The sequence below is a fragment of the Plecotus auritus genome (genome assembly GCF_963455305.1).
Source record: "Plecotus auritus genome assembly, chromosome: X".
NCBI classification, from domain to species: domain Eukaryota; kingdom Metazoa; phylum Chordata; class Mammalia; order Chiroptera; family Vespertilionidae; genus Plecotus; species Plecotus auritus.
Window position 1 is genome coordinate 62,198,219 of NC_137784.1, and position 288,358 is coordinate 62,486,576.

At 40.4% G+C, this 288,358-nt stretch overlaps 1 protein-coding gene across 1 annotated transcript; it reads left to right on the forward strand.

Moving 5' to 3' along the window:
* Window positions 1-7,774: 7,774 nt before the first annotated feature.
* On the forward strand, window positions 7,775-217,142 carry SYTL5 (synaptotagmin like 5; the record flags this gene model as incomplete). Its single annotated transcript, XM_080653897.1, is given in 19 exon segments — window positions 7,775-7,893; window positions 47,200-47,409; window positions 64,496-64,611; window positions 65,521-65,629; window positions 68,473-68,509; window positions 68,513-68,542; window positions 68,546-68,610; window positions 94,510-94,648; window positions 98,154-98,283; window positions 102,232-102,338; window positions 103,847-103,939; window positions 104,536-104,601; window positions 108,631-108,809; window positions 175,604-175,703; window positions 177,314-177,475; window positions 194,390-194,498; window positions 197,017-197,149; window positions 215,104-215,312; window positions 216,362-217,142. Coding segments are annotated over 19 exon segments (2,256 nt in total). The 3' UTR covers window positions 216,505-217,142.
* Window positions 217,143-288,358: the final 71,216 nt, after the last annotated feature.

A 288,358-nucleotide genomic window follows, 5' to 3' on the forward strand; every position in this document is an offset into this window, starting at 1 on the left:
CACTTTAGGAACAGCTTTTTGTCTAGTACAATTAAATTTTCTTGAATATTTATTTATTTGAATTAGCCTATTTAATTTAATCTGAAAACTTGATTATTATTTTACTGTCAAATTTAATACTCTACCAACAATCTTAGTTTACCCTGTAAATATTAGTGGAAAGGATTATTTGCATTCTTGAGTAGGCCCTGAGCATTCCTGATGCTAGGCTGGATTTAGATATAGGGCAGCTGCTGTCGGCCAAGTCTCTGTCTGTTACCTGGGTCCCAATCTGAGCTGGGCCAAGTCACACTGTCTGTCACCTGTGTCCCGATCTGAGCTGGGCGTGGGAAGCAAAGCAGCTATGGGGGCAGGAGACCTCCCTCAGACGGGGTGAGGGTTCAGGCCCCTACAAGGTTCGGGGAGTGAGGGTCTGTGCCCCACCTCTGATGATCCAAGTTCTCTCCTGATGGCCCCTCTGCGACTGTGCCTATCTTAGGTTGTTCCTTCCCTGAGGAATCTTACCCGTCTCTGGCTAACCAGTCATCCTCCGGGGCCAAGCAGGGTGATGTGAGGTTCAGTTCTGTCTCCTTGGTAGCCTATGCCCCCGTGGCCTCCACGCCCAGCACCTGCCTTGGGATCCCCTGGCCTGCTGTCGGGGCCCCAGCACTGATCACATATCTCGGGGAACTCAGGTTTCTTCTCCAGGGAGAGCCCAGCTCACACAATTGGGCGAGAGACAGATCCATGGTACCAGCCACCACGAGGCTTCAAGCTCAGCATGAAAAGAAAGCTCAGGCAACAGCTGAGGGCAATTGGATTGTGAGAAGAGGGTCCCTCTTGGCACAAAAGGCAAGAGGGGCCAATATAGAATGCTCAAGTGCCTTCCCAGTGCCTTAATTCCTTCTGAGAGGGATTAAATTCTTTCATGCCCTCTTTATTGTGTTTTTTTTTTTTTTTAAATTGCTGCCAAACATTCCAAGAATTAGTTTGTAAGTTTGTTTGGGATAATTGTACAATATGCTGTTGTAAAATATCTAAAATTATAATGACATTGTAGAATAATATCATGTAAGGATATTCTTTGCTCTAGGCCATCACAGCAACATTGTATTCCATTGTGTAGACTTACCACCATTTTTTAATCCATTCATTTGCTGATGGGCACATAGCCTGTTTCCAAATCTTAGCTATTGAAATTGCGCTGCTATGAACATAGGGTTGCATATATTTTTTTGATTGGTATTTCAGATTTCTTGGGATATACTAGTATTCCTAGAAGTGGGATTACTAGGTCAAATGGGAGTTCCATTTTTAATTTTTTTATTATCACTTTTTATTGTTTAAAGTATTACATATAGTAGTACATATGTCTCCTTATTTCCCCCCCATTAACCTTCCCCAGGCCTCCCCTACCCCCACCCCCGCACATGCCCTCATCCCCCCTCCCCAGTGTCTTGTGTCCATTGGTTATGCTTATATGCATGCATACAAGTCCTTCTGTTGATATCTTACCCCCCTCCCCCAACACTTCCCAGCCTTCCCACTGTTATTTGACAGTCTGTTTGATGCTTCTCTGCATCTGTATCTATCTTTTTATTCATCAGGTTATAATGTTCTTTATTTTCCATAAATGAGTGAGATCATGTGGTATTTTTCTTTCACTGCCTGCTTATTTCACTTAGCATAATGCTCTCCAGTTCCATCCATCCTGCTGCAAATGGTAAGAATTCCTTCTTTTTTATAGCAGCGTAGTATTCCATTGTGTAGATGTACCATAGTTTTCTAATCCACTCATCTGCTGATGGGCATTTAGGCAGCTTCCAAATCTTAGCTATTGCAAATTGTGCTGCTATGAACATAGGGGTGCATATAACCTTTCTGATGGGTGTTTCTGTTTTCTTGGGATATATTCCTAGAAGTGGTATTACTGGGATAAATGGCAGTTCCATTTTTAAATTTTTGAGAAATCGCCATACTGTTTTCCACAATGGCTGCACCAATCTGCATTCCCACCAGCAGTGAAGAAGGGTTCCTTTTTCTCTGCATCATCTCCAGCGCTTGTCTTTTGTTGATTTGTTGATGATAGCCATTCTGAGAGGTGTGAGGTGGTACCTCATTGTTGTTTTTTTTTTTTAATATATTTTATTGATTTTTTACAGAGAGGAAGGGAGAGGGAGAGAGAGCTAGAAACATCGATGAGAGAGAAACATCGATCAGCTGCCTCCTGCACACCTCCCACTGGGGATGTGCCCGCAACCAAGGTACATGCCCTTGACCGGAATCGAACCTGGGACCCTTCAGTCCGCAGGCCGACGCTCTATCCACTGAGCCAAACCGGTCAGGGCTACCTCATTGTTGTTTTGATTTGCATCTCTCAGAAGATTAGTGACTTTGAGCATGTTTTCATATGTCTCTTGGCTATCTGAATGTCCTCTTTTGAAAAGTGTCTATTTAGGTCATTTGAGCATGTTTTGATTGGGTTGTTCATCTTCCTTTTGTTAAGTTGTATGAGTTTCTTGTAAATGTTGGAGATTAAACCATTATCAGAGATAACATTGGCAAATATGTTCACCCATGCAGGGGGCTTTCTTGTTGTTTTGTTGATGGTTTCTCTTGCTGTGCAGAAGCTTTTTATTTTGATGTAGTCCCATTGTTTATTTTCTCCTTAGTCTCTCTTGCTCTAGGATCTGTGTCTGTAAAGATATTGCTATGATATATGACTGCAATCTTGCTGCTTATGGAGTCTTGTAGGATTTTTATGGTTTCCCATCTTATGTTCAAGTCCTTTAGCCATTTTGAGTTTTTGTGTATGGTGTAAGTTGGTGATCTAATTTCATTTTTTTGCATGTATCGGACCAAATTTCCCAACACCATTTATTAAAGAGGCTGTTTTGACTCCATTGTATGCTCTTGCCTCCTTTGTCAAATATTAATTGAGTGTAAAACCTTGGGTCCATTTCTGGATCCTCTATTTTGTTCCATTGGTCTATATGTCTGTTCTTGTGCCAGTACCAGGCAGTTTTGAGAACCATGGCTTGGTAATATAGTTTGATGTCTGGTATTGTGATCCCTCCAAATTTGTTCTTCTTTCTCAGGATAGCTGTAGCTATTTGGGGCCTTTTTTTGTTCCAGATAAATTTTTGGAGAGTTTGTTCTAGATATTTGAAATATGGCATTGGTGTTTTAATAGGTATTGCATTGAATCTATAGATTGCTTTAGGTAGTATGGACATTTTAATGATGTTGATTCTACCAATCCATGAACTTGGTATATTCTTCCATTTGTTTATATCTTCCTCTATCTCTTTTTTCAATGTCCTGTAGTTTTCCGAGTATAAGTCTTTTACGTCCTTGGTTAAGTTTACTCCTAGGTATCATAATTTTTTTGGTGCAATGGTAAATGCGATTGTTGTTTTTTTTTTTTTTTTCATTTCTCTTTCTGTGAATTCATTATTGGTGTATAAAAAGGCCATAGATTTCTGGGCATTAATTTTGTATCCTGCTACATTGCTAAATTCATTTATTAGGTCTAGTAGTTTTTTAATGGAGTCTTTTGGGTATTCTATGTATAGTATCATGACATCTGCAAATAAGGACAGTTTTACTTCTTCTTTTGCAATTTGGATGCCTTTTATTTCTTTTTCTTGTCTGATCGCTATGGCTAGTACTTCTAATACTATGTCGAACAGGAGTGGTGAAAGTGGGCATCCTTGTCTTGCTCCTGTTCTTAGGGGAAATGAGTTTAGTTTTTCCCCATTGAGTATGATGGTGGTTGTAGGTTTGTCATATAGGAGTTTTATTATGTTGAGGTATGATCCCTCTATTCACACCTTGCTGAGAGTTTTTATCAAGAAATGGTGTTAGATTTTGTCAAATGCTGTTTCTGCATTAATAGATATGATTATGTGATTTTTGTCTCTCAGTTTGTTTATGTGATGTATCACATTTATTTTTTATAATTTATTTATGTTTTTTTAATTTCTTTATTGATTATGGTGTTACATATGTGTCCTTATTCCGATATTAACTCCCCTACCCCCCCTCATTCCCTTACCCCCCTGTTGTCTGTGTCCATTGGTTAGACTTATATGCATGCATACAAGTCCTTTGGTTGATATCTCCCCCCTACCACTCCCCTCCCCTACCTTCCCTCTGAGGTTTAATGGTCTGATCAATGTTTCTGTGTCTCTGGATCTATTTTTGTTCATCAGTTTTTGTTGTTCATTATATTCTATAAATGAGTGAGATCGTGTTATATTTATCTTTCTCGCCTGGCTTATTTCACTTATCATAATGCTCTCCAGTTCCATCCATGCTGCTGCAAATGGTAAGAACTCCTTCTTTTTTACCGCAGCATAGTATTCCATTGTGTAGATGTACCATAGTTTTTTAATCCACTCATCTGCTGATGGACACTTAGGCTGTTTCCAAATCTTAGCTATTGTAAATAATGCTGCTATGAACATAGGGGTGCATATTTCCTTTCTAATTGGTGTTTTCAGTTTTTTGGGATATATTCTTAGAAGTGGGATCACTGGGTGAAATGGGAGTTCCATTTTTAGTTTTTTGAGGAATCTCCTTACTGTTCTCCACAGTGGCTGCACCAGTCTGCGTTCCCACCAGCAGTGCACAAGGGTTCCTTTTTCTCCGCATCCTCACCAGCACTTGTCCTTTGTTGATTTGTTGATGATAGCCACTCTGACAGGTGTGAGATGGTACCTCATTGTCATTCTGATTTGCATCGCTTGCATGATTAGTGACTTTGAGCATGTTTTCATGTTTCTCTTGGCCTTCCTTCTGTCTTTTTTGGAAAATTATCTATTTAGGTCCTTTGCCCATTTTTTGATTGGGTTTTTTATCTTCCTTTTGTTTAGTTGTATGAGTTCCCTGTAAATGTTGGAGATCAAGCCCTTATCAGTTATAACATTGGCAAATATGTTCTCCCATGTAGTGGGCTTTCTTGTTGTTTTCTTGATGGTTTCTTTTGCTGTGAAAAAGCCTTTTATTTTGATGTAGTCCCATTTGTTTATTTTCTCTTTAGTTTCCATTGCCCTAGGAGCAGTATCAGAGAAGAAACTGCTTCAGCAGATATCTGAGATTTTGCTGCCTATGGATTCCTCTAGTATTTTTATAGTTTCCTGTCTTACGTTTAAGTCCTTTATCCATTTTGAGTTTATTTTTGTGTATGGTGTAAATTGGTGATCTAGTTTCATTTTTTTGCATGTATCTGTCCAATTTTCCCAACACAATTTATTGAAGAGACTGTCCTGACTTCATTGTATTTTCATGCCTCCTTTGTCAAATATTAATTGAGCATAGTGGCTTGGGTCAATGTCTGGGTTCTCTATTTTAGTCCATTGATCTATATGTCTGTTCTTGTGCCAGTACCAGGCTGTTTTGAGAACAGTGGCTTTGTAATACACCTTGATATCTGGTATTGAGATTCCACTTACAAATGAATTTTTGGAAAGTTCCTTCTACATCTGCGAAATATGCCATTGGTATTTTAATGGGGAGTGCATTCAATCTATCGATTGCATTGGGTAGTATGAACATTTTAATGATGTTGATTCTAGCAATCCATGAACACGGAATGTTCTTCCATCTGTTTATGTCTTCCTCTATCTCTTTTTTCAGTGTCCTGTAGTTTTTGGAGTACAGGTCTTTTACCTCCTTAGTGAACTTTATTCCTAGGTATATTAATTTTTTTGATGAGATGGTAAATGGGATTGCTTTTTTAGTCTCTCTTTCTGTAAGTTCATTATTGGTGTATAGAAATGCCATAGATTTCTTGGTGTTAATTTTGTATCCTGCTACATTGCCGAATTCATTTATTAAGTCTAATAATTTTTGATGGAGTCTTTAGGGTTTTCTATGTACAGTATTATGTCATCTGCTAATAAGGACATGCACCATTTTGCTAATTGCTAATCTGCTAATCTGCTAATGCACCAATTTGGATGGCTTTTATTTCTTCTTCTTGTCTGATCGCAATGGCTAGTACTTCCAGTACCATGTTGAACAGGAGTGGTGAGAATGGACATCCCTGTCTTGTTCCTGTTCTTAGGGTTAATGGATTTAGTTTATGCCTATTGAGTATAATGTTGGCTGTGGTTTGTCATATATGGCTTTTATTATGTTGAGGTATATTCCTTCTATTCCCACCTTGGATATTGTAACATCATTGCATCCATGGTATAAATCCCACTTGGTCATGGTGTATGATCTTTCTAATGTATTGCTGAATCCGATTTGCTAGAATTTTGTTGAGAATTTTAGCATTTATGTTCATCAAGGATATTGGCCTGTAATTCTCTTTTTTTGTGGTGTGTTTATCTGGTTTTGGGATTAGGGTAATGCTGGCTTCATATAAAGAGCTTGGAAGTGTGCCTTCCTCTTTAATTTTTTGTATTAATCTGAAGAGAACAGGTTTTAGTTCTTCTTTTAATGCTTCGTAGAACTCCAATGTAAAGCCATCTGGACCAGGGCTTTTGTTTGCTGGAAGATTTTTGATCGCTGTTTCAATTTCTTCTATAGTTATTGGCCTATTCAGGTTTTTTTTTATTATTATTATTATTGGTTGAGTTTTTGGAGCTTGTATTTTTCTAGGAATATGTCGATGTCATCTAGGTTGTCCATTTTGTTGCAATAGAGTTGTTGATAGTATTTTTTAACAATCCTTTGTATTTCTGTGGGATCAGTTGTAATTTCACCTCTTTCATTTCTGATTTTGTTTATTTGGGCGTTCTCTCTTTGCTTCTTGGTGAGCCTGGCTAGAGGTTCATCAATTTTGTTTATCTTTTCAAAGAACCAGCTCTTAGTTTTGTTGATCTTATGTATTGTTTATTTGGTCTCTATTTCATTTATCTCCACTCTGATCTTTATTATTGGTTGCTGACTTCCAGATACTGTGGCGAGTTATTTCCTTCATCTATATGCTATTATTCTGCATGAATGTTTCTGTAACTTGACTTTTTCATTCAATATTATGTTTGTGAGATATTTTCATGTTGATATATGTAGCACTTTTTAGTATTTGTTAGAAATGTTGTCTTTGCTGTGGTCTGAGTTGTAGGGAGGAAAAGAGAAGGAGGAAGCCATTTAAGGGACTTGTACAGACTGCACACTTGGTGTCCCCAAGTGGTGATCCAATTTATCCATAAGTCAGCTGCAAAGGTGGTAACAGGATCTGGCTGATAAAGAATTCTAATAATAATGAAAGAAACTGAATTTTCATGAAGAACTTGAAATCAACTAAATATTATAATATTTCATTGTAATAAACACATGATATGGACATAATAAATGCATGTTTCCTGATTAAAAATAATTTTTAGCTTAAGTATATCACTGTTTCAAAAATTAGACACTTATGGGAAAAATTTTTATGGGAAAAATGACCTAATTAATTTTTCTCTCCTTTGTTTTCCCCACCTTTTCTTCCCCAGTGGATATGATTCCTGCCCTGTAGTTGTCTGAAGGATCAATGTTGAGCATCATTAGTGACTCTCAGCTTCCATCTGACTGTACACCACAGCAAAGTCTTTGGATATCTTTTTCAGTTAAAACAGTAATGACTTTCTTGGAATGTATTCCCAGTGGAGCCTATTTTCTATGTAGCCTGGAAGAATACATAACTAACATTGGCAATTCTTCAAATACTTTATAAAAAAATCACTATATATCAAATAACTGAGTGACTCTGGGTTGTTGAATGGGACCTTAAGAATTGGGGATATCAATTCACCTGGAAGACTCAACCACTGCTATTCAGAGTTGCTGCTGAAATACCATGTCTAAGAACTCAGAGTTCATCAATCTCTCATTTTTATTAGATCATGAGAAGGAAATGATCCTAGGAGTTTTAAAGAGAGATGAATATTTGAAAAAAGTGGAGGAAAAGAGAATAAGGTAATATTCTTTTATCTTTGCTGCCCTCCTTCCCTGCTTTCTGTTTGTTTGAAGAAATTTAGATCAGAAATGGGATAACTGCAACAACATTGAAGGCAAATGTTGTTCAGTGATTTCATGGGTTCCAAGCCATAGCCCAAATATTTTTGGTACTTTATTATTTAGCTGGATGGAAGAATGGAGTTGAGCTAATAATATAGTGTTGATGAGAATGCCCATTTGGTAATAATGTCATAACTTGTAGCTAAGTGGGGGGACTGCCCAAGTTTTAGTGCTAGCTCTGGGATATATTAGTTGCATGACCTTGATTAAGTTACTCAACTTCTCCATGCCTTGGTTTCCTCATCAATTAAACAAGGATAATAATAATAGTATATACCTCATAGGGTTGTTGCAAAAGTTAAGGAAGATAATACATGTGCAGCACCTGGTACCTAAGTGTGAAATAAATATTAGCTATTATTTATTTATAATGCTTTTCTCAGATCAGTCTTACTGGGACTTTGTCTCCACTATAGCTGGGAGAAGAAGCAGGGGATCTGGGGAGTGAAAAGTACCCATTCTACCCCAGGAACACCTACATTTTTTCAAATATGTCTCTGTGAGAAAAGTTGAGTAATATTGGCACAGTTGGGTTTCATATCAGTTGTAGGCATGTTTGATATTTGGCTAAATCCCCATATATGATCTCACCTATGTTTCAGCCAGCATCCATTCTGATTGATTGCATCATCTGTTCTGAATGGTCATATTTTCATTCTGATTGGCTGCTTCATCCACTGGAATTAGTTGCTACCTGTGCTGTCTTCCTTGTTAAATATATTTAGCTATTACATATCACCCCTGAATACAGGAGCAGATATAAACAGTTTCCTCCTCCGTTACTGCTTACTGTGCAACATGTAGATGTTGTGTCTTGTATGTTTCCCAAAACTGCAATTGGAAACTTTATTTTACTTGAAGAAAAAACTTGTAGTAATATTATCTTAACATGTTCCAAAAATAATCAATGCACTTAAAGCAACTAGGATCCTTAGAATTGGAAATACATGAAAATATTCTTGATGCTTATTTTATATTACAATATACAGAAGAGCTCTCCAGGGTAAAGTTATTGATTTCCTGGCTCTTTAAATTTTTTTGAGGAATTGAGTGTTTTTTCTACACTAAACTGTGTTAAATGTGTAGTCTCATTTTGTTCTGAGCTACCAAGACATGAGTCAAGCCCAGATGATTCTGGTTCTGTCACTCTTAACAGCTCTGTATTGAGAAGCCATGCCAAATTTGGCAGCATGCTGTTTAGAGTACATGCTGTTGAAGCATACATCCATACTTATTGATTGAAATCTTAGTTGCACCGTGAAATCTTCGTGTCACCTTGGACAAGTTACTTCCATAGATAAATCTAGTTTCCTCATTTGACAAACAGAAATTGTAACATTAGCTACCTCATAAGGTTGTTGTAAGGATTAATTAAGGTGATATTATCAAGAACATAGAGCAATACTGACATACAGTAAGCACTCAATAATTCCTGGCTATAATCATTATTCCTATTATTGGTTTGTTTGGTTCTTGATTTACTAGTTCTAGTGACCACTATCAGTGCTCTATTCAGATCCTCTAGGGTCCCTTGGATCTAAGCTTTCATCCCCCAGTTTCTACCTTCTTTACTTCTAAGGGTTGGCACCCACTGTTTTCTTTAGAGGACGACCTTTGGGTGGTTGGAGTTGCCCATAGGAATAGAGAACCACAAGTGACAGATAAACTTGAGTTTATGTCCCTACTGGGCAGCCCCAAATCAATGGCTGACAGATACTGTAACCATTTGCCTCTATCTTGAGGCAAGACAGACCCCACAATGCAACTTCTGCTTCAGAGCTCCCCATGGGAACATGCTGAGGCTGGACTTCACCTTGGCTTAGGCCCTCCACCTTCCCTCTCCTACCTCACCTACTCCCTTACAGGTTCCTCCAGAGAGCACTCCTTAAATAATTTGCACAACAAATTCACATTTCAGAATAAGCTTCTGGAAAACTCAACTAGAGGATTTGCTAGAGCAGACAGGAAACTTAGTCATTTTCCTTGCTATCATCCAAAGTTATCAACATAAGGAAATTATGGTGTAACAGATTTTATTGCACCAGTAAACTTTGTGTTAGTTATTACAATTGTTTTCACTGTGATACAGAGGTGTAGGTTGATATTTGGAGGGACTCTAGAGGAAAAAGTAATCAGTTATGAATAAGATCTATATAGAAGAAATGGTTTCACAGGAGAGGTTACATATGAGCTTAGCCATGAGATGTCAAAAGGATTTTGATACTAGGAAATATATGTCAACTCTATTTCATCTATTTACAATGAACCACAAAATTGCCTTCAGATTCCGCTAATAAGTTTCAGAAGGAAATGGGAGCCAAAGGAAAAAAAATAAGCATTATGATCATCACAAAGGAAAAACTGATCTGGAAAGTTAGTAAACTGGAGTTTGGGAAGCAGTGGATTTTGTGTTTGTGTATTTATTTGCTTAAGTAGGCTGTCCTTAGGGATTAAGAAAATAGAACACTGGAAGAATGTAAAAATTGTATTGAATCAACATCTTAGAGGCCTCTCATGCAATTGTGCTCCACAGTCCACATAGCCACTAAAATGTGGCATTCATAAGGTAGAACTGGTCTGTGGGTGCTCTTAAAAGTGCTCTGCACCCAAAAGCACATTGTAAACCTGATTATTACCTCCAGGCATGAACTGTAGTTTGAGGAGAAATAACTGGTTATTATCAGAACATTCTAGATTCATCTCAGAGGCTCAAATATATTTATTTTTCTATTTAAGTCCAAGCAGGAAGGAGTGATACAAGACATATAGATACAAGTTTCGAGTATTAGAGAGTAAGAGTATTTTAAATGTTCTCTGTGAAGAACAAATCAATTAGGTTTATTGATGCTTTAATGCAATGAAGAATGAGGGAGGAACTGATGCAAAGAAAATTGAACTACCAACAGTGACTGCAAATGCAAAATAATACCTTTCATTTGGAAGCATAATATTAAAATATTTGTTGATCCTTTTGTATTTTAGATTTTTCTAACTGTGGAAGAACTCAGCCTAACATAAAAAGTACATGGCTCATAGAATCTATTTCCCCCTCCCTAAATCTCATTAACAGATTTTTACTCTACTTGATCTTCCACACCTAAAAATAAATGCTGCTTGCTAAATGTCTACTTTGTGGTATTGACTTATGTAAGAAATCTTCAATTTAAAATACTAGTAAGTATCTATTTATTTTTGCAGTTCATTTGTTGGCTTTATTCTCACTAAGATAACATTTCCATTTGGCCACAATGCCTAAGTCTAAAACATGTCTGGACTTAGGTTCTTTTTGACACCTATTCTTGGACTTGTCTCAGTAGTAAACTCTATTTATTGACTTATAGCATACATTTCTCTTTTCTTTCTCCCTACCCAACTCTCAGTTTTGTTCAGCTCCGGCAGTCGCTTTAAAAAAAATCATTCCTTGAATGGGATTCCTCTGGCAACTATTATGGGTCTGGAGGTGGACATGAGACCAAAGATGAGCCATTCAAGAGGGTTCTCTTCCCCAGTGGACATGTCCAATAACACATGTTATACAAGTTGCTGTTGGGTGTGAATGCCAGCATCCAGATATACTAGTATGGGCTACACTTCTGGACTACTTCATTTTTAATTACATTTATTGGGTGACATTGGTTAATACGATTATATAGGTTTCAAGTATACATTTCTGAGACACATGATTTGTATACTGGATTGTGTGCCCAACACCCAAAGTAAAATCATCTTCCATCATATATATTTGACCCCCTTTACCCTTCTCTCTGGTAACAACCATACTGCTGTCTGTGTCTATGAGTTTTTGTTTGTTTGTTTTTCTTGTTTGTTTATTTGTTCCTGTTAATTTTATATCCCAAAGACCTAAATATAAGATCCGAAACAATAAATTACTTACATTTTATAGGTACCAAACTTATGCACCTTGGTTGGGGAGAATATTTTATGCATTTGAGCCCAAAGGCAAGCGAAGTAAAGGCAAAAATAAATGAATGGGACTATATTAAACTAAAAAATTCTCACAGCAAAAGAAACCACCAAGAAAACACAAAGGCAACAAAACTAGCGTGGTTCAGTGGTTGAACGTCAACTTATGAACCAGGAGGTCATGATTCAATTTCTGGTCAAGGCACATGCCCGGGTTGTGGGCTACATCCCAGTAGGGGGTGTTCAGGAGGCAGCCAATCAATGATTCTCCCTCATCATTGATGTTTCTATCTCTCGCTTCCTCACACTTCTTCTAAAAATTAAAAAAAAGGCAACCAATTGAATGGAGATGATATTTGAAAACAACAGCTCTGACAAAGTATATAAATAACTTATACAGCTAAATTTCATAAAAACAAACAATCCAGTTAAAACATGAGCAGAGGACCTGAATGGACACTTCTCACAAGAAGACATAAATGACCAACTGATATATGAAAAGATGCTCAACTTCACTAGCTATTAGGGAAATGCAAATCAAAAGTACAATGAGATACCACTGCACACTTGTTAGAATGACTATTATCAACAAGACAAGTAATGATAAGTGTTGGAGAGGACACGTAGAAAAAGGAACCCTCATTCACTCTGGTAGGAATGTAAACTGGTATAGCCTCTATGGAAAACAGTATAGAGGCTCCTCACAAATTTAAGAATAGTTACCATATGACCCAGCAACACAACACCTCTTATGGGTATCTAACTGTGAAATTTTAAAACATTTATTGGTAAAGATGTATACACCCCTATGTTCATTGCAGCATTATTCATGGTGGCCAAGACATGAAAACAGCTAAATTGTCCTTTGGGCCCAGCCAGCATAGCTCAGTGGTTGAGTGTCGACCTGTGAACCAGGTGGTCATGGTTCAATTCCTGGTCAGGGTGCATGCCCTGATTGCGGACTTGATCCCTGGTGAGGGGCATGCTGGAGGCAGCCAATCAATGATTCTCTCTCATCATTGATGTTTCTATTTCTCTCTCAAGCTCTTCATCTCTGCCATCAATAAAAATATATTTATATATATTTTTATTTTTTAGCCATTTATTTTTATACTAGATGCCCGGTGCATGAAATTCGTGAATGGGGGGGGGGGTGTCCCTCAGCTCAGCCTGCAACCTCTCCAATTTGTGGCCCCTCTCACAATCCAGGACTGCTGGCTTCCAACCACTCACCTGCCTGCCTGCCTGATTGCCCCTAACCACTTCTGCCTGCCAGCCTGATTATCACCTAACCACTCCACTGCCAGCCTGATTGATGCCTAACTGCTCCCCTGCTGGCCTGGTCACCCCTAACTGCCCTCCCCTGCCAGCCTGGTAGCCCCTAACTGTCCTCCCCTGCAGGCCTGGTTACCCCCAACTGCCCTCCCTTGCAGGCCTGGTCGCCCCCAACTGCCCTCCCCTGCAGGCCTGGTTCCCTCCAACTGCCCTCCCCTGCTGGCCCGGTCACCCCTAACTGCCCTCCCCTGCAGGCCTGATTGCCCCCCAATTGTCGTCCCTTGCAGGCCTGGTCCCTCCCAACTGCCCTCCCCTGCTGGCCATCTTGTGGTGGCCATCTTGTGTCCACATGGGGGCGGCCATCTTTGACCACATGAGGGTAGCCATCTTGTGTGTTGGAGTGATGGTCAATTCGCATATTACCTCTTTATTATATAGGATATTAGAATTTTCAATAATCTTTATTGTTGAAAGTATTACATATGTCTCCCTTTTTTCCTTATTAACCCCACTTCAGCCCGTCCTCGCTCCTTGCCCCAGACCCTCATTGCCCTGTTGTCTGTGTCATGGGTCATGCATATGTGCAAACAAAGCCCGTGGTTGATTACCTCCCACTCACACACCCTCTCCTGTCTTTCCTCTGAGATTCTGCACTCTGTTCCATGCTTCCATGTCTCTGGATTCACTCCTTTTTTCAGTATATTTTATTACTTAAATTCCACATATGAGTGAGATCATGTGATACTTGTCTTTCTCTAAGTGATTGATTTCACCTAGCATGATACTCTCCAGGTCCTTCCATGCTGTCTCAAAGAGTAAAAAGATTATTCTTTTTACTGCTGCATAGTATTCCATTGTATAAATGTACCACAGCCTTTTTGCTAAATTTAAGTTCTTTATTGTTTTTTTTTAATTTACATTCTTTATTGTTCAAAGTATTACATAATTCTCCTTTACCCCACGATTGTCCTCTCCCCACCACACCCACCCCCCAGCAGAAGCATTCACCCCCTACTGTCTGCGTCCTTTGGTTATGCTTATACTAGTATACATGCATACAAGTCTTTTGGTTGATCTCTTAACCACCCCTCCTCCCCCATTTTCCCTGTGAGGTTTGACTGTTTGATGCTGCTCTATCTCTGCATCTATTTTTGTTCATCAGTTTCTGTTGTTCATTATATTCCACAAATGAGATCATGTGATATTTATCTTTCTCTGACTGGCTTGTTTAGCTTAGCATAATGCTCTCCAGGTCCATCCATGCTTTTGAGAATGGTAAGAGTTCCGTCCTTTTTACAGCAGCATAATCTTGCATTATGTAGATGTACTACCATTTTTTAATCCACTCATCTGCTGATGGGCACTTAGGCTATTTCCAAATTTTAGCTATTGTAAATTGTGCTGCTATGAACATAGGGGTGCATATATGCTTTCTGATTGGTGTTTCTGATTTCTTGAGATATATTCCTAGAAGTGGGATTACTGGGTCAAATGGGAGTTCCATTTTGAACTTTTGAGGAAACTCCATACTGTTTTCCACAGTGGCTGCACTAGTCTGCATTCCCACCAGCAGTGCAAAAGGATTCCTTTTTCTCCACATCCTTGCCTGCACTTGTCATTTGTTCATTTGTTGATGATAGCCATTCTGACAGGTGTGAGATGGTACCTCATTGTCATTTTGATTTGCATTTCTTGGATAATTAGTGACTTTGAGCATATTTTCATGTCTCTTGGCCTTCTGTATGTCCTCTTTTGAAAAGTGTCTATTTAGGTCTTCTGCCCATTTTTTGATTGGATTGTTTATCTTTTGTTAAGTTGTATGTTTTCCCTATAAATTTTGGAGAATAAACCCTTGTCAGAGATAATATTAGCAAATATGTTCTCTCATGTAGTGGACTTTGTTGTGTTGTTGTTGATGGTTTCTTTTGCTGTGTAGAAGCTTTTTATTTAGAAGCTTTTTATTTTGATGTAGTCCCATTTGTTTATTTTCTCCTTTGTTTCCAATATGCTAGGAATTGTAAAGATATTGTTATGGCATATGTCAGATATTTTGCTGCCTGTGGATTCCTCTATGATTTTTATGGTTTCCTGTTTTATATTTAAGTTATTTATCCATTTTGAGTTTATTTTTGTGTATGGTGCAAGTTGGTGGTCTAGTTTAATTTTTTGCATATATTTGTTCAATTTCCCCAATACCACTTATTGAAGAGACTGTCTTGACTCCATTGTATGCTCTTGCCTCCTTTGTCAAATATTAATTGAGCATAATGGTTTGAGTTGATTTCTGGGTTCTCCCCTCTTTTCCATTGGTCTATATGTCCGTTTTGTGCCAGTACCAGGCAGTTTTGTGAACAGTGGCTTTTTAATATAGCTTGATATCTGGTATTATGATTTCTCCAACTTTGTTTTTCTTTCTCAGGATTGCTGCCGCTATTTGAGGTCTTTTTTATTCCATATAAATTTTTGGAGAGTTTGTTCTAGGTCTGTGAAATATGCCATTGGTATTTTAATGGGGATGGCATTGAATCTATAGATTGCTTTTGGTAATATGGACATTTTGATGATGTTGATTCTACCAATCCATGAACACGGTATGTTTTTCCATCTGTTTATGTCTTCCTCTATCTCTTTTTTCAAGTTCCTATAGATTTCTGAGTACAGGTCTTTTACCTCCTCAGTTAAATTTATTCCTGGGTATCTTAATTTTTTTATTGCAATGATAAATGTTTTTTTTTTAATTTCTCTCTGTGAGTTCATTATTGATGTATAAAAAAGCCATAGATTTCTGGGTATTAACTTTGTATCCTGCTACATTGCCGAATTCATTTATTAAATACTAGGGGTCTGGTGCACGAAATTCGTGCACTTGGGGGGGGGGGAATCCCTCAGACCAGCCTGCCCCCTCTCACATACTGGGAGCCCTCAGGGGATGTCCTACTGTTGGCTTAGGCACGCTCCCTTTGTGGGAGGCGACCGGGCTGATCAGGGGAAGGCACCAGCCCCATCACCCCGCTGCTGCAGCCACTGCCAGTCACCGCAACCACCAAGGTGTTTTCATCAACATGGACTCCAGTCCATTCACCCTGAAAAAATGACAACTTTCTTTAGGCATTTGCAAGATGTGTCTTTCATAGGCTATGACATTTCTTTCTTTCTTTCTTTTTTTTTTTTTTATTCTCACCTGAGGGTATGTTTCCATTGATTTTTAGAGAATGTGGAAGAGAAAGGGAGAGACAGAGAGAAATATCAAAGTGAGAGGAACACTTTTATTGGTTGCCTACTGAATAAACCCTGACCTGGGCCCCGGCCAGGGAGGAGCCTGCAACCTAGGTACATGCCCTTGATCAGAATTGAACCCAGACCCTGCCGTTGGCAGGCCGAGGCATTATCCACTGAGCCAAACTGGCTAGGGCAGGATATGACATTTCTTAGCCCCTCCAGCAGCGGACCTTGTTTTTTTTCTCCAGGAGTGTGGTGGAAAAACCCTAGATCACCTTTTTGGATTCTTATTACTCAAGTTACTAAGAATATTACCAGTGGCATACAGGGAGCTTAGCCAATGAGTGGTGAGAAAAGGTGTTTTGTTTAGTTCACACTGATCACCAGCTCCGCCCCTGCCCAGGCCTAAAGCCTTTGGCCAAGGCTTCAGGCCTGGGCAGGGGCCCCCAGCTCCCTCCGATCGCTGGCTCCCTCTCCCTCCGATTGCTGGCTCCCTCCGATCACTGGCCCTCTCCCTCTGATCACTGAATCCACCCCTGCCCAGGCCTAAAGCCTCTGGCCACTGAATCCACCCCTGCCCAGGCTTAAAGCCTCTGGCGGAGGCTTTAAGCCTGGGCAGGGGCCCTCCAACTCCCTCAGATGGCTGGCTCCGCCCCTGCCCAGGCCTAAAGCTGGCCCTCTCCCTCTGGTCACTGAATCCGCCCCTGCCCAGGCTTAAAACCTTTGGCCAAGGCTTTAGGCCTGGGCAGGGGCCCCCCAGCTCCCTCTAATCGCTGGCTCCCTCCGATCCCTGGCTCCCTCTGATCACTGGCTCCCTCCGATCCCTGGCTCCCTCTCCCTCCAATCACTAGATCCACCCATGCCCAAGCCTAAAGCCTCTGTCCCAGGCTTTAGGCCTGGACAGGGGTCCCCCAGCTCCCTCCGATCGCTGGCTCCCTCCAATCACTGGCTCCCTCTCCCTCTGATTGCTGGCTCCCTCCGATCCCTAGCTCCTTCTCCCTCCAATCACTGGATCCGCCCCTGCCCAGGCCTAAAGCCTCTGTCCCAGGCTTTAGGCCTGGGCAGGGGCCCCCCAGCTCCCTTCAATCACTGGCTCCCTCCAATCACTGGCTCCCTCTCCCTCTGATCGCTGGCTCCCTCCGATCCCTGGCTCTCTCTCCCTCCGATCCCTGGCTCCCTCTCCCTCCAATCACTGGATCCTCCCCTGCCCAGGCCTAAAGCCTCTGGCCGAGGCTTTAGGCCTGGGCAGGGGCCCCCTTGGCTCCGATCACAGGCTCGGCCCTGCCCAGGAGCCCCCTGGCTCAGGCCCTTCCCAGGCTGTTCAGGGCCCACGCAGGGTCTACCTTGGAGTGACCTGGGTGCCAAGGATGTTCCCTGGACCGAGGCCGCTGGGTGCCTACGTATGCAAATTAACCACCATCTTTGTTGGGTTAATTTGCATACTCACACTGATTGGCTGTGGGTGTAGCAGAGGTATGGTCAATTTACGTTTGTCTATTATTAGGTAAGGCTAGAGGCCCGGTGCACGAAATTCGTGCATGGGGGGGTTGTCCCTCAGCCCAGTCTGCACCCTCTCCAATCTGGGACCCCTCGAGGGATGTCCAACTGCCTGTTTAGGCCCGATCCCACCAGGATCGGGCCTTAACGGGCAGTCGGAAATCCATCTCACAATCCAGGACTGCTGGCTCCCAACTGCTCGCCTGTTTGCCTACCAACTGATACCGGTAGGATTCTCTGTAATTGCCCTGAGACAATCATCCACAGGTGTGGGAAGGGTTTTTTTGTTTTTTTTTCCAACAGGTGGGGCAATGGCTTTAGCCCGGAGGCTATTTGTTATTCTGTCTCCTCATGGGCCTCCAACAATTCTGCACCATGGGACAAGGTGTTTTTCAATAGGGTGGGTCAGCAGTCTTCTCTCTAGGCAAGGCAGCCTGTATATCAAATGTTTGCATGAGAAAATTGACCTCAGTAGTGAGAGGGAATGACTCAGCACAGGAAACTCTGGTGCCGGCCTTCTGAGCTCTAACCCCAGAGCCCTTGATCCTGCCTTCTGCTTGTACAGTTCCAGTCCACTCTGCCATCCTCTGCCAGAGAACAAAGTAGGCGGTTCCACAGGGAATTTTGTGATTGGCCCTTTAAGAGTGTGCTTGAATTTCCAGCTGTCTCTTCCTAGAGGACAGCAACCCTGCTGCTTTTCAAAGCCAGATGTTATGTGGGTACCCTTCTCAGTTCTGGTGCTCACTTCTGGGGGACACAGCTTGGGGACCAGACCCCAAAGTTCTCAGTGGCAACCCGCCACAGCTGAGATATTTCTCTGGAACTGAAGTTGCTGTCTGTGGGAACCTGGCAGCCCTTTCCAGTCTCCACCCCTCCTACCCATCTCTATATGGTCTCCATTTTAGGTTCTGGGTTTATCAGGTTTCTCTCCAGAGAGTCTTCTGTTGATTACTCAGGACATTTTACTGTATTTTAGTTATAATTCCAGTTTGCTTTGGAAGTGTGTCCATGCAGCATTCACTTACTCTGCTGCCATTGTTATCCCTCTAAAGATATATTATTAAAATAAAAATATATAGACATTTTAATGATGTTGATTCTACCAATCCATGAACACAATATGTTCTTCCATCTGTTTATGTCTTCTTCTATGTCTTTTTTCAGTGTCCTGTAGTTTTTGGAGTTACAGTTCTTTTACCTCCTTAGTTAAGTTTATTCCTAGGTATCATAATTTTTTTGTTGCGATGGTAAATGGGATTGTTTTTTTAATCTCTCTTTATGTAAGTTCACTATTGGTGTATACAAATGCCATAAATTGTTTTGGCATTAATTTTGTATCCTGCTACATTGCCAAATTCATTTATTAAGTCAAATAATTTTTTGATGGAGTCTTTAGGGTTTTCTATGTATAGTATCATGTCATCTGTGAATAAGGACAGTTTTAAGACTTATTTTCTAATTTGGATACCTTTTATTTCTTCTTCCAATTGCTATGGCTAGCATTTCCAGTACTAGGTCAAACATGGGTGGTGAAAGTGGGGATCCCTGTCTCATTCCTTTCTTAGGTGAAATGGTTTTAGATTTTGCCCATTGAGTATGATGTTGGCTGTAGGCTCTAAGGCTTTTATTATGTTGAGGTATGATCCCTCTATTCCCATTTTCCTGAGGGTTTTTACCAAGAAGGGGTGTTGGGTTTTGTCAGATGCTTTATCTACATCAATTTATATGATTATGTGATTTTTATCTCTCAATTTGTTTATGCAGATATTGTACCATCCTTGCAACCCCAAGATAAATCCTACTTTGTCATGGTGTATGATCTTTCTTAAGTAATGTTGGATCAGATTTGCTAGAATTTTGTTGAGGATTTTAGCATCTATGTTCATGTGGGATATTGGCCTGTAATTCTCTTCCATTGTGTTGTCTTTATCTGGTTTTGGTATTAGGGTAGTGCTGGCTTCAAAGAATGAGCTTGGAAGTATGCCTACCTCTTGCATTTTTTGGAATAGTCTGAGGAGGATAGGGTCCCAAAGCAATCTATTGATTCAATACACTCCCCATTAAAATACCAATGGCATATTTCACAGACCTAGATAGAACTCTCCAAAAATACATCTGCAATAAAAAAAGACCACAAATAGCTGCAGCAATCTTGAGAAAGAAGAACAAAGTACGAGGGATCTCAATACTAGATATCAAGCTGTATTACAAAGCCACTGTTCTCAAAACTGCCTGGTATTGAAAACAAACAAACAAACAAACAAACAAACAAACAACAACAACAACAAAACACACACACACACACACACACACACACACACAAAAAAAAAAAACACAAAACAACAGACATATAGACCAGTGGAATAGAATAGAGAAGCCAGAAATCGACTCAAACCACAATGCTCAATTAATATATGACAAAGGAGGCAAGAACATACAATGGAGTCGAGACAGTCTTTTCAATATATGGTGTTGAAAAAATTGGACAAATACATGCAAAAAAAATGAAACTAGAACACCAACTTACACAATAAACAAAAATAAACTCAAAATGAATAAAGGACTTAAACATAAGATGAAAAAACATAAAAATACTAGAGGAATCCACAGGCAGCAAAATCTCAGACATATGCCAAAGCAATATCTTCACCTGTACAGCTTCTAGGGCAAGGAAAACTATAGAGAAAATAAACAAATGGGACTACATAAAAATAAAAAGCTTCTGCACAGCAAAAGAAACAATCAGGAAAACAACAAGAAAGACCATTGCATGGGAGAACATATTTGCCAATGATATTTCAGATAAGGGTTTAATCCCCAAAATGACAGAGAACTCATACAACTAAAAAAAGAAAGATAAACTATCCAATCAAAAAATAGGCAAAGGACCTAAATAGATACTTTTCGAAAGAGGACATACAGAAGGCCGAGAGACATATGAAAACATGCTCAAAGTCACTAATCATCTGAGAGATGCAAATAAAAACAATGAGATACCATCTCACACCTGTCAGAATGGCTATCATCAACAAATCAACAAAAGACAAGTGCTGGTGAGGATGTGGAGAAAAAGGAACCCTCGTGCACTGCTGGTGGGAATTCAGACTGATTCAGCCACTGTGGAAGACAGTATGGAGTTTCCTCAAAAAGTGAAAAATGGAACTCCCATCTGACCCAGTAATCCCACTACTAGGACTATATCTCAAGAAACTAGAAACATCAATCAGTAAGAATATAGCACCCCTATGTGCATAGCAGCACAATGTACCATAGCTAAGATTTGGAAACAGCCTAAGTGCCCATCAGCAGGTGAGTGGATTAAAAAACTGTTGTACATCTACACAATGGAATACTAGGCCGCTATAAAAAGAAGGAACTTTTACCATTTGCAACAGCATGGATGGACCTGGAGAGCATTAAGCTAAGTGAAATAAGCCAGTTGGAGAAAGATAAATACCACATGATCTCACTCATATGTGGGATATAATGGTCAACATAATTTGATGAACAAGAATAGATCCAGAAACAAATGGCAGGGGAGGAGGGGTTAGAGAGCAACCAAAGGACTTGATTGCATGCATATTAGCATAACCAATGAACACAGACACTGGGACAGTGGGGGCTTGCCCTGGGTGGGAATAGCTGGGGGTGTGGGGGTCAAGCAGGGGAAAAGGAGACATATGTAAAACTTTTGACAATAAATAAATAAATAAATAAATAAATAAATAAATAAATAAGAAGTAACTAGAACACCAATCAGAAAGGATATTTGCACCCCTATGTTCATAGCAGCACAATTTAACATAGCTAAGATTTGGATACAGCCTAAGTGCCCATTAGCCGATGAGTGGATTAAAAAACTGTGGTACATCTACACAATGCAATACTATGCTGCTGTAAAAAAAGGAGTTCTTACCATTTGCAACAGCATTCATGGTACTGGAAAGCATTATGCTAAGTGAAATAAGCCAGTCAGAGAAAGATAAATATCACATGATCTCACTCATTTGTGCAATATATGTTTATGAACAACATAAACTGATGAACAAAAACAGATCCAGAGACAGAGAAGCATTGATCAGACCATCAAACCTCAGAGGGAAGGTAGGGGAGGGTGGGGGTAAGGGGGAGAGATCAACCAAAGGACTTGTATGCATGCATATAAGCCTAACCAATGGACACAGACACCAGGGGGGTGAGGGCATGAGTGGGAGAGTGGGGGGTAATGGGGGATAAGGACACATATCTAATAACTTAATCAATCAATCAATAAAATAAAATGGGAAAAATAAAAATAAGGTGTCCTTTGGTAGACAAGACATGGTTCATACATACAATGGAATAGTATTCAGCCATAACAAATAATGAAATATTACCATTTGGGACGACATGGATGGACCTTGAGTATATCCTGCTAAATGAAATAACTTGGATTTCTTTAAACAATATATTTCTATTTTATTTATAGTGGTTTCAATCAGATTTTTTTGTTTTTTTGTTACATGCAGCCAAGTGCATCCTACAGTTCCCAGGAGTCAGAAATAATCAACATTTGTTGATCACCTTTCATAGGCCAAGTGCTTTGTATTTATTATTGGAATAGTGAAATTGTGCAGAGACAGAATCTAATGCTTTGGGGGACTATAAGCATAAAAACATTTGCAGTCATGGATAAGGCTTTGTCCAGGGTATAGACCAGGATTCAGCAAACTTTTTGTGTAAATATTTTAGGTTCTAAAGAGCATATATTCTCTGTTATGATTATTTTACTCTGCCATTATAGTATGGAAACAGAAATAGACAATATATAGACAAATGGGTATGGCTTATGTTCCAATAAAATTTTATTTACAAAAACAGGCAGTGGCCTGGATTTGGCCCAAGGGCTATAGTTTGCTGGCCTTTGGTGTTGAAAACACCATTTTGGTGGTTTCTAGCCTTGGGAATAGCCACATACACCTGAAAACTTGATAAGCCATCTCAGGGAGAAGCAAGGCATTTATAGTCCTAGAGATAAGCTGGAGTTGGGTTAGAAACCATCAGCTATCAGAGATAAAGTATGAGTTTTGGTCTAGGAGGCTAGGTATTTCCCAGGGTCCTGCCATTTCCAGAAAAATTTTATATGCCAACCAATCTGCAATGGCTCATGTGCTTGAACAGCTTCAATGTGTTTCATTGCCTCTATAGAAGAACAGCAAGATTAATCTGAAGGAATAGAAATTACCAAGAAATAATAAAAGGTTCTGAGAAATTATAAGGAGCATATTACAAATTCACTTTCCCAATGAGATAAGAACTATTAATATCCCCATTTATAGATGGGGAACTGGAAGTGCACAGTTAAACAACTTGCTGAAGGTTACATAGCTAGTAAGTTGAAGAAATGGGATATCTCCACAGTCTGGCTCCAGAGTTTACACTCCACTCTTAGGTCACTTTTAACTTCTCAGTGACATACCTGACCTTTTTGGGATGGGGGTGGGGCAGAAAAAGGAGATAATAAACTATCCAATGCCTACTTCACACCAGAGAATATATTAATCAGTTTCCAAGTGTATCTTTATTTAATCCCCATGTCATCCCTAAGGTATGTACTATTAAAACTTCCTATAACTGTGGCAACTGTAACTTAGATTAAATAATTTGGTACATTGGTAAACATCAGAGTTGAGGTTCTCTCATTACATACTGCTTCCCTTTTCTCTATGCTTATGCAATCACTGTACTTATTCAGACCCTGTCAAAAGACCACCCACAGCCTTACTAATAGCTGTCAGAGAAATGGAAGAAAATGAAAGCCTTTTTTGCCTGATATTTATTTATTGACAGTTCTGACCAATAAGCTGTATAAAATTATCTAAAGTTACCATGACTTTTATTGAGGCATTGCTCTTGCCCAATAAAAGCTGACAAGTGTTCCTTATGCTATTCTACTCTTCATGCTAAAAACCAAATTGTGTGTACTCCATTGTTCCACACATCAGGGACAGCTGAGATGGGCCAGGAAACAGGTCTCTCCCTAGTATTATCAACAGACCACAAATACCATGTTGCTTTGTTTTTATGTGGTTGATTCCATCATTTTAGAGAGGCAAGAGGAGGAGGGAGAAAGAGAAGGGGAAAGTTTATTCAAATTGCCTATTTGGAATCCTACTGATAAGGTAAATATTTGGTTCTAATGGATTTGAAGTGATTATAAGAAATATACATACAACCTGGAAATTAGTGAGACCAGTAAGTGCTAAGCAATAAATACCCTCTTAATACTCTACAAATGTTTGGTCTGTGGGCTGTTTGCTTTCCTAAATATTATCACTACCACTAAGAACAAAATTAATTTTATCTTCTCAAAAGGCTCAAGACTCACTGTCCCCATAAGACACCAGCAGAACCATTGAAGTGGACCTTTCAGTAAACATTTTGTTTTAATCCTTATAAAATTGCCACAAAGCTTCTGAATGGATTAACAAAAACTTCCTGCATAACACAATGGCTCTTTGATAGAAGTTAAACTCTTTTTTTAACTTATTTATTTTATTTATTGATTAAGGTATTACATATGTGTCCTTATCCCCCCATTCCCCCCCCCCCCCGCCCTGCTCATGCCCTCACCCCTCTGGTGTCTGTGTCCATTGGTTAGGCTTATATGCATGCATACAAGTCCTTTGGTTGATCTCTCCCCCTACTCCCCACCCTCTCCTGCCTTCCCTCTGAGGTTTGAGGTTCTGATCAATGCTTCACTGTCTCTGGATCTGTTTTTGTTCATCAGTTTATGTTGTTCGTTATATTCCACAAATGAGTGAGATTATGTGATATTTATCTTTCTCTGACTGGCTTATTTCACTTAGCATAATGCTCTCCAGGTCCATCCATGCTGTTGCAAATGGTCAGAGTTACTTCTTTTTCACAGCAGCATAGCATTCCGTTGTGTAGATGTACCACAGTTTTTTAATCCACTCATCTGCTGATGGACACTCAGGCTGTTTACAAATCTTAGCTATTGTAAATTGTGCTGCTATGAACTTAGGGGTGCATATATCCTTTCTGATTGGTGTTTCTATTTTCTTGGGATATATTTTCAGAAGTGGGATCACTGGGTCCAATGGGAGTTCCATTTTTAGTTTTTTAAAGGAACTTCATACAGATGTCTTCCAGTGGCTACACCAGTCTGCATTCCGACCAGCAGTGCAAGAGAGTTCCTTTTTCTCCACATCCTCACCAGCACTTATCATTTGTTAATTTGTTGGTGATAGCCATTCTGACAGGTGTGAGATGGTACCGCATTGTTGTTCTGATTTGCATCTCTCAGATAGTTAGTGACTTTGAGCATGTTTTCATATGTCTCTAGGCCTTCTGTATGTCCTCTGTCAAAAAGTATCTAGTTAGGTCTGTTGCCCATTTTTTATTGGGTTGTTTATCTTCCCTTTTTTAAGTTGTATGAGTTCCCTGTAAATGCTGGAGATTAAATCCTCATCGGTGATAACATTGAAAATATGTTCTCCCATGCAGTGGGCTTTCTTGTTTTGTTGACGGTTTCTTTTGCTGTGCAGAAGCTTTTTATTTTGATGTAATTTGTTAATTTTCTCTTTACTTTCCATTGCCCTAGGAGCTGTATTTGTGAAGAAATTGCTTTGGCACATGTCTGAGATTTTGCTGCCTTTGGGTTCTCCTAGTATTTTTATGGTTTCCCATCTTATTTTTAAGTCCTTTATCCATTTTGAGTTTATTTTTGTGTATGGTATATGTTGGTGGTCTAGTTTCATTTTTTTGCATGTATCTGTCCAATTTTCCCAACACAATTTATTGAAGAGACTATCTTCACTCCATTGTATGTTCTTGCCTCCTTTGTCAAATAATAATTGAGCATAGTGGTTTGGGTCCATTTCTACTCTATTGATCTATATGTCTGTTTTTGTGTCAATACCAGGCAGTTTTGAGAACAGTGGCTTTGTAATATAGCTTGATATCTGGTATTGAGATCCCTCTTACTTTGATATTTTTTTTCAGGATTGCTGCAGCGATTCAGGGTCTTTTTTAATTCCAGATGAATTTTTTGGAGAGTTCGTTCTAGGTCTGTGAAATATGTCGTTGGTATTATTTTTCTTCTTTATTTATTAAGGTATTACATATGTGTCCTTATCACCCCATTGTCCCCTCACCCCCGCTCATGCCATTGCCCCCCTGGTGTCTGTATCCATTGGTTATGCTTATATGCATGCAAACAAGTCCTTTGGTTGATCTCTCCCCCTTAACCCCACACTCCATGCATTGAATCTATAGATTGCTTTGGGTAGTATGGACATTTTTATGATGTTGATTCTACCAATCCATGAACATGGTTTGTTGTTCCATCTGTGTCTACCTCTATCTCTTTTTTCAGTGTCCTGTAGTTTTCTGAGTATAGGTCTTTTACCTCCTTAGTTAAGTTTATTCCTAGGTTTCTTTTTTTTTTTTTTTTTTTTTTTTTTGGTGCAATGGTAAATGGGATTTTTTTAAATCTCTCTTTCTGTTAGTTCACTATTGGTGTATAAAGGCCATAAATTTCTGGGTGTTAATTTTGTATCCTGTTACATTGCCAAATTCATTTATTAAGTCTAAAAATTCTTTGATGGAGTTTAGGGTTTTCTATATTCAGAATCATGTCATCTGCGAATAAGGACAGTTTTACATCTTCTTTTCCAATTTGGATACCTTTCATTTTTTCTTCTTGTCTAATTGCAATGGCTAACACTTCCAGTACTATGTTGAACAAGAGCGGTGAAAGTGGGCATCCCTATCTTCTTCCTATTCTTAGGTGAAATGGTTTTAGTTTTTGCTCATTGAGTATGATATTGGCTGTAGGTTTGTCCAATAAGGCTTTTATTATGTTGAGGTATAATCCCTCTATTCCCACTTTGCTGAGGGTTTTTATCAAGTAGGGGTGTTGGATTTTGTCAGATGCTTTTTCTGCATCAATTGATATGACTAGGTGATTTTTATCTTTCAATTTGTTTATGTGATATATCACATTTTTTGTTTTGCAGATATTGTTCCATCCTTGCACCCCCAGGATCAATTCTACTTAGTTATGATGTATGATATTTCTGATGTAATGCTGGATCCAATTTACTAGAATTTGTTGAGGATTTTGGCATCTATGTTCGTGAGGGGTATTGGCCTATAATTCTCTTTCATTGTGCTGTTTTTATCTGATTTTTGTATTAGGGTAATGCTGGCTTCATAGAATGAGCTTGGAAGTGTTCCTTCCTCTTGAATTATTTGGAATAGTCTGAGGAGGATAGGTTATAGTTCTTCTTTGAATGTTTTGTAAAACTCCCCTGTGAAGCCATCTGGCCCCGGGCTACTGTTTGCTGGAAGCATTTTGATGATGGCCTATTGAGATTTTTAGATTCATCTGATTGAGTTTTGGAAGCTTGTATTTTTCTGGGAATATATCCATTTCACCTAGGTTGTCCACTTTGTTGGAGTAAAGTTGTTCAAAGTATTTTTTTTACAATCCTATGTATATCTGTGGGGTCTGTTGTTACTTCACCTGTTTCATTTCTGATTTTGTTTATTTGGGTTCTCTCTCTTTGTTTCTTGGTGACCCTGGCTAGAGGATCATCAATCTTGTTTATCCTTTCAAAGAACTAGCTTTTGGTTTCATTGATCTTTTGTATTTTTTTTTTTACTATATATTGTTTATTTCTGCTATGAGCTTTGTTATTCCCTTCCTTCTGGTTACAGTGAGATTTTCTTGTTGCTGTCTTTCTAATTATTTAGGTTGCAAGGTTAGATAATTTTTATTTTTATTTTTATTTTTTTGAAGTAGGCCTTAGAGCTATGAACTTCCCTCTCAGGACTGCTTTCATTGTGTCCCATAGATTTTGGATTGTTGTGTTTTTATTGTCACTTGTTTCCAGGATGCTTTTTATTTCTTCTTTGATCTCTTTAGTAACCCTATCATTGTTTAATAGCATGCTATTTAGCCTCCAAGTGTTTGACTTTTTTTCATTGTTTTTATTGTAATTGATTTCTAGTTTTATGCCATTGCGATCTGAGAATATACTTGTTATGATTTCTATCCTCTTGAATTTGAGACTTTGCCTGTGTTCTAATATGTGGTCTATCTTTGAAAATGTCCCATGTGCACTGGAGAAGAATGTATATTTTGCACCTTTGGGGTGAAATATTCTGAAGATGTCAATTAAGTCCATCTGATCCAGTTTGTCATGTAGGATTGCTGTTTCTTCGCTGATTTTTTTTGTTTAGAGGATTTAACTAGGGGTGTCAGTGGGGTATTAAGGTCCCCTGCTATGATTTTATTGCTGTCCATGTCTCCCTTGATATATTCCAGAAATTGTTTTTTGTATTTGGGTGCTCCTATATTGGGTGCATATATGTTTACCAGGGTTATATCCTCTTGTTGAATTGCTCCCTTTAGTATTATGACACGGCCCTCCTTATCTCTTGTGATGTCCTTTACTTTGAGGTCTATTTTGTCAGATATAAGTATTGCAATTCCAGCTTTTTTTCTCATTTCCATTTGCCTGATAAATTTTTTTTCCATCCCTTCACTCTCAGTCTGTGTGAATCCTTTGTTCTGAGGTAGGTTTCTTGTAGACAGCAAATATATGGGTCATGTTTTCTTATCCATTCAGCTACCCTGTCTTTTGATTGGAGCATTTAATGCATTTACATTTAAAGTTATTGCTGATAAGTACTGTTTGTCGCCATTTTTATTCTTTATGTTTATGTTCCTTCTTGCCTTCCTGTTCCTTCTTTTTACAGCAGTCCTTTTAGCATTTCTGCATTGCAGGCTTGGTGGTAATAAACTCTCTTAGCCCCTTTATATAATTGAAGCTCCTGGTTCTAGCTTCAATTTTGAATGATAGCCTTGCTAGGTATAGTATTCTTGGATTCAGTCCCTTGCTTTACATCACTCTGTATATATCATTCCATTCCTTTCTGTCCTGGTGTGTTTCTGTTTGAGAAATCTGTTGATATTCTAATGGGAGATATCTTGTAGGTAACTTTCTGTCTCTCTCTGGCAGCATTTAATATTCTTTGTCATTGATGTTTGCCAATTTCATTATGATGTGTTTTGGTGTTGGTCTTTTTGGATTCGTCTTGTCAGGGACTGCGTTTGTGTATTTTTTCCTACTTTGTCTTCTAATTCACTGATGCGTTCCTCAGCCACTTTTAGTCTACTGTTTTTAAGCCTTCCATTGTGTTATTTACTGCATCTATGTCTTCTAATTTCCTCTTGGTTTCTTTTCATGTTGATGACATTCTTATTCAGTTCCTTATAATGCTTATTGAGTTTTTGTGTATTTGTCATCCAGCCGTTTGAGCATTCCTATAACCACTACTCTGAATTCTTTCTCTGACATGTTACTTGCCTCCATTTCATTTAATTCCCTTCTGTGTGATTCCTCTTTTTCTTTTTTTGGGGGATTATTTTGTTGTCTCTATATTTTTTGCTGTAACGTTTTAATTGTTTCTGTGTCTTAGATCCAACTGCTTTGCTACTCAGGTTATTTTGGGGGTGGTGCTACTGGTGTGGTCTCTCAGGTCTCCTGGGCTTGGTGATTTAGCAGAGGTCCCTACTTGAACTATTTGGGTTCCCTTGGTGTAATTGGGTCTTCAGTGTTAGTTTCTTATTCATAGATGAATTCTCATCTTGGGTTGGCAATGTGACTCACCCCCAGCCTCATTGTACATGCTGTTTTGGATGTCATTGTGGTTCTGCCTCCTGTGTAAAAGGTTGTCTGAGGTCTCTATGGTATGTTATCACTGTGGGTTCCCAGAATCCACAGCCTTGGAGGAAGGAGTCTCAGGGCCTGAGGCTCAGGTACTGTGACTTTGGTCAGTATGGTGTGACTCCTGCTGGATTACAGTCACTCTGCAACTCACTGTGAGGGGCACTGAGCCCGTGACAGTGGGGGGTGGGTGTCTTATAGTCTCTGGTTGAGGCAGTGGGACTCTGGCCAAAGTGATTTCCCTCTCTGAATCATGAGGGGGTTCAGGATCTAGCAGCTGGGGATATGGGCATCTCAGAGACTGTGGCTGAAACAATGTGATTTTGTCCAGGGAGGCAAGTCCTCAGCAACTCACCAAGCTCTGCAGAGGTAGGTAGCCATAAGGGGGATGTCATGGATCCTGCTGAGGGAGCCGTGTGCCCATGGTTGGAGAGGTACATGCACAATGGCAGCTCACAGAGGGGCCCAGTAGCCATCTGAAAGGGGTGTGTACTTGTGGGGCCCACAGGCTGGATCGGAATGATTGTGGTGTGCCACCAGCCCCTTGGAGGGAGAAGTTCTAGTTTCTACTTTGGGATATGTGCACCCTTGGTTGGATATGTGTGCCCAGGACCTGCTTACAGAGGTGCCCAGGAGCTGTCTGCTGGGGCAGTGGGCTCAGGGGGCCCATGTGCTGGATCAGCGCTACCACGGGGACAGGATGCCAGCAGCCAGGGTTGCACCTTGTGGCAACTCAGAGAAGCACCCAAGAGCCATCTGCTGGGGCAGTGGGCTCAGGGGGCTTGCACACTGCATTGGTGCAACAGCAGTGACCAGTAGTTAGCAGCCAAGCAGGGAGAAGTCTGAGTTTCTGCTGCCAGGGCCTTGTGCCCTTGGTACGATCTGAGTGCACCTAGTGGCAGCTCACAGAGGCACCTGGGAGTCGCCTGCTGGGGTGGTGGCCTCAGGGGGCCTGCGTGCTGAAACCACATGACCACAGTGTCTGTGGGTAGGCAGCTGGGAAGGGGGAAGTCCTAATTTCTACTGCTGGGGTCATGCACCCTTTTTTGGATATGAGCATGCCCAGCAGGAGCTCAAGGAGGCACCCAGGAACTGCCTATAGGGGCAGCAGGCTTAGTAGGATTATGTGATAGAAAGGTGCAACTGCAGTGTCCGGATGTCAATAGCCGGGGAGGCAGAAGTTCCAATTTTTGCTTCCTTGTACCCTTGGTTGGATTTGCACGTGCTCAGTGGGAGCTCAAAGAGGCACCCGGGGCTCAGGCAGCCTGCACACTGGAAAGGCATTACTGACACTCTGCAGCTGGGGAGGTGGAAGACTCAGTTTTTGCTGCTTGGGCCTTTCATCCTTGGTTGGATTCATGCACACCCAGCGGTGGCTCACAGAGGCACCCAGGAGCTGTTTGCAAGGGTGGGCACACTCAGTGGTTTCCTCACACTGAAGCTGCATGATTGCGGTGTCTATGGGCAGGCAACCTGGAATGGGGAAGTCCGAATTTCTACTGCTGGTGTCATGCGCCCTTATTTGGATAAGAGCATGCCCAGTGGGGACTCACAGTGATGCCCAAGAGCTGTCTTTGGGGCGATGGTGTCAGAAGGCCTGCGTGTTGGAAAGGTGCTACTGTGGTGTCCAGTGGTTGGCAGCTGTGAAGTTGGAAGACTCAGTTTTTGAAGCCTGGACCTTGGGCCCTTGGTTGGATTAGCTGGCACCCAGAGGTGGCTCACAGAGGCACCCAAGGCCATTTGCCAGGGTGGTGCACTCAGAGGGGCCCTCGCGCTGAACCCGCATGACCTTGGTGTTTGTGAGCAGGCAGCCGGGAAAGGAAAGTCCAAATTTCTACTTCCAGGGCTGTGTGCCCTTGTTTGGATACGAGTGTGCCCAGCAGGGCTCACAGAGGCACCCAAGAGCATCTGTGGGGCAGTGGGCTGAGGAGGCCTGCACAATGGGAAGGTTCAACTGAGGTGTCCAGAGGTCAACAGCTGCTGGGGGGTGGGGGGAGTCACACTTACTGTTGTGGGAGCCATGCACCCTTGGAGGTAGAAGTTCTATGGTCTGTAGGTCTGTGGGTGGAGCAGCAGGATTTTGGCTGGAGTGGCTGCAGGGTCACAGGCAGTGTCCAAGGCCAGTCTGGGTGGTGGTGCTGATGAGTTCCTAGAAGAGGCCACTCTCCCCTTCAAGATGGCATGGGCTCCGTGCTCGAGCCCCACAGCCCGAGGAGTGTCCACAGTGGTGGTAGGTGCTCCCTGTCCAGGAGAACCTGGTCTGCCAGCCCCTGATACTCCTGCCAGATTTAACTATCCCTCACTCACTCAAACACACACCACACACATCCACACCTTTCACCCCCTCACTCACTTACACCCTCTCCCTTACCTCCATCCTGCCAGCTGCCATCTTCCACCCTCAAAAGTTCTCTTTTTCATCATTGCTAATTTTATAAAGTACTGCTGTATGTCAATTTGCATTTGTGGTTTTTAGTGTTTTTACATGATTTTGCTAACCATTTTTATTTTCTCTTCTATGAATTTTTTATCCACATTATTTGTTCACTTATTGGGTGTTAGAGTGTTTCAATAAAGATTTGTATGAATTCAATTGTCACATATTTGGGAAATACTTTTCCATGATTCAGCAAAAATCATTGAGTACTTATTATATGCAAGGCATAGGAAATGGAGATGATTTCATTTCCAATTTAACCCAAGCAAAAGTGCATTTTATTGGATTGTGCAAAGTCTCCACTTTCACAGGGACTGAAATCAAATAGACATATTCTTTGTGTAAAATATAAATAATTTGCATTCTTCTCTACTGCTATAATAGTATCCATGATAATTATGAGTGTAGAAATTAGGGTAAGTTCAGCTCTGAGTGTCAGAGAATCAAAATAGTAGTGGCTTAAGTAAGAGAGTTTTCTTTTTTTACCTAGATGAAGTAATGAGGAAAGCAACCCAGGGCCAGTAATGGTGGTCCCATGCTCATATGCTCATCAGAGGCACTTGGCCCTTCTAATTGGTTGATTGGCCATCTTCAACATGGGTTGACACCTGTTAAAATTAATATATATATACTAGAAGCCCAGTGCATGAATTTATGCATGGGTGGGCTCCAGCTGGACCAACCCCAATCGGGGCAGATCAGGGCTGGGCCTGTCGGGAGGAGGAGATGGTGGGTGGGAGGTTGGCTGGCTGGGGGTGGGGCCACAGGCGATTGGCCGTCAGGCCCCACCCCCGATTGCGTTTGGGGGTCTGATCAGGGACCGGCAGCCTGTGGGAGGGACTATGGGTGGTTGGCTGGCTGGCCCTGTCCCTGATTGGGGTGGGGAGGTCAATATGGGGTGGGGGCAGGCGGGGTGAAGAGCTGCAGGAGGTTGGCTGGCCATCCCTGCCCCATATTGGGATGGGGGAAGCGATCAGGGGTGGGGCCAGCTGGTGAAAGGGGCTGCAGGCTGATCAGGGAGGTGGGGGCCCATAGGGGGCAGGGCCGGCTGGGGGCAGGGGCTGTGGGAGGTTGGCTGGCCAGCCCCTTATTGGGGTGGGGGGGGCGATCAGGGGTGGGGCTGTCCGGGGGGAAGGCATTGGAGTGTTTGGCTGGCCAGCCCTTGATCGGGGTGGGAGACTCAAGTAGTGGGCAGTACTTGTTAAGGGATACTTTTGAGAACAGTAACTGGGAAGAATGGGAAAAGAGCAGGTTTGAGCAGAGGAATAAGTAAAGTTGCAATGCTGGCCAGGGATCAGCCTCAGCTAACCACAAAGAGCACTCTTGGATCAATGGGGAAAAAAGGAGTCATATGTACCTGATCGGGCCGGTTTGCTGGCCACAGTGGACATCATAGCAACTGGTCATTATGGTGTTACAGTCGCTGGCTTTTTATATATAGGGATACTAGTAAATGTGTGTATGTGTATGTGTGTGTGTGTGTGTGTGTGTGTGTGTGTGTGTATACTAGAGGCCTGCTGCATGAACTTTGTGCAATGGGGGGGGGTGTCCCTCAGCCCATCCTACACCCTGTTCAATCTGGGAACCCTCAGGGGATGTCTGACTGCCAGTTTAGGCCTGATCCCTGTGCATTGGACATCCCTTTCATAATCGAGGACTGCTGGCTCCCAACCACTTGCCTGCCTGCCTGCCTGATTGCCCCTAACCACTTCTGCCTGCCAGCCTGATCAACACCTAACTGCTCCCCTGCTGGCCCAATCGCCCCCAACTGCCCTCCCCTGCCAGCCCAGTCACCCCTAATTGCCCTCCCCTGCTGGCCTGGTCGCCCCTAACTGCCCTCCCCTGCAGGCCTGGTCCCCCCCAACTGCCCTCCCCTACTGGCCTGGTCACCCTGAACTGCCCTCTGCTGCTGGCCTGGCCACCCCTAACTACTGCCCTCCCCTGCCAGCCATCTTGTGTGGCCATCTTGTGACCACTTGGGGGTGGCCATCTTCTGTGAGGGTGTGACAGTCAATTTGCATATTACCACTTTATTATATAGGAGATATATATATATATATATATATATATATATATATATATATATATCTCCTATATAATGAAAGGCTAATATGCAAATCAACCAAATGGCAGAACGACCTGCCACTATGACGTGCATTGACTACCAGGGGTAGACACTCAACTCAGGAGCTGCCCCCTGGAGGTCAGTGCACTCCAACAGGGGGAGCCCTGCTCAGCCAGAAGCCAGCTCACAGCTGGCAAGCGCAATGGCAGTGGCATGCTAAGCATGTCCGACTGACAGCTTAGGTCCGTTCCCCATGGGGAGCAGGCCTAAGCCATCAATTGGACATCACCTGAAGACTCCTGTACTGCAAGAGCATGCAGACCTGGCTGAGGGACCCCTCTGAGGGAACAAATTTCATGCACGGGACCTCTAGTATATATATAAACATTGAAATGGTAAGCAATACTTTATTCAGGACTATTCCAATAGATTTCAAGACTATCACCAAAAAATTAAAAACAAATAAACAGAAGACTATGGCAATACAGGAGAGATATTATGCTCAACTTCAAATACAGCAAAGGTAGATGAGAATTTGCAGCCAATGAGTAGAATAGAGTGGTCTGGAAGTGTCTTTTGTAATAACCTTTATCTATGAAAGTGTGAGTCCTCCAAAACTTCAACTAAACAGGGAAAATTAAGTACTGATGACTGCCTTTGCTGAGCACATAACTCCTTCCTTGCTGCACTTAAATTAAGCTAGTTGACACAAATTCAGAGAAATTTATAAATAAAATTACATATTTATAAAAATTAAGCTAGTATGTGCCTATGTTCAACAGAAGTACTTTTAAAGATATTTTCAAGGGCAATATGTTCTTTTTAAATTATCTTTTGAAATGTCTGAATGTCCAATTTCCTCCCATTACGTCACTTCTATGCTTGCATTGTCATAGCAATAATCTTTAAAAGCCCAGTATTTTACCCTTGTTTTTTTTTTTTTTTAAGTAATAATTCTTGTTTTACTGATTCTATATCCAACTTTTTTATGTATAATTTCCCACATTGATAATAGGACTTTCTACAGTTTGGGGCAATCTAGTAAGGTATCCTTTGGGTTTTCAAATAAGTAAAACATATACCTGTGCCTTGTTGGTTCAGAAAATTGAGATGATAGTTATTTCAATGCATTTCCAGGAGAAAGACTTGATTTGCTAATTACATACTATGAAATCAATCTCTGCTATTTTTTAAGATAACAGAGCATACCTTGGAGATACGAGTTTGGTTCAAGGCTACTTCAATAAAATTAGTTGTAATCTTTTTTATTATTTTATTATTTTATTTTTTTGCTGATAGAGGGCCTTGTCTTCAATTTGTAAAAAAAAAAAAAAAAAAAGAAAGAAAGAAACATCTGTGAAGTGCAATAAAGTGAAGTCTAATAAAATGAGATATGCCTGTATCTTACCTAATAATAGAGAAACATGTAAATTGACCATACCTCTGCTATGCCCACAGCCAATCAGAGTGAGTATGCAAATTAACCCAACAAAGATGGAGGTTAATTTGCATACATACCTGGGTCCCGGGAACCTTCTAGGCACCCAGGTCACTCCCAGCTGGCCATCGGAGGGGCCGAGCCTGTGATGGGAGAGGCGGGGCGGGGGGGAGGGGCACTTCCAAAGCCTAAAGCCTGGGGCTTGGGAAGGGGCTGAGCCTGTGACCAAATGCAGACCATCTGGAAGTCAGCGCTGGGTTGCCCAGCTGCAGCCTGGTGACCCAACACTGACTGCTCAGGTGGCTGAGACCCAGAAAGTGAGTCAGGGTCTAATCTGAAGCCTCAGTGGAAGTTGATCAGTGTACTTACCTCTCTCTCTCCCTCTTTCTTTCTCATCTTTGCCAGCAGCCAAGCTTTTCTTTCTCTCTCAGCCTCCAGGGGAGCTGCTGTTAAGCCCCGCCTCTTTGATCAGGCCCAGAGATAGGCCTGGAGATGCGGACTGGCATAGGAACCAACCAATCAGAACCAAAGGTGGGTGCTGTGGGGAGCCAATGGCTGCCTTGGAGGTGGAGCTTCTGACACTGACTGACATAGGAACCGACCAATCAGAACCAAAGGTGGGTGCTATCGGGAGCCAATGGCTGTCTAGGAGGTGGAGCTTTTGACGCTGACTGGCACAGGAACTGACCAATGAGAACCAAAAGTGGGTGCTTTGGGGAGCCAATGGCTGCCTAGGAGGTGGAGCTTTTGACGCTTACTGGCATAGGAACCGACCAATCAGAACCAAAAGTGGGTGCTGTGGGGAACCAATGGCTGCCTAGGAGGTGGAGCTTCTGACGCTGACTGGCATAGGAACCAACCAATGAGAACCAAATCTGGGTGCTGTGGGGAGCCAATAGCTGCCTAGAAGGTGAAGCTTTTGATACTGGCATAGGAACCGACCAATCAGAACCAAATTGGCCAGCAGAGGAGGGCAGTTGGGGGTGACATCAGGCCTACAGGAGAGGGCAGTTAGGGGTGATCAGGCTGGCAGGCAGAAGCAATTAGGGGCAATAAGGCAGGCAGGCATGCAGGTGAGCAGTTAGGAGCCAGTAGTCCCAGATTGTTAGAGGGATGTCTGACTGCCAGTTTAGGCCCGATCCCTGGGATTAGGCCTAAAATGGCAGTCAGACATCCCTCAAGGGGTCCCCAATTGGAGAGGGTGCAGGCTGAGTTGAGGGAATCCTCCCTCCATGCACGAATTTCGTGCACCAGGCCTCTAGTAGTTAATAATCAATTGCCTTTCTGTTCACATGGCTTTGTGAGATGATATTCCTATGAACCCAGTGTTTTACTACCAGGAAGTTCTTGGTGTCATTTGCAGGCTTGAAGATTTCACAATTCTCTCTTTCCTTGAGACAATATCTAAACACATGAAATTGGTACAATTCACAAGAATTCTTTATTTAAACCAGTATTCTTTCAATCTTGTTCCTGAAATAGATTTCTATCTACTGAAAACTCTTCTCCAGTTCTCAAATGGGCTTGATTCTTTTTAATATCCTTGGATTTGAAAACTAATCCAAAGCTTTATAAAGTTTATTAGGACCAGACTGGTGTGTTTGTTGAAAACAGTTTCATTGGGGAATGTTTCCTATGAGAGATTCTGTGATAAGAGGCCCCTTGAGCAGATGCCATTTGGTGGGAGAAGCAGGGTAGGCAGAAGTCCCTCATGTTTACTGATGCGTAACTTTGTGTGTGCTTAGCATGGTTTTTTATAACTAGGTAAAAAATAGAAGTTGTTGATAATATTATTTCTGAACAAAACTATTTTAATAGACTGAGAACTAAGGAGAGGTGTCTGGTATGGGGCGAGGGGAGTGCAGATTTTGGAATATAAAATTCTGGATCTGAATCCTGACTGCACCACTTGATAACCTTGTGAACCATAACAAGTTTTCCTTCTGAGACTGTATTTTTTTAATGTATGAAATGGGAACCATGTTATCTTTAGCATGGGTTACTGTCAAATGACATGACATGTAAAAGAGAGTGCCTGTCATTATTTTGACTAAGTGTTGTGAAGTTAGGTTTTAATAATAAGTTCAGCACACAGACGCTACAATCAAAATGAAAAAAATATATAATGGTTTTATATTCAGAATACTAAAAGGAGGTCTGGTCACCACTGGATTTCCCTTAGCCAAATATAAAATAACCTCAGTGTTGATGGCATTACCTCTGGATGTGGACAAAAGTCAAATTGCTAGGAAGTACTAGTATGCAGCCATTGACATCTGGCTGCTGTGACATTATTCTTCATGCATATATTTTCTCAAGTGATTTTTGTCTCATTTCTGGTTAGATAGTATTTTCAATCAGTTTTACATGGCTTTGCTCTCTTAAAGGGATATGAAACTCTAGCTCTAGACAAAGATTTACCTTGAAGGTATTGCAACAGAGGTTGAAGCAGAACCTAATAGCAATATCTCTGCTAGTGGACAATAACACAACAAGCTAATATTACTGAGTTCTTATTTTACTTGTTGGGAAATAGGCTTGGCTGTGGGTGACAGAGACACATTATAGTAAGGCTTAAACAATACTTTGCTCTCTAATTGAAAAGTCTTGGTTTGTTGCCAGTTTTGTGATATTGTTATGGTGGCTCCATTTTAGCATGGTTCTGAGCACTTTTTCTTTAGTTGCTCCATCATCTGGAGAGTCTAGTTCTTGATCCAAGATGGCTTACCCCAATGTTTTCATCCCAGCCTTTGTAAAGGAGGAAGGATTCAAGGGAAAGGAAGGCCTTTTCCATTAGGGACATGACCTAGAGGCTGCCTAAATCATTTCTGATCACATCACATTAGCCAACATTTAGTCTCATGGCAAAATCTAAGGCATACTGGTAAATACAGTTTTTATTTTGAGTGGTGATGAACCTAGCTAGACATTCCACTAACAGAGAAGGGGAGAACAGATATTGGGAGACACATACCAGAATTGTCTAGTCCACAAATACTGTGTCAAGCTGTGCTTAACATTTTACTTAATGTTCACAATAAGCCTATGAGGTTGTAGCTATTATGATTTTCTTTACAGAAGGAATATTTTGAGTAAGGGAGGTTAGGTCTCCTTAAGTCTTGAGACAGAGAATTTAAGTAATTTTCTAAAAGTCTCTAAGTAAATATGTGGTAAGGCCAGGCTTTTAACCCAGATCCTCTGACTTTAGAACCTTATGCTCTGGGCCACTAGTATATAGTCCTCAATTTTTCATCCTCTCTTCTTAAGACTTGATGTGCTTTTCTAGATTAGCTTGAGGGTTGTTTAAAGACATCAAGTAATCAAAGATACTTTTCTGTGGCTTCCTCTTCCAGGCAACAAATTGCTTCCATTCTAAAATTCCTATCTTATTTGGTGCAAAATAATGTACAATTGGGACTAGATATGGTAATGAAAGAAAAATAATGACACAGATGTGATAGGAATTTTAAGAAAAACAATACCTGATTTGAAAGGAATGCATCTATGCAAAGATAAAACAAGTAGTCTTTGTAATGCATTGAACATTTTTGATAATGGAATAGAAAAAAATGAATTTAGTATATCACCAGAATATAGAAATGAAGAGATTCTATCATTCAACTACAGCTGAGATAGTTCATCTTTTCAATATTTAAGATTTCAATTAAATATAGGTAATAAATTCACATGTTAATATAAATGTATCTGTGAAGCAACAAGGAAATGTAAAGAATAAACTGATACTTTAAAATGCAAGAGCATCCTGAGCTTATCTCTAATGAAGAATTGATGTTAACATAAATTAAATGTCTTCAATAGTTTTTTTTTCTTTATAGTTTTTATCAGTTTTAAATCATTGACTTTAGGACATATTTATCTGTACTACTCTTTTCCATCCATCTCCCATACTCCTTGCTTCTCTGTCAGCCATAAAAAATAGGGGAATTATATATTTTTCAGAATCAAATAGTTTTGCTTACTGAAAAAAGGTGTAGAAACGAGATTAAGGAAGTTGGAAAAAGCTCTGGAAATTCTTATCAAGTAATTGAGAACATCCTGTAGTTTCATCAGGTGTGCATTACTTTTTCAAAGTGTGTTTGATTTCAGTTTAAGCCAATTCTAATTTGAATTTATTCCTACTAATCCAACATTGCACATTTGTTATCTTCTCATTCTCTTTTTTAAAAAAATATATTTTTGTTGATTCCAGAGAAGAAGGGAGAGGGAGAGAGAGAGATAGAAACATCAATGGTGAGAGAGAATCATTGATCAGCTGCTTCTCCATGCCCCACACTGGGGATCGAGCCCACAACCCAGGCATGTGTCCTGACTGGGAATCGACCTCCTGGTTCATAGGTCGAAGCTCAACCACTAAGCCACACCAGCTGGGCTCATTCTCTTTTTAATAATGATGGTTATATTTTGTAAAATCATCTATAATTCACAAAGCACACTACCATACTTTATTGACTCTGGCCCTCATAAACACCCTCAGATGAAGATTGGAAGGGAATTATCTTCATTTTGAAGTTGAAGTAGCTGAGGCCCAGAGAGGTTAAGTGGAATGCCCAGTGATACCCAATAAGCAGCATGGCTGAGTTTCCTTCTCCACCCCCCCTCCCCCGCTTTCTCCTCTTGTTACCTTTTACTTATGCTTTCTCTTATTCATCTAATTAAATGTTATCTATTACTAGAGGCCCGGTGCACAAAATTTGTGCATGGGGAAGGGGTGTCCCTCAACCCGGCCTGCACCCTCTCCAATCGGGAACCCCTCAGGGGATGTCCAACTGCCAGTTTAGGCCTGATCCCTCTCACAATCCAGGATTGCTGGCTCCTAACTGCTCACCTGCCTGCCAGCCTGATAACCCCCTGCCAGCTTGATTGATACCTAATTGCTCCCCTGCTTGTCTGATTGCCCCCAACTGCCCTCCCCTGCCAGCCCTTATTGTTCACAACTGCCCTCCCCTGCCAGGGCCTGATCATCCACAACCCCCTTGCTGTGACCCGCCTCCTCCGGTCGAGGTGGCGGAGATGCCGGGACCAGCCTCCTCTGTGCCACACAAAGTTGTGGGACCCCCAGGCCTCACCAAGTGGAGTGGCTACCGGGCCCAGCCTCTGCTGTGCATGGGGCCATCTTGTGGCGGCCATCTTGTGGCAGCCATCTTGTGGCGGCCATCTTGTGGTGGCCATCTTGTGGTGGCCATCTTGTGGCGATGTTGTGTGAAGGCGTCATGTGAGGGCCTAACGCCACCTAGGCTTTTATTATATAAGATGTTCCAGCCACTGCTTATGTGCTGAACAAAACAGATAGTTTTGCCCTCATAGAGGAGTTAGTGAGACAATTAAATCAGTTAAAAACAGCCAAATAAAGGTATAATTAAAAATTATGGTAAGGCCTTAACCAGTTTGGATCAGTGGATAGAGCATTGGCCTGCGGACTGAAGGGTCCCAGGTTCGATTCCGGTCAAGGGCATGTACCTTGGTTGCAGGCACATCCCCAGTAGGAGGTGTGCAGGAGGCAGCTGGTCAATGTTTCTCTCTCATCGATGTTTCTAACTCTCTATCCTTCTCCCTTCCTCTCTGTAAAAAAATCAATAAAATATATTTTTAAAAAATTATGGTATGTGCTGTGAAGAAAAAGAACACATTTCTGTGAGCGAGAACAAGATGGGAATCTGCTATAGATTTGACTGTCAGAGAAAGCCTCACTGGGGAAGCAACAGTAAAGCTGAAGTAAAAAGAATATATGTGAGCCAACCAGATGAAGGGCTACACTATATGTTTATCAGTCAGGATAGAATAAATGATGCTGCAATAATAGCCTCAAATTCTTAGTGGCTTAAAATAATGAAAATTTTCTCATCTTATACATCAAAGACAGGATGGCTGGGGACTGTAGTTCATGGCATCCTCAGACAAGGACCCATATTTACAGAGCAGACAATATTTGGGACATTGCCACTTTCCAAGGGAATAGGAGGGTTTATGAAAAACCAAGGTTTCACTTTTTGCAGTTTTTAACTGGAAGGAATTCCATGCCATATTTCATGGATCAATGCCAATCACAATACCACATCTAATGTCAAGTGGGCAGAGATGTGCAGTCCAACTTGTTGCACGTTCTTAGCCTCCCTTGCAGCTAGTGGTGGTGATATGACACTGTCTGGTAAAGGAAACATAAAGGAAAATCTGATGTGAGAACTTTAGTTAATTTTTGCTTTTCTGTTAAGAGACAGGTTCATGTGACACCCCTTCCTCCTCATTCCTGCCTTAAAAGTGGATGCTATGCTGGAGCTGTCTGGGAATTTTGCTTAAGAATAATAAATCATACATTAGAGATAAGAGACTATCAGGATGAAAGGAATGCTTAATGACCTGATTTTGTAGACTAAACTAATGCTCATTATGGATTTCTTGTTATATGGGGGAAATATGAAACCAATTTACTTTTTTCTTTTTTGTTTCAATGTTTATTGTACTTTAAAAATTATAATATTAATAAAATTACATTTGAAATTTAGAAAATAAAAGAGAAAACCTATACATTGTCCTACCACACAAACCATACCAATGTTAGCATCTAATCTAATAAAAGAGTAATATGTAAATTAACCATCACTCCGCCACACCCACAAGCCATGCCCACCAGCCAATCAGGAGCGGATATGCAAATAAACCCAACCAAGATGGCTGCAGCCACAGAGAGCAGGAGGGAGGCTTGGGTTTCCCTGGCAATGGAGGAAGCCAAGCTTTCTGCCTGCCCTTTGCCAGCCTAGGCCTCCACTCAAAGCTACAAAGTTTCAATGATAGAAGATACATAAATCCAAATAGAAATGGTGGCAGCCACAGAGCTGGAAAGAGCAAGAGGCTAGGGTTGCCCCCGGCGATGGAGGAAGCCAAGCTTTCCGTACACCCTGGCCAGCCCAGACCTCTACTTAAGGCTACAAAGTTTCAATTATAGAAGATACATAAATACCAAAAGAAATGGCTGCTGCCACCGAGCAAGCAGAAGGCTTGGCTCCGCTCCAGGCTACAAAGTTTCAACTGTAGCAGATAAATAAACCCCAGATACCAGGGCCTCTGCTTGGGTCTCCAGAGGGCGTGGCCGGCCTGTAAACCACCACAGGCCCCTCGCCCAGGCCACCCCATGCCCCAAGGGAACCCCCACCCTGATCTGGGACACCCTTCAGGGCAAATCAGCTGCCACCCACCCATGCACCAGGACTCTATCCTATCTAATAAAAGAGTAATGTGCAAATTGACCATCACTCCAACACATAAGATGGCTGCCCCCATGTGGTCAAAGATCCTGCCCCCATGTGGACACAAGATGGCCAGCAAGGGAGGGCAGTTGGTAGGGACCAGGCCTGCAAGGGAGGGCAGTTGTGGGTGATCAGGCCAGCAGGGGAGGGCAGTTAGGGGTGACCAAGCCGGCAGAGGAGGGAAGTTGGGGGCCACCAGGCCTGCAGGGGAAGGCAGTTAGGGGTGACCAGGCCTGCAGGGGAGGGCAGTTGGGGGGGACCAGGCCTGCAGGGGAGGGCAGTTAAGGGCAAACAGGCTGGTAGGGGAGCAGTTAGGCATCAATCAGGCTGGCAGGGGAGTGGTTAGGGGGTGATCAGGCTGGCAGGCAGAAGCGGTTAGGGGCACTCAGGAAGGCAGGCAGGCGACCAGTTGGGAGCCAGCAGTCCTGGATTGTGAGAGGGATGTCCGACTGCCCATTTAGGCCCGATCCCACTGAGATTGGGCCTAAACGGGCAGTCGGACATCCCTCGAGGGGTCCCAGATTGAAGAGGGTGCAGGCTGGGCTGCGGAACAAACCCCCCCCCCCACCATGCACGAATTTCATGCACCGGGCCTCTAGTTTTTATATATTTCTTATCATAGTATGGGGTGAAACTAATTTTCTAAGCCTGTTACTTGGATCTAGAAACATTTCTTACTTACGTGTATGAGAGAGATGAACATCCCTGAAACATCTTCCTCAGATAGTTCCTAGGGTTGGGTCAGCAATGCAGGAACTAAATAAGGTCCATCTTTTTTTGTAAGTGCTGGCTAGTAAAGCAGAGGGAAAAGATATTTCCCATCCTATTGCTCTCTTCTATTTCCCTATACTTCCCTTTCTCCTTGGTACCAGTTTCTTTTCTTTTTTTTTATTTCTTTTTTTAAAATGTTATTGTTTAAGGCATTACAAATAGTAGTACATATGTCTCTTTTTTTCCCCATTGACTTCCCCCTGACCTCCCCTACCCCCCTGCACTTGCCCTCATCCCCCTGCCCCCAGTGTCTTGTGTCTGTTGGTTGTGATTATATGCATGCACACTTTCTTTTCATGATTGCAGTTGACTACTTTTATTCTCTTCGTGAGTGCCTGAAAATGGCTGTGTCTACTTCATGTGAATTATCCTAGACATGATTGAATTGAGTCAATTTCTAAGAGATATTTGAAAAATTAGTAAGCTGCTTCAAAGTTTGTGCCAGCTTATGGAATTCTTCCCACATGTCTTAAAGACCCTCCAGAATATGTGGTACAATTAGTACATATTGACTTAGGAATTTCCCAGCTAGTGTGTTTGGACATTTGTTATTTTTTTTCCTTTGGCCTGATTTATACAGAGCCCCCAGTCTTTTCAGACTCCAGAACTGTGAACTAGGTGAAACCTGATTGTTAAAGTCCTGTCAGTAGAGCACAAAGAAAAATGGACTATAAATGTTTGTCTTTATGACCTTAAATTCTCCAAGAATTCTCACTCTACTTTAAGTAGTTAAACTTCAGGCACCTGATTATAGAATTTTCTTCCAGAAGAGAATTTACCTCTAGAAAATCCTAGAACATCCCATTGTCTCGGTTTAGTACTCTCCTCCCACCCCCAGCCTACTTGGATAGTACTGCTGTTTAAGATTTCTAGCTTTTTTCTACCCATTTTGAACACTTTGTTTCTTTATCCTTGTTGCAAGAATTGTTATAGATTTTGAATTGGCAATGTTTTATTTCTCCTGTGCCCTGAAGTGCTTCTCTAAATAATATAGTTGTGGTCTTAAAATGATAATGCATTCTTTTTCTTTAAAGCTTGTAGCTTTTATAACTTTTCAAAAGTAAATCATATGGATTTACTTTTCTTACACTTAATTTCATGAGCCAGTTGCTCATGGGAAAAAAGACATAAAGGTACTTCCAAGCTCTAAATCAGGGATTAAGAAAGCATCTGCTGTAGGTTGTCTTTTGTGTTTCAATAGGAGAAGAGTTTTCTGTAAGCTGGCACAAACTTTGAAGCAGCTTACTAATTTTTCAAATATCTCTTAGAAATTGACCCAATAGCTGCCTGTTGCAACGTATGAATCATCTTGCATTATTTGTCCTTTTCTTGAATAATATGGAGGATAATGGGAATCTTTAGTAGATAATCCTGTTTGACTTATTTTCCTCTCTGAATATCAGAATGCCTAGTACATAATAGGCACCTAATAAATGTTCATTGGATAAATGAGAGAGACAATCAAAGGTTTTGGAACCCTTACTCTTCACTTTTATAATTCCCCATTTATGAATCTCTCATTAGGCAAGGGATTAAAAGACCTGGTTTCTGGTTTTATATATACTTTTTATATATACTATCTTTAACATGAGACTCATAATACATTACAAGTTATTTGAAGGCCCCAAAGAGATAATAAATAGTTTTAAACATTTAAGTACCTTATAGCACAGAACTAGGCCCTGAGCAGTATATACAAGAAACTGAAGTCATTATTCTTGCCTTTGGGGAGATACTAGTATTGTGGGGTATAATGAAGCCCAGTTCCACAAATGTAAAATGAAAAAGTATGAGATGTGTGGGATGAATCTGGGATTATTTTCTTCTAGAACATACAAATGTTATGTTGAAGAAGGGATTGGATATGGATAACATAAAAGAATTGTATGTCTGTGAAGCATTTAAGTGGAATGAATCTGTCATCTGTTTTCCAAATTTGGCAATACATAGAATAAATAAGGAATCTTTTAAAAATATCATTGCATAGGCCACATCCTAAACCAACTATATGAGAGTGGTGGGGGAGGCTTGGAAATCACTGTAATTTTTAAAAATCTTCCCACGTTATTCCAGTGCATAGCCAAATCTGATAACAACTGTTCCAAAGTTGTGCTTCTGAAACTTAATCACTTGGAGATTTTGTGAAATGCAGAATCTGATCCAGTAGGTTTGAGGTGGAGCCTGAGATTCTCTATTCCTAACAAACTCCCAGATGATGCTGACACTTCCCGAACAAGGACCCCACTTTGAATAGTTATCTTCTAAATTGTATATAAATATACATATCAGGTAGTAAAAAAAATGGACACGGAAATAGCATTTATTTAGTACCTATGTGCCAGAAACTGTGCTGGTAACTTTATATATTATACTATTTAATCTTTTTGTTGTTGTTGTTAACCCCCACCCAAGGATATATTTTCCATTGATTTTTTTTTTCAGAGAGAGTAGAAAGAATGGAGAGAGGAGAGAAAAATCGATGTGAGAGAGACGCATCGATTGGCTGCCTCTCACTCATGCCCCAACCAGGGCTGGAGGGCCGAACCTGCAACCCAGGTATGTGCCCTTGACTGGGAATCAAACCTGCAATCCTTGGGTCCACAGGCCAATACTCTAACCATTGAGCCATGCAGGCCAGGGCTATGTCATTTAATCTTAAAAACAGAAAATAATAGCTCAGCCAGTGTTGCTCAATGGTTGAATGTTGACCTATGAACCAGTAGGTCACAGTTTGATTCCCAGTCAGGCACCTGCCTGGGTTGTAGGCTTGATCTCCGGCAGGAGGCAGCCAATCAAAGATTCTCTCTCATCATTGATGTTTCTATCTCTCTATCCCTGTCCCTTCCTGTGTCTGAAATCAATAAAAGTCTATTTTAAAAACTATTTTATAAAACAAAAAATAATATAATAAGAATAAGAATGTTATTACTCCCATTTTAAAAACAAAGAGTCACAAGTTGAGTCAGTAAATCATTTTCTAAGGTTGGACAGCTAATTCATGATGCAACTTGGATTCACACATAGGTATGTCTGACAGCAAAGCCCATAGGTTAAGGGACATTTTTGGATACCCTCATATGATAAGAATAAGCATTTAGATTTGAAATAGTAGGCAATGTCTTTGTAGCAATCTATTCATTGGATCACCTAAGGAAAGTTCCCGTGTTGCCAAGCTTGATTTCACACTCTTCCTCTGTATAGTATATCTAGGCAAGTAAAGAACATGATATTGTGCATGCCTCTAGGCTAGGGTTGTGCTCCAATATTATGGTATCAAAGATCTTGGAGAAGTTAGAGTAGAATGTGAATAAATATTAATTTCAAAGTAGTAGTGCTCAGGAAGGATGTAAAGTAAAGGATTCAAAAGTAAAACACAAACATTTTTCAACTATTGATGTAAAAAAATTGTTGACTATAGAGGAAGAAATTGTGTTTTCTGAAATTATTTGGCTCTGACTCCTTGATTCTTTTAAATGTTCTTCCAAATGAAAATATCCCTTAAGTAAAGATAGCTTAGCTCCTCTCTTTGTTTGTTTGTTTGTTTTTTTTAAGTGATGTTCCCCCTCTCCTTCCAGGAAGCTGAAAAATGAACTCTTAGAAGCAAAACGTAGAAGTGGGAAGATTCAACAAGACACCAGCAGAGTCTGTGTTCACTGTCAGAGAAACCTGGGCTTAATATTTGACCGGGGAAACCCATGCCAGGCCTGCTCACTGAGGGTGTGCAGTGAGTGTCGGGTCTTGGGCCTTGATGGCAGCTGGAAGTGCACTGTCTGTGCCAAAGTCACGTGAGTTTCTTGATTTTGCTTGAAAAGCCAGATTTCAAGACTGAAGGGATTGGAATGGGAAAAGCAAGAAAGAAAAAGAATATTTAAAATTTTCGGATAGAATGTGGAATTATAAGTATAGCCCAATCATGGGTTCAGCAAGGCTTTGGCATTTGGCAGTGGTGTGTGTGTGTGTGTGTGTGTGTGTGTGTGTGTGTGTGTGTGTGTGAGAGAGAGAGAGAGAGAGAGAGAGAGAGAGAGAGAGAGAGAGAGGAATAGATAAACAGAGACATATACAGAGTCAAAGATAACAGTATTTTTATTGTTTAACACTATAACATATAGTAAAATTAGAAGCCTGACAGAATGAGGTCTCTTTCTGAATTTGAAAACCACACAGGATCTTTCTTCTATTATAGCCCCACTTGGCTCTGTGTGGCTTCTCAGAAAGCGCAGTTTCCCTGAGACATTTAGGGTAACTGGCAAGATAGATATGAAATTTCCGGGCTGCTCTCTCCACATCAGCTGAGAGACAAAACTAGAGTAGCTCCTGAAGTTTTGCCAACCTAGTTCTTGAGAAAGGGTGAAGGGAGAGAACCTTCTCATTCACCTCTGTGTTTAGCCTATTGGAGTAAAATGGTCACAGGATTCTCTATTTCAACCTGGGTATAAGTCAAGAATCATTGTTTTCTAAGTTTAATTAAACTGGAGTCTAAGCCTGATGTGGCCACTACTAATCCTGGATCCTACTAATTCCATCCTTTTGAAAAGTCTCTCCCTGGACCAACCCCCAAAGTCACTTAATCTCCTCTACCCTAGGAGGTGCCTAATAATCTCATCTCAAGGCAACTTCATGTTGATCTGTTTCCTGTGGTTGAGGTGTGGGAGGGTGCTGAAATCACTTCAGATTCGTTTGATTTGGTTTAGTTAAGTTTATCTTTTCCCCTCACTAACACATTCTCTTATAGGTGTTAAGAGGATAATTTTAGGGGAAAAGTGAATAGTTTAGTAGTAAGAGTGAGTGACCTTCCATCTCCAACCACTCTGAATAAAGGCTAGTGTGTTCTATTGAGGATTCCTATATTCAGTGATTGCATTATTTAATCTATGTTATTCCTCCTGTACTTTTTCATAAAAGTGATCCTGAAATGAGCAATTCATGCTATGTTTTTTACACTGGATTAAGAGAAACAGTTCTAAAGAAATGAACCATTTAAGTTATTTTATTACTTTCTTTGAATGTATTAATATACTTAAGTAACCATCTTTAATATTTTATCCAACGTAAGTAAATTCCTTTTAGTGTTTCCTTCCCATAATTAGCAAACATCCTTCTTTAGATCTGTGGGAATGAACACTGATTTTGAAATCATTGACATATGGGTTGCAATATAGCCTTTGTTGATGTTTGTATTCTTTTTCTAAACTGAGTTTAGGAATCTGCAAATCAGGATGCACAAATAATACTAGATATCTTCTTATTTTTTCTCATAAAATAAAATTATTTACTTTGTGTATTTCTCTATATACCTGTACAGGAAAAGTATCAATAATGCACGTTGTTTTCTACTTAAAAGTAATCTATATCTGGCCCTAGCTGGTTTGGCTCAGTGGATAGAGTGTCAACCTGTGGACTGAAGGGTCCCGGGTTCAATTCCAGTCAAGGGCACATGCCTGGGTTGTGGGCTCGATCCCCAGTAGGGGTCGTGCAGGAGTCAGCCGATCAATGATTCTCTCTCATCATTGATGTTTCTATCTCTCTCTCCCTCTCCCTTCCTCTCTGAAATCAATTATATATATATATATATATATATATATATATATATATATATATATATATATTTAAAAAGCAATAAATATCTGTGACTGAAGTAAGCAATGCAAAAAATTGCTGTTTCAGACCTTGGGCAATCCTTCAGAATGTTTGGGTGGGGCGGGGGGGGGTGCGTGGGAGGAATGAGAGACATCTGTAATATACGAAAAAAAAAAAAAAAAAAAAAGAGAGAAAGTTTGTTTGGTCCTGGTTGGTTTGGTTCAGTGGCCTGTGGTCCAAAGGGTCACTAGTTCGATTCCAGATCAAGGACAAGTACCTGGGTTACGGGTTCACTCCCTACCCATGGTCATGGCCCATGCTGGAGGCAACCAATAGATGTGTCTCTCTCATATCCATGCTTCTTTCTCTTTCTTCCTCCCCCCTTCCGACCACTCTCTTTGAAAAGCAATGGAAAAAATATCCTCAGCTGAGGATTAACAACAACAAAAAGTTTGTCTCATTGTGAAGTAATGGGTTTCTCCAATTCTGATCTACTTAATTTAGCATGTCAGAGTTGAATATAAAGGCTCTTACTACAGTATAGTAAAATAATAAATCACAGAGAAAATAATAAATAAATGGGCATACCTTCTTCAATTTTAGTTTTACTTCCATACAATTTTCCAGGAGTATTTGTGCCTCTCAGTTCTTAATAACCACCAGAAGACAACAAATTAATAAGAAATAAAGTAAAAATAGGAAAACATAGAGAGTAGCATCCTTTTCCTTTATGGATATACAGTATATGCTCCTTTATGAATATATATGTACATGGCCTTTATTTTTTTTACTAGAATTAACTCACATACACAAAAGGGCACAAATAACAAATGAATAAGTTTCTGAATTTTACCATTATTGATAATTTATTTTTTTAAGATTTTTTATATATTTTTATTGATTTCAGAGAGGAAGGGAGAGGAAGAGAGAGGTAGAAACATCAATGATGAGAGGAAATCATTGATTGGCTGCCTCCTGCACGTTGGACTGAGCCCACAACCCAGGAATGTGCCCTTGACTGGAATCAAATCTTGGACCCTTCTGTCCGCAGGCCAATGCTCTATCTACTGAGCCAAACTGGCGAGGTTGCATTATTGATAGTTTAGATAATATGATTCTTTGCTGGGGAGGGAGGGACTATCCTATGCAAAGTATGATGTTTAAAAGAAGTCCTGGCCTCTATCCAGTAGATGCCAGTAGCACCCCTCCCCCTTTCCAGTCGTGACAATGAAAAATTACTCCAGACATATCCCCTGAGGAGCAAAAGCTGGCCCTGGATGAGAAGCACTGGTGGACAGCTTGGTGGACTTTCATTATATCTGTGTCTCTATCACTCAAGTGAAGAAATGAAACCTCACTAACACCCCAGAAGCCTTTCTCATTCCTCTTCCCAATCACTACTCCCTTTTAATTCCCCAACTAATAAGCACTATCCTGCTAACACAATAGATTAGCTTTGATTTTTTATACAGCTACTCCTCGATTTATGATGGGGTTACATCCAGATAAACCCATTGGAATTTGAAAATACCTAAGTTGAAAATGCTTGTAATACACCTAACTTACAGAACGTTCTAGCTTAGCCTAACCTACCTTAAACATGCTCAGAACACTTACATTAGCACAAATCATCTAGCACAAAGGCCATTTTATAGTAAAGTGTTGAATATCCCATGTAATTTATTGTACGTATCTCTTTTGCACCATTGTAAAGTTGAAAAATCATAAGTAAAAAACATTGTAAGTTGAGCTCTGTCTGTACATTATATAAATCAATTTATACAGTGTGTATTTGTTTATAACTTACTTGGGTTAACATTTTATTTGTGAGACTAATCCATTTTTGCTGCATATAGCAGTTTAGTCATTTTCACTGTTTTATGCTATCACATTTTATAAATATACTAGAGGCCCAGTGCACGAAATTTGTACACGGGGGGGGGGTGTCCCTCAGCCCAGCCTGCACCCTTTCCAATCTGGGACCCCTTGGGGGATGTCCGACTGCCCGTTTAGGCCCGATCAAACATCCCTCTCACAATCCAGGACTGCTGGCTCCCAACTGCTCGCCTGCCTGCCAGCCTGATCAACCCCTAACCACTCCCCTGCCAGCCTTATCACCCCTAACTGTCCTCCCCTGTAGGCATGGTCCCCCCCCCCAACTGCCCTCCCTTGCTGGACCAGTCACCTTGGTGACTGTGAGACCCTAGCCAAGGCAGCAGGTCTCTGGCAGGGGTGGCTGTAGAATCCCGGGTGGTGTCTGAGGGCACCCTGGGTGGTGGTGTGGCTGGGTTCTCAGTTACATCAGCGGGATCTAACTGTCTCTCTCTCTCTCTCTCTCTCTCACACACACACACACACACACACACACACACACACACCACATGTCCATACACTCATCTTTCGCTCCCTTACTCACTCGTGCTCTCTCCCTCACTGCCGCCTTCTTCCTGCCTCTGTAGTATGGTCTGTAGTATTATTAACCTGTTCATGGATGAAGTCTCCTCTCCCAGTGTCTGGGTATGTGACTCACTCTCTACCACATTGGCCAAACAGGACAAAATGCAACTTGACAAGACTCGACAAAAAGGGAACAAAACACAAATGTACTCACTACACTGATAACCCCAATATAAGTGACCACCAGAGAAAAGAAAATTAGGGGAGAGAAAAGACCACACGAATGATATCAAAGAGAGAAAAAAATGGTATGAGAGAAAAGAAAAAGAAGAAAAATGACTAAAAAGGAAACACCAGAGAAGAAACAGATAAACCAAAACATACAAATACCAAATACCCAGTAAAAAGGGTCGGGGAAGAATCTGTAGAGGTTGAGCTTATATAGAGAAAGTAAGGTTAAGGAATTGTGTGAATATGGGGAGGATCTCAGTTCAGTATAGAGAAAGTAGAAAGAGGATGAGTGGATAAGAAGAAAGAGAAAGAGAAGGAAGAAAAAATAATAATAAATTTACAAAAATAATTAAAAATAGGATGAAAATTAAAAAAATAGAATGATGAAAAAATGCAAAAAGAAATAGAAAATAAAGAAACAAACAAAAAGGAAATTAAAGAAAAAACAAAATAATAAAATAATAAAAATGAAAAAGTGAAGTGTCATTCCTCTCTGCTGTGTTATATTTCCCCTAGTGGGGATGGTTTAAGATCCCACACTTCTGTACTGCCTACTGCTTCTCAGTTTCCTGTTGCTGGGACTGAACAGCCTCTCTTTCGGCCAGTCCCTGAGGGCTCTGAGAGACTATTCAGTTTTGTTTTGTTTTGTATCCTTTGTAACCCTCAGAGTGTAGTCTGGTTGTGGCTGTATTGGTTGCCTGGAGACTGCAGGGAGAGGCCATCTCTTCAGGAGAAAATGGCTGCCTAGGTCTGGCACAGCAGGTATGACTCAGCGCCAGACTCTGGGCCACCTCTCTCCCACCCTCTTCTCTCCCCATTTTTTGTCCAGACTCCAAAATTCCACACCTCCACCTGCACCTCATCCATGGGTGAGTGTTTGTATTTGAAAGGTCCTATGAACTGGGTTTAGCAAATTAAAGGAAAGACCAAAAGGAAGGGGAAGAGCTGTGTAACTGTGAGCCCCTCTCCCCCCGGCATGGTGCAGCTTGGGCAGCCATCCAGACTGCTCCCTCTGTGCTCAAACTCTCATGGCTGTGGGCTTAGATCCAGAATCCCCTCCTGTCAGGAGCCCTGTGGACCTCCTTTCCACAGTCAGATGCTACGCCTGTCTCAAGGGACACAAACTCAGTGCTGTGTGGTTTTCTTTTGACCCTCTGGGCTTGGAGGTCTTACTGTTCTCTTCAGCCCCAATCCCTAATTTTACTGTTCTCCAGGTATCATCTACCCTTCCTGACTGTGAATTGTCTCACCAGTTGTGTCTACTTCGCCAATTAAGGGTGGATGGTATTCGATTTAGTTGCTAGTTCTATCTGCTCCAGGACAAGGTTTGGGACATGTCTGCCTATTTTGCTGCCATTTTGTCTCCCCTCAATAAATAATCTTAAAGGCAGCAAGAGAGAAAGAGAAAATTATATACAAAGGAGTTCCCATTATAATGTCAACTGACTTCTCAAGAGAAACACTTCAGGCCAGAAGGGAGTGGCATGAAGTACTCAAAGTAATGAAAAGCAAGAGACTAAATCCAAGACTACTGTATCTGGTGAGGCTATTTAAAATTTAATGTGAAATAAAAAGCTTTCTAGACAAAAAAGTTTAAAGGAGTACATTACCACCTAACCAGCAATTGAAGAAATGTTAAAGGGACTGCTTTAAGAAGAAGGAAAGGAGAGAGGAAGATAATAGGCATAAAGAAAATAAAAATGGCAATAAATAAATACCTATCAATAATCACCTTAAATGTAAATATATTAAGTGTTCCAGTCAAAAGACACCAGGTGGCTGAATGGATAAGATAATATGACCCAAATATATGTTGTCTACAAGATACACACCACAGAGCAAAAGATGTACACAGACTGAGAGTGGATGGATGAAAAAAATATATTCCATGCAAATGGAAAGGAAAAAATGTGGAGAAGCAATACTCAAATCAGAAAAAAATAGACTTCAAAACAAAGGCCATAACAAGAGACAAAGAAGGCCACTTCATAATACTAAAGGGAATGATTCAAAAAGAAAATACAAACCTTATAAACACATATGCACACAATATAGGAGTACCCAAGTTCATTAAAGAACTCTTAGTGAACTTTAAAGGTGATATTGACAGCAGTACAGTCATAGTGGGGACTTTAACACTCCACTGACATCACTGGATAGATCTTCCAGACAAATAATTGAAGAGGAAACAGAGGCCATAAATGACACACTAGATCAGATGGGTCTAAGTGATATTTACAGAACATTGCACCCCAAAGCAATAGAATATACTTTCTTCTCAAGGGTACATGAGTAATTATGAAAGATAGACCACATGTTAGGGCACAATACAAGTTATACAAATTCAAGAAGATTTATATAATATCAAGCATCTTCTTGGATCACACTGGCATGAAGATAGAAATAAACAATAAAACAATTCAATAACACTCAAATACATAGAGGCTAAATGGTATGTTATCAAAAAATGAATGGTTTACCAATGAAATTAAATAAGAAAATTAAATAAGAAAATAAAAATTTCTGGGAAACAAATGAAAATGGACATACAACCACCCTAAAACTATGGGACATGGTGAAAGCAGTCCTGTGAGGGAAGTTCATAGCACTACAGGCATACCTCAAGAAACAAAAAAAGTATGAATAAATTATCTAACCCTACAACTAAATGAATTAGGAAGAGAAAAGCAAGAAAAGCCCACAGCAAGTAAAAAGAAGGAAATAATAAAAATCAGAGTGGAAATAAATGACATAGGGACCAAAAAAAAAAAAAAAAAAGCAGTACAAAAGATCAATAAATCCAAGAGCTGTTTCTTTGAAAAGATAAACAAAATTGATGAACCCCTAATCAGACTTATCAAGAAACAAAGAGAGAGGATCCAAATAAATAAAATCACAAATGAAAGAGGCGACATAACAATGGACACATTAGAAATACAAAGGATTGTAAGCAAATACTATAACAACTCTATGCCAACGAAGTGGACAAGCTGAGTGAAATGCACAAATTCTTACAAACATACAATCTTCCAGAATTCAATCAGGAAGAATCAGAAAACCTGAGTAGGCCAATAACAATTGATGAAATTGAAGCAGTAATTTAAAAACTTCCAGGAAACAATGTCCTGGACCGGATCGATTTACAGGTGAATTTTACCAAACATTCAAAGAAAAACTAACATGTATCCTCCTCAAATTATTCCAAAAAATTCAAGATGAAGGAACACTTATGAGCTCTTATTAGGAAGCCATTATTATCCTAATTCCAAAAAGAGGTAAAGACACTACAAAGAAAGAAAATTACAAGCCAACATCCTGATGAACACAGATGCTCAAATCCTTAACAAAATATTAGCAAATTAGATACAGCAACATATTAAAAAGAACATACATCCTGATCAGGTGGGATTTATTCCATGGATGCAAAGCTGGTACAATATTCACAAATCTATAAATGTGATACATCCCTTAACCAATTGAAAGATAAAAGCCACATGACCATATTAATACATGCAGGAAAAGCATTAGACAAAATCCAGCACCCCTTTTTTTAAAATAAATATTTATTGTTCAGATTATTACAGTTGTTCCTCTTTTTTACCCCCATAGTTCCCCTCCACCTGGTTCCCATCCCACCTTCTGCCCTTACCCCCCCGTACTGTCCTCATCCATAGGTGTACTATTGTTTTCCAATCTCTTCCTGCACCCCCAAACCCCTTTCCCCCCGAGAATTGTCAGTACACTCTCTTTCTATGCCCCTGATTCTATTATATTCACCAGTTTATTCTGTTCATCAGATTTTTTATTGACTTGATTTTTAGATTCACTTGTTGATAGATATGTATTTGTTCTCACTATGTTGTTCATAATTTTTATCTTTACCTTTTTCATCTTCTTCCTCTTCTTAAAGAATACCCTTTAGCATTTCATATAATACTGGTTTGGTGGTGATGAACTCCTTTAGCTTTTTCTTATCTATGAAGCTCTTTATCTGACCTTCAATTCTAAATGATAGCTTTGCTGGGTAGAGTAATCTTGGTTGTAGGTTCTTGCTATTCATCACGTTGAATATTTCTTGCCACTCCATTCTGGCCTGCATAGTTTCTGTTGAGAAATCAGCTGACAATCATATGGGTACTCCCTTGTAGGTAACTAACTGTTTTTCTCTTGCTGCTTTTAAGATTCTCTTTGTCTTTTGCCCTTGGCATTTTAATTATGATGTGTCTTGGTGTGGTCCTCTTTGGATTCCTCTTGTTTGGCATTCTCTGTGCTTCCTGGACTTGTAAGTCTATTTCTTTCACCAGGTAGGGGAAGTTTTCTATCATTATTTCTTCAAATAGCTTTCCAATCTCTGGCACCCCCATAATTCTGATGTTGGTACGCTTGAAGTTGTCCCAGAGGCTCCTTATACTATCTTCATATTTTTGGATTCTTTTCTTTTTGCTTTTCCAGTTGGGTGTTTTTTGCTTCTTTGTATTTCAAATCTTTGACTTGATTCTTGGGATCCTCTAGTCTGCTGTTGGATCTCTGTATATTATTCTTTATTTACATCAGTTTATGCTTAATTTCTATTTGGTCCTTTTTCATATCCTTGAGGGTCTCACTAAATTTATTGGCAGTTTATTCTTGAGTAACCTTATAACCATGGTTTTGAACTCTACATCCAGTAGTTTACTTTTCTCCATTTCTTTCATTTGTGACCTGTTTCTTTGTCTCCGCATTTTGGCTGCTTCCTTGTGTTGATAGAGTGGCTTTGTGTGCTAGGTGTCCTATAGGGCCCAGTGGCTCAGCCTCCCTTATTACCTGAGGTGGACACTCTTGGTGCACCTCTTTGTGTGATGTGTGCAGTCTGTTGTAGTTAAGCCTTGATTGTTGTTGGTATCACTGGGAAGAATTGACCGCCAGGCCAATTGGCTGTGAGGATCAGTTGTGTCTACAATGGGAGAACTTCTGTGCTGGAGACACCCTTATGGGGCAAGACTTGCTTCAGTGGGGCTTTGATGCTTACTGAGTCTTCCCCCTGAGTGTGTCTCTTATGGATCTGAAGAGTTGTAATCTGGATGGTCTTACTCTGACCACTGGGTACACTGGCTCTTGGATCTCCAAGGATGTGCAAAGTCAGCCACTGCCTGAGGCCAACCAACATGAGCTACAGAGAGATCTGCAGATTCCTCCTCTTTGTTTGGGGTTTGGAGGTGCCAAGATGATGCCCAGCTGTGAAGCAATGCAAGCTGCTGTCCAGCCTTGGACCTTCTTTTGGAGGCTCTGGGGCTCTCTGACTCAGCTGCAGTTTGTTAGGTTTTAGATTGCAAAAGGCCAGGCCATTCATATGCAAAACCTCTGTGCACAGCTTGGGTGGGGTTGCAAATTGTGTGGGGTGGGGTCTCAGGGAATCACCAGGGTGGAGCAAACAGCAATGGCCAACCATCAGCAGTGCTCTGAAGAGGACCCTGGGTCTCTGTGTCCCGCTGCATCATGCAGGAACAATGATCACTGCAAGCACCTCTGAAAGAAAGCCACCCTCACATTCCTGCCTAATGCCAGACAGTCCAGTTTCTCTCCGTATGAGTCTGGGTGCCCAGAGTCTCACCCAAAACTGGAGTTCAGAGCAGTTGGGAGCTTGTATCTCCCTCCTGATTGAAAATGACAACAGCATACCCAGTTGCCAGCCCTTTTCCGCGTGCACCCCCATACCTCTGCACTTCACTTCCGCAACTCTGCACCTCCTCCCTGTCTCAGTATGCTTTTCTCTTTCCTTCTTGTTGTATAAATTCCACTCCGCCAGTCTTCCCGTGGTTCTGGATGATATCCATTTTGACTTTTAGTTGTAGTTTTCAAGTGGTTGTGCGAGGCAGCAAGTTCAGGTGTTTACCTATGTCACCATCTTGGTTCCTCCTCAGCACCCCTTTTTTGATAAAAACACTCAGTAAAGTGGGAATATAGGGGTGATATCTGAACATAATAAAGGTCATATATGACAAATCTACAGCCTACATAATACTCAATGGACAAAAACTAAAAGTGTTTCACTTAAGAACAGGATAAGACAAGGATGTCCACTTTTACCACTCTTATTCAACACTAGAGGATCAGTGCATGAAATTTGTGCACTGGGGGGGGGTGGTCCCTCAGCCTGGCCTGCACCCTCTTGCAGTCCGGGTGCCCTCAAGGGATGTCTGCCTGCCAGCTTCCATGGGGAACAGGCCTAAGCCAACAGTTGGAAATCCCTCTCACAGTTCAGGATCCATTGCTCCTTACCGCCTGCGTGCTCACTGCTCCTTACTATTCGGCTCACTGCTCCTTAGCACTGCCATGGAGGCAGGAGAGGATCCCACCACCACCACTGCACTCGCCAGCCATAAGCCCTATCTTTCTGTGTAGTTGTCTGTGGGACAACTACTCTCTTCCTCCTCATTTAGGGCAAGTCGCATGTGAGAGCAGAGCATGCTGTCGTGGAACACAGAGGGCTGCCCAGAGGCGAGGGGAGTGGCTGGGCCCACAGGGTGAGAGGTGGACACAGAGGACACTATCTCACCCAATTGTGGGGTGGGCTGACTGGCTTTCATCTGCCTGACCCCACCCAGGATGTCTTCCTCTCCATTTGCCATCCTTCTATCTGTGACACCTGTCACCCTTGCCAGGCCTCCCCCAAAGTGAGTTCAGCTCAATCCCTGAATGTAAAAGGGCACAGTGGGGGGCTCCACTCCAGTGTCCCCTGATTTTCAGTGAAAGGACCTGGTCTCAGGGCGGTGGCCACAGCTGCAGAACATAGACCTGTTTCAAGAAAAGTTGGGAATGCAGACTTTCATACGAGCCCATATTCCAAAAGGTGGCAGTTTATTCACATTGTGGCAAAGACACCTTCAAGAGTAACATAAATGGGTAAAGTCAGGGCCAAACTGGGCCATTTCCTCATCCACTCTCTCTGAGGAGCATGGACAGAACCAAGTCTCAGCTCTTTGCAGGAAACTTCCCAGGTTTTTTTAAGCCTAAAGGACAGTAGTCTGTCTCCATTCTTATTCTTTGGGATTTTTTAATCCTTGGATAAAAGGATATGTACATTGGGGCAATCCTCTCAAGATACAATATTCCAGTTGCACCCCTGTGATGACAGCACCCCTCAGAGGGAGGGAGCCAACAGATGGGGAGCAGGGAATTCTGAAAAACAAAACAAAGGTTCAGAACACGGAAGAAGTCCTTGGTGTTCTGCTGAGAAACTTGGACTCTTTCCTCTGTGCTCACATAACTGTCACATGCCAGGCAGTCACTCAGAAATATCTTTGCATCGGCCAACTAATGGAATTCTCCCTTCTCTCCGTTCTCCTGAGAAGGACTCCAGACATTGACTGCGGCATTCTCTTGATCATCGTTTGTGTTTTTTTTTCCAAAATGTTACAAAGTTTATATGAATATAACATACAAAGATGCAGCCTCTTTTGTAGGAATAGGAAGGAAAGGGGTGGCTAAGTAAAGCACACAGATCTGCAGCAAGCACCAGCTGTGGGGAGGGCCAAGGGGGAGAGGAGGTTGGTACTGGGGTCGAGGCCCTAGAGCCATTGCTGGGGAAGTAGGGATCCCCTCTGAATGCCACATTCTGATGCTAAACTAATTGGTCAAGCTGAGGCAGAGGTGGGTGGCCATATCAGCCATCTTTGGTGCTGTTTACCCTTTCCCACCCCAGCTCTGTTGTAAAATCCCAGAGCCCTGGATTTCAAAGGCACCATCCAGAGCAGAGACCCTGGAAGGGGGTGAGAGGAAGTGAGTAGGGCAAGTTTGAAAGCCGATATGCCTGTGTGCTGAGGGATGGCTGGAGACAGTGGTGAGAGGTAGCAGAAGGGCTCTCATACATACCCTTCTGTGGGGGCCACAGGTGAAGGGGACCAGGGGAGTAGGATAGGGATGGGGCACCATGGCCCAGCCTCTTAGGCATCCCTGTCTGTCCTCTGCAGTGTACATGGAGGAAAGGGGCTACCTCTGAGGAGGGGCCAGGCCAGGCCAGGTGACCATCTTGAGTTATGGCTGAGGTGATGGTCCTCACCTTGAGATGCCTCCTAACTGGTGATGGACCCAAGTCTGACTTGTACCACCGCCACAACCACCGGGACTCAGGCCTGACTCCTGCCACCACCGCCGCCACCACCAGGACCCAGGTGTTCAGTTGTCCATCCGGTTGTGATGGCCCTAGGCTATTATTAGTATAGATAGTACTGGAAGTCCTAGCCACAGCAATCAGACAAGAAGAGATAAAAGGTATCCCAATTGGAAAGCAGGAAGTAAAACTGTTATTATTCGCAGATGGCATGATATTGTACATAGAAAACCCTAAAGACTCTACGAGGAAACTACTAGTCTTATTAAATGAATTAGGCAAGATAACAGGATATGAAATTAACATCTGTAAATCCATGTCATTTTTATACACCAATAATGAACTCTCAGAAAGAGAAACTAAAAGAGCAACCACATTTACTATTGCAATATTAAAAATAAGATACCTAGGAATAAACTTAACCAAGGAGATAAAGGACCTGTACTTGGAAAACTATAGGACATTGAAAAAAGAAATCGAGGAAGATAGAAACAAATGGAAGTGTATACAATGTTCATGGATTGGAATAATTAATATCATTAAAGTATCTATACTACTCAAAGCAATCTACGGATTCTTGCAATCCCTATTAAAATACCAATAGCATACTTCACAGAGCTAGAAAAAATATTCCAAAAATGTATATGGAACCCTAAAAGACCCTGAATAACTTCAACAACCTTGATAATGGAGAACAAAGTAGGAGGGATTACAATACCAGATAGCAAACTATACCACAAAGCCATTATAACCCAAACAGCCTGGTACTGGTACAAGAACCAGCGTATAGACCAATGTAACAAAACAGAGATCCCATAAATTGACCGAATCCATTACAGACAATTAATATTTGACAAAGGAGGCAAGAACATACAACGAAGTAAAGACAGTCTCTTCACCAAATGGTGCTGGGAAAACTGGGCAGGTACATGCAAAAAGATGAAACTACACCACCAACTTACACTATACACAAGAATGAACTCAAAATGAATAAAAGACTTAAATATAAGGCATGAAACCGTAAAAATCTTAGTGGAGAATACAGGCAGTAAAATCTCAGACATCTCATGTAGCAATACGTTTATGGATACATCTCCAAGGACAAAGGAGACTAAAGAGAAAATAAATAAATGGGACTACAACAAATTAAAATGCTTCTGCATAGCAAAAGAAATCATTAAGAAAACAAAAAGGGAACCCACTGAATGAGAGAACACATTTGATAATGATACATCTGATAAGGGGTAAATATAAAAATATATAATGTACTCAGACAAATCAACAAAAGGAAGACAAACAATCCAATTAAAAAATGGGCAGAAGACCTCAATAGATATTTCTCCTAAGAGGACATACAAATGGCCAAGAGATATATGAAAAAATGCTCTGTCACTAATTCTCAGGAAATTCAAATTAAAACCACAATGAAATACCACCTCACACCTGTCAGAATAGCTATCATCTAAAACTCAACAAATAACAAGTGCTGGCAAGGTTGTGGAGAAAAGGAAACACTAGTTCACTGCCAGTTGGAATGCAGATTTTTGCAGCCACTATAGAAAACAGTATGGCATTACCTCAAAAAATTAAAAATGGGAACTTCCTTTTGACTCGGGGAATCACACTTCTGGCAATATATCCCATGACCCCCCCCCCAAAAAAAAAATAAGAAAGAATATAGGCACCCCTATGTTCATAGCAGCATTACTTACAATAGGTAAGATTTGGAAACAGCCCAAGTACCCATCTGTAGATGAATGGATAAAAAAACTGAGGGATATTTGCACTATGGGATACTATGCACTGTAAAAAGAGGGATCTCTTACCCCTTGGGACAGCATGGATGGACCTGGAAAATATTATGTTAAGTAAAATAAACTAATCTGAGAAAGATAGATATCACATGATCTCATATATTTGTGCAATATAATGTACAAAATGAATTGACCAAAAAAATAGGACCCGAAGCAGGGAGGCATGGAACAAACAAACATACCTCATGTGGGGTTGGGTGGATCAGAAGAGATAAACCAAAGAACTTATACACTTACTAGAGGCCCGGCCCCCAAAATTGTGCACAGATAGGGTCCCTAGGCCTGGCCTGCGATCAGCGCCCATCTTCCCTGGCTGCTGGCAGCAAACCCCAACCCCCGCTGCCGATGCCATCTGTGTATAGGGCAAGCAGCGTTAGCCTGCTGCCACCCACCCCCGGTTCCCCATTCCCCATCAGGCGATAGGAGCCTGCCAACGTGGGGGAGGGACCGAGAGGTTGGCCAGCATGATTCAATAGGGTGATCAGGGCCTATGGGCTGGGGGCAGCTCCTGCATTAAGCGTCTGCCCCCTGGTGGTCAGTACGTGTCATAGCGACCGGTTGTTCCACTGTCTGGTCTATTTGCATATTATGCTTGTATAGATATAGATATAGATATAAGATATAGATATAGATATAGATATAGATAGATATAGATATAGATATAGATATAGATATAGATATGCATAGCCCATGGACATGGGCAATAAGGTAGTGAAGACCTGGAGGTTTGGGTAGGGTCTGGGAGGAGGAGGGTAAGGAGGGAAAGTGGGAGATACCTGTAATACTATCAACAATAAAACATATTTTAAAAATGAAAAAAACAAAAACAACAACAACAAAAAAACATGTAGTTGAGTGAATCTGGTCCATAGGCCACAGTTTGCCGACCTCTGCCCTATTGCTTTTCTGAATTTTCTGTATTTATTTTCTCACAAACTGTGCAAGTCATTTTCTGAACTGATCTGGCCCTAGCCGGTTTAGCTCAGTGGATAGAGCATCAGCCTATGGACTGAAGGGTCCCAGGTTTGATTCCAATCAAGGGAACATACCTTGGTTGCAGGGTACTCCCCAGCCCTAGTCAGGGTGGGTGCTAGAGGCAACCAATCAATGCGTTTCTCTCACATTGATATTTCTCTGACTTTCCCTCTTATATCCAGAAATAATTTAACCCATTCAAACATTTGGTGTTTCTAGATTAGATCTTCTTAGATTTGACATATTTTATAACCATATTTTATACAGTTTTGGAGCTAATTCAATAGTCCTTGTTTCTCATTAGGTGATCTAGCATCTTGGGAATAAATCTGAAATGTACATGCTATGGTCTTTCTTTTCAATGAATAATTTGCTCTGAGGATAGCATGTTTATTCTTTCCTCAGTAAAGGAATTGTTTATAACTTACATTTGTCTCCTGTGTTCAGAAATAGGATTTCAGGGTAAATGCTTTGGCAATAATTTGGCATATTTTTCTGGAGTTATTTTTATATTTAGGATGCAATTGTTGTTTTCTAAGTCCAATCAGTTACTGAATCACATGGGTATAATATTCTGGAGCTAGAAATCTCTATTTGACTCTCAGCTGCTTTTCTTCAGCCACCATATCGGATTTATCACCAGTCTTGCTGATTCTCATCCTCAGTGACCCAAGTGTCTACATCTTTCTTTTCACCCCTTGCCCATATGATACCCTGGTTTACATCTTCATAATTTTCTATGCCATCTATTGCAATAACATCCTAATTGACCTGTCTGCTTCTGGCTTTTCCCTTCTCCATATAATGTTCCAGAGATTATATTATCCAAACTAAACTTTCAAAAAACTTCCAGAGTTCCCCCATTGCCTCCAGAATGGCATTCTTACTCTAGCATAACATTCAAATATTTCCATTATATGACTGAATCCTATCTTTCAACCTCATTTTCAATTATAATCTTCCATACAAGTGTTGGGACAGTGGTTATTGAATACTATTTTCCCAATGATAGAGATGGGCCATGTTCTGGTAATAGGCCTGTGTAACTGGGTTAAAGAGTTTGTGTTACTATTACAAATGGGGCTTAAAAGATTCCTTTGATTATTCAAAGATCCTTATTTTTTATCTTCACAGAGATGTGATTGTGAAATTCAGGCAAGCTCTTTTACCACCTACATTTTTAATTTTTTCCTCTCCTCTCTGTTAGTCTTGCCATTGCCCTAGCATAGGTCTTGTCATCTCTCCTGGACTATTGCCAATCTGTCGCTTTGTCCCATTCTCTCTTTAATCTAACCCCATCATCATATTATAGTAAGTTATCATTCTAAAACAGTTTTATCATGGCCCCTTTTTAATTCAAAACCTTCATGTGTCTCCCACTGTTTCCACTGAAAATTGTTTACCTACTTATTCAGTGGTTAAGAATTTGAACCCTAAGCCAGACTGTTTGGGATGAGATCCTAACTCTCCTACTTACTAGCTATGTGATGGGACATGTCATTTTATTGCTCTGTCTGAGTTTCCTCATCTGTAAAATGGGGATAATAATGTTTATATAGAGTTGTTATGTGGATAAAAATGTATTAAGTAGGAAAAGCCATCACCCGGTACCTGGTACATAGTATATATTCAACTAATAGTGGCCATAATAACCACCATAGACTACTGCAGAGATTGAAATGAACTTTATAAATAACTGCCTATTTTTTATTTAATTCAGGATTTTTGAGAGATATATATTTAGCTAAATAACTGAATTTAAATGTTCCTCCTTTTTGCCCTGTGCAGGCAGCTTAAGATTGTAACTGGTGAATGGTTTTTTGAAGAAAAGGCAAAACGTTTCAAGCAAGTCAATATTCTAGGCACTGATGTTGTCCGACAGTCCATCTTAAGAAGAACTCCAGGTAATTAAATCAATTATTTGGTTTCATAATTGTTTTAATCTTCATTTTGGCAGGCTAGATAACTTCCCTTTATTATGTAGCAAATGACCACAGTTGAATTTTCTGAATCCCTTAGGTCATTTCAAAACATGAAATCTAAATTTGCAATTCATACAAGGGAAGAGGAAATCAGTAGAAAAAATACACAGTGATTTTCTATATATCTGATACACAGATTCTTAAAGGAGATATTTATCTTCATCACAGACAATTTTTTTAACTAAATTAACTTACAATATTTTACTAAATATTAAAGGAAGTAACACAAAACACATGAATTAAATAATTCACATTGTCACATTGTGAAAGCAATTCTCGACTTTTCAACAAAATGTTTTCCAGATTTCTTTTATATGTTACTGTTTATAATCCAGTAGTTCTCAACCAAAGCATAATATTGTGCATTGTGCCCCCTCCCCCAATCGAGGGGAGCATTTAGAAATGCAAGGGTGGGGTTTAATGGAATTTAGCAGTCAGGTGTCAGAGATGTTCCATAGTCTGAAAGGCACAGGGCAGTTTCACTCAATGAAGAATTATACTGTCACCAAATGTGAATAACAGCCCACACTGAGAATGCTATTCTGTGCATTCAAACTATAATTTAATTGTTAAATACTGGATAAAACTTGTGTTTAGGAGCATATTCCTCATGTGTGGTGTAGTAAAGGTATCTTCTGGCCTATTCCTAGAAGATACTGGAGACTAATGCCTTTGTTTTGCAGTCTGGCAAGAAGGGCCTGAAATATCATTGACAATTATTATAGACTTCTTTGCCTTGTGCTAATGTAGGAAAGTGAATGAAGAATGGAAAATTGTTCTCATCTCTAGCCATTTTGTATGTAAATTTGTCTTCTGATTATTTTTAATGAGGAGCTAAAGAAACACAAAGCCAAGAGAAAAACCACCAGGATGCAGAAAAGTCAAACACTTCACCTTCTCCTGGGCAGAAGGCCAGCCATGATGAGTCCAAGAGAAAGGGGTAAGACAGCCTTTACAAAGGAATTTTTTACCTTTATTCCAGACACCTCTGAAATAAAGACTCATCAGTATTTGAAGTCTAGTGTCACTTCAGTAACCCAGAGAAGTTCAGAGACTCAACCAAAGTTACATTCTCCTAAGGAAATGCAGTTTTAATTACTTTTAGTCTTAGATGAATAAAAGTCCCCTCTGATCTGAACATCTAAGAGTTTTTCTTGCATTTGACATATCCAGACTTGTACCAAGTGGTTCCCATCTCTTCTAGGTACGTTTCAAGTTCAGGGCCAGTCCTGCATATAAAGAGGTGATGACTGACTTTGTTGTAGAATGTCAACACCCCTCCCCCCCATCCTGAGTGCTGATATGTGAAATATCCAAATCAAATACTTATTAATTAGACAGAAAACATTATATCCCCTGTTTAAAATATAGGCTTCCTTAAGGAGAAAAATCACATTTGGCCACCTCAGTAACAATTCACAAAGTAAATCTATGTGTCAGGTACTGAGAATAGGAATAGGAGACACATCAGGAAATAAGATTCATGGAGGCCCTGGAAAATTGGGGACAAGAGAGTTCCACCAAGGGAAAAAAGTGGCATATAAAATGATGGCTATAAGGACCAAAAGTCAAACTGCTGTTTCATAGCATTTTTCAGTTTTCATTTCTCAGGAAGCTGTTGATTAGTTTTTTGGTTGAGGTAGTGAGAGTTCTAATATGCACCAAATCACTTTGTGGTACTTTCCAGGTAGCATTGCATCATTTTCTCAGCAGAAATCAATGTGAGAAACTGCCAGTGTTTGAGACTTTTTCTGGCTCTACAGAAAGTTGTGTTTTTTTTCTTTTTTAGAATTTTGAACTGCAAGTAGGAATGAAACCTAAATGTCCCTCTAACTAAAACACTTATGACTAATCATGTCTTCATTAATTAGTAGAGATGAATGGAAAAGATAGCCTAGAGTGACTATACATCCCATGTATTGATTCTTCCTATCATGTTGCATTCGTCACTCCTCATGACTCCTACAATGCCTTGTGCCTGTGCATCACTCCTTACATTCTGACACACACACTGCCTCCCTGCCCCCCACCCCACACACTTAATTGTAAGCTCCCTTGGTACTGGGCCTGTTTTTTTTGTTTGTTTTGTTTTGTTTTGTGTGTGTGTGTGTGTGTGTGTGTGTGTGTGTGTGTGTGTGTGTGTGTGTGTTTGTCCTACAGCATGGTGCCTGGCTTGTCAAAAACAATCAATGACTTGATTGAATAAGTAACTCAGAGCTCACAGGTGCTTGCTTCTAGGAGCTGTAGTTTTCAGACCCCAGTTTAGGCATCACTGCATAGGTTTACAGCAAAGTGCTGAGCTTGGAGCTTGGAGCTTGGAGAAAATAAGTAGCTGTCCAGCACAATGAATTATATAGACCTGGAATTGTTTTAAAAAATAGTCATAGCACTGGACTGAGCCTCACTGGAACTCAGAATTGTGATCTGATGGTTCTCAGTCTTCAAGGAATATAAACACCTAGATGGGGAGAAAAGGTATATACCTGAAATTTTAATATGTATAGAAGAAATTTAGGAAACTATAAGATGATAATATGATCTGCCTGAAAGCCTTTCTAAAACAAAGCAAGGTATTAACTACAAGAGATGTCATAAGGCAGTAAATAATTAAGTAAATGTTAAATAAGTGGCATAGCTAATCATTGTCAGGAGGACACAGGGGCCATCAGGAAAGACATCAAATTTTAAGTGGGACTTGATGAGGACTTTGAAAGATAGTTTGGGTCCAAGATAGCAAAAAGGGGGAGAGTGATTAAGGTAGAGAAGTCACCTTAAGTAGAAGTTCAGAGGTAAGGACATGTGCAAGGTGGGTCTCAGAGCAGCATAGGTTAAGATTATATTAAGTGCTATTCTCAACAACAATAAAAAATGTAATTTTCTAGTTAGGTTGAAGCTTTTGACAAGATAGTCTTCTGGTGTTTTGAAACAGAAATAACTTGGCAGATTCCATCAATATTGTCCTAGTACCTTTGGATACATTTCCCCCTTAGAAAACTATAGAATGTTGAGTAAATGAACTGGTCTCTTCCAGAGCCATCACAAAAATAATATAACTTTTTTTTTATTAAAGCACATTTGAAATCCCTATGTTTGGGGCATTCAATAGCTTGGATCATGACTTGAATCTTAGTTTCTAAAAGCTATTTTTGCTCAAGTTCTAAATAATTTAGTGAAATGCAATCAGATTTCATCCTATATGAGACACTTCATTGTTCATACTTTATTACCACAGGGAGAAATGTTATAGAAGATATAAAGATAGTTCCAACCACATGGGTTTAGTCACTCTACAAAAATTGGTTGGGTTCTAGTATTTGCCAAGCGTCATTTTATGCTCAGGGGACTTGGCAGGAAGTAAGAAGTTCAAAGTAAGAAGGCTGTCATGGAGCTGCAGTCTAATAAGCTGCCACCTCAGTTTGTCCCAGAGGATCATCTGAGCTCCCCTCTCTAGCAAAATGAATTCAAGCTCTTTCTTCTCAACACTCCTGAAAACAGGCTCAACCCAGGGAGTGGTGAGTTCCCAGTCAGTTGCATTTTTCTTAGTATGGACAGAGGCCTGACTTACCAGCAAGTGTTATGGCCTTGGGAAAATATCATAACTTCTACCACTACCTTTGACACTATACTGTAGAGGCATGGGAATTCCCCACAACCTCTCAGTCCCAAGGCCACTTTATTGAAAAATCATTTACTGTTGAAAGTACTAAAAATGATATTTTTGAAATTATATTTTAAAATGCTTTATTTCTTATCTTTTAAATATAGTTATTTATATACCTTCAGATTTCTTCTTAGCAAGTTCAGATCAGCAACCAGAGGATAAATCATCATAACTCCAAAAACTGAAAATGGGTGAAGCTACAGAGTGGACTTAGATAGCCAAAATTTTCGGTGTTTAAAGTCAGCCCTCAGTTCAGACAGGTAAGACAGATTGGACAATGCTATAGCCTGAGGATAAGATTCATGTATTTCCATCCAAACACTACTTCTAGGTGCCTGTGAAGTATCACCTCTTGGAAAACCCCTATAACAACGTGAAAGGCCAGGAGGATATTTTTTTGTTGTTGTTGAAATGGAAAACACTTATACTTCTTCTGGAAGTACAGCTATTGAAATAATCTGTGTTTCCTGCAGGGATGAGACTTTATGTTTTGGGACTCAGGGCTGCAGTTCAAATGGAAAATAAATTCTTTTAATTGATTTCTTGATCTTTTTCTGCTAAACCTTCTGAAAAAAGGAAGCTCTAAGTGTCATATACATTCATTGTAGCTTTTAAAAAATTGCTAACATCATTTGAACTGCCTTAGAGAATTTCCATAAATTCAGCATCTTTCTAGTTCCACATCCTCTAACTTGTTATCAGTGGAGCCAAGTGAGAATCTCCTATATACAGAGCTATCACCTTGCCAAGCAAAGTAAAGAGAAATAGAAAGAATAGCCAAGAGCATAGCCAGTCATTTTATATAAGGCTTGATTTTCTTTATCTTGCTGGGGCACAAGTCAAGGCTTACTTTCACGATTAGTGTATTTTCAAAGTGATAAGAAAAAGATCTACCTTCATGTTTCTCTGATTCTTCCAAATGTTAACTTACTTTTGCTTGCTTGGAGCTGCAGCAATTCTGCAAAGCCAAGAAGTAGAACTTCCTGTTCTAGCTTGTTTGGCTCAGTGGATAGAGCATTGGCCTGCAGACTGAAGGGTCCCGGGTTAGGTTCCAATCAAGGGCACATGCTTGGGTTGCAGGCTCAATCTCTAGTGGGGGTGTGCAAGAGGTAGCCGATCAATGATTCTTTCTCATCATTGATGTTTCTATCTCTTTCTCCCTCTTCCTTCTTCTCTGAGATCAATAAAAATATATTTTAAAAAGAAGTAGAACTTCCTTAGGTTCTGCAAGCAGAATTACATTCTCCCTGTTATTCATTTTAGAATGTAGAACAGCAAACCCTCTAGAGAGGACACTCTTTTGACTGTTGGATCTTTTTTTTTTTTTCATGGTGACTCTCCATACCTGTGTTGTTATTTTTTTTTTCTAAGCGTTTCTGCAAACTAGTGTTACTTTATGTAAAACTGCACAGAAAAACATATGGAAGGATAAAATAAATCATTTATCCACTATCAAAAAATCATCACTATAATCGGTGTTTTCAAAATTTTCAATAATATAGATCATTTCCTTTACAATAAAATTTAAACCATGGTTGCCTTTGCCTTTGAAATAGTTACCTTTGATTTCTCTAAAGGAAGCCCAATGTTGTGTCCCACAAAAACTTTTGTTTTTCATTGTTGAACTCCTGACTCTCAGCATCAAAATTATTTATAGATGATAAGCAAAAAGCTTAGTGTTGTTATTTTTGCTCAGCCTCTCAGGGACTCCATGGATGAGCCATCCTGGCTACACTTCAGGCTATCATTTAAGAGAGACATTATATATACAAAGAGGAAATATGGAATTGCTTGCTAAAAAAAAAAAAAAAAAAAAAAGACAAAAAAAAAAAGACAAACAAACCACCAAAATTCCCCACACCTAACAAACACAATTAGATTATTCCATTTTAAATTAATTTTTACAGTTACTCAACAAGAATAAGGGCATGCTCTCTAATATCAGAGTGCTCGGACTATTCTTGCAGAGTCTATCTGCCTGGGTTTAATCCTTGTGCCTTATCTACTACTGGGTATAAATAACCATCCTATATAATAAAAGAGTAATATGCAAATAGACCAAACATCAGAACAACCAAACAACCAGTCAAAGCATAATATGCTAATGATATGCTAAGGCTGCTCAACTGCTCGCTATGACGTGCACTGACCACCAGGTTGCTCCGACCTGTAGATTAGCTTGCTGCTGGGGTCTGGCAAATTGGGACTGAGTGAGATGGGCCGGACATGCCCTGGAGCCCTCCTGCGATCCCTCACCGGCCCAATTTCACCTGTGGGATTCCTCAGCCTGGCCTGCACCCCCTCCCAATCCAGGACCCCTCAGGGGATGTCTGAGAGCCAGTTTCAGCCCAATCCCACAGGCCACTCCCCATGGGAGGGTGCCAGATGTAGGGCTCATGGTTGGTGAGCGCTGCTGTGGCAGCACGAGCCTCTCCTGGTCGGGACTGATTGGTCACAGTGGGGCCGGGATGAGCAGGAGCAGCAGGTAGGAGCTGCAGGTGGTGTTGGACTGCGAGTTTCAGCCCAATCCCTGCAGGCCACCCAGAAGGACCCCACTTGTGCACGAATTCATGCACCAGGCCTCTAGTAAAGCTATAAAGCCAGATGGACATGTTTTACCAAATACAGGTGTATTGACCCAGGGGTTTCTTGTTTTTGTTGTAAACTGGAAGGATGTCCCTAAATAGACTTTATCTTTTAAACTGTAAATACCTGAAATGGATTACAGATAATCAGAATACAGTACTCAGGGGTGCTTTGGCTTAAGCATGCCAAGAACAATGTTTTCCCATTAAGAGAGTAAAGATGTTTCAGAGATGAGTAGAGCAAAATGTTCTTTGCCTAGAGCCTGCGTTTATTACAATGATGGCTCATTAATAGAATGCCCCAGTGAGCTGAGTTACATTGTCCCCAAATTATTCCTTAGAAAGTTGGGACATGAGGTGGCCCATCTTTTCTTAACTCCCATCACCTAAAGCTGTTAACTCCCTTTTGTTTGCTTGAAGATCCAGTAATTCTGCAAAGCCAAATGTAAAACTGGCAGGATTTCTTTCAGAACTTCATTCTCCACTGTAATTCATTTTAGATGATGGAACACCCTAAAGAGAGTGTAAGATCCTAGTCTCTGGTCTATTACCTGACCTTAGCAATTATTTTCCCTGTCTCCTCCACAATGTATGTTTTATCATGGCTCATTGCTTTTTTCCTGGAACAGTTTAGCGTTATTTTTTAAAACTCACACCATATCACAGTTGGAATGATATTTTATCAGATACCTGGCTGACATTATTTCTTTTTAGTCTTTTCAAAACAGGAAAGGAATAAATGGGTTAGGCAAACCCTGGCAGCCTCTTAGAAGAGCATGTTCTTCACTGGTTGCTAGGGAGTTGACATAGGAGACAAAAGATTTTAAAAATACACATAAAAGTAAACTATTGTTAATAAACAGAATGCTCTTCAATGCACTGATTTCTAACCCCCTTTATTTTGTGATGAGTTATCAATGTGGTATGATTTGTGAGATATCTATTTTAAGTCATGCTCTCCCAGAAATTGACCCTTGGACCAGGATTCATAAACAAGTGAATTATTAATGAAATGATTCCAGGAAGATACAGTAAGTGACTAAGAGAAGCAACTTAAAGAAGGGGAAGAAGCTAAGCAATGTGCTCTCTCAGGTGGGGTCTGAATTTGAGGACTTAGCTTAATCCTTCCAGGGGCTCTGGAGTGTAAATTATATCTCTGTGTTTTTTCCATTTTGAGGAGACTATTACGCTCCTGTAACAATCAGTGCATTGAATATGAATTCCCTGGATAGATTTATGGATTTAGCAAATAAAGGTACAGGATGTCCAGGTAAATTTGATTTTCAGATAAACAACTTTTTTTTCAAGTATGTCCAACGAAATACTATTTTCATTCATATACTATATAAATATTGGTATATTTATACTAAAACTTATTTATTGTTTATATGAAATTCAAATTTAACTGGGAGTTCTGTATTTTACCTGACAACTCTACTATGAGGATTTGCAGACACACACCAAGGCATTTCTAGGCTTCTAGCCCTAGTGCTAAGGGCATATCTCTGAAGCTCACAGGTGCAAAATATTAGCAGAAAACACTCAGAAGCTAGGCATGAACACATCAAGCTGTCCAAGGGGTCCAAGGGGATCTGGCTAGAATGTCAACAATGATCTCAAAAAACATAAAAGGAAAATGGAACTGAATTTAAAATTCACTCTCTTCAGTAAAAAATGAAAAAGGATGCTATGGTTTTCAGCAGGATTTATATCATGACATTGGAGGATAAAGTAAGCATTTTACCATGGGACTGCTACATTCTCATAATCAACTGGTTTCTCACACTTCCTCTTCTGCCTCATCCAAACATATACCAAACATACGGTTTTGTCCAAATATTTTTCACTGCTCTTCAGGAGGTCTTGGACTGACTGTCATAGTCTCTGTGAAACTTCAAAAATGTTTTGGTTGCCTCTGATCCAAAAGCAAAGACTAAACTATTCAAGCTAGCCCTAAGCTAATCCTCACCTGCATTCCCAGCATGAACCGTTGTGGGCACGCTCACTCTGGCGCACACTCTTGTGCATGCATGCACATGTGCTTACTTTCCTGCTGGCACACACTCTCTTTCACAAGCCTGCTCTCTCCCATTACCTCCCTCTCTCTCTCTTTCTCTTTCTCTCTCTCTCTCCAGTAAATGAGGCTTGTTTGATACTTTTATGATTAAAAACATTTTTTCTCATATTATTTTGGCAAAATGAGTTTATGAAAACCATTCTATCAACATGATCAGTCTTTTTTTTCATTAGAAGTAAAATTATTTTTTTCTCAAAAATATAATTTTCATCGAAATCTTTGCAGTTAAAATGCAAACTAAGCAGCACCTTTTCACTAGTAATTTGAATATAGCAAAGTGGGAGTATTTTAATTCTCCCAGGATTATATCTACAAAGCCAGAACTGATTAGTTTTTTGTATAGATAAAAAGCTATTTAGCTCAAAAATTATTAGACTTAATAAATAAATTTGGCAATGTAGCAGGATACAAAATCAACGCCCAAAAATTTATGGCATTTTTATACACCAATAGTGAACTTACAGAAAGAGAGATTAAAAAAAACAATCTCATTTAGCATTGCACAAAAAAATTAAGATACGTACGAATAAACTTAACTAAGGAGGTAAAAGACCTGTACTCAGAAAAACTACAGGACATTGAAAAAAGAGATAGAGCTAGACACAGATGGAAGAACATACCATGTTCAGGGATTGCTAGAATCAACATCATTAAAATGTCCATACTACTCAAAACAATCTATAGATTCAATGCACTCCCCATTAAAATACCAAAGGCATATTTCACAGACCTAGAATGAACTCTCCAAAAATTCAACTGGAATTAAAAAAAAAAATCACAAATAGCTGCAGCAATCCTGAGAAAAAAGAACAAAGTAGATGGGATCTCAATACCAGATATCGAGGTGTATTACAAAGCCACTGTGCTCAAAACTGCCTGGTACTGGCACAAGAACAGACATGTAGACCAATGGAATAGAATAGAGAGCCCAGAAATGGACCCAGACCACTATGCTCAATTAATATTTGACAAAGGAGGCAAGAACATACAATGGAGTCCAGACAGTCTCTTCAATAAATGGTGTTGGGAAAATTGGACAGATACATGCAAAAAAATGAAACTAGATCACCAATTTACACCATACACAAAAATAAACTCAAAATGGATAAAGGACTTAAACGTAAGACAGGAAACAATAAAAATCTTAGAGGAATCCACAAGCAGCAAAATATCAGACATATGCCGAAGCAATTTCTTCACTGATACAGCTCCTAGGGCAATGGAGACTAAAGAGAAAATAAACAAATGGGACTACATCAAAATAAAAAGCTTCTGCACAGCAAAAGAAACCATCAACAAAACAACAAGAAAGCCCACTACATGGGAGAGCATATTTGCCAATGTTACCTCCAATAAGGGTTTAATCTCCAACATTTACAGGGAACTCATACAACTTGACAAAAGGAAGATAAACAATCCAATAAAAAAATGGGCAACGGACCTAAATAGAACCTTTTCGAAAGAGCACATAAGGAAGGCCAAGAGACATATGAAAACATGCTCAAAGTCACTAATCATCTGAGAGATGCAAATCAAAATGACAATGAGGTACCATCTCACACCTGTCAGAATGGCTATCATCAACAAGTCAACAAACAAGTGCTGACGAGGATGGGGAGAAAAAGCAACCCTCATGCACTGCTGGTGAGAATGCAGACTGGTGCAGCCCCTGTGGAGAACAGTATGGAGTTTCCTCAAAAAAACTAAAAATGGAACTCCCATTTGACCCAGTGATCCCACTTCTAGGAATATATCCTAAGAAACTAGACACACCTATCAGAAAGGATATATGCACCCCTATGTTCATAGCAGCACAATTTACCATAGCTAAGATTTGGAAACAGCTTAAGTGCCCATCAGCAGATGAGTGGATTTAAAAACTGTGGTACATCTACACAATGGAATATTACACTGCTGTAAAAAGAAAGGAACTCCTACCATTTGCAACAGCATGGATGGAACTGGAAAGCATTATGCTAAGTGAAGTATTGCAGTCAAAGGAAGATAAATATCACATGATCTCACGCGTTTGTGGAATATAATGAACAACATAAACTGATGAACAAAAACAAATCCAGAGACAGAGAAGCATGGATCAGACCGTCAAACCTTAGAGGGAAGGAAGGGAGAGTGGGGGTAAGGAACAGAGATCAACCAAAGGACTTGTATGCATGCATAAAAGCATAACCAATGGACACAGACACTGGCTGGTGGGGGGCGGGCATGTGTGGGGGAGAGGAGTGGGCAAGGAGGGGATAAGGACACATTTGTAATTTAATCAATAAAAAAAAATTAAAAAGCTATTTAGCTAGTTGCTAATGCACTTTACAAACTCCTTTACTTACCAGGCTTTAAAAATTGTTCAAATTTATAGCACATCTCTAACCGAATGTGAATTTTATTCCATAATACTAGCTGTAGTAGTTTTGTGACTCAGAAGGATAAAGGATATAAGGACTATCCTCCAAAGGAAAATTACTTTCACCTTTTCTTTGCCTTTGCTTCATTTGTTTGGTGCTAATTCCTCTTTATATTTTAACCTACTTTGAGTGAGCTCAGACCTCCTTAGTAGCAATAAGGGGTGGGGAATCATAGCCACAAGCTTTCACAAATCTTAGCAGCATAAAGCAATTCACAAAGCCATGGTATCCTAGAGTAGTGAATCTTATTTTCATGAAGTGATGGACATGTGATAGAACGGGCGAGGAAATGTGGATTCATAAGAGTAGTTAATTTACTGTGACCATATTAGTGGGAGTTACACGAAGTCTGGAGTTTCCAAATAATTCTTCATCTAGAATCTTCTATTTATAACTCAAAACCATGCCTTTTAAAACTCATTATTTGACCACCATACACACCTATCTTGATTTGTGATCCCCTAGAAGCAAACTCTGAAATATGGATTCAAGAGCAAGCAATTTATTTAGGATTTGGTCTTGGAAAACACAGATAGGGGTGTGGATAAGTGATCCAGGAAGGGGATGGAAGCGAAAAAGAGTGTGTCATTGAGCCAGTTACCACTGTGTGCAACTAGAGCTCAACTTCAGTGGATAACTGTAGGAAACAGTGCAAAACACACCTCAGACTTATTCAGTCAAGAGAGCAGGAATCTGGCATGCTTATAAACCAGCACCCTATTCAGCATTAGTTGAGGCCTGATTCTGGGACACTAACTCTCTGTCTCTTCTGACTTATACTGAGCACAGGTGTTCCATGCTCTTGTAATCTGAACAAGTCCTCAGGCATGGAGTTGTGGGCATTCCCAGTAAATAGTATTCTGTGGGTAGAGGTAAGCACTAAAGGGAAGGGTCTGGAGGCACTGATGTCAGCTACAACATCCCATCCAAACTGCATTTAGACCTCCTCCACTCCAAAGGTGCAGTTTGTCACACCACCAGTTACTCAGCCCCTGATTTATGTTTACTTTATATGCATGTGACTTTCCTTATTGTGTCAATAATGTAGGGAGGTTTGGAGACTTTGTAGTTCAGCCAGACCCTTGATGCTCTACTTGATTGAGCTTCAACTGCATTTTTTACTTGCAATAACTTTTGTAATTTACATTCAATATAAGTAAAGACTTAAGTATGCAGTTCAATGCATTTTGACAAAAGATCACACTCCTATAAACCACAGCTGTAACAAAATTTAGAACATTTTCATCACCCCAGAAAGCTCTCACATGCTTTTCCATCATCCCACCCCACCCCAGAAGAATCACCTTATGACTCTGTAACAACAGGTTAGTGGCCTATGACCATATTAGTGGGAGTTACATGAAGTCTGGAGTTTCCTCATGTAACTCCATATAAATAGATTTTTATATAATATGTAATCTTTTGTGTTGGGTTTCTTTTATATATATATATATGAATGAGCATCTAATAGGGATATTCTCAGGGCAGTCTTCCCAACTTTATCTACTGTTGTGATCCAGTCCTCTAATTTGAAATGATGTATTAATTGAGCATCATTGTTCACTCTCCCCCTTCCTGCGTTTTTCTATATTAATTTTTATGAAATTTATTGGGGTGATATTGGTTAATAGGAGCATATAGTTTCAAGTGTACATTTCTATGATACAAAATCTGTATATTGCACTGTGTGCCCACCACACCATGTCAAACCATCTTCCCTCCAATCCCCACCATCCCAACACCAGAATGAGAAAAGTTAAGAATCCATCATGTGCCATTTGCAACAACATAAATCTTTAATTTATCTCATTCTTGTGGTAAAATGATTGTAAGCCTGAGACCTCTTCCTTGTTATCTCATTTGTTTCTCCAATTGTTTCCCAAAGATTCACTGTCTTTGCATGTTATATTTCTATGAACTAAATTGAACACATTTCCTTCCTCTAAAATAATAAATGTCTTTTATTCACTGTTGCCTAAGGTGTATTATGTAATGTGTTATGTTACACTCTCAGGTTACTTTAGATGCAGTGATGTCCTTTCTTCAAATCATTGAGTAGTAGAGATATGTGACTTGCTTGCCTATGCATTTACATTAATAAAAGAGAAACATGAAAATTGACCGTCCCTCTGCTACACCCACCAGCCAATCAGGAGCAAGTATGCAAATTAACCCAACAAAGATGGTGGTGGCCACGGAGCTGAAGGGAGCAGGAGGCTTGGGTTGCCCCCGGCTATGGAGGAAGACAAGCTTCCCTCCCTCCCTGGCCGCCACTGAAGGAGTGGATGGGAGCCAGGGTCGCATGGGGCAACCCAGGCTTCCAGCTGGCCCTAGCCTCCACTCAAGGAATGGCTGAGAGCCTGGGTCACTGGGGGGCATGGCCAGCCTGAAAATGGCCCTCAGCCCCTTACCCAGGATGGCCACACCCCCATGGGGTGAGTGTCCCTGTTGGGGTCCTGGCCAGCCTGCAAACAGCCATCAGCCCCTCACCCAGGCTGGCCAGGCACCCCCAGCAGGGACCCTCACCCCATGGGGGCATGGCCGGCCTGCAAACCACCACAGGCCCCTTGCCCAGGCCGCCTCACACCCCAAGGGAACCCCCACCCTTATCCAGGACACCTTTCAGGGCAAACCCGCCAGCTCCCACCCATGCACCAGGCCTCTATCTATACTAATTAAAGGGTAATATGCTAATTAGAATGGGAGACCTTCCAGGAGACCTTCTGGACATTCTTCTGGACAAAGCTATGGTGGCAGGGCCAAGGTAGAGGCAGTTAGAGGCCAAGAGGGGAGGGCAGTTGTGGGTGATCAGGCCAGGATGGGACAGCAGTTGTGGGTGATCAGGCCAGGATGGGACGGCAGTTGTGGGTGATCAAGCCTGCGGGGGGTGGGGAAGTTGGGGGTGAGAAGACCAGCAAGGGGGCCAGTTGGGGGCAAGCAGGTTGTCAGTGGAGGTCAGTTGGGGGTGATCAGGACAGCGGCGGGGGGGGGCAGTTGAGGATGAGCAGACCAGTGGGGAGGGAAGGTGGGAGCAAGCAGGATAGCAGTTGGGGCAGTTGAGGGTGAGGAGGCCATCAGGGGGGATAGTTGGTGGTGAGCACACTGGCACGGGGAGCAGTTGGGGGTGATCAGGCTGGCAGGGGGGCAGTTGGGGGCGAGCAGGCAGGCAGGCAGGCAGAGTGGTTAGGGGCAATCATGCAGGCAGACAGGTGAGCAGTTAGGAGCCAGCAGTCCAGGATTGCAAGAGGGATGTCTGACTGCTGGTTTAGGCCCAATCCCTGTAAACCGGCAGTAGGACATCCTTTGAGGGGTCCCAGATTGGAGAGGGTGCAGGTCGGACTGAGGGACAACCCCCCCCCCCATGCATGAATTTTGTGTACCGGGCCACTAGCTTTATTTATAAAAATAAATTCAACATACTGATCTGCCAACATTATTAACCTAGTATTATGTGATAACTGGTAAATGTGAAAGTTCTTAGAAAATGATATTGTTCCAATGCTTCATGAATTTCCAATTTGGCAGGGAACATTGGGATAACTGAATAAACAATTTCTTAGTTTATTTAATTTTTTAAATTTACCTTTTTAAAAATATTCATTGTTGAAAGTATTACATATGTCCCCTTTTTCCACCAATGACCCCCTCCAGCCCACCCCTCCCCCTGGGCCAGGCCTTCACTACCTTATTGTCTGTGTCCATGGGTTATGCATATATCCATACAAGTTCTTTGGTTGATCACCTCCTGCCTACACACCATCCCCCAGCTTCCCTCCAAGATTCTGCACTCTGTTCCATGTTTCCATGTCTCTGGATCCACTGTTTATCATTTTATTGTGTTAATTAGATTCCACATATGAGTGAGATCATGTGATACCTTTCTTTCTATGACTGGCTTTTTTCATGTAGAATAATAATCTCCAGGTCACTCCATACTGTCTCAAAGGGTAAGAGATTCATCATTTTTATTTTTGCATAGTATTCCATGATATAAATATACCACAGCTTTTTAATCTACATCAGTAGATTTGGGCTATTTCCAGATCTTAACTTTTGTAAATTGTGCTGCTATGAACATAGGGGTGCATACATCCTTTCTGATTGGTGTTATGGGTTTTTTAGGATATATTCCTATAAGTGGGATTACTGGGTCAAATGGCAATTCCATATTTAATTTTTTGATGAAACAGTTTTGATGAAACTGGTTTCCATAATGGCTGCATCAGTTTACATTCCAACCAGCAATGTACTAGGGTTCCCTTTTCTCCACATCCTCACCAGCACTTATCATTTGTTGTTTTGTTCTGTTAGCAATTCTTAGAGCTGTGAGGTGATACTTCATTGACATTTTAATTTGTATCTCTCTGATGATCAGTGACTTTGAGCATCTTTTCATATATCTCTTGGCCCTCTGTATGTCCACTTGGGAGAAGTGTCTATTTAGGTCCTTTGCTCATTTTTTTATTAGATTGTTTGTCTTCCTTTTGGTAAGTTGTTTGAGTTCCTTAAATATTTGGAGTATTAACGTTTTATCAGATATATCATTGCCAAATATGTTTTTCCATTCAGTGGGTTCCCTTTTCATTTTCTCAATGGTTTCTTTTGCTGTGCAGAAGCTTTTTATTTTGATGTAGTCCAATTTATTTATTTTCTCCTTAGTTACCTTTGCCCTAGAAGATATATCCGTAAACATATTGCTACGAGAGATATCTGAGATTTTGCTGCATATGTTTTTTCTAGGATTTTTATGGTTTCATGACTTACATTTAAGTCTTGTATTCATTTTGAATTTATTCTTGCGTATGGTGTAAATTGGTGGTCTAGTGTCTTTTTTTGCCTGTATCTGTCCAATTTTCTCAATAACCGTTTATTGAAGACACTCTTTTGACTCCATGGTATGCTCTTGCATCCTTCATCAAATATTAATTGAGCATAATGGCTTGGGTTGATTTCTGAGTTCCCTGTTTTGTTCTATTGTTCTATATGCTTGTTCTTGTGCCAGTACCAGGCTCCTGTGATTACGGTGGCTTTGTAGTATAACTTCATATCTGGTATTGTGATCCCTCCAACTTTGTTCTTCATTCTCAAGATTGCTGCCCCTTTTTTTGTTTCCATATAACTTTTTAGAGTATTTGTTCAAAATCTGTGAAATATGTTATTGGTATTTTAATGGGGATTGCATTGAATCTGTACGTTGCCTTGGGTAGCATGGACATTTTAATGATATTAATTCTATCAATCCATGAACATGCCATACACTTCCCTTTATTTGTATCCTCCTTTATTTCTTTTATCAATGCCCTGTAGTTTCCCTAGTACAGGCTTTTACCTCCTTGATTAAGTTTATTCCTAAGTATCTTAATTTCTTTTGCAATGGTAAATAGGATTGTTTGTTTAGTTTTTCTTTTTGAGAATTCATTATTGGTGTATAAAAATGCTATGCACTTTTGAGTGTTGATTTTGTATCCTGCTACATGGCCAAATTCATTCATGTCTTAAAACATGTTTTTATTGAAATCAGAGAGGAAGGGAGAAGGTGAGAGTGATAGAAACATCAATGATGAGAGAGAATCATTGATCTGCTGCATCCCCACATGCCCCCCTACTTGGGATGGAGCCAGCAACCTGGGCATGTGTCCCAACTGGGAATCATACCCTGACTTCCTGGTTCACAGATTAATGCTCAACCATTGTGCCAAGCCAGCCAGGCCCGAATTCATTTATTAAATCTAGTAATTTTTTGGTGGAGTCTTTAAGGTTTTCTATGTACAATGTCATGTCATCTGCAAATAATTAGAGTTTTACTTTGTCCTTTCCAATTTAAATGCCTTTTATTTCTTCTTCTTGTCTGATCACTGTGGCTAGGACTACCACTATCATGTTGAATAAGACTGGTGAATGCATACATCTCTTTCTTATTCTGTTCTTAAGGGAAATGGTTTTAGTTTTTGCCCATTGAGTATGATGTTGGCTGTAGGTTTGTAATATATGGGCTTTATCATGTTGACATATTTTCCCTCTATTCCCACTTTGCTGAGAGTTTTTTTTTTTTATTAAAAATGAGTATTGGATTTTGTTGAATACTTTTCTGTGTCTATTGATATGATCATGTAACTTTTTTCTTTCAATTTTTTATAAGATGTATCACATTTATTGATTTGTGAATATTGCACCAACCTTGCATCGCTGGAATAAATCTCATTTGGTCATGCTGTATGATCTTTTTAATATATTGCTGGATCCAATTTGCTAATATTTTGTTAAGGATTTTAGCATTAATGTTCATCAGGATATGGGCCTGTAATTCTTTCTTTGTAGTGTCTTTATCTGGTTTTGGAATTAACATAAAGGTGGCCTCATTAAAATAGCTTGGAAGTGTTCCTTCCTCTTGGATTTTTTGCAATAGTTTGAGGAGTATAGGTATTTGTTCTCCTTTAATGTTTGGTAAAACTCCCCTCTCAATCCATCCAGACCAGGGTTTTGTTTGCTGGGAGTTTTTTGATTACTGCTTCTATGTCATCAATTGTTATTAGACTGTTCAGGTTTTTTGATTGCTCCTGATTGAGTTTTGGGAGATTGTATTATTCTAGGAATATGTCCATTTCATCCAGGTTGTCCAGCTTGTTCGAATATAGTTGTTCATAGTATTTATTTACAATCCTTTGTATTTCTGAGGGGTCAGTTGTTCCTTTACCTCTTTCATTTCTGATTTTATTTATCTGGGTCCCCTGCCTTTGTTTCTTGATGAGTCTGGCTAGAGATTAATCAGTCTTGTTTATCTTTTCAAAGAACCAGCTCTTAGTTTCATTGATCTTTTGTATTATTTTTATTCTTTCTGTCATTTATTTCAGCTCTGATCTTTATTATTTTCTTCCTACTACTTACTCCAGTCTTTGCTTGTTGTTCTCTTTCTAATTTTTTAAGTTGTAGAGTTAGATAACTTATTATTATTATTATTATTATTATTATTATTACTATTACTATTTTGGTAAGCCTATAATGCTATGAACTTCCCTCTCAGAACTGTTTTCACTTTTGCCCATAGATTGGGGGTTGTTTTGTGTTCATTTTCATTTGTTTCCAGGAAGTTTTTTATTTCTTCCTTGATCTCTTTGGTAACTCATTCCTTCTTTAATTACATGCTATTTAGCTTCCATGTGCTTGAATGTTTTTAATGTTTTTATTGTAGTTGATTTCTAATTTCATGCCATTGGGATCCAAGAAGATGCTTCATATGTTTTCAATCTTCCTCAACTTGTAGAGCCTTAGTTGGTATCCTTACATGGGGTTTATCTTTGAAAATGTCACATATGCACTTGAGAAGAATCTATATTCTGTAGCATTGAGGTGAAATATTTTGAAAATGTCAAATAATTCCATCTAGTCCATTTAGTGTATCATTTAGGATAGTGGTTTCCTTGTTGAATTTTTGTTTAGAAGATATATCCAGAGATGTCAGAGAGGTGGTAAAGTCCCTTACTATGATTATATTGCTGTCCATCTCTCCCTTAATATCCTCCAGAAGTATTTTTATATGTTTGGGTGCTCCAACATTGGATGTGTATATGTTTATGAGAATTATATCCCTTTGTTGTATAGATTCCTTTACTATGGATCTAGTGGCCTTCATTGTCTTTTCTTATGGTCTTCACCTTGAAGTCTATTTTTTCAGATATGAATATTGCTACCCAGGCTTTTATTTCTTTTCCATTTGCCTGGGAAATTTTTTCCATCCTTTCATTTTCATTTTGTATGAGTCTTTTGTTTTGAGGTGGGTCTGGTAGACAGCATATATGTGAGTTATGTTTTCTTATCCATTCAGCTATCCTATGTATTTTGATTGGAACCTTTAAACCATTTACATTTAAGGTTATTTTTGATAGGTACTTATTTATTGCCATTCTTTTTTAAAAATATATTTTGATTGTTCATAGTATTACAGATATCTCCCATTTCCTCCCTTTTTTATTTTTTTTTCTTTATTGATTAAGGTATTACATATGTGTCCACTCCCGCTAACCTTAACCATAACCCTAACCCTAACCCAGCCGTGGGCAAACTACGGCCCGCGGGCCGGATCCAGCCCGTTCGGCTGTTCTATCCGGCCTGTGGAGCCAAAAGAGCAGAGGGTTCTCTTGCTCTCCCCTCCGCTCCTTTACTTTGAATTTATATTAGTTCACACAAACACTCCATCCATGCTTTTGTTCCGGCCCTCTGGTCCATTTTAAGAACCCATTGTGGCCCTCGAGTCAAAAAGTTTGCCCACCCCTGCCCTAACCCATTTCCTCCCTTTTAACTCCCCAGCACCTACCCACCCTCCACTAAGCTATTGCCTGTGTCCTTGGGCTATTCATATATATATATATATATATATATATATATATATATATATAGAGAGAGAGAGAGAGAGAGAGAGAGAGAGAGAGAGAGAGAAGTAATATGCAAATTAGGCCGGGATGCCATAACAGTCATGATAGGTCAGGAGGAGGCTGTGCACACAGGTGAGGCCTGGAGCAGAGATGGAGACAAAGACAGTGGGGACTGCCTGAGTTGCCATGCCACTGTGCCGACTCGGGCAGCCCCAGAGAAGAAACAGGCAGGGGAGCAGGGGGGGCCCAGGGCTGGCCGAGCCCCGTGCCGGCTCAGGTAGACCAGGAGTGGACATAGGTAGGGGGGCAGGCGGGGTCTGGGGCAGAAGTCAGGTCCGGGTCCTGGCCACCCTCTGTGGCAGCCAGGTCTGGGTCCACGGTGGCTGGCACAGAGGAAGTCAGGCCTGGGTCCTGGCTGCCTGTGGCGGCAGTTAGGCATGGGTCCACGGTGGCCTGAGAAGTAGGCAGAGGACAGGGTCTTATATACCATAGCAGGGAGCTTAGATTTTATTCCACAGAAGGAGAAAAAGTGAAGAATGTCCAGCATGGAAGCATCCTGGTCTTGCTTTCATTTTAAGTGAACCATTCTGGTGGCTGTGGGAAGGATCAATTTAGACATCTGCGGTGTTTTGGGGCCCAAGAAAAATAGAGACTGATATTGGGAACTAGGACTAGACATAGGCAGTGGATCAAAGACATATTTATGAGGAAACCTGACAGAACTATTTGGCTGATTATACATTGATGAAAGCAAACAAAGCAAATGGTATTAGCCCAGGTTTTCCAGTTTGGGCAACTTCATTGAATGGGTGATTCTAATAATTGGGAGAAGGTATCAAGTAAAAGGAACAGTGTAAGGGAGCTTCTTAGTTCAGCAATAGCCAAACAATTAGGACAGAGGACAGACTTAGTGCTCTTTCTTTGCTGCAACCTTTGGTTTTCTGCCTTCAGCTACCACCATGTAAGGCTAATGTGCTATCTTTTCTCCCAATCTAGGATATTATCTACCTACTACACATTCCTATCACCTAAATTAGCTTTCTTGCATGATTCCTTAAAAATACTTATCGAAGTCATTCAATGCTCTGTGAGTATGGGGACTTTCAAGATGTGGAAACATTATGAGCCTATGTAGATTGATAAAGAGATACTGGGAACTCAATTTTCAACAATAAAAATCAGATACTGAATGTGGTTATGCCAGAGGCATAATTTTAATGAGCCAATGTCTCCTTACTGAAGTGTCACACTTCAAAAGAGATCTTCTCAAATAATACAATGCATAACACACATCTAGGTTGCCTGTTAAAATGTAGGAACACACCTTGAAAAACACTCCTTCTAGAGCTTATTTTGGTGGATAAATCTCCCTCCAAGTAAAGCAATCCTATATAATAAAAGTGTAATATACAAATTGACCGAACGGCAGAACAACTGGTCAGTGGGGGGCGGGGCTGATGAGCAGGTGTTGCCAGGCCAGCCAAGGCGCATGCCAGTGGGCAGAGGGAGGAGACAGCGATGCGGTGTGGGGGGGGGGGGTGGCAGCCACCAGCAGTGGTGGGCGATGGGGGCTGGTGCCATCCCCTAATTGCCCACCTGGTTGCCTACCGCAGAGGAAAGCCACGGACAGCAGCAGCAGCAGGGTGATTCCAGGCAGGGCCACCCAGCACCATCCCCAGATAGGCCTGCTGGGGTTGCCTCCTGCAGTGGGAGGCCACCAGTGGCTGTGGCGCAATTGGGGATGGGGACAGCCACTCGCTGCCCATGCCATCCCAATCAGCCCACTGGTCACCTCCCGCAGAGGGAGGCCAGACTGCAACTTAGGCCCGCTCCCCACTCCACTAAGCCATCAGTAGGACATCCCCTGAGGGCTCTCAGACTGTGAGAGGGGGCAAGCTGGGCTGAGGTACCCCCCAGTGCACTGATTTTGTGCACCAGGCCTCTAGTAAGTATATATACTCTTTGGCATATCTCTTCTTGTACCTCTAATTCTCCATCAAGGTATGCCAGTCTGTTCCATTACTCCATGCTTTGGGTATTATTTTGTTGGTCAATTGGTTCTGTTCATTAGATTCCACAAATAAGTGAGATCATGTGATATTTGTCTTTCTCAGGCCCATCCATGGTGTCCCAAGGGGTAAGATGTCCCTTTTTTTACAGCTGCATAGTATTCCATTGTGTAAATGTCCTACAACTTTTTTATCCATTTTTCTATGGATGAGAACTTGGGCTGTTTCCAAATCTTACCTATTTTAAGTAATTCTGCTATGAACATAAGGGTGCATATATTCTTTCTGATTGGTGTTTTGAGGTGTTTAGGATATATTTCCAGAAGTGGGATCACAAGGACAAATGGAAGTTCCCTTTTTATTTTTTTGAGGAAACTGCATATTCTTTCCATAGTGGCTGTAACAATCTTCATTCCCACAGCATTCTCCACATCCTTGCCAGCACTTGTTTGTTGACTTTTTTTATAATAGCCATTTTGACAGATGTAAAGTGATAGGTTTTAATTTGTATGTCTCAGATGAATAGTGACTTTGAACATTTTTTCTTAAGTCTTTTGGCCATTTGTATGTCCTCTTTGGAGGAATGTCTATTCAAGTCTTCTGTCCATTTTTTAATTGCATTGTTTGTTTTCCTTCAGTTGCATTGTATGAGTACTTTATATATTTTGTGTATTAACTCCTTATCAGATATATCATTGGCAAATATGTTCTCCCATAGAGTGGATTCCCTTTTCATTTTGATAGTGGTTTCTTTTGCTGTGCAGAAGCTTTTTATTTTGATGTAGTCCTATTTATTTATTTTCTCCTTAGTTTCCTTTGCCCTAGGACAGTGGTCAGCAAACTGTGGCTCGCAAGTCACATGCGGCTATTTGGCCCCTTGAGTGTGGCTCTTCCACAAAAGACCACGGCCTAGGCGAGTCTATTTTGAAGAGGTGGCATTAGAAGAAGTTTAAGTTTAAAAAATTTGGCTCTCAAAAGAAATTTCAATCGTTGTACTGTTGATATTTGCCTCTGTTGACTAATGAGTTTGCCGACCACTGCCCTAGGAGATGTATCACTAAACATATTGCTACATGAGATGTCTGAGATTTTACTGCTTATGTTCTCCTCTAAGATTTCTATTGCTTCATGCCTTACATTTGAGTCTTTTATCTATCTTGAGTTTATTATTGTGTATGGTGTAAGTTTCTGGTCTAGTTTCATCTTTTTGCATGTGTCTGTCCAGTTTTCCCATCACCATTTGTTGAAGAGACTGTGTTTACTCCATTGTATGTTCTTACCTACTTTGTCAAATATTAATTGACCATAATGGTGTGGGTCAATTTATGGGGTCTCTGTTCTGATCCATTGGTCTATATGCCTGTTCTTGTGCCAGTACCAGGCTGTTTTGTGTATAATTGCTTTGTCATAGAGTTTTAATTCCAGTATTATTATCCCTCCAACTTCGTTCTTTCTTCTCAAGAACCAACGGATGCAAAACATTGGGGGGTGAGGGCATGTATGGGAGTGGGGTGGGGGGGGGCAATGGTAAGACATGTACACATATGATACCTTAATAATAATAAAAAAGAGTGCTGCAGCTATTTGGAGTCTTTTATGGTTCCATGTAAATTTTCTGAGTATTTTTTCTAGCTCTGTGATGGATGCTTTCGCATTTTAATAGGAATTGCATTGAATCTATAGATTGCTTTGGATTGAATAGACATTTTAATGATATGAATTCTTTCAATCCCTGAACATGAGATACACTTCCCTTTATTTGTATCCTCTATTTCTTTTTTCAATATCCTATAGTTTTCCAAGTATAGGACTTTTATCTCCTTTGTTAAGTTTATTCCTAGGTATCTCATTATTCTTTGTTTCAGTGGTAATTGGGATTGCTTTCTTTAGTTTCACTTTCTGAGAGTTCATTATTGGTGTATAAAAATGCCATCAATTTGTGGATGTTGATTTTGTATCCTGCTACATTGTTGAATTCATTTATTAAGACTAGCAATTTCCTGGTGGAGTCTTTAGGGTTTTCTACTTACAATATCATGTCATCTGTGAATAATGACAGTTTTACTTCCTCCATTCCAATTTGGATGCCTTTTGCCTCTTATTCGTATCTGATTGCTGTGGCTAAGACTTCCAGTACTATGTTGAATAAGAGTAGTGAAGGAGGACATCCCTGTCTTGTTCCTGTTCTTAGAGGAAATGGTTTTAGTTTTTGCCCAAGTATGATGTTTGCTGTAAGTTTGTCATATTATTATGTTGAGGTATGATCCCTCTATTCCCACATTACTGAGAGTTTTTATTTAAAAAGGGGTGCTGGATTTTGTTGGATGCTATTTCTGCATGTATTGAATGACCATGTAGTTTTTATCTTTAAATATATGTGATTTATCACATTTATTGATTTGTGGATATTGTATCAGCCTTGCATCCCCAAAATAAATCCCACTTCATCATGGTGTATGATCTTATTGTATCTGATTTGCTAACATTTTGTTGAGGATTTTAGCATTTGTGTTCATTAGGGACATTGTCCTGTAATTTTCTTTCTCTGCATTATCTTTATCTTGTTTTGGAATTAGGATTATGCTGGTTTTGTAAAAAGAGCTTGGAAGTGTTCCTTCCTGTTGAATTTTTTGGAATAGTTAGAGGAGCATAAGTATTAGTTCTTCTTTGAATGTCTGTTAAATTCACCTGCAAATCCATCTGACCCAGGACTTTGTTTGGTGGATGTTTTTTAATTACTGCTTAAATTTCATCAGTTGTTATTGGCCTACTCAGGTTTTCTGATTCTTCCGGATTGAGTTTTGGAAGATTGTATGTTTCTAAGAATATGTCCATTTTTGCCCAGGTTGTCCATTTTTTTGGCATATAGTTGTTCATAGTATTTGCTTACAATCCTTCTTATTTCTGTGGTGACTGACCATTGATATATTGACTCTTTTATTTCTGATTTTATTTATTTGGATTCTCTCTTTGTTTTTTGTTGAGTCTGGCTAGAGTTTCATCAATCTTGTTTATCTTTACAAAGAACTAGCTCTTGTATTTATTGATCTTTTCTACTGTGTGGGATTTTTTTTTTGTGTGTCTCTATATCATTTATTCCCACTCTGATCTTTATTTTTTTTTCCTTTTCTCTTTATAATTCATTGAGTAGGGCTTTTCTTCCTATTCTCTTTATAATTCATTGAGTTGTAGGGTTAGATAATGTATTTGTCCCTTTCTTGTTTCTTGAGGTAGGCCTGTAGTGCTATGAACTTACATCTCAGGACTGCTTTCGCCATGTCCCATATGTTTTGGGTCATTGTATGTTCATTTTCATTTGTTTCCAAGATTTTTTTTTTATTTCTTGCTTTATCTCATTGGTAACCCATACATTGTTTAATAACATGCTATTTAGCCTCCATGTACTTGAGTGTTTTTTAGTTTATTTATTGTAGTTGATTTCTAGCTTCATGCCATTTTGATCTGAGAAGATGCTTGGTATTATATTGAATTTGTATAGACTTGTTTTGTGCCCTAACATGTGGTCTAACTTTGAGAATGTTCCATGTTCATTTGGGGTGAAATGTTCTGTAAATATCAGTTAGATCCATCTCATCTAGTGTGTCATTTAAGGCCTTTGTTTCATTGTTCATTTTTTGTCTGGAAGATGAATTGAGTGATATCAGTGAGGTCTTAACATCCTTTACCATGACTGTATTGCTGTCAATCTCTCCTTTAAATTCCATCAGGAGTTTTTTATGTACTTGGGTGCTCCTATTTTGGGTGCATATGTGTTTAAAAGGGTTATGTTTTCTTTTTCAATCATTTCCTTTATTATCATGAAGTGTCTTTCTTTGTCTCTTATTATGGTCTTTGTTTTGAAGTCTATTTTGTCTGATATGAGTATTGCTACTCCAGCTTATTTTTCCTTTTCATTTGAATGGAATATATATTCCATTCCTTCACTCCGAGTCTGTATATGTCTTTTGTTCTGAGGTGGGTCTCTTGTATTTGGCATATAATATGGGTCATGTTTTCTTATCTATTCAGTCACCATATGTCTTTTGACTGGGTCATTTAATCCATTTACATTTAAGGTTATTATTGATAGGTATTTATTGCCATTATTATTTTCTTTATTCCTATGATCCCCTTTCTCCTTTTCTTTTTCTCAAAACAGTCCCTGTAACACTTCTTGCATTGCTAACTTGGTGGTAATGTACTCCTTTAACCTTTTTTTTTTTTTTATAGAAAGCTTTTTATTTCACCTCCAATTTTAAATGACAGACTTGTTGGATACAGTAGTATTGGATTTAGGCCATTGCTTTTCATTAATTTGAGTACTCCATGTCACTTCCTTCTGGCCTGAAGTCTTTCTATTGAGAAGTCAGCTGACATTCTAATGGGAACTACTTTGTAAGTCATAATTTTGTCTCCCTCTTGCTGCCTTTAGGATTGTCTTTGTCTTTAACATTTGTCATTTTAATTATGATGTGTATAGGTGTTGGACTTTTTGGGTTCATCTTGATTGGGACTTTCTGTGCCTCCTGAATTTGTGTGACATTTTCCTTCACCAGGTTGGGAAAGTTTTTTGTCATTATCTCTTTAAAGTGGTTGTCTGTTCCTTGCTCACCCTCTGCCCCTTCTGGTATTCCTATAATGTGGATGTGGATGTTTCATGTTGTTGCAGAGCTCCCTTAAACTATCTTCCTGCTTTTTAATTCTTTTTTTTCCTATTTGCTCCTCTAATTAGGTATTTGTATCTGCCTTGTCTTCCAAATCGCTGATTAGATCCTCTGCTTCACCCAATTTACTTTTAATCCCTTCCAGTGTATTCTTGATGTCAGATATATTATTCTTCATTTCTTTCAGGTTCTTGTTCATGACCTCTATTACCCTTTTCATGCTCTTGTAATTTGCACTAAGTTCCTTAAGCATCTTTATAACCATTACTTTGAACTCTATGTCTGATAGGTTGGTTGCCTTCATTTCATTTAGCCTTTTTCTGGAGATTCCTCTTTTCTCTCATTTGGGGGTTATTTTTTATTTCCCTATTTTAGCTGTCTCTTTGTATTTCCTTCTATGTATTAGATAGAACTGTTATGTCTCCCTGTCTTTGTGAGATAGTCTTATGTAGAAAGTGTTTTGAGTGGTACCATGGTGCAGTCTCTTTGTTTACATGAACTGGATGCTCTAGGAATGCCGCTTGTGTGTGTTATTTGGGCTATCCTGTTGTAATTGGGACTTGATTGTTGATTTTCCATTCATTGGAGGGATCTTCCATCTTACTTGCTGCCAGTGAGGTTCAACCCCAATGTTGTTGTGCAGATGTTATACAGGTGCTTTGGGTCCACTATTTGTGGGGCTTGCTGGATTTTTCTCTGATGTTATTGAATTTGGTCCCTTGGTGTTTCTATATTGAGCCTACTGGGAGCTTATGTATTGCAGGTGAATGTGAGTCACTGTCCCTTTCTGGGTCTGGGCAACCAGATTGAGGTCTGAGAGGTTGAATCCCCTAGTAGTCCAGTGGTTGGGCGCTCCTTAGCCCAAAGCCTGGGTCTGCCTTGAGTCTCACACCTTTATTGTTCTTGTTCTGAGGTATACTCCCTTTACCTGCAGATGTCACCTTCAGGTGCTTGCATTCCCTCTGCATTTTGCCTTTCTGCACAGTCCAGGGTGGCGTCTGCTTGAGGTCCAGCTGGCTGCACCATCTGTGGCAGTGTCAGTGGCAGGGACCCAAATGCTGTTTCTGAGTAATTAGATCAGGTAAAGACTCAGAACCTCCAGAAACCCGCCTCTGCGTGCAGACTGGTTGGATTCAGCCTTGTGTAGTCTCAGGTAAATGTCCACATGTGGGGTGAGTGGTTTTCCAACAGGGTAGGGAAATTGCATTTGCCTGGATGCTAATTGTTATTATCAGTATCTTAATGGGCCTCAGAAACTCCACACGATGGGTCAAGGCCTTTTTCAATAGGGTGGTTCAACTGTCTTCCTTCTAGGTAAAAACTGCCTGGATAGCAAAATTCTGCCTAAGAAAGATGATCTCCGGAGCATGAGGGAATGTCTCAGCACAGGAAGCCAGGGTGTCTGCCTTCTGAGTTCTAACCCCTGAGCTCCCAACCATGGATTATTCTTACACAGCTCCAGTCCACTCTGCCCTCCCTCTGCTTGAGCCCAATGTGAGTGACTACACATGAAATTTTGTGTGTTGGCACTTTAAGAGGACGCCTGCCTTTCCAGCCGTCTTTCCCTGGAAGACAGCAACACTGCTGCTTTTTATAGTCATATGTTTTTTGAGCACCTTTCTCTGATTCAGGGACCAGTCTGGGGGGCCAAGCTTTGTGTTTAGACCCCAGAGTGCTCAGTGACAACCCCCACAGCTGAGCTATCTATCTGGAACTTAAGCAGCTGTGGGAGCTAATTCATAATGGGGACTTTGCCAAACCCACTTGAGTTAGGGAGAACCTTCAGCACAGACAAAAGTATAAATGTCCACATGTATCCCTTTGGATCATAACTTCTTGGCTCATTTCTGCGAGATTCACTCCTAGCCTTTCTTTTTTAAAGAATACTTTACCTAAAATAGTAGGAAGAGAGATTTGAATATTGTTCTGAGAGTAGACACCTATAGTCACAGCACAGCATTACTGGGTAGGTCTCTAAGTCTCTTCTAAATGGAACTTCTGAGATGATTAGAATTATTTGGATTAGTATGAATATGGTTAAAAGGTTGTTAAATGTATAAATGTAGCACCTGAGATAGGAGGGCTCAGGAAAAACACTAACTTAGAATTAATTTACTCTATTTAATCACAAAATTTTATTATCTTGTTGTCAGAATCAAAGACACAGTCTTAGACCCCTCCTGAGCAGAGTCCATAGTACAATAATTTATTCAGAGTGCCATATCTAGGAAGACAAAGCCAGAGACTGTTTCTATGTAGTATCAAAGGAATGCCACCAGATAATTTTCATAGTTTTTAAAATCACATTCCAAGAAACTAACTCCAGCTTCTGATCTTTTGATTATCTTCTTCTTGATATCTCACTCTATCAGTGTAGAACCTAATTGGTTGTAACAAGTTGATCTTGGTGAAATGATGAGTAAGCAATATGAGAAACTAGAAGAGCACAGGCTTTGAGTAAGCAGAAAATTCTCAGTTTTTATTCTGACTTCATCATGTACTAACTGTGTGACAGTGTGTTTGTGGTTGTGATGTGTGTGTGTTGGGAGGGTGTGCATGTGTGTGTATGTACACTCACACAAGCATGGAATAATTGTTCAGCCTCTCCAAGACTTAGTTTCTTCATCTTTAAAATAGGAACATTAGTACATTTTTAAGACAGGGATGATGGTGAATGGAAAGTGTCTAACATCTAGAAAATACTTAGTAAATGCAGCTGCTATTTGCATAATTATTGAGGGTGGTGGCAGCTGGTAGTATCAATCAGGGCATATTTGATTTTCGTGGCTTCTCTGGTGCATAGGCTTGAAAAAAATTTTCATCTGTGGTTGACAGCTTTGATGGTCACTGCTGGTTCTTCTGCCAGATTTATCCTTTGGTAATGACACATGCACAGTCAGACATTCTTTTGAAAAAAACACCCTTCCTTTATTCTGATAAATCTCTCCTCTTATTCGCTCAACTATAAGCCCTAATCACTATCACTGCTGCACTTTTACAATAAGAAATTCATTATTATAGGTGCACTTATAAATTATTAAAATTTTACTGAAAGATTGAAATACATAAAGGATTATGTTTTACCACAGCATATTTTGTGCTCACCAAGGGTAAATAATAAAATAAAAATACTCTCTTCTCCTCTAATTGTCTAAACTTATATTTATTTATGAATCTCCATTTAATGAGAAAATCCATGATCACCTTAAGGGCTATAACTGTTTTTTTATTCATCATTATTGAGTGGAATGGAATAACTTTTAACAAACATGAAATTGAGTCGTTTATTTACCAAATGTCATTATTTTCATACCATATTTATTAAATGTGCACCATGAGTCAGTCACTAAGCACAGAAAAAAACATAATTTCCAATCTTTGATTAAATATGTACTGAGGCATTATGAAGGTGCTAGAGATATTATGGTAACTACATCATGAACTCTGTCCCAAGGTGCTCACAGTTGAAAGAGGCACCCAGGCCTCTTATGTGGAACAATTAGAGGGCCAAACAAGGTATTGTGTAGTCAAGTGCTACATAGTTTGGCAAAGACTGTAAGTCACAAGGCCTATGACTAACAGGAAAGGTCTGGTGGGGGAGACTGGACTTCATATGAGCCTTGAAGAATGGGAAAGATTTGTATGAATGGAGAGGGACAAATAGGGCATTTCCCATCAGGAGAACGTGAGCAAAAGCCTTATAGGTGGAAGCATGATCATGAACATGGTGAGTTGACAGGATAGTAAGGAACCTAGACTGTCTGGGAGAATACTGGTGAGTAGTGGAAGATATAGTTGGAAGGGTAGGATGAAACTCAATGACAAAGACTCCAGAGTCAGATAAATAGGGTTGAACCTAGTGATCCCTTAAAGGTCTTTGAGGAGGAAGGTGCCATGATAGTTGATGGTATGGCTCTGGTGTATTTCATGTGTTTCCTATGTCATCATTATTCTTTTGTAAGCTTTTCCCTGACTTTGTCTTTGATTGCTGCTCTGTTTCCATGTTAATTCAGAATTTTCTTTCTCATTTATAAGAAGCACTGGTTCATCAGATCTTAATGAAGAGGAAGTTGGTCCTGGGACCCTGAAGAGCAGCCAGAGCAGTGGTATGACCCCAGTCACTCAGAGGTCACCAGCCCCAAGCCCATGCAGCATGGCCCCAGTCATTAGTAGGGTAAGTACATAAATATTAAGGGACCTAAGTTTTCTGGGATTTGACCTCACTACCATGACATTACTGGGTCTCAGCTCTCTGTATCTCAGTGCATGTTATTTACAATGATTAATGGTAGAAGCTTCTTTATCAGGACTGAACCTCTTGCATCCTTAGCTCCCAGCAGGAAGCCTGCAGTAGAAGGAAAGGGAAGAAACAGGTTCAGAGGTGGAATTTGTATGATGAGGGTTTAAATGGCTATATGATTTAAACAACATATAAATAATTTTAGAAATCTTTGATTTTGATCCTCCATGCTACTTCTCAAGATGTTGAATGCACTAAAATTTTCCAAACTGATTTAAATCAGGAAAAGTAGAATCTTGAAATTCTTTTCTAGTTTTCTTTTCGATACATCTGTTAAAATAAGGGGTCAATGCATAATGAAGGTTTAAATTGCATAATATATGTGTGTATAACATATGTGTGTATATGTAAGCTGCTCTTTTGAATGAATGAGCATCTACTAGATTTTTTGGATTAAGCAGAAAACCATATATATACAAACTTTATATACAAACTATAGTTTTTTTAGTCAGCCAATATTTAATGAGGACCTGCTATATGTCATTCCTGGTCATGTAAAGACTTGAAGGAACTGAATGAATTAGCCATGCAGGAGTCTGAGGTAAATAATTCCTCCAGGAAAGAACACCACTTATATTTAGCAGGTACATTACCGATGGCTGTTCCAATTACTTATGGTCGACCTCCTTAAAAAATCAGTGGCTTTGCTCAACCAATATCTAAAATATGTTTAATGCCCCTGAGGTAATAACCAGTGCATAGATTCTGGGGTGCGTGCATGCCTGGTATGTACAAGGAAGAGCAAGACACCCTGTGTGACTATTGCTGGTGAATGAAGGGAAGAGTACTAGGAAATGAGTTCAGAGATGTAATAGGGACAGATGGAACCTTGCAGATCACAGTATGCACTTTGGCATTTACTCTGGATAAGATAGGAATAATTGGATGGTTTGAGCAGAGGTGTGACATGATATGGCCTCTGTTTACGCAGGATCTGGGAGCTGTGTTGAGAAGCAGCTGAAGGGGAATAAGAGTAGAAGCCATAAGGCCATGGCAGAGACTGGGCTTCAGGGAAGAAAGATAAAAGTGGAGGTTGTGAGCAATCGGATTCTACATATTTTTTAAAAGGAATAGCCAAAAGGCATTCAGAAAGATTTAATAATAATAGATATATTTAAACACTTGTAGTATAAATTGTACTTGCTGATAATAGAGATGGCATATTTGAAATTTCTTAAATATTTATATTAAGATCAGCAAGCAGTACTATTCAATAGCTAGCAATACATGGATATTTGATAATTATATTCATTTCTTTGGCCACCTAACAAGAAATGATCCTCAAAGTATTTAGCAACTGGTATGGTAGGGAAACTGAACAATCAGAGCAAATACTGGCACAAGTTTAGGGAAGTATCTTGGGGGCCCTTATACGCCACACATTAACTGCATTATGGGAAAAACTAGGGTTGTGGAGGAGGGAAAGCACGGGGAAGGGAATAAACTGGGAGGAGTGCTGTTTATAACTGATACAGAAGTCTTTTAAAAATTTTAATAGCTGGACAGCTGTATCGTTGGGTAGCAGAAGACTATCAGTTTAATGACCAGTAAGTTTGTCAAGTTTGTTCTCAAAACAAGGATTATCTTCCTAAGTATCATTTTTTGAGGGGAAAATGTCACCCTTGTCATGTGCTAATACCCTAAAAATTGACAGCCTCTGTATGAATATATTTTTATTAAACAACATTTAGATTTTCCCAACATAAATTCCCTAGAACTGAGTTGAGTGTATGTACTGTGTTGATCTAACTTTTGCATTCTAGCTGATCTAGCTAGTCTTTTATATGAGAGACAAAGATAAGTATTTTCTGTTGAATAAACGTAAGACAGAACAGTACTTTAAGAAGCATGCTTGCTCTTTCATGAAGAAGGGAAGAAGTGTACAGAATGAGATGATAATCAAGATAACTTCTCTTAAATTTGTCCCATTTTTCAGCATCTTTTTGTTTTAATGTTCTTTTCTGCTTTAGCATGTGAGAAGTAAATTTTTAAAATGAAAAACTCTTAGAACATCAAAGTCTCTAACCTGACCTCTGCTATAATGTAATTTGTCAACTTTAGGTTTCACAATCTGAATCTCCAGAGTATGTATTGCATGTTAATGACTGTACAATATTAATTGGAAAATAAGTGTTCAATAGTAATTATCCTCTCAGAGTGCCAATTGGAAAATTTTCTGTCAACATATTTGCCTCTAAGAAAATTGGTCTTACTTTGTTGGGGGACTCAATGTATGAACAATATTTTGAAGAGGTGAAAACTGACCTAAACTAATTTATCTGTTTGACCTCTGTCACAGTCTTATGATAAACTTTGGTGGTCTACAGCAATTAATTAGGAACTATATTCTTCCTGCTATAGGGAATATGTATTAGAAAATAATCAAAGACCAAAAGCAGTCTAAATTGAAGCTGCAGTGAATAGCATGCTAAGCAAATGAAAACCTCATCTCTTTGAGTTTATCAACATGTCCCTCAGTGGCTAAGGTATGGGCTAAATATAAGGCAACAAGGAGGAAATTCCTTCCTGTAAAATTTTAAGCAGCATTTTTTGATTGCTATGGAAAAGGGAATTTAAAAGTTTCTTTTATATTTGATCATTATCACATTGTGGTATCATTTCCATGGGCATTTAAACTCAACCCAGTTACTAAAAAAATCAAAATTAATTTTTTAATGCTCAAGCAATGTTGGAGTGATGTAACAGCCAAGCCACTGTGGGCCCAAGGATATTTAGGACAGAGTTTTCCTTTATTATATGTTACAATAAAAGCAGGTCTGAGACTGAATTCCTCCATTTACACAAACATTTATTAGCAGGAAGATACCCCAAAATCACCAATTCCTCTAAATTAGGGAAGTCCCCATTCTTTAACCTTTTATGAACTTTGATAAACCCACTTACATGAAAATTCCATTTCAATAACAATGTAACCAACCAGGTTCAGATCATCCAGCTTGCTAAATGGAAAAGGTGGCATGGTCTTCTGTTAAATGGATGTGGAGTAGGTAAGGGGAAGTTGAGGAGAAAGGGTGTTGAAAGGGGGACAAGCATAAGGCTATAGTTTTAAGCCTACATAGTTTATGTAAGTTGGAGGTACCTGTATCATCTTACTAACCATATAGTAGAATGCTCCCTGATCTTGTGAATGAAAAATTATTTCCAATGCCTTCACTAGCATTAGAGAGCAATTATTAGTAATAAGTTTTAGAGTTATATGGACTCCTGATGAGAGTCCTCCAAATATCAACAATCTCCTAAAGAATACACACTTAAATATAGCTTTACTGAAGTGTATTTCTGTGGAAGAATTTTAAAGTAAATTATTATCACTATAATGTGTTTTTTTTTTCTTTGTTAATGTTTACTTTGTGAGAAGGAGCATGGTTTTGAAAATTCTTTGGATGTGGCTGCCATTGAAGGCACCTCAGAGGACTTCACAAAGAATCATTGCAGAAACACTTCTCACACACTTTCCATAGCAGTGTCCGTGGCCTCCCTCTCCTCAGGTGGGTATTAACAATATGACTGCTCTGTTGTACAAAATGACTAAATCAGGTGCAGCTGACTGTTTTGTGGGCATTAAATGGATGTTTCATGCCTTAGAAAAAACTTGTCTATTCTTTTGGAACTGTGGTGGTAGGCCCACTCCATAAGAACTGCTTAAAGGTTGTCCCAGGTGATATTTTGAGCCTCCTACATTTATGCAAAATCCACTTCCTAAGTGTACACTTGACAGGCATCACTGCCAAGTTTCAGAGCTATCCTATAAAATAAAAGGCTAATATACAAATCGACCAAACTGTGGATGACTGGTCACTGTGATGTGCACTGACCACCAGGGGGCAGATGCTCAATGCAGGAGCTTTCTCCTGGTGGTCAATGTGCTCCCACAGTGGGAGCGCCACTCAGCCAGAAGCGGAGCTCACAGCTGGTGAGCACAGCAGCGGTGGTGGGAGCCTCTGCCGCCTCCACAGCAGCGTTAAGGATGGCCAACTGCCGGCTTAGGCCCGCTCCCTGAGGGCTCCTGGACTGCAAGAGGGCACAGTCCAGGCTGAGGGAGCTCCCCACCCCCCCGCCTCCTTGAGTGCATGTATTTCATGCACCGGGCCTCTAGTACCAAATATAATTGGCTGATTTGATATGAAAGACAGGGACACTTGCCCAGAGTTCAAGGAAATTAACTTTAAAAAAATATTTATTGTTGAAATTATTACATATGTCCCCCTTTCCTGCTATTGACCCCTTCTAGCTTGCACTCACCTTCTGTCCCCATGAAACAGACTGTCCAATCTCAGAGGGAAGGCAGGGCTGGGTGGGTGGAAGAGTTTAACCCATGGGCATAGACAATAGTGTGATGAAATAAACTTTTTAAAAATTAACAGATTTATTGAAATATAATTTACATACCATAATATTTATCTGAGTTGTGTCAATTTGCATTCATTTTGATTGCCTGTAGGTTTGGATTAATTCTACTATCTTACTTTATATCTTTCATTCACCTCGTTTTTGTTCTAGGTTTTATTCTTTTTCTACTGACTTCTTCTGGATTGATGTCTCCCCACCCCATGACATTTTTCCCTTCCTCCTAGTTTAGTATATACACCATTTCTCTTTTAATGATTATCTTAGAGTTGTAACATGCATGTTTAACTTAAATTCTAATTTCTATCATAAATGTTAATTCTTGATTTGGTGGTTAGCAATGCCCTATATCTAGACAAATTAACCATTTCATGGTTAAAATAAAGAATTATTTGCAAACAGTATTAAGGTATTAATAACAACCCCTTTCATTTATATGGTACATTTAAATATATAATTTCACTTCATCATCACAATAACACAGTGAAGCAGATATTATGTTGTAATTTTATTACCTACTTGTGGCCTGAAATTCATGCATGGGGGGAGGAGTTTCCTCAGCCCAGCCTGCACCCTCTCCAATCAGGGATCCCTTGGGGGATGCCCGACTGCCAGTTTAGGCCTGATCTCTCTCACAATCTGTGACTGCTGGCTCCTAACTGCTCACCTTCCTGCCTGCCTGATTGCCCCTAACTGCCTCTGCCTGCCTGCCTGATTGCCCCAACCTCTCTGCCTGCCTGCTTGTTCGCCTCTAACTGCCCTCCCCTGCCAGCCTGATCTCGCCCCCAACAACCCTCCCCTGCTGGCCTGATCTCACCCCCAACTTCCCTCCCCTGCCAGCCTGATCTCGTGCCCAACTGCCCTCCCCTGCCAGCCTAGTTGCCCCCAACTACCCTCTCCTGCTGGCCTGATTGCCCCTAACCCCCTGCCAACCTGATCTCGTGCCCAACTGCCCTCCCCTGTTGGCCTGATCACCCCTAACTGCCTCTGCCTCGACCCCCAACACCATGGCTTTGCCCAGAAGGAAGTCAGACATCCAGAAGATGGCCAGTTGACCCGATCTAAATTAGCATATAACCCTTTTATTAGTAAAGGTAGATTATATAGGATAGGATTGCTTAAATGGGGGGAAAAGCCTTTTTCAGCAGCAGGAGATGCTCTTGGCAGACAAAAATACATAATCCCTATATCTGGACTGAAAGCCAGCCATATGCACTATACTGCCAAAACGGTCATTAAAAAATTAAACCATTTTCTTACACCTTACACCAAACAGCTGTTGCCCTTAAAACCCCTCCTCAGCCCCCAACGTAGGTTCTGCCTTCGCAGTTCACCCAGATTAGGTTCTAATTGGTCAGTTTCTATGCCAGTCAGTGTCAAAAGCTCCACCTCTTAGGCAGCCATTGGCTCCTCACAGTTCATCCAGATTTGGTTCTGATTGGTCGGTTTCTGTGCCAGTCAGTGTCAAAAACTCTGCCTCCTAGGCTGTCATTGGCTCCTCACAGTTCACCCAGATTTGGTTCTGATTGGTCGGTTTCTATGCCAGTCAGCATCAAAAGCTCCGTCTCCTAGGCAGCCATTGGCTCCTCACGGTTCACCCAGATTTGGTTCTGATTGGTCAGTTTCTATGCCAGTCGGTGTCAAAAGCTCTGCCTCCTAGGCTGTCATTGGCTCCTCACAGTTCACCCAGATTTGGTTCTGATTGGTCAGTTTCTATGCCAGTCAGCATCTCCAGGCTTATCTCTGGGCCTGATCAGAGAGGTGGGGCTGATCAGCAGCACCCACAGCTGCTGGCAAGGCCCAGAGAGAAAGATAGGCAAGGGCTGATCCACAGCTACCATGGAGGCTGTGGATCAGACCCTGCTTCTCTCTCTGGGCCTCTCTCCAGGCCTGATCCACAGCCCCCTTGGCAGTCAGTGCTGGGTCACTGTGGCACCTGCAGCGTGGCAGTCAACTGTAGTACTGACTTCTGGTGTTTGTTTGTCCATTTGGTTGTTTTGGACGTTACAGGCCCTGGCTCTTTATATATAGAGATGAATAAAGAAACTCTTCAGAGAAATTGGTCATAATTATGAAGTTTATGTCCCATATGTAGAATTAAAATCATGATAAAATCCTCAACATGAAAATGTTACTTGTTACCTAATGATGATATTTGCATAAAGCCTAAATCTGGATTCTGTATGCTGAATCAGAGAGTCTTTCCTAGACAGGTAGCTCCCAAAGGTTTTTCTAAATGAGTGTGGTTATTGTTGCATTTTGCTTAGGATTAGAAAATCAGTTCACCTATGAAATGAAAAAATTTAAAATAGGCTATAAGCAAACTTTCTAGAGTGTATTTCCACTACTTCTGCTGAACACTTCCTATTTATTGAGTATATACTCTGTGTCAGGTGCTATGCTAAATACTTCTGCTTTATATCATTTACCATTTCAAACTTATTTACTTGATTGCTCTCTTAAATATTTCTTATTTATAAGCAATGATATCCAAATCAGCAGGGCTTTGACATAGAACTATTCCGTGGAAATAAACTGTCTTAGTAAGCTTTCCACAGCATTACTGACTAGTGTATAGTTCTTTAACTTATATTTTCAAAAGCAAGATGTTCTCCTGATTACAGAATGTTCTGTTACCTAAAGAAAATAGAATTTTCTCCCATTTACCTGTAGCCACTCCCTTTTATTTGAATTATAAATTTTTAAAATCAAGAATGGTTAATGTTTTATTTTTTCTGAGCTTAAGGGTCCATTCTGAGAGAGTTTTTCAAAATCTATGAGCAAAACAGAAGACTTAAACACCTTAAAATTAGCATTTTTAATAGAGCATTTAGTCTCCTATGATCAAAGGAGAAATGAGTACATCAATGTTGGTAATTCAGGTCAAGAAAATTTCAAAATGCTATTAAAATTAAAGTATGTTAGCATAAACAGCATAAAGTTACTGAGTCTGACTGTTGATTTCATAACACTATTTATGTTCCATGCTTACAAAGAATTGGAATAAAGATGAAAGATTTACAATGAAAAATGAAATCTTCTAAAAAGTAAGCTGATTCATATTATTCCTATTCTCTTCCTTCCCCCAGATCAGAGTCAATCTGTGTTAGATTTGAGTGGGTCATTTACAGAAGACTTAAAGGATACTGAAAATTTAAGAAGCAAGTCTGTCCCTGGGGCTTCAGACAAAGATTTGGTAAGTTGGATACAGAAAAAAGTCCAATGACCATGAAGAAAAGGCATGATATTGTTCAAAACTTGTTCACTTTTACATGAGGATGAGTTGAGGGTAAAGTGAGGATATACAATGATCTCTTTCTATTAGTCTTAGCAACCAACATATAAAAATAACTAAGGAATGATTTAGGAAAGGTAAGAGGTAATCAGATTAATCTGGAAAGATTATCCTTAAGAAACACCTGTTGGGGATTTCAATTCCTACCTAAAAACACATTACTTAATCTAAACCTGGGAAATGGGAAATAACATTTCCTAAATGAAATATTACTAGATTTAATCTGACTATGTATTTTATATGAATGTTTCTACATCTCCAGTTACTCTCAATAAACTACCTTCTTAATTAAGACTAAATTATTGGAAAATTAATTTATAAAATGAGAAAGTTGAATTTGATTATTGGTAAGGTTACTTCCATTTCTAATGTGATATTCTAAATTCTATCATTGCTATAATGCAATTTGAACTCCATGGAAGAAAGATATAACACAAGTATTAAATGACATTAATATAGTTTTTCCAAAGCAAGGCAGGAAACTTACAGTTCTAAAACTCAATGTTATTTACTATAGTATAAATAATAGGTATTTTTAAATCCACCACCAAAAAAAGAGGGAGTGAATAATGAGATCAGATGGTTTCAAAGTTTACTTGTACTCAATCTTTAAAGAACAATTAATTCCAATATTATAAAAATGTTTTTGATCTTAAAAACTCTGAAAATCTTCAAATTAATAGTTTTAAACTATTATAAACTTCATTCTCAAACTTGATTTTAAAAATAATTTAAAAACTACAAGTAAAACCTAGCAGTGAATGAAAAATATAGCAATAAGGATAACTAAGTTTTATTCTAAGTATGAAAGGAAGAATTAATCTATATAAGAATATGTATTACATAGCTAATATTTCAATATATTAAAGGAAAAATACAGAACTATTTTACTAGATGCTGAAAAATATTGACAAAATTTTACAGTCATACCTAATAAAAATACAAATTTAAAGCTAATATAAACCATTAAAATATGATTTTATCCCTGGCTGGTGTCTCAATTGGTTGGAATGTCACCTTGAGCACCCATCTTGACAGTACACACACACACACACACACACACACACACACACACACACACACACAAATGCATATATGCACAGATCAAACACTTTTTAATTAAAAATAATTTAATTGCCCAAAGTAAATCACCTTAGAGATCACCCAGATCTGTGTGATTCTAAATTTCATTCTCTTTCCATAAAGCTTCCACTAGGAAGGAGACCCCACTCCTCTGATGATATAATTCAGGTTGAATGGATAGCAAAAGAGGAAAACCTAGAATAGGGCGATTTCTAGATATCTGTATATGATTTTTCAGGTATTTTAAAAAGAAAGTGGTTAGGGGAGTGAAATGACTTTCTAGGAAAGCAGTAAACCAAACCACTGATATTTTTCCCCTTCCTTAGGACTCCTTGGAAGAGACTGAAGAAGGTATTGATGACATAGTGTCCTCCAGGTTTTCTGCAAACACCCAAAGCCTAGCAAATGGCCTGTCAAGAGTAAGCAGTTTTCTAATGCACTGGAAGTTTATTCTTTCTCTTGTTGATTTTCTGTTCACTTCCAAAGGGTATATGAATGTTCTTGGGACAATGTCTGTTAGTAAGTTAAAAATCATTATAGTCTTTCACTTGTCCTCAGCCCACAGAGTACTTTTCAGTCTAATTTTGTGTAGGCTTTTCCTAAGGCTTCTCACTGCTTCCCTCTTCTTCCTTGGTCCTCACACAGATTTTAAAACCTCTTCAATGTTTAGTTCAGCTCAAGCCTATAAATTATCTCAATTCTCTGCTGATACATTTCCCTGCCACCATTCTCTCAACTCCCTAATTGTCCTCCACACTGCTGGCAGACATTCTCCTAAAACACATACCCAGTCAGGTTTCTCTCCTACTCAGTGTCCATAGTTTCCCACTGCCAACAGAATAAAGACCCTTTTTACCTTAGTGTTCAGGCTTTCTTTAAGAGGTAGCCTTTAGGAGCTCCTGCTACCTTTTACCCATCTATATGTCTGTAAGTCTTTTTCTTTGCTTGTCTAATTTCTACCTGTTGTTCTAATACCTTTATTTTTCCTTTTGACCTTTGGGTGACATCCTTAAAGAAGTCTCAAGCAGGTTCTGACAGGAAATGGACCTACCTAAATGTGCCTGATGCTGACGTAGACACTGTGAGTTTTCAATCTTTCCTTTTCCTTCTTTCCAACCATACTTCACAAATTTTATGGTACAGGAAATATGATTAGGTGGGCAATTTTCCAGCATATACCTTTTTCTGATTTGTATTCAATTAACCACATGTTCTCTTTTAAAATGTAAATAAAATGATCAAAATCCAAGTATTTCCAAAAAGATAACACTCATTAAACATTAGAATATGAGTACCAGTCAAAAGATACATGGTCCAAAATTATTTACCATTGACAAGATACCTTTAGAATAAATACCGCTATTTTATTTTTTAAATCCTCACCCAAGGATATTTTTTCATTGTTTTTAGATAGAGTGGAAGGGAGGGAGGGACAGAAGGAGGGAGCAAGAGCAAGAGCGAGAGCAAGAGACAGCTGTATTTTAAATCACAGCATTGGCTTGGTTAAGAGCATAAAGTTTGGTTAGCAGTAAAATTGCCTTAGCTGCCTACATTTCTCCCAAGCTTAAACATTTGTGAGTTCTTAAATTTTCTTTCATCTATTGGGCCCCTTGCTTACAGAGGAACTTCTTTGAATAGTGGCTACAGAACGATGTGGAGAGTTACGAATTAGTAATACAAGAAAATAGTGTGAGGTATGTTAGGGAAGTCCTCAGACTAAAAATCTGCAGAACTTGCTGTATGTCTTGGTGCTGCCAACAATTTCTGTGAGCCAGAATTTTCTCATATATAACATGAGGAGGTTGGGGCTTATTCTTGAAGGCCTTGAAACTCAAATGACAGTTCATGGACCAGCAACATCGCATTACCTGAAACAATATTCTAAAACTTTGTCAGTTCAGGGAGCCTCTAGTATTTCAGTGATACTTTCATGGCACTCCTAGACCAAGAATAATACCTGAATAGCTAATTTATTAATTATTTAGGTAAAAAAAAACACAGTAAGCTCTGGTATCCTAACAACTTAGCCATTTGAAAAAAAATAATACACATAAACTGAGAGAAAAATAATATTTTATTCCATTCTCAAATAGCCCTTAATATTTACTAACGGGATGTGTGTGTCTGTTGGCACTACATGAATTGTTAAATCTTGGAATCTGATTGGATGGCACCACTTTAATTTCATTTTTGTTTGTTTGTTCAATTCTTACCAGAGGATATTTTTCCATTGGTTTCAAAGAGAGTGGAAGAGAGAGGGAAAGACAGAGAGAAATATTGATGTGAGAGAAACACATCAATTAGTTGCCTCTTGCATGAAGCCTGACCAGGGCCCCCGGCCAAGGAGGAGCCTGCAACCAAGGCATGTGCCCTTGACTGGAATTGAACCCCAGACCCTTTGGTTCTCAGACCAATGCTCTATCCACTGAGCCAAACCAACTAGGGCTAATTTCTTATTCTACATTGATTTTTATACAATACTTGTTTTTTTGTGTGTGTGTGACAACAACTGCCAAAAACTCAACTTCACACAGATAGGACTTTATAAAGAATAAAATATAATTTAATGTTGATACTGCAAACTACTGTTTGTAGTTGATATGGTGTCTGATAGATGTCACTATGTTACCCTTGTAAATTTAAAATACCTGTGTGCCCCTGTGAGTTTGCTGAGGTGCTGTGGAACTCCTCGACAAACAGTTTGGAAATTGTGGACCTAGTAGTTAGAAAAGCAAAATCTCAGACCCTACTTAAGATAGAATAGATCCAAATACCTGTTTTAATAGATCCCCATTTGATTTATATGCAATTAAAGTTTGAAAAGCACTGCTAAAAGTCACCTGGTATCATGACAATTATGTTGCTTTATTTTATGAATAGGAAAGACAAATAAGGTTGCTCACTGGCTCTCTTTAAGTTATAATTTCCAAGTATAGTCCTCCCTTGGTATCCACATGATGTGTAACCTGTGGATATGGCAGGCTGCCTCTAATTATGGCATCCTTGGTTTGCTCTTGCCCTTGACTTAAGCCTAGAAGAGATACTAGCCACATTGCCCACATCCTGTTCTTTGATTAGTCTCTACTCTTAGTGATTGGAGGGATGTAATGACTTTATATATGTACAGGGTGGAGCTAAAGTAAGTTTATAGTTGTTGTTTGGATATTAATACAGTAATGAATAAATAATAATACAGGAATAAACTGTGTTTCCCATACTCATGACTGTAAACCTACTTTTTTCCCCACCCTGTGTGTGTGTGTATATATATGTGTATATATATATATATATATATATATATATATATATATATATATATATATATATATGAAAAAGTCAAAAGTGGAAGCTCTATGCATTTACCATAGTCCTTACTTCCCAGTGGTTCACAAATAAGACTTTTAAGACTGTTAAGTCACTCATGAAAGCCTTCCAGGTGGTCTTTTGTGCTAGTTATGCTGCTAAGACAGAGTTTTTGCTTCTGGCACTAAAGGATAATTTTGTTACATTTGATTGAAAATACATCTCTTCTAATTAGTGAATTGTCAGGAACTTCATTTGTTCTGGTATATTTGGACTTTTAAAAACAATTTATTTATTGGTTGGTGTGTTATCTTATTGTTTAGTGTTCTATTTTGTGGGTTGATATTTTACAGAGGTTTAAGAAACCTGGGTCCTACATTACTTAGGTGACCACACAGCTGCTGAGGGGTGCCCTTGTTAATACTTCAGTTATGGCTTTCCATAGGCTAAATGAGATGCTTTGTGGGGGTGTCCCGGAGAGAATTTTGTAGCTCTTACTAGCAAATAGATGAGCTTTTATTTTGTCCTGGTGAATACATTCTAGATCTTGAAGTATATTGACCTTGAGCCTCCCAATAATAAAGGACAAAGCTACAGGGATTTGGAGAGGAGATGGGATTGGGAATGCCTCAATGACTCCATATTCATTAGAAAAGTGAATAAACAACGGCTATTCACTAATGCAAAAGAGCAATGCTTTTCCTCTCAGCAAGTTTCCTGCCTTCATTATTAATGGTCCTAGATCTCTTTGTCCTTTCTCAGGCTTGGATTTTATGCAACCAGAAAATTAAGCAAAATAAGTGATTTTTGCTTTCTTCCATTTCCTTAGATTTCCCTACTGATTATCAAGAACAGGAATTATAATTGAATGAAAAAGGTGGTTTTTGTGAAGAGATCATTAGTATAACACTAGAGGTCCAATGCACCAATTCAGGTGGGGTCCAGCCAGCCCGTCCCCAATTAGGGCAGATTGGAGCTGGGCCTGTCGGGAGGAGGAGACGGCAGGAGGTTGGCTGCCAGTCCGCCCCAATCCCAATCAGGACCTGATTAGGGCTGAGCTGGCTGGAGGTAGGGGCCGTGGGCAACTGGCCAGTAGGCCCTTCCCCCAATTGCAGTGGGGGGGGGGCCGATTGGGGGTGGGGCCAGCTATGAGGAGGGGGTGTGGGGAGTCCTCGAATAGGGTGGGTGGGTCAATCAGGGGTCAGTGGCTGTGGGAGGTTGGCCCGGCAGCCCCACCCCCAATTGTTGTCAGGGGGCTGATTGGGGGTGGAGCTGGCTGGGGAGAGGGGCCATGGGCCAATCGGGGTGGTGGGGGCTGATCGACGGTGGGGCTGGCCATAGGGAGGGGCTGTGTGTGTTGGGCCAGCCAGCCCCACCCCAGAATGGGGTGGGGTGGCCAATCGGGGGCCAGTGGCCTGGCGGAGGGACCATGAGTGGTTGGCTGGTTGGTCCTGCCCCTGATCAGAGTGGGGGGCCAATCGGAGGTGGAGCTGGCTGGGGGGAGGGGCTGTGGGCTGATCAGGGTGGTGGGGGCCCATCAGTGGCAGGGCCAGCCAGGGGGAAGGGCCACAGGGGGGGTTGGCCAGCCACCCCACCCTTGATCAGGGTGGGAGAGGCTGATCAGAGGCGAGGCCACCTGGGGGAGGGGCCATGGGAGGTTAGCCAGTGGGTCCCACTCCCTGATCAGGCTGGTTCGCTGGCCACAGTGGGCATCATAGCGACCGGTCGTTCTGGTCATTCCGACATTCCAGTTGCTGGCTTTTTATATATATAGCTAGGACTCCTCTTTCTATCTTGTTTATTCCAGGCCAGCCTTAATAGCATGCTGAGTGTTTACAGTGAAACAGGGGACTATGGCAATGTGAAGGTTCGTGGTGAAATCCTTCTCCACATCAGCTACTGCTACAAAACTGGCGGGCTCCACATTTTTGTCAAGAATTGCAAAAATCTGGCCATAGGAGATGAAAAGAAACAAAGGACAGATGCGTAAGCACAGAGCATATTCCACAGTTTATTTCAATTGCTCCATTTTTTGTCAATATATGTGTTTCTTTTATAGAAGACTAGAGGCCCGGTGCACAGAATTCATGCATGGGGAGTCCCTCAGCCCAGCCTATACCCTCTCACAATTGGGACCCCTCAGGGGATGTCCAACTGCCAGTTTAGACCCAATCCCACAAGGATCCCTGCGGGATCAGGCCTAAACTGGCAGTTGGACATCCCTCTCGCAATCCAGGACCACTGGCTCCTAACCACTTGCCTTCCTGCCTGATGCCCCTAACCACCTTCTTACCTGCCTGATCACCCCTAACCACTCTGCCTGCCTGCCTGATTGGCCCTAACCAATCTGTCTGCCTGCCTGATGCCCCTAACTGCTTTCATGCCTGCCTGATTGACCCTAACCACTCATCTGCCTGCCTGATCCCCCCCGAACCACTCACCTGTCTGCCTGATGCCCTTAACCACTTTCCTGTCTGCCTGATCACCCCTAACCACTCTGCCTGCCTGCCTGATTGGCCCTAACCACTCTGCATGCCTGCCTTATGCCCCTAACTGCTTTCATGCCTGCCTGATCACCCCTAACCACCTCTGCCTCAGACCCTGCCATTGTGGCTTCATCTGGAAGGACGTCTGGAATGATGTCTGGAAGGTCATTCGGCTGCCCAGTCTAATTAGAATATTACACTCTTATTATTATAGATTCTTTTTTAAGCTTATTTGTCTTTTTTAAATTAAATTTATTGGGGTGACATTGATCAACATGATGTGATTTTCTATGTTACAAGATCTGTATATTTCACCATGTGCCCATCACCCAAAGTCAAATCTTCTCCTGTCACCTTATATTAGGACCCTCTTCTCCCCGACACCCTTCCTTCTGGCAACCACCACACTGCTGTTTGTGTTCATGACTTTCAGGTTTATATCCCATATATGAGTGAAATCATGTAGTTCTTAGCTTTTCCTGACTGACTTATTTTACTTAGCATAATGTTCTCAAGTTCCATCCATGTTGTTACAAATGGCACTATTTCATCCTTTCTTATGGCTGAGTAGTATTTAATTGTGTATATGCACCACGTATTATTTTTTTTAATTAATTTATTTTTTAAAATATATTTTATTGATTTTTTACAGAGAGGAAGGAAGAGGGATAGAAAGTTAGAAACATCGATGAGAGAGAAACATCGATCAGCTGCCTCTTGCACACCTCCTACTGGGGATATGCCCGCAACCAAGTTACGTGCCCTTGACTGGAATCGAACCTGGGACCTTTCAGTCCGCAGGCTGATGCTCTGTCTACTGAGCCAAACCAGTTTTGGCAATTGTGTATATGCACCACGTATTCTTTATTTAGTCCTCTATTGCAGAGCACGTTGGTTGTTTCCATGTCTTGGCCACCATAAATAAAGCTGCAATGAACATAGGGGTACATACTAGTATATATTTTTGAATACATGATTTCCAGGTTGTAGGGTATGTAACCATGAGAGGGATTGCTGGGACATATAGTAAATATATTCTTAATTTTTTGAGGAATTGCCAGACTGCTTTCCATAGTGATTGTCTGCATTCCCACCAGCAGTAAATGAGGATTTTCTTTTTTCCACAACTTCTCCAAAACTTGTTATTGCTTGTCTTGCTGATAAAGGCTACTCTAATAGGTGGAAGGTGGTGTCTTATTGTAGTTTTTATTTGCATTTCCCTAATTGCCAGTCAGTGAGGTTGGACACCTTTTCATATATCTATTGGCTGTTCATATGTCTTCTTGGAAGAGGTGTATTTTCAGGTCTTCTGCCCACTTTTTTTATTGGGTTGTTTGTTTGGTGTTGAGTTTTATGAGTTCTTTATATATTTTGGAAATTAAACCCTTTTTAGTGCTACTGATTGCAAATATCTTCTACTTGGTTGGCTGCCTCGTTTTGTTGTCACTTTCTTATGCTGTGCAGAAGCTTCCTAGTTTGATATAGTTCCATTAATTTATTTTTGCCTTTACTTCCCTTGCCTTTGGGATCAAGTTCATAAAATGTTGTCTATGACCAAGGTCCATAAGATTGGTACCTATATTTTATTCTATGTAACTTATTGTTTCTGGTCTTATATTTAGGTCTTTGATCCATTTTGAATTAATTTTTGTACATGGGGACAAACTGTAATCCAGATTCATTCTTTTGCATGTGACTTTCCAATTTTCCCAGCACCATTTATGAAGAGACTATGTTTACTCCGTGTGTGTTCCTGGCTCCTTGTCAAAAATTACCTGTCCATATACATGTGGTTTTATAGCAGGGCTCTCTATTCTGTTCCATTGATCTGTGTGTCTGTTTCTCTGCCAGTACCATGTTATTTTGATTATCATAGCTCTGTAATTTGAAGTCAGGTTGCTTGATACTTCCAGCTTGGTTCTTTTTTCTCAGGATTGCTTTAGCTATCTGGGGTATTTTGTAGTTCCATACAAATCTGATTATTTCTTGTTCTATTTATTTAAAAAAACATTGAAATTTTGATGGGGTTTGCACTAAATCTGTAAACTATTTTAGGTAATGTGGTTATTTTAACTATGTTGATTCTTCCAATCCCTAAACACAGAATATTTTTTCATTTTGATGTGTCTTTTTAAAATCTCTTTTAGTAATGCTTTATAATTTTCAGTATCTAGGTCTTTCACATTCTGTTAAGTTTATTCCTAGGTATTTTATTCTTTTGTTGCAATTGCAAAAGGAATATTTTTTCATTTCTTGTTCTGAGGTTTTGTTGTTAGTATACAGGAAGGCAATGGATTTTTGCACAATAATTTGTATCCTGCAACTTGACTGGATTTGTTTAGTTTTTTAAATAATTTTTATTGGTGAAAGTATTAAATATGTCCCCGTTTCCCCCATTGACTCCCTCCAGCCCGCCCTGTCCCCCCACTCCCCACCCCAGGCCTCAACACCCTATTCTCTGTGTCCATAGGTTATGCATATGTAACTACAAGGTTTTTGGTTGATTACCTCCCAACTACCCACCCTCCCCTGCCTTCCCTCCAAGATTCCGCATTCTGTTCCATGCTACCATGTCTCTGGATCCACTCTGTTCATCAGTTTATTTTGTTCATTAGATTCCGCATATGAGTGCGATCATGTGATACTTGTCTTTTTCTGACTGACTTATTTCATTTAGCTGACACTCTCCAGGTCCCTCCATGCTGTCTCAAAGGTAAGAGATTCTCCTTTTTTCTGCTGCATAGTATTCCATGGTATAAATGTACCACAGCTTTCTTATCCACTCATCTACTAATGGGCACTTGGAGTGTTTCCAGACCTTAGCTATTATAAATTGTGCTGCTATGAACATAGGGGTGCATACATTCTTTCTGATTGGTGCATCAACGCTTTTCATTTTGATGTAGTTCCATTTCTTTATTTTATCCTTACTTTCCTTTGCCTTAGAAGATGTATCTGTAAACATATTGCTCTGAGAGATGTCTGAGATTTTGCTCCCTATAGTTTTTTCCAGGACTTTTATTGTTTCATGTCTTACTTTGAAGTCTTTTATCCATTTTGAGTTTATTCTTGCATATGGTATAAGTTGCTGCTCGAGTTTCATTTCCTTGCATGTATCTGCTCAATTTTCCCAACACCATTTATTGAAGAGACTATCTTGACTCCATTGTATGCTGTTGCTTCCTTTGTCATATATTAATTGAGTGTAATGTCTTGGGTCTATTTCTGGGTTCTCTGTTCTGTTCCACTGATCTATATGCCTGTTCTTGAGCCATTACCAGGCAGTTTTGAGAGCCATGGCTTTGTAATATAGCTTGATATCTGGCATTGTGATCTCTCTAATATTGTTCTTTTTTCTCAGGATTCCTGTGGCTATTCGGAGTCTTCTTTTTTTCCCCAGATGTATTTTTGGAGAGTTTGTTCTAGGTCTGTGAAATATGCCATTGGAATTTTAATGAGGATTGTATTGAATCTAGAAATTGGTTTGGGTCGCATGGACATTTTAATGATGTTGATTCTACCAATCCATGAACACAGTATATTCTTCCATCTGTTTATGTCTTCCTCTATTTCTTTTTTCAGTGTCCTATAGTTTTCCAAGTACAAGTCTTTTACCTCATTAGTTAAGTTTATTTCTAGGTATCTCATTTTTTTAGTGCAATGGTAAATGGGATTGATTTTTAGTTTCCCTTTCTGTGTGTTCAAAAAAAAAAAAAATATATATATATATATATATATATATTTGGCAACCAAAAGGCTGAATGACCAGAACAACTGGTTGACCAGTTGCTATGACACACACTGACCACCATGGGGCAGACACTCAATGCAGGAGCTGCCTCCTGGTGGTCAGTTCACTCCCAGAGTGAGAACATCACTTGGCTGACTAGGATGAGCAGTTGATCCTACATCGGGAGCAGCTGCCAGCAGGCCAAGGGTGAGGCCAAGTCTCAACACCTATCAAATACCTGAGATAATTCAGACTCTGGCTTAACCCCACCAGTTGATGCAGGTCCTCTAAGGTGTGTTCTAGAAAAAATACTGGGAGCTGGCATACGTGGATGGCAAGAGGGGATGTGACTGTGGACACCCCGGGGAGGCTATCCTAATCACTGAGGATCTTGGACACAGCTGCCCTGAAGAACCCTTATGGTGTCACCGACCTGGAATCACACATCCAGGACATTCAACGGGTGGCTTTGGGGTGGAAAGCTTTCTACCAGGTTCCTCCAGGACACCAAACACGCCTTTACCCAGACGTTACCCTGAAATATCAACTCAGATTAATTTCCTCATGCAGCAGCCGCTCAGAGGGTGGGTCCAGAGCTACTAGGCTGACCAGGATGAGCAACGCTCCCACAGAAGGCCGATCTTCACATGCCACACCCTCCACCAGTGCATGAATCTGTGCACTGAGCCTCTACTTGATGTGTTAAAATGCCATAGAGTTTGGGATGTTAATTTTGTATCCTGCTACATTGCCAAATTCATTTATTAAGTCTAGTAGTTTTTTGAGGGAGTCTTTGGGGTTTCCTATGTATTGTATGATGCCATCTGCAAATAAGGAGTTTTACTTCTTTTCCAATTTGGATGCCTTTTATTTTTTCTTCTTGTCTGATCGCTATGGCTAGCACTTCCAGTACTACGTCAAACAGGAGTGGTGAGAGTGGGCATCCCTATCTTGTTCCTGTTCTTAGGGAAAATGGTTTTGTCCTAGGGGAAATGGTTTTGCCCATTGAGTATGATGTTGGCTCCAGGTTTGTCATATAAGGCTTTTATTATATTGAGGTTAATCCCTCTATTTCCACCTTGCTTAGAGTTTTTATCAACAAAGTTTGTTGGATTTTGCCAAGTGTTTTTTTCTGCATCAATTGATTTGATTATGTGATTTTTGTCTCTCAATTTGTTTATGTGATATATCACGTTTATTGATTTGTGGATATTGTACCATCCTTGCATTCCCGGAATAAATCCTGCTTGGGTGTGATGTATGATCTTTCTAATGCAATGGTGGATTCAATTTGCTAGAATTTTGTTGAGGATTTTAGCTTCTATGTTCATCACGGATATTGGCCTGTAGTTCTCTTTCTTTGTGGTGTCTTTATCTGGTTTTGGGATTAGGGTAATGCTGTCTTCATATAAAGAGCTTGGAAGTATGCCATCCTCTTGAATTTTTTGGAATAATCTGAGGAGGATAGGTTTTAGTTCTTCTTTTAATGCTTGGTAGAACTTCCCTGTAAAGTAGTCCATATCAGGGCTTTTGCTTGCTGGAAGATTTTTTATTACTGCTTCAATTTCTTCGTAGTTATCAGCCTAATCTGTTATTTAATTCTTCTTGATTGAGTTTTGGAAGCTTGTGTTTTTCTAAGACTATGTCCATTTCATCTAGGTTGTCCAGTTTGTTGGAATAGAGTTGTTCAAAGTATTTTTTCATAACCCTTTGTATTACTCTGGGGTCTGTTGTTACATCACCTTTCTCATTTCTGATTTTGTTTATTTGGGTCCACTCTCTTTGCTTCTTGGTGAGCTTGGCTAGAGGTTCATCAATCTTGTTTAGCCTTTCAAAGAACCAGCTCTTACTTTTCTTGATCTTTTGTATTGTATATTTGGTCTCTATGTCATTCATTTCTGCTCTGATTTTTATTATTTACTTCCTTCTGCTTATGCTGGGCTTTTCATGTTGCTCTCTTTCTAATTGTTTGAGTTGTAGGGTTAGAAAATTTATTACCATATTTTCATTTTTTTCAGGTAGGCCTGTAGAGCTATGAACTTCCATCTTAAGACTACTTTTACTGTGTCCATTAGATTTTGGATTATTGTGTTTTCATTGTTGTTTGTTACCAGGATGCTTTTTATTTTTTCTTTGATCTCTTTGGTAATCCAATCATTGTTTAATAACATGCTATTTACCCTCCAAGTGTTTGATTGTTTTTGTTTTCTTGTAATTAATTTTTATTTTTATTCAACTGTTATCTGAGAAGATGCTTGGTGTGATTTCTCTCTTCTTGAATTGAAAGAGACTTGGCCTATGTTCCAATATGTGGTCTATCTTTGAAAATGTCCTGTGTGTCCTTGAGAAGAATTTGTAATCTGTATTTTTGGGATGAAATGTTCTGGACATGTCAATTAATTCCATCTGATCTAGTGAGTCATTTAGGATTGCTGTTTCTTTACTGATTTTTTGCTTAGAGGTTTTATCCAGCGGTGTCAATGGGGTATTAAAGTTCGCCACTCTGATTGTATTGCTAGCATTCTCACCCTTAGTATCTTCCAGAAGTTTGTTTTTTTTAAAAATGTATTTTGGTGTGCCTGTATTGGGTGCATATATTATTCCCAGTGGTATATATTCTTCTTGAATTACTCCCTTTAGTATTAGGAAGTGTCCTTTCTTACCTCTTGTTCTATACTTCAATTTAAGTTATAATTTGTCAGATATAAGTATTGCTACCCCCAGCTTTTTTCTCGTTTCCATTTGCCTGAAAATAAATTTTTCCATTTCTTCACTATCAGTCTGAGTGATTCCTTTGTTCTGAGGTGGATCGTTTGTAGACAGCAGATATAAGGGTCATGTTTGTTATCCATTCAGCTACTCTATGTCTTTTGATTGGAACATTTATACCATTTAAATTTAAGGTTATCATTGATAGGTACTTTCTGCTGCCATTTTTATTCTTTATGCCTGAGTTCCTTCTTCCATTTATATTTCTTCTCTTAACAGCAGTCTCATTAGCATTTATTACATTGCTGTTTAGTGGTAAACTCTCTTAGTCCTTTTTTGTCTGTAAAGTTCCTGATTTCAACTTCAACTTTGAATACTCAGACTTGGATGAGCTCTGCAGCCTCTCACGGAAAGGTGAGAGAGAACTACATAACCAGATAACCAGAGAAGAGAGATCATGGGGAGACAAAGAAACAGCCCACATATGTAAGCAAAAGAGGCATCACCAGAAAAGGAAGTAAACAAAATGGAGGCAAGCAATATGTCAGAGAAAGAATTCTGAGTAATGGTCAGAAGGTCACTGAAAAGAATGGAACACAAATTCAATAATATGTGTAAGAACCAAGAGGAAATAAAGAAGAACCAAGAAGAAATGAAAAATGATAACACTGCTATAAAGAATTCAATAGAAAGCATCAACAGTAGACTAGAAGAAGCAGAGGACCGCATCAGTAAACTAGAAGACAACGTAGAAAAAAAAAATACCCAAGTAGAGCAGAATCCAGTAAAAAACAACTTAAAAAACAGTAGGAAAGCCTAAGGGAACACTGGGAAAACACAAAATAAAACAACATCCGCATAATAGGGGTGCCAGAAGGAGAGGAAACTGAGAAAGGAATAGAAAACCTGTTTGAAGAAATAATGACAGAAAACTTCCCTGATATAGGGAAGAAAAAACTCACACAAATCCAAGAAGCTCACAGAGTCCCAAACAAAAGGAACCCCAAAAGACCGATGGCAATGCACATTATAATTAAATTGGAAAACACCAACAACAATGTAAGAGTCTTAAAAGTGGCCAGAGAGATACAGAAAGTTACCTCCAAAGGATCCCCCATCAGACTAGCGAATGATTTCTCAACAGAAACACATCAGGCCAAAAGGGAATGGAATGAAATATACAAAGTCATGCAATGGAAGGGTCTGAATCCAAGAATACTGTACCAAGCAAAGCTATCAATCAAAATGGATGGTGAAATCAGGAGCTTCACAGACAAAAAATGACTAAGGGAGTTTATTACCACCAAACCAACAATGCAAGAAATGTTAAAGGGTCTGCTATAAAAAGAATAGGAAATGAAGAAGGAACATGGGTGTAAAGAATAAAAATGGCAACAAACAAGTACCTGTAAATAATAACTTTAAATGTAAATGGATTAAAAGCCCCAATTAAAAGACATAGGGTAAGCTGAGTGGATAAGAAAAAATGAACCATATATCTGATGTCTACAGGAAACCCACATCAGAAAAAACGACTCGCACAGACAGATGGTGAAGGCATGGAAAAAGGATTTTCAGGCAAATGGAAATGAAAAAAAAAAAAAACAAAACAACTGGGTAGCAATACTTATATCTGATAAATTCGATCTCAAAATGAAGGATGTAACAGGATATAAGGAAGGCCACTTCATAATAATAACGGTAGAAATCCAACAAGAAGAAATAACACTGGTAAACATATAGGCACCCTATACAATAAAACCCAAATACATCAAAAAACTTCTGGAAGAAATCACTGGAGAAATTGACAGCAATACAGTCATAGTAGGGGACTTTAGTACACCACTATCACCATTGGACAAATCCTCTAAACAAAAAATCAGCAAAGAAACATCAGTCTTAAATGACTCAGTAGATCAGATGGAATTAATTGACATCTTCAGAACATTTCACCCCAAAACCACAGAATATACTTTCTTCTCAATTGCACATGGGTCATTTTCAAAGATAGACCACTTATTGGGATGCAAGCAAAGTCTCTTCATATTTAAGAAGGTAGACATCATATCAAGCATCTTCTCAGATCACAATGGCATAAAACTAGAAATTAACTACAATAAAAACAATCAAAAAATCAAAACACCTGCACACTAAATAGCATGCTATTAAACAATGACTGGGTTACCAGAGAGATCAAAGAAGAAATAAAAAGTATCATGGCAACAAATGACAATGAAAACACAACAATCCAAAATCTATGGGAAAAAATGAAAGCAGTCTTGAGAGGGAAGTTCATAGCTCTAAAAGTCTACAGCAAAAAAAAAAAAAAAAAAAAAAAAAAAAAAAAAAAAAAAAAACAATGGTAATAAATTACCTAACCCTACAACTCAAAGAGTTAGAAAGAGAGCAACAAGAAAAGCCCAGGGTAAGCAGAAGGAAGTAAATTATAAAGATCAGAGCAGTGATAAATGAAATAGAGACAAAAAAAAATACATAAGAACAAGCAAACCAAGAGCTGGTTCTATGAAAGCATAAACAAGATTGATAAACCTATAGCCAGGCTCACCAGGAAGCAAAGAGAGAGAACCCAAATAAACAAAATCAGAAATGAAAGAGGTGAAGTAACAACCGATCCCACAGAAATACAAATGATTATGAAAAAATACTATGAACAACTCTTTTCCAACAAAATGGACAACCTAGATGAAATGGTCATATTCCTAGAAAAATACAAGCTTCCAAAATTCAACCAAGAAGAATAAAAAACCTGAATAGGCTAATAACTATGGAAGAAATTGAAACAGTTATCAAAAATCTCCCAGCAAACTAAAGCCCTGGTCCTGACGGCTTTACTGGGAAGTTCTACCAAGTATTCAAAAAAGAACTAAAACCTATCCTCCTCAGACTATTCCAAAAAACTCAAGAGGAGAGCACACTTCCAAGCTCTTTCTATGAAGCCAGAATTACCCTAATTCCCAAACCAGATAAAGACACCACAAAAAAAGAGAGCTACAGGCCAATATCCTTGATGAACATAGATGCTAAAATCCTCAAGAAAATTCTACCAAATCTGATTCAGCAATATAGTGAGATTTATAACAGGGAAGCAAGGATGGTACAATATCCACAAATCAATAAATGTGATACGTCACATAAACAAACTGAGAGACAAAAATCACATAATCATATCAATCGATGCAGAAAAAGCATTTGACACAATCCAACACCCTTTCTTCCTAAAAACTCTCAGCAAAGTGGGAATAGAGGGATCATACTTCAACATAATAAAAGCCCTATATGACAAACCTGGAGCCAACATTATACTCAATGCTCAAAAACTAATCTCATTTCCCCTAAGAACAGGAACAAGACAAGGATGCCCACATTCATGACTCCTGTTCGGCATAGTATTAGAAGTACTAGCCATAGCAATCAGACAAGAAGAAGAAATAAAAAGCATCCAAATTGGAAAAGAAGAAGTAAAAGTGTCCTTATTCGCAGATGAGATGATACTATATGCAGGAAACTCCAAAGACTCCATCAAAAAACTACTAGACCTGGGGGAACCAAGATGGAGGCATAGGTAAACACCTAAATTGCTGCCTCGCACCACAATTTCAAAACTACAACTAAAAGACAAAATGGACATCATCCAGAACCACAGGAAGGCTGGCTGAGTGGAAATTCTACAACTAGAAGGATAGAGAAAAGCACACTGTGACTCAGATGAACTGCAGAAGTAAAGTGCAGAGGTACTGAGGCACGCACAAAACAACAATGAGGTACCACCTCACACCTGTCAGAATGGCTATCATCAAGAAATCAACAAATGACAAGTGCTGGAGAGGATGCAGAGAAAAAGAAACCCTTCTTCACTGCTGGTGGGAATGCAGACTGGTGCAACCATTGTGGAAAACAGTATGGTATTTCCTCAAAAATTTAAAAATGGAGCTGCCATTTGACCCAGTAATACCACTTCTAGGAATATATCCCAAGAAAAGAGAAACACCAATTAGAAAGGATATATGCACCCCTATGTCCATAGCAGCACAATTTACAATAGCTAAGATTTGGAAACAGCCTAAGTGCCCATCAGCAGATGAGTGGATTAGAAAACTATGGTACATCTACACATTGGAATACTACACTGCTATAAAAAAGAAGGAATTCTTACCATTTGCAGCAGCATGGATGGAACTGGAGAGCATTATGCTAAGTGAAATAACCAAGGCAGTGAAAGAAAAATACCACATAATCTCACTCATTTATGGATAATAAAAAACATAACCTGATAAACAAATAGATGGTGACTGGCAGGAAGGGAGGGAGGGAGAGAGTGTGAGAGGGTGAGGGAACGATGGAGGAGTGTGTGGACATGTGTGGTGTGTTTGTGTATGCACTAGGGACAGTTAGATTCTGCAGGTCTTCCAAGGGGCTGCCAAACTGGGCAGTCTTAGACAGCGGAGCCCCACCCCCAATGCGGACACTCCAGGGCAGCCAGCACGGGGCACAGAGACCACACCATCTTGAGAAGCAGAGCTGCTTGAGACTAATATCCTGACCTCAGCACCACCCAGTCTGGTCTCAGACGCAAGCCAGTACCCTGCAGCCACTGGAGACAGAGACTTGTGACCATAGCTGCAGACCCACAGACACCAAGAAACCAGACATCCCAGCCACAGAATTCTGTGAGTCACTGAGCCTATCCCCCACCCTGCAGGCTTGTGGGCAATGCCATAGTAACTGATATACCTGCCCCTCACACAAGCCACAGCGATACTACCAGTAATTGAGCCTGGAAGGGTGTGCACAGGCCACAACACATCTATAAGAATTTTAGCCTGGGAATGCACATGGTCCGCAGCGCCACTGCACAAATTTGAGCCAGGGAGCACTCAGAATCAGGGAATCTGTTCCCCACAACACAATCAGGCAACCAAACCCGAAGACCACACAAGGCAGCAGTGCCACCTGACTTTGATTCTGGGCAAGCGCACATGGAAGTCTGTTCTCCGCAGCGCAGAAGGGGACATCCTGCAGACACAGTGCTACTGTTAAACCCAGTCCCCCAAGCTGACTGGGACCCCAATTCTCTGGGCGGGAGGCAGCACTAACCACCAGTGACTTGACTGTGTTTCTTATCGCATGAGCCAGGGATCCCTGACTCCCAGTGCATTCACACTAAGAGCTACTGACTCCAATTCTTGGTGCATGCTTACACAAGGACCCTGATTCTCAGCGAGAGGCCACACAAAGCAACAGAGACTCTGATAATCAACTCTTGGTGCAGACACAGGGGAACTCTGGCTCCTGGCACACGCTAGGGGACTCTGATTTTCAGAACATGCCAGCAGGGTCTCTGTTTCAGTGCGGTGCACGCAGGGTCCCTGATTCTAGGTGCACACATGAGACCACACTGAGTGCTGGTAACACTGACCCTGGGTGAGCCTGGTTCCCAGGAAGCCACGGCAGCCACACGTCTTAGTGTCAGATCACTTCAGTGACACTCGGGTGGTACGAAGCTCCCACTACACAAGGCTCAGGGCCAGGTATCTTGAAGTTTGAATCTCCTGGTGATAGTCAGAATGGGGATACGACACAATCCCCAGAGCAAAGAAAACGAGGAGTCGCCAAGAATAGAAATTAGTGAAATTGAAGCATGCAACATGACCGAAAAAATATTCAGAGCAATGGTTGTGCTATTCATACACTGGATGGATGAGGAAATCAACAATCTATGAAAGAATCAGGAAGAAATGACAAGTGATATAGCTACAATCAAAAACATCATGGAAAGTTTCAACAGTAGACTAGAAGAAGCAGAGGACCGAATTAGTGAGTAAGAAGATAAGGTAGAGAAACAAGCTCAATCTGGAGAAAAAAATTAAAAAGCAGGACGAGAGCCTAAGGGAGCTTTGGGACAACATGAAATGAAGTAACATACATATAATAAGGCTGCCAGAAGGACAAGAAGAGTAGCAAGGATTAGAAAATCTATTTGAAGAAATAATGACAGAAAACTTCCCAGATATGGGGGGAAAAAATTTACACAAGTACAAAGAGTCCCAAGCAAGATGAATCCCAAAAGACCCACAACAAGACACGTCATAGTTTCAATGGCAAATGTTAACGACAAAAAGAGAATCTTTAAGGCTGCAAGAGAGAGACAGAGAGTTACCTACAAAGGATCCCCATCAGATTATCAAATGATTTCTCAATAGAAACACATCAAGCTAGAAGGGAATGAAAGGAGGTATACAAAGTGATGCAAAGGAAAGGACTGAATCCAAGAATACTCTATCCATCAAGACTATCAATCAAAATTGAAGGGGAAATCAAGAGCTTCACAGACAAAAAAAAGGCTAAAGGAGTTTATCACTACCAAACCAGCAATGCAAGAAATGCTAAAGGAAATGCTGTAAAAAGAAGAAATAAAAAGGTAAGAAGGAACACAGGCACAAAAATAGATATGACTGCAAACAAGTACCTTTCAGTAATAACTTTAAACAAAAATGGACTAAATGCTCCAATCAAAGACATTGAGTGGCTGAATGGATAAAAACACACGACCCATATATATGCTGTCTACAAGAGACCCACATCAGAACAAGGGACTCATATAGACTGAAAGTGAAGGGATGGAAAAATACCTTTCAGGCAAATGGAAATGAAAAAAAAGCTGGGGTAGCAATACTTATATCTGACAAAATAGACATCAAAGTGAAGGCCACAACAAGAGATAAGGAAGGCCACTTCATAACACTAAAGGGATCGATACAACAACAGGATATGACTCTGATAAACATATATGCACCCAATGCAGGAGTACCCAAATACATAAAAAAACTCCTGGAGGATGTCACGGGAGAGATGGAAAACAATACAATCATAGTAGGGTACTTTAATACACCACTGACTTCAAAGGATAAATCCAAAAATCAGCAAAGAAACAGCAATCCTAAATGACTCACTAGATCAGATGGACTTAATTGAAATCTTAAGAACATTTCACCCCAAAGCCATGGAATATACATTCTTCTCAAGTGCACATGGAACATTTTCAAAGATATGCCACACATTGGGTCACAAGTAAAGTCTCCCCAAATTCAAGAAGATTGATATCATACCAAGCATCTTCTCAGACCACAAAGGCATAATATTAGAAATAAACCACAATAAAAACGATCCAAAAAACTCAAACACTTGGGCGCTGAATAGCATGCTATTACATAATGATTGGGTTACCAATGAGATCAAAGAAGAAATAAAAAAAAATCCTGGAAACTAATGACAATAAAAACACAACAATCAAAAATCTATGGGACACAATGAAAGCAGTCAGGGAGGGAAGTTTATAGCTCTACCTCAAAAAACAAGAAAAAATAATAGTAAATCATCTAACTCTACAACTCAAAGAAGTAGAAAGAGAGCAACAAGAAAAGCCCAGAGTGAGCAGAAGGAAGGAGATAATAAAGATCAGAGGAGAAATAAATAACATAGAGACAAAAACAAAAAAACAAAAAACAAACAATACAAAAGATCAATGAAACCAAGAGCTGATTCTTTGAAAGGATAAACAAGATTGATGAACCTCTGTCCAGGCTCACCAACAAGCAAAGAAGGAGGACTCAAATAACAAAATCAGAAATGAGAGAGGCAAAATAACAACAGACCCCACAGAAATACAAAGGATTCTTAAAAAATACTATGAGCAACTCTACTGCAAAAAACTAGACAACCTGGAGGAAATGGACATATTCCTAGAAAAATACAACCTTCCAAAACTCAATAAGGAAGAATCTAAAAATCTCAATAGGCCAATAGCTATGAAAGAAATTGAAGCAGTCATCAAAAAGCATCCAGCAAAAAAAGCCCGGGACCAGACAGCTTCACAGGGGACTTTTACCAAACATTCAAGGAAGAACTAAAACCTATATTCCTCAAACTATTCCAAAAATTCAAGAGAAAGGAACACTTCGAAGCTCATTCTATGAAGTCAGCATTACCCTAATACCAAAACCAGATAAAGACAACACAATGAAAGAGAATTATAGGCCAAGATCTCTCATGAATATAGATGCCAAAATCCTCAACAAAATTCTAGCAAATTGGATCCAGCAATACATCAGAAATATCGTACACCATGACCAAGTAGGATTTATCCCAGGGATGCAAGGATGCAACAATATCCACATATCAATAAACGTGATACATCACATAAACAAATTGAGAGATAAAAATCACAAAGTCATATGAATTGACACAGAAAAAGCATTTGACACAATCCAACACCCTTTCTTTTTTTTTAAATATATTTTATTGATTTTTTTACAGAGAGGAAGGAGGAAGGATAGTCAGAAACATCGATGAGAGAGAAACATCGATCAGCTGCCTCTTGCACATCTCCCACTGGGGATGTGCCCGCAACCAAGTTACATGCCCTTGACCGGAATCGAACCCAGGACCTTTCAGTCCGCAGGCCGACGCTCTATCCACTGAGCCAAACCGGTTTTGGCCCAACACCCTTTCTTGATAAAAACTCTCAACAAGGTAGGAATAGAAGGATCATACCTCAACATAATAAAAGCCTTATATGACAAACCCACAGCAAACATCATACTCAATGGGAAAAAATAAAACCATTTCCCCTAAGTAAAGGAACAAGACAGGTATGCCCACTTTCACCACTCCTGTTCAACATAGTATTAGAAGTACTAGCCATAGCTATCAGACAAGAAGAAGAAATAGAAGGCATCCAAATTGGAAAAGAAGAAGTAAAACTGTCCTTATTCGCAGATGACATGATACTATACATAGAAAACCCTAAAGACTCCATCAAAAAATTAATAGACTTAATGAATGAATTCAGCAATGTAGCAGGATACAAAATTAACACCAAGAAATCTATGGCATTTCTTAACACCAATAATGAACTTATAGAAAGAGAGACTAAAAAAAACAATCCCATTTACCATCACTCCAAAAAAATTAAGATACCTAGGAATAAACTTAACTAAGGAGGTAAAAGACCTATATGCGGAAAAGTACAGGACACTGAAAAAAGAGATAGAGGAAGACATAAACAGATGGGAGAACATACCGTGTTCATGGATTGGTAGAATCTACATCATCAAAATGTCCATACTACCCAAAGCAATCTATAGATTCAATTAAAATACCAATAGCATATTTCACAGACCTAGAACCAACTTTCCAGAAATTCATCTGGAATAAAAAAAGACCTGGGATAGCTGCAGCAATCCTGAGAAAAAATAAAGTAGGTGGGATCTCAATACCAGATTTCAAGCTGTATTACAAAGCCACTTTCTTAAAACAGCCTGCTACTAGCACAAGAACAGACATATAGATCAATGGAATAGAACAGAGAATCCAGAAATTGACCCAAACCACTATGCCCAATTAATATTCAACAAAGGAGGCATGAACATAAAATGGAGTCAAGACAGTCTCTTCAATAAATGTTGTTGGGAAAACTGGACAGAAACATGCAAAAAAAATAGAAACGACCACCAACTTACACCATACACAAAAAATAAACTCAAAATGGATAAAGGACTTAAATATAAGACGGGAAACCATAAAAATACTAGAGGAATCCACAGGCAGAAAAATCTCTGACATATGCAATTTCTTCACTGATACTGCTCCTAAGGCAATGGAAACTAAAGAGAAAATAAAGAAATGGGACTACATCAAAATAAAAAGCTTTTGCACAGCAAAGGAAACCATCAACAAAACAACAAGAAAGCCCACTGTATGGGAGAACCTATTATCCGAGAGATGCAAATCAAAATGACAATGAGGTATCATTTCACACCTGTCAGAATGGCTATCATCAACAAATGCACAAACGACAAGTGTTGGCGAGGATGCGGAGAAAAAGGATCTCTTTTGCATTGCTGTTGGGAATGCAGACTGGTGCAGCCACTGTGGAGAACAGTATGGAGTTTTCTCACAAAACTAAAAATGGAACTCCCATTTGACCCTGGGATCCCACTTCTAGGAATATATCCCAAGAAGCTAAAAACACCAATCAGAAAGAATATATGCACCTCTATGTTCATAGGAGCACAATTCACCATAGCTAAGATTTGGAAACAGCCTAAGTGCCCATCAGCAGATGAGTGGATTAAAAAACTGTGGTACATCTGCGCAATGGAATACTATGCTGTGGTAAAAAAGAAGGAATTCTTACCATTTGCAGCAGCATGGATGGAACTGGAGATTATTATGCTAAGTGAAACAAGCCAGTCAAAGAAAGAGAAATACCACATGATCTCACGCATTTATGGAATATAATGAACAACATAAACTGATGAACAGGGACAGATCCAGAGACAGAGAAGCATCGATCAGACTGTCAAACCTCAGAGGGAAGGTAGGGGAAGGTGGAGGTAAAGGGGAGAGATCAACCAAAGGACTTGTATGCATGCATGTGGGCCTAACCATGGACATCAGGGGGGTGAGGGCATTAGTGGGGGTGTTGGGGGTTTACCTATGTATGAGGACACATATGTAATACCTTAATCAATAAAGAAATAAAAAAATTGAAAAAAGATAGATACAGAGGCAGAGAAGCATTGAACAGGCTGTCAAATTACAGCTGGAAGGCTGGGAAGTGTTGGGGTGGGGGTAAGAGATCAACCGAAGGACTTGTATGCATGCATATAAGCATATCCAATGGATACAAGACATTGGGGGGTGGGATGAGGCCATGTGCCAGGGGGTAGGTGGAAAAAGGAGACATATGTACTACTATTTGTAATACTTTAAACAACAACAACAAAAAAGAAAAAAAGTGAAATAGTGAAGTTTGTTCATAGTCAGCACTGTGTTGACATTCCCAGCAATCCACTGCTCTTCCATGTCATATGCCACAACCTTAGTTTCAGGCAGGTGTGATCAATCTGCCTACTTTGTTTTTCTGCCTGCTTTCAGCATATTTACACAAGCGTCTATTCTGACATGGACTCTAGGTGGAAGTGTTTCTGTATTAGTTTGGCGACCAAATGGCCCCTCAACCAAGTCCCTGAGGGCTCCCTGTGGGTATTTAGAATCTTTGTTTCCCTACCAAGCTCAAAGCTGGATGTACCTGCATTGCTAGGAGGGTTCTGGTCTTCAGCACAAAAATGTCTGTTCAGGGTTGGAGGGATCAGACTGTCCCAGAGCTGGCTTCCTGACCATCTCTCTCTATTTTGTTCCCCAGCTTCCAACAAAACACCTTCCCCTGCACTGTGGCCTCAGTGAATGTTTGTAATTGAAAGATCCTATGCACTGGGTTTAGTGAGTAAAAGCAAGGAAATGATAAAGACAGAGCAACCGCACCACTGCATGTCTCTCTCCCTGCAGCACTGTGTGGCCAGTGCAAAACTTCAGGCTGTCTTTCTGGTGCAGCCTCCCACATCTGTGGGCTTAGATCTAGAGACCCCTGCTGCCAGCAGCCCTGTGGACGTGCTTCCATAGTTGAGCACTACACTGTCCCCAAGGGATACGAATCTGGTGTAGCGCAGTCTCCTTCTGAGACTCTAGTCCCAGCTGCATGCGTTTCTCTCTCCAGCTCAGATCCCTGATCCCACCTCTCTCCAGGCAACCTCTGACCTTTCCGTCCATGGATTGTCTCACCAGCTGTGTTTAATTCATCAATTCCTGATCGATGTTATTCAATTCAGCTGTTTCTTCTATCTGCTCTGTGAGAAGGCACAGGACCCATGCGGCTTTCCAGCCATCATTTTGTCTCCCCCTGGACAAACTTTTTAGGAGCCTGCAGCTGAAGAGGCTAGAGCAGCCTTGGGCAAACTACTGCCCACGGGCTGGATCCGGCTGTTCTATCCGGTTCTCTTGCTCTCCCCTCCGCTCCTTTACTTTGAATTTATATTAGTTCACACAAACACTCCATCCATGCTTTTGTTCCGGCCCTCCAGTCCAGTTTAAGAACCCATTGTGGCCCTCGAGTCAAAAAGTTTGCCCACCCCTGGGCTAGAGTCTCAGTGTTCATGGGTTCACATCTGAGGCAGCTGGTACCTGGCCAGTGTGGCTGTAGGGTCCTGGGTTGTGTCTGAGGTCTTTCCGGGTGGAGGTGAGGTTGGGCTCCCAGTCATAGCTGCTCTCCCCTTTAAGATGGCACACACGCCCCACACATCCACACACTCCCCTTTCGCTCTCTCACTCACTCACACCCTCTTCCTCACTGCTGTCCTGTTGGCTGCCATCATGTATCTTTTATCCTTTCAAAGAACTGTCGTTTGGTTTCATTTTTTTATTTTTTTAGTCTATTTATTCATTTCTGCTCCATCCTTATTATTTCCTTCCTTCTACTTACTCTGGGCTTTTCTTGTTGTTCTCTTTCTAGTTCTATAAGTTGTAGGAATAAATAGTTTATTGCTTATTTTTCTTGGTCATTGAGGTAAGCCTGTAGTGCTAGGAACTTCCCTCTCAGGACTGCTTTTGCTGTGTCCCAGAGATTTTGGGTTGTTGTGTATTCATTTTCATTTGTTTCAAGGAAGTTTTTTATTTCTTCTTTGATCTCATTGATAAACCATTCAGTGTTTAATAACATGCTATTTTGCCTACCTGTGTTTGAATGTTTTGGGGTGTTTTTGATGTAGTTGATTTCTAATATTATGTCATTGTGATCTGAGAAGATGCTTGATATGATTTAAACTAGGGGCCCGGTACACAAAATTCGTGCACTGGGGGGGGGGGGTCCCTCAGCCCAGCCTGCCCCCTCTCACATACTGGGAGCCCTCAGGGGATGTCCTACTGATGACTTAGGCCCGCTCCCCATGAGGAGCGGGCCTAAGCCACAGTCTAGCCTCCCTTTGTGGGAGGCGACCAGGCTGATGAGGGAAAGGCACCAGCCCCATCACCCCGCTGCTGCAGCCACTGCCAGTCACCTCAGCCACCAAGGTGTTTTCATCAACATGGACTCCAGTCACTTCACCGTGAAAAAATGACAACTTTCTTTAGGCATTTTTAAGATGTGTCTTTCATAGGATATAACATTTCTTTCTTTCTTTTTTTTTTTTTATCCTCACCTGAGGATATATTTCCATTGATTTTTAGAGAATGTGGAAGAGTAAGGGAAAGACAGAGAGAAACATCGAAGTGAGAGGAACACTTTGATTGGTTGCCTCCTGAATGAGCCCTGACCTGGGCCCCGGCCAGGGAGGATCCTGCAACCTAGGTACATGTCCTTGATCAGAATTGAACCCAGACCCTGCCGTTGGCAGGCCGAGGCATTATACACTGAGCCAAACCGGCTAGGGCAGGATATGACATTTCTTAGCCCTCCAGCAGCGGACCCTCTTTTTTTTTCCCCAGGAGTGTGGTGGAAAAACCCTAGATCACCTTTTTTGATTTTTATACCCAAGTTACTAAGAATATTACCAGTGACATACAGGGAGCTTAGCCTATGAGTTGTCAGAAAAGGTGTTTCCTCTGTAGTTCACACCTATCGCCTCCGATCTCCGGCTCCACGCCTGCCAAGGCTTAAAGCCTCAGGGACTGGGTAGGGGGCCCCCAGCTCTCTCCAATCGCTGGCTCTGCCCCTGCCCAGGCCCCAAGCCTCTGGCCAAGGTTTGGGGCCTGGGCAGGGGCCCCTCAGCTCCCACTGATCACTGGCTCTGCCCCTGCCCAGGATCCCCCTGGCTCAGGCCCTTCCCAGGTTGCTCAGGACCCACGCGGGGCCTACCTCTGAGTGACCTTGGTGCTGAGAAAGTTCCCAGGACCCAGGCTGCTGGGTGCCTATGTATGCAAATTAACCTCCATCTTTGTTGGGTTAATTTGCATACTCACTCTGATTGGCTGTGGGCATAGCAGTGGTATGGTAAATTTACATGTTTGTCTATTATTAGGTATGATCATCTTGAACTTGTAGAGACTTGTTTTGTCTCCTAACATGTGGCCTATCTTTGTGAATGATCCATGTACACTTGAGAAGAATGTATATTCTGCTGCTTTGGAGTGAAATGTTCTATAAATGTCAATTAATCCATCTGATCCAGTGTGTCCTACAGAGTCTCTGTTTCCTTGTTAACTTTTTGTCTGGAAAACCTATCCAGTGAAGTCAGCGGGGTGTTAAAGTTCCCTACTATAACTATATTGTTGTCAATCTCTTCCTTAAATTTCTCCAGAAGTTTTTTTTTATATATATTTAGGTGCTCCTATATTGGGTGCATATATGTTTACCAGGGTTATATCCTCTTGTTGGATCGATCACTTTAATATTATGTAGTGACCTTTCTTGTCTCTTGTGATGGCCTTCATTTTGTATTCTATTTTGTCAGATATGAATATTGCTACTCCAGATTTTTATTCTTTTCCATTTGCATGGAAATTTTCTTTCCATCCCTTCACTGTCATCCTGTGTGTCTTTTGCTTTGAGGTGGGTCTCTTATAGACAGCATGTAGTTGGGTCATGTTTTTGTATCTATTCAGATACCCTATTCCTACCCTATTCCTTTTGATTTGAGCATTTAGTGCATTCACCCAGGGCTTTTTTTTTTTTTTTTTTTTTGTCTGCGAAGCTCTTTATTTGACTGACAGTTTTCAATGATAGCCATGGTGGATATAGTAATCTTGGTTTCCATTACCTTGAATACTTCATGCCATTCCCTTCTGTCTTTTAGAGTTTCTGATGAGAAATTAAGTGTCATCCTTATGGGAACTCCTTTGTAGGTAACAGTTTGCTTTTATCTTGCTACCTTTAAGATTCTCTCTTTGTCTTTAATTTTTGGCATTTTAATTATGATGTATCTTGGCATGGGTCTGTTTGGGTTCTTCTTGCTTGGTTTTCTCTGTGCCTCCCAAACTTGTGTGACTTTTTCCTTTACCAGCTTAGGGAAGTTTTCTGCCATTATTTCTTCAAATATGTTTTCTATCCCGTTCTCCCCTTCTGCCTCTTCTGGCAATCCTGCTATGCTAATATTGTTACATGTCACATTGTCCCACAGCTCCCTTAAGCTGTCCTCCAGTTTAATAATTGTTTTTTTTTTCTTTTTGTTTCTCTGATTGTGTGATTTTTTCAACCCTGACTTCTAATTCACTGATTCGATCTTCAGCTTCTCCTAATCTGCTGTATATTCCTGCCAATGTGTTCTTTAGTTGTCTTATGTCATTCTTTATTTCTGACTGTTCTTTTTTCATAGTTACGATATCTTTTTTTATTCTGTTGAGCATCTTTACCATCATTACTCTGAACTCTGTTTCAGATAAATTACTTATCTCTGTTTCATTTATCCTTCTTCTGGAGAATTCTCTAGTTTTTTTCATTTGGGTTTTTTTTCTTTGTCTTCTCATTTTGGCTGTCTGAATTTGTAGCTATGTATTAGGTAGATCCTCTACACCTCTCAATCTTTAGTGCAGGACACTGTCAAACAATGTTTTTGACTAATTAGATCAGGCAAAGACTCAAAGCCTCCAGAGTCCATCTCTGCCTACAGGCTGATAGGATTCTGATTTAAATTGCACCCCCCCGCCAGGCAATGGTCCTCAGTTGTGGGAGAGTTGTTTGTTTGTTTGTTTTTTTCAACAAAGTAGTGCAGTTGCTTCTGCCTAGAGGATAATTGTTATTTTTTGTCTCTTAAGTGGCTTCAGGGCAAGGTGTTTTCCAATAGGGTGGGTCATCTCTCTCCCTGCCTCAAGGCAAGGCAAATGTCCATGGGGGAAAGATGTCCTCTGTTGTGTGAGGGAATGAGTCAACCCAGGAATCTGGTGATATATACCTTCTGAGCTCTAACCCACTAGTCCCCAATCCTGGCTTCTGCTCACACAGTTCCAGTGCACTCTGTCCTACTGCTGGAGCTCCAGATGGGTAGCTCCATGGGGAATTTTGTGCATTGGCCCTTTAAGAAGGTGACTGAATTTTTATCCATCACTCCCTGGCAGACAGCAACCCTGCTGCTTTTCACAGCCAGATGTTATGTGGGTATCCTTCTCATTTCTGGTGCTCTCTGCTGGGGGCCAGACTTGGGAATTAGATCCAAGAGCTCTCAGTGGCAACACCCCAGAGCTGAGATATCTCTGTGGAACTTCAGTTGCTGTCTGTGGGCCCCTGGCCAGCCCTTTGGCACCTCTACCCCTCCTACCAGTCTCTAAGTGGTCTCCACTTTTGGTCCTTGGGTGTCAGGGCTCTCTCCTGCCAGTCTTCATTTAAGTATTCAGGAAGTGGTTCTGTATTTTAGTTGTAATTCCTGTTTGTTTCTGGAAGCATGTCCATGTAGCATCCACTTACTCCGCTGCCATTTTTAATCTCTTGTATTTGTTTATTATTCCTAATAGTTTTTTATTGGAATCTTTAGGGTTCTCTATATACAGTATCTGGTTGTTTGCAAAAGTGACAGTTTGACTTCATTCTCTATTTACATGCCTTTTATTTCTTTCTCTTGTCTTGTTGCTCTAGCTAGGACTTCCAGAACTATGCTGAATGAGAGTGATGAGAATGGACATCCTTGTCTTGTTCCTGATCTTAGAGGAAAAGCTTTCAGTTTTTCACCATTGAGAATGGTTTTAGCTGAGTGTTTATCATATATGGCCTTTATCATGTTGTGGTTCTTTCCTTCTATTCCTATTTTACTGATTGTTTTAATCATAAATGGATGTTGTATCTTATCAAATGCTTTTTCTGCATCTACTGATAAGATCATATGATTTTTAACCTTTCTTTTGTTAATGTGATGTATTACATTGATTGATTTGAGAATGTTGAACCATTCTTGTGTGCCTGGAATGAACTCCATTTGATCATAATGTATTATTTATTTTATATATTGTTGTATTTGATTTGCTAGTATTTTGTTTATGTTTTTTGTGTCTGTATTCATCAGAGATATTGTTCTATAGTTTTCTTTTTTGTATTATTTTTGCCAGATTTTGCTATCAGGGTTATAGTAGCCTCATAGAATGTGTTAGAGAATATTGCCTCTTCTAAAGATTTTTTGGAAGAGTTTGAGGATAGGTTTTTATTTTCTTTGAATATCTTGTAAAATTCACTGGTGAAGACATCTGGGCATGGAATTTTGTTTTTTGGGAGGTTTTTGATGGATGTTTCAATTTCCTAACTGCTGATCAGCCCATTTGGATTTCCAATTCTTCATGATTTAGTCTAGGAAGGTTATATATTCCTAGGAACTTATCCATTTCTTCTAGGTTATTGAATTTGGTGTCATAAAGTCTTTCATAATATATATTTGAAGTCTGTGGTGACTTTTCTCTCATTTTGGATTATATTTAGAAGGGTCTTTTCCAATTTTTACTTAGTTAGTCTCCCCATGGGTTTGTCAATATTATTAATATTTTCAAAATACCAGCTCTTTGTTTTAATAGTTTTTTGTATAGTCTTTTTGTTCTCTATATCATTTTATTCTGCTCTAAATTTTATTGTATCCTTTCTTTGGTTGACTTTGTGTTGCTTTTGTTCTTCTTTTCCTAGTTCGTTTATTTTTGAAATTTTATTTTATTGTTCAAAGTATTACATAAAGTAGTACATATATTGCCTTTTTTCCCCCATTGACCTTCCCCCAGCATCCCCTAACTGTGTCTCATGACCTCATCCCAACCTCCCAGTGTCTTGTGTCCATTGGTTGTACTTATATGCATGCATACAAGTCCTTCAGTTGATCTCTTCCCCCCCTCCCCAACACTCCCCAGCCTACCCGCTGTAATTTGACAGTCTGTTCGATGCTTCACTGCCTCTGTATCTATCTTTTTATTTATCAGTTTATAATGTTCTTTATTTTCCATAAATTAGTGAGATCATGTGGTATTTTTCTTTCATTGCTTGCCTTATTTCACTTAGCATAATGCTCTCCGGTTCCATCCATGCGGAAGCAAATGGAGGAATTCCTTCTTTTTTATAGCAGCATAGTATTCCATTGTGTAGATGTACCACAGTTTTTTTAATCCACTCATCTGCTTTTCCAATTCGAATGCCTTTTATTTCTTCTTCTTCTCTAATTGCAATGGCTAATACTTCCAGTATTATGTCGAACAGGAGTGTTGAGAGTGGGCATCCCTGTCTTATTCCTGTTCTTAGGGGAAATGGTTTTAGTTTTTGTCCATTGAGTATGATGTTGGCTGTGGGTTTGTCATATAAGGCTTTTATTATGTTGAGGTATGATCCTTCTATTCTCACCTTGCTGAGAGTTTTTATCAAGAAAGGGTGTTGGATTTTGTCAAAAGCTTTTTCTGCATCAATTGATATGACTATGTGGTTTTTATCTCTCAATTTGTTTATGTGATGTAACACATTTATTGATTTGCAAATATTGTACCATCCTTGCATCCCTGGGATAAAGCCTACTTGGTCATGGAGTATGATCTTTCTGATGTACTGCTGGATCCGATTTGCTAGAATTTTGTTGAGGATTTTGACATTTATGTTCATGAGGGATCTTGGCCTGTAATTCTCTTTCATTGTGTTGTCTTTAACTTGTTTTGGTAGTAGAGTGATGCTGGCTTCATATAATGAGCTTGGAAGTGTATCTTCCTTTTGAATTTTTTGGAATAGTCTGAGGAGGATAGGTTTTAGTTCTTCCTTGAATGTTTGGTAAAACTCCCTTGTGAAGCCGTCTGGCCCCGGGCTTTTGTTTTCTGGAAGCTTTCTGATGACTGCTTCAACTTCTTCCATAGCTATTGGCCTATTGCAATGTTTAGATTCTTTCTGATTGAGTTTTGGAAGGTTGTATTTTTCTAGGAATATGTCCATTTCCTCCAGGTTTTCCAGTTTGTTGGAATAGAGTTGTTCATAGTATTTTTTAACAATCCTTTGTATTTCTCTGGGGTCTCTTGTTATTTCTCCTCTTTCAATTCTAATTTTGTTCATTTGGGTCCTCTCTTTTTGCTTCTTGGTGAGCCTGGCTAGAGGTTCATCAATCTTGTTTATCATTTCAAAGAACCAGCTCTTGGTTTTGTTCATCTTTTGTATTTTTTGTTGTTGTTGTTCTCTATGTCGTTTATCTCCACTCTGATCTTTATTATTTCCTTCCTTCTCCTTACACTGGACTTTTCTTGTTGCTCTCTTTCTAATTCTTTGAGTTGTAGGGTTAGGTAATTTATTACTATTGTTTCTTGTTTTTTGGAGTAGGCTTGTAGAGCTATGAACTTCCCTCTCAAGACTGTTTTCGCTGTGTCCCATAGATTTTTGGATTGTTGTTCTTTCATTGTCATTTGTTGTCATGATGGTTTTTATTTTTATTTTTTTTTATATTTCTGGTAACCCATTCATTGTTTAATAGCATGCTATTTAGTCTCCAAGTGTTTGAGTTTTTTGGATTGTTTTTATTGTAGTTGATTTCCAGTTTTATGCCATTGTGATCTGACAAGATGCTTGATATGATTTCTATCTTCTGAATTTGAAGAGACTTTACCTGTGACCCAATATATGGTCTATGTTTCAAAATGACCCATGTGCACTTGAGAAGAATGTTTATTCTGTGGCTTTGGGGTGAAATGTTCTGAAGATGTCAATTAATTCCATCTGATCTAGTGAGTCATTTAGGATTGATGTTTCTTTGCTGATTTTTTGTTTAGAGGATTTGTCCAATGGTGATAGTGGGGTATTAACATCTCCTACTATGACTGTATTGCTGTCAATCTCTCCCTTGATATCCTCTAGAAGTTTTTTTTTTTTATGTATTTCGGTGCTCCTGTATTGGGTGCGTATATGTTTACCAGAGTTATTTCTTCTTGTTGGATTGCTCCCTTTAGTGTTATGAAGTGGCCTTCCTTATCTCTTTTTATGCCCTTCACTTTGAGATCTAATTTGTCAGATATAAGTATTGCTACCCCAGCTTTTTTTTTTTCATTTCCATTCGCCTGAAAAACCTTTTTCTATCTCTTCACCCTCAGTCTGTGTGCGTCTTTTCTTCTGAGGTGGATATCCAGTAGACAGCAGATATATGGGTAATGTTTTCTTATCCACTCAGTTACCCTATGTCTTTTGAGTGGGACATTTAATCCATTCACATTCAGAATTATTAGTGATAGGTACTTGTTTGTCACCATTTTTATTCTTTACCCCTGTGTTCCTTCTTCACTTCCTATTTCTTGTTTTTACAGCAGACCCTTCAGTATTTCTTGCATTGCTGGTTTGGTGGTAATAAACTCCCTTAGTCCTTTTTTGTCTGTGAAGCTCCTGATTCCACCTTCAATTTTGAATGATAACCTTGCTGGTTATACTATTCTTGGATTCATTCCCTTGCTTTGCATGACTTTGTATATTTCATTCCATTCCCTTCTGGCCTGGTGTGTTTCTGTTGAGAAATCCGTTAATATTCTAATAGGAGATCCCTTGTAGGTAACTTTCTGTCTCTCTCTGGCAGCCTTTAAGATTCTTTGTCATTGGTGTTTGCCAATTTAATTATGATGTGTCTTGGTGTTGGTCTTTTGGGGTTCAACTTGTTTGGGACTCTTCGTACTTCTTGGACTTGCATAGTTTTTTCTGGCCTATATCAGGGAAGTTTTCTGTCATTATTTCTTCAAACAGGTTTTCTATTCTTTGCTTCTCTTCCTTTCCTTCTGGTACCCCTATTATGTGAATGTTGTTTCATTTTTTGTTTTCTCAAAGCTCCCTTATGCTCTCCTCTTGCTTTTTAAGTCTTCTTTCCAGTTGCTTCTCTGTTTGCGTGTTTTTTCCTACCTTGTCTTCTTATTCACTGATGCCGTCCTCAGCCTCTTCTAGTCTACTGCTTAAGCCTTCCATTGTGTTCTTTATTGCAGCTATGTCATTCTTCATCTCCTCTTGGTTCCTTTTCATGTTGATGACATTCTCATTCAGCTCCTTATAGTTCTCATTGAGTTGTGTGTATTTGTCATTGATTTGTGTGTTATTTGTCATCCAGCCATTTAAACATCCTTATAACTATTACTCTGAATTCTTTCTCTGATATGCTGCTAGCCTCAATTTTATTTAACTCTCTTTCTGGTGATTCCACTTTTTCTTTCCTTTGGGGATTGCTTTTTTGTCTTCCCATGTTTTGCTGTAACATTTTAATTGTGGGTCCGATTGGTTTGATACTTAGGTTTTTTTGGTGATGGTGCTACTGTAGTGATCTCTCAGGGCTCCTGGGCTTGGTAATCTAGCGTAGCTCCCTACTTGAGCTATTTTTGTTCCCTTGAAGTAGGCCTGTGAGCTGGAAAGGTACAACTGTGGTGTCTAGAAGTCAGCAGCCATGGAGGGAGGTGTCCCAACTTTTGCTGTCTTCTGTCCTTTATTGAAATTACGCGTGCCCAGCGGGGACTCACAGTGGCACCCAGGAACCGACTGTTAGGGAGATGGGGCTCAGGAGGCCTGCGCTCTGGAAAGGCATGACTGTGGTTTCCAGAGTTCTGTAGTTGTGGGGTGGGCAGACTCAGCTTTTGCTGCTGCACCTGTGGTGGATATGTGCACTCTCTCAGTGGAGGCTTACATGGGCACCCATGGTGCATTTGCCAGTGAGGGGCGCTAAAACACTCTGAAGGGCCCTGGCACTGAAGCTGCATAATTGAGGTGTCTGTGGGCAGCTACCTAGGATGAGTGAATTCAGAATTTCTACTGCCAGGGGAGTGCGTCCCTGTTTGTCCAAGATTACACCCAGCAAGGACTCACAGCAGCTTCCACAAGTGCCCTGTGGATAGATGGGCTCAGGGTGCCTGCCCATTGGAAATGCACTCATGGTCTGCGGCAATGCCTTTGCCTGCGCAGAGCTCTGATGCACTCTGAGGGGGCCTGTTGCTGAAGTTAAGCAGCTGGGGTGTATGTGGGCAGTTATTCAGGAAATGGGACTTCCGAATTTCAACTGCAGGGCAGAGCGTCCTTGTCTGTACAAAGTCACACCCAGCAGGGGCTCAAAGCTGCTCCCCAGAGGACCCAGTGGATATATGGGCTCAGGGTGCCTGTTCTTTGAAAATGTGCACGACTGTGGTGGTGAGTTTGCTGGCACAGAGCTCTGAGGCACTTTGAGAGGCCCTGGCACTGAAGTTATGCTGTTGGGGTGTCTGTGTGCAGCTATCTTGGATGAATGAATTCAGAATTTCTACTGACGGGGGTAGTGCGTCCCTTTTTGTCCAAGATCACTCCCAGCAAGGACTCACAGCAGCTCCCACAAGTGCCCTGTGAATAGATAGGCTCAGGGTGCCTGCCCATTGGAAATGCAAGTGCAGACTCTGGCTGGTGGTGCCTTTGCCAGTGTGTTTGCTGGCACAGAGCTCTGAAGCACTTTGAGGTGCCCTGGCACTGAAGTTACACAGCTGGGGTGTCTGTGGGCAGTTATTCAGGCAGTGGAAATTCAGAATTTCTACTGCGGAGCAGCGTGCCCTTGTCTATACAGAATCACATCCAGCGGGGTCTCCCAGTGGCTTCCAGGTGCTACCTATGGAGTGGTGTGCCCTGGATGCCTGCGCACTGGAAATGCGTGAATGAATGTGGTGTGCGGAGTTCTGCCACTGGGGTGGGGGGAGGATGCACTTACTGCTGTGGGAACGGTGCACCTTTGGAGGTGTAGGTCCCAGGTTCTGCGGGTCTGTGGGTCTGTGGCTGGGGTAGCAGGATTTTGGCTGTAGTGGCTGCTGGGTTGCGGGCAGTGTCAAAGTCCTGACTGGGTGGTGGTGCTGATGAGTTCCTAGTAAAGGCCGCTGTCCCCTTCAAGATGGTGTGGGCTCCATGCCCGAGTCCTGCAATCCAGGGAGTGCCCACAGCGGTAGTAGTCTCTCCTTGTCCAAGAAAGCCTGGTCTGCCAGCCCCTGCTGCTCCTGTGAGATTTAAGTGTTCCTTACTCACTCACACACACACCACACACATCCACACACTCTCCTTTCATACCCTCACTCATTCACTTCCTCTCCCTCACCTCTGTCCTGCCAGCCACCATCTTTTTGCTCCTCCTGACTTCCTTTTCCTAGTTCTTTAAGATATGCTGTTATGTTGTTTACTTGGGATTTCTCTTGTTTCTTGAGATTGGCCTATAATGATATAAACTTCCCTCTTATTACTGCTTTCACTGCATCCCAGATGTTTTTATGTGTTGTATTGTCATTCTCATTTGTTTCTATATATCATTTTATCTCATCTTTTATTTATTCTTTACCCAGTCATTTTTTAGTAGTATGTTGTTTAATGTTCACATATTTGTGAGTTTTCTTACTACATTTCTCTGCATTTTTGCTATTGATTTCTAATTTCAAGGCATCATGGTCAGAGAATATGCTTGGTATAATTTTAATCTTCATGAATTTGTTGATGTTAGTTTTGTGATGCAACATCTGGTCTATCCTTGAGAATGTTCCATGTGCAAAGGAGAAGAATGTATTATCTGATGTTCTGGGATGATAGTTTCTGTAATATCTGGAGAGAACCAGGATGGCAGCTTAAGTAAATGCCAGTACTTACTGCCTCCCACAGCCACATCAAAATTACAACTAAAATACAGAACAACCATCATTCAGAACCACTTGAAAGCTAGTTGAATGGAAGTCCTACAACTAGAGAATTAAAGAAAAAAGCACACAGAGTCTGGTAGGAGGGGCAGAAGCATGGATCGGGCTAGTCTGACAGCCACATATGGCATTGTATTCAATCAGGAGGAATATCTTGTCTGCAGCCTTCCATGAGGATCAAGGGGTCCCAGACCCACACCAGAGCCCCAGCCCAGGTTTACTGAGCTTGAAAGAGAAGTCCCCATAACTTTGGACTGTAAAAACCAGTACAGATTGTGGCTGAGTGACATGGAGGCTGCTGGAGACCCAGGCAGTTCCTTTCAAAGGCCTGGTACATGAACTTACATGGACTTGCTCCCTCTGAACTAAAGTTCTGGGGCAACAACCTAGGGGAACCAAAGACATATGGAGAGGAACTGGATTGTCTGCCTTCAGAGCAAGAACCCAGGGATGGCTTTTTCCCAGACAGGGGTGCTTGCAGGGTTCCTTGTTCCTGTGCTGAAACCTCCCACACTGCAGAGCTGACAGGCAGCCATATCTGAGTTTCCATCCTCCTTGCTCACACTGTTCACTTCACTCTGGTGATTCCCTGAGACCATGTCCTATCCGATTTGCAACCCCACTCAATCTTTTTGCAGTGGCTTTTCCCTATGAATGGACTGTCTTGACTTAGGCTTCAGATTTTTCTAAAATCTCTCAAGCAAGCAGAATCTGGCTTCACTATGCTCCATACCTATCAATAAGAGGTCTAAGACAGCTTGGCCTCACCTGGGCACTTCCAGGCCCAACACAAGTGGCTGCAATCTGAAGACCACACTGTGGTTCCAGTGGGGTGGCTGCAGGCAGTGGCTGACTTTGCATCTCCTGGGAGGCACCAAAGCAAGTGCACCCAGTGGACAACTTCAGACTATACCGTGTTATAACCTTACATATCCACAAGTGACACACCCAAGGGACAGACTCAGTAAGCACTTAAGCCCCACTGAAGCTACTCCTACTCCATAGTGGCATCTCATGTACAGCACCTCTTCCACTGTAGTTGTAGCTGGCCTGGATGTAAATTCCTCATAGTGATACCAACAACAATCAAGCCTCAACTCCAATAAGACTGGGCACACATCCCACACAGGGGTGCACCTAAAGTGCCCAGCTCGGGTGAATATGGAGGCTGAGCCACTGGGCCCTAGAGGACACCTTCTACATAAAGCCACTCTATCAATTCCAGGTGACATAACAACTCTACCTAATACATAGAAATAAACTCAGGGCAGCAGCCAAAATGAGGAGACAAAGAAACATGTCACAAATGAAAGAACAGAAGAAATATCCAGAAAAAAAGAACTAAATTAAATGGAAGCAAACAAACTACTAGATACAGAGATCAAAACAATAGTTATTAGGTTGCTCAAGGATCTTAATTAGAGCTTCAAGGGACTTAGTGAGACTTTCAAGTATTTTAGTGAGAAGTTCAAAGACATGAAAAAGTACCAGTCAGAAAGTAACCATACACTAAATGAAACAAAGAGTAATTTACAGGGATTCACCAGTAGGGTATTCCAAGAATCAAATCAATAATTTGGAATAAGATGAAGCAAAAAAACACCCAATCAGAAGAGTGAAACATAAAAAAGAACCCCCATAATATGAAGCCAGTTTTAGGAGCTTCTGGGACAACTTCAAGCTTACCAACATTCACATTATGGGGATGCCAGAAAGAGAAGAGAGAGATAAATATATAGAAAATCTTTTTGAAGAAATAATAACAGAAAACTTCTCCTAACTGGTGAAATAAATATATTTATAAGCCCAGAAAGCACAGAGAGTTCCAAACAAGATGTACCCTATGAGGCCCACATCAAGATACATCAGAATTAAAATGCCAAAGGTTAAAGACAAAGAGAGAATCTTAAAAGCATCAAGAGAAAAGCAGTTAGTAAGTAGAAGGGGAAGATAAAAAATAGGAACACTAAAATGGCAATAAATACATATATATCAACAATTGAATCTAAAAATCAGAATAAATGAACAAGAAATCTAATGAAAAAAATAAACTAATTAATAAAATAGAAATAGAAGCATGGAAACATGGAACAGACTGACTAGTCTCAGAGGGAAGTTGGGAGGGGTGGAGCAGGAAGAGATTCACCAAAGAAGTTAAATGCATATATGCATTATGTATGGACACAGACAATAGGGTGGTGAAGGCTTGGGAAGGAGAGGGAACCAGGTAGAGGGGAGGCATGGGGAAAAAAAGGGGGACATCTGTAATATTCTCAACAATAAACATTTTTTAAAGAAAGTTTATTTAAATGTCAAAATTATGTCCATTTAGTCTAGTGTTTCATTTGAGACAGATATTTCTTTATTGATTTTCTGTTTCATTGATCTGTCTGGAGCTGTCGATGGAGTATTAAGTATGGTGTGTTTTCATCTGTTTCCCTCTTTAGTTCTGTGATTAGTTGTTTTATTTATTTCAGTGATCCTTATTTGGTTGCATACATGTCAGGGCTGACCAGCAGACCCTGTGTGACAGATGAATGGATTGTTCTAACCTACGTTTCTGGGAAAGAGCGGCTAAGGGACTACTTAGATATCGCCACCAAGTAGCCCTGTTCACCTGCTTCCTTTGGCTTTGATTGTCATAACAGCTTGAACTAAAATCAACCTCTAGATACAATTATCAGGGTAAGTATTCTTGAGAAAGTATATGCTTCCACAATATTGGGTCTTTAAAGACTTAACATAGAGATTCTAGCAAAACATCCCTGAGGATCAAACTTGTTTGGAAAAGTCAAGGTAGGGGCTGCCGCCTTCAGCAAGGTCCCCTCAGAGGCCCTCAGCGAATCCTCCTTACAGACATTCCAACCAAGTCTCATGCTTCCCCACATCTCACCCCTTATGTTTTGTTGGCTGTAGAAGACAGAGGTAGTTGGCAAACTTTCTGCTTTGGAATGTCAGGGTCTGCAAAGAGCATTCACCGCTCAAGTTCTGATTTTGTATACTATAAGAAAAACAAAGAGAATTACAATGACAGTAATGGTTAGTCTAATTAAGAAGACAAGTATTAAATCTTGCCTTCTAACAAGGTGTAGGAAAGAGGATTATAAAGTGAAAGGGGCTAGGGCAAGGAATGTAGCTACATGCAGGCCTGGGATCTGTAGACATTAGCTATTGTCAGGTGATGACATGATGTTGAGGAGATGATGTTGATTTCTGGTGGGTCAGTCTGACCATGCTTATTTGTTCTGCTTGCTGGATTCATAGATAATTTGCTTCCCTGATTACTTCGCACAGGCCTTGAAAAGAAAGCTTTAAGAAAAATTTAACCCCCTATTCACATATAAGTATATGTGTTCTAAGATTTAAAATAATATGGTTACTGCCCTGATCAGTTTGGCTCAGTGGATGGAGCGTGGGCCTGTGGACTGAAAGGTCCAAGGTTCAATTCCAGTCAAGGGCACATGCCTGGGTTTTGGGCTCGATCCCCAGTAAGGGTCGTGCAGGGGGCAGCTTATCAATGTTTCTCTCTCATCGATGTTTCTGACTCTCTATCCCTCTCCCTTCCTCTCTGTAAAAAATCAATCAAATATATTTTAAAAAATAAAATAAAATAATATGATTACTTTTCAGATTAATTCAGATGTTCTACCTATTAGATTTATTATTCAGTATACTCATAATTCCTTTTAAGATTTCTCTTTATAAATTTTCTATGATTTTTATAAACATTCTTATAATTTTTATAAGTATTCTTATCACTTTCACAATTATTCTTACTCTAATTTCCTTTTTTCCTGTTATATTCCTTTCTTTATATCCCTTCTCACAATTTTTACTTCCTTAGCTTTAGTTCTTTTTCACTTGTACAGACCCTTTGTAACTTATATATACCTTTTACAACTTTCACATACCTTCTGCAATTTATATATAACTTCTGTAACTTATATGTACCTTTTGTAACTTACACATACCCTTTCAGTCTGTCTACTTTACTTTCTTTTTCTTTATCTCTATGACTTGTATTATACAAAACTATAAATTCCTTCTAATTAGTTATGATTAAAACTTAGTTCTGCACAGGTTCCTTTATTCCTAGCTTTAGAGCAGTTGGAGTCTATTTCTTCTCTAGTTAGCCTATTGTCCTTGCTCTGCTCATGTCTGTCTAAGTGCCTACTATATTCCCCTCAATGACCTTGGCTCTGAATTCTTTTAGGGAAAGGGGATGCTGGATTTCTTCTGTAATTACTTCCGGCTGAGGAGGGTCAAAGGTTTCTCTCAGAGCCAAGAGATCCTTGCTCTCTGTCAGAGGGATGATGAAGCCTGGGTACAGGAGGAGATGGCAATGGATCCTAGAGATGGTATTCCCTAGGTGTAAGTAGGGCTTGTAATCTGGTGGAGACAAATTGTGTTATAACATTTAATATTATTAGGCAAAAGTTAGAACAGTTTCTAATAATTTCCTGTTGAAACAATTTTTCTCCCTAAAATTACCCCTCATTTTTATTAAAGACTAATTTACTTACTGTATTAAGTCTAGTTATAATTTTGCCTGATTGTTTGTATAAACACAGTAAGAATAATAGTTGACTATATAGGCTATTTTTAAAAATATATGCTTTGCTGGAATCTCATGAGAAAGTTTACCCCCAGGGAGGATCCAAGATTATTTCCAATGGGTCAGCAGGCTGCAAGATAGTGTATGAGTGAGAGAATGAAAGGAGAGGAGTGTATGGATGTGTGGGGAGTGCCTGTATTTGTTTGTGGGTGACAGCTATATTCCAAGGGACTATTGGGGACTAGCGGACCGTGCTCCCCTGGCCACGCAGCCTCTACTGCTGCTGAAATCTCTCCTGGAGTGGCTGGCTCTGGTGCAGAGACTGTACCATCTTGAAGGGGAGACCTGCTGTGATCAGGAGACCGGCTGTGATCAGAAGCCCAGCCTTACCTTCAACCAGGGAGACCTCAGAATACTCCCAGGACCTTACAACCACAATGCCCAGGGACCAACTGCTTCAGCTGTGAACCCATGAATACCAGGACTTCAGCCTTCCTGACCTTGGGCCCCTAAAAAGTCTGTCCAGGAGGAAACAAAGTGGTGCCAAATACACAGACAGGCCCCACACCTTCTCACAGAGCAGATAGAAGGAACAGCTGAATTGAACAACACCCACTCAGAATTGGTGAATTAAACACAGCTGGTGAGGCTGATGGAAAGGTCAGATATCGCCTAGAGAAAGGTGAGATCTGGGATCCAGGCTGGAGGGAGAAACACACGTAGTGGGAACTAGAGATTCAGAGAAAGACTGCACCCCACAAAATCCGCAGCTGTTGAGGTCAGTGTAGCCCTCAAATGTGGAAGTGAGTCCATAGGGCTGCTGGCATAAGGGGACTCTAGATATTAACCTACAGCTGGACTGGGCCCAGAAAGGCAGCCTGAAGTTCTGTACCAGCTGCACAGAACAAGGGGAAAAAGATGTGAGTCTGCGTGCCTCCTCTGGCTTTTTTTTTTTTCTTTTTAAATATTGCTTTTGCTTGCTAAGTCCAGTACATAGGATCTTCCAATTAAAAACACTCACCAAGACTGCAGAGGAAAGTTGTTTTTGTGGAGAGTGGGGAGAGAGGAACAGAAAACCAGCTCTGGGGCAGTCTGTCCCTCCAACCCAGTATTAAGTGCAGCAGGGAAAGCAAAATCTAAATACTGAATAGAGAGGCCTTTTAGCCCTGGATATTAAGACAGAAACACTGCCACCAAGGGGTTGTATCAGAAATTGACTTTTGTGTGTAAATATAACTAAAGGTAGGCTGAGAACAAACGTGAACAGAGAGATCCCACCTACTTGAAAACAGGGTTGTGGCTTATGACACAGAAGAGCGGTTGGTTTCAGGGAACTTCAATACTGTGTTGACTACTTGACAAGAAACAGACGTGCCAAGAAGAACAGTAGAGGAAGTGAACACCCTTTACTACTTCACATTTTAAGTTTTTATGTTTTACTAAGAAACAAATATTTTTTCTCTCACTTGACTTTACCTTTTTTATTATTACATTTTTATTTTTAACTATTGTAACTATTTATTATTACTACTATTATTTTACCCTTTTTTAAAGTTTTATTTTATTTTATTTTTTATTTATTTTATTTTTTTTGGGATTAGTGTTCTACATTCTATTTTTATTTTTCCTTCAGCATTATTTTACTCTTTCTCAATTTTTCCTTTATGTGAACACTCTCTTCCTCACTTTCTCCCTTTTTTTCCTGTTTCTCTTACCCTATTCCTGCTTTAGTTTTTCTCTATCCTTTCTTTTTACTAGTAATCCCTGTTAAAAAATGATCTTACTCATATATCTAATTTCCTCTCCACTGCTCTAGGCCCATACACACTTCTTTCTTCTCTTTCTTCATTATCGAATTTTTTTTTCTTTTTTCTTTTTGGCCTTTTCTTTCTTTCTCTCTTATTGTTTGTTTGATTGTTGGTTAGTTGTTTGTTTGTTTTTCATGTTTGTTTTTTTGTTTCTGTTTTTCCTCTCCTCGCTTGTTCTCTTCTACTAATAGCTTAATTAATTCCAATCACAAACTCAGGCATATCTACTCTTTATTATCTTTACCAATAGTAAACAAAAACATATATAGAATAAATAGATTAAAGAAGGAGGAAACAAATGAATATATATATATATATTTGTTTTTTTACTTTTCTTCTTATACACTCATTCTCTTTTTACCTCCTCTACACTGAATTGTGGCTACTTCATTACATTCTGGAAATAAGCTCTGCCTCCTCAGATTCATCTGGGTGTTTGTTGTGTGGATGTTTGTTGTTTGAATTTTTTGGATTAGCTACAGTTTGTAGTTTGGATTCATCTCTGGGTGTTTGTTGTTTGCATTTTTTTGATTAGTTGTTGTTTTATTGGAGTTTTCTCCCCATATACATAAAGTTTATTACCCTTTTTTTCCCTCTTTCTTCTCTCTCTCTTACATTTTTTCTTTTTCTCAATATCATTTTTGCACTCTTTTCTAATACCTAATTCTCTTTTCTCTGGTGGTCACCTTTATTTGGGGTTATTAGTATCATGAATACATTTGTTTTTGGTGCCCTGTGTGTTGTGTCTTGTAGTGGGATTTTGTGTCTTTAAGTAAATGCAGGAGAGAGAGGGTACATAACCAGACACCCCGAGAGGAGTGATGATGGGGAGACAATGAAACAGCCCCCATATGAAAGAAAAAGAGGAATCACCAGAAAATGAAGTAAATGAAATTGAGGCAAGCAATATGATGGAGAAAAAAATTCAGAGCAATGGTCATAAGGTCACTGAAAAGAATGGAACACAAATTCAACAATATGTGTAAGAAAAAAAGGAAATAAAGAAGAACCAAGAAGAAATGAAAAATGACATAACTGCAATAAAAAACTCAATAGAAGGCATCAACACTAGACTAGAAGAAGTGGAGTACCGCATCAGTGAGCTAGAAGACAAGAAAGGAAAAAATACCCAAGCAGAGCAGCATTTAGAAAAAAAAGCTTAAAAAAAAAGAGGAGAGCCTAAGGGAACACTAAGAAAACACAAAATGAAAGAACATCTGCATAATTAGGGTGCCAGAAGGAGAGGAAAATGAACAAAGAATAGAAAACCTGTTTGAAGAAATAATGACAGAAAACTTCCCTGATATCGGGAAGAAAAAATTCACACAAATCCAAGAAGCTCACAGAGTCCCAAACAAAATGAACCCCAAAAGACTGACACCAAGACACATTATAATTGAATTGGCAAACATCAATGACAAATTATGAATCTTAAAGGCTGCCAGAGAAAGACAGAAAGTTACCTACAAATGATCTCCCATCAGACTATTGACTGATTTCTCAACAGAAACACACCAGGCCAGAAGGGAATGGAATGAAATATACAAAGTCATGCAATGGAAGGGTCTGAATCCAAGAATACTGCACCCAGCAAGGCTATCAATCAAAATGGAGAGTGAAATCAGGAGCTTCACAGACAAAAAAAGGACTAAGGGGGTTTATTACCACCAAACCAACAATGCAAAAAATGCTAAAGGGTCTGCTGTTAAAAGAAGGAATAGAAAAAGAAGAAGGAACACTGGGGTAAAGAATAAAAATGGCAACAAACAAGTACCTATCAATATAACATTAAATATAAATGGATTAAATGCCCCAAAGGACATAGGGTAACTGAGTGGATAAGAAAACATGACCAATATATCTTCTGTCTACAGGAAACCCACCTCAGAACAAATGACTCAAACAGACAGATGGTGAAGGGACAGAAAACGGTTTTTCAGGCAAATTGAAATGAAAAAAAAAAGCTGGAGTAGCAATACTTATATCTGAAAAATTAGACCTCAAAGTGAAGGCCATAACAAGAAATAAGGAAGGCCACTTCATAATACGAAAGGGAGCAATTCAACAAGAAGGTATAACTCTGGTAAACATATATGCACCCAATACAGGAACACCCAAATACATAAAAAACATTTCTGGAGGGTATCAAGGGAGACATTGACAGCAATACAACCATATTAGGGGTCTTTAATACCCCACTAACACCACTGGAAAAATCCTCTAATAAAAAAATCAGCAAAAAATACCAATCCTAAATTACTGAGTAGATCAGATGGAATTAATTGACATCTTCAGAACATTTTGCCCCAAGGCCACAGAATATATATTCTTCTCAGGTGCACATGGATCATTTTCAAAGATAGACCACATATTGGGATACAGGCAAAGTCTCTTCAAATTCAATAAGATAGAAATCATATCAAGCATCTTCAGATCTCAATGGTATATAACTAGAAAACAACTACAATTAAAACAATCAGAATAATCAAACACCTGGACACTAAATAGCATGATATTAAAGAATTATTGGGTTACCAAAGAGATCAAAGAAGAAATAAAAAGCATCATGGCAACAAATGACAATGAAAACACAACAATCCAAAATCTATGGGACACAGTGAAACCAGTCTTGAGAGGGAAGTTCATAGCTCTACAGGCCTAACTCAAAAAAAAAAAAAAAAAAGAAAGAAAGAAAGAAAGAAAAAGAAAACAATGGTAATCAATTATCTAATCCTACAACTAAAAGATTTAGAAAGAGAGCAATAAGAAAAGCCCAGCATAAGCAGAAGGAAGGTAATAATAAAGATCAGCGTGGAAATAAAAAACATGGAGATGAAAAAAACAAAAACACAATAAATCAACAAAACCAAGAGCTGGTTCTTTGAAAGGATAAAGAAGATTGATGAACCTCTAGCCAGGCTCACTAAGAAGCAAAGAGAGTGGACCCAAATAAACAAAATCAGAAATGAAAGAGGTGAAGTAACAACTAATCCTATAGAAATAGAAATGATTATGAAAAAATACTATGAACAACTCTATTCCAGCAAAATGGACAACCTAGATAAAATGGACATATTCTTAGAAAAAATACAAGCTACAAACCCTCAATCAAGAAGAATAAAAAATACCTAACCTGAATAACCGATAACTACTGAAGAAATTGAAGCAGCAATCAAAAATCTTCCAGGAAACAAAAGCCCTGGTCCAAATGGCTTTACAGGGGAGTTCTACCAAGCATTAAAATAATTAAAACCTATCCTTTTCAGACTATTAAAAAATTCAAGAGAAAGGAACACTTCCAAGCTCTTTCTATGAAGCCAGAATTACCCTAATCCCAAAACCAGATAAAGACACCACACAAAAAAAGAGAGCTACAGACCAATGTCCTTGAAGAACATAGATCCTCAACAAAATTCTAGCAAATTGGATTCAGCATTACATTAGAAAGAACATACACCATGAACAAGTGGGATTTATTCTGGGCATGCAAGGATGGTACAATATCTGTAAAACAATAAATGTGATAACACACATAAAGAAACTGAGAGACAAAAATCCCATAATCATATCAATTGATGAAGAAAAAGCATTTGATAAAATACAACACCCTTTCTTGATAAAAACTCTCAGCAAGGTAGGAATATAAGGACTATACCTCAACATAATAAAAGCCATATTGACAAACCTACAGCCAACATCATACTCAATGGGAAAAAAATAAAACCATTTCCCCTAAGAAAAGGAACAAGACAGGGATGCCCACTTTCACCACTCCTGTTCAACATAGTATTAGAAGTACTAGCCATAGCTATCAGACAAGAAGAAGAAATAGAAAGCATCCAAATTGGAAAAGAAGAAGTAAAATTATCCTTATTGGCAGATGACATGATACTATACACAGAAAACCCCAAAGACTCCATCAAAAAAATTACTAGACCCAATAAATGAATTTGGCAACGTAGCAGGATACAAAATTAACAACCAAAAATCTATGGCCTTTTTATATATCAATAATTAACTCACGGAAAGAGAAGCAAAAAAAAATTCCATTTACAATTTTACACAAAAAATTAAGATACCTAGGAATAAACTTAACTAAGGAGGTAAAAGACCTGTACTTTGAAAACTACAGGACATTGAAAAAAGAGATAGAGGAACACATAATAAAGTGGAATTACATACCATGTTCAGGATTGGTAGAATCAACATCATTAAAATGTCCATACTACCCAAAGTAATCTACAGATTCAAAGCAATTCCCATTAAAATACCAACAGCATATTTCAAAGATATAGAACAAACTCTCCAAAAATTCATATGGAATAAAAAAAGACCCCAAATAGCCACAGCAATCCTGAGAAAGAAGAACAAAGTTGGAGGGGTCACAATACCAGATATCAAGCTATATTACCAAGCCATGGTTCTCAAAACTGTCTGGTACTGGCACAAGAACAGACATATAGACCAATGGAAAAGAACAGAGAACCCAGAAATCTACCCAAGACATTATGCTCAATATTTGACAAAGGAAGCAAGAGCATACAATGGAGTCAATACAGTCTCTTCAATAAATGGTGCTGGGAAATTTGGTCAGATACATGCAAAAAAAAAAAAAAAATGAAACTAGATTACCAACTTACACCATACACAAAAACAAACTCAAAATGGCTAAAGGACTTAAATGTAACATGTGAAACCATAAATATTCTACAAGACTCCATAGGCAGCAAAATAGCAAACATACGTCATTGCAATATCTTTACTGACACAGCTCCTAGGGCAGTGGTTGGCAAACGCATTAGTCAACAGAGCCAAATATCAACAGTACAATGATTGAAATTTCTTTTGAGAGCCAAATTTTTTAAACTTAAACTTCTCCTGACTTTTCTTGCCAATCCTATATAATAAAAGCCCAGCGACCGAACAGCAAAACAACCATAATGACCGGTTGACCAGTCGCTATGACACGCACTGACCACCCATGGGCAGAAGCTCAATGCAGGTGCTGTCCCCTGGTGGTCAGTGTGCTACCACAGTGGGACCACCGCTTGGCTGACCTGGATGAGTGGCTGCTCCCGCTGTGAACTCCATGCAGATGGGCAGAAAGCTGAGCTGCAATTGTCACCTCCTCACCCCAGGCTCCTCCTCCTTACTCCCTGCTGCCTCCTCCTCCTTACTCCCTGCTGCCTCCTCCTGATTCCCACAGGTCAGGCAGCACTGCTGCTGGGCTCACAGAGCTGACCCAAGAGACTGGAAGGCAGGTTCATGGCCACTGTTGGACTGAGGCCTACTCTGCCACCTCTCAGTGCTATTGTCCCTGGGCCCGGCCACGACTGGGTCCCCTGGAGAGATAAGTGCTCCGACTCCATGCAAGATGCCAGACCAGGGAGCAGCCGCTCGGAGGGTGGGTCCATAGCCACTCGGCTGACCGGGATAAGTGCTGCTCCCACAGCAGGCCGATCCCCACAGGCCAAGTCCCCAATCAGTGCACAAATCCCGTGCACTGGGCCTCTAGTATTTCTATAAATCCAGATACTTTATTGAGTAATATATATGACATGGAATCTTGTCCTTTCTGTAAGACAATATTCCACAATATTATAACTTATAACAATTAGTTATAAATGAAAGCATATTAAAATCAATTTAATATGCATATATAAATAGAATATAATTATTATTTCTGTATTTGACAAAGCTTCCAATATACCTTAACTATAAACTTTCCTTCATATGGAGAGAAAACAATTCTTAAAATTCAAACCCTGGGAAGGTAGTCAAATCTATATATATATGTATATATAAAAGCCCAGTGACCAAACTGCAGAATGACCAGAATGACCAGTTGACGAGTCATTATGACATGCACTGACCACCAGGGGGCAGATGCTCAATGCAGGAACTGCCCCCTGGTGATCAGTTGCTGCTTGGCTGACTGGGATGAGCAGTTGCTCCTATAGCAGGGCCAGCCACTAGCAGGCCCAGGGTGAAGCCTAGTCTCTGCACCTATCAAATACCTGAGACAATCCAGACTCTGGCCTAACCCCACCAGTTGATGAAGGCCCTCTAAAGTGTATTCTAGAAAGAGTGCGTGGAGCTGGCATAGGTGGATGGCAAGAGGGGATGTGACTGTGGAACCCCTGGGGAGGTTGTCCTGATGGCTGAGGTTCCTGGAGCACGGCTGCCCTGAACATCCCCAGTGGTGTCACCAACCTGGCATCACACATCAAGAGCATTCACCGAGTGGCTTTGGGGGTACAAAGCCCTCCACCAGGTTCTTCCAGGACACAGAGCATGCCATTACCCTGAAATATCAGCTCAGACTAATTGGAAGGTCCCCTCAGCCCAGCCTGCATGCTCTTTAAACTGGCACCCCTTGGGGGATATCCAACTGCCAGTTTAGGACATTCCTCTCACAATCAGGGACTGCTGGCTCCTAACCACTCACCTGCCTGTCTGCCTGATCACCCCTAACCACTTCTGCCTGCCTGCCTGCCTGATAGCCCATAACTGCCCGCCCTGCTGGCCTGATCACCTCTAACCAACTCTGACTGCCGACCTGATCACCCCCAACTGCTCCTCCTGCCAGCCTGGTCACCCCTTACTGCCACCCTCTGCTAGTCTGGTCACCCCTCACTGCCCCCCTACTGGCCTGGTTTCCCCACACAGCCTGCTGTTCAGTCATTGTGTGAGGGCGTCCTGACTAATTTGCATATTACCCTTTTATTAGTATAGATTATTATTATTGTTTTTGTTGAACAGTATTAACTAATCTACTCATTTAAAGTAATCAAATTCCTGATTAACATAACATAATCCTATATAATAAAAGCCTAACATGCAAATTGACCAACTGGTGGAATGACAGGCAGAACAACTGGTCACTATGATGTGCACTGACCATCAGGGGGCAGATGCTCAATGCAGGAGCTGCCCCCAGCCTGCAGGTCCCAGGGAAGCTAAGGTGGGTGCCAGCAGGGGCCCCCCTGATTGCCCCGCAGGTCACCCTGCAGAGGAAGGCAACAGGTGTCGGTGGCGGGGGATGGGGCCGGTGAGCGGGCAGTGCCAGGCCGGCCAAGGCGGGTTCCAGCAGGGGCCCCCCCAATAGCTCTGCCAGTCACCCCACAGATCAGCCCTGATCACCAGCCAGGCCTAGGGATTCTTCCCATGCACGAATTTTGTTCACTGGGCCTCTAGTTATTTTAATATTATATATAAAACCTTTGCTTCCTAGGCAAATATAGGAAAAAACATTTTTCCTTACTTTCAGAAATAGGCTTATTTTTCTAATGGAAAATCTACTGAAATTTGTAAGAAGCATAACAGAGATAGTGAATTCCTTAGCTGACAAACAATTCCCTGGAACTTGGAAATCCCAAGTGGGCTCCAATGACTTACTGCACAGTTACTTTCATTTTCTGATTTTTCATTTTTGAGGGTTCTGTTGCGTTTCATTGCATTCCTGGCTCCTCACACAGGGGCACCACTTTTTCAGAGCTGACCGGCAGACCTTGAGTGACATATGAACACATTGATCTAATCCACGTTTCTGTGAAAGAGCAGCTAAGGGACTACTTGGCTATCACCACTAAGTAGCCCTGTTCACCTGCCTCCTTTGGCTTTTATTGTCATAACAGCTTGAACTAAAGTTAATCTCTAGATACAATTAGCAGGGTAAGTATTCTTGAGAAAGCTTATGCTTCTACAAGTTCGGGTTTTTAAAGACTAAACAAAGAGATTCTAGCAAAACACCCCAGGGGATCAGACTTGTTTGGAAAAGTCAAGGAAGGGGCTGCTGCCTTCGGCAAGGTACCCTCAGAGGGCCCCAACTTTTCGGAGAATCCTCCTTACAGACATTTCAACCAAGTCCCGTGCTTCCCCACACATACATATTAAGAAGTGTTATGTTTTCTTGATATAGTGTTGCCCTTATCATTATATGTACAGTATCCATCTTTGTCTCTTATTATCATTGTTATCTTGAATTCTTTTTTCTCAGGTATAAGTATGGCTGCACCTACTTTTCTGTGGATGTCATTTGCTTAGAGAATAATTTTTCATCCTTTACTTTGAATCTACCTTTGTCTTTGAAACTTAGATGTGTCTCTTTTAGGCAGCAAATCGATAGGTTTTATTTCTTTATTGACTCTGCTACTCTGTGCCTCTTTATTGGTGAATTCATAGCATTTACATTTAGGGTAAATATTAATGTACTAGAGGCCCAGTGCATGAATTCATGCATGGGTGGGATCGGGTCAGCCCACCCCAATGGGGGCCAATCATGGGCAGGGCCAGCCAAGGGGAGGGGCCATGGGTGGTTGGCCAGTCAGCCCCGCCCCTGATCAGGAAGGGGGGAACAAATGGGGGTAGGGCCAGCCATGGGTGGGACCATGGGCAGTTAGCCGGTCAACCCCGTCCCCAATCAGGCCGGTTGACCGGCCACAGTGGGCATCATAGTGAACAGTCGTTCCAGTTGTTCTGACATTCTGGTCATTGGATTTTTATATATATACTAGTGGCCTGGTGCACAAAATTTATGCATGAGAGGGAGGGTTCCCTCAACCCAGCCTGCACCCTCTCCAATTGGGGACCCACAGGGATCAGGCCTAAACCAGCAGTCAGACATCCCTCTCGCAATCTGGGACCGCTGGCTCCTAACCACTCACATGCCTGCCTGCCTGGTTGCTCCTAACTGCCTCTGCCTGCCTGCCTAATCACTCCTAACTGCCCTCCCCTGCCGGCCTGATCTTGCTCCCAACTTCCCTCCCCTGTCAGCCTGGTTGCCCCTAACTGCCTCTGCCTCAGCCCCCACCACCATGGCTTTGTCTGGAAGGAAGTTGGACATCTGGAAGATGGCCGGTTGACCTTGTCTAATTAGCATAGTACCCTTTTATTAGTATAGATAGATTATATAGGATATGATTGCTTAAATGGGGGGAAAAGCCTTTTTCAGCAGGAGGAGATGCTCTTGGCAGACAAAAATACATAATCCCTATATCTGGACTGATAGCCAGCCATATGCACTATACTGCCAAACTGGTCATTAAAAAATTGAACCCCTTTCTTACACCTTACACTAAACAGTTGTTGCCCTTAAAGCCCCTCCTCAGACCCCACCTTAGGTTCTGCTTTCGCAGTTCACCCAGATTAGGTTCTGATTGGTCCGTTTCTATGCCAGTCAGTGTCAAAAGCTCTGCCTCCTAGGCAGCCATTGGCTCCTCACAGTTCACCCATATTTGGTTCTGATTGGTTGGATTCTATGCCAGTCAGTGTCTTAGGGCCTCTCTCCGGGCCTGATCAGAGAGGCGGGGCTGATAGAAAGGGAGAGTCAAGGGCTGATCAACAGCTGCTACAGAGGCTATGGATCATACCCTGCTTCTCTCTCCAGGCCTCTCTCTTGGCCTGATCCACAGCCCCCTTGGCAGTCAGTGCTGGGTCACTGCACCCACAGTGGTGGCAGACAATGCTGGGTCATCACGGCAACCCAGAACTGACTGCAGGACTCACTTCCAGTCGGTGGAGCCTTCAGTCGTTTTGGATGTTATGGACCCTGGGTTTTTACATATTAGGATAGATGAGGATTTCCTATAGCCATTTTATCTTTTGTTTTCTGGTAGCTCTGTGTCTCCATTGGTTCTTTTTCTTTGTGTTTCTATCTGTTGATTTTATTTGGTGGTATTCCATATTTATTTACTCTGTTTTTTTAACCTTTATTGTTGAAAGTATTACATGCATCTCCCTTTTTCCTTCTTCAACCCCTTCTAGCATACCCCTGCACTCCACTCCAGACCTTCACCACCCTATTATCTGTGTCCATGGGTTATGCATATATGCATACAACTTTTTTAGTTGATCTCTTCCCATCCACCTCTGCCTTCCCACTGAGATTCAACAGTCTGTTTCATGCTTCTATGTCTCTGGATCTATTTTGTTCATCACTTTATTTTGTTCATTAGATTCCACATATGAGTGAGATCATGTGATACTTGTTTTTCTCTGATTGGCTTATTTTGCCTAGCAAAATACTCTACAGATACCTCCATGCTGTCTCAAATGGTAAGACATCCTTGTTTTTTATTGCTGCATAGTATTCCAAGGTATAAATCTACCACAGCTTTTATATCCACTCATCTACTGATGGGCACTTAGGTTGTTTCCAGATCTTAGCTATTGTAAATTGTGCTGCTATGAGCATAGGGATAGCATAGGGATTCATACATTCTTTCTGATTGGTGTTTTGGGTTCCTTAGGACCGTGGTTGGCAAACTGCGGCTCGCGAGCCACATGCAGATCTTTGGCCCCTTGAATGTGGCTCTTCCACAAAATACCATGGCCTGGGTGAGTCTATTTTGAAGAAGTGGCATTAGAAGTAGTTTAAGTTTAAAAAATTTGGCTCTCAAAAGAAATTTCAATCGTTGTACTGTTGATGTTTGGCTCTGTTGACTAATGAGTTTGCCGACCACTGCCTTAGGATATATTCCTAGAAGTGGGATCACTGGGTCAAATGGCAGTTCCATATTTAATTTTGTTTTCTCTTTTTTTAAGCTACTAGTGTGTGTCCTGCTTTGGGAATTTTTGTATGTGGTTATAATTAAGTTTATAACAAACATAGGTTTTTTTGTTTTTTTTTCCCTTTGGAATATATCTGATCTTCATCCTCCTTTGCCAATTCAGACTTTTACCCCTTCCCCTTTCATGTTTATATTGTCACAAATTATCCCTGTTTATGCTGTAAATTTTTGGTGACCATATTCTTAGTGTTGTGACCTTATTTTCTTCATTTGAGGTAGAGTGACTCCCTTGAGTATTTCCTGCAATTGAGGATTTCTAGTGATAAAATCCCTCAGATTCTGTATGTCTTGGAACACTATTTCTCATTTATATTGAAAGGATAATTTTGTTAGATATATTATTCCTGGCTGGTAATTTCTTTCAGATGTTTGAATATTTGCTTCGATTCTCTTCTGGCTTGTAGAGTTTTTGCTGAGAAATGGGCTAAAATTCTGATGGGTTTTCCTTTGTAGGTCACTTCCTTCTTTCCCCTGGCTGCTTTAAGAATTTTTTCTTTGTCATTAATTTTAGGCAGTTTTAATACCAAGTGCCTTGGAGAGGGCCTCATTGGATTGAGGTAACTAGTTCTGTTTGCTTCTTGGATTTGAGGATCTAGTTCTTTCTAAAGGTTTGGGAAGTTCTCATCCACTATTTGTTTTAATAGACTCTCCATTCCAAGCTCCCTCTCTTCCTCTTCTGCAATGCCTATAATTCTAATGTTGCTTTTTTTAAAATGAAGCCAGATAGTTCTCATAGAGCTCTTTCATTTTCTTTTTTAAAAATAATTCTTTATTGTTGAAAGTATTACATATGTCCCCTTTTCCCCCCATTAACCCCTTCCAGCCCCCGACTGCCCACCCACCCCACCCCAGGCCCTCACCCCTCCATTGTCTGTGTCCAAAAGCCATGCATATGTATGCATACAAGGTCCTTGGTTGATTACCTCCCACCACTGACCCTCCCCCAACTTCTCTCCAAGATTCTGCACTCTGTTACATGCTTCCATATCTCTGGATCTACTCCATTCATCACTTTATTTTATTACTTAGACTAGAGGCCCAGTGCATGAAATTTGTGCACTGGTAGAGTCCCTAGCAGTTGCCAGCTGCCAGCCAGGTACTCCCTCCCTTCCCCTGGCCACTTACAACCCGCCGCTGCTACTCATTGCCACCTGCTGGGCCTGAATGCGCTTCCAATTGCCCCGCTGCCACCCAGCTCCCAGGTACTGAGGGAGCAGGGTGGTAGCCCTGCCCCCTGCCACCCCAGCTAGTTGCCCCCTGCAGGGGCTGATTGCCCTGCTGATTGCACCACCACCCCCACCCCACCACTGCCACTGGTCGCTGCCCCGGGTACTGAGAGAGCAGGGTGGCAGCCCCACCTCCTGCCGCCACCACTGGTCACCCTGCGATTGGATAGGCAGAACACTGGGCCCCCGCATGGCTCCCTCAGTGCCTGGGAGCCCAGTGTCAGTGAGGCGATTGGATCAATGAGGCGATGGGCACCCACTCGGTGACCACTGGCTCGCACCCATCTTGGCCTGGTGTCACCCACTTACCTGCTCCACCATCTCACCCTGATCCTGCTATCATCAGGGCCCATAGGGGCCTGCAGCACCTCCACTGCCACCTGCTGCCAGCGCCGCATCACCAACGCCTACCATGTTCCACATTGCCTCCTGGTGGTCAGCGTACATCATAGTAAGTGGTCAAATTCCCAGCAGAACTCCTGGTAGAGGGGACAATTTGCATATTAGGCTTTTATTATATAGAATTCCACATATGAGTGATACCATGTGATACTTGTCTTACTCTGACAGACTTATTTCACTTAGCATGATATTCTCGAGGTCCCTCGATGCTATCTCAAAAGGTAAGAGATTCCTCTTTTTTTACTGCTGCATAGTATTCCATGATATAAATGTACCACAGCTTTCTTATCAACTCATCTACTGATGGATATTTGGGCTGTTTCCAGATCTTAGCTATTGTATATTGCACTGCTATGAAAAATGGGTGCATATATTCTTTCTGACTGGTATTTCGGTTTTTTTAGGATATATACCTAGAAGTGAGATCACTGGGATAAATGGCAGTTCCATATTTAATTTTTTGAGGAACTCTACTCTTTGCCATAATGGTTGCAACAGTCTGCAATCCAACCAGCAGTGTACTAGGGTTCCCTTTTCTCCGCATCCTTGCCAGCTCTTGCCATTTGTTGATTGGTTGATGATAGCCATTCTGACAGGTGTGAGGTGATACCAACTTGTGCATAATTTGCATCTCTCTGATTATTAGTGACTTGGAGCATTTTTTGATATGTTTCTTGGCCACCTGTATGTCCTCTTTGGAGAAGTGTCTATTTAGGTCCCTTGCCCATTTTTTTAATTGGATTGTTAGTCTTCCTCTGTTAAGTTGTATGAGTTCCTTATATATTTTGGATATTAATCCTTTATCAGATGTATCATTGCCAAATATGTTCTCCCACACAGTGGGCTCCCTTTTCATTTGGTTGATGGTTTCTTTTGCTGTACAGAAACTTTTTATTTGAATGTAGTCCCATTTGTTTATTTTCTCCTTAGTTTTTGTTTGCCATAGGAGATGTATCCATAAACATGTTGCTACAAGAGATGTCTGAGATTTTGCTGCCTATGGTTTCTTCTAGGATTTTTATGGTCTCACAACTTACATGTAAGTCTTTTATCCATTTTGAGTTTATTCTTGGTGTATGTTGGTGATCTAGTTTCATTTTTTGCATGTATCTGTCAAATTTTCCCAACACCATTTATAGAAGAGACAGTCTTGACTCCATTGTATGCTCTTGCCTCCTTTGTCAAATATTAATTGAACATAATGGCTTAGGTCAATTTCTGGGTTTTCTGTTCTGTTGCATTGGTGTATATACACTGAGCGGCCAGATTATTATGACCACCCCATCAGTACTTCGTTGGGCCACCTTTTGCCTTCAATACTGCGGTGCTTCTTCTTGGCATTGACTCCACGAGATGTTGAAAGGTGATGCGAGGAATCTGACACCATGCCTGATGAATAGCACTGTCCAATTCTGTGAGATTTGATGGTTGTGGAACCAGCTGCTTGATGGCTCTTTTAATTTCGTCCCACAAATGCTCAATTGGATTGAGATCTGGTGATTGTGGGGGCCACCTAAGAAAGGTAAAGTTTCCCTCATGTTCTTGAAACCACTTCTGCACAATACAAGCATCGTGGGATGGCACATTGTCTTGTTGGAAGAAGCCATCTCCATTGGGATACGCCATCAACATGATAAGATGAACTTGATCAGCAACAATACTTATGTTGTGCTATTCAGACGTTCCACATGAATTAAAGGGCTCAAATCATGCCAGGAAAACATGTCCAAACTATAACACTGCCCCCACCAGCTTGAAGTGTTTTACTCATGCATGTGGGGTGCATGCTTTCATGCTGTTTCCGCTAAATTCTCACTCTGCCATCTGCATGATGCATCTGGAAATGTGATTCATAGGACTACATGACTTTTTTCCAATGCTCGGCTGTCCAATACTTTTGTTCCTGTGTGAACTGGAGATGTTTTATTTTGGTAACTGCAGACAGCAAAGGTGTTCGAACAGGCCTTCAGCTTCCATATCCCATATGATGCAGTGTACAGCTAATTTGCCTACAAATGTCAGTTGGTCATAATAATCTGGCCACTCAGTGTATGTCTGTTATTGTGCCAGTACCAGGCTATTTTGAGAACATTATCTTTGTAATACAGCTTGATATCTGGTATTGTGATTCCTCCAACTTTGCTTTTCTTTCTCAGGATTGCTACAGTTATTCGGAATCTTTTTTGATTCCATCTAAGTTTTTGGAGAGTTTGTTCTAGGTTTGTGAAATATGCCATTGATATTTTAATGGGGATTGCATTGAATCTATAGATTGCTTTGGGTAGTATGGACATTTTAATGATATTGATTCTACCAATCCATGAACCCGGTATATTCTTCCACTTGTTTATGTTTTCTTCTATGTCTTTTTTCAACATTCTATAGTTTCCTGAGTACAAGTCTTTTATCTCCGTGATTAAGTTTATTTCTAAGTATCTTATATTTATGCTGCACTGGTAAATGGAATTTTTTCTCTCTCTCTGAGAATTCATTAGTGGTGTATAAAAAAGCCATTGATTTTTGGGTGTTGATTTTGTATCCTGGTACATTGCCAAATTCATTTATTAAGTCTAGTAGTTTTTGGGCAGAATCTTTAAGGTTTCCTATATACAATATCATGTCATCTGTGAATAATGATAGTTTTACCTCCTCCTTTCCAATTTGGATGCCTTTTATTTCTTCTTCTTGTCTGATTGCTGTAGCTAGGACTTCCAGTACTATGTTGAAGAGGAGTGGTGAAAGCAGACATCCCTGTCTTATCCTGTTCTTAGGAGAAATGGTTTTAGTTTTTGCCCATTGAGTATGATGTTCACTGTAGGTTTGTCATATATGGCCTTTATCATATTGAGATATACTAACTCTATTTCCACTTTGCTGACAGTTTTTATCAAAACTGGGTGTTGGATTTTGTCGAATGCTTTTTCTCCATCTATTGATATGATCATATTATTTTTGTTTATCATTTTTTATGAGATGTATCACATTTATTGATTTGTGAATATTGTACCAGCCTTGCATTCCAGGAATAAATCGCACTTTGTGATGGTGTATGACCTTTTTAATATATTGCAGGATTTGGTTTGCTAATATTTTGTTGCAGATTTTAGCATCTATGTCCATCAGGGATATTACCCCATAATTTAGTTTCTTTGTAATGTCTTTATCTGGTTTTGGAATTAGGATAATGCTGGCCTCATAAAAAGATCTTGAAAGTGTTCCTTCCTTTTGGATTTTTTGGAATAGCTTAAGGAGTACAGGTGTTAGTCCTTCTTTGAATGTGTTGTAAAACTCCCCTGGGAAGCCATCTGGACCCACACTTTTGTTTTCTGAGATTTTCTTCATTACTTCTTCTATTTCATCAGTTGTTTTACCCTATTCAGGTGTTCTGAATCTTCCTGATTCAGTTTTGGGTGATTGTATTTTTTAGGAATTTGTCCATTTTATCCACATTGTCCAGCTTGTTGACACATGGTTGTTCATAGTATTTCCTTACAATCCTTTGTATTTCTGTGGTGTCAGTGGTTACTTCTCTACTTTTGTTTCTCATTTTATTATTTTGGGGGTCCTGTCTCTTTGTTTCTTTATGAGTCTGGATAATGGTTCATCGATTTAGTTTATCCTTTTAATGAAACAGCTCTTGGTTTCATTGATGTGTTTTAACGTTTCTCTAGTCTCTATGTCATTTATTTCTGCTCTAATATTTATTATTTCCTTCCTTTTACTTATTCTGGGCTTTATTTGTTATTCTCTTCCTAGTTATATAATTTGTAGTGTTAAATAGTTTATTGTTGATTTTTCTTGTTTTTTGAGGTATGTTTGTAGTGCTATGAACTTCCCTCAGGACTGCGTTTGATGTGTCTCATAGATTTGGGGTTGTTATGTGTTCATTTTCATTTGTTTTGAGGAAGTTTTTGATTTCTTTCTTGATTCCATTGGTACCCCACTTATTGTGTAATAACATGCTATTTTGCCTCCATGTGTTTCAATGTTTTGGGGTGTTTTTACTGTAGTTGGTTTCTAATTTCATTCCACTGTGATCTGAAAAGATGCTTGATAGGATTTCAATATTCTTGAACTTGTAGAGACTTGTTTTGTGTCCTAACATGTGGTCTATCTTTGTGAATGACCATGTGCACTTGAGAAGAATGTATATTCTGCAGCTTTGGGGTGAAATGTTCTATTAATGTCAATTAAGTCCATCTGATCCAGTGTGTCCTTGGAGTCACTGTTTCCTTGTTAACTTTTTGTCTGGAAGATTTATCCAGTGAAGTCAGGGGGTGTTAAAGTCCCCTATTATGACTGTACTAGACGCCTGGTGCATGAAATTCGTGCACGAGGGGGGTGGTCCCCTCAGCCCAGCCAGCACATCCTCCAATCCGGGACCCCTCGGGGGATGTCCAACTGCTGGTTTAGGCCCGATCCTGGGGACCGGGCCTAAACTGGCAGTCGCACAACCCTCTCACAATCCAGGACAGCTGGCTCCTAACTGCTCACCTGCCTGCCTGCCTGATCACCCCTAACTTCCCCCACTGCCAGCCTGATCACCCCTAACTGCCTCTGCCTGCTGGCCTTATCACCCCTAACTACCCCCACTACCAGCCTGGTCGCCCTCAACTGCCCACCCTGCTTGCCTGCTCACCCCCAACTGCCCCTCCTGCTGCCTGGTCACCCCTCATTGCCCCCACCCCCGCCAGCCTGGTTGCCGCCAACTGCCCCCACTGCCAGCCTGGTCGCCCCTCACTGCCCCCCTCTGCTGGCCTGGTCACCCCACACAGCCTGCTGTTCAGTCATTTGGTCATCCCTCACTAACTCTCCTGCCGGCCTGATCGCCCCACGCAGCCTGCTGTTTAGTTGTTTGGCCATCCTTCACTAACCCCCCTGCTGGCCTATGCAGCCTGCTGTTCGGTAGTTATTGTGAGGGCGTCCTGACCAATTTGCATATTACCCTTTTATTAGTATAGATTGATTGTTGTTTATCTCTCCCTTAAAGTCCTCTTGAAGTTTTTCTTATATATTTAAGTGCTCCTATATTGGGTGCATATATGTTTACCAGCTTTATATCCTCTTGTTGGATCAATCTCTTTAATATTGTGCAGTGACCTTCATTGTCTCTTGTAATGGCCTTCATTTTGAATTCTTTTTTGTCAGATATGAGTATTGCTACTCCTGGTGCTTTTTTTCTTTTCCATTTGCATGGAAAAATTTTTTTCCCATTCCTTCACTCTCATCCTGTGTGTCTTTTGTTCTGATGTGGGTCTCTTGTAATTGGGTCATGTTTTTTTATCCATTCAGCTACCCTATGACTTTTGATTGGAGCATTTAATCCATTTACATTTAAGGTTATTTTTGAGTTATTTATTTACTAGAGGCCCATGCACAAAATTCCTTCACTGGTAGGATCCCTAGCATCTGGCAGTGGCTGGCCATTTACTCCTTCCCTTCTCCTGGCTGCTTTCCACTGTCTAGGGCCTCCCTCCCTTCCCCCAGCTAGCCCTGCCCCCTGGTTGAACTCCCAGGAGAACTTCCGGTAGAAGCAACAATTTGCATGCTACTCTTTTATTATATAGGATTGAATTTTTGGCATTTTAATTATGATGTGTTCTTGGCATGAACCTGTTTGGGTTCTTCTTCCTTGGTTTTCTTTGTGCCTCCCCAACTTATGTGACTTTTTCCTTTACCAGCTTAGGGAAGTTTTCTGCCATTATTTCTTCACATATGTTTTCTATCCCTTTCTCCCCTTCTGCCTCTTCTGGCACACCTTATATTTGAATATTGTTACTTTTCACATTGTCCTGCATCTCCCTTAAGCTGTCCTCCTGTTTTGTAATTATTTTTTTTCTTTTTCGTTCTCTGATTGATTTTTTTCAACCCTGTCTTCTAATTTACTGATTAGATTGTCAGCTTCCCCTAACCTACTGTGTATTTCTTCCAATGTGTTCCTTATTTGTGCTATGTCATTCTTTAGTTCTGTTTCATAGTTACTATATCTTTTCTCTTGCTGTTGAACATCTTTACCATCATTATTCTGAACTGTGTATGAGATAAATTTCTTATCACAATTTCATTTATCTCTTCATCTGGAGAATTCTCTTGTTCTTCATTTGGAGGTTATTTATTTGTCTCCTCACGTTGGCTGCCTGTTTGGATTTATGACTATGTATTAGGTAGATCTGTTACGTCTCTCAATCTCTATTGCAGGACAGTGTCAAACACTATTTCTGACTAATTAGATCAGGCAAAGATTCAAAGCCTCCAGAGACTGCCTCTGTCCACAGACTGATAGGATTTTGTCTTGAATTTCCCTCAGGCCATCATCCACAGGTGTAGGAAGAGTTTTTTTTCAACAGGATGAGGCAATTGCTTCTGCCTGGAGGCTAATCGTTATTCTCCATCTCTTAATGGGTCTGAGCATCTCTGCACTCTGGAGCAAGATATTTTCCAATAGTTTGGATCAGCTGTCTTCCCCCCCAGGCAAGGTCACCTGTATAGAAAATGTCTGTGTGAGAAAGATGGCCTCCTGAGCACGAGGGAATGACTCAGCACAGGAAACCGGGGTGTCTGCTTTCTGAGCTATAACCCCTGAGCCCCCAATCCTGGCTTCTGCTCACATAGCTCCAGTCCACTCTGCCCTCCTTCTGCTGGAGCACGAAGTGGGTGGCTCTGCAGAGAATTTTGTGCATTGGCCCTTTAAGAAAGTGTCTGAATTTTCAGCCCTCTCTCCCTGGCAGACAGCTTCTTTTCATAGCCAGATGCTATGTGGGTGTCCTTCTCTGTTTGGGTGCTCTCTGGTGGTTGCGGTGGGGGGGGGGGTGGTGCTTGGGTAGTAGACCCCATAGTTCTCAGTGGGAACACCTTGTAGCTGAGATATCTCTCTGGAACTTCAGTTGCTGACTGTGGGAGCCTAACCAGCCGTTTCCCACCTCCACCCCTCCTACCAGTCTCTATATGGTCTCCACTTTTGGTCCAGCGCATCTTCTGTTGATTATTCAGGGTGTTTTTTGCGTTTGTTTTTTTAGTTGTAATTCCAGTTTGGTCCTGGGAGCATGTCCTTGCAGCATACACTTACTCCGCCACCATTTTTAATCTCCCTCTTTCATTTCCTTTATGTTCAGGTACCTTTCTTTTTCCCATGGCATCATTACTTGGTTCCTATCTTCAAGATCGCAAATTCTTTCCCTCATCTGTTTGGCTGTGTATTCTATGCTCAGTAGTTCACTCTGTTAAAAGAAATTAACTTTATAGTTTTTTTCTTATTTTTCTTTTTTAAATATTTATTGTTGGAATTATTATATATGTCGCCCTCTTCCCCCCATTGATCAATTCTAGCCCATCCTCGCTCCCTGCACCAGGCCTTCACCACCCTATTTTATGTGTCCATGGGTTATGCATATATGTATTCAAGTTCTTTGGTTGATCTCTTCCCCACCATCTACCCACCCCCGCCTTCCCTCTGAGACTCAACAATCTGTTCCATGCTTCCATGTCTCTGGATCTATTTTGTTCATCAGTTTATTCTGTTCATTAGATTCCACAAAGGAGTGTGATCATGTGATATTTGTCTTTTTCTGACTGGCTTATTTTGCTTAGTATAATACTCTCCAGGTACCTCCATGCTGACTCAAAGGATAAGACATACTTCTTTTTTACTCCTGCATAGTATACCATGGTGTAAATGCACCACAGCATGTAGGCACTGAGGTAATTTCCAGATTTTAGCTATTATAATTTGTGCTTCTATGAACATATATGTACATAGGGGTTCAGACATCCTTTCTGATTGGTGTTTCAGGTTTCTTAGGATATATCCCTAGAAGTGGGATCACTGGGTCAAATAGCAATTAATTTATTGAGGAAACTCCATACTGTTTTACATAGTGGCTGCGCCAGTCTGCATTCCCACCAGCAGTGTACTAGGGTTCCCTTTACTCCACATCCTCACCAACACTTGTCATTTGTTGATTTGTTGATAACAGCCATTTTGACAGGTGGGAGGTGATAGCTCATTGTCATTTTAATTTGCATCTCTGTCATGATCTGTGACTTTGAGCATTTTTTCATATGTCTCTTGAACATCTGTATGTCCCATTTGAAGAACTGTCTATTTTGGTCCTTTTCTGATTTTTAATTGGATTGTTTGTCTTCCTTTTGTTAAGTTGTATGAGTTCCTTATATATTTTGAATATTAACCATTTATGAGATGTGTCATTGGCAAGTATGTTCTCCCATACAGTAGGCTCACTTTTCATTTTGTTGATGGTTTCTTTTGCTGTGCAGAAGCTTTTTATTTTATGTAGTCCCATTTGTTTATTTCCACCTCAGTTTCCTTTGCCCCAAGAGATATAACCATAAACATATTGCTACAAGAGATGTCTGAAATTTTGTTGCCTATGGTTCCTTCTAGAATTTTTATGGTTTCATGTCTTACATTCAAGTCTTTTGTCCATTTTGACTTTATTAATTTATATTTATTGTTGAAAGTATTACAGATGTACCTTTTATTTGTTTCTTTGTTTTTCTTATTGACCCCCTCCACCTCGCAACCACCCCTCCCAGATTTTGATCACCTTATTGTCTGTGTCCATTGGCTATGCAAATATGCATATAAGTTCCTTGGTTAATCACTCTCTACCCAACCCTTAAACCCGCCTTCCCTCTGAAATTCATCAGTCTATTCCATGCTATTGCAAATGTTAAAGTTCCTTCATTTTTAGACCCACATAGTATTCCATTGTGTAAATGATCCACAACTCTTTTTTTATCCAGTCATCTGCTGATGGGTACTTTACTGTTTCTAAATCTTAGTTATTATAAATTGTGCTGCTATGAACATGGGGGTGCATATTTTCTTCCTGATTATTGTTTCTTAGGATATACCTAGAAGTTAGATCACTATGTCAAATGAGAGTTCCATATTTAATTTTTTGAGGAAACTCTATAATGTTTTCCACAGTGGCTGCACAAGTCTGTAGTCCCACTAGCAGTGTACTAGGGTTCCCTTTTCTCCACATCCTCATCATCAGCATTTGTCATTTGTTGATTTGTTTATGATAGCCATTCTGACAGGTATGAAATGATATCTCGTTATTGTTTTAATTTGCATCTCTCAGATGATTAGTGACTTTCAGTATTTTTATCATATGTCTCTTAGTCTTTGGTATGTCCACTTTGGAGAACTGTCTATTTGGGTCCTTTGCCAATTTTTAATTACATTTTTTGTCTTCTTTTTATTAAGTTATATGAGTTCCTCCTATATTTTGGAAATTAACTTCTTATCAGATATATAATTTGCAAATATATGCAGTGTGCTCTCTTTTCATTTTGTTGATGGTTTCTTTTGCTGTGCAGAAGCTTTGTATTTTAATATAGTCCAATTAGTTTATTTTCTCGTTAGCTTCCTTTGCCCTAGGATATATATCGATAAAAATATTGCTCCAAGAGATGTCTGATATTTTGCTGCCAATGGTTTCCTCTAGGATTTTTATGGTTTCATTACTGACATTTGTTTATCCATTTTGAGTTTATTCTTGTTTATGGTGTGAGTTTGTAGTCTATCTTCATTTTTTTGAAGGAACCTATCCATTTATCCAGCACCATTTATTGAGGAGACTGTCTTTACTCCATTGTATGCTCTTGCCTTCTTTGTCAAATATTAATTCAGAATATTGGCTTACTCTGTTCTGTTTCATTGATTTATATGCCTGTTTTTTGCTAATACCAGGCTGCTTTGTGTACAGTGGCTTTGTAGTACAACTTGATATCTGCTAGAGTGATTTCTTCAATTTTGTTCTTCTTTCGCAAGAAAGAGAGAGCTATTCAGGCTATTTTTTTGTTTCATATAAATTTTTGAAGTGTTTGTTCTAATTCTGTGAAATATGCTATTGGTATTTTAATAGGAATTCCATTGAATTTATACATTGCTTTGGGTAGTATGGACATTTTAATGATGTTGATTATAACAATCCATGAACATGGTATATTCTTCCCACTCTTTAATCTCTTCCTCTATCTATTTTTTCAAAGATATAGTCCTGTAGCTTTTAGAGTACAGGTCTTTTACCCCCTCAGGTAAGCTTATTCCTAAGTATCTTAATTTTTTATGACAATAGTAAAAGGAATTTTTTTTTGTTTGTTTCTCTTTCTGTGAGTTCATTATTGGTGGACAAAACTGCCATAGATTTCTGGGTATTAATTTTTTATCCTGCATTCTCACTGAATTCATCTATTAAGTCTAATATTTTTATGGAGTCCTTAAGATTTTCTATGTACAATATCATGTCATCTGCAAATAATGACAGTTTAACTTTCTCCTTTCCAATTTGGATTTGTTATTGCTTCTTCTTGTCCAATCACTTTGGCTGGGACTTCCAGTACTATCTATAATAATAAAAGCATAATATGCTAATTAGACCGGAGAGCTGAACGACCTTCCCGAGCTCATTCTGGATGTTCTTTCCAATGAAGCTATGGGGGCAAGGCAGAGGCGGCTAGGGATGATCAGCATGCAGGAGAGCAGTTAGGGGTGATCAGGCAGGCAGGCAGAATGGTTAGGGGTTATCAGGCAGGCAGGCAGAGTGGTTAGGGGCAATCAGGCAGGCATGCAGAGTGATTAGGGGTGATCAGGCAGGCAAAGTGGTTAGGGGTGATCAGGCAGGCAGGCAGAGTGGTTAAGGGTGATCAGGTAGGCAGGAAAGTGGTTAAGGGAATCAGGCAGGCAGGCGAGTGGTTAGGGGTGATTAGGCAGGCATGAAAACAGTTAGGGGCATTAGGCAAGCATGCAGAGTGGTTAGGGGCAATCAGGCAGGTAGGCAGGCAGAGGCGGTTAGGAGCCAGAAGTCCTGGATTGTGAGAGGAATGTCCGACTGCCAGTTTAAAATTTTATTATTAATTCTATTTTGTTTTTGTTTTTTGAGGCTATGAATTTCAATCTCAGGAACGCTTTTGCTGTTTTACATAAATTTTGTGTTGTTGTGTGTTCCTTTTCATTTGTTTCCAGGAACTTTTTTATTTATTCCTTGATCTCTTTGGTAACTCATTTCTTATTTAATAACATGCTATTTGGCTTCCATATGTATGCATGTTTTTCAGTGTTTTTATTGTAGTTTATTTCTCATTTCATGCTATTGTGATCTGAGAAGATGGTTGATATGTTTTCAATTTTCATGAGCTTGTAAAGACTTAGTCTGTGTCCTAACATTTGGTCTATCTTTGAAAATGTCCCATGTGCACTTGAGAGTAATGTATATTCTATAGCTTTGGGGTGAAATGTTCTGAAGATGTTGATTAAGTCCATCTGATCTAGTGAGTTGTTTTAATATATTTAAATGTACCTATGTTGGGTACATATATGTTTGCCAAGGTTATATCCTCTTGTTGTATCCATCCCTTTACTATTATGAAGTGGCCTTCATCATCTCTCTTTATGGCCTTCACTTTAAAGTCTATTTTTTTTTCAGATATGAGTATTGCTTCCCCAGCCATTTTTTTTTTCATTTCCATTTGCCTGGAATATTTTTTTCATCCCTTAACTTTCATTCTTTATGATTCTTTTGGTCTGAGGTGGGTCTGATAGACAGTATATATGTGGGTCATGTTTTCTCATCCATTCAGATACCCTATATCTTTTTATTGGAGCATGCAGCATGCACACCATTTACATTTAAGGATATTATTGATAGGTACATATTTATCATCATTTTTATCCTTTATGCCTCCCTTCTTCTCCTCCCCCTCCTCTTCCTCCTCCTCCTCCTCCTCCTCCTCCTCCTCCTCCTCCTCCTCCTCCTTCTTCTTCTTCTTCTTCTTCTTCTTCTTCTTCTTCTTCTTCTTCTTCTCTCTCTCTCTCTCTCTCTCTCTCTCTCTCTCTCTCTCTCTCTCTCTCTTTCTCCTTACAATAGTCCCTTTAGCATTTCTTGCAGTGTTGGTTTGGTGGTAGTAAACTCTTTTAGCCTTTTTTGTCTGCAAAACTCTTTATCTCACCTTTGATTTTGAGTAATAACCTTGCTGGATAGAGTAGTCTTGGGTTCAGTCCCTTGGTTTTCATTACTTTGTATACTTCATGCCATTCCCTCTGGCTTGAAGTGTTTCTATTGAGAAGTTGGTTGTCAGTATAATGGGAGCTCTCTTTTAGTTAACTTTCTGTCTCTCTCTTGCAGCCTTTAATATTCTTCCTTTTTATTTGATGTGTTCCATTTTAATTATTATGTGCTTAGGTTTGTGTCTTTTGCAGTTCATCTTGATTGGGACTCTCTGTGTTTCCTGAAATTGAGTGACTTATTTCTTCACCAAGTTAGGGAAATTTTCTGCCATTGTATCTTCAATCTGGTTCTCTATTCCTTTCTCAGATTCTTCTCTTTCTGGTACCCTTATCATATGAATGTTGTTATGTTTCATGTTGTCCCAAAGCTCCTGCTTTTTAACTTTTTTCCATTTGATGCTCTGAATGAGTATTTTTTCCTACCTTGTCTGCTAAGTAGCTAATTCGGCCCTTGATTTCTTCTAATCTATTGTTGAATCCTTCCAGGGTGTTCTTTATTTTAGCTATGTTCTTCCTCATTTTCAATTGATTCTTATTTATCATTTCAACTTTTATTTTCATGTTGGTGGAGTTCCCATTAAGTCCCTTATAACTCTCATTAAGTTTTTTGTTGTTCTCACTGAATTGTTTGATCACCCTTATTACCATTACTCTTAAATCTTTATGTGAAAAATAACTTGCCTCCATTTCATTTCATTCCTTTTCTGGTGATTCCTCCTTTTGTTTCATTTCATTGTTATTTTTTTGTTTCTCCATTTTTTTCTGTCCCTTTGTTTTTGTTTCTATGTATTAGATCAAACTGTAATGTCTCCCAGACTTTGTGGGGTTCTCTTATGTAGTAGCTCTTTTGTAGGCCCCATTGGTGCAGTATCTCAAATCTCCTGAACTGGGTGCTCTAGGAAATCCCCTTACTGATTTATTTGGGTTCTCCTGTTGTAGCTGGGTCTTGAATATTATTGTCCCCTTTGTTAATGGAGTCTTCTCTCAGGCTATGTGACTTACCCCCAACCATGTTGTGCAAGCTAATGTCAAAATGCTGATAGACCAGAACAAAATATAACACAACAAAACATGAAACAGAAGCAACAAAACAAAAATATACACAAGACCCATACAGTAACAACAAAAGCAACCTCTAGAGAAGAGAGAATTAGGAAAGAGAATATATGGCAAGAATGATGAGAAAAAATAATGAAAATGTATGAGGAGAAAATAAAACAAAGCACAAACAAAAACAAAATGCCTGCCCCATGTTGCTCAGTGGTTGAGCATTGACCCAAGAACCAAGAGGCCACTTGTTTGATTCCCAGTGAGAGCACATATACCTGTTTTGCAGGCTTGATTCCCTTTGGGGGGCATTCAGGAGGCAGTCAATCAATGATGTTTCTCTCTCATTGATGTTTATATCTCTCTATCCCTCTCCCTTCTTCTCTCTCTAAAAAACCAGTAAATAAATATTTTTTAAAGAGTGGGGAGAATGGAATATGTAGATGCGTACCTGAAATAAATAAAATAAATATAAAGAATTAGGTGATTAGGGGAAGGAAAATAGTTTAAAATAAAGGAGCAAAGAAAGGGCAAAAAAGAAGAGAAAATTGGAAAAGGAAAATAGAGGAGAAAGTAGATAGACCTAAAATAAGAAAAGGGAGGGAAATGAGAAAACTGGAGAAAAAGAAATGAGAGAAAGAAAAGAAAAAAAAATGAGTAGTGAAAAAAAGAGAGAAAAAATGAATAAGAAAATGGAAGAGGAAAATGAGATACATGAACAAAACTGCAGAGACTAGAATAATAACAAATCAGTAAAGCAGATAGATAAAGAAGATAAATTTAAAAAGGGACAAAAAGAAATAAAAGAAAAAAAGAGAAAACAAGGCAGGGATCCTGAGGGTGGGACAGGCTGAATCATCTAGGGTAGTTTTTTGTTTTTTTTTTTCTTTTCCTTCCCTGAGGCTACTGGAAGCAGCTAGCTCCTCTCAGGAAAAAATGGCTATTTCAGTTTGAAGGCCTATGACCAAATACTCCTGGCTGCTGCTTTTCCATGTCTCCCCACAATGCTTCCCATCCTTAGGCACCTTGAGTCTCCATCTCCCTCCATGTACCAAAACCTTGGGTGAGTATCTGCAAATGAAAACTCCTGTGCTCTGGGTTTAAAAAACAAAATAACAACAAAAACTGCATCTTTCTCTCTAACTGGCTTTAGTCTACTGCCTCCAGACTCCACCACAACCAGAAACCCTGTGGCCTTTCATGGCTGGATGTAACATAAGCTGCTGGTCTTGGCTCTGGTGCTACAGCCTGTGGATTCCAGCCTGTGTTCCAGGCCTCTATCCTATGAGGGAACCTACCATCCCATAGCTGGGAGCTCCCTCCTCACTCTTGGCTCGCTGGCCTGCCACCTGTGAAAGCTGGGTCAGCTACTCTCATGACCTCACCCTTCCTACCAATCTCCAGGTATTTTCTGTCCTTCCTTGATATAAGTCTCTTCCTTAGCTGGACCTCAGTTAGTAATTCCAGGTGAATGTTGTCCAATTTAGTTGTATTTACAGTCTGGCCCTGGGAGGAGGTGAACAATAGGTCTGACTATTCAGCCACCATTTTTTTCTCCCCCCAGTAGTTCACTCTTAATCTCCTTAATTGCATGCTTCATGTCCAGGATTTCTGATTGGTTCTTTTTTAAAATATATTTTTATTGATTTCAGAGAGGAAAAGAGAGGGCGAGAGATAGAAACATCAATGATGACAGAGAATCATCTATCAGCTGCCTCCTGCACCCCCCCATCAGAGACTGAGCCTGTAACCCGGGCATGTGCCCTTGACTGGAATCGAACCCAGGACCATTCAGTCCGCAGGTCAATGCTCAACCACTGAGCCACTCCAGCTGGGCCTGATTGGTTCTTTTTAAAGTTTCAATCTCTTGAGTAAAGTACTCATTTTGTTCATTGATTTGTTTTCTGAGTGCACTGAATTGCCTATCTTTATTTTCTTGTATCTCGTTGAGTATTTTCAGAGCTTTAATCTTGAAATATCTGTCATTTATATCATATGTTTCCATGTGTTCCAGCTTGCTTTCTGGGGATTTTTCATTTTCTTTCTGATCATCCTCATTACTGTAGTTATTCATAGTATTTGCTATTCTCCTTTGCCTAGGCATGAATATCTGTCTATATTAATGACCTTCTGTATAGCTGTTTTTTTTGAAGAGGTCTTTCCTCTATTTTCCAGTAGATGGCACTGAATCACAAGATTTTTATCTCTATGATCTCTCAGTCTTGACCTCCACAGCTTCTGTAAGGCAGTACAGCCACTCTGATTGGGGGTGGGGTTCATCTGTTCTACTGCAACAGCTCTTGATTTACGGATAATATGTTCCTGGACCTGACTCCAAGGGCAATGGGAGGCGAGTTTTGGGAGTCCAAGTGACAGCAGAGCTCTGTGGTTCCATTTCTTTGTCTGAAACACTAGCAACTGGCTCAACATTGGAAAGCCACATGGCAGAACCTCATATTCTGTCAGGAGTCTGCTGACTCAGACACTGTTTGCTCCCTCACTGCTCACTGTACTAGGCTGCTCCCTGCAGCTCTCTGTTCCTCCTGGTTGAAGGAAGTGATTGCTGCTGCCAGGTTTCTCCTTTTCCTAGCCAGGCCTCATGCTTCTGACTACAGGGCTGTATCTATGGGCCATCTGTGCTTTCCTCCCTTTTCCTCTCCCCACTTATTCCCAGTTGTCCACCTTTAAATGTTTCAATGCTCAGGTTTCTCAGGCATGTGTCAGTGTTGAGCAAGGATTTTTTTGTTGAATTATAGTTGGTTAACTTGTTGAAATTTCAGGAGGAGAAGACAGGGTGCACTATCATGCTATCATTTTTCTGATGTCACTTTTCAGAAGATTCTTAGCATTCTTCTGAAAGTTGTCACTTTCCTCCTATGTCACACTTCTAAATATTCTCCCAAGTTCATCTGTAATGGTTTTGTCTATGGGTAACTGATTAAGATGCTATTACTCAACATGACTTAGGACTGACATATTTATTGTTTAGGCAGAGGCAGCTCTTTGAGATAGAAGGCTGACCCCTTGGCATACCCCAGGATATATGAGAGTTAATTTTTGCTCTGAGGAATACTTCAGAGAAAATTATCAAGCTGTTAGCCCAATTGAACAAATCAAAAGGGCAATTTTGAAGCTCATGGGATTCCAGAAATCAGTCTGCAAGGGTAGGTGTGGACCATGGCACTTTGGAGGGGAGCTGGATATTAAAATGTGTCATGGATTGCAAAGACCACTGCTGCATTTGATGATTCACTAGGAGGACCCACAGGACTCCACATGTAGTTATAATCAGCAAAGGAAAGAGGTATATGTGATGAAGTTCTGAAGAAACCAGGCTTAAGCTTCCAAGTGCTCTCTTCCAGTGGAGTCACACAGGATACATTTAATTCCTCTAGCAACAGGTTGTGACACTGTGCAATGTTGTCAGCCAGGGAAGCCCATTTAGAGACTCAACTGGTCACATACCAAAATTGCCAGTTTCCCAGAATAAAAGCAGATGCTCAGCATCAGTCTTTGTTTTTACAGCTTAGTCACAGTAACTAAACTATATCTGTTCTGGGACTGATAAGAATCTTTTTGAAATCCAAGTTCCCAGATTCCAGCCAAGGACCAACCTTATAAACAGGCATTTCTAAGGATAACACACTCTCAGGCCAGCTATATGACCCCTTTTTTATATATTAGGTGACCTAGGTTCAATAAACAACTCATTCAAGCTGTTTCCAAATATCTTAAGATAGACAAATCAATGGAAACTGAATAAAAATTGTCCACCTACTTCCTCAGTTCAATATCAGAAGGCTTCAGGACAAATATAATCATTTAGACTAGCACAGAAATGGGTCATCTAAAGCCCCAGTACATGTGCTTCAGAACTCTGGTTGAATGTTGTACATCTTCTACATTTCTGAGTCTGTCATGATGCCCCTGCTTCAGGAGGTTGCTGAAATAGTTCAACACAAGTTGTTGGGTGAATTGCTATTGTGACCTAGGTTGTTATTTTTTATATCTTCCTTTTCACCATTTTTCTTTATTCACTTATTACCATTGATTCCACTCATCAGAAGTCCTGATATGTGAATAGAGAGGAATATAGCCCCCATACTATTTTGTGAGAACACTAGTCATAATAATAGATAATATTTCTTCTTGAGTTATATAATATGTCAGGTCCTTAAATGTATCAACTGACTTAATCCTCACAATTAACAATATCATAAATTAGATATTGTTATTGTCCCAGTTTTATAGATGAGAAAACTGAGGCACAGAGAGCATAAGTACAATCTTGAATTCACCAAGACTAATGAGGCAGGGAGTGATTCAAACCCAATTGGCATGACCCCAGAGCCCACACTCTTTACCACTTCTCTTTTATTGAAGGCCCCAGAGTTGTCTTTAAGATAATCTGTTATGTGGACTATATTCTTTTTGGTTCTGTCTCTGATTTTTTAAAATATATTTTTATTGATTTCATAGAGAGGAAGAAAGAGGGAGAAAGAAATAGAAACATCAATGACAAGAGAGAATCATTGATCAGCTGCCTCCTGCATACCCCCTACTGGGGATTAAGCCTGCATTCTAGTCATATCCCCTAACCAGGAGTTGAACCACAAACTCCTGGTTCATGGGTCAACACTGAACCACTGAGCCATAGAGGCCAGGCTGACTCTTATATTTACTGGCCAATTCTCTTTACTTCTTTTATTCACTGAAGTCTCCGAGTATTTTTTGCAAAGTAGATTTTTCCCAATAATTACTTTCATCTTTTATCATTTACAGTTATGTCAAGGCATACCTTCTTCCTGACAAGTCTAGAAATAATAAACGCAAGACCAAAATCAGAACAGGCATCAATCCAGAATTCAATGAAACGCTAAAGGTAAGTAAATAGTCTCTTATGGTAACTCTAGTGATACTGTTCACAACTTCATTGGTTTAGAAGTAACTACAGAGCATTTGCATGTATATTTTATAAAAGTAGAATTTGAATAAATTAATGTAATACTCTTGGCTTTCCTAACAGTGTTTTTGGAAAAGAAACAATGTAAACCACTCTTACTTTGTTTATTTCTCTGTTGATGCCAAAGTTGCAGCTTAAGTAGAAAAGATCTAGTAAAATTACCTCGGAGCTGGTGCATCTTGTCCAAAAATATATTTTACCCTTTGGAAAAGTGTTGTTTTTTTTTTTTCTAGTTCCCCACAAAAGAAAGTTTGTCACTGATTTAGCAGGTCACTTTGTACGCACTCATTGTTCTGGTAACAGAGAATGAATATGTGCTGTTTCTTCTTAAGGTTTCAGAATTTGGCTTAATATAGGCATGTGGTTAATGAACAGTGGAGATGCAGAGTTAGATTTGAGATATATGAGAGAAAGTGGACTAGATAAGTTATGACGCAGGCCTCAATCCTAGAAAAAAAACTTTTCCCCATTGGCTTCCATGTAACAACACCATCTCTCACCCTGGACCAATCTAGACTGGTAAGAAAAAGCATGGAGACTAGAATGTAGAGATTATTGCCAGTAACAGGGAAATTTATTCTTGTGGACAGAGTGATGGATCTAATGTCAAGCATAACAGGAAGTTGGTGAATGAGGGCGTGTGTCAGTGGAGTCATGTGCAGAAGCAGGAGGCAATATCAAGGCAGATAAAAATGAGAATAAATAAATATAGGGTTAATACAGTGACCATAATAGGATAGCAGAGCTGAGACCATAGAGAATAGATAAACAGAGTGACATGACAAATTCAGGAAGCATGGAGCTAAGCATTCCTTGCTGTTCCTGACATAAGGTTAATCATGTCAGGAACGGCAAGGAATCAGTATAGATGAAAATCCAAGATCAGGAATTAGTCGGTCTGAAGCATGTCCTACATGGTAGTTGAATAAAACAAGCAGAAGGTTTGAGGGTATATGAACATGTGGCCCTGGGTAAATTCTACTGGAAAAGGAAAATCTACCTGAGCAATATTTTCTTTCTGTTTTTTCTATATTTACATTTACATTTTCATCTCTTCACTTAGGCTGGACTTTATGAAGTTTGGTGTTCATAAGTATCTCACTGTCAGTACTTTTCTGGATATGTGAGTTCTCATTATGAATAAAATAAGACAGAGAAGTTGAAGAATTGATATATTAAATTTTAAGCTTATAAAATTGATGTCAAAAAATAATCAGGCAAATGAAAACCAGGTAAAACTGGAAATGGGAAAAACTTCATCACCTAACACTTTTTTTTACAATATTTGAAGTTGATTGACTTCCCCCTAAATATTTTTCTGATATATCTTTCAGTGCTAGGTCTAACACAAAATGAGCATATGGAATAGAACCTCAGTTGTAGCGGAAACAAAGAAAAAACTTTTTGGGTTTGGTTTGTTCAATTACTAATGCATCTGATCTGAAAGGTGGTGAAAATAAATTTCAATCTGTCCTGGAATTGGCCAGAGCCTTCCATGTGGAATGTGATGTTGTCAATCTCATTTGCAGTATACTATCAGCCATACTCAACTGGAAACAAGAACACTGCAGCTCTCAGTCTGGCATTATGATCGATTTGGACATAACAGCTTCCTTGGGGAGGTGGAAATTCCTTTTGACTCATGGAACTTTGAAAATCCAAGTGATGAGTGGTTTGTACTTCAACCCAAGGTAGTAAATGCTTCCAGATTAGTCAAACAGTTATGCAATGAGTCAAGTTATGATCCACATTGATGTCTTCCCGTTTTCAAGGGATAATCTGAAAAATTAGTACAGCTAATTTTAGAATAATGTAATAAATGTAAATATATTCTTTTGGAAATCTTTATTCAATACAGACTGACCGTATAATGCAAACCTCATAATCATATATATTATTAATATGTTTTACTAAAAATGTATTCATCATTTGGAGGTCTCTATTGATAAACAGAATAAATGCATGATATGATCCTATTAGAAAGAGAAAGCATTCATTTTCACATAAACAAAAACAAATCCATAGATCAAGATCAGTGTCAAAACATTCTATGCCCCATTCTTTATAATTCAGACATAAGCAGGAGTTTTTTACCTTGGATCACATGAGGATGTGACCAATAGCTATGTGTCTGGTTTCCTACTTTCCTACTTTTGAGATTCATAACCCAGGACTTGAGTTATCGTCAGAGAAATAATCTCAAAGCTGGTTCTAGAAATTGATAATATAGTATGTTCTAAACTATCTTGGATTAACTCAATACAGCTGAAGTCTTTCTACATGTAGTCAAGAGTAAAGTGAAAAAAGATCATATTTACATAACCAAACATTTTTCTTTATATAGAAAGACAAAAGAAGAAAAAAAAAACACATGATGGTAAAGATAATGGACTCAAATGAAAAATTCCTGAGTTTAATCCCGGCAGCTTCATGATTCTCTGTGTGACCTTGGGCAAATTCCTTAACTTCCCAGGCTTTGGAATTCTTATTTGTGATACAATAATTGAACATAGCTTATAGGGATGCTGCAAGGCTTGAATATGCATTTTATGTGATGCTCGCAGTATTGTGTCTGGCACATTGTAAACTCTCAATAAATGCTAGGTAATATCTGTATTATATCACAGTCCCCTTATTGCAATTGACAGAAATCCCAACCCATACTGCTCAAAAAGTAAAAAGAAATGGTTGGTCAGTGATTATCAAGCGTGGCTTGATCCAGATGCTCAGGTCTCTTTTCTCTGTGTTGACTTAATTTTCAGACTCATACAGTGTTTGCCCTCTTCACTAGCTCCAGGTATGTTTCTTTTGGACACTACACAATTTCAAGCCTCCCATTCTAGCACCACGCTGTTTAAGAGAAAAGGGAGTTCCTCCTCCTCCAATAGTCTAACCCAGGGGTGGGCAAACTTTTTGGCTCGAGGGCCACAATGGGTTCATAAACTGGACCAGAGGGCCGGAACAAAAGCATGGATGGAGTGTTTGTGTGAACTAATATAAATTCAAATAAAACATCATTACATAAAAGGGTACGGTCTTTTTTTTTTTCAATAGTTTTATTCATTTCAAACATTTTAACAAGAAGAATGTAAACACTAATTATTATAATTTGAAACTTCAAAAAATGGAGGAATCATAGCACAATAACATACCTTATATTGAAGATGGCAAAGGCAAAATAAAATTGCCTAACAAAGGAAAGATACAAAAGCCTTTCAAATTAAACTTAAATATAATAAAATAATTTAAAACTAAAACAAATAGAAAAGAACAAAATGTGTAAACAGTAAATTAAACATTTTCTTTAGTGCAACTTCCAAATTATGCCCGGGATGTAGATGTAGATGGCAATGTAGACTGGGTTGAAAGGTTTTTGGTCTTAAAACATCAACTTCAGTGGGAACAGTGTTGTTGGTCTCCTTTTTTAGCTAATGCATCAAAGTCTGGAGTTAGTTTTGTTGTGGCTATTCTCAGGATAGATCTGAGGTGTTTGTCAGTTAAGCTGGATCTGTGAGGGGCTTTGTTGATATTCATGACGCTAAATGTCTGCTCACAAACATAGGTTGACCCAAACAGCACCAGTATCTTCTGTGCCATCCTCCGGATGTTTGGAAAAGTGGCTTCATTAAGTGAAGCATAGAAGTCTCTTAGTTCAAGAGAGCTAAATTTCTCCTTTAGGACAAAGTCAGACTGAAGATCGATGAGTTCCAGTTGCACCTCTTCTGGTGCTGTTTCAGGGTTTTGTGACAAAGGACAGGCCACCAGTTGAAGTGACTGGTCAATTTTTTCAACATCAGAAAACTGACGACAGAATCCTGCATGCAGGTCATCCAGTGATTTGCTATATTTCTCCACATTTTGGATGGTCTCCTTCTGTGTGGCTAGTGTGGCAAAATGAGTGAAGACTTTGTCTGAAATTTGTCTGGAAAAGAAAATCAGCTTCGATTTAAAGGCTTTCACATTAGTGTACATGTCATGTACATACTGATCTTTTCCCTGTAGCTTTATATTTAGCTCATTCAAATGTGAAAATATATCTACAGCAAATGCAAAGTCACACAGGCAATTCTTGTCACTCAGCTCAGTAAATTCATCAGACTTCCCCTTTAATTTCAAATATGCATCAATCTCTTCTTTGAGCTCCCACACTCGTTGGAGAACTTTGCCCAAACTCAACCAGCGGACACGAGAGTGGTAAAGTAAGTCGTGGTGATCTGCATCAGTTTCCTCCAGAAAGTTAATAAACTGACGGTGCTTAAGTCCCTTTGCTCGAATGAAATTAACAAGCTTTATGACTGGATTAACAACATGATTAAGTTGTAATATAGACTTGCACAATGATTCCTGGTGAATAATACAGTGAAGAAAAATAACATCTTGGTTAGGGTTCTCCTCTTTCACTTTATCCTGAATTCTTTTTAGCAGTCCAACATTTTTTCCAGTTAAATTTGGAGATCCATCTGTCGTGACATTAGCAAGTTTACTCCATGGTAGCTTTATTTTCTCGATGACAGTAGACACCCGGTCATACAAGTCCTCTCCCCGTGTTTTTCCTTTCAGTGGCTCCATGGCTAAAAACTCCTTTGTAATTTCAAAATTGTCACTAATCCCTCGGATAAAAATTAAGAGCTGAGCAGTGTCCTTTACGTCATTACTTTCATCCAATGCTAGTGAATAAAACTTAAAGAACTCTGCCTTACTATTTAACTTGCTGGCCAAGTCTTCATCAATCAGTTCCACTCGACGAGTCACTGTCCTGCACGATAAGCTGAGTTTTTCAAACTTGCCTTTGCTCTCTGGACACAAGAGACCTGCTGTCTTTATCATACATTCTTTCTTTCTTTTTTTTTTTAAATCTTTATTCAGATTATTACAATTATTTCTCCTTTTTCTCCCCATAGCTCCCCTCCACCCATTTCCCACCCCACCTTCTGCCCTTACCTCCCCCCCACTGTCCTCATCCATAGGTGTATGATTTTTGTCCAGTCTCTTCATGAACCCCCCAAACCCCTTTCCCCCTGAGAATTATCAGTCCACTCCCTTTCTATGCCCCTGATTCTATTATATTCACCAGATTATTCTGTTCCTCAGGTTTTTAATTCACTTGATTTTTAGGTTCACTTGTTGATAGATATGTATTTGTTGTTCATAATTTTTCTCTTTACTTTTTCCTTCTTCCTCTCCTTTAAGAATACCTTTCAGCATTTCATATAATACTGGTTTGGTGGTGATGAACTCCTTCAGCTTTTTCTTATCTGTGAAGCTCTTTATCTGCCCTTCAATTCTGAATGATAGCTTTGCTGGGTAGAGTAATCTTGGTTGTAGGTTCTTGCTATTCATCACATTGAAAATTTCTTGCCACTCCCATCTGGCCTGCATAGTTTCTGTTGAGAAGTCAGCTGACAGTCGTATGGGTGTTCCCTTGTAGGTAATTAACTGTTTTTCTCTTGCTGCTTTTAATATTCTCTCTTTGTCTTTTGCTCTTGGCATTTTAATTATGATGTGTCTTGGTGTGGTCCTCTTTGGATTCCTTTTGTTTGGGGTTCTGTGGGCTTCCTGGACTTGTAAGTCTATTTCTTTCACCAGGTGGGGGAAGTTTTCGGTCATTATTTCTTCAAATAGGTTTTCAGTATCTTGCTCTCTCTCTTCTTCTGGCACCCCCATAATTCTGATGTTGGTACGCTTAAAGTTGTCCCAGAGTCTTCTTACATTATCTTCAACTTTTTGGATTTTTTTTTGCTTTTTGCTTTTTCGGTTGAGTGTTTTTTGCTTCTTTGTATTTCAATTCTTTGACTTGATTTTTGTGTTCCTCTTGTCTGTTTTTTGGTCTCTGTATAATATTTTTTATTTCAGTCAGTGTATGTTTAATTTTTAGTTGGTCCTTTTTCATATCTTCGAGGGTCTCATTATATTTATCGGCCTTTTCTAGGATATTCTTAAAAAGCCTTATAACCGTGGTTTTGAATTCTATATCCAGTCGTTTGTTTTCCTCCATTTCTTTCGTTTGTGATCTGATTCTTTGACGCCGCATTTTCACTGCTTCCCTGAGTTGGTAAGGTAGATTTGTGTGCTAGGTTTCCAATATGACCCAGTGGGTCTGCCTCCCCAGTTAACCTGAGGTGGACACTATTGGTGCACCCCTTTGTGGACTGTGTGTACAGCCTTGTTGTAATTAAGTCTTTATTGTTGTTGGTATCACTGGGAAGGATTGACCTCCGGGCCAGTTGGCTGTAAGGATCAGCTGTGTCTATGCTGGGAGAAGTTCGGTGCTGGAGACAGCCTTATAGGATTAGACTTGCCAAATTGCAATAGCCTCTGTGCTCAGCTTGTATGGGGTGGAGTCTCAGTCTTGGCTTCCCGTCAGCCTTGCCCTTGTGCGCATGTGCGCGCCTTCAGACCTCTGCCTTTCCCAGCTCGAGTCTCCGCCCGATAGTCCAGACTCCCCCCACAAGAGCGTGGGTCCCCAGGGGCTCGCCTGGAACTGGGGTTCACTGCAGTCAGAACTGGGGCTCAGTGCAGTCAGGATCCTCTGATTCCCTTCCACTAGGGAAAGCCTGTGGCAACCTCCTCAGCCTTTGTGCGCACTGGCACGCACGCGCACGCGCTTTCAGTCCTTCGCCTTCCCCGGCTCCCGAGTCTCCGCCCGAGAGTCCAGACTCCCCCCACAAGAGCGTCGGTCCCCAGGGGCTCGCCTGGAACTGGGGTTCACTGCAGTCAGAACTGGGGCTCAGTGCAGTCAGGATCCTCTGACTCCCTTCCACTAGGGAAAGCCTGTGGCAACCTCCGCAGCCTTTGTGCGCACTGGCCCGTGCGCGCCTTCAGACTTCTGCCTTTCCCAGCTCGAGTCTCCGCCCGAGAGTCCAGACTCCCCCCGTAAGAGCGTGGGTCCCCAGGGGCTCGCCCGGAACTTGGGTTCAGTGCAGTCAGAACTGGGGTTCAGTGCAGTCGGGGGCTTCCTTCCCCCTTCCGCCAGAGAAAGTCAGCCAGGCTCTCAGCCGCCCTTCCTCTCTGTGCGCACAAAGACCCTTTGCAGTACCTCCAATTCTCTGTGAGCTTTTCTCTTTCCTTCTAGTTGTAGAATTTTCACTCAGCCAGCTTTCCTGTGGTTCTGGATGGTGTCCGTTCTGTCTTTTAGTTGTAGTTTTGAAATTGTTGTGCGAGGCAGCAGTTTAGGTGTTTACCTATGCCGCCATCTTGGTTTCTCTTCCTCATACATTCTTTCAAAAACTCGCCTTCAGAGAGAGGTTTGCTAGCTTTTGCTAATTTGAATGATAGCATAAAACTTGCTTTGGTAGTTATCTCTTGAATTGCAGTTTGTCTGTGAAAGACATTTTGCTGAGCCTGTAATTTAGCCATCAACCTCTGTGCAGTAGCCTCTTGTTCTTGAGGTGACTGCTTGCTAGCATAGTTGCCATGCTTTGTGGCAAAGTGACGGCTGAGATTGTACTCTTTGAAGACTGTAAGTGTTTCCTGGCATATCAGACATACCGGCATTGATCGGACTTCGGTGAAAAAATATTTTGTTGTCCACTCCCTCTTAAACACTCGGCATTCACTGTCCACTTTCCTTTTCTTTGGTCCACTCATGTTTAATATTGGGCTAAAACCAACAGTACCATTCTCTTAGTAAATTCTTTACTAAAATAAGACAGTAAAGTATAAAAACAAGTGATTAAATTTGCTCTACTATAACATTTTTGGTCTTCTAAAAAATATATATATAACAAAATCATCTGAAAAAGTTCAGACATGGGACAGAGGCACACCCTGACCATAGAGAACAACCCCTTTCCTCCATAGGAAACTTGTGTATCTTTCACACAGGCCCTTTGTTTATGGTAACACACATAGCTGCACATTGCTGTGTCTTCCAGACACACTTGTATGGGAGGTGCTAGGGCAGTGCAAAACATGGGTAACCAGTAATTACCACTAGCACTTCCGTTACTGGCAAAAAACAGCCGCAGTGCACATAATGTGAAAGAGCCCATCATCAATGTCAGATTGCATCCTCTGGACTCTATAAAAACAACCAAGTGCCACTTTTAAATTGCCCATTGCAACAAGTTTTCTTATTAAAAGCTGGAAATGACAGGATATTTATATATATATCCCCCTACTGTGACAGCCTGGCAAAGCATTACAAAGGAGAAAACCCAGCATCTGGTGATGTCCATAAGTACAAGACTTCAGGCTGTCATTACCAGGAAAGGGTTTCATCCAAGTATTAGATATGAACATTTGACTTTCAGTTTTTCATTTGTCCAATTACTTCTGAAACCCTGAAATTAAGCGATTTTGTAATAAAATCTTCAGTTCATCACATTTTTATATAATCTTTTTGTTCAACCCACTGAATTAGGGTTTGTTCACACTAGACGTGCTGCCGTTGCAGCGTGGTACAGTACTGCAATGCAGTGCAGCTAGGGTTAATGCAGGGTACACAGGTTTCCATCATGTTTGCGTTGATGCTAATGTGCAGTGGTGCATGTTAACACAAATGCCCTGTAGCACGCATTTTTACAGGCGCAAGGGGGAGAAGCAAACGCAGCGCAAAATGCATTTGTTTTGCCGCTAACACATGCGGTTAGTGGCCACGGTAGTGTTACTGATACCACATCCGTATCAGCAAAAAAATGCAGCCGCAGCATGGCTAGTGTGACATGTCCTCTATGTGTCTTTTTCCCTGCTGTGCGCGTCCGTAGTGGGAAAAAAAATAAACTGCAGTGGATACAAGCCCTAAAAGCTGAAAGTCTTTGTTGTTCTATTAACAAGTCATTGTGATGTACAGAATGTGGGAACAGGAAAAAATTGTGTTTGAGTAGAGCTCTTAATCTTACCTCAGAAAGGCTCTGATACTGTGCTCTCCAGGGGCGTGTCTCCCTACATCACCACGATAACATGTCTATGCATTCCCAGGGTGATGTCAGGAGACGCGTCCGCGGGCATTACAAGGAGCCTCTGGAAGATTGAGAGGTTGTTCCTTCTACTGAATGGGCGGATATAAATCTGCCCACTCAGAAGAAGGAGCTGCAGCCGTGTTTCCCGACGTTGCCATGTTAACACTGCTGCTGGTGAAGGAGCGGAGGGGAGAGCAAGAGAACCCTCTGCTCTTTCGGCTCCGTGGGCCAGATAGAACAGCCAAACGGGTTGGATCCAGCCCGCAGGCCATAGTTTGCCCACGGCTGGTCTAACCAATACCCTGGGCCTGGTTCTCCTAATCCTAGATTATTTGCATCTTGAGATGACTCTGTGGCCATAGAAATGAGCTACATTGACTGGTTTAAGACAATCAGAACATACCCTGGTCCTAAAGGTGGTATTGCCCAGGAGGAAATCCAGGTATAGTAGTACTAAAGGAATGGTGAGTGGATGCTAGACAGAAAAAAGCAAAGTTTGGGTATCAATAATAACAAATGTTGATCATCATCAGTAGCAGCATTGTTCACATCTAATGGTTACAACAACCATTGTGAGCTAAGTATCATTATCCTCATCCTAATATATAAAAACCCTGGGTCCATCACATCTGCAATAACCAGGAGGCTTGACCAACCAGAAGTCAGTCCTGCAGTCAGCCTGGGTTGCTGTGGTGACCCAGCACTGACTGCTATGGCTGCAGGCATGGTGACCCAGCACTGACTGCTGAGGGGGCTGCAAATCATGCATGGAGAGAGGCCTGAAGAGAGAAGCAGGGTCTGATCTGTAGCCTCTGTGGCAGCTGTTGATCAGCACTTGCCTCTTTCTTTAGCTCTGGACCTGGTCAGCAGCTGCGCCCCCATTTCTCTCCAGGCCTCCACCAGGGCTGCTGATCAGCCCTGCCTTTCTGATCAGGCCCCATTGATAGGCCCAGAGACGCTGACTGGTATAGAAACCGACCAATCAGAACCAAATCTGGGTTAACTATGAGGAGCCAATGGCTGCTTAGGAGGCAGAGCTTTTGATACTGACTGGCATAGAAACCGACTAATCAAAACCAAATTGGCCGGCAGAAGAGGGCAGTTGGGGGTGAGATCAGGCCGGCAGGGAGGGCAGTTGGGGGTGATCAGGCCGGCAGGGGAGGGCAGTTGGGGGCAACCAGGCCAGCAGGGGAGGGCAGTTGAGGGGGGGCAGGCCTGCAGGGGAGGGCAGTTGGGGGCCATCAGGCCAGCAGGGGAGCGGTTAGGGGGTGATCAGGCTGGCAGGCAGAAGCAGTTAGGGGCAATCAGGCAGGCAGGCAGGCGAGCAGTTAGGAGTCAGCAATCCCGTATTGTAAGAGGGATGTCAGGCCTACACCAGGAGTTGGACATCCTCCAAGGGGTCCCAGATTGGAGAGGGTGCAGGCTGGGCTGAGGGACACCCCCCAGTGCACAAATTTCATGCACTGGGCCTCTAGTTGTGTGTTGTTTTTTTTTCCTTGCTTAGAAAAAACCTTTATTATCTAATTTTTCTATAGCTCTTTGTTTTATATAAGGAGACTGAGACCCAGAAATTAAATACTACTTTCTAGTGGGATTTTATAAATGTTGGTCTCAAACATGGTGGAAATAACTAATGAAAAAAATATGTAGGAGGTATAATTTGGCTGTGGGTAAAATCGACAAATATGTAATAAAAATATTTTCACATAAAATAACTCAAGCCCATGACTAACATAAATGTGATAGAGATACAAAGTACAGTAATAACAACAAATGAATCCACAGTAGCATAACAGTCTCCTGACATTAATTATGGAAAATATTTGGTCATTACAGCTTTACATTTCTTGGAATTGAATAAAATGACTCACCACAATGGATAGCATTTAATGTGACCTAACAATCTCCTAACACTTCATTCCTTGTGTGTATGGGTAAACATCACGGAATCATAGTTAGAAAATGTCTAAGGCATCATATGATGCATGACATAGATGAAGGATGAGTAACATGCATTTTAGTACATAAAATCAATTTTCTACCATAAATTTAACTTTAAAGCATATTGGGGCTCTTTGGAAATCATCTTAGAATATCCTCTGTGCTCAGGGAACTTTTCCAGGTAATCACCTTCACATTACCATTGAGTTGGTTTCACTTTCTAATACCATAAGGGAGAAGCATCTCTCTGAGCCTGCTCAAGGTAGAAAAGTTCTGATTGTGTTTAATATCTGTTATACTCAGTTGGTTCTCTGCCAGATGTCTTTGGATTCCTTTCACCAAGTCTGTTAGGATTTTTGCCTCCAACCACCTCCACCTGAAACTCTCTTTAGAAAACTGTCCTTGGGTTACTGTGGCTTTTTCCATATGGCCAGAAGTTCTTTGGAGCTTAAGGATCTCCTGCAACAAGGCAATTCTTAACCAACACCTGATAGGTGGGGTGGAGAAAAAGATCTGAAAACTCAATTCCCTTACTTAGTGTTGGAAAAACTCAGAAGTGTTACTTGTATTCCAGAGCACTCCTGTTGGATCAGTCTGTGTCCCTGCCTGGATCCCTCCCTTCCCTGACTTGTTTCTCCCACCCTGGGTTATCCTGGGAATATTTTCTTATTCATTTGTATAAGAATCCTCATCTCTAAGTTCACTTCTGGGGAACCCAATGTTAAGTTAGTGTCACTAATCCATGTCATCTTCCTCTGCCAAGCTTCCTCTGAAACATATGGAGGAAAGGCTGCAGGTTTGGCCTTTCTTAGCTATCATTACATCCAAAAATGAAGGCAGGTACCCATGCAAAAACCTGCTCGGTATGCTGTGTCTCACTTCATTAGTGGCTCATCCTCAGGCTGAGCTGTGATCTATGTGGTGGTTAATTATCAGAAGTGTCACTTCATTCTCAATCTCTTGGATCAGTCATTTTGATGCAGTTTGAGCAGCCCCAGAGACTTGATATTTCTTGTAGATTATCCAGATGAGGAGGTAAAATGTGAGCTACAGGGACTAATTTATCTAGTAATAGAGGATCAGAATTAATAGCCCCCAAGATTTTGGAAATACAGATATGTTTTTGCAGTGGGGATACTGGAAAGACATAGTTCCTTACTTCTTATTGACTCTTGTTGAAGCCCCTTAACACTTACCTTTGTTTTAGCTAGGTCTTACAGCACTAAGCCAGTCAGGAAGCTATTGCAGACCCAGAAAGAATTTAAGATACCAAACATACTATAAAGTAGTTTCACTGTATAATTTCCATTTTACTGCATGACATGGAATTGCTTAGTAGCTATAACTCATTATGTTACTGAAAGGCATGTTAAGTAGTTAAACAAGAAGGGTTTGTTAGTATGAATTACCATTCATGTGTTCCCAAAGACACTATTATAAATATAAGTACCTTTGAAAATCAACAGCCAGTTTAAGTGGTTTTCCAAGGAAAATTTCTCTGTTCTGCCTTCAGGCAGAGAGTAAATGCAAATTCCTGTGGAATTGGTATCTAGCTAAAAGGCTGTCTCTTTATTAGGCAGTTTAGTAAGACATTGGTTTATAATTTGTTATCCCATCTTAGACCTGTAAATGCACTGGGAACTCTGCTTCCTACTCTAATGAAAAGTGGCTCCCTCTTAAAACAAACAAACAAACAAACAAAAACACAGAAGATAATGGGTATTATTAATTATGCTGCACCCCTGTTGAGAGACCTGACTGCTTTTAATATACTTTGAATAAATCCTAACCCTCACCTTGACACTCAATGCTCTCTTGATATGGCCCAGTCTTTTGAAACAAAGGAGGATGTCAGTGCTCTTCCCATATCCCCATTTTCATGCATACATTGCTGTCCATGGCTTTCACTCCCACCAGCCAACACCTGTCAGTCTTTGTAGGCTGCTGGAGTGGGTTTGATCTGTGGGCATGGGAAGCCAGAACAGCCTGGGTATTTAAGTCTCCTGGGGATTGAGGACAGAAGGAACAAACACTCTCACTCCCTTGCCTCCTATGTGGCCAGCTCTGAGGTGCTCTGTCTTGCTTATAGATCTCCCTGTAGGACTGAGCAAAAGTTACTCTTCACGAAATTTTCCTGATATCACAACCTTTTGAGTCTCACTTCACTTTCTGATCCCACTTCCCCAATACCATTCCTAGTAAAACACTCTAACATAAGTTCATGTCTTAGGGTCTTCTGGGGAACCCAGAGTAGACACTTTGCTTGCATCTTCCTTGCTACCATTTTCCTATACACACACCTCTAACCACTCCTGACGTTATTTTACTTCTTATACATGTTCTATACAGCTCCCACTGTATTTTGCTCATACTGCTTTCTTGACCTGGACTAACCTTCTTTCCACTCTATCTTCATCTGACATAATCTCTCCTAACCCAATCTGGATTACTCTTTTTCTTCCCACAGTGGTTTATTTGTACTTAATTGGAGCAACTGTCATCATTTGTATGACATTGAGCTTTCTATGTTGTAGAAGCCTAGGAGAAGACTCCCAGCAAACAGAACTAATAGTAGGTCAATTAATAAAGAAAGTCACATAACATACACATACAAACACACATCTCCAATGCATTTCTTAAATGTTTATTTTAACAAATGTGCATTTGTTTTCAAGTCTTTTAATATAGGAACAATTCATTTTATTTGACCATGATTTCAGTTATTAAAATTCTGTCATATCTTTCTAGCATAAATTCTACCCCTTGTAAATAATCATCAACAGTTTCTAGTTTGAATTTCTCCACGGGGAAACAAGAATTTAAGAATACTTACAAAGTAAACCAAATATAAAATCTTTCTTAAATAGTTATATTTTTTCTAATCTTTTATAGCTTTAAACCCAAATATAATTCAATAGCTTATTCATTTTAAAATCTTTAGTTTTTCTAAACTATTCAACTTAATTTTTATAGTAACAGATAACTTTTTGTACTCTTTGGTTTATTATACAATTAGAACCACAAAGATACCTACCTGGCATAAAGTGCTTGGGAGACTAATGCAGATGATTCTTGATGAGCATGCAGTTCAACTGGAGGGCACAGACATGCATGGTCTTTGTAGAAAGGAGCCCGCTCTTTATTGGAAATGGAGAGCATTAAATAATCTAATGAATCAGTTAAATGACAGAATGCCCAGCCAAAGTGGTTCAATGGTTGAGCATCGACCTATGAACCAGGAGGTCACAGTTCAATTCATGGTCAGGGTACATGCCAGGGTTTCGGGCTCTATCCCCAGTAGGGGGTGTGCAGAAGGCAGCTAATCAATTATTCTCTCTCATCATTGATGTTTCTATCTCCCTCTCCCTTCCTCTCTAAAATCAATAAAAATATGTTTAAAAAAATAAGGACAGTGATAGAGCTTCTTCCTGTAGGTGTCCTGGATAGAATGAAAACGCATTGAAAGCAGGGTCTATGTCTTGGTATCCCTCCAAAACTTGAAAAAATGACTTAAAAGAATTACTACAAGAAGGCATTTCATATGTGTTAGTTGAATGTAATTCTGCTACTTTTGTCTGAGAAGGAATTGCCTAGTGATATACAAGGAGAGCATGGTGCCTTGGAATTCTCTTGCAAGAATAAAAACAATACCCCTAAGCATTAGATATGTGTAGGGTGCAAGATGACTTCCCCCTCTTGACTTTCCTTTGTATGTGATTATGAAGCTACAGGACTTCATATTTATTGTTTCCTAATCTACACTAATAAAAGAGAAACATGCAAATTGACCATCACTCCACTATGCCCACCAGCGAATCAGAGTGAGTATGCAAATTAACCCAACTAAGATGGCGGCGGCCATGAAGCTGGAGCAAGCTGGAGGCTTGGGTTGCCCCTGGCAATGGAGGAAGCCAAGCTTCCCACTCACCCTGGCCTGCCCTGGCCTCTGCTCAAGGCTACAAAGATTCAATTACAGAAGATAAATAAATCCCAGATACCTGCTTCCAGCTGGCCCTGGCCTATGCATGGGTCGCTGGGGGGCTTGGCTGGCCTGCAAACCACCACAGGCCCCTTGCCCAGGCTGCCCCATGCCCCAAGGGAACCCCCACCCTGATCTGGGACACCCTTCAGGGCAAACCAGCTGGCCCCCACCTGTGCACCAGACCTCTATCCTATCTAATAAAAGAGTAATATGCAAATTGACTGTAACTCCAAGACACAAGATGGCTGCCCCCATGTGGTCAAAGATCCTGCCCCCATGTGGATACAAGATGGCCAACACAAGATGGCCAGCAGGGGAGGGCAGTTGGGAGGGACCAGGCCTACAAGGGAGGGCAGTTGGGGGCAATCAAGCTTGCAGGGGAGGGCAGTTGGGGGGGTCCCAGGCCTGCAGGGGAGAGCAGTTGGGGGGACCAGGCCTGTAAGGGAGGGCAGTTGGAGGTGATCAAGCCTGCAGGGGAGAGCAGTTAGGGGTGACCAGGCTGTCAGAGGAGGAAAGTTGGGGGTGACCAGGCCTGCAGGGGAGGGCAGTTTGGGGGGACCCAGGCCTGCAGGGGAGGACAGTTGGGGGGGACCAGACCAGCAAGGGAGAGCAGTTAGGGGCAATGAGACTGGCAGGGGAGGGCAGTTAAGGGTGACTGGGTCGGCAGGGGAGGGCAGTTGGGGGGAACCAGGCTGGCAGGGGAGGGCAGTAGGGGTGACTAGGCTGGCAGGGGAGGGCAGTTTGGGGCAATCAGGCTGGCAGGGGAGGGCAGTTTGGGGCAATCAGGCTGGCAGAGGAGCAGTTAGGCATGAATCAGGCTGGCAGGGGAGTGGTTACAGGGTGATCAGAGCAGTTAGGCATGAATCAGGCTGTCAGGGGAGTGGTTACAGGGTGATCAGGCTGGCAGGCAGAAGCGGTTAGGGGCAATCAGGAAGGCAGGCAGGTGAGCAGTTGGGAGCCAGCAGTCCTGGATTGTGAGAGGGATGTCCTACTGGGATTGGGCCTAAACAGGCAGTTGGACATCCCTCGAGGGGTCCCAGATTGGAGAGGGTGCAGGCTGGGCTGAGGGACACACCCCCCCATGCACGAATTTCGTGCACCGGGCCTCTAGTTTTATAACATTTGAAGACTCTATTTATATATAGTCACCAGTATATTTTAAGCTAAAAACCAATGAAACATTAAGAAATCCCAATCATACACGTTTTTTAAAAAAAATATATGTTTTTATTGATTTTAGAGAGAAAGGAAAGAGGAGAGAGTGAAAGAAATATTGATTGACTGACTCCTGCATGCCCCCTACTGAGGATTGAGCCCACAACCTAGGCATGTGTCCTGACCAGCATTCCAGCTAGTGACCTCTTGGTTCATGGGTCAATGCTCAACTGTTGAGCCATACTGGCCAGGCACCAGTAATGCATGTTTTGATCCCTACTAATACACTATATATTAGTATGTGACACCTGCACATATCACTGTTTTCTACCAACATATTTTCCCACCCAAATGTCTCAGCCACAAACAAATAGAGCCTGTTCCCAGATGTACAAAACACTACCCTAAACCTTAGTGGTGTAAAACAATAATTTATTATTATCATTCATCATTCTGTGGGGTAGCTGGGCTCACCTAGGTGGTTCTCATTTAAGGTCTATCATGTGGTTACAGCCAGATGGGAGAGTAAGGCTGAAGTTATCTTAAAGTTTGACCAAGCTGGTCAAGTTGGCTGTGTCAAACTTGATGTTGGCTGCCAACTGGGAACTCAGCCCTGACAATAGGTGCACCTACATGTGGCTTGGGCCTCTATCATGGGTTTTCAGAGAGAACATCCCAAGAATATCTATTCTAGGAGATAAAGTAGAAGCTGTTAATCTTAAGGCTCAGGCCCAAAAACTGGCACATTGTCACTTCTGCTACCAGTCAAAGCAATCACAAAGCCCATTCAAATCCAAAAAGAAAGGACAAACACCCCACTTCTCATTAGCTACAGTATCAAAAAAATAGTGACCTTTTGAATCTGCCATAGTATCCATTATAATTTTCCATTTATGACATTCTCATGAACTAAAATTTATTGAAACTTCAAAACAATAAGAGAAGTCCTTTACAAAGCACTTATTCTAAAATAATCAGATTAAATATTAGATGGAGAGTCTGTTTCACCATGTAATCTCATTTTTCCCCTGGTAAGACGGATGAATAAAATACTTAAATGATTTCCCACACTTACTAATAAGTTTTACCACAATCAAGAGGAAAGACAGTGAGACAAGGATTCCTTTTGGTCTTTTCTTTTTTTTTTCCCCCTGAGGCTTGAATAGCTTCTGGGTTTGCTGTGAATTTTTAGGTTTCTGAATTTTTTTCAATCTGTCTTCCCTCAGAAGAGAGTAGTTCTCAAACCCTTGGCTCAGTACTAAGGAGTCAGATTCCTTAATGAAGATCCTTAGAAAGTGCATTACTTTTCTTAGCCTAATTATGAAGAATTAAAGTTCAGTTCACTCAGTGGCAAGTGGGAGGCCTACAGAACATATGTTCTTGATTCACATTTATTTTTTTTAATTTAAACTTTTAATTTTGAAGTTATAATCAACATGAAGTTATAATAAGCAATATAGAGAGATCTTATATAGCCATTACCCAATTTCACTCAATATCACAGTCAAAGTACTGATATTAATATAATCTACCAATTTTATTCAGATTTCCTCAATTTTCATTTGTGTCTGTGCTTATATATTTATTTCTATGCCAATTTATCACATGTGTAGCTTTGTATATCCACCACACAGCCAAGTTACAGAACAGTTCTATCATCACAAAATCCCTCATGTTCTTTTATAATGACGCCCACTTTCCTCCTAGCAATCAGTAATCTGTTCTCTATACCTATTATTTTATAATTTTAAGAATGTCATATAAATAAAATTGTATAGTGTGTATCCTTTTGATACTGTCTTTTTGTAACTCAGTATAATTTTCTAGAGATCTAGTCTATGGTATGGATATATCGCAGTTAATTTAAACATCTACTTCTTGAGGGACATCTAGGTAGTTTCCAGTGTGTTACTATTATAAATAAAGATGATAAAAATATTAGTGTACTGGTTTTTATGTGCATATAATCTTTTATTTCTCTAGGATAAATGCCCACGAGTGCAATTGCTAGGTTGTATGGCAGTTACATATTTAGTCTTTTAAGAAACTGCCAAACTATTTTCCAAATTGTCTACAGCATTTTACATTTCCACCAGCAATGTTTTAGTGAATTAGTTTTTCTGCATTGAATTTTGGTGATGTGAATTATAATTGGTGGCTGGTAGCCCAATGTGAATCAAGCATTACTGCTTACTTTCCCCTTATTAGTCACTTATGAAAGCCTTGAAACATCAAGGACAGACAGGAAGAAGTACCTTATGAGGCTATCTTCAGTGACATCTTTATCCCTGCCTTATACCCCAAACTATATGAATTTTCAGTGATGGTCCAGTCCTCAATGCATCACAGGCACTCAGAATCTATTAATTGACCAAATATGTGTTACACATCTCCTCTCAAATTCTTTTTAATTTAATGTTAAAAGTTATATGTAAATGTCTTCTTAGAGTTTTCAGCCTCTCTTTTCTCATACCTAAGACATTTCTTAAACCAGTAAGTGCTAACATAGTTGAATGGGAATGGATTGTCACATTTAAATCACCAAGTAAATGTTGTACAAACATGGGCTACAAAATAACAAAACAAGCATTTTCACTTTTTCTTTTTATATGTCTTCCCTTGGCCAGATGGAATTATCTACTGACATTGGTCTTCAATACAAAGGAGAGCTGACAGTTGTTTTACGTTATATTCCCCCAGATGAATACCTGATGTTCCCACCAGGACAACTTCAAGGTAAAGTAAAAATAAATACCTTCAATCAAGAACATTCTGTTCTAGAAGTGTGAGAATAGGGATCAGAGATTATTTGGACTCTGTTACTTTTGCAGTGCACACATGAAATGTAAAGGGTTAGGTGTCATTGGCTTTTGAGGAGAGTTGAGATGTACTATATATGGAGAGGGGTGTGGGATTCTAAGTTCATACTTAGAAACCAGCCTTAATGGCAACATTTGTTTCTTTGAAGTCCCAGAGATATAGGATCTTCCCTAGGGATAGGGTTGTCTCAGAGAGGGGAGGTATAGATAGCTGCTGTATGGATTAATGACATTCACAGCTACCCAGCAAGTTTTGAGGAAGATGCTGATCTAGAACACAGAATGTAAAGAAAAAATTCAGATGGAATCAACTTTTAAATCCCTCTTGCTTTTCTCCTTCCATCAATTCCTATAGGCAGTCTCCTTTATCCTTCCATTCACTATCACCCTCTACATTGTGACCCTGTGTAAGTAATTTACTATATCTCAGCCTCAGTTTCCTTACTTCATAGGAACATTGCAAGGATTAAATAGGTTCATTTATAAAACTGCTTAAAACTGTATGAAATAACGGTGGTGGTGGTTATTATTCAGGTTGAGCACATTTCATAATAAAAACTAGAGGCCTGGTGCATGAATTCATGCACAGGTGAGGTCCCTCAGCCTGGCCGGTGATTGAGGCCTATCAGATAGCTGGCCAGGGGGAAGGACTGTGGGAGGTTAGCTGGCCAAGGCAAGGTGCTGTGGGAGGTTAACCAGCCTGGGGGAAAGGCCACAGGAGGTTGGCTAGTGGGGAGGAAGGGCCACAAGAGGTTGGCCAGCCAGGAGGAGGGGTCGTGGGAGGTTGGCTGGCCAGGAGGAGGGGTTGCAGGAGGTTGGCCAGCCATCCCCCCAATTCGGGGCCATTGGGGGGGCAGCCAGCTGGGGGTGAGTGTTGGCCGGCCAAGGGGGGAGGCTGCGGGAGGTTGGCTGGTGGGGGGGAGGGGCCATGGGAGGTTGGCTGTGGGAGTGCACTGATCACCAGGGGACAGCTCCTGCATTGAGTGTCTGCCCCCTGGTGGGTGGTCAGTGCATGTCATAATGATTGGTCTACCGGTCATTCCGGTCGTTCTGTTTGTTCTGATTGTTCCGGTCATTTGGTCATAACGGTCACTTAGGCTTATATATATATATATATGTATATATATATATATATATATATATATATATATATATATATATATATATATAATGTAGAAACAGTTTTCTTTCACTCAAAAATGTAATTGTTCCTGGGCTATAGCCCTTATAAAGAATTGGCCCTGCATGGAGATGACAATTTACAAGACTAAAATCTCAAAGAAGAGAGTTATGGAATTTTCTCTTTTAGAACCTTGATGCTTGTGTGTGGTTTTCATTGTAGTTATTTTCCAATGAGAGCAGGAATGTGGCCCAGGCAACTCTCAGGATCATTGCATTTTATTATTTTATAGTCTGTGAAAAGATACTTTGCAGAGGAGTACTTAAAGTTTTAAATTTATTTGTTTATTTTTCCCAACAAACACACAAAAAAAGACCTATCTAGAAGGAATCCAATGAGATAAAAATAAATTAAATCAATACATGGAAAAATACACAATAATATTAAGATATCTATTCCATATTTAAGTCTGCAATGTGAAATCTTATTGTTATTAATGTGAAACTTTAGCCTTGGAAAATTCAATATTTGTGATCACTGTGTCAAAATACAATCCACCTTAGCTTAAATAGTTGGAAAGTGATACAGAACCTCAAATGAAGTTTGCCTCCAAAGAAGATCATGTATCTTTCTGGGGGATTTCCTCACAAACCCTAGAAAGCCTTAGAATCATATCATAAAATTTATTCCCACCCAGCATTATTGAGATGTAATTGATAAAAATACTGTCTGATCTCACTTATATGTGAAATCTGAAAAATCTCAAAGTCATAGGAGCAGAGTGTAAAGCAGTGGTAACTCGGGGCTGGGACAAGGGGAGAATGGGGAGAAGTTACTCAAAGGGTACAAACTTTCACTTTGGAGCAGAATAAGTTCTGGAGATCTAATGTACAGCATGGTGACTATAGCTAATAACATTATATTGTATATTTGAAATTGGCTAAAAGAATAAATCTTAAGTGTTCTCACCAAACTTAATAAAAAGATAAGTATGTGTTAACATCTGATTCAATCAGCAAATGAAGTAACTCTTTGTACTTTTTTAGTAAATTTTTAAATAGAACTCATGATCTGTCTCCCTCCTCCTTCTCCTCCTCCTCCTCCTCCTCCTCCTCCTCCTCCTCCTCCTCCTCCTCCTCCTCCTCCTCTTCCTCCTCCTCCTCCTCCTCCTCCTCCTTCTCTTCTTCTTCTTCTTCTTCTTCTTCTTCTTCTTCTTCTTCTTCTTCTTCTTCCTCTTCCTCTTCCTCTTCCTCTTCCTTTTCCTGTTCTCTATCTCTCCATCTCTCTCTCTCTCTCATTTTGATAGCTCGCACAGGAAAGAAGGCCTTTAAAATGGGAAAGAAGAAACCACCTGTACTCTATGGAGGAATACTAGAAGTGTTCATCAAAGAGGCAAAGAATTTGACAGTGGTGAAGTCAGAAGGCACTGCAGATAGCTTTGTGAAGGGGTAATTTTGTTTAGGTCATTTTAGATGATACCTCATGGGAAATGAAATTATCTGTGATACATGAGACAGTGATATGTTTTTCTTATTTGAAATGTACTAGGAAAGAGTTACCCTGGAATGCTGACTCTTCCATATAAAATTATATGAGTATAGAGGGAATTACATTTTCTAGCTTTCAGCCTGTTTCCAGAATATTTAAGGAATTCCCATCACTTTCACCTTCATGACTGGCAAATTTTCATGTGCAATTTATTTTTTGAAGGAGGCGAAAATATGATTTTCTATGTTTAATATAATTTTATTGTGATTTATTATCATTTTGTGCTGGAAATATGCAACAAAAACAAAAATATTAGATACTTGGGGTTTTGCTCCCTTGGGGGAAATAGTAAAAAGTGGATTTCTCAGAGCATCCTCCCCAGAGATACCCACTGGATAGTGCTTTGGAGAAGGTCTGTGACTGCCTGCTGGAAATTTGTGCTCACTTTATGGAGCACAGGAAAGTTTCTTGAGGGAATACAAGCCCTTTAAATGGACAGTCTTGTCAATTCTAAGTAATCCAAACAATAAGTATATCTTGATTTTTATATGAGATTTTCTCCTATAATTAGGATAACTAGAATCAGAAGGCTATTTTTTATTCATTCAAGCAAGCACATATATGCACATGTACCAAGAAGTAAGTACTGCAGTATCAGAAATAAGATATGATCTTTGCTTTCAAGAAGTGCCATAAAATATATGAGGCCAAACAGATTCCCAGGAGGTTAATTCTTTAAGTCAGATGGCAGTATTATTCCTCTCTTCAATTCTTCTTTGTAAAGTATAATTTTTCCTACAAGGAAATGAAGGAAACCTTTACCTTCACATGTTCTAATTTTGATAAGAACAATAAAAAGTAAAGTAATAGAACATGGTGGCTGTCAGGATGGGAATGAAGGCAAAAGTGTGAGTGAGTAAGGGAGTGAGAGGGGAATGTGTGGATGTGCATGGTGTGTGTTTGTGAGGGACAGTCAGATTTCACAGGAGTCTCGGGGCTGGCAGATCATACTCTCCTAGACAACAGCCCCTGTTACTGCCACAGGCACTTCCTGGGAGGGCACGGGGATGGCATGGAAACCACACCATCTTGAAGGGGGAGAGCAGTGGTGGCTAGGAGTATAGATTCACCACCAACCAGACTGGCATTGGACACCACCCTAGACCCACCGCACCTGCTCAGTGAGCAGCACACCAGTGGGACCTAGAAAGGGACCCCCTCCACAGGCTCTGGGGACTGTCCCCCGACACACAGTGAGCTGCACGCCACTCCCAGTGTGAGTTCTAAGATCCCCACAGTGTGTCACGGAGTCACTGGCCACCCTGGTGCAGGCACCAGGACTATGCCAGTGGAACCTTGCAGGTGACCCTCACTCTGGGAGCTGGAACCCTGAGCACATCCACAACAGCTTACATGGCAAAGTTGGGGTGAGCCACATAGTCAGACAACCTGTGAGGAGACTCCATCCACAAATGGGACAATAACATTCAAGACCCAACTACATCAGGAGAATCCAAATAACTCAAGTAGGGGGCTTTCCTAGAACACCCAGCTCAAGAGATAGAGACTGCACCACTGGGTCCCATAAAACACCTACTACATAAGACTACCTCCAAAAAAGCTGGGTGACATAGCAGTTTGATCTAAGACATGGAAACAAATACAAAGAGACAGCAAAAAAAAGGGGATACAAAGAAACAATCTACAAAGGAAAGACATAAGGAGGAATCATGAGAAAAAGGAACTAAATGAAATGGAGGCAAATAATTTGTAAGATAAAGAATTCAAAGTAATGGTAAAAAGGATGCTAAAACACCTGTCTGAGAATTACAAGCAACTCAATGAGAATTATAAGGAGCTGAATGGGAAATAAACCAAAATGGATAAGAATCAAGGGGAAATGAAGAATGACATAGCTGCAATAAAGGACACCCTGGAAGGTTTCATCAGTAGACTATATGAAGCTGAGGAACAAATCAATAAATTAGAAGACAGGGTAGGAAAAAAACAAAACACCCAGTCAGAGCAGCAATTGGCAAAAATATTAAAAAGCAGGTGGATGTAAAAAACTTATACAACCTAACAAACGGAAGACAAACAATCCAATTAAAAAATGGGCAAAGGACCTAAATAGACACTTCTCCAAAGTGGACATACAGATGGCCAAGAGAATATGAAAAAATGCTCAAAGTCACTGATCAACAGAGATGCAAATTAAAATTACAAAGAGGCATCACCTCACTTTTCAGAATGGCCACCATCAACAATGGCAAGTGCTGGCAAGAATGTGGGGAAAAGGAGACCCTAGCACACTGCTGGAGGGAAAGCAGACTGGTGCAGCCATTATGGAAAACAGTTTGGAGTTCCCTCAAAAAATTAAATACAGAACTGTCATTTAACCCAGTGATCCCACTTCTAGAAATATATTCTAAGAAACCCAGAACACCAATCAGAAAGAATGTATGCACCCCTATGTATCAAGTATCACATGATCTCACTCACATGTGGAATCTAATGAACAAAATAAACCGATGAATGGAGTGGATCCAAAGACATGGAAGCATGGAACAGAGGACAGAATCTTGGAGGGAAGGTGGCAGAGGATGGGTGGGTGGGAGGTAATCAACCAAAGACCTTGTATGCATATATGCATAACCCAGGGACACAGACAGTAGGGTGGTGAAAGCCTGGGACCAGGGATGATGGCAGGGTGAAGGGCATCAATGAGGGGAAAATGGGACATATGTAATACTTTCAACAATAAATATTTTAAAAAATAATAATAAAAAGCAGGAGGAGAGTTTAAGGCAGCTTTGGGACAACATCAAACAAGCAACATCTGCACAATAGGGGTCTCAGAAGGAGAAGAAGCTGAGCAAGGAATAGAAAACCTGTTTTAAGAAATAATGACAGAGAATTTCCCCGACTTTGGGAAGAAAAAATTCACACAAGACCAGGAAGCACTGAGAGTCTCAAACAAGATGAACCCCAAAAGACCCATACCAAGACACATCATAATTAAACTGGCAAATGTTAAAGACAAAGAAAGAATCTTAAAGGCTGCAAAAGAGAGACAGAAAGTTACCTAAAAGGGATCTCCCATTAGACTATCAACTGATTTCTCAACAGAAATGTATCAGGCCAAAAGGGAGTGGCATAAAGTATACACTGTAATGAGAAGCAAGAGACTGAATCCAAGACTACTTTATCCAGCAAGGCTATCATTCAAAATTGAAGGTGAAATCAGGAGCTTCACAGACAAAAAATAAATTTAAAAATAAAGGAGTTTATTATGACCAGACCAGCAATGCAAGAAATCTTAAAGGCACTATTGTACGAAGAAGAAATAGAGAGGGAGGAACACAGGCATAAAGAATAAAAATGGCTACAAACAAGTACCTACCAATAATAAATAACCTTAAACATAAATGGATTAAATGCTCCAATCAAAAGACATAGGATAGCTGAATGGATAAGAAAACATGACTCTTGCTGTCTACAAGAGACCCACTTCAAAACAAAAGATTCACACAAATTGAAAGTGAAGGGATGGAAAAAAAATTCAGGCAAATAGAAATGAAAACAAAAAAAGAAAGAAAGCTGGGGTAGCAATACATATATCTGACAAAATAGACCTCAAAGTGAAGGCCATAACGAGATAATTAAGGCTACTTCATAGTAAAGGGATCAATACAACAAGAGGATATAACTCTGGTAAACATATATGCCCCCAATACAGGAGCATTCAAATACATAAAAAATCTTCTGGAAGATATCAAGGGATAGATTGATAGCAATACAAAATCATAGTAGGGGACTTTAATACCTCATTGACATCATTTGATAAATCTTTTAGACAAAATCATGAAGGAAACAGCAATCCAAAACAATTCACTAGATCAGATGGAACTAATTGACAACTTCAGAACATTTCACCCAAAGCCACGGAATATACATTCTTCTCAAGTGCATATGGGATATTTTCAAAGACAGACTACATGTTAGGACACAGGACAAGTCCGTACAAATTCAACAAGATGTAAATCATATTAAGCATCTTCTCAGATCACAATGACATAAAATAAGAAATCAACTACAATAAAAAACAATCAAACATATGGAGGCTAAATAGCATACTATCAAATAATTAATGGGTTACCAAAGAGAGCAAGGAAGAAAGAAAAACATCCTGAGAACAAACAAAAATGAAAACACAACAATCCAAAATCTATGAGACACAGTGAAAGCATTGCTGAGATGAAGGTAGGAACTACAGGCCTCAAAAAAAAAAAAAAAAACCAACAAAAAACCTTGCAATAAGTTATCTAACCCAGTGGTTGGCAAACCGCGGATCGTGAGCCACATGCAGCTCTTTGGCCCCTTGAGTGTGGCTCTTCCACAAAATACCACTGCCTGGGCGAGTCTATTTTGAAGAAGTGGTGTTAGAAGAAGTTTAAGTTTAAAAAATTTGGTTCCCAAAAGAAATTTCAATCGTTGTAATGCTGATATTTGGCTCTGTTGACTAATGAGTTTGCCGACCACTGATCTAACCCTACAACATAAAGAATTAGAAAGAGAGCAACAAGAAAAGCCCAGAGTAAGTAGAAGGAATGAAATAAGAAAGATCATTTCCCTGGCCTGTTTGGGTCAGTGGATAGAGCGTTGGCCTTCAGACCAAAAGGTCCCAAGTTCGATTCTGGTCAAGGGCACGTACCTCTGTTGCAGGCTCCTCCTTGTCCCAGACCCTGATCAGGGCTCATGCAGGAGGCAATAATCAATGTGTTTCTCTCACATCGTTATTTCTCTCTGTCTTTACCTCTCTCTTCCACTCTCTCTAAAAATCAATGGAAAAATATGCTCGAGTGAGAATTTACAAAAGAAATAATAAAGATCAGAGCGAAAATAAATGACATAGAGACAAAAAATAAAAAAGATCAATAAAACCAAGAGGTGATTATTCGAAAGGATAAACAAGATTGATGAACCTCTAGCCAGACTCACCAATGAAACAAAGAGAGAGGACCCAAATTAATAAAATCAGAAATGAAATGAAAGGTTAAGAAATAACTGACCCCACAGAAATACAAAGGATTGTAAAAAAAAAAAAAATACTATGAGCAACTCTATTCCAATAAACTGGACAACCTTGATGAAATGGACATATTCCTAGAAAAATGCAATCTTCCAAAACTCAATCAAGAAGAATCAAAAACCTTAAGAGGCTGATAACTACTGATGAAATTGAAGGAGTAATACAAAAACTTCCAGCAAAGAAAAGCTCTGGTCTGGACAGCTTCCCAGGGGCATTTTACCAAACATTCAAAGAAGAACTAACACCTATCCTCCTCAAACTATTACAAAAAATTCAAGAGGAAGGAATTCTTCCAAGCTCATTCTCTGAGGCCAGCACTACCCTAACCCACAAACCAGATAAAGACACTACAAAGAAAGGGAATTGCAGGCCAATATCCTTGATGAACATAGATGCTAAAATCAACAAAATTTTAGCAAATTGCATCTAGCAATACATTAAAAAGATCATACAACCATGACCAAGTAGGATTTATTCCTGAGAAGCAAGGTTGGTACAATATCTGCAAATCAATAAATTTGATATAGCACATTAAATGCTTGCAGGACAAAAATCACCTGATCACATCATTGATGCATAAAAACATTTGACAAAATCCAACACCCTTTCTTCTTTTTAAATTAATTTTTGTTGTTGAGATTATTACATATGTCTTTCTTTTCTACTACCATATTGCCCCTCCACCTGGTTCCCACCCCACTCCAGGCCCTCGCCACCTTATTGTCTGTGTGTTTTTTTTTTTAAATATATTTTATTGATTTTTTACAGAGAGGAAGGGAGAGGGATAGAGAGTTAGAAACATCGATGAGAGAGAAACATCGATCAGCTGCCTCCTGCACACCCCCTACTGGGGACGTGCCCGCAACCAAGGTACATGCCCTTGACCGGAATCGAACCTGGGACCTTTCAGTCCGCAGGCTGACGCTCTATCCACTGAGCCAAACCGGTTTCGGCACCTTATTGTCTGTGTTGATAGGTAATGCATACATGCATATAAGATCTTTGTCTAATCTCTTCCCACACCTCCACACACACTCCCTTCCCTCTGAGAATTGTCAATCTGTTCCATTCCCATGCCCCTGATTCTATTATATTCACCAGTTTATTCTGTTCTTCAGATTTTTTATTCACTTGATTTTTAGATTCACTTGTTGGTAGCTATGTATTTGATGTCACTTTTTTGTTCATATTTTATATCTTTACCTTTTTCTTCTTCTTCCTCTTTTTAAAGAATACCCTTTAGCATTTCATATAATACTGGTTTGGTGGTGATGAACTCCTTTAACTTTTTCTTGTCTGTGAAGCTCTTTATCTGACCTTAAATTCTAAATGATAGCATTGCTGGGTAAAGTAATCTTGGTTGTAGGTTCTTGCTGTTCATCACTTTGAATATTTCTTGCCACTCCCTTCTGGCCTGCATAGTTTCTGTTGAGAAATCAGCTGAGAGTTTTATGGGTACTCCTTTGTAGGTAACTAACTTTTTTTTTCTTGCTCTTTTTAAGATTCTCTCTTTGTCTTTTGCGCTTGGCATTTTAATTGTGATATGTCTTGGTGTGGTCCTCTTTGGATTCCTCTTGTTTGGGGTTCTCTGTACTTTCTGGACTTGTAAATACATTTCTTTTACCAGGTAATGGAAGTTTTATGTCATTATTTCTTCAAATAGGTTTTCAGTATCTTGCTCTCTCTCTTCTTTTGGCACCCCCATAATTCGGATGTTGGTACGCTTGAAGTCCCAGAGGCTCCTTATATTATCTTCATATTTTGGATTCTTTTTCTTTTTGCTCTTCTGGTTTGGTGTTTTTTGCTTCCTTATATTTCAAATCATTGATTTGATTCTCAGGATCCTCTACTCTACTATTGAATCCCTGTATATTATGCTTTATTTCAGTATATGTTGTGTGAATAGTTGTGTTGTAGTTGAGCCTTGATTGCTGTTGATGTCACTGGGAGGAATTGACCTCCAGGCGAATTGGCTGTGGGGACCACCTGTGACTACAGTGGGAGAGCTGCTATGCAGGAGATACTCTTATGGAGAAGGACTTGCTTCAGTGGGGTTTTGGTGCTCACTGAGTCTGCCCCTTGAGTGTGTTGCTTATGGATGTGAAGAGTTGTAATCTGATATGATCTCACACTGACCACTGGAACACTGGCTCTTGGGTCTCCAGGGAGGTGCAAAGTCAGCCACTGCCTTGGGCAATCCAGCATGAGCTACAGTGAAATCTGCAGATTCCTCCTCTTTGTATTGTGTTTGGAAGTGCCCAGATGAGGCCCTGCTGTAAAGCAAAGCAGGCTGGTGCTGGTGCCAGTTTTGGAGCTTTTTATTGACAGGTTTGGGGCTCCCTGACCCAGCTGCAGCTTGTTTAACAGAGTTTTAGTCTGAGAAAAGACAGACCATTCATATGCAAAACCACTGCACACAGATTGGGTGGGGTTGTAAATTGGGTAGGGTGGGGTCTCAGGGAATCACCAGAGCAGAGCAAACATAAATGGTTGCCAGTCAGCCCTGTACCAGGGTGGTCCCAGCATGGGAACAATGACTGCTGTGAGCACCTCCATCAGGAAGAAAGCCACCCCCCATTCCTGCGCCAATGTCAGATAGTCCAGTTTCTCCTCATATATGTCTGGGTCCCCAAGAGCCTTGCCTGGCACTGGACCTCAGAGGAAGTGGGAGCTTATAAATTTAGTTCATGGTGCCAGCCTTTTAAAAGGAGCAGCTGGGTCTCCAGCAGCCTGTGTTTCACTCAGCCCCAATCTGCACTGGTTTTTACAGTCTGTAGTTCTTACTGCACGTAGGGACTTCTTTCTGCAGCTCTGCATCCCTGGGATGGAGGTCTGGTGTCGGGCTGGGACTCCGTGTTCCTCCAGGCAGCCTCTGCAGAGGCAATCTTCCTGATTAAAAAAGCAGCAAACCCGGGTGCCAGACAAGCCCGTTAAGCTCCTCCACACCTCCCACTAGTCTAAATGTGCTTTCTTCTTTACCTCTCTAGTTGTAGCACTTCCACCCATAGGCAGCCAGCTTTCCTACAGTTCTGGATGATAGTTGTTCTGTATTTTAGTTGCAATTTTTATGTGGTTGTGGGAAGCAGCAAGTACAGGCGTTTACCTATACCGCCATATTGGTCCCCATCATTCCAACTCCTTTTCTTGATAAAAACTCTCAGCAAAGTGGGAATAGAGGGATCATACCTCAACATAATAAAAGCCTCATATGACAAACCTATAGTAACCATTATACTCAATGGGCAAAAAATAAAACCATTTTCCCTAAGAATAGGAACAAAACAGGGATGTCCACTTTCATCACTCTTGTTTGACATAGTACTGGAAATGCTAGTCATAGCAATCAGACAAGAAGAAGAAATAAAGGGAATCTAAATAAGAAAGGGGGAAGTAAAACTATCATTATTCACAGATGACGTGATACTGTACATAGAAAACCCTAAAGACTCCATCAAAACACTACTAAGCTTAATAAGTGAATTTGGCATTGTAGCAGGATACAAAATTAACACCCAGAAATCTATGGCTTTTTTACACACCAATAATGAACTCTCAGAATTAGAAACTAAAACAATAACAACAACAACAATCTCATTTATCATTGCAAAAGGATTTAGGATTAAACTTAACCAAGGTAACAGACCTGTACTTGGAAAACTTTGGGACATTGGAAAAAGAGATAAAGGAAGATATGCACAAGTGGAAGAACATACCATGCTCATGTACTGGTTGAATCAACATCATTAAAATGTCCATACTACCCAAAGCAATCTATAGATTCGATGCAATCCTTATTAAAATGCCAACGACATATTTCACAGACATAGAACAGAGTCTTCAAAAATTTATATAGAATCAAAAAAGACTCCGAATCGCTGCAGCAATCTTGACAAAGAAGAACAGTTTAAGATTTCACAATAACAGATATTAAGTTCTACTACAAAGCCACTGTACCCAAAACAGCCTGGTACTGGCACAAGAAGAGACACACTAATATAGACCAATGGAACAGAACAGAGACCCCAGAAATCAACCCAAGCTATTATGCTAAATTAATATTTGAGAAAGGAGGCATGATCATATAATGGATTCAAGACAGTCTCTTTAAGAAATGGTTCTGGGAAAATTGGACATATAACATGCAAAAAAATGAAACTAGACCAACAGCTTACACCAGGGGTCCTCAAACTTTTTAAACATGGGGCCAGTTCAATGTCCCTCAGATCATTGGAGGGCCAGACTATAGTTTTAAAAAAAAACAACTATGAACAAATTCCTAAGCACACTTATTTTGAAGTAAAAAAAGAAAAACAAAATGGGAACCAATACAATATTTAAAATTAAGAACAAGTAAAGTTAAATCAACAAAGTTACCAGTATTTCAATGGGAACTATGGGCCTGCTTTTGGCTAATGAGATGGTCAATGTCTGGTTCCCGATTTGTCACTGCTAGTCGTAACAAGTGATGCAAGTGTGCATCTGTTAGTCTAGATCTGGTTGGAGATTTCAGATGTTTCATTCTGGAAGAAGTCTGTTCACAGACATAAGTGCTGCCAAAGATGGTTGCCATTTTGAGTGCATTGTTCCTGAGATTAGGATATGTCTCAGAGGGGAGAGATGCATAGAAATTAGGAAGTCTGCTTGACTTGAATGCGTCTTTCAGAGAGTCACAATTCTGCAGTTCAGCCAGTTCCATTGGTAAATTGTATCCACATTTTCAATGTCAATAGAAAATTGGTTACAGAAAAGCTGTATGTCCTGTTCATGGAGATGAAGCTCTTTAAATCTAAATTGGAACTCCTTTTGCAACTTTTCCAGTGAATCCACACATGTTTTGTTTGGGAATGCAACCAATGGTTTTTCCGCTAACAGATTTTGAGTTGTGGGGAGATGGCAGAAAATTTCCTCCTTCACTTGTTTGATGAGGAGGCCTAATTTTACCTCAAACGCTTTCACATGTGATTGCATATCATAGATGAGCTTCCCCTTTCCTTGAAGTTGCACATTGAAACTGTTGAGTAGCTCTGTTACATCTGTCAGAAAGGCAAGGTGCCATTTCCATTCTGCATCATTGAGCTCTGGTACTTCTTTGTTTTTTGAAAGCAGAAAAGCTGTAATCTGTGGAAGTAAGTCATAGAAATGTTTCAAAACTCTCCCTCGACTCAGCCAACGGACTTCTGTGTGGTAAAGAACATCTTCATAGGCAGCATTTAGCTCAGACAGAAATTTCTGAAATTGTCTGTGGTTTAGTGCATTAGCTCTAATGAAGTTAACACAAGATACCACAATTTTCATAACAGAGCCCCACTTCAGTTATTTACTACACAGTGCTTGTAGGTGGATGAGGCAGTGTATGGCTATTGGATGAGAATGGTTATGTTTGTCCATCTCTTGGTTAATGCGAGCAATTACTCCTTTCTTAGACCCCACCATGCTAGGAGCACCATCAGTTGTCACACTGGCTAGTTTAGCCCAGTCCAGCTCCAAACCATTCACAGTTTGGCAAACCTTTTCATAGATATCCTCTCCTGTAGTTGTTCCTTTGATGCTTTGCAGTGCAGCAAGCTCTTCTGTGACTTTGAAATAGTCATTCGTCCCACAAATAAAAATTAGAAGTTGTGCAGAATCACGAACATCATTACTTTCGTCGAGTGCCAAGGAAAAATAGGAAAGTTTTTTTGCGGAGTTTTGCAAATGCTGATGCAAATTGTCTCCCATTTCTTCGATCCTTCGTGTAATTGTAGGTCCTGAAAGACTCACTGTACTAAATAAATCGGCCTTCTCTGGACACATCTCTTTGGCAACAGAAAGAAGGCATTCTTTAACAAATTCTCCCTCCACAAATGGTCTGCCAGTGCACACTATTAGCTTGGCAACTTGAAAACTTGCTTGCAGTGATGAAATATTTAGCTGCTTCTGCTTCACAAAAGTATTTTGCTGAGTTGTCAATGTATTTTTCAGTTTCAATATTTTATCTTTTCTCACTTATCCTACCAAACAATCATATTTATCTTTATGTTGAGTTTGATAGTGTCGATGCAAATTGGATTCTTTGAACACAGACACTATATTCTGGCATATCAAACACACAGCTCTTTCCTTGTACTGCATGAAAAAGTAATCATAAGTCCACTGTTCTTTGAATATCCTACACTCTGAGTCAATTTTTCTCTTTCTTGATATCATTGTTTCCTAGGGATTCCAATTTGCTATTAGTAAAATAACAATATACCAGCAATAACTTTGCCCACACAGAGACATATAGACTGCACTACCCATCAATGCAGTCTGATCAGTGTCCATCAATGCAGTCTGATCAGTGTCCATCAATGCACCTTTGCCAGTCCACATCATTTCAGCCTCACCAGTGCCCATATTGGTGGAACTCCACTTTTACCTCAGGCTCACACTGGTGCGGTATGGGAACCGGCACGATTACAGAGCCGGTTCCTCCACCACCTTTCCAGTTCACACTACCCTGTGCGAACCACACTGCAATCTGTGAACTCGCATAGGAATCTGATCGCATAGGTGAGAAGACCCATGCAATCAGATTCCATTGCAGGAAAAAAGAAGGCACATATGCCTTTTTTCTTCCGAATCTAATGCGAGTTCAGCCATACAAGCATATGGCTGAACTTGCACTGCTCAGAGATCGCAACAGTGTGAACCGGGGCTTACACAGCACACAACATACAACATCATACAGAACTGAATAGCAATCAAAATATAAATGCACTTACTGTCAATTAAATGGGGTTTCCTACTCCTCAGCTGTCTGCAGAGCCGGATTAAGTTCCCATGGGGCCCTAGGCAGATTACCAGTTTGGGGCCCCCATGCGATAACACTGAGCACTGACCATTTGCATTAACACTGACCGCTGACCATTTACATTAATACTGAGAGCTGACCATTTGCATTAACACTGACCGCTGTCAATTTGCATTAATACTGAGAGCTGACCATTTGCATTAACACTGAGCACTTACAATTATCATTACCACTGAGCACTGACTATTTGCATTACTTCTGAGCGCTGACCATTTGCATTACCTCTGAGCACTGACAATTTGCATTAGCACTGAGCGCTGACTATTTGCGTTATCACTGTGATGCAACCCCCCTTGAAACCACCCCCAACCAACTAACCAACTTTAAAAAAAAAAGCTCTCCTAACTTAAAAAAAGGCTCTGCTAACTTAAAAAATAGGCGCCCCCTATCTGCAAAAAAAGACCTCCTAACTTCAGAAAAAAGGCCCCCCCTTAACCACAAAAAGAAGGCCCTACTAACTGCAAAATAAAAAATAAAAAATAGACCTCTTAACTTCAAAAAAAAAAATCCTAACTTGTTCTTACCTCGGTCCTCAGGCAGCAGCAGGCTCTGCACAGGCAAGCTCGTGACTTGTCCGATCACACCAGAGACTGAGAGGAGTCAAAAGACAGAGAGAAGGAGGGGAGTCGGAGAGTGCGGCGCACATTCCACACATGCGCACTGCGGGCCCAGGATGAGTTGGCTGCTAAACAGGACAGGCAGCTGCGGCAAAAACACCCGGCGGGCTGGATAAATGTCCTCAGGGGCCGCATGTGGCCCGCGGGCTGTAGTTTGAGGACCCCTGGCTTACACCCTATACAAGAATAAACTCAAAATGGAAAGAAGACTTAAATGTAAGATGTGAAACCATAAAAGTCCTAGAAGGATCCATAGGCACCAAAATCTCAGATATCTTTCATAGCAATATGTTTACTGATACATCCCCTAGGAAAATGGAAACTAAGGATAAAATAAACAAATGGGACTACATCAAAATAAAAAGTTTCTGCACAGCAAAAGAAACCTTCAACAAAATAACAAGAGAGCCCACTACATGGGAGAACATATTTGCCAATGTTATCTGTGAGAAGAGGTTAACCTCCAAAATATACAGAGAACTCATACAATTAACAAAAGGAAGACAAACAATCCAATTAAAAAACGGTCAAATGTTTTAAGTAGACTTGTCCAAAGTGGACATAGAGAAGGCCAAGAGACATATGGAAAAATGCTCAAAGTCACTAATCATCCAAGAGATGCAAATCAAAACAACAATGAAGTACCACTTCACACCTGTCAGAATGGTTATCATCAACAAATCAATAAACAGCAAGTGCTGACCAGGATGTGGAGAAAAGGGAATGCAGACTGTTACAGCCTCTGTGGAAAACAGCATGGAGTTTCTTCAAAAAATTAAAAATGGAACTTCCATTTGACCCAGTGATCCCACTTCTAGGAATATACCCCAAGAAATCAAAAACACCAATCAGAAAGAAAACATGCACTCTTATGTTCATAGCAATGCAATTTACAATAGCTAAGATTTGGAAACAGCCTAAGTGCCCATCAGCAGATGAGTGGATTTAAAAACTGTGGTACATCTACATAATAGAATACTATATAGCTGTAAAAAAATAAAGAACTCTTACCATTGACAACAGCATGGATGGACCTGGAGAGCATTATGCTAAGCGAAGTAAGCCAATCAAAGAATGATAAGTATCACATGATCTCACTCATAAGTACAATATAATGAACAACATAAACTGATGAACAAAAATAGATCCGGAGACATAGAAGAATTGAACAGGCTGTCAAACCTCAGAGGGAAGGCAGGAGAGGGTTGGTGGGTGGGTGGAGATCAACAATTAACTTGTATGCATATATGCATAACCCATGGACACAGACAATAATTAAATGTTTGACCAAATATAGCAGGCTAATGTTTAAGTTGATAATTTTGTTTGGCCTGCAAATGATGTTATTAATATCCAAATGGTCCTTGGCAGAAAAAAGGTTCCCACCCCTGTTTTAAAGGGACCTCAGATTTTTTTTAAAAAGAGCCTGAAAGAGCAACAATAGACCCTCCTGTAAAATTAATCATTATAAAATATATTAGTTAATATTAGCTCTGTCTACGAGCCATCATAACAGTGGCTTATACAAGACATGTTTTTTCTCTTGCATGTAAACAAAGATTAAAGATAAGGTACCTAGGGCAGGTGTGGAAGCATCATGATAGTCAAGAACCTAAGTTTCTTCTTTGTTGTTAATGGTGTCTACCTTATGTAACAAGATAGCCAAATTCTGACAAGACACTTCCCAGAAGTTTCATACAAAACTACTTTTTGTATCCTATTAGCCAGAACTTAGTCACATAACTGTATTAGCTGCATGGGTGGCTGGGAAATGTAATGTTTAGTCTGGGCAATATTCTGCCTAACTAAAATAAATAAAGACTTTTTAAAGAGAAGAATAAGGAAAGAATGGATATCAAGATAGGTAGTCTCTGCATGATACGTGAAATTAAATCTTAAGTATAGCAATGTATCTTCTTTTGTAAAGTCATTTGTTTTGTGGTATTTTTCATATTTGTTTGATATACTAATTCCATACCCATATGCCTTCTATCCTAAAGCCTGCTCCCTGATTCATTAGGTACATATACCCTCATTTTCCACCATGGTCAAACAGTGTTTTCACCTATTTGAGAAGAGATTCCAGGAAGCACCAGTGAGAGGAGAGAAAATGGCACGGGGAAGCTAGTAAAAGTATGTTAGTAGGCAGTTTACTACCATGGGCAATTGGGCCTCAATTCCACTTGGGAAAGCAACAAGTAACTCTGAATGTACCTTGGGATTGTGCCTTCAAGAGAAAGGTAAGCTGTTGGGACTTGTTCACCAATTTCCAAAACTTATTGAGGGTTGTTCCCAGAGACATTAAATCCTTAATAATCCCAGGACTCCCTGCACATAAGTTGAGCCAGCTCACACCAGAGAAAGTCCTTACCTGGAAAAGCAATGAGACACAGGCTCCTGAGGTGGGGACTGCTCATCCTGGCTTCAAGTCAACTCAGAAGTGGGCCAAAGAGATAGGAAATAGGACATTAAACAGTGTCTACTACAGTAGGTATTTTCATTTCAAGATGAAGGAAGGACTAAAATAGGATTAGAATAGTGAGTGGCAGGAACCAAGATGGCAGCATAGGTAAACACCAGTACATGCATCCTCACATAAACACATAAAAATTACAACTAAAATACAGAACAATCATTATTCTGAAATCTGGCTGAATGGAAGTCCTACAACTAGTGAATTAAAGAAGAAAGCACATTGAAACTGGTAGGAGGTGTGGAGGCGTGGAATTGGCTTGTCCAACACCCACAGGGGTCATGTTTTTTAATTGGTAGGGATATATTGGCTGGGGAGCAAAGGGTTCCAGCCCACACCAGGCCCCCAGCCCAGGGTTCCAGTGCTGGGAAGAGAGATCCCCATAACTTCAGGCTGTAAAAACCAGTGAGAATTGTGGTTGAGTGGCATGGAGGCTGCTGGAGTCCCAGGCAGTTCCTCTTAAAAGGCCTATGCATAGAATATTCAGACTCACTCCCACTGAGCTCTAGCACTAGAGTAGCAGTATTAAAGGATCCAGGGACATGTGAGGAGGAACTAAATTGTCTGGCATCAGGGCAAGAACTCGGGTATAGTGTTCTCTCAGACAAAAGAGCTAGGACCTCCTCTTTACAGAACTGATGGGCAGGTGCCACATCTGAGTCTCCAGAAACCTGACCCACACTGATCACCCCACCCTGGTGATTTCCTGAGATCCAGCCCCATCCAAGTTGTTTGCAGTGTCTTTCATATGAATGGCTCAGCCTTCAGAATTTCCTAAAATCTCTCAAGCAAGTAGCAGCTGGACTCATACCTCTGATAAGTGGGCCCAGGCCCAGCACTAGCAGCAGCTGGCCAAGGTTCACAGCTTGGTCTCTGCTGGGAAACTCTAAGCCCAATACAAGTAGCAGCCATCTGCAGATGACTCTGTAGCTCATGCTGGGTGGCCCCAGGCAGGGCACAGGCAGTGGCTGACTTTGTACCTCACAGAAGGCCCCAGAGCCAGTGCACGTGGTGAACAGCTTCAGACCATGCCAGATTACAATTCTACGATATCTATGAGTGACACACTCAAGGGGCGGACTTGGTGAGCACCAAAGCCCCACTAAAGCAAGTCCTGCTCCACAGCAGCTCTTCCATTGTAGTGACAGATGGTCCTCACAGCCAATTAGCCTGGGGGTCAATTCCTCCCAGTGAAGCTAATAGCAATCAAGGCTCAACTACAACAAGGCTTTGCACACAGCCCACACATGAGCTCACCTAGAGTGCCCAGCTCAGGTGATTGGGAAGGCTGTGGCCCTGGGCCCTACAGGACACCTACTACCAATTCCAGGAGACATAGCAGCTCTACCTAATACACAGAAACAAACACAGGAAAGCAGTCAAAATACCAAGACAAAGAGACATGTCACAAATTAAAGATCAGAAGAAATCTTCAGAAAGAGAAATAAATGAGATTGAAGCAAGCAAACTACTAGATACACAGTTCAAAATAATGGTTATAAGGATGTTCAAGGAACTCATTGAGAATTTCAAGGAAATTAGTGAGAACATCAAAGACTTGAAAAAGGACCAGTTAGAAATGAAGGATACACTAACTGAAATGAAGAATAAATTTACAGGGAATCAGTAGTAGAGTAGAGGATGCTGATAATCAAATCATCAATTTGGAATATAAGGAAGCAAAAAACACCCAACCAGAAGAGCAAAAACAAAAAAAGAATAAAAAAAATATGATAATAGTGTAAGGAGCCTCTGGGACAACTTCAAGCATATCAACATTCCCATTATGGGGGTGCCAGAAGGAGAAGAGAGCATGAAAGAAATTGAAAACCTGTTTGAAGAAATAATGACAGAAAACTTCCCCTACTTGGTGAAAGAAATAGACATAGAAGTCCAGGAATAGCAGAATCCCAAACAAGAGGAACCCAAAGAGGCCCACTCAAAGACACATAATAATTAAAATGTCAAAGGTTAAAGACAAAGAGAGAATCTTAAAAACAACATGAGAAAAGCAGTTAGTTACCTACAAGGGAGAACCCATATGACTATCAGCTGATTTCTCAACAAAAACTTTGCAGGCCAGAAGGGACTGGCAAAAAATATTCAAAGTGATTAAAAGCAAGGACCTACAACCAAGATTACTGTACCCAGCAAAGCTATCATTTAGAATTGAAGGATATATAAAGAGCTTCACAGACAAGAAAAAGCTAAAGAAGTTCATCACCACCAAACCAGTATTACATGAAATGTTAAAGGGTCTTCTTGAAAAAGAAGCAGAAGCAAAAAAAAAAGATCACAAGTATGAACAATAAAATGTCAATAAATACAACAATTTAACCTAAAAATCAAAATGAATGAACAAAGAATCTAATGAACAAAAAGTGATGAATGAAATAGAATCAGAGGCATGGAAACATGGAACAGACTGACAAATCTCAGAGGGAATGGGGGACAAGGCGTGGGAAGAGATTAACCAAAAAAAATGGGATGATGAAGGCCTTGGGTGGGACAGGATCTGGGTGGAAGAGGGCAATGGGGGTGCAAAAAGGGGGACATCTGTAATACTCTCATCAGTAAAGATTAAATAAATAAAATTTTAAAAGAAAAAATATTACATTTTTCCTTTTCTCCCATGTATCCCAATAAAAAGGAAAAGCGAGTGTGGGCATTTCACTATTGCTCCACCTAAAAGAAGTAATAAATCATCCCAGTAAGTAAAACCAAATTTAGGTATATAAGAATCTGGGAGAGAAAATCCAATACACATATCACACTTACACACACACACACACACACACACACACACACACACACACAGCAGGAATTATGGGAAATTGAAATGACTATTCAATTATGCAATTTTCTGCCTACTTTCTCACTGACTGCATTTTTTTCTGCAGCTACCTGCTCCCTGATGATAGAAAAGTCACCAAGCACAAAACTCTGGTAATAAAAAGGAGTGTTAACCCTCAGTGGAATCACACTTTCATGTTCAGTGGCCTGCATCCCCAGGATATAAAGAATGTTTGCCTAGAACTTACCATCTGGGATAAGGAGGCTTTTTCCAGCAACATCTTTCTGGGAGGAGTTCGTTTAAATTCTGGAAGTGGTGAGGGACTCGGGGAACCTGACTTGGTCTGTGACTCTGCTTGGGGTTTGGGAGTGGTTCCTTAAGGTTTGATATGTAGTAGGTATATATGTAATTTCAGCATAGCTGACTCCTGAAATTTCCACAGATGTCCCATGCCTTTAGCCAATGATCTGTTCATTTTTAAAATAAATATACTACTACACAACTTTATATCCTTCAACTAGAAGTTTGGGATGAATAATTTTTATTTTCATTATTTTCACAAAATATCATTTACACTTTAGTCTAAGTGAATTTCAACTGCTTTCTTGGGTCTTACTTCAGGTTTTTCCCAGGAGAGGATCACCAGACAACACAGGCTCTGATAGGGGAGAGGATGTCCAAGACCAACTTTACTTCATCCTCTTCTCATCCCTGTCCAGAATTTGCAGCCATTACTCACACTAGTTAAAACAAAATAATTTTTCCCTGAAAACTAACATCTGATGTTTTGCAAACAGACCATGAAAACACAGCACTGGTGCCACAAGACACAACTATAACAGGGAGAATAAGGGGGGAAATTATAGTAGTGGAGCACAAGCGGACCAGACACACATGTTCTTCATGCGCCATGGTCAACATTCCTGTTAAGAATTAATTCCACCCCTATGATGCTCTACTTATTATAGAGTAAGGAGAGCCTAGAATATCTATACCACTAAAGTGAAAACTCCCCAGGTCAAAGAACTGGAGTTGTTAGAAAGAAAGAGCACCAGAGCCCAGTTCAGTCTTTTATTCTGTCATGTTAACTCAATCCAGATGAACTAGCTCTCTGCAAACTATCAAAGTGGGGAAGAAAGGAGCTATGAGTGACTTTCTGATTGGTTTTCATCATCTAGGCAGAAGAGAGTAGTGCAGGCTACAAAAGCTGTATTTCATTCTACCACTCACTAGATATAGTTAATTAGAACAAGTAAGTGAAGGGCTCTGTGATCAAAAGCCCCCCTCAGAAGTTAATAAATGTCTTCCAGAAGACCAAAACATTTAATCTGTGAAGAGTAATATTTTCTATTTCTCTTTTTAAGGTGTGAGCCATGGGAAGACTGTGGATTGGATGGACTCACAGGGGGAAGAGCAACGCCTTTGGCAGAAGATGACTGACAATCCTGGGACTCCTGTAGAGGGTATACTCATGCTTCGTTCCAGCATGGGGAAGTATCAGCTCTGAAGGTACCAGTCTCCAAAATGAGACATCCTGGGACTGTTTGGCTGTCATTTCCTACCAGTAGCAGGCTTGGATCCTAAGCTTCCTCTTCCCTGGCATTTCTCACTTGAGGGCATTAGGACATGAGAGGAGAGATGTCAGTGTGATGAACATTTAGGGTCTTGCTGAAAGTTTAAAAAAGCATGTACCACTATATGACCATGGTCCATGAACATCTTGATTGGTTGATAGAAAGTGTGCCACATTATTCTGTCAACAAGCAAATTGTGTAATGATTATAGGCTTTACACCATAAGGGAAATGGTTGGTGCAAGCTTATTTGACACTATAGTTGAGATTGGGAATCCCACACTTTTTCTAGTTATTAGTTACTTTAGGTTTCCTCAAATGGTTTGAGGGGAAAATGGGGCCACTCAAAATGTAGATCACTTGAAGAGTAAGAAGAAGGGATACTGGCTACCCTTTCCTCATCCTGGGAATCCTCATGATTCAAAGAAGGCGTGTGGGGATGGTCGTTGAGGCCAGGGAGTTGCCTTGTTATTTTAGCAATTCTGTGGCTCACCCAGGTAAGTTTTCAAGTTTTTCTGTTGTGACTATATAATTTATAATCTAAATAAATCCACCTTTGATAGTGAAGGAAGCTAAATTATTATACCAGAATGACATACATAAACCAAGATTGACCTGGGGAAATTTGGATATAGGTTCACCCTAGTTATGACCTACCTATTAGAGAGCTCTGTTGTAAACATGTATTTTATAAAATCTTCTAAGCCATTAACTGAAAGTGAATAAGAAATAATGTACACTTTGAGCAATGTTTGCGTCATGTCTATTCATACTCCATTGGTCAAAGAAAGTCACATGGCCCAGCCCAAAATCAAGAGGCAGGGAAATACATTCTGCTCATAATGAAACCTTGGCAAGAGTGAGGATGCAGGAAGGAATGAAGAATCATGGCCAATAGTTCAATCTACCATACTTTCTGTCACCTGGAATTCCAGATGCTTAACTAACCAAACTTAGATGCAAAGGTTGTTAAAGCTGAAAGGTGCCTCAGACCTGATTCCACATTTTGCAGATTCCAAGTCTGAACCCAGAGAGCTGAAATGATGTGCCCACAATCATCTAGATACAGGGGTCCTCAAACTTTTTAAACAGGGGGCCAGTTCACTGTCCCTCAGACTGTTGGAGGGCCGGACTATAGTTAAAAAAAAACAACAAAAAAAAACTATGAACAAATTCCTATACACACTGCGGGCCCAGGACGAGTCGGCTGCTAAGCAGGACAGGCAGTGGCACCCGGCGGGCTGGATAAATGTCCTCGGTGGGCCGCATGTGGCCCGCGGGCCGTAGTTTGAGGACACCTGATAGAAGCTGTGACTGTATTCAGACTTAACTTCAGTGTGTAACTCCTAGGCCAGTGTTCTTTCCACTGAAGTCCTTGGCATGATCCTATGCTTATCATGGTGGACAGGAGCACATAGATGAAGAAAGATGGAGCAAATTCTGATTATTTAAATATGAAAATACTCCACCTAGTCTTTTGCTGGAGTCATATTTTAACCCCTCGGCTTATTTTTTCATTTGAATTCATATAAAATTCTAAAGAGGATAGTAACTGAATTTTAGTAGTAGGAAAACTAGAATCATCTTCTGGTTTATTCTAGCTCAATATTCCATATTCTAATTTTTTTCTTGATTTAAGAATATATTTAGTATTATTCTTAGTAAGGGAATAAACAACACACTTTAAATATTATTAAAAATAGACTAATTCTAAAAAATTGAAGTTAGTGGTCTAGTGTAGCTTAGTACATATAGTATATTTTCTTAAAAACTCACACCTATATCCCTGTTACCTTTCTCAAAAACAGAAAACAAAAAAATTAAAATAATCATCACTTTCTATATTGGAAAAATAAATTGTCATCAAACTTGATGTGATTCATTCTGTCTTCAATGGCATTTTTAGGGGATGTGAAAGGGTGATGATGGTAAAGTCTGGAGACATCTCTAAAGTAGACAAATGAAGTGGATTTCTTCACTAATAATGAAAGTGGAAAAGTAATATATTCCACAATTTATAACTTGAACTCAAGACAAGTATGAACATTTTGTTCAAGTCTTCTCCACATTTAGAGCAATTCTCTGTATCATCTAAACTAATAAAAGGGTAATATGCTAATTAGACCAGAAATCTTCCGGACGTCCTTCCGGACAAAGCCATGGTGGTGGGGCTGAGGCAGAGGCAGTTAGAGGCCAGGAGGGGAGAGCAGTTAGGGGTGACCAGGCTGGCAGGGGAGGGCAGTTAGGGGAGACCAGGTGGGCAGGGGAGGGCAGTTAGGGGTGATCAGGCAGGCAGGCAGGCAGGCAGAGAGGTTAGGGGTGACCAGGCCAGTAGGGGAACAGTTAGGGGTATCAGGCAGGCAGGCAGAGTGATGAGGGGTGATCAGGCAGGCTGGCAGGCAAGTGGGTGGTTAGGAGCCAGCGGTCCCGGATTGTGAGAGGGTGCAGGCCAGGCTGAAGGACCCCCTCCCTTATGCACAAATTTTGTGCACCGGGCCTCTAGTGGTTTTATAAAAACCAACATCTAATTGGGCATTTCCATGATGAAAAACTCAGGTATGCATGAGAAATCTGTTGGTGTTGTTCTCAGAAATAAAAGATAAATTAATCTTTAAGTCACACTTTTTTTTTCCTTTACTAAGTATGGTGTAGAAGTACAAAGAACATTTTTAAATAATGGTAATACATGTGAATGAAACAAAATTCAAATAATTAAAAATTGTGAAAATTAAGTCGTCCTTTCTCCCCGTGCATATCAGAATATATTGACAGCCTCATTCTTTTTTATGGCTACCCAGTATTACATTATAGGGATACATCAAATTTATTTAACCAGTCCTATCAAATGTCATTTTAAATCTGGTTAACTAAACTGTCTATGTTTAGTGGCTTTTCTAAGCAATCTTTTCTTTTCAAAAATAAATACTTTGAAATTCAAAATGAGGTGTGTGTGTGTGTGTGTGTGTGTGTGTGTGTGCCCGCACGTGTGCACAAAATGTAGCAATTTCACTTTGGGATAGTTATCTACAGAGAAAGATACATATGTGAGAAATTAATATGCATAGGGAATTTATTGCAAAAGATTGGAAGCAACTCCAGTACCTGGTACCATCATCCACTCAGTTATATTAACTTGGCACTGGGTAGTGATCTTTAATTTATGCCTTGTCTTGAGGCAAACTTAATCAGGAAACCATATTGATTCTACCTCCTAGATATCTCAAAATCTTGTCCAGTTCTTGCCATCTCCATGCCAGCACACTAGTCCAAGCCACCATTTCCCTTTTCTATGATTATTAAAAGTCTCCTAGCTGCTATCTATGTAGCCACTCTTGTTCTCCAGCAATCCATTCTTCATACTGTAGCCAGATTTCCCCATGTTATTTTTAAATGTTTAAACATGCAGAAAAGTTGAAATGATTTTACAGTAAACATTCTTATACCTACCAGCTAAATTCAGCTTCTACCATTAGTTGTATTTGCTTATCATTATCTATCTGCCCATCCCCTGAGTATTCTATTAAAATGCAAATTGGATCATGCTTTAAAACCTGTCATGGCTTTTCATTCCCCTGAGAATAAAATCAAAATTCTTGCCCATGGCCTGCCAGTCCATGCATATGATGGTTGCTGCATTCTCTCCAACTTGTCCCAAACCATGCCTCCCCTCCCCTTCCCTTTAGTCACACAATGCACTTTTCTCCTTCTCAAATGTGGCAGGCTTTATCCCATCTCATGTCCTTTGCAAGGAATCCTCCTGCTCCTTCTCATCAGCCTGATTTCCATTAATCATCCAGGTCTTAAATGTTACCTGCTCAGGGAGACTGCTCCTAATCATTCTTTATGTGACTAGGTCACAACAGCCTCCCTGTATTGCTCCTTTATGGCACACATGACAATTTTAATAAACTAGAGGCCCAATGCATGAAAATTCGTGCACTCAGGGGGGGTCCCTCAGCCTGGCCTATGCCCTCTTGCAGTCTGGGAGCCTTTGGGGGATATTCACCTGCCAGCTTAGGCCTGCTTTCTGGGGGATCAGGCCTAAGCTGGAAGTCAGACATCCCTCTGGCAGCCCGGGATCCCTCGGGGGATGTCCGACTGATGGCTTACGGGAGCGGGCCTAAACCATCAGTCGGACATCCTTAGTGCTGCTGAGGGAGGCAGGAGAGACTCCCGCCACCGCCACTGTACTCACAGCCATCAGCCTGGCTTGTGGCTGAGTGGAGCTCCCCCTGTGGGAGCACACTGACCACCAGGGGGCAGCTCCTGCATTGAGCGTCTGCCCCCTGGTGGTCAGTGCAAGTCATAGTGACTGGTCGTTCCCTGCTGTTCTGCCATTAGGGCCAATTTGCATATTATCCTTTTATTATATAGGATTATTTGTGTAATGAGTCATTTAATGCCTTTATTTGTTCCCTTGCCACCACACATCCCTAGAATAAGGACAGAAGAAATATTTATGTTTTTTTCACAGATATATTCCCCATGCTTAGTACACAGTTGGTAATTTAAAAAATATTGACGGAATAAGTGAAAACCCCCCAAAAAAAAAGGTAACAACATAGAATGTTAGACCAGTAGGCATCTTTAGAGGACTGATCACTGTTTCTAACTTCCAGTTAACAGATAAGGAAACTGGAGCCTACAAAGATCAAGAAAAATCTCTTAATATACTTACTGACTGATCTTTTAAAAGAAAGCTTTCTACACTTCTCAGAAGAGACCACAGCCTTGCTTGGAGATCTCAGTCCTTAATTTCCCCCCAGTTGAATCAGATAAGTTGTAACAGAACCTGGGCAAGCTTAAAAGCCTGACTGTATCAATTCATTGTGTAAATAGTGCCTGTAGAACATGTGGAAGGTTCAGTTTATAAGTTCCCATTTCACTTACGTTGTTACTATTCCTGGAGTCATGAGAATGTAGATTTTCCAGGTCAGAAAACAAATATATTTTGACTAGAGGCCCAAAATTCATGCAAGAGTAGGCCTTCGCAGCCCCAGCTGCCTTGGCCCTTGCAGCCCCGGCTGCCTCACGGGCCCCGCGGCCCCAGAGCCCTGCCCACTGGTCGTTCTGGAAGGTTGTTCTGCCATCTGGTCTAATTAGCATATTAGCTCTTTATTATATAGGATGGGACTTCATATTCTTGGCTTCTTTTTCCTTAAGAAACTTATACTAATATATGACCAATGATCATCAGGTAATTAAGTAACTAGCAGATGAATTGAGCCCATCTGATTCACAGTGATATTAGTCTCATTATCACCTGCTCACTCAAGGTTTATATCTGGTGGGGAAGGAGAAAGCAGTGGAAGAAATAAAGGGAAACCCCACTTTTAGAAGCAAAGTGGATTGAAATACCTCAGTGTGAAAGCCTATGGCATTTTGGGCTGTGATCAATGTTTGTTTGTTTTTCTTCTATGTAGATGTTTCCCATTAAACTGAGCATTGCCTTTAGAAGTTGGCAGAAGTGTTTTCCTCTAATAATGGTATCATTTATGGCCTCTGAAATTAGGAAAAGAAATAAGAGGAGGAAATATACACAGGCAAAACTATAACAAAAATTGGATCTGTATGATTTAAATAATAATCATGGAAATTGGGCCACAAAAAGAATTCCAAAGGAGTATTTGAATCATCTGGAGTGTGAATTTAATACATTGATTCCAGAACATTGCTCCAAACCTACTAAATAAAATCTTCAGGAATCTCAATGTTTATCAAACATCTCGGGTGATTCTAATTCAAGCAGATCACAATTTGAGAAACACTGCATTAGAGGACAATTTATCTTAACTATATTATTTGGACTAACTCTGTGTCATGATGGCAGATTGGGTTTGACTGACCGGGACATTATTAATTGCAAGGCAACCATGATAAGGTAGAAGGAAGCCTAACCCTAGACTCAGATGACATTACTCAAGTCTTGACTTGACTGACTACCAACCATGTGACCTCAGTCAAGTTAATTATTCAATCTAGGCCTTCATCTATTTGCATGTAAAATAAGAATATTTAGGCTACCTTGGAGTAATTGAAGATATCAAATGAGGTAATATATGTAAATATGCTTTGTAAATTTTAAGCCACTATGGAGAAAATGGTCATTATTAATGAGCTAGTTATAGCATTCTGTGGGTAATAATATCTTAGGCTTCTCTTTTCCTGGATGTTTGGTTAGTTATTAAGCATTCTATGCATAATGGGTTGGTCTCTAGTATACAGCAAAAATACAAAAAAAACCCACACATTTATTTTGTGCTATGTTACCCACTGTGGGTATTAGTCATTTATTTGTTTTTTTGGGTGTAGGTCATGTATTTATTTTATTATCTGATTATATAATAAATATTAAAGTAATTAATTTTATGGAAAGAAAAACTATGATCAGTTTTTGTTAACAAGTTGTGGAACCTTCTTCCAGTGTAATGTCCATTTCTTTCTATGACCAATGTCAGGGAGATCAATCTGCTTTCCACACAAGAATGTTGTGCAAAATCATGCTTTTTATCTGCAGAAGGAAATTTAGCAATCTGTTAAAACAGATTCCATAGAAATACAAACTACTGTTGTCATTATGAGAAGTGCATAGTGTTTCAGAGATTATCAGTTGTACTTCACTTAGCTCTCTGGAATCCATCAAAATATTCTGGTAGAGGGTTCCTTTCATACTTGAAAAAGGGGAGTAGAATATATGTGAATATTGACTATAAATGATAAAACACTCATATAGAGTAGGAAATCCTACTTTTCTCTCCACTTTTTCTGTACAAGAAGATACTTATCTCTGTTTTGCTTTCTTTTTTCTCTTAATGAGGCAGAAATTAATACAGAAAGCAAATAAAATATTATAATAGCTAAAGCAAATGTCTAAATCATTGGCATTTGCTGAGGGAAAAAATGTCTCCTGAAAGATGGGCTGAAACTAGATATGTTTGACTCCAAATATTTTATTTTTACCCATTCATTGTTCAATCCACTTACTTTGGGGAAAGAATCTGATTGCTCCTTACAAGGTTGTGGTTTTGTTTGTTTTTGGCTTAGCCAATGGTTTATTTTGCCTTCAGAAAGTTGAAACTTCTTTGTGTAAATCCATGGGAATTGAGGGGTCCCCAAAGTAAAACTTGTTTTAAAGTATTTCTAACTTGGAAACAAGGAAAGTATTCCATTAAATTTTTTTTTTCTGTCAATCATTTATGGTTGAACTACAGTTAGAGTGCTTAATGGGTGGGGATATATTTTATTTTCCATCCTTTGCTAATATTCATTATTCATAAATGGACATTTTTGAAGAGATATCATTAGCTTTCAGATGCTCTGAAGAAAGAAAAATGAAGACTCTCCTGAATCTTCTTGCTTTTGACCTTCCTCACCATTGTCAATTATTTTATCATCGTTAATTGCTGACAGATGGGGTGCACACCAGAACCATAGGGTATGCCTTTAATGCTTTTTTTCCACATGGATTAATGGAAATATTACTAATTTTCACCTTTTTTCTATCATCTTCAAAGCCAGCTCTGTTAGAGTTATTATCTGAATGCACAGAGCTAGGTTGCAGTTGGGTTTAGGGGGTGCCAAATTATAAGGGGTACTAAACATTCCTGAAAAGTTAATGAGGTAGATAAGTCCTCTCAAGAAGAGTCTGGTATTAGCAGGAAGAAATAATGTCCGCTTGAATAGATAAGTGAGGAGGAGACCCTATGCCTAAAGAGCAATTCATGGTTGATAAATTCTGAGGTATACAGGCCTGATTTGAGGCAGGCCTGTTTTATTGGGCCAGATGTGAATTGCTAAGTACATAGGGAAAAAGTGGTTTGTCTTCATTGGTGATTTCCTTTGTATCCCTTCTAGCAGGCAGGTGTTTCTCAAAATAAATGTACAAATAAATATTTCAAGAACCTGTGAGAGGCATCACATCATCAGAATAAGAATTGGCCCAACTCTGAATGCACTCTATCTCCATTCCTGGATTGAAAGTATTTATCATGAGCAGGCTGTTTATCTCTAGGCCTGAAGATGAGTCCAAGAGTGTAGTAGGCTAAAGAAGAAAAACACTCTTTCAATATTCAAAGAACAGTTAAGAATCACTGATTTCTGGATGTAAGACATTAAAATGGGGATCTCCTGAGAAGAAATAAGAGGGCTAATTTTCCAAACTCTGCCAAAAGCTGGGTCACCTACACATCAGTATGGTATTTCTGCTTTGTCCCTGGTACCCACCTGCCTTGGATGCCAATTTATTCTTCTAAACTCCTGCTATGATAGGAAGGTGGTCTATGTCTTAGATTGTCTTTAAATTAATACTTTATTTCTTAGAGAAGCATTAGGTTTATGGAAAAATTTAGCAGAAAGTACAGAGTTCCCATATACTACTGCTCTCTCCCCCACCAAGTTTCTCTTATTACTGATATCTTGCTTTGGTGTGGCACAATTATTACAATTGATGAACCAATATTGGCATGCTATTATAAAGTTCATAGCTTATATTATGGTTCATTCTTGGTATTTTACACTTCTATGGTTAATAAATAATATCATGTATCCACAATTACATTATTATACAGAGTAGTTTCACTGGCAACCATTGATCTTGTGGGTGTCTCTATAGTATATACTATAGATATCTATAGGTTTGACTTTTCTCAAAATGTCATATTGTTGGAATCATACAGTATGTAGACTTTTCCTACTTGATTTTTTAACTTATCAATATGCATTTAAGTTTCCTCTATGTCTTCATATGACTTGATAGCTCTCTTTATTTTGTTGCTGATATAAGAGCAATTAACATAAGATTTACCCTCTTACCAATTTTTTATTAAATTGATTGACATTTTAAGTGTATAATACAGTATCTTTGTTTTTAAGCAAAGAGAGACAAAAGGATTAAAGAACTATAAAAGACAATAAGAATATCTTTAAACTTCTCTGGAGATGAAGGAAAGTCTGCATTCATTTTGCTAGTTTTCTCGGTTTTATTGTTAGGTACAAATGACTGTTTCTATTTAGTTGTCTTATCATATTTAGTGCAAAAGTAGTAGTGATACTTAAACACTTACCATGCCTACTTCTAAGCTTCTGTATGGAATATATACGCTAGACCAAAATTTTGTGTCATACTGTACTTGCTGAAAAATATGATACCTTTTTTCATTAAATTCATTTTCCTAATATCTCTAATGTGTTTCAAGTTATTTCTGACTACTTGAAGATTGATTGTATGTCACCTATTCCTCCTGTTTTCATAATTATTTGTCTTTGGAGAAAAGCATATCTGCTAAATTGACATTCAGGTTGAATGATTGCCTGGATTCTGTTTCCAAGTGTAGAATGATATTGAGCAACTCTTTTTTTAAAATTTCTTTATTGATTAAGGTGTTACATATGTGTCCTTATTCCCCCATCACCCCCCATCCTCCCACTCAGGCCCTCACCCCCCTGTTTTCTGTGTCCATTGGTTAGGCTTATATGCATTCACACAAGTCCTTTGGTTGATCTTTCCCCCTTACCCCACTCTCCCCTACCTTCCCTCTGAGGTTTGATGGTCTGATTGATGTTTCTCTATCTCTGGATCTGTTTTTGTTCATCGGTTTATGTTGTTCATTATATTCCATAAATTAATGAGATCATGTGGTATTTATCTTTCACTGACTGGCTTATTTCACTTAGCATAATGCTCTCCAGTTCCATCCATGCTGTTGCAAATGGTAAGAACTCCCTCTTTTTTACTGCAGCATAGTATTCCATTGTGTAGATGTACCAAAGTTTTTAATCCACTCATCTGCTGATGAGCACTTAGGCTGTTTCCAAATCTTAGCTATGCTGAATTGTGCTGCTATGAACATAGGGATGCATATATCCTTTCTGATTGGTGTTTCTGAGTTCTTGGGATATATTCCTAGAAGTGGGATCACTGGGTCAAATGGGAATTCCATTTTTAGTGTTTTGAGGCAACTCCATACTGTTCTCCACAGGTGCTGCACCAGTCTGCATTCCCACCAGCAGTGCACAAGGGTTCTCTTTTCTCCACATCCTCACCAGCACTGGTCGTTTGTTGATTTGTTGATGATTAGTGACTTTGAGCATGTTTTCATATGCCTCTTGGCCTTCCTTCTGTCTTCTTTCAAAAAGTATCTATTTAGGTCCATTGCCCATTTTTGATTGGGTTATTTATCTTCCTTTTGTTAAGTTGTATGAGTTCCCTGTAAATGTTGGAGATTAAACCCTTATCAGTGATAACATTGGCAAATATGTTCTCGCATGCAGTGAGCTTTCTTGTTGTTTTGTTGATGGTTTCTTTTGCTGTGAAAAAGCTTTTTATTTTGGTGTACTCCCCTTTGTTCATTTTCTCTTTAGTTTCCATTGCCCTAGGAGCAGTAGCAGTGAAGAAATTGTTTTGGCATATGTCTCAGATTTTTCTGCCTATGGATTCCTCTAGTATTTTTATGGTTTCTTGTCATATATTTAAGTCCTTGATCCATTTTGAGTTTATTTTTCTGTATGGTGTAAGTTGGTGATCTAGTTTCATTTTTTCGCATGTATCTGTCCAATTTTCCCAACACCATTGATTGAAGAGACTTTCTTGACTCCATTGTAAGTTCATGCCTCCTTTGTCAAATATTAATTGAGCATAGTGGCTTGGTTCGATTTCTGGGTACTCTATTCTATTCCATTGATCTATATGTCTGTTCTTGTGCCAGTACCAGGCTTTTTTGAGAACAGTGGCTTTGTAGTACAGCTTGATATCTGGTATTGAGATCCCACCTACTTTGTTCTTTTTTCTCAGGATTGCTGCAGCTACTTGAGATCTTGTTTTATTCCAGATGAATTTTTGGAAAGTTTGTTCTCGGTCTGTGAAATATGCCATTGGTATTTTAATGGGGAGTGCATTGAATCTATAGATTGCTTTGGGTAGTATGGACATTTTAATGATGTTGATTCTACCAATCCATGAACACGGTATGTTCTTCCACCTGTTTGTCTTCCTCTATCTCTTTTTTCAATGTCTTGTAGTTTTCCACGTATAGGTCTTTTACCTCCTTAGTTAAGTTTATTCTGAGGTATCTTAATTTTTTTGGTGTGATGGTAAATGGGATTGCTTTTTTATTCTCTCTTTCTGTAAGTTCACTATTGGTGTATATAAATGCCACAGATTTCTTGGCATTAATTTTGTATTCTGCTACATTGCTGAATTCGTTTATTAAGTCTAATAATTTTTGATGGAGTCTTTAGGGTTTTCTATGTACAGTATCATTTCATCTGAGAATAAGGATAGTTTTACTTCTTCTTTTCCAACTTGGATGCCTTTTATTTTTTTTTCTTGTCTGATCGCAATGGCTAGTACTTCCAGTACTATGTGAGCAACTCTTTTTGATGCTCAACTATTGAATGTAACCTCATTTTGGGTTTTTGGTCACTTATCCTCCTGTAAATGTGAATCCTGATACCATGACTCTCTTTGCCCTCCTCTCAATAAATCATGGGTAGTGACCAGGGAAGTGACCAAAAGTGACATTTATTGAGTACATACTATGTGTCAGGTGCTTTTCAAATTGTGACCTAATTTTGTAGCTGAATTTTAAAAAGACAAAAGCACAAAAAAAGACATGAGTCTCAGAGAGGTTAAGTAATTTGCCCAAATTTACCCAACTGCTATGTATTGGAGCCTCACATTTAGCTCCCCAATTCAGATCCCAAAGCCCATGCTTTTTGTACTTCACCAAACTGCATCCCAGATAAAAATTCTGTGCTTTTCATGAGCTAGAGACTTGCTTCTCAAAATGTGATTCATGAACCAGCAGCATTAGCATTACCTGGGAGCTTGTTGAAAATGAATGTTGGGCCACAACCTACACCCACTGAATCTGAGTATTTATTATAACAAGATTTGTAGTTGATTTGCAAGTGCAATAAACTTTAAGAAGCATTGTTGTAGAGAATATTTCAGAATAGGCCTTGAGATTTAAAGTATTTGATACTTAAGAATTGGAGCTTGAGAGTTAATATGACTATTGGCCTAAGACACCCCATTTACCAGTCTCTTCATTTTTTCTTTATTTTTTTCCATCAACAAGTCTCTTTTTTGACAACTTTTTTCCCCTCACTTTTTATTTCTGCTCATAAACACATGCCTGACGACTATCATCCTTTATTTCCTGTGTTCTCCTGTAAGTATCCTAAAAACATTCCCTGAGCATGTAGTTTGACCTTGTTTCCGATTACATACAATGAAGACCTGGATTTTTTTATTCTAGATGAGTTTTCAAACCTTAGTCCAATGAGGACCAATTGAATCTAGAAGCAGTCTCCTCTAAATCTGAGAAAATAGAGCCCCTCAAAGCTTTGTTATATTAATCAGACATCTTCTAGATGATATCTATTCTATTATTTTCAAGCACCTTTACACCATTAATTCAATTTAGAAGTGAATTCCAAGTGGTTTCAAACACTATTCTACAGTATACTGCTCTACAGCAGTAATTCCCAAGTTTTGTCAAACACTGTTATACACTGTTTCCTGATATTGATCAGTGATTTCCAAGTGTTTTCAAACTCTTTTACACCATTTCCTGCCATTTAGATGTGACTTCCAAGTGGTTTCAAACACTGTTCCACTGTGTACTGCTCTTTAGCAATGATTTCCAAGTATTGTCAAACACTGTTCTACACTGTTTCCTGATATTGATTCATGATTTCCAAGTGTTTTCTAAACTTTTATACAGTTTAGTCATTTAGAAGTGAATTCCAAGTGGTTTCAAAGACTGTTCTGCAGTGTACTGCTCTACAGCAGTGATTTCCAAGTTTCGTGAAACACTATTCTACACTGTTTCCTGATATTGATCAGTGATTTCCAAGTGTTTTCTAACACTTTTACACTGTTTCTTGCCACTTATAAGTGAATTCCAAGTAGTGTCAAACACTGGTCTACAGTGTACTACACTACAGCAGTGATTTCCAAGATCTGTCAAACGCTGTGCTACACTGTTTCCTGATGTTTATCAGTAATTTGAATGAATTTTAAAACACTTATATTCCTGATGATAATCATATAGAGAGAAAATCATTTAGATACCAGCTTGGCTTAGACCAGTGAAAAATGTGCGACCTGAATCAGAAATACAAAAATAAAGCTTTGAAAGAGGATGGCTTGTGATGAAGAATACTGGGTTTGATGGCTTAGCGGCGTAGCTTCTACTCCTACTTCAACTATTTGCTGTGAATTTTATGAGGGGCTTGAAGTGGTATCCAAAATCCTCTCACGCTCTAAAGTTTTTGAGAGCTTTGACACCTGGCACATGCTAGAATTCTTTTACTCTAAGATGCCATTGCTTGGAAAATTCAGTGTTATTTTACATTAGGCTAAAAAAGAAAAAATGCTGCCCATTCTTCCTATAAGCTATTGTTCTGGCTATTCTACATCTGCACCTGCATATTTTCTCTTTGCTCTTCTTCATTCTATTCTCTGCCCCAAAAGCCAAATATTAATGAACTGCTTCAGTGGACCTCTCTTGCCCTGTGGATTTTGGTTGGGTTTGGCCAAAGGAAGGTACCAGTAAGAAATTGAATGGTGGGAGGACAGTGAGATTGATAGAATTATTCCCTTGGCTTTTTCCTACTGGGTCACAAAATGACTCTGCTTATGAATGGCTACAGCTCTGGTCAGGTGGCCTTCTCCTGCAGATATAGCTACAGTAATCACTCCCTCCCTTTCCCCCTTCAGACCTATTAATATAAAATCTCCCAGCTATTGTGAACTTCATTATTCCTTGTTACTTTCCCTTAATCCTGACCACACCTTTAAAAATGTGAAGTCCTTTTATTAATCTTTCCTCAATGTCACAGTCACAGTTTCAGTGTTCTATTTGTTTCCTTCTAAGACCTTAATTGATATAGTAATTTGGAATCAGGAGTTTTCTTAGGAAATAAGTTGTCAAATAGAAGTTTAGGTTTGTGTTGCTCACATATTTGAGGAGGATTAACAGCACTTGACAAAGTAATAGATGCTTAGTTTGTTTGAATGAATGGACAAAAAATATCTCCCAATCTTAGTGCCTTTACTCCCCAGAAAAAAATATATCATGTAGCCAGAAATCTAGAGAGATTTTTCTTATAAGTTTCCCAGAATGTGCAAATTTGGTTATTTAAAGATATATGCTGCTTCAAAAAGATTCCATGTGCTCTCTACAGCATACATTCTTGTTTTTTATTATCTTTGCTGACATAAATTAAAAAGAAAGCATTTTCCCAGTTAATATCTGGGTACCAGGTACTATAGCTTTTATTGCTTTTCTCTAGTAAAGATAGCACATCTGGAATAGCAAAATGCCATCAATATGATGAATCAACATGCTATTACATATATGAAGACAATCAAGCTCCCTCTAGAGTACATTATAACAAAGAGCATGACAGACGATGATATTTCTTAGGTAACAAAGTAAAGATATTGTTCTCTCAAAAAAATGAAACTAGACCGTCAACTTACACCATACACAAAAATAAACTCAAAATGGATAAAGGACTTAAACATAAGATGGTAAACCATAAAAATCTTAGAAGAAGCCATAGGCAGCAAAATATCAGACATATGTTGTAGCAATATCTTCACCAATACAGCTCCTAGGGCAATGGAAACTAAGGAGAAAATAAACAAATGGGGCTACATCAAAATAAAAAGCTTCTGCACAGCAAAAGAAACCAACAACAAAATAAGAAAGCCCACTGCATGAGAGAAGATATTTTCCAATGTTATCTCTGATAAGGATTTAATCTTCAAAATTTATAGGGAACTCATACAACTTAAGAAAAGGAAGATAATCCAATGGAAAAAAAAAATGGGCAAAGGACCTAAATAAATACATCTCAAACATGGAAATACAGAAGGCCAAGAGACACATGAAAACATGCTCAAAGTCACTAATCATCCTGAGAGATGCAAATCAAAAAGACAATGAGGTACCATCTCACACCTGTCAGAATGGCTATCATCAACAAATCAACAAACGACAAGTGCTGGCGAGGATGTGGAGAAAAAGGAACCCTTGTACACTGCTGGTGGGAATGCAGACTGGTGCAGCCCCTGTGGAGAACAGTATGGCATTTCCTCAAAAAATTAAAAATGGAAGTCTCATTTGACCCAGTAATCCCACTTCTAGGAGAATTTGTAATGATTATCAACTAAGATCTAATGACCAGCTACAGAAGTGGGATTAAAGCACCTATGCTTTATGTTTATTAACTGTTTCTTCAACCCTTTTTCTCCTCCAGCTATCTTTTATGAAGAGCGCTGGTGGTAGCTAAGTTTTCAGGTTTTATAAGGGACTATGACAGAACTGATATTACCCTAAGCGATACAGTAGTCAGGGATCAGAAAACTTCCTTAAAGAACTACATAGTAAATAGTTCAGATTTTTTTTTTTTTTTTGTGGGCCATGCTACAACTATTCATTGTTACAACTATTAATTTTTGCGGTAGTAGAACAAAAACAGCCATAAACAAACAATACATAAAAGAATGTGTGTGCCTGTGTCCCAATTCTAACTAATTACAAATGCTTCCAAAATGGGTACAATTTTGTTTTTGTTTTTTCATTTCGTGTGTGTGCAGCAATACAAGTTACTGTTGTTTGTGATTCTTTAAGAACTGAGTTCAGCATTTTTTTTCTTTGCAAGAATAGAATGGCCTACCAGTCTAGGAACACATCAGATTCCTCAGGAGTTGAAGTTAACTCACATTCACTGCCCTATGTGACAACTGGCATATATTCTGGCCAAGCCTGTTTTAAGATACATGGGCCTTCTTTACAACATATGTTACTTAGTATAAGGTTGCCTGTCTAGAACTTAACAACCCTTTGGCAAAACTACCATTCAGAATTGCATAGAGCTGTTGTGCTTTCGGAAAAGTCTATTGTGTTTTCTTGCCCAAATTCCTAATTTCTTAATTGTCCCCTAAAGACAAATGGTAAGTGTCTATCCTCTGCCCCCCCCCCCGCCAGAGCAATGCTACTCAGAGTACTAGTCCATGATAAAATGAGATTGTATCAGAATACAAATGAATGTGCTGCTTTCTTCATTGAGAACATTTTTCTATAAAAAATATCAGCTGAGGGGAGAAAAAATAGTGGTGGAATAGATGTACATGTCCCGAGCCTTGTCCCAGAGCAGATAGAATGAGCAACTAAATAAAATAACATCCACCCCGAACTGGCAAAGTAGACACAGCTGGTGAGACAATTTGCAGCCGGGAAGAACAGAGGACACCTGGAGAACGGTAAAATTGGGGATCTGGGCTGGAGAGAACTGTGAGACCTCTGAGCCCAGAGTGTCAGAACGAAACCACACGACACCAAGGCCAAGTCCCTTGGGACAGGCATAGCATCTGACTTTGGAAAGGAGGTCCGCAGGACTGCTGATGGCAAGGGATTCTAGATCTGGGTCCACAGCCATGAAAGACTGAGCCTAGAGGGGGCAGCCTGGATGGTTGCCCAGGCCAAGCCATGCAACAGGGAGAGAGGCTCTCAGTGGTGCAGCTCTTTCCCCTCTTTGTGGTCTTTGCTTTTGTTCACTGAATCTAGTTCATAGGACCTTTCAAATACAGATGCTCACCCATGGCTGAGGTACAGGTGGAGGTGTGGACTTGTGGATTCTGGGGAGAGATTGGGGAGAGAAGAGGGTTGGGGAGAGGTGGACGTGAGTCTGGAGTCTGGTGCTGAGTCATACCTGCTGTGCCAGACCTAGGCAGCCATTTTCTCCTGAAGAGATAGCCCCTCCCTGCAGTCTCCAGGCAACCAATACAGCCACACCCAGACTACACCCTGAGTGGCACAAAGGATACAAAAAAAAAAAACCACAATCTGAATAGTCCCTGAGAGCCCACAGGGACTGGCCTAAAGAGAGGCCTTCAGTCCCAGCAACAGGAAACTGAGAAGCCACAGACAGTACAGAAGAGTGGGATCTAAAACCAGCCAAAGGAATGACACTTCACTTTTTCATTTTTATTTTATTTTATTATTATTGTGTTATCTCTTTTTTATTTTCCTTTTTTTGTTTGTTTCTTCATTTTCTATTTCTTTTTGCATTATTTCTTCATCATTCTATTTTATTTTATTTTTTATTCTATTTTTTTAATCATTTTTTTAAATTATTTTTTCTTCTCTTTCTCTTTCTTTTTATCCACTCATCCTCTTTCTACTTCCCCTATATTGAACTGAGGTCCTCCCCATATTCATCTAATTCTTTTTTTAACATTTTTTTAATTGTTTAAAGCAGGGGTCCTCAAACTTTTTAAACAGGGGGCCAGTTCACTGTCCCTCAGACCATTGGAAGGCCAGATTATAGTTTAAAAAAAAAAAACTATGAACAAATTCCTATGCGCAGTGCAGGCCCGGGACGAGTCGGCTGCTAAGCAGGACAGGCAGAGGCACCCGGCGGGCTGGATAAATGTGCTCGGCGGGCCGCATGTGGCCCACGGGCCGTAGTTTGAAGACCCCTGGTTTAAAGTATTACATATAGCATCTAATTCTTAACCTTACTTTCTGTATATAAGATTCTGCCCCCACCATCTTTACTGGGTATCAGGTGTTTATATGTTTTGGTTTATCTGTTTGTTCTCCGGTGTTTTCTCCCCATATATATATTTTTTGTTCCTTTTTCTACCTTTTTCTTCTTTTTCTTTTCACTCATACCATTTTTTCTCTCTTCGATATCATGTGTGCTCTCTCTTCTTGCCCCTAATTCTCTTTTCTGTGGTGGTCAATTATATTGGGGTTATCGGTGTCCTGAGTACATTTGTGTTTTGTTCCCTTTGTGTCATGTCTTGTCAAGGTGAATTTTATCCTGTTTGGCCATTGTGGTAGAGAGCAAGCCACATAAACAGACACCCGGAGAGGAGACTCCATCCACAAGTGGGCCAATAACACTCCAGACCCAACTACAGAGTCAGGAAGAAGGCAGCAGTGAGGTAGAGAGAGTGAGCGAGGGAGCAAAAGAGGAGTGTGTGCTTATGTGTGGTGTGTGTGTGTGTGTGTGTGTGTGTGTGTGTGGCACAGTTAGATCCCGCAGGGCCTTCAGGGGAAGGCTAACTGGGCTAGCCTAACCAGCAGCCTCTGCTACCATTGCAAACAGTCCCGAGTGGCCCGCTCTTCCACAGAGGCCTCACCTTTTTGAAGGGGACAGCTGCTGTGACTGGGATCCCAACCTCACCTCCACTCAGGGTGCCCTCAGATAACAACCAGGACTCTACAGCCACCCCCGCCAGAGCCCTGCTACCTTGGCTGCAGTCCCATGGCCACGGAGACTCCAGCCACCCCGGACACAGGCTCCTGTGAGTTCCAAAGCATGATCCTCTCTGACCAGCCCAACGCTTTAGCCCAGGGCACTGTGATCACAGGAGCAGTAGCCATGTGAGCATCCCGTTCCTGTCCAAGGAGCAGCAGCCCCACAAGCAACCTGCCCCAGTCCAAGGAGCAGCCCGCCCCTGCCCGAGGAGCAGCAGCCACATGAGCAATCCACCAACATCTGAGGAGTGGCAGCCCTGCGCAGCCCACCCCCATCCAAGGAGCAGCAGCTGTACGAGCAGCTCACCCCCGTATGAAGAGCAGCAGCCGCACACAACCCGCACCTGTCTGATAAGCAACAGATGCATGAACAGCCTGCCCCCATCCAAGGAGCAGCATCCGTGAGCAGCCAACCCCCATCTGAGGAGCAGAAGCTGTGTAAGCACCCCTACCCCACTTTGGAGGAGCAGCAGCCTCACGCACAGCTCATCCCTGTCCGAGGAGCAGCAGTCACACGAGCAGCCTGCCCACATCCAAGGAGCAGCAGCCCCATGCAGCCTGACCCCATCCGAGGAGCAGCAGCTGCATGCAAGCCACACCTGTCTGAGGAGCAGCAGCTGCGTGAGCAGCCTACCCCATCTGAAAAGCAGCAGCCCCAGGAGCAGCCTGCCTCCATTCAAGGAGCAGCGGCTGAGCAAGCAGCCTACCCTGGTCCAAGGAGCAGCCCGCACCTGCCCAAGGAGCATCAGCCACACAAGCAGCCCACCCCCATCCGAAGAGCAGCAGCCATGCAAGCAGCCCACCCCCATCCGAGGAGCAGCAGCCCTGTAAGCAGCTTGCCCCCATCTGAGGAGCAGCAGTTCTGCAGGCACACCTCCCCAACGTCGGAAGAGCAGCAGCCTCACGCACAGCTCACCCCTGTCCAAGGAACAGCAGCTGCACAAGCAGGCCACCCCCATCCAAGGAGCAGCAGATCCATGAGCTCCCACACCCATTTGAAGAGCAACAGCCCTGCAAGCAACCTGCCCCTGTCTGAGGAACAACAGCCTCATCAGTTCACCCCAGTCTGAGGGGTGGCAGCCCCCATGAGCAGCCAACCCCTGTCTGAGGAGCAGTAGCCTTGTGAGCAGCCCGCCTCCCTCCAAGGAGCAGCCTGACCCCACCAGCCAGAGGAGGCACCACTGTTGTGAACAGCGCCCACCAGAGGAGCCACCACAACTGAGGAGAAGCCACTGTTGCAACCGCCCAAGGAGCCACTGCCACCCAAGGAGCAGCCCCTGCATGACTCGACACCAAGATCTTTGGTGAGAGCAAAAATGGGTAGACAAAAAACAAAACAAAACAAAACAAAACAAAACAAAACAAAAAACAACCAAAAAAAAAAAAAAAAAAGAAAAGAAAACCCCAAAGGAACGAAAAGGAGGAATCACCAGAAAAGTAGCTAAGTGAAATGGAGGCATGTAATATGTCAGAAAAAGAAATCAGATTAAGGATCATACAGTTCATAAACCGGATGGATGAAAAAATCAACAATTTATGTAACAATCAAGAAGAAATGAAAAGTGATATAGCTGCAATAAAAAACACCATATGAAGTTTCAACAGTAGACTAGGAAAAGAGAGGACCAAATTAGCAAATTAGAAGACAGGGAAGCAAAACACAGCCAAAATGAACTGCAATTGCAGAAAACAATTAAAAGACGGGAAGAGAGGCCTGGCCATTTTGGCTAAGTGGATAGAGCGTCGGATTGTAGACTGAAGGGTCCCAGGTTCAGTTCCAGTCAAGGGCATGTACCTTGGTTGAGGGTACATCCCCAGTAGGGGGTGTGTAGGAGGCAGCTGATCGATGTTTCTCTCTCATCAATGTTTCTAGCTCCCTCTCCCTTCCTCTCTATAAAAAAAAAATCAATAAAATACATATTTAAAAAAAAGACAGGAGGAGAGCATAAGGAAGCTTTGGGACAACATGAAATGAAACAACATACAAATAATAGGGGTTTCAGAATGAAAGGAAAAGGAACAAGGGTTAGAAAACCTATTTGAAGAAATAATGTCAGAAAACTTCCTTGATGTGGGGAAGAAGTCACACAAGCACAGAGATTCCCAAACAAGATGAACCCGAAAAGACCCACACCAAGAAATATCATAATTATGATGGCAAACATTCAGGACAAAGAGAGAATCTTAAAGGCTGCAGTAGAAAGACAAAAAGTTACATACAAGGGATCTCCCATTAGATTATCAAATGAGTTCTCAACGGAAACACATCAGACCAGAAAATAATGGAAGGAAATTTTCAAAGTGATGCAAAGCAAGGGACTGAATCCAAGAATACTCTATCCAGCAAGGTTATCATTCAAAATTAAAGGGGAACTAAGGAGCTTCACAGACAAAAAAGGCTAAGGGAGTTAATCACTACCAAGCCAGCAATGCAAGAAATGTTAAAGGGACTGGTGCAAAAAGAATAAATAAAAAGGGAAGAAGGAACACAGGTAAAAACATAAATAAAAATGGGTACAAACAAGTACCTATCAATAATAACTTTAATTGTAAATGGGCTAAATGCCCCAATCAAAAGACATCAAGTGGCTGACTAGATAAAAAACATGATATATATATATATATATATATATATATATATATATATATATATATATATATACACACACTACAAGAGACCCACCTCATAACAAGAAACACACACAGACTGAAAGTGAATGGAAAAATATATTTCAGGCAAATGGAAATGAAAAAAAAAAAAAAACTGGGGTAGCAATACTTATATCTGACAAAATAGACCTCAAAGTGAAGGCCATAAGAAGAGATAAGGAAGACCACTACATAATACTAAAGGGATCGATACATGAGGATATAACCCTGGTGACCATATATGCACCCAATGCAGGAGCACCCAATTACATAAAAAATAAAAAAAAACTTCTTGAAGATATCAAGGGACAGATCAACAACAATACAATCAGAGTAGGGGACTTTAATACCAAATAACATCACTGGATAAATCCTCAAGACAACAAATCAGCAAAGAAACAGCAATCCTAAATGACTCACTAGATCAGATGGACTTAATTGACATCTTAAGAACATTTCACCCCAAAGCCACGGAATATACATTCTTCTCAAGTGCACATGCAACATTTTCAAAGATATACCACACATTGGGTCACAGGCAAAGTCTCTCCAAATTCAAAATGATTAAAATCATATCAAGCATCTGCTCAGATCACAATGGCATAATATTAGAAATAAAGTACAATAAATACAATCCAAAAATTCAAATACTTAGAAGCTGAATAGCATGCTATTAAACAATGATTGGGTCACCAAAGAGATCAAAGAAGAAATTACAAACATCCTGGAAACGAATGACAATGAAAACACAACAATCCAAAATCTATGGGACATGATGAAAGCAGTCCTGAGAGGGAAGTTTATAGCTTTATAGGCCTACCTCAAAAAATGAGAAAAAAAAAGATAGTAAATAATCTAACTCTACAATTTAACTTAAATAATTAGAAATATATCAACAAGAAAAGCCCAGAGTGAGCAGAAGGAGGGAGATAATAAAGATCAGAGCAGAAATAAATGACATAGAGACTAAAAAAAAACATTACAAAAGATCAATGAAACTAAGAGTTGGTTCTTTCAAAGGATAAACAAGATTGATGAATCTCTAGCCAGGCTCACCAAGAAGCAAAGAGAGAGGACCCAAGTGTGAAAAGCCACGGCCATCATGGCTTTTGGGTTCAAAGGCTTGGAGAAAGAGCCCTAACTGGTTTGGCTCAGTGGATAGAGCATCGGCCTGCAGACTCAAGGGTCCCAGGTTCAATTCTGGTCAAGGGCATGTACCTTGGTTGTGGGCACATCCCCAGTAGGGGGTGTGCAGGAGGCATCCAATTAATGATTCTCTCTCATTGATGTTTCTAACTCTCTATCTCTCTCCCTTCCTCTATGTAAAAATTAATAAAATATATTTTTTAAAAAAGGCTTGGAGAAAGAGCTGATGCACAAATTGATACACAAGACAAGAATAATTAATTTTGAAATTATGGGGGGAGGCCAGAGAAATCTCAACTGTAGCAGTCAAGTTCCACTGAGTCTCTTTCCCCAGCTGCTTTTATTTACTAGAATACACAATTGCCTTTTAGGAATGCAAAAACACATATCAATGGTAATGTTTAAAGTCAACAGTAAGATTATCAGGTTTGGGGGAGTTTGCTTTAGGCCATTGAGTCAGCAGTAGGTAATAAAATGTAAATATTTGCCCTGTGAATAACAAAGGGGAGCCCAAACTCAGCCTTCTGGTGGACTCCTTGCATTTATATTAATTACTGTTGATCTTGGTTTCCAGCACCCAAGTAAAAACATCAGAAATAAAAGAGGCGAAATAACAACAGACCCCACAGAAATACAAAGGATTGCTTAAAAATACTATGAACAACTCTATTTCTAAAAACTAAACAACCTGGAGGAAAAGTACATATTCCTAGAAAAACACAAGCTTCCAAAACTCAATTAGTAAGAATCTAAAAATCTCAGTAGGCCGATAACTATGGAAGAAATTGAAGCAGTCAGCATAAAGCTTGCACAAGAACAGACATATAGATAAGTGGAATTAGAACATAGAACCCAGAAATCTACCCAAACAATGCTCAATTAATATTTGACAAAGGAGGCAAGAACAAACAATGGAATCTAGATACATGCAAAAAATGACCACCACCTTACACCATACACAAAAATAAACTCAAAATGGATAAAGGACTTAAACATAAGATGGGAAACCATAAAAATATTGGAGGAATCAACAGGCAGCAAATTCTGAGATATATGCCAAAGCAATTTCTTCATTGATACTGCTCCTAGGGCAGTGGAAACTAAAGAGAAAATAAACAAATGGGACTACATCAAAATAAAAAGCTTTAGTACAGCAAAAGAAACCATGAACAAAACAACAAGAAAGCCTACTACATGGGAGAACATATTTGCCAATGTTATCACCAATAATGGTTTAATCTCCAACATTTACAGGGAACACATACAACTTAACAAAAGGAAGATAAACAACCCAATCAAAAAATGGGTAACAGACCTAAATATATACTTTTTGAAAGAAGACATACAGAAGTCCATGAGACATATGAAAACATGCTCAAAGTCACTAATCATCCAAGAGATGCAAATCAAAACAATAATGAGGTACCATCTCACACCTGTCAGAATGGCTATCATCAACAAATCAACAAATGGCAAGTGTTGGCGAGGATGCGGAGAAAAGGGAACCCTCGTGCACTGCTGGTGGGAATGCAGGCTGTTGCAGCCACTGTGGAGAACAGTATCGAGTTTCCTTAAAAACCTAAAAATAGAACTCCCATTTGACCCAGTGATCCCACTTCTAGGACTATATCCCAAGAAACCAGAAACACCAATCAGAAAGGATATATGCACCCTTATGTTCATATCAGCACAATTTACTATAGCTAAGATTTGGAAAAAAACAGATGAGTAGATTAAAAAACACTGGTATATCTACACAATGGAATACTATGCTACAGTAAAAATAAGGAATTCTTACCATTTGCAACAGCATGGATGGAACTGGGAGCATTATGCTAAGCGAAATAAGCCAGTCAGAGAAAGATAAATATTGCATGATCTCACTCATTTATGGAATATAATGAACAACATAAACAGATGAACAAAAACAAATCTAAAGACAGAGAAGCATTGATTAGACTTTCAAACCTCAGAAGGAAGATAGGGGAGGGTGAGGGTAAGGGGGAAAGATCAACCAAAGGACTTGTGTGAATGCATATAAGCCTAACCAATGGACAAAGACAACAGGGGGGAGAGAGCATGAGTTGGGGTTTGGCGGGGTCAATGCGGTGATAAGGACAGATATGTAATACTTGAATCAATAAAGAAAAAAATAGCTAGGGGGGGAAAAACCTACAGTATCTGGCATTCCTGGCAATCTCTCGTTTCAAGTACTAATTCTTAGCGTTGCTAAGGGAGGAATGCATGAAGCCAGAATGGTGAAGGATTATGGATTTGTTTGATCATCTGCACACCAGGTGGCTGAGCCCCAAATGGCTCCAGCACCCCATGACGGGATTCAGAAGTTTTTAAAAGACTTTTGGCGGGATTTTTCTGGGCAGAGAATTCTCTGTGTAGGTGTGGAGGGGAGAGATAATGGTCTTATCAAGTGGAACATGGTCTCAGCAAGTAAAATGTGGTCTCAGCAAAAGAGAATGTCCATTGTGAAATGGCCTGAAAGTCAGCTCCCAGGGGAGGGGTATCAATTCAATTGTTCAATCAAACCTAACACTAACCAGGGCTGACCCTATTTAGCTTCCCTGATCAGAGGTTATCCAGCACATTGAGGGTGGTATGGCTGAAGACTGGAAGCAGCCTCCGTGAGTCCCAAGAGAGTTTGCCTGGAGAAAGAAGATGGCTGCCGACGGGAAGGCAGACAGCAAGATAGTGTGTGAGTGAGAAAAAAAAAGGGAGAGTGTGTGGTCGCACGGAGATGGTTTGTTGGTGAGTTGAGAGACAGCTATACTCCAGGAGACATTGGGGAACTCCTGGACGGGGCTCCCTTAACCAAGCGACACCCACTGCTGCAGAGTTCCCTACTGGAGTGACCAAATCGGATGCAGAGACTGCACCATCTTAAAGGGGAAAGTGGATGTTATTAGAAACCTGAAAATCTCCAACTACGGCACCCACTGAACAGCTGTGAACCCAAGAACATCGGTCCCCAAGTGTCGCAAGCAGGTGGATTCATAGGAGCTCTACACTCCACCACAGAAAGGAGAGAGAGAAATACATAACCAGACACTCGGAAAAGAGAAATCATGGAGAGACAAAGAAAACATCCCACATATGAAAGAAAAGCAGGCATCACCAGAAAAGGAAGTAAAGGAAATGGAGGCAAGCAACCTGTAAGATAAAGAATTTAGAGAAATGGTCATAAGGTGGATGAAGAGAATGGAAGACAAATTCGACAATATGTGTAAGAACCAAGAGGAAATGAAGAAGAACCGAGAAGAAATAAAAAATGACATCACTGCTGTAAAGAACTCAATAAAAAGAATCAAGAGTAGAATAGAAGAAGCAGAGGACCACATCAGTGAGCTAGAAAACAGGGTAGGAAAAAATAACCAAAAAGAGCAGCTTCTAGAAAAAAAAAATTAAAAAGCAGGAGCAGAGACTAAGGGAACTTTGGGACAACATAAAACAAAACAACATCTACATAATTGGGGTGCCAGAAGAAGGGGAAACTGAGTAAGGAATAGAAAACTTGTTTGAAGAAATAATGACAGAAAACTTCCCTGATATAGGGGGGAAAAACCCACACAAATCCAAGAAGCTCACAGAGTCCCAAGCAAAATGAACCTCAAAAGACCAACACCAAGGCACATTATAATTAAATTGGCAAACACCAATAACAAAGTAAGAATCTTAAAAGTAGCCAGAGAGAGACAGAAAGTTACCTACAAAAGAACCCCAAGCAGACTAGCGACTAATTTCTCAACAGAAACACATCAGGCCAGAAGGGAATGGAATGAAATATACAAAGTCATGCAAAAGAAGGGTCTGAATCCAAGAATACTGTACTTCACCAATCAAAACTGAAGGTGAAATCAGGAGCTTCACAGACAAAAAAGCACTAAGGGAATTTATTACCACCAAACCAGCAATGCAAGAAATGCCAAAGTGTCTGCTGTAAAAAAAAAAAAAAATGAAGCGAAGAAGGAACACAGGGGTAAAGAATAAAAATGGCGACAAATAAGTACCTATCAATAATAACTTTAAATGTAAATGCATTAAATGCCCATATCAAAAGATACGGGGTAATGGATTGGATAAGAAAACATGACCCATATATCTGCTGTCTACAAGAAACCCACCCCAGAAAATAAGACGCACACAGTCTGAAGGTGAAGGGATGGAAAAAAGGTTTTTCAGGCGAATGGCAATGAAAAAAAAACTGGGGTAGCAATACTTATATTTGACAAAATAGATCTCAAAATAAAGGACGTAAAAAGAGAAAAGGAAGGCCACTTCATAATACTAAAGGGATCAATCCAAGAAGAAGAAATAACTCTGGTAAACATATAGCCACCCAATACAGGAGCACCCAAATACATAAAAAAACTCCTGGAGGATATCAAGGAAGAGAATGACCGCAATACAATCATAGTAGGAGACTTTAATACCCCATTATCACCATTGGACAAATCCTCTAAACAAAAAATCAACAAAGAACATCACTCCTAAATGACTCACTAGACAAGATGGAATTTATCGACATCTTCAGAATATTTCACCCGAAAGCCACAGAATGTACATTCTTCTCAGGTGCACATGGGTTATTTTCAAACATAGACCGTATATTGGGTCATAGACAAAGTCTCATCAAATTCAAGAAGATATAAATTATATCAAGCATCTTCTCAGATCATAATGGCATAAAACTGGAAATCAACTACAATAAAAACAATCAAAAAAATCAAACACATGGAGACTAAATAGCATGCTATTAAACAATGACTGGGTTACCAGAGAGATCAAAGAAGAAATAAAAAACGTCATGGCAACAAACGACAATGAAAACACAAAAATCCAAAATCTATGGGACACAGTGAAACCAGTCTTGAGAGGGAAGTCCATAGCTCTAGAAGCCTACGGCAAAAAAACAAGAAACAATGGTAATAAATTACCTAACCCTACAACTCAAAGACTTAGAAAGAGAGTAACAAGTAAGCAGAAGGAAGGAAATAAAAAACATCAGGGCAGAGATAAACGACATAGAGACCAAAAAGTCAATATAAAAGATCAAAAAAAAAACAAAAGTTGGTTCTTTGAAAGGATAAACAAGATTGATGAACCTCTAGCCAGGCTCACCAAGAATCAAAGAGAGAGGACTCAGATAAACAAAATCAGAAATGAAAGATGTGAAATAACAACAGATCCCACCGAAATACAAAGGATTGTTAAAAAATACTATGAACACCTCTATTCCAACAAACTGAACAACCTGGAGGAAATGGACATATTCCTAGACAAATACAACCTCCCAAAAATCAATCAGGAAGAATCTAAACAGCTCAATAGGCAAATAACTTTGGAAGAAATTGAAGCAGTCATCAAAAAGCTTCCAGCAAACAAAAGCCCAGGGCCAGACGGTTTCACAGGGGAGTTTTACCAAACATTCAAAGAAGAACTAAAACCTATCCTCCTCAGACTATTCCAAACAATTCAAGAGGAAGGAACACATCCAAGCTCCTTCTATGAAGCCAGCATCACCCTAATACCAAAACCAGATAAAGACAACACAATGAAAGAGAATTACAGGCCAATATCCCTCATGAACATAAATGCCAAAATCCTCAACAGAATTCTAACAAATCGGATCCAGCAGTACATCAGAAAGATCATACACCATGACCAAGTAGAATTTATCCCAGGGATGCAAGTATGGTACAATATCCGAAAATCAATAAATGTGATATATGACATAAACAAATTGAGAGATAAAAATCACAGTCATATCAATTGATGCAGAAAAAGCATTTGACAAAATCCAATACCCTTTCTTGATAAAATTTCTCAGCAAGATGGGAATAGAAGGCTCATACCTCAACATAATAAAAGCCATATATGATAGAACCACAGCCAACATCATACTCAATGTGGAAAACTAAAACCATTCCCCCTAAGAACAGAAACAAGACAGGTATGCCCACTCTCACCACTCCTGTTCGACATAGTACTGGAAGTATTAGCCATTGCAATGAGACAAGAAGAAGAAATAAAAGGCATCCAAATTGGAAAAGAAGTAAAGCTGTCCTTATTTGCATATGACATGATATTGCACATAAAAAACCCAAAAGACTCCATCAAAAAACTAATAGCCTTAATAAATGAATTTGGCAATGTAGCAGGATACTAAATTAACGCCAAGAAATCTATGGCATTTCTATACACCAATACTGAACTTTCAGAAAGAGAGAATAAAAAAGTAATCCCATTTGCCATCGCACCAAAAAATTAAGATACCTAGGAATAAAATTAACTAAGGAGTTAAAAGACCTATAAGCGGAAAACTATAGGACACTTAAAAAAGAGATAGAGGAAGATATAATCAAATGGAACAACATACCGTGTTCATGGTTTGGTAGAATCAACATCATTAAAATGTCCATACTACCCGAAGCAATCTATAGATGCAATGCACTCCCCATTAAAATACCAACGGCATATTTCACAGACCTAGAAAGAACTCTCCAAAGATTCATGTGGAAGAAAAAAAGACCCCAGATAGCCACAGCATTCCTGAGAAAGAAGTACAAAGTAGGTGGAATCTCAATACCAGATTTCAAGCTGTATTACAAAGCCACTGTTCTCAAAACAGCCTGATATATATCAAGGACAGATATATAGACCAATGGAATGGAATGGAGAACCCAAATATTGACCCAAACCACTGTGCTCAATTAATATTTGACAAAGGAGGCATGAACATACAATGGAGTCAAGACAGTCTCTTCAATAAATGGTGTTGGGAAAATTGGACAGATACATGCAAAAAAATGAAACTAGATCACCAACTTACACCATACACAAAAATAAACTCAAAATGGATAAAGGACTTAAACATAAGACGGGAAACCATAAAAATACTAGCGGAATCTACAGGCAAAGAAATCTCAGACATATGCCGAAGCAATTTCTTCACAGATACCACTCCTAGGCCAATGGAAACTAAAGAGAATATAAACAAATGGGACTACATCAAAATAAAATATTTTGCACAGCAAAAGAAACCATCAACAAAACAATAAGAAACCCCACTGTATGGGAGAACATATCTGCAAATGTTATCACTGATAGAATTTAATCTCCAACATCTACAAGGAACTTATACAACTTAATAAAAGAAAGATAAATGATCCAATAAAAAAAATGGGCAACGGACCTAAATAGAATCTTTTTGAAAGAAGACAGAAGGAAGGTCAAGAAACATATGAAAACATGCTCAAAATCACTAATTATCTGAGAGATGCAAATCAAAACGACGAGGTACCATCTCACACCTGTCAGAATGGCAATCATCAATAAATCAACAAACGACAAGTGCTGGCGAAGATATGGATAAAAAGGAACCCTCGTGCACTGCTGGTGGGAATTCAGACTGGTGCAGCCACTGTGGAGAACAGTACGGACATTCCTCATAAAACTAAAAATGGAACTCCCATTTGACCCAGTAATCCCACTTCTAGGAATATATCCCAAGAAACTAGAAACACCAATTAGAAAGGATATATGCACCCTTATGATCATAGCAGCACAATTCACCATAGCTAAGATTTGGAAACAGCCTAAATGCCCATCAGCAGATGAGTGGATTAGAAAAGTGTGGTACATCTACACAATGGAATACTATGCTGCTCTAAAAAAGACGGAACTTTTACTATTTAGAGCAGCATGGATGGACCTGGAGAGCATTATGGTAAGTGAAATAAGCCAGGCAATGAAAGAAAAATACCACATGATTTCACTCATTTATGGAAAATAAAGAACACTATAACCTGATGAACAAAAAGATAGATACAGAGGCAGTAAAGCACTGAACAGACTGTCAAATTATATCGGGAAGGTTGGGGAGTGCTGGGGAGGGGGGGGAAGAGATCAACCAAAGGACTTGTATACATGCATATAAGCACAACCAGTGGACACAAGACACTGGGAGGGTGGGATGAGGGCATGCGACAGGGGGTAGGAGATGCTGGGGGAAGGTCAATGGGGGAAAAAAGGAGATATATGTACTACTATATGTAATACTTTAAACCCGTGGTCGGCAAACTGCAGCTTCCGAGCCACATCCGGCTCTTTGGTCCCTTGAGTGTAGCTCTTCCACAAAATACCATGGCTTGGGCGAGTCTATTTTGAAGAAGTGGCATTAGAAGAAGTCTAAGTTTAAAAAATTTGGCTCTCAAAAGAAATTTCAATAGTTGTACTGTTGATATTTGGCTCTGTTGACTAATGAGTTTGCCAACCACTGCTTTAAACAATAACAAAAATAATAATAAAATAAATAAATAAATAAATAAAAGAGAGAGTGTGCCTGACCTCCAGGACCCTCAGCCCTTGGCCTCCACGCTGAGTGTGGTGCTGGGCTAGAACTTGCTGGGACCAGATTTCTAGCTGAGCCCTTTAGCTGCCTCCCCGCCCCCGCTTACCTTCTGAGCTTCCAACGAGTTCAGGAGGGCACCTTCTTTGGGGTGGAATTCCCAGGGTAGCTCAGAAGTGGGTTCATTCCCCAACTGGCAGGACAGAGCCCCCTAGCTATGGTGAAAGTCCAGGGGAAGCAACAGCCTTTGGTAGGGAGCTTGGGATTTCCTTAGCAAGTTGGGAACTACCTCCCTCCATAGCACTGGGGGTTCTTTACGTATCCCATCTTTAGGGGTGCCAGGTCTTCTGAAGTGTGCTGAGTGCTTGTATTTGAGAATGCAGGGGTAAGATACACCCCCTCCAAACGAGGGTTGCTATCAGTAAGGAGGGCAAAATATGTTCCTAATTGGGGGCAGTGGTCGTGGCTGGGGAGCAGCCCACCAGGCCAGCTTACCAGAGAAGCCCTCAACATCTCCAAGGGGAGAAGGGGAAAGGCTGGTCCACTCACCTGGTTGCGGGTGGGGGTGGGGAGCCAGAGGGTGTTTCACAGAATGACAGGAAGGGGGCAGTCATGGTGGCCTGCAACAGCACAGCACAGTTCCTGAGAGAGGTCCCCAAAGGCCAGGGGAGTGGGAGGCATGGAACAATTCCGTGAGAATAAGAGACACAGGCAGCCTGGATCTTGCCGCCAGGCCTGTGGGCTTGTGTGTCTGTGGTGGGTGGCCAGCCTTCTCTGGGGCAAAAAAAAAAAAAAAAAAGCCTACAGCACCCTGTAATCTCAGGCTTTCTTCCATCTAGGTATTATCCAGACCTGAGCCTGCTTGGCTTCCCAGGTCAGAGATCTGGTGCATTCATGGTAGTATGGCCAAAAATGCTGGAAGTGGTCTCTGGGAGCCCCAAGAGCCTGCCCCTGGCCTCCAGGCCCCTCAGCCATTGGCGCTCATGCTGATCTTGTGCCCCCTTGAGGCCTGCCCCCTAGCATGGGCCAGATCACTAGCTGAGTCCTTTAGCTGCCTCTGTCTGGCCCAACTTTTGAGCTTCTAAAGGGTTCCGGATGGCACCACCTTTGGGTGTGGAATTCTCTGGATAACACAGGAGGGATTGCCATTCCCAGCTGGGCAGGACAGAGCCCCCTAGTAATGGTGGAAGGCTAGGGCCAGCACTGGCCTTCCATCAGAGGCATGGTGTTCACTTAGCAGGTTGGAGAACACATTCCTCCCAAAGCACCTGGTGTACATTCAATTACCACCGTTTCGGGGCACCTGGTCTGCAAAGGAGTGCTGGGGCTTCCACCTGGGCATGCCCAGGTAAGAGTCAACACCTTTAATGGAGTCGTACCCTCAGTACGGAGTGAGACACATTTTCCTGATTAGGAGCAGTGGGCAGGTGGCGGGCTATCAGGGCCTGGTTACCAGAGTAGGCCTGGGGTTCCCTCCACACCTCCAAGGGGAGGAGGGGAGAAGCAGGGGATGGGAGGGATGGAGGGGATTTCACAGAATGGCAGGATTGGGGGAGGGTATGGTGGCCTGCAACAGTTCCCCAGGGATAGCCCCACAATCCAGGGGTGTGAGAGGCATGGAAAAATACCATATGAACAAGAGACACAGGCAACCTGGATCCAGCCACCATGCATGTGGGCTTGCGTGCCTATGGTGCGTGGCCAGCCTTCTCAGGGGCAAAAAAAGCCTACAGCACCAAGTATTTCCAGGTGGTCTCCCACTCAAGTACTAACCAGGCCTGTTCCCACTGTCTCAGATCAGAGGAGATCCAGGGCATTCAGAGTGGTATGGCTGAAGATACTAGAGGTGGCCTCCAGGAGCCCCAAGAACCATGCCTGGCCTCCAGGCCCCTAAGCCCTTGGCCCCCAGCTCAGCTAGGTCCCCGCCCTCTCTCTGGGACCAGATCTCTCACTGAGCCCTTTAGCTGCACCTGGCCCACCTTCTGAGCTTCCAAAGAGTGCAGGAGGACACCTCCTTTGGGGTGCGATTCCCTGGTTAGCAAGGGGGGGTGCCTTTCTCAACTGCACAGGACTGAGCCCCTAAGGATGGTGGAAGGCAATGGGTGGCACAGGTGGTGGTTCGGCTGTGGGTGCGCAGGGTTTTTTTTAGCAGGTTAGGGCCTACCTCCCTCCTCAGCACCCAGGATTCATTCAGTTCCCACCGTCTCCAGGCACCGGGTCCCAGGAGGTGCAGTGTGGGCTTTCATCCAGGTGTGCTGGATAAGGGACACCTCCCTCTAATCAAGGGGTGCCCTCTATAAGGTGGGTAGCACCTTTTCCTGATTGGAGGCAGGGTTCAGGGGGGGTGGCCCACCAGGTCCCAATTCCAAGAGTAGCCCCTTGGGTTCCCTCCATACCTCCAAGGAGAGGAGGGTAGTTGTGGGTCCACTCCCCTGGAGGGTGTTGGGTGAGGTGTGGTGGGGAGCAGTGGGAGTTTCACAGATTGGCAGGAAGGAGGCAGGCATGGTGTCTGGCCTCAGAGCACCATGTTTCTAGAGAGACAGCCCCAAGGGCCCCAGGGTGGTGTGGAAAAATTCCACAAGAACAAGAGACAGGCACACTGGATCTGGACGCCAAGCATGTGGGCTTGTGTGCCTATGATGGGCATGTGGACATCTCTGCTGGAAATAGCCTATAGTGCCCAATATTACTAACAGTTCTCCCATCCAAGTAATAACCAGGCCTGACCCTGCTGAGTTTCCCAGATCAGAGGAGATTTGGTGTGTTCAGTTTGGTATGGCTAAAGATGCTGGAGACAGCCTCCAGGAGTCCCAAAAGCCCATGCTTGGCCTCCAGGACCCTCAGCCCTTGGCACTCATGCTGAGCTTGTGCTCCCCCCGCACCCCACTCCCTCACTGGGACATGATCTCTAGAGGAGCACTTTAGCTATACTTTGTCCAACTTCTGAATTTCCAAAGGGTGCAGTAGGGCACCTCCTTTGGGGGTTGGATTCTCTGGGTAGCACAAGAGGGGGTGCCCTCCCCAACTGGTCAAGACAGATCCCCTTTGGGATGGTGGAGGGAGAAGGGAAGCATCAACCTTAGGTCAGTGGCACCAGGTTCCCTTAGCAGGTTGGGGGCTACCTCCCTCCTCAGCCCTGGGGGTTCATTCACTTCCCCCTGTTTCAATTCACTGCTTCCCAGAAGAGTTCTGGGGATTTCTACCAGGGAGTCCCAGTGAGAGGAGTTAGAGGCAGGTAGGCAGAGAGGGTGAGGGGGATGAAGGAAGAAGGACATTCTAGCAGGTGGTCAAACCACAAAGGCATAACAGAACACTTAGTTACAATGTTGCTGATAGATGGAACAAGGAGAAATGCTTAGTTACAATGTTGCTGAAGAGAGGGAGGAGGGAGATGTAACTGAGACTGTTACTAAGCCAAGGAAGGATAGGAAGACCAATCAGGAGGTAACAGGAAGGAGGAAATGAGGAAGAGGTGACAAATATAAACCAATAGATAAGAGAGCTTTGGTGGCAACCTTTTCTTGGGCCCCCTCCCCATGTGGGGAGTCTGTATCTACTTCCAATAAATCATATGCTTTTTGCTTAAATCTTCTGGTCTGCGATTTTTATTCTTCAACTTCATGAGACACAATCCTTGGAAGAACCTTGGCTCGCTGTTACTACAGTATCAGCTTTGGGGGCTCATCCAGGATCTGACTGCTTCTCATCAAATGGTGAGCCTAGGGATTCTATCACGTCTTCTGTTGTTTCCTTTATATCTTTGGAGGCATTGCCAGGTGTCCATCAGCCACTTAATTTGGCTGCCATCTCTAATGGGTAATTTTCTTCCACTTTCCCTTTTCTAGATGAAATCTCCGGCCCTTGGGCCATCTGAAGTGGGCATGGGTCAGCCAGTTAAATGCCATTAAGGCGGCTGCCACAAGAAGACTCCCATGATAGGATTAACTGGTTGTCAGATCAGTTTAAGAAGCAGTAGGCTTCCCCCCAGTTGCAAGACAAAGTCCAACCAATGAAAGGCACACTATGAAAAAGCACACACAGCCCAACCCTGGCCTATACCTTGTTAGGATTTCTACTGCTGGAGATCCGCTCAATTTTTCCTGCCTCTTTCCTCCTCCCACCCAAGGTTGGGGATGGAGAGATGCTGAGTTCTTTGGGTCCAGGTTTTGGCCAGTTGATCTGCTGTTCTTGGTGTCCCCTGCTACATAGGAACCCAGCAATGCATGAACAGAGGATTCCCTCATCCCCTCAATCTCTCTCCTTGGACCTAATCCACAGAGGCCTGACTTCTTCCAACTCCTTGAAGTGGCTTTATGAGGATCAGAGGGGATTCAAGTCTTCAATAGAATGTTAGGAGAGCCAAGAGGGGAGTGCCCTTGCCTGAAGGGCACCACTTGCCCCTGGTATTCACACCATGCCATGTGTTGATGGGCTTTTGAAGTCCATTGGGGAAGTAGGGCAGGAGTTTTCCCCTATGTGAAGTTTAAGGAGCAACATCCAGGCTGGAGAGTTAGGGGATTTGGATTTGAGGCAGTAGTAGAGGTCCTCCAGCACTTCTTGCATTACTCTCCTGAGGTCTTTAAAGTCCCATTCCATAAGCGTCTTTTCCACCTGACCAAGCAAATCACCAATGGACATAGGATCTTGGTCCTGGTAAAAAAGGGATACCATCCTTTTTACATTTGCCCCTCCCTTGTGGTGGATATAGAAAGCCCTATGAGGGAGCCGCGAGTTTATGATAAGTTTGGGCCCAGAACAAGGGCCAACACTATTGAGTCCCAGTCCTGGGCACCAGGAAAGTGTCCATCTTTGCAAGAAACTTGTTATTGGTCCCTCCTCTCTCTCCTGCTCAAAGAGGCCCAGTGGATACTTCAGAAACATTATAATTTCTTCAGGCACTTCCAAGAAGATAGTCGGGTTCAGAAACATTATAATTTCCTCAGGCACTTCCAAGAAGGTACTTGGGTTACTGTAGGCATTCCCAAATGAGGAGGAAGGTGCAACCGACCACAGGGCAGTGCACACCAGGTCTGGCAGGTAAGCACAACTAAGTCTGGCAGACCCTTGTTTGTGGTCGCATGCAACGAGGGACTCATCTCATATCCCTTGTCTAAGAGGATGATGCCCCAAACAGAGAAGGAAGATCACAAAGGGTGCTGGACATCCTTTCGTGTGTTTTCTTACAGATGGTAGGCACTTCATCCACACACCATGCAGTTAGCCCTTTGGACTGTATTCTTAAACATTGGGACATATTCTACCCTCAAACCCTTAAGAAGAAACATCTGATTTTCTTTTTCACTCAGACCTGGCCCCAGTACTAGCTAGTAAATGGGGAGACATGGTCCTCTGAGGGAAGCCTGAATTATAACACCATCTTACAGTTGGACCTCTTTTGTAGGATAGAGAGGAAGTGGTCAGAAATCCCTGATGTCCTGGCCTTTTTTTGGTTTAAGGGATAAACCAAATCTTTGCAAATACTATAAGATCGACCCCTCTCTACTGGCCATAATAACTCAGGATCCACCAGAGAAAAAGGCTGAGGCCATCCCATAGCCAGTGTTTTCCATGTGAGCCTTCCTGTCAACTGTACCCACGACCCCCAAGGGAGGTATCTCCGCCAGCCAGAGGGGCCCACACCCAGTGGAAAGCCAAATCCAACCTCTCCCAAGGGTTTGTTCCCCTTAGTTGAGCAAGCCAATGGGGAGTTTGGCCCCACCATAGTACAAGTTCCCTTCTCATTACAAGATCTGAGATAAATCAAGAGTGATTTAGGGAAATTTTCAGATGACACTGATAAATATATTGAGGTATTCCAAAACCTTACTCAAATGTTTGATCTCTCCTATAGAGACATCATATTACTTTTAGGACAGACTGTCACACACTGAAAGACAGACTGTATTAGAAAATACAAGGGCATTCATAGACCAGGTCTATCTCATTATAGCTCAAGGAGTACAAGATCCTGAGGAAAGAAGAATTACTTAATGGGACAGGAGGCAGTTCCTCCTATGGCTCCCAAATGGAATGCTGACACTGAGATGTGGAAAATAAGGCACTGTCAAGTCTGCATTATTGAGGGCCTCTTACATAGCAAAACAAAGCCTGTCAATTCCTCTAGTCTGGCCACTATTAATCAAGGGGCTGATGAGAACCCCTTAGCCTTTTTAGAAAGGCTCAGGAGGCACTGGCATACCAATATGATCTCAGATACAACAGAGGGATAACTGATTTTAAAGGACACATTTATCACCTAGTGGGCTCTAGACATCAGGAGAAAGTTACAGAAATTGGCTATCAGTCCTGAAAGTACCTTAGAGAATCTCCTAATATTTGCCACCTCTGTATTTTTTAATAGGGACCAGTAGGAGGAAGAAAGGAAAAACAAGAGAGATCAGGCCAAGGCTACTAAAATGGAGAAGGTCATAGTAGCCATGCTCCAAGAGGCCAATAAGGGTCTCAAGTCAGGACCCGGAGGGGGACAGTCAGTCCCGGTCACCTGCTACAACTGTGGCCAAGCTAGTCATATGTGCTGGAGTTGCCCCAAGTGGTGAAGGAAACGGCCCCCTAAGCCCTGACCTATCTGTAAAGGAGACCACTGGAAGTCAAACTGCCCTCAGGGAAGGAGATCCCAGGGAGAAGAACCAATAACCCAGCTGGTCAGCAGGATTGATGGGCCCCAGGGCCTCCCAACCCTGCTCCCCATAGGACTGTTATCTCCTTCTAGGAGCCCTGGGTAATCCTGGTGATCAGGGGCAATGAAATGAATTTTTTTCTCAACACTGGAGCCACTTTCTCCGTACTCCTCTCAAAGCCCAGTCAGCTATCATCAGAGGCTGTGACTGTTACTGGCATGTCTGGAAAACCGATCAAGATCTTTTTCTCAGCAATTAGGGTATAATTGGGGTGAGCTGTTCTTTTCCCATGCTTTCCTGATCATGCCATCCTAGGGCAAAATATCTTAGCCCCCTGGGGACAACTATTCATATGTACCCAGAGCAAATTCTGTGTCTTCCACTGATAGAGCCTGAAATTAACCCTGACATCTGGGTCACTCAGGGCAAGATAGGATGAGACATTACTGCTCCCCTGGCTCACATATAAGGAGTCTTCTTCTTATCCACACCAGAGGGAGTATCCCCTTAAATCTGACACCCATGAGCGACTTGAGGTCATAATTAACAATCTAAAAGCACAGGACCTACTGAAGCCATATGATAGCCCCTATAGTACCCCCATGTTAAGGGTACAGAAGCCCAACAGGGACTGGAGGCCAGTACAAGATTTGAGATTAGTAAATGAGGCAGTCATACCCTTGCACCCAGTAGTTCCTAATCCTTATGCTTTTCTGGCCCAGATCCCTGAGGACACCGAATGGTTTACAGTACTAGACCTTCAGGAGGCTTTCTTCTGTATACCTCTACACCCAGATACTGTTCACCTTTGAGAACCCTAGTTACCAGGCCTCCCAATTAACTTGGACAGTTCTGCCCCAGGGCTTTCAAGATAGCCTCATTTATTCAGGCAGCCCTTATCCCGAAACCTTAGCCAGTTTGAACATCCCCAAACAAAGATCATCCAATATGTGGATGACATCCTGTTGTTTGCTCTTTGGAGGACATCTCACAAGAAGAAACTACAGCTCTAATGAACTTTCTACCTACCCAGCTGGTCTTGAAAGCCAAGGCTCAATTGTGCCTAAGGTCTGTTAGATATATAGGTCTGAACGTTTCCCTAAAGGAATTCGGGCCTTAGGAGAAGAAAGAATAAAACCTATCTCCACTTTCCCCTTGCCATGAACCTTGAAACAACTAAGGGATTTCCTAGGCATTTCAGGATACTACAGGCTATAAATTCCAAGCTATAGGGAGATAGCTCATCCACTTCACCAACTAATTAAGGAAGCCCAAAAAGATAGTCTCACCACCTTGGTGTGGGAACCTGAAGCAAAACAGGACTTTGAACAATTAAAGTCCTGAAGGCCCCCTGCACTGGTCTGCCAAAGGGATGGGAATTTAATCTTTCCATGATGGAGAGAGGAGGCATGGCATTAGGGCTATTAACGCAGCCCAGGGACCTACTCAGCAGACGGTTGGCTACCTAAGTAAGGATATAGACATCATAGCAAAAATGGGTTTAAGGGCTATAGCATGCTTAAGAGCTATCGCTGTAGTGGCCCTCTTAGTTCCTGAGGCCACCAAGCTGACCCTTGGGCAGGACCTAACAGTATACACTCCTCATAATGTAACCTCCCTCTTAAATACCAAGGGAGGTATGTGTCTTTCTGACAGCTGCTTATTGAGATACCAGGCTCTCTCTTCTCTCCATTTCTCTCTGTCTCTCTCTGTCTCTCTCTGTCTGTCTCTCTCTCTCTCTCTCTCTCTTTAAATTATTTATTGTTTAAAGTATCACATACAGTAGTACATATGTCTCCTTTTTCCCCTGTTGACCTCTCCCCAACAACCCCACCCCCCAGCACATGCCCTCATATCCCTAGTGTCTGTTTCCATTGGTTATGCTTATATGCATGCATACAAGTCCTTTGGTTGATCTCTTACCCCACCCCCCCTTCCCCGCCTTTCGTCTGAAGCCTGATGGTATTTTCCATGCTTCTCTGTCTCTGGATCTATTTTTGTTCATCAGTTTATGCTGTTCATTATATTCCACAAATGAGTGAGATCTTGTGATAGTTATGTTTCTCCGACTGGCTTATTTTGCTCAGGATAATGCTTTCCAGGTCCATCCATGTTGATGCTAATGGTAAGAGTTCTTTCTTTTTTACAGCAGCATAGTATTCCATTGGGTAGATGTACCACAGGTGTTTTTTTTTTAATTCACTCATATGCTGATGGACACTTAAGCTATTTCCAAATCTTAGCTATTGTAAATTGTGCTGCTATGAACATAAGGGTGCATATGTCCTTTCTGATTGGTGTTTCAGATTTCTTGGGCTATATTCCTAGAAGTGAAATTACTGAGTCAAATGGGAGTTACATTTTTATTTTTTTAAGAAACTCCATACTGTTTTCCACAGTGGCTGCACCAGTCTGCATTCCCACCAGCAATGAAGAAGGGTTCCTTTTTCTCTGCATCCTCTCCAGCACTAGTCATTTGTTGATTTGTTGATGATAGCCATTCTGATAGGTGTGAGATGGTATCGCATTGTGATTTTGATTTGCATCTCTCAGATGATTAGTGACTTTGAGCATGTTTTCATATGTCCTCTTTCAAACAGGTTATATTTAGGTCCTTTGCTCATTTTTTTATTGGATTGTTTATCTTCCTTTTCTTAAGTTGTATAAATTCTCTACAAATTTTGGAGATTAAACCCTTATTGGATGTAACATTGGCATATATGTTCTATCATGGCAATGGTTCTTAAATCATTAGCCCAGAGGCTAGGTCTGCCTTGAGTCTCATGCCTTTAATAACTCAGCTCTGAGTTGTATCCCTTCTCCCATGGATCTGGTCCCTCAATTGTCTGCTTCAGATGGTCAGGGTGGTGGGAGCATGTGCACAGTTCCTCTGGTGTGCGACTCCCTGTTAGGACCCAGAGCCCTCTGCATGCAATTCACTGTGTGGCCCTGGCACCCATGGCAGGGTGGCACCCTAAGTCCCTCTGGCTACGCACTTGCAGCATGGTCCTGTGGTCCCTAGCTAGAGACACCGGCTTGTTCAGCGTCACCCCCACAGCGCTCTCCTGTGGCCTGGAGTGAGGGGTGTGCTGGGTTGCTCTGGGTAGCCCCTGCTGGACTGTCCCAGGGGCCAGGGAGAAGTGGGTGCGGGTTGCTCTGGGTCACACAGTCTGAGCTCCTGTGGTGTGAGTGGAGTGAGCGCTGGTTTACTCCAGGTTGCCCTGGCAGCAAGACCCTGGGTTTAAGGTGGAGTGGGCAGAGGTTGCTCTGAGTCGAATAGTTCTCACTTTCTTGTAGCCTAGAGTGATATGCACACTGGGTTGCTGCAGTTCTCCCCTCCTCAGTGTGGAGCGGGGGGGGGGGGGTGGTGTTGCCATGGGTCTCTCAGTCTGCACTCTCCCATCACCTAGAGTGAGGTTCACATTGTGTTGGATAGCCCTGGAAGGACTGTCTTTGGGGGCCTGGTGTAGCAGGCGTGGTTTGCTCTGGGTCGCCCTTCCCGGGCATGAGTTGCTCCAGGACACCCCAGCAGGTCTGTCCAGGGGGCCAGGGTGAAGCAGGCACCAGTTGCTCTGGATCGCACAGTCCCCGCTCTGTTGTGGCCTGGAGTGGGGCATGCTCTGGGTTGCTCCCGGTTGCCCCAGCAACAGGTCCTGGGTCTCAGGGTGGAGTGGGCTCCGGTTGCTCCAGGTCAGGATAGAATTACGGTTCTAAGGTCCAGGGTGGGGGTGACACACAGGGTTCCCCCTGTCTTGCACTCACTGCGGGGTCTTGGACATGATCCTAAGACACTGGGTCCATCAGGCTGGTGAGGAGGCCTGGTGCTAGAGCTCACTCTGTGTGAACCCCCTGCATATGTCTGGGAGCCTGCCTGGAGGTACTGCACCACTCACTGCCTGGACACTGCAGTGGTTCCAAGTGGGTTATGGCTGGCAAGCTGCATTCTCTACGCATACTCTGCTTTTCCTTTTTTAAAATATTTTTTATTGTTTAAAGTATTACATGTATCTCCTTTTTCTTTCCCCATTGACCTTCACCCAGCCTCCTCTACCCCCTGTTGCATGCCCTCATCCCACCCACACAGTGTGTTGTGTCCATTTGTTGTGCATATATGCATGCATACAAGTCCTTTGGTTGATCTCTTCCCCCCTGCTCCCCAGTACTCCCCTGCTTTCCCGCTGTAATTTGACAGTCTGGTGCTTTACTGCCTCAGTATTTATCTTTTTGTTTATCAGGTTACAATGTTATTATTATCCATAAATGAGTGAGATCATGTGGTATTTTTCATTCATTGTCTGGCTTATTTCACTTAATATAATGCTCTCCAGGTCCATCCATGCTGCTGCAAATAGTAAAAGTTCCTTCTTTTTTAGAGCAGCTTAGTATTCCATTGTGTAGATGTACCAAGGTTTCTAATCCACTCATCTACGGATAGGCATTTGGGCTGTTTCCAAATCTTAGCTATGGTGAATTGTGCTGCTATGAACATAGGGGTGCATATATCCTTTCTGATTGGTGTTTCTAGTTTCTTGGGATATATTCCTAGAAATGGGTTTACTGAGTCAAATGGGAGTTCCATTTTTAGTTTTTTGAGGAAACTCCATACTGTTCTCCACAGTGGCTGCACCAGTCTGCATTCCCACCAACAGTGCACAAGGGTTCCTTTTTCTACTCATCCTTGCCAGCACGTCTTTTGTTGATTTGTTGATGATTGCCATTCTGACAGGTGTGAGATGGTACTTCATTGACATTTTGATTTGCATCTCTCAGATAATTAGTGATTTTGAGCATGTTTTCATATATTTCTTGGCCTTCCTTCTGTCTTCTTTTGACAAGATTCTATTTAGGTCGATGGCCCATTTTTTTTTTTATTGGATCATTTATCTTCCTTTTATTAAGTTGTATAAGTTCCCTGTAGATGTTGGAGATTAAACCTTTATCAGTGATAACATTGGCAAATATGTTCTCGCATACAGTGGGCTTTCTTGTTGTTTTGTTTATGGTTTCTTTTGCTGTACAAAAGCTTTTTATTTTGATGTAGTCCCATTTGTTTATTTTCTCTTTAGTTTCCATTGCCCTAGGAGCGGTATCGGTGAAGAAATTGCTTCAGCATATGTCTGAGATTTCTCTGCCTGTGGATTCCTCTAGTATTTTTATGGTTTCCCATCTTATATTTAAGTCCTGTATCCATTTTGAGTTTATTTTTGTGTATGGTGTAAGTTGGTGATCTAGTTTCATTTTTTTGCATGTATCTGTCCAATTTTCCCAACACCATTTATTGAAAAGACTGTCTTGACTCCATTGTATGTTCATGCCTCCTTTGTCAAATATTAATTGAGCACAGTGGTTTGGGTTGATATCTGGATTTTCTATTCTATTCCATTGGTGTATATGTCTGTTCTTGTGCCAGTACCAGGCTGTATTGAGAACAGTGGCTTTATAATACAGCTTGAAATCTGGTATTGAGATCCCACCTACTTTGTACTTCTTTCTCAGGATTGCTGTGGCTATCTGGGGTCTTTTTTTCTTCCACATGAATTTTTGGAGAGTTCTTTCTAGGTCTGTGAAATATGCCGTTGGTATTTTAATGGGGAGTGCATTGAATCTATAGATTGCTTTGGGTAGTATGGACATTTTAATGATGTTGATTCTACCAAACCATGAACATGGTATGTTCTTCCATCTGTTTATGTCTTCCTCTATCTCTTTTTTTCAGTGTCCTGTAGTTTTCCATGTATAGGTCTTTTATCTCCTTAGTTAATTTTATTCCTAGGTATCTTAATTTATTTTTGGTGCGATGGTAAATGGGATTGCTTTTTTATTCTCTCTTTCTGTAAGTTCACTATTGGTGTATAGAAATGCCATAGATTTCTTGGCGTTAATTTTGTATCCTGCTACATTGCCAAATTCATTTATTAAGGCTATTAGTTTTTTTATGGAGTCTTTTGGTTTTTTTATGTACAATATCATGTCATCTGCAAAAAATGACAGCTTTAATTCTTCTTTTCCAATTTGGATGCCTTTTATTTCTTCTTCTTTTCTAATTGCAATGGCTAATACTTCCAGTACTAGGACGAACAGGAGTGGTGAGAGTGGGCATCCCTATCTTGTTTCTGTTTTTAGGGGAAATGGTTTTAGTTTTTGCCCATTGAGTATGATGTTGGCTGTGGGTTTATCATATATGCCTTTTATTATGTTGAGGTATGAGCCTTCTATTCCCTCCTTGCTGAGAGTTTTTGTCAAGAAAGGGTGTTGGATTTTGTCAAATGCTTTTTCTACATCAATTGATATGACTATATGATTTTTATCTCTCAATTTGTTTATGTGATGTATCACATTTATTGGTTTGCGGATATTGTACCATCCTTGCATCCCTGGGATAAATTCTACTTGGTCATGGTGTATGATCTTTCTGATATACTGCTGGATCCGATTTGCTAGAATTCTGTTGAGGATGTTGGCATCTATGTTCATGAGGGATATTGGCCTGCAATTCTCTTTCATTGTGTTGTCTTTATCTGGTTTTAGTATTAGGGTGATGCTGGCTTCATAGAAGGAGCTTGGAAGTGGTCCTTCCTCATGAATTGTTTGGAATAGTTTGAGGAGGATAGGTTTTAGTTCTTCCTTGAATGTTTGGTAAAACTCCCTGGTGAAGCCGTCTGGCCCCGGGCTTTTGTTTGCTGGAAGCTTTTGATGACTGCTTCAATTTCTTCCATAGTTATTGTCCTAATGAGATGTTTAGATTCTTCCTGACTGAGTTTTGGAAGGTTGTATTTTTCTAGGAATATATCCATTTCCTCCAGGTTGTCCAGTTTGTTGGAATAGAGTTGTTCATAGTATTTTTTAACAATCCTTTGTATTTCGGTGGGGACTGTTGTTATTTCACCTCTTTCATTTCTGATCTTGTTTATTTGGGTCCTCTCTCTTTGCTTCTTGGTGAGCCTGGCTAGAGGTTCATCAAGTTTGTTTATCCTTTCAAAGAACCAGCTCTTCGATTTGTTGATCTTTTTTATTTTTTAATTTTTTTTGTCTCTATGTTGTTTATCTCCGCTCTGATCTTTATTATCTCCTTCCTTATGCTTACACTGGGTTTTTCTTGTTGCTCTTTTTCAAAATCTTTGAGTTGTAGGGTTAGGTAATTTATTACGATTGTTTCTTGTTTTTTGCAATATGCTTGTAGAGCGATGGACTTCCCTCTCAAGACTGCTCTCGCTGTGTCCCATAGATTTTGGATTGTTGTGTTTTCATTGTCGTTTGTTGCCACGATGTTTTTTTATTTCTTCTTTGATCTCTCTGGTAACCCAGTCATTGTTTAATTGCATGCTATTTGGTCTCCATGTGTTCAATTTTTTTGGACTGTTTTTATTGTAGTTGATTTCCAGTTTTATGCCATTGTGATCTGAGAAGATGCTTGATATGATTTCTATCTTCTTGAATTTGAAGAGACTTTGCCTGTGACCCAATATATGGTCTATCTTTGAAAATGACCCATGTGTACTTGAGAAGAATGTATATTCTGTGGTTTGGGGTGAAATGTTCTGAAGATGTCAATTAATTCCATCTGGTCTAGTGAGTCATTTAGGATTGTTTCTTTGCTGATTTTTATTTTAGAGGATTTGTCCAATGGTGATAGTGCAGTATTAAAGTGCCCTACTATGATTGTATTGCTGTCAATCTCTCCCTTGATATTCTCCAGTTTTTTTATGTATTTGGGTGCTCCTGTATTTGGTGCATATATGTTTACCATAGTTATTTCTTCTTGTTGGATTGCTCCCTTTAGTATTATGAAGTGGCCTTCCTTATCTCTTGTTATGTCTTTCACTTTGAGATCTAATTTCTCAGATATAAGTATTGCTACCCCAGCTTTTTTTTTCATTTCCATTCACCTGAAAAAACTTTTTCCATCTCTTCACCCTCAGTCTGTGTGCTTCTTATTTTCTGAGGTGGGTTTCTTGTAGACAGCAGATATATGGGTTGTGTTTTCTTATCCGATCTGTTACCCTATGTCTTTTGATTTAGGCATTTAATCCATTTACATTTAAAGTTATTATTGATAGATACTTATTTTTAGCCATTTTTATTCTTTACCCCCGTGTTCCTTCTTTGCTTCCTATTTCTTTTTTTTTACAGCTGACCCTTTAGCATTTCTTGCAATTGCTGGTTTGGTGGTAATAAATTCCCTTAGTCCTTTTTTTGTCTGTGAAGTTCCTGATTTCACCTTCAATTTTGTTTGATAGCTTTGCTGGGTACAGTATTCTTGGATTCAGACCCTTCCTTTGCATCACTTTGTATATTTCATTCCATTCCCTTCTGGCCTGATGAGTTTGTGTTGAGAAATCAGTCGTTAGTCTGATGGGGGTTCCTTTGTAGGTAACTTTCTGCTCTCTTGGCCTCTTTTAAGATACTTACTTTGGCCCTAACCTGTTTGGCTCTGTGGATAGAGTGTTGGCCTACGGACTGAAGGGTCCCAGGTTCGATACCGGTCAAGGGCATGTACCTTGTTTGTGGGCACATCCCCAGTAGGGGGTGTGCAGGAGGCAGCTGATTGATGTTTCTCTCTCATCCAATGTTTCTAACTCTCTAGCCTTCTCCCTTCATCTCTGTAAAAAAAACAAGAAAATATATATTTAAAAAAAAAGATACTTACTTTGTCGTTGGTGTTTGCCTATTTATTTATAATGTGCCTTGGTGTCGGTCTTTTGGGATTCATTTTGCCTGGGATTCTGTGAGCTTCTTGGGTTTGTGTGGGTTTTTTCTTCCCTATATCAGGGAAGTTTTCTGTCATTATTTCTTCAAACAGGTTTTCTGTTCCTTGCTCAGTTTCCTCTCCTTCTGGCACCCCTATTATGCAGATGTTGTTTTGTTTCCTGTTGTCCCAAAGTTCCCTTAGGCTCTCCTCCTGCTTTTTAATTTTTTTTTTTAAGAAGCTGCTCTACTTGGGTATTTTTTCCTACCTTGTCTTCTAGGTCACTGATGCGGTCCTCTACTTCTTCTAATCTACTCTTGTTGCTTTCTATTTAGTTCTTTACAGCAGCGATGTCATTTTTTATTTCTTCTTGGTTCTTCTTCATATTGTTGAATTTGTCTTCTATTCTTCTCAGCCACCTTATGACCATTTCTCTGAATTCTTTCTCTGGCCAGTTGCTTGCCTCTATTTTGTTTGCTTTATTTTCTGGTGATGCCTGCTTTTCTTTCCTATGCGGGCTGTTTCTTTGTCTCCCCATGGTCTCTCTTCTCTGGGTGTCTGGTTATGTAGTTCTCTCTCTCCTTATCCCAGGTGAAATCTTACCTTTCCATGGTACAGTGTATAGCTCCTCTGAATCTGCATGTTTGTGCCAATTGGGGACCGGTGTTCTGGGGTTCGCAGCTGTTCAGTGGGTGCCATAGTTCTAGATTCTCTGCGCTTTCAGGTTCCCAACAACATCCACTTTCTCCTTCAAGATGGCGTGGTCTCTGCATCCAATCCAGTCGCTCCAGGAGGGGTGGGAGCTGCCCGGTCAGGGGAGCCCCATCCAGCACTCTCCCACCGTCTCCTGTAGCATAGCTGTCCCTCAACTCACCAACAAACACTCCCCGTCTCTGCCCTTTCTTATTGAATATTGTCTCCTCAGCTGTATCTAATTTGTTAATTCAGGGTGGATGTTCTCCAATTAGTTCTTTTCTGGCATGTCCCTTGGAGGAGGTGCATGACATTGCTGCCTATTTGGCCACTGTCATTTTCTATTCCCAGGCTCTCTTATTGGAAGACCTGGCTCTTCAGATAAAACAAAACAAACAAACAAACAAACAAACAAACAAACAAAAAAACACTCCCATATTGAATCCAGCCTCATTTCTCCCAGAAGAGGATGAGGAATCAGGTTATCTTACAAACTTATGCTGCAAGAGAAAATCTATTGGAGGCATTGCTAGATCATGATGACCTTGTTCTATTTACTGATGGCAGCTCTTAAGCTGAACAAAGGATCAGAAAAGCAGTAGTGTCCTTGAATGATACTGTTGAGAGTGGACTTCTTTCTCCAGGGACTAGTGCATAGTTAGCAGAACTGATTGCTCTTACTAGAGCCCTAGAATTAAGCCAGGGAAAATGAGTTAACATCTACACTGACTCTAAAAATGCCTTTTTAGTTTTACATGTCCATGCAGCCATTTGGAGAGAGAGACAATACCTTACTGCCAGTGGATCACCAATTAAATAATACAAGGAAACCAATCAGCTATCAGTCATCTTTCTGCCGACTGAAGTTGTGGTCATACATTGCAAGTGATATCAGAAAGGGACGGGTGAAATTGCAGAGGGAAACAGATGAGCAGATCTAGCTGTTAAAGTTGTTGCTCGAGAACCAAACAGAATAGTGGAAATCCCTCTAGTCTGGGAGGAATCCCTAAGTGATATTAACCCATATTACTCGCAGGAAGAGAGAGAGTGGGCTAACACCAGGGGATATATGTCCCTCTCTACAGGATGGATTCAAACTGAGGAGGGCAGGATCCTCCCATCTAAAGACAATCAATGTAAAATAATTAAAACACTATACCAGGCATTTTCACCTGTAAGGTGAGAAGATCTACCAAATGATTCAACAACTATTTATAGGAAAGTTCCTCATGAAGACTATCCAACAGATAGTCAAATCTTGTGAGGTCTGCCATAGTAACAATAAAAAATCCACATTATCAGGCCTCCAGAAATCAGGAAAATATTTGGGGGAATATTGGCCAATAGACTCTACCCACATGCCAAAAGCCAGGGGCTTTCAATACTTCCTCGTGTTGTTAGACACCTTTACAAATTGGGTAGAAACCTTACCCTGTAGAAGGGAAAAGACACAAGAGGTGCTCAACACCCTCACATCAGAAATAATCCCTTGCTTTGGGCTACCGAGATCCACCAAAATGACAATGACCCTTTGTTCAAGGCCTAAATCAATCAGGGAGTATCCAAAGTGTTAGGGATACAGTATCACCTCCATTGTGCTTGGAGGCTGCAATCCTCCAGAAAGATAGAAAAGGCTAATTATATTCTAAAGAGGCAACTTGCTCAGGAGACTCATCTCTCCTGGCCCTTAGTCTTGCCCATGGATCATCTAAGAATCAGGAATACCCTCCAAGACTTGAGGCTTAGCCCATATGAAATGCTTCATGGCTGCCCTAGATAAGGAAACTGTGGCACAAATACAGATATTACAGCATTAACCAAATTTCAGCAGACCTTACAACTTTCTGAAACCAGACCTAGATACCCCCAGGTTCCACTTCCAGCACCTCGGATCTAGTACTCATCAAGGCTCTACCTACTCTCTCCACTACTTTGGGACCACAATGGGAGGGTCCCTATTTTATAATTTTGTCTTCTCCCACAAGTTTAAGTTTAGTGGAGTCGACTTTTGGATCCATATATCTCAGGTAAAGCCTTGGATCCTGGTGCAGGAGAAGGACAGGGAAGATGAGGCAGAGCCATCATTCACTGGCAAACAGAACTCCTACTCCTGTGAGACCCTGGATGGCCTGAAACTCTTATTCAGAAAAGATAAGTAATGTTCTAATATTTCTGGCTACTTATTCTTCTCTTCTTCATAATAATCCTCATCTTATTCTTCCTTGAGTGCCACCACAACCCACACCTCATACCTGGAATGCAGTTATTCTGTCCTTGTTTGGGCCCAGTACCTAGGGTGCTTTGATGGCTAGTGTTGGCTTTCTGCAGCCATGGGTGCCTCTCAGTTACTCCCCTTAAGAAATATCTTTCCAAAACTCTTAATATGACACACCATCTTCTCAACTTGTCCAATCCCTCTCTAGCTAGTGACTATTGGATTTGTCTACCCATCTCATCTAATTACCAAGTTACTCTGGCTTCTTTGTTAACATGGACCACTTATTCTGTAAAACTAAATCCTAAATTTCATAAAGGGCTGACAATTTGGGCCCAGCCAGGTATCACCTGGAGTAATGAGCACATCAAAAATATAACCTTGCCTGGCTTGAAGACAGGGGCTGGCAGGACGGAGGTGAGGGAGAGGAAGTGAGTGAGTGAGGGTATGAAAGGAGAGTGTGTGGATGTGTGTGTTTTGTGTGTGAGTGAGTAGGGGACAGTTAATTCCCCGTAGGAACAGGAGGGGCTGGCAGACCAAGCTCTCTTGGACAAGGAGAGACTACCACCACTGCAGGCACTCCCCAGCCTGCGGGACTCTGGCACAGCAGAAAGCCCATGCCATCTTGAAGGAGAGAATGGCCTTTTTAAAGAACTCATCAGCACCACCAACCAGACAGGCCTTGGAACTGCCCCGCAACCCAGCAGCCACTCCAGCAAAAATCCTGCTGTCCCACCTGCAGAACCGTGGACCCTGGGACCACCACCTCCAAAGATGCACCACTCGGCAGCAGTAAGTGCAACCTCCCCCTCCCCAGTGGCAGAACTCTGGAAAACACATTTGCGCATTTCCATTGTACAGGCATCCAGGGCAAACGATTCCATAGGCAGTGCCTGGGAGCCAACAGGAACCCCCATGGGTGTGATTTTGTACAGACAAGGGCTCACTGCCCTGCAGTAGAAATTCTGACCTCCTTCTTCCTGAATGGACACACCAGCTGTGAAACTTCAGTGCCAGGGCCCCTCAGAGTGACTCAAAGCTCTGGGCAGGCAAAGGCACCTCCACAGATGTGCATTTCCAACAGGCAGGCCCCCTGAGCCCATCTATCCACAGCACGCTTGGGGGAGCAGCTGTCAGACTCTGCTGGATGTGATTCTGCACAGAAAGAGGCACGCTACCCTGCAGTAGAAATTCTGAATTCCCTCTTCCTGAATAACTGCCCATATTCACCCCAGCTGCTCAACCACAGTGCCAGGACTTGTCAGAGCTCTGTGCCGGCAAACACACCTCCACAGATGTGAATTTCAAACAGGCAGGCACCCTGAGACCATATACACACAGGGTGCTCCTGGGAGCCACGGTGAGCTCTCCATGGGTGTGATCTTGGACAAACAGGGGCGCACTCCCCCCAACAGTAGAAATTCTGAATTCACTCATCATGGATACCTGCCCACAGGCACCTCAATTACGCAGCTACACTGCCAGGGCCATTCAGAGTGCTTCAGTGTGCCTCGCAGGCAAAAGTACCGCAGGTGCCCCTGTGAGCTGCCACTGGGAGTGAGTGCCTATCCACCACAGATGCAGCAGCAAAAGCTGACTCTGCCCACCCCACAACTATAGAACTCTGGACACCACAGTCATGCTTTTCCAGAATGCAGGACCCCTGAGCCAAATCACCCCAACAGACGGTTCCTGGGTGCCACTGTGAGTCCCTGCTGGGCACATGTGATTTCAATTAAGGGTGCAAGACAGCAAAAATTGGGATACTCGCCTCCACGGCTGCTGACTTCTAAACACTGCAGTTGTGCCTCTCAACCTTGCAGGCCTACATCAAGAGAACCCAAATAGCTCAAGTAGGGAGCCATGTTAGAATACTAAGCCCAGGAGACCTGAGAGATCACACCAGTAACACCATCACCAAAAGAACCTGGGTAGCAAAGCAATTGGATCTACAATTAAAACATTACAGGAAAACATGGGAAGACAAAAAAGCAATCCCCAAAGGAGAGAAATAGAAGAATCACCAGAAAGGGAGTTAAATAAAATTGAGGCTAGCAGCATATCAGAGAAAGAATTCAGAGTAATGGTTATAAAGATGTTTAAATGGCTGGATGACAAATACACACAACTCAATGAGAATTACAAGGAGCTGAGTGAGAATGTTGCCAACATGAAAAGGAACCAAGAGGAGATGAAGAACGACATAGCTGCAATAAAGAACACAATGGGAGGCTTAAACAGTAGACTAGAAGAGGCTGAGGACTGCATCAGTGAATTAGAAAACAAGGTAGGAAAAAACATGCAAACACAGCAGCAACTGGAAAGAAGACTTAAAAAGCAAGAGGAGAGCCTAAGGGAGCTTTTGGACAACACAAAACGAAACAATATTAGCATAATAGGGGTACCAGAAGGAGAGGAGAGAAGCAAGGAATAGAAAACCTGTTTGAAGAAATAATGACAGAAAACTTTCCTGATACTGGCAAGAAAAAAACCATGCAAGTCCAAGAAGTACATAGAGTCCCAAACAATATGAACCCTAAAAGATCAACACCAAGACACATCATAATTAAACTGGCAAACAAAAAGTAAGAATTTAAAGGCTACCAGAGAGAGAGAAAAGTTACCTAAAAGGGTTCTCCTAGTAGAATAGCAATGGATTTCTCAACAGAAACACAACAGGCCAGAAGGGAATGGAATGAAATATAAAAAGTGATGCAAAGCAAGGGACTGAATCCAAGAATACTATACCCAGTAAAGCTATCAAACAAAATTAAAGGTGGAATCAAGAGCTTCAAAGACAAAAACGGGCTAAGAGAGTTTATCACTACCAAGCCAGCAATGCAAGAGATTCTAAAGGGACTGCTGTAAAAAGAAGAAAGAGAAAAGCAAGAAGAAACACAAACATTAAGGAAAAATATGACAAAAAACATGTACTTGTCAATAATAACATTAAACGTAAATGGATTAAATGCACAAATCAAAAGACATAGGGTAGCTGAATGGATAAGAAAACATGACCCATACATTTGCTGTCAGCAGGAGACCCACCTCAGGGCAAAGGATTCACACAACTGAGAGTGAAGGGTTGGAAAAATATCTGTCAGGCAAATGGAAATGAGAAAAAAGCTGGGGTTGTGATACTTATATCTGATAAAGTAGACCTCAAAGTAAAGGCCATAATAAGAGATAAGGAAGGCCACTACATAATACTAAAGGGAGCAATTCAACAAGAAGATATAACTCTGGTAAACATATACGCACCCAATACAGGGGCACCCAAATACATAAAACAACTTATGGAAGCTATCAAGGTAGAGATTGATAGCAAAACAGTCATAGTAGGGGACTTTAATACCCCACTGACACAATTGGATGACTCAACTACACAAAAACTCAGCAAAAAAACCCAGCAATCCTAAATGACACACTAGATCAGATTTACTTAATTGATATCTTTAGAACATTTCACCCCAAAGCTACAGAATATGCATTCTTCTCAAGTGCACATGAGTCATTTTCAAATGTAGACCACATATTAGGACACAGGCAAAGTCTCTTCAAATTCTAGAAGATAGAAATCATATCAAGCATCTTCTCAGATCACAGTGGCATAAAACAGGAAATCAACTACAATAAAAATAATCCAAAAAATCAAACACTTGGAGACTAAATAGGATGCTATTAAACAATGACTGGGTTACCAGAGAGATCAAAAAAGAAATAAAAAACATTGTGGCAACAAGCAACAATGAAAACACAACAATCCAAAATCTATGGGACACAGCGAAAGCAGTCTTGAGAGGGATGTTCATAGCTCTACAAGCCTACTGCAAAAAAAAGAAAAAAGAAAAAATGGTAATAAATTACCTAACCCTACAACTCAAAGAGTTAGAAAGAGAGCAACAAGAAAAGCCCAGTATAAACAGAAGGAAGTAAATAATAAAGATCAGGGCGGAGATAAATGACATAGAGACCAAAGAAAAAATACAAAAGATCAAAAAAACCAAGAGCTGGTTCTTTGAAAGGATAAACAAGATTGATGAAACTCTCGCCAGGCTCACCAAGAATCAAAGAGAGAGGACCCAAATAAAAAAATGAGAAATGAAAGAGAAGAAATAACAATAGACCCTACTGAAATACAAAGCATTGTTTAAAAACATTATGAAAAACTCTATTCCAACAAACTGGACAACCTGGAAGAAATGGACATATTCCTAGAAAAATACAAGCTTCCAAAACTCAATCAAGAAGAATCTAAAAATCTCAATAGGCCAATAACTATGGGAGAAATTGAAGCAGTCATCAAAAGCTTCCAGCAAACAAAAGCCCAGGGCCAGACGGTTTCACAGGGGAGTTTTACCAAACATTCAAGGAAGAACTAAAACCTATCCTCGTCAAACTACTTCAAAAAATTCAAGAGGAAGAAACACAAGCTAATTCGATGAAGCCAGCAGCACCTAAATACCAAAACCAGCTAAAGACAACACAATGAAAGAGAATTACATGCCAATATCCCTCACGAACATAGATGCCAAAATCCTCAACAGAATTCTAGCAAATCAGATCCAACAGTACATCAGAAAGATCATACACCATGACCAAGTAGAATTTACCCCAGGGATGCAAGAATGGTACAATATCCACAAACCAATAAATGTGATACCTCACATAAACAAATTGAGAGAGAAAAAATCACATAGTCATATCAATTGATGCAGAAAAAGCATTTGACAAAATCCAACACCCTTTCTTGATAATATTTCTCAGCAAGGAGGGAATAGAAGGCTCATACCTCAACATAATAAAAGCCATATATGATAAACCCACAGCCAACATCATATTCAATGGGCAAAAACTAAAACCATTTTCCCTAAGAACAGTAACAAGACAGGGATGCCCACTCTCACCACTCCTGTTCGACATAGGACTGGAAGTATTAGCCATTGCAATTAGACAAGGAGAAGAAATAAAAGGCATCCAAATTGGAAAAGAAGAATTAAAGCTGTCCTTTTTTGCAGATGACATGATATTGTACATAAAAAAAACCGAAAAACTCCATCAAAAAACTAATAGCCTTAATAAATGAATTTGGCAATGTAGCAGGATACAAAATTAACACCAAGAAATCTATGGCATTTCTATACACCAATAGTGAACTTGCAGAAAGAGAGAATAAAAAAGCAATCCCGAGAGACAAAATGGCAGCAGAATAGACGGATATGTCCTGAGCCTTGTCCTGGAGCAAATAGAGGGAGCAGAAGAAACGAGTGGAATCCAGACCGAATTGGTGAAAGAGGCGTAGCTGGTGAGACAGTTTTCAGCCTGGAAGGGTAGAGATCCCCCCGATAAAGGTAAAATCAAAGATCTAGGCAGTAGAATCTGCCAGACCTCTGAGCCCAGAAGGTCAGGGAGAAACTACACAGCACCAAGCCACGTCCCTGAGGACAGGCAAAGCATCTGACTTAAAAAAAAAGGGGGGCGGTCCACAGGACTGCGGGAAGTAGGGGATTTTAGACCTTGGAGTCTGGATTTGGGATCTGAGCTCTAAGGCAGCCCTGAAGAGCTGCCAGTCCGCGCAGTGCCGCCAAGAGAGGAACTTGCAGAGACCCGGTCCCTCCTCAAGCTGGGGCCTGCACCTTTCTCCACTGAACCTAGTTCGTAGGAACTTTAGGATACAGACAATTACCTGTGGCTGAGGTGCAAAAGAAGGGGTTGGGGTGTGGAATCTGGGAAGAGTAGGCAGTGGATGGTCCAGGAGAGGTGGAAGCGAGTCTGGTGCTGAGTCATATCTAAGCCCTGGTCGCCATTTTCTCCTGAGAGATAGCCCCTCCCTCCAGTCTCCAGGCAACCAATATAGCCACACCCAGATCCCACACTGATTAACACCATGGAATCTGAATACTCCCTGAGGCCATAGGATCTGCCTGAAAGAGAAATCTTTAGAAGTTAGGCACCTCAATTACACAGCTACACCACCAGGGCCCTTCAGAGTGTTCAGTGTACTCACTAGTAAACTTACCGCAGGTGCTCCTGAGTCGCCACTGGGAGTAAGCACCTATCCACAACAGGTGCAGCAGTGAAAGCTGAGTCTGCCCACCCCATAACTACAGAACTCTGGGCATCACAGTCACACCTTTCCAGAGTGCAGGCCTCCTGAGCCACATCACCCCAACAGACAGTTCCTTGGTGCCACTGTGAGTCCCCACTGGGCATGCGTGATTTCAATTAAGGGTGCAAGACAGCAAAAATTGGGACACTCACCTCCACAGCTGCTGACTTCTAGACACCGCAGTTGTGCCTCTCAAGCTCACAGTCCTACATCAAGAGAACCAAATAGCTCAAGTAGGGAGATACACTCGATTACCAAGCCCAGGTGAAATGAGAGATTACACCAGTAGCACCATCACTAAAAGAACCTGGGTAGCAAAGCAATTGGATCTACAATTAAAACATTACAGGAAAACATGGGTAGACAAAAAAGCAACTCCCAAAGGAAAGAAAAAGAGGAATCACCAGAAAGGGAGTTAAATGAAATTGAGGCTAGCAGCTTAACAGAGAAAGAATTCAGAGTAATGGTTATAAGTATGTTTAAATGGATGGATGACAAATACACACAACTCAATGAGAACTATAAGAAGCTGAATGAGAATGTCACCAACATGAAAGGAAACCAAGAGGAGATGAAGAATGACATAGCTGCAATAAAGAACACATTGGAAGGCTTAAACAGTAGACTAGAAGAGGCTGAGGACCGCATCAGCAAATTAGAAGACAAGGTAGAAAAAACACACAAACACAGCAGCAACTGGAAAAAAGACTTAAAAAGAAAGAGGAGAGCCTAAGGAAGCTTTGGGACAACACAAAACGAAACAATATTTGCATAATAGGGATACCAGAAGGAGAGGAAGAGAAGCAAGGAATAGAAAACCTGTTTGAAGAAATAATGACAGAAAACTTCCCTGATATTGGCAAGAAAAAAACTATGCAAGTCCAAGAAGTACATAGAGTCCCAAACAAGTTGAACCCCAAAAGACCGACACCAAGACACATCATAATTACATTGGCGAACAGTAACGACAAAGTAAGAATCTTAAAGGCTGCCAGAGAGACAGACAGAAAGTTACCTACAAGGGATCTCCTATTAGAATATCAACTGATTTCTCAACAGACACACACCAGGCCAGAAGGGAATGGAATGAAATATAAAAAGTGATGCAAAGCAAGGGACTGAATCCAAGAAAACTATACCCAGCAAGGCTATCATTCAAAATTGAAGGTGGAATCAGGAGCTTCACAGACAAAAAAAAGGGTAAGAGAGTTTATCACTACCAAGCCAGCAATGCAAGAGATGCTAAAGGGACTGCTGTAAAAAGAAGAAAGAGAAAGGCAAAAAGAAACACAAACATTAAGGAAAAATATGACAAAAAACATGTACTTGTCAATAATAACATTAAACATAAATGGATTAAATGCACAAATCAAAAGACATAGGGTCGCTGAATGGATAAGAAAACATGACCCATACATTTGCTGTCAGCAGGAGACCCACCTCAGGGCAAAGGATTCAAACAGCTGAGAGTGAAGGGTTGGAAAAATATCTGTCAGGCAAATGGAAATGAGAAAAAAGCTGGGGTTGTGATACTTATATCTGATAAAGTAGACCTCAAAGTAAAGGCCATAATAAGAGATAAGGAAGGCCACTACATAATACTAAAGGGAAAAATTCAACAAGAAAATATAACTCTGGTAAACATATATGCACCCAATGCAGGAGCACCCAAATACATAAAAAATCTCCTGTAAGATATCAAGGGAGAGAACAACAATAATACCATCATAGTAGGAGAATTTAATATACCACTGACATCACTGGATAAATCCTCTAAACAAAAAATCGGCAAAGAAACAGCAATTCTAAATGACGCACGAGATCAAATGGACCTAATTGACATCTTCAGAGCATTTCACCCCAAAGTCACGGAATATACGTTCTTCTCAAGTGCACATGGGACATTTTCAAAAATAGACCACATACTCGGTCACAAGCAAAGTCTCCCCAAATTCAAAAAGATTGAAGTCATATCAAGCATTTTCTCAGACCACAACGGCATAATATTAGAAATAAACTATAATAAAAACATTTCAAAAAATTCAGACACTTGGAAGCTGAATAGCATGCTATTTAACAATGATTGGGTCATCAACGAGATCAAAGAAGAAAGTAAAACATTCTGGAGACTAATGACAATAAAAACACAATAATGCAATTGCTATGGAACACAATGACAGCAGTCCTGAGAGGGAAGTTTATAGCTCTATAGGCCTACCTCAAAAAAACAAGAAAAAATGGTAATAAATCATCTAACTCAACAACTCAAAGAATTAGAAAGACAGCAACAAGAAAAGCCCACAGTGAGCAGAAGGAAGGCCATAATAAAAATCAGGGCAGAAATGAATGACAAGAGACCAAACAAAAATAGAAAAGATCAACAAAACCAAGAGCTGGTTCTTTGAAAGGATAAACAAGATTGATGAAACTCTCGCCAGGCTCACCAAGAATCAAAGAGAGAGGACCCAAATAAACAAAATCATAAATGAAAGAGGAGACATAACAACAGACCCCACTGAAATACAAAGGATTGTTAAACAATACAATGAACAACTCTATTCCAAAAAACTGGACAACCTGGAGGAAATGGATATATTTCTAGAAAAATATAACCTTCCAAAACTCAATCAGGAAGAATCTAAACATCTCAATAGGCCGATAACTATGGATGAAATTGAAGCAGTCATCGAAAAGCTTCCAGCAAACAAAAGCCTGGGGCCAGACGGCTTCACAGGGGAGTTTTACCAAACATTCAAGGAAGAACTGAAATCTATTCTCCTCAGACTATTCCATAATATTCAAGAGGAAGGAACACTTCCAAGCTCCTTCTATGAAGCCAGCATCACCCTAATACCAAAACCAGACATAGATAACACAATGAAAGAGAATTACAGGCCAATATCCCTCATGAATATAGATGCCAAAATCCTCAACAAAATTCTAGCAAATCGAATCCAGCAGTACATCAGAAAGATCATATACCATGATCAAGTAGGATTTATTCCGGGGATGCAAGGATGGTACAATATTCACAAATCAATAAACGTGATACATCACATAAACAAATTGAGAGATAAAAACCACATAGTCATATCAATTGATGCAGAAAAAGCATTTGACAAAATCCAACACCCTTTCTTGATAAAAAAAACTCTCAGCAAGGTGGGATCATACCTCAACATAATAAAAGGCATATATGACAAACCCACAGCCAACATCATACTCATTGGGCAAAAACTAAACCATTTCCCCTAAGAACAGGAACAAGACAGGGATGCCCACTCTCACCACTCCTGTTCAATATAGTGCTGAAAGTATTAGCCATTGTGATCAGACAAGAAGAAGAAATAAAAGGCATCCAAATTGGAAAAGAAGAAGTAAAACTGTCCTTATTCGCAGATGACATGATACTATACATAGAAAACCCTAAAAACTCCATCAAAAAATTAATAGACTTAATAAATGAATTCGCCAATGTAGCAGGATACAAAATTAACGCCAAGAAATCTATGGCATTTCTATACACCAATAATGAACTTACAGAAAAAGAGACGAAAAAAGTAATCCCATTTACCATCGCACCAAAAAAATTAAGATACCTAGGACTAAACTTAACTAAGGAGGTAAAAGACCTAAACATGGAAAACTACATGACACTGAAAAAAGAGACAGAGGAAGACATAAACAGATGGAAGAACATACCATGTTCATGGATTAGTAGAATCAACATCATCAAAATGTCCATACTACCCAAAGCAATCTATAAATAAAATGCACTTCCCATTAAAATACCAACGACATATTTCACAGACCTAGAACGAAGTTTCCAAAAATTTATCTGGAATAAAAAAAGACCCAGAATAGCTGCAGCAATCCTGAGAAAGAAGAACAATGTAGGTGGGATCTCAATACCAGATATCAAGCTATATTACAAAGCCACTGTTCTTAAAACAGTCTGGTACTGGCACAAGAACAGACATATAGATCAATGGAATAGAATAGAGAACCCAGAAATTGACCCAAATCACTATGCTCAATTAATATTTGACAAAGGAGGCACAAACATACAATGGAGTCAAGACAGTCTCTTCAATAAATGGTGTTGGGAAAATTGGACAAATACATGCAAAAAAATGAAGCTAGATCACTAACTTACACCATACAGAAAAGTAATCTCAAAATGGATAAAGGACTTAAACATAAGACGGGAAACCATAAAAATACTAGCGGAATCCTCAGGCAGAAAAATCTCAGACATATGCCAAAGAAACTTCTTCACTGATACTGCTCCTAGGGCAATGGAAACTAAAGAGAAAATAAACAAATGGGACTACATCAAAATAAAAAGCTTTTGCACAGCAAAGGAAACCATCAATAAAACAACAAGAAAGCCCACTGCATGGGAGAACATATTTGCCAATGATATCAACGATAAGGGTTTAATCTCCAACATTTACAGGGAACTCATGCAGCTTAACAAAAAGAAGATAAACAACCCAATCAAAAAATGGGCAACTGATCTAAATAGACACTTTTCAAAAGAAGACAGAAGGAAGGCCCAGAGACATATGAAAACCTGCTCAAAGTCACTAATCATCAGAGAGATGCAAATCAAAAAAACAATGCGGTATGATCTCACACCTGTCAGAATGGCTATTATCAACAAATCAACAAATGACAAGTGCTGGCGAGGATGTGAGAAAAAGGAACCCTTGTGCACTGCTGTTGGGAATGCAGACTGGTGCAGCCACTGTGGAGAACAGTATGGAGTTTCCTCAAAAAACTAAAAATTGAACTCCCATTTGACCCAGTGATCCCACTTCTAGGAATATATCCCAAGAAACTAGAAACACCAATCAGAAAGGATTTATGCACCCCTATGTTCATAGCAGCACAATTCACCATAGCCAAGTTTTGGAAACAGCCTATATGCCCATCAGCAGATTAATGGATTAAAAACCTGTGGTATATCTAAACAATGGAATACTACTCTGCGTTAAAAAAGACGGAGTTCCTACCATTTGCAACAACATGGATGGAGATGGAGAGTATTATGTTAAGTGAAATAAGCCAGGCAGAGAAAGATAAATATCACATGATCTCATTCATTTGTGGAATATAATGAATGGCATAATGAACAAGAACAGATCCAGAGACTGAGAAACGTCGAAAAGCACATCATACCTCAGGGAAGGTAGGAGAGGGTGGGGGTAAGGGGGAGAGATCAACCATGCATGCATATGAACCTAATCAATGGACACAGACAACAAGGGGGTGGGGCATAAATGGGGGGTGGGGGGTTATGGAGGAATAATTTGTGTTTTTACCTCCCTGACAAAGTTTATATAAAGTTACAAAAATAAATTGACAGCCAGTTTGAAATTGAATTGCCTTGGCCTAGAGCAAAGAATATTCTTACATGGTATTATTCTACAATGTCATTATAATTTTAGATATTTTACAACGGCATATTGTACAATTATCCCAAACAAACTCACAAACTAATTCTTTGAATGTTTGGCAGCAATTAAAAAAAAAAAAAAGGACATGAAAGGATATAATCCCTTTCAGAAGGAATTAGGGTGCTGGGAAGGCACTTGAGCATTCTATATTGGCCCCTCTTGCCTTTTGTGCCAAGAGGGACCCTCTTCTCAAAATCCAATTGCTCTCAGCTGTTGCCTGAGCTTTCTGTTCATGCTGAGCTTGAAGCCTCGTGGTGGCTGGTACCATGGATCTGTCTCTCACCCAATTGTGTGAGCTGGGCCCTCCCTGGAGAAGAAACCTGAATTCCCCGAGATATGTGATCAGTGCTGGGGCCCCGCCAGCAGGCCAGGGGATCCCAAGGCAGGTGCTGGGGGTGGAGGCCACGGGGGCATATGCTACCAAGGAGACAGAACTGAACCTCACATCACCCTGCTTGGCCCCGGAAGATGACTGGTTAGCCAGAGACGGGTCAGATTCCTCAGGGAACGAACAACCTAAGACAGGCACAGTCGCAGAAGGAACATCAGGAGAGAACTTGGGGATCAACAGAGGTGGGGCACAGACCCTCACCGCCCCCCAACCTTGCAGGGGCCTGAACCCTCACCCCATCTGAGGGAGGTTTCCTACCCCCATGGCTGCTTTGCTTCCCATGCCCAGCTCAGATCGGGACACAGGTGACAGTGACTTGGCCCAGCTCAGATTAGGACCCAGGTAACAGACGAGACTTGGCCGACAGCAGCTGCCCTATATCTAAATCCAGCCTAGCACCAGGAATGCTCAGGGCCTACTCAAGAATGCAAATAATCCTTTCCACTAATATTTACAGGGTAAACTAAGATTGTTGGTAGAGTATTAAATTTGACAGTAAAATAATAATCAAGTTTTCAGATTAATTTAAATAGGCTAATTGAATTAAGTGAATATTCAAGAAAATTTAATTGTACTGAACAAAAAGCTGTTCTTAAAGTGGTAACTAAAATTTCTATTGGTAGTTCATCTCATGGTAAAATTCATGAACATGCAATGAAACTAAAGCAGTCATATTTTTGTGCAAAAAATTAAAATTTAAAGTTATCAAGACTGCATTATAAAATTTACAAAAGCCTCCATTAATCAAAAAAGGGGGGATAGTAGGCTAATATCATGTAAGGAAAAATATCCTATAAGTAAATTACATCTAGAAAACTTTTACTTTACCACATTAATTTTCATTTGTAATGCTAACAGCAAGACACCCATGAAAAAACACACATGGTGTCTAAATAAGACAAAGGAAAATCTTTTGAGCAAAAATAAAAAGGATCCCAAATCAATTATATAGGAAAGATTCCTTTATTAACTTTTGGTCGAGGATATGTTTGTATATTTTTAGAAAACAACTCCAAGACCATGTGGATTCCTGCAACAGAGAGGAATTGACAGGTCTGCTCCAACCACGAAGACAAGAGGAGAAACAGTCCAGAGACGGAAGACGCTGATGACGCCTTGCCACTCTAGCAGTCAGCAGCTGTGTGACGCAGCAGGTTGCCTAGGACCAAACCAGAGAGGGTCAGACCTACATTGCCACCATGTGCCCACCATCCAGATATCATTGCTGACATGTACACTTAAGGAACTGTTTGACATTGAAAGAAGGACTCAGAACTGTTGGACATTGAAATTGGGACTCAAACATTTTTTGTTATTATACGTTTATTTCTAGTCTGCAGAGGCAAGATTTTTTAAAGGAAAAAAATGGGGAAAAAATAGATACAGAGACAAAGAAGCATTGAACAGACTGTCAAACTACAGAGGGAAGGCAGAGGAGGTTGGGGGCGGGGGCTGTAAGAGATCAACCAAAGGACTTGTACGCATGCGTATAACCATAACCAATGGAAAAAAGACACTGTGGGGGGGGGGCAGGTAAAGGCATGTACTGGGGGGAAGGAGAGGCCAGGGGGAGGTCAAGGGGAAAAAAGGAGACATATGTACTACTATTTGTAATACTTCAAACAATTAAAATAAATAAATAAATAAATAAATAATTTTAAAAAAAGCAATTCCATTTACCATCGGACCAAAAAAAAAAATAAAGATTCCTAGGAATAAATTTAACTAAGGGGGTAAAAGACCTCTACTCAGAAAACTACAGGACATTGAAAAAAGAGATGGAGGAACACATAATCAAATGGAAGAACATAACTTGTTCTTGGATTGGTAGAATCAACATCATTAAAATGCCCATACCACCCAAAGCAATCTATAGATTCAATGCACTCCCCATTAAAATACCAATGGCATATTTCACAGACCTAGAAAGAACTCTTCAAAAATTCATCTGGAATATAAAAAGACCCCAAATAGCCACAGCAATCCTGAGAAAGAAGAGCAAAGTAAGAGGGATCTCAATACCAGATTTCAAACCATATTACAAAGCCACTGTTCTCAAAACAGCCTGGTACTGGCACAAGAATAGGCATATAGACTAATGAAATAGAATAGAGAACCCAGATATCGACAAACCACTGTGCTCAATTAATATTTGACAAAGTAGGCATGAACATACAATGGAGTCAAGACAGTCTCTTCAATAAATGGTGTTGGGAAAATTGGACAGATACATGCAAAAAAAAAAAAAAAAGAAACTAGACCACCAACTTACACCATACACAAAAATAAACTCAAAATGAATAAAGGACTTAAACATAAACAGGAAACCAAAAAAATACTGGAGGAATCCACAGGCAGAGAAATCTCAGACATATGCCTAAGCAATTACTTCACCAATACCACTCCTAAGGCAATGGAAACTAAAGAGAAAATAAAAAAATGGGACTACGTCAAAATAAAAAGCTTTTGTACAGCAAAAGAAACCATCCACAAAACAACAAGAAACCCCACTGTATGGGAGAACATATTTGCAAATGTTATCACTGATAAAGATTTAATCTACAGGGAACTCATACAACATAATAAAAGGAAGATAAATGACCCCCCAAAAAATGGCCAATGGACCTAAACAGATACTTTTAGAAAGAAGACAGAAGGAAAGCCAAGAGACATATGAAAACCTGCTCAAAGTCACTAATTATCCGAGAGATGCAAATCAAAATGACAATGTGGTACCATTTCACACCTGTCAGAATGGCAATCATCAACAAATCAACAAATGACATATTCTGGCCAGGATGTGGAGAAAAAGGAACCCTTGTGCACTGCTAGTGGGAATGCAGACTGGTGCAGCCACTGTGAAGAACAGTATGGAGTTTCCTCAAAAAACTAAAAATGGAACTTCCATTTGACCCAGTAATCTCACTTCTAGGAATATATCCTAAGAATATATGCATCCCTATGTTCATAGCACCACAATTTACAATAGCTATGATTTGGAAACAGTCTAAGTGCCCATCAGCTGATTACTGCATCAGAAAACTATGGTACATCTACACAATGGAATACTATGCTTCTATAAAAAATGAAGGAATTCTTACTCTTTGCAACTGCCTGGATGTAGCTGGAGAGCATTATGCTAAGTGAAATAAGCCATGACATGAAAGAAAAATACCACATTATCTCACTCATTTATGGATAATAAAGAACATTACAACCTGATGATAAGAAGATAGATACAAGGAGGAAAAAAATAGCAGCAGAGTAGACAGACGTGTCCTGAGCCTTGTCCCATAGCAGATAGAAAGAACAGCTGAGGGTCGCATGGGGAGTGTTTGTTGGTGAGTTGACCGAAAGCTATACTCCAGGAGATGGTGGGGGACTGCTGGATAGGGCTCCCCTGACTGGGCAGCCCTCACTGCTGCTGGGTTCCCTCCTGGAGCAACCCACTTGGAGGCAGAGACTGCACAATCTTGAAGGGGAAAGTGGATGTTATCAGAAGCCTGAAAATCTACAACTGCAGCACCCACCGAACAGCTGCGAACCCTAGAGCACCGGTCCCCAGTTGGCATGAACACACGGATTCAGAGGAGGTCTACACTCCACCATAGAAAGGTCAGATTTCGCCTGGGATAAGGTGAGGTTTCTGCTCCCTGCAGGAGAGAGAAAGTGCACACTACAGGAGCTGGAGGACTGGGGGAAATCTGTGCCTAGAAAAATCCGTGGCTGTTGGGGCTGGCATGATCCATGAATGTGGAAGGGGGTCCTCAGAGCTGCTAACAGAAAGGAACTCTTAAAAGCAACCCATTTTGATCTGAGGCAAAAGGACAGAGTAAAAAATTTTAAAATGTGCCCGCTGTTTATCCCCAAGGGGGAAATAAAGACTGCAGAGATTTGCGTGCAGCCCTGGAGTTCGCACACTTACACTGGCTCTTTTTTCTGTTTGTTTGTTTTTTCTTTTAAATCCTTGCTTCTGATTACTAAGCCCAATACATAGGATCACCCAATTGGGGGCACCCTATGAGACTGCAGGTGAAAGTTGTTTTTCTGGAATCTGGGGATCAGAGTGGGGAATAACCATCAGAGAACCAGCTCTGGGGCAACCCACTCCCACAAACCGGCATTGAATGCCACAGGGAAAGCAGGATCTAAGCACTGGCTAGAGAGGACCTATAGACCTGGAGGTCAATCCAGAAACACTGCCACCCAGGGGTTGAATCACAAATTGACTCTTGGGTAAACACAAATAAAGGAATACAAGAAATTAAGACACACTGCCTGCTTAAAAATCAGGACTGGCTTACAACACTGAGGAGCAGTGGAAATCAGGGAACTGCAATACTTTCCTGACTAGGAAACAGGGGTGCCAAACAGAACAGTAGAGGAAGTGAATGACCTTCTCTACTGCACATTTTATTTTATTTTTTTTTCTTCTTTTACCTAGGAAACTATTTTTTTTCTTTTTTCCTCACTTGATTTTACCTTTATAATTATTACAGTTTTATTTTCAATCAGTATTATTACTACTACTATTTTACCCTTTTTTTAAAGTATCATTTTATTTTCTCTTTATTTTACTTTGGGATTAGTGTTCTACATTCTATTTTCATCTTTCCTTTAGCATCATTTTACTCTATCTTAACTTTACCTTTATGCCATTACTCTTTCCTAAGTTTTCCCCTTTTATTGTCCTGTTTCTCTTACCCTTTTCCTGCTTTAGATTTTCCCTATTCTTTATTTTTACCCCCTGTTAAAATTTCACCCTACTTATATATCTGATTTCCAATCCCCTGCTCCAAGTCCATACACACCTGTCTCTTCTCTGTCTTCACTATCCAAAAAATTGATTTTCCCTGTGTCCTTTTGTTGTTGTTTGCTTGAATGTTGATTATATAGATTTTTTATGTTTGTTTATGAGATTGTTTTGCATATTCTTTTTTGTTTGTTTGTTTTTTGCTTCAGTTTTCCCTCGCCTCACTTGATATTAGTTGTTGTTTGTAGTTTGTATTCATCTCCAGGTACTTGTTGTTGGCATTTTTTGGGATTAATGGGTGTTCTATTGGAGTTTTCTCCCCATATATATAGTTTGTTCCCCTCTTCTTTAGTATTCTCTTTCTTTTCTCTCTCACTTTTTTTCCTTTTCCAATTTTCATTGTTGCATTTCTTTCTTTCTTTCTTTCTTTCTTTCTTTCTTTCTTTCTTTCTTTCTTTCCTTTTCTTCTTTCTCTCCTATCTTCTAATTTGCCTTTCTCTAATGGTCACCTTTATTTGGGGTTATTAATACCATGAATACATTTCTGTTCAGTGCCTTGTGCTTTATACCTGGTTGTGTTGTATTGTGTGCCTTTAAATCAATGCAGGAGAGAGAGAAATACATAACCAGACCCAGAGAAGAGAGATCATGGGGAGACAAAGAAACAGCCCACATATGAAAGAAAAGCTGGCATCACCAGAAAAGGAAGCAAACAAAATGGAGGCAAGCAACCTGCCAGAGCAATAAATCAGAGGAATGGTCATAAGGTGGCTGAAAAGAATGGAAGACAAATTCAACAATATGAGTAAGAAACAAGAGGAAATGAAGAAGAACAAAGAAGAAATGAAAAATGATATTGCTGCTGTATAGAACTCAATAGAAAGCATCAATAGTAGACTAGAAGAAGCAGAGGACTACATCAGTGAGCTAGAAGACAGGGTAGGAAATATCACCAAAGTAGAGCAGCTTCCAGAAAAAAAAAATTAAAAAGCAGGAGGAGAGCCTAAGGGAACTTTGGGACAACAGGAAACAAAACATCTGCATAATAGTGGTGCGAGAAGGAGAGGAAACTGAGCAAGGAAAAGAAAACCTGTTTGAAGAAATAATGACAGAAAACTTCCCTGATATAGGGAAGAAAAAACCCACATAAATCCAAGAAGTTCACAGAGTACCAAGCAAAATGAACCCCAAAAGACCGACACCAAGACACATTATAATTAAATAGGCAAACACCAATGACAAAATAAGTATCTTAAAAGCAGCCAGAGAGAGAGACAGAAAATCACCTACAAAGGAACCCCCAACAGACTAGTGACTGATTTCTCAACAGAAACTCACCAGGCCAGAAGGAATGGAATGAAAAATACAAAGTCATGCAAAGGAAGGGTCTGAATCCAAGAATACTGTACCCAGCAAGGCTATCAAACAAAATTGAAGGTGAAATCAGGAGCTTCACAGACAAAAAAGGACTAAGGGAATTTATTACCACCAAACCAGCAATTGCAAGAAATGCTAAAGGGTCAGCTGTAAAAAAAAGAAATCGGAAGCAAAGAAGGAACACACAGGTAAAGAATAAAAATGTTGACAAATAAGCACATATCAATAATAACTTTAAATGGAAATGGATTAAATGCCCCAATCAAAAGACATAGAGTAATGATTGGAAGAAAACACGACCTGTATATCTGCTATATACAAGAAACCCACCTCAGAAAAAAAGATGCACACAGATGGAGGGTGAAGGGATGGAAAAGGTTTTTCAGGCGAATGGAAATGAAAAATAAGCAAGGGTAGCAATACTTATATCAGACAAATTAGATCTCAAAGTGAAGGACATAACAAGAGATAAGGAAGGCCACTTCATAATACTAAAGGGAGCAATCCAACAAGAAGAAATAACTATGGTAAACATATACGCACCCAATACAGGGGCACCCAAATACATAAAAAAAAAAAAAAACTCCTAGAGGATATCAAGGGAGAGATTGACAGCAATACAATCATAGTAGGAGACTTTAACACCACTCTATAACCATTGGACAAATCCTCTAAACAAAAAATCAACAAAGAAACATCAATCCGAAATGACTCACAAGATCAGATGGAATTAATTGACATCTTCAGAACATTTCACCCCAAAGCCACAGAATATACATTCTTCTCATGTGCATATGGGTCATTTTCAAAGATAGACCATATCTTGGGTCACAGGCAAAGTCTTTTCAAATACAAGAAGATAGAAATCATATCAAGCATCTTCTCAGATCACAGTGGCATAAAACTGGAAATAAACTACAATAAAAACAATCCAAAAAATCAAACACATGGAGACAAAATAGCATGCTATTAAACAATGACTGGGTTACCAGAGAGATCAAAGATGAAATAAAAAAACATCATGGCAACAAAGACAATGAAAACACAAAAATCCAAATTCTATGGGACACAGCGAAAGCAGTCTTCAGAGGGAAGTTCATAGCTCTAAAAGCATACTGCAAAAAACAAGAAACAATGGTAATAAATTACCTAACCCTACAACTCAAAGAGTTAGAAAGAGAGCAACAAGAAAAGCCCAGTGTAAGCAGAAGGAAGCAAATAATAAAGATCAGAGCGGAGATAAACAACATAGAGAGCAAAAAGAAACAATAAAAAAGATCCACAAAACCAAGAGCTGGTTCTTTGAAAGAATAAACAAGATTGATGAACCTCTCCAAGGCTCACCAAGAAGAAAAGAGAGAGGACCCAAATAAACAAAATCAGAAATGAAAGAGGAGAAATAACAACAGACCCCACTGAAATACAAAGGATTGTTAAAAAATACTATGAACAATTCTGTTCCAACAAACTGGACAACCTGGAGGAAATGGACATATTCCTTAAAAATACAACCTTCCAAAACTCAATCAGGAAGAATCTAAACATCACAATAGGCCAATAACTATGGGAGAAATTGAAGCAGTCATCAAAAACTTCCAGCAAACAAAAGCCGGGGTCAGATGACTTCACAGGGGAGTTTTATCAAACATTCAAGGAAGAACTAAAACCTATACTCCTCAGACTATTCCAAACAATTCAAGAGGAAGGAACACTTCCAAGCTCCTTCTATGAAGCCAGCATCACCCTAATACCAAAACCAGATAAAGACAACACAATGAAAGAGAATTACAGGCCAATATCCCTCATCAACATAGATGCCAAAATCTTCAATAGAATTCTAGCGAATCAGATCTAGCAGTTTATCAGGAAGGTCCTACACCATGACCAAATAGGATTTATCCCAGGAATGCAAAAATGATACAATATCCGCAAATCAATAAACGTGATACATCACATAAACTAATTGAGAGATAAAAACCACATAGTCATATCAATTGATGCAGAAAAAGCATTTGATAAAATCCAACACTTTTTCTTTTTCTTTTTTTAAAAATATATTTTATTAATTTTTTACAGAGAGGAAGGGATAGAGATAGTTAGAAACATCAATGAGAGAGAAACATCAATCAGCTGCCTCCTGCACACCTCCTACTGGGGATGTGCCTGCAACCAAGGTACATGCCCTTGACCGGAATCAAACCTGGGACCTTTCAGTCTGCACGCTGACACTCTATCCACTGAGCCAAAACGGTTTTGGCTAAACACTTTTTCTTCATAAAAACTCTCAGCAAGGTGGGAATAGAAGGATCATACCTCAACATAAAAGCCATATATGATAAACCCACAGCTAACATCATACTCAATGGGCAAAAACTAAAACCATTTCCCATAAGAACAGGAACAAGACAGGGATGCCCACTCTCACCTCTCCTGTTTGACATAATACTGGCAGTATTAGCCATTGCAATTAGACAGGAAGAAGAAATAAAAGGCATCCAAATTGGAAAAGAATAAGGAAAGGTGTCCTTATTGGCAGATGACATGATTTTGTACATAAAAAAACCGAAAGACTCCATCAAAAAACTAATAGCCTTAATAAATGAATTCTACAATGTAGCAGCATACAAAATTAATGCCAAGAAATCTATGGTATTTCTCTACACCAATAGTGAACTTACAGAAAGAGAGAATAAAAAAGCAATCCCATTTACCATCACACCCAAAAAATTAAGATACCTAGGAATAAACTTAACTAAGGAGGTAAAAGACTACAGGACAATGAAAAAAAGAGATAGAGGAAGAGGTAAACAGATGGAAGAACATACCATGTTCATGGATTGGTAGAATCAACATATTAAAATGTCCATACTACCCAAAGCAATCTATAGATTCAATGCACTCCCCATTAAAATAACAATGGCATATTTCACAGACCTAGAAAGAACTCTTCATAAATTCATCTGGAATAAAAAGACCCCGAATAGCCACAGCTATCCTGAGAAAGAAGAACAAAGTAGGTGGGATCTCAGTACCAGATTTCAAGCTGTACTACAAAGACATTGTTCTCAAAACAGTCTGGTACTGGCACAAGAACAGACATATAGACCAATGGAATAGAATAGAGAATCCAGATATCGACCCAAACCACTATTCTCAATTAATATTTGACAAAGGAGGCATGAACATACAATGGAGTCAAGACAGTCTCTTCAATAAATGGTGTTGGGAAAATTGGACAGATACGTGTAAAGAAATGCAACTAGACCACCAACTTACACCATACACAAAAATAAACTCAAAATGAATAAAGGACTTAAACATAAGACAGACAACCATAAAAATACTAGTGGAATGCACAGGCAGAGAAATCTCAGACATATGCCGAAGCAATTTTTTCACCGATACTGCTCCTAGGGCAATGGAAGGTAAAGAGAAAATAAACAAATGGGACTACATCAAAATAAAAAGCTTTTGTACAGCAAAAGAAATGATCAACAAAACAACAATAAAGCCCACTGTATGGGAGAAAATATTTGTAAATGTTATCACTAATAAAGGTTTGATCTCCAACATCTACAGGGAACTTATACAACTTAATAAAAGGAAGACAAACTATCCAATAAAAAAAATGGGCAACGGACCTAAATAGAATCTTGTCGAAAGAAGACAGAAGGAAGGCCTAGAGACATATGAAAACATGCTCAAAGTCACTAATTATCCAAGAGATGCAAATCAAAACGTCAATGCTGTACCATCTCACACCTATCAGAATGGCAACCGTCAACAAATCAACAAATGACAAGTGCTGTTGAGGATGCAGAGAAAAAGGAACCCTTGTGCACTGCTGGTGGCAATGCAGACTGGTGCAGCCACAGTGGAGAACGTTATGGAGTTTCATCAAAAAACTAAAAATGGAGCTCCCATTTGACCCTGTAATCCATTTCTAGGATTATATCTCAAGAAACTAGAAACACCCATCAGAAAGGATATATGCACCCCTATGTTCATAGCAACACAATTCACCATAGCTAAGATTTGGAAACAGCCGAAATGCCCATCAGCAGATGAGTGGATTAGAAAACTATGGTACATCTGCAAAATGAATACTACGCTGCTATAAAAAAGAAGGAATTCTTACCGTTTGCAGCAGCATGCATGGACCTGGAGAGCATTATGGTAAGTGAAATAAGCCAGTCAATGAAAGAAAAATACCACATGATCTCACTCATTTATGGAAAATAAAGAACATTATAACCTGATGAATCAAAAGATAGATATAAAGGCAGTAAAGCATCAAACAGACTGGCAAATTATATCGGGAAGGCTGGGGAGTGTTCGGGAGTGAGGGAAATAGATCAACCAAGGGACTTCTATGCATGCATATAAGCACACCAATGGATACAAGACACTGGGGGGGCGGGGATGAGGGCATGCGACAGGGGGTAGGGGATGCTGGGGCAAGGTCAATGTGGAAATAAAGGAGATATATGTACTAATATGTGTAATATTTTCAACATTAAAAAAAATAAATTAAAAAAAGAAAAATTGAGATGACAAAATCTAAAGAGACAGGCATATCCAGTGAGATATAGTACTGATATTACTTAGAGAGAGCAGAGGCCCCTGGGAACCTTGGAATAGGACAACTTTACTAGTAATTTGAATGAATTGCTGCTGGAGGCTGGGCAGGAACAACACTGAAAGTGAGAAACTCCTGGAAGCTGACCTCACAGGGATATCCCCATCTTGTTTAGGGACATTATCTCTAGGAACCCTACCAGGTTCTCACAATGAAGATCCATGAAAACTTCCCTCAGGGTCATGGCAGGGGGAAGAGGAAGAGTGGTCAGAGTTTAATCTTTCCAGATTCTTCACCACAGCAAAGGCTTCCTCTCCAGAGAAAGTCTCGCCCAGGGCAATGCTGAAACATTGTTAGTTCCTCAGGTCTTCCTCTTACACTAAAGGAATAAGTCTTGGAAGAAAGGAAAAATGAAGTAGAAATATAATACAATACAAAACATAAATA